General features: G+C 42.8%; 1 protein-coding gene across 1 annotated transcript; it reads left to right on the forward strand.

The window, feature by feature from the left end:
* The first annotated feature begins 18,208 nt into the window (after positions 1-18,208).
* Positions 18,209-194,788, forward strand: CALN1 (calneuron 1). Its single transcript, XM_073315434.2, has 6 exons — positions 18,209-18,394; positions 37,181-37,305; positions 96,619-96,762; positions 119,804-119,916; positions 181,205-181,358; positions 193,305-194,788. Exons 2-6 carry the CDS (start codon positions 37,188-37,190, stop codon positions 193,430-193,432), a joined length of 657 nt encoding a protein of 218 aa, XP_073171535.1. The 5' UTR covers positions 18,209-18,394; positions 37,181-37,187; the 3' UTR covers positions 193,433-194,788.
* Positions 194,789-230,586: the final 35,798 nt, after the last annotated feature.

A 230,586-nucleotide genomic window follows, 5' to 3' on the forward strand; every position in this document is an offset into this window, starting at 1 on the left:
CCAGGCTACTGGAGCCATGAGTAACCTATTAGTTGGTATGTGTATGGGCTAATGAATACTAACACTGTCCAATTAAGCTCAACCAATATTTGTACAGGGCTGTACTCTATGCAAAGGCCTTTGTGCAGTCTTTGGCTGTTAGCACCTGCGGCTCTGAATTCAGAATAACTATGTATCTGCTCCTTTAGGTTCATTTATAAGATTGCACTAAAATTCATTGACCTTTCAGCCTCGCTCCTCTCATCATCAAAACATTTCATCTAAATGCAGATTCAGCACTGCCAAATATTGACCAACCCCACCTTTTCTTTAATACCGGATTTTTTGTTACCCTCAAAATCTTTTCCTAGTTCTTTTGAGATTGGAACTATTTGGCTCTATGTAGGGTAATTAATTGGCCTCTCCATGTTAGCAGCAGCAGTATCTCCGGTGAGTTAGCTTCAGCACTCAGCAATTACTTTACAGACGGTGGGTGAAAGAGGGCATTAACGATTTGCAAGTTATTTAGTCAGTGCTGCCAACAAGGTCTCTTTCATTCTTGTTGTTGGTTATTTCTTTTTTCATGCAGCTTGGCAAGTTTCTCTTTTGTTTTTCTTTCATGATGTTGCAATTGCGCAATGAGAACAGTATGTCATTTCACCGAAACCCTTGTTTTATAATTGTCCTGCCAGTTGCTTTTTCAAAAGACCATACATAATATCAGAGCTCCTTGTCGGGGAACAGTTATTCTTAGATGCTTGCCAAACTGCTCAATTCTTTAGGAACTTTCTGGATATTCATCACAATCTCTTCCTAGCATCCTGTGGTTCCAGATATATGCTAATACACTGAATGACATCCAACTGACCCTAAAAGCATGCACTGCGGAGTGGAGGATCTATCCTTGGTGATAACAAACCTGGTTGCTTGAAGGGAAGTTTTCCTACAAGTGTCCCTTGTTCTCTCGGTTCATTATGAATCAGGCAATGTGTTTGAAATGTGTCGCCCCAGATGATTCGCCCGGGTCTGTTTCAGTTATTGCTTACTCTGGTGGGGATCAGTACTGACTGAAAAGATTAGGGATACGCTGGTGTGGAACTGGAGTAAGATTATAATCTGGTCCATTATGTCAGATAATCCATTGGAACCTTCCTCTTTCTGCTGCAACTGAATTGTGTTTTGGATAATGCCAATTCCAGGCAGTGAGATAAACAAGGCAGGTCATGCAACTCTTCCATGACTAATCTTTCTATGAGTAAGTATCTTCTCACTTCAGGGCTCACAGAATGAGTCCAAAGATTGGTACAGATGAAAGGGGCAGCTGAGATAGTAGTCCTGTTGTACATGGAAAATGTGTAGGTGTTACCTGTAAGGGTGAAAGTGAGTGAACCATTAATCATATTGGGATCAGATGGGTAAGTACAAGCAAGGGAAAAGCTCTCAGCCACAACACCACTGCATTAGTTGTTCTGCCACTCTGGCAAAATGGATCTTTCTATTTATAAGGGTAAAACTCACCTGTGTGGGAGACGGAACTTTCTCAGGAGCTCATCCTAGACTTTGAATGAATGAATTCCTACAGGAACTAAGGGCCATACAAACCTCATCAGCTTCCGCTCATGGCCAGTGCTCCAAATGCAAAGTGCGCTGCTCCGACCTGCTTTCTCTAACCTACACACAGAGCAGCGTGTATGTTAAAATAAATATTCCCCAAAATAAAACCCATGCCACAGGAAAGTGCTCAGTACACTACTGGAAACTGTTCAGATACTACAGTGACATGGGCGACATAAAGCACGTGTATAGAATAGAACAACAGAAAAGTGAAGAAAAACTACCCGTGATAAAGTAGAAATCCAGCAGCTTCAATATCACACAGAGAGAATACAATGTGGGTTTTTTCATACCATTTTAATAAAGGGCTCCAGATCCAACGAAAGAATTGACCAAAGGCTTCTAAACAGGCTGAGTTCAGACATCATCTACTTTCCAAAGAGAGCACATCTGGAACAGCTGTTGATTTCCATTTTAATAATATTAGGTTTTGAGCTATTAATAAGACTGGAAATAACCACAATTTATTTGAATCACAGAACAGATGTTAAAATCCCCACTATGTAAATTTGTCCATCCCATGGAAGCCTTGATATTGAGATCTTCGAAGTGGCTCTCCTCTGTCGACATTTTGCAGTAGCATCTTTGCTATTATGGGAAGAAAGAAAGTTGTTGTTGTTCCATCTGATTTTATCATCTGTTTTGAAACTATTTAATATGCTCTTCCTTAATTTGCTTTATACCAGATATACTGTGTGTTTAGGATTTTCTTGCCTTTTCTAGGCATAATATTTTTAAGGCAATGCCAACTAAAATGAAACCCTATTGAAAGAATACATTGGGATGAAGAAATGCTGAATGAATGGTTGAGCTTGAGTTGGTATGTTGTGTTGTAAATCAGTCCAGGGTTTTTACATTTGGAGTGACAGACTGAAAAGAAAAAGCAAGAAAAGAAAAGAAAACTTTAGACAAGAAGCATTGCATTGCTCGGGGAGCCAGCTGAACTTGATTAGTGATCATTTTCGTTCTCAACAGTTTAAAGGATGATGCTATCACCCAAAAAACCTGAAGAGCTCTGTCCTGGTTTTACAGTTACAAGCAAACTTGGTTGAACTACCATGAAATGTATCTTAAGCAAGTGTTCAAAGGACCAGACAAAAATTGGACTTACTCAGAGAGATGAAAAGGATTTTTGCCATGTCGGGGTTTTATTAATTATAAGGCTGGAAAGGTCTGAGGTCTTTTTATTTCTTCTTAAGTTTCCTTTTCTGGTTGTTTTTTTAACCTTGCAAAAACACCAGAAATATCAAATCTTGGCTTTGCTCTTTCTGTTGGAGTTTGTCTTGGAAGATTCAGAGCCGCTTTCTCAGCACTTAACTAGGGGTGTGTGTTGAATCTTTAACAAAGTCTCTTTTTCAGGCAGTGGGTTGTTAGTTGTTTTTATAAAATAGGTTTAATTATAATTAAACAAAAAACCAGAAAGTTTTTTTTAAACCATCTGAATATGTATTTCTTCCTCCTCTCCATCAGGTTACATTGCTTTGTTACTTGTCACACTACATTACTGCTACTTCTCCAGTCATCCATCTTTTGGGAAAAACAAGGTAGACAGGACCTGAACTGTGAATATTTAAGATAGAGGCAAGAATTTTTTTCTGGCTTCCTGAATATATTGGAGGAGCATAAACGTAATGTGCAGGGGCTGCCCTTTGGATAAAGGAGGAGCAGAACTGTAATCAGTACATTATGGGGTAATTTTGGCAGTCCTCTTGAGACAGGAGTTTGTAAGTGGTTTCTGGTACAGGTGTCAATAAATTAATGAAACTATTTCCAAAGAGAGTCACATTTTCTGTGACTGCAGAATCACCAGGACTGTTGGTCCAACATCCAGATTAGTGGAATATATAATATAAAGAACCTATGACATTCTTGTATTAGAGGTAGTTTTCTCTCTCTGAATGATGGCTTCATTTAGATGCAATGTTAAATGTTTTTGGCTGAAATCTGCTTTAACATCTTCTTGGATACACATACTGTCATGGCAACTAAAAGCATACCTTAATACCAAAGGATATCCTTTTCTCACAATAATGCTTTTGGGAAAACTTGGCTCAAACTGAACAGGCTTATAAAAGAAAACTCCCAATGTGAATGTTTAGCTGTTTTGTCCCTATCACATGGCAATGATAGTCGGAATTGTTTGTAAAGAGAAGTCCTTTGAACATCTTTGGATTCTGCTCTGATTTTTCATGCACTCTACCAGAGAGTCAAGGAAAGTGCTACAAGATTTTTTTTAATATGTAAAGTTCAACAGAATTGTGGATGGAATGAAACCCTCTTGGGTAACCAGGCTTTAATTTGGATGGCCTCCTAAGTGGCATAGGTCCAGAAACTTCATAGAAAGAATTCTGCTAGAGCTGACTGTTGGCCTTTTTAACCAAGATTAAAATTCATGACATGAGGTGTAGAACAGGGGGACAGGTTTGAATGACTATGGGAAAAAGTGAACTACCCCTTTAAGGGTCAGGCCAGAGTCTATGACCAGGGACAGTCTGGGTGTACTCAAGGAGGCCCTGCCTGCCCCCAGCCTGGGCTGGGGTATTTAAACAGAAACCGGAAGCTGTCAAGGGAGAGGGGAGAGAAACTGTGCAGAAGTACAGTGGGTGGTTTCTTCCTCAGGCTCCAGGTGACCAACCTGATCAAATTCAGAGACTTTATTTGAGGATTTTGTTTGGGAGCACTGAACAGGGGCCAAGTGAGAACCTTATGAACCAGTTATTGTAATTGCTCCTAGCCTGAATACTTATTAAAGGGTTTTGCTACTTTAATAGTACGTGTCTGCTTCTCCTTGCCCAGATCTGTTAAAGTGAACTTATTGTTACCCATTGAGGAAAGGAAGTTGGGTCGCACCTGCAGTGCCACACCTGGCCACAAGGAGGCATACGGGGACTGTCCGCACCTGTACACAGACCACAAGACCTCTCTATGGCTCTCCTTAGTTCAGCCTTGAACAGCCATTGACAGTCTTACTATCTGTTGTTCAGTGCTCCCTACTGATTGATGGGCTCCTAATGTGGCTTTGATTAGCTAACTGATCTTGAAGTTCAGCGGCTATCTATAAAAAAGCAATGTCTGGCTGGCATTAAGTGGCTGGCTAGCAGAGTGAAATACTCAGACGTTATTAGTAAGAAAACTCCTTCATAAGTGCTGTCTGTGCCGCAACTATGATGACTGGCAAGGAGAGGGAAGAATCCAGTTATCAGAGGAGGTGTTGAAAGCCCAGTGTTGCAATAAGTAGGGATGGACAAAACCATCTGAAAGATGTGAGAGCCTATCCAGAGCTCAGAAGAAACCCTTACAGAGTTTATCATTGTCATCAATTATTTGTATTACCATCGTGCCTAGGACAATAGTCGTGGACCAGGAACCCACTGTGCCCGGCTCTGTACAAACACAGAACAAAAAGATGGTCCCTGCCTCAAAGAGCTTACAATCTAAGTATAAGACAAGAGATGACAGACAGATGGATACAGATAGATGGGGGAGTGCAAGGAAACAGCGAGATACTGGTCAGCATAACAAACAGTGGTCTCTACACACCTGCAGCCTAACTGTTATCAAGTGTTTTGTAGGCATCACTGAATAGGAGAGATTTGAAGGAAGACAATGAGGTAGGTTTACAGAGAGCTCCTCCCAAGTGTGAGGGGTGGCATGGGAGAAAATACAACGGTGAAAATTTAACAAATGGGTGATGGAGGGTGGCATCATGGGCTGATCGGAGGTGGGAGTCCTTATCTCGATAGTGAATGAGCGATGATAGGGAAAGTGGGGATTGGCTGTGATGGAACTTGAAGGTGAAGACAAATAACTTACGGCTGATACTATAGAGAAGAGGGAGTCAGTGAAAGGGGGGACACGATCAAAATGAGGGGGCTAGGTAAATTATCTGTGCAGGAGCATTCTGAAGGGACAGACGTGGGGCAGGATGGCTTTTGTCCAAGCCAGAGAAAAAGATGAGATGATGAGAGTTTTAGCTGTGTGGATGGATGAGAAAAGACCATACGTTAGAGATGCTCTGCAGACAGAACTGGCAAGATTTAGACGTAGCTTGGATAGGAGGTCCGGGAGAGAGTTTTGAGTTGAAGATGATGCCCAGCTTATGGGCCTGAGTGATGGGCAGGATGGCGGTGTTGACAACAGCAATAAAAAAAAGGGGTCTTGGGGAGAGCTTGATGGGGGGAAGAGGAAGTCTGAGAGCTCTGGTTTAGCCATGTTGAGGTTGAGTGGACAGATAGACATCCAGAGGGAGGTGTCTGAGAAACAGGCTGAGATTTTAGTTTGGCCAGAATGAGACAGGTCTGGAATAGACCTGTGAGTTGTCTGCAGAGAGATGGTAGATGACTCTGCTTGCAGTTGAGATTTCCCAGAGATAAGATGTAGAGGGAGGACAGAAGGGGACCGTGGACAGAGCCCTGTTGAACCCCCACGGAAAGTTGCGGGCAGAAGAGGAGGATCCTCTGAAGGATGTGCTGAAGGAGCAATTAAAGAGAGGAGGAGAATCAGGAGAGGACAGAGTATTCGAAGCCAAGGGAGGACAAGATTTCAAGAAAAGCACAGCTGGCTGTGTTGAAGGTGGCTGACAGGTCAAGGAGGATGGAGTATTGGTTCTGAGCTTTGGCTTCTGAAGATGTTATTTAGAGACTTTGGCGAGAGCAGTTTGCAGTGGAGTGCAATGTCTGGAAGCTGGACTAGGATGGAAGTGAAGGAGTAGAACTCCAGACAGCCATTGTAAACAGCATGCTCAATGAGTTAAGAGATGAAAGAGAGAAGGGAGGTGGGGCAAGTGGGGTCAAAGGTGGAATTACTCATAGTGTGAGGGGAAAGAACCAGAGGAGAATGAGGTTAAGGAGAAGAGTAAGGGAGGGGATAAGAGCAGGTGCTAGGTAGATCAAGAGATGGGATGGGGTCACTGAGGTATGTGGAGGGCCTAGAGGAGGCGATCAGGTGAGAAACTTCCTCTGTGGCAGGGAAGAAGGAAGCAAGAGTTGCTGACAAACTATGTAGCCAGTTGCTTGACCACACTTTAGTTCGTTATGAAATATATTCAAGAGACCAAATACCCAATGTCTTTCATGTTTATTATTGGTTGCAAAGTAGCAGCCGTGTTAGTCTGTATCTGTAAAAAGAAAAGGAGTACTTGTGGCACCTTAGAGACTAACAAATTTATTAGAGCATAAGCTTTCGTGAGCTACAGCTCACTTCATCGGATTATTAAAACTCAATAATAGTATAGAAGAGGAAAGAAGGTTCAATCTGATACCAGTTCCTGGGTAGCTGTCTCCTGTACTATTGTTAAATTCACCTTACAAAGAAGATGTGCTGTCAAAGTGACACTCCTTAGCTATCCTTTTTATACTCATCCATTTACATTAAAAAGATACTGGGTGCCTCATCTGAAATTAGATTTAACTAATCAGCTTTCTACTTTTTGTCTACCCCTTATCTCTTTGTTCTGAACACATGCATCCCAAGTACCAAGGGGTGTGATGGCACCTTTTCATGTTTGGGGGAGTTGAACGAGGGATGCAGGTCAAACGAAGAGTTGAGGAAAGGTGCAGCTAGGGGGTCAAAAGTGGTGGCAGGGTAGAGGTCAAATGTAGGCCTGACCGTAATCTCTCCCTGGTTTTTACCCCAGTTCCCTGGTTCCAGTGCTGTTACTCCTGATTTACATGAGCATCTGTGCATGCAGAATCAGGTTCATTGGTTCCAGTGGAGGTAGTCCCAATTTACATCAGTCTCAGTGGGTTCAGAACCATTGTGCCTACATCCGGCCCAGTGCTACTGAGAATATCCTTTCAGGTGTTGCATGTCTAACATCCCCATCACTGTGGGGTTGTGGCTGAATCTAGCTCTAGACTTGTCATTTTGTCTATGCAGATGTTGTTTGCAATGAAAATCAATGGGCAAGGATCCCTGCATACCTGTAAATAGTGGGGCTGTCTGTGAAAGCACGTCCTTTAACTTGTGTTTTAATATTCTGTGGTAATATTGAGCTTTTATTAATAACTGAACATCTGTTACAGCTGCAACTATTCACTGTTTGTGTTGTGCTGCCATTGTTGTCCTGCTGCTCACTGAAAGGGTGGTATGCATGACTAAAAGGTCTAGTTTCAATAAATTATAAATTAGTACAGTATGTGCAGTAAGTTTCTGTCAACCCCTTGCAGAGTCACGTTGCTGGCTTTGATGTCCCCCTGATGTGGTCACCCATCTTCTGGAACCGTTCGTCTCATCTGCCTGATGGGGCTGATAGAAGAACATGGAGAGGGGCAGACGAAGTGTGAAGATGATCAAAAGGGAGAGTCTCCCAGAGAAAAAGAAGATCTCGGAACCTCTACAGAGAAGTAGGCAACCAGAATTCCCTGTCTGGCAAGTCTCTTTCTAATCACAAACTATTCCATTCAGTAATGCATGGGCAGCAGGTATAATAGGCCAGGGGAGGCTAACCCTCCCCTAACCCAGGCCCTGGCCCCACCGATGCTCCGCCTTCTCCCCCAAGCTAGCGGGAGCTCATCTCCGGCTGGAGGTGGGTGGCTGGGCTTGGGGGCAGAATTTAGTCTTAAGATTTATGTCTCGTCTCATCTGTTGTGTTCTTGCTATTCTGATGCTGCCTTCAATAATGCTGTCTTCCATCTTCTATAATGATGCTTCCCAGGTAGCAATAATTCCTTACTTGTTGTACAGCTCTGTCGTTTGCTGGAATGTTGCATGTTTGCCCAGGATCCTTGCATAACACCATAGTTTTTATCTTTAATCATATTAGGAGAGCAGAAAGGCTGGCCTGAGTCTGGGTTTATTAGTGGGTTTGGGACAGCCAATGCCTCACTTTGTGTTGAGCGGGAACTGGGAAGTCCAAAAGGATTTCTGGAGGGCTGGAAATCTCTAACTGTGGATTCTTCATTATTTCTGGAAAATGGTTTGACTCACATTAATTGCATTAGGCTATGGAGGAGTCACAACAGACCATCTGCTTCAGCTCTTTGCAGGCAATAATTTTTATATATTTTTGCCACTTTTGATATTCTTTAGAAATATGTGCTTGGATGACTTCAGAGTTACTTCCTTTTTAAAAAAGAGAAATACACATTTGATGCACTTGTTAAAAAGAAATATATTTTTATTGGGTTTTCTAGATGGAGATTTTGTCTCTGACAGGCAGGCTGAAGGACACTGTGTACTGTGTATTTCCTCTTCACCAAGGAATCATGATAATGCTCTGCTAAGCTCTCTTGCAATGCACTTAGAAAGAATTTTTGCTGGCTCTGCTTTGATATTAGAAGGATCTGACTACATCAGGCTTTCTGTCTGTCTGTCTGTCACCAGTACATTTCAGGAGTTGATTACTGAGGCACTTTGATTAAATCAGTCCTTTGCCTCCAGTTATTCTATCCAGAAACTGAAAAATTAGTTAATTTCTTGATTGGTGTTCACAGTTGAAATTTCAGTTTGTGACTGGGCATATCACACAATAATTACAGGACAAGTCAGTCTTATTCACACTAGCTAGCTGCAAACACTTATGTCCATGCTTAATTTTATGCATGTGAGCAGTGCCATACATTGAGATCAGGTCTCACTGTGATGAAGATATCAACAAGTCTGTGATACCTGGATATATTTCTTGAAGGGGTACTGTCTGTCTGCCACACATCTGTTTGAAAAATTGTTACCTAATACTATTACAAGAAGCACCTAAAATCATGATAGCTGTTACATATTAGAATTTTGTTTTGGTCTATTGAATTAGTTTGCTTACTTTGAACATTTGATAGCACTTTGTAATGGGCCAAGTGTGATTGCAAAACTACCAGAATTGACCACTGGTTGTGCGGGACTACTGTAAACTCCTTTTTTTCTGAGATGTCTTATTTCAAATTGGTGGTGTCCCTTTAAGAGATGAAGCTACACTGTATGGAGATGTTTGGTAGCTGATCGTGAATTCCGTGTCAGAGAGAGCAGATTGAAATGGAGAGGTTTATACCAGGTGTCAGAGAGTTGCATTGTTCTGTGGCATGTGTATCCCTGGAATCCCTGTACTGCTGCTTGAATGACACACAGTAGCACCGATATGGCAGAGTTTGGGGGGTTAGCACACCTGAAAGGTGGTCTTGGGGCATGGAATTATTTCAACAACCTGCACACCATAAAATGCTGCCTGTTTTGCTCTAGACTCTTGGTGTCCATGAACGTGAGATGTTGGCGAATCCAGCACAGGTCGATGCGCTTTTACCTGTTTGTGATATTTGGGGAAGATAATGGCCGGGGTTGTGGAATAATAGCCAGTTGTCCCATTGGGACTATGACAGGTTTCAGAGTAGCAGCCGTGTTAGTCTGTATCCGCAAAAAGAAAAGGAGGACGTGTGGCACCTTAGAGACTAACCAATTTATTTGAGCATAAGCTTTCGTGAGCTACAGCCCACTTCATGGTCATTCAGCAAAACTGTAAATGTATTCCAGAAGATGCTGTCCTAATGTGGGCAGATTATTATTATTATAGTGTCAGGATTTAGGAGTTCATTCTGTGCTTGGTAGCCCAAATGGGACATCTTGAACAAGCCGAATGCACCAGGTATGAGGGTAGCTAACTTTTGGTTACATATCATTTAAAGGGGCCAATCCTACAAATGTCACCGTGTCTTTAATAGTTCTGAAGTAGTTATGCTGTGCAAGGTAGGGGATACTGAGGGTGCCCAAACCACAGGCACAGGGCTGAGCTCCACAGTAGATCCCTGTGCACCAGCATGCAATAGTTGAGTGGGGGCAGTATATGGGGTGGAGGTAGCAGGCCCCTCTCATTCCCCTTTGCCTGGGCAAAGCCTCAAGGCTACAGTATCAGCTGTCTCCCGGGGAGAAGGATGCATTTCTTCTTTCACTGACACCCCATGCATCTCTCCAGAATCTAGTGCAGCTACTTGAGTTGAGTTCTGGAGAGTAGGTTTTCCCTTAAGGGCCAAATTAGGCAGAAACTGCACAGAGATGCCCGACTGTAAACCCATGAACAGCAGCAAGAGCATGTGGTGGAGGCTGACTGAACCATTTTAGCTCCTCACCTAAAGGAAATCCACACCACAGGTCTGTTGTGTAGAGGCATTCTTGGGCACGACTGAAAGGTGGTCCGCACACCCACGCATGTGCTGCTGGATGTAGGGTGGTACCCACACATGCTTCTCCTTTGCAGATTATTCCAACCCCCCTTGCAGGAATAATTTTCCCAGGAAGGGATAAGATTGGTGCATAGAGCTGCCGCATTCCAGATAGGCAGGTGTTTAATCAGGAGCCATCCCTGCCTATCTGAGAGATCATGATGTGCTCTGGGAGTTAGGTGTAAAAGAAAAAAAAAGATCTCCCCATCAGTAAAATTTCCCATTAAAGTAAAGTCTGAATGGAGCTTCACCCCCCTTCCCTTCCAAAATGTCTCTTGCCACTGGGAAGTCTAAAAATAAGCACAATGTCAACAAAACATTTCAAGATGTTTAAAATGAAAAGCAACACAAGATTTAGAACATCTGACTCATTAAATTACAGGGCTATCTTTGATAATGAAAAAACTCCCCACTGAAACTCCCTTGTAAATCTATAAGAGATATACATTGCCTTATAGGGTGTGTCTACACTGCTAAACATCGTGACTGGCTCGTGCCTGCTGACTCAGGCTCACAGGGCTCAGGCTGCTTAATTGCCATGTAGATGCTTGGGCTGCAGCCTGGACTCTTGGACCTTCCTCCCCCTCTCCCATAAGATCCCAGAGCCTGGGCCAGCCTGAATGTCTACCCTGCAATTAAACAGTCCTGTAAGCCTAAGCTCCATGAACCCGAGTCAGTTGACACGGGCCAGCTGTGGATGTTTAATTGCAGCGTAGACATACAGATAATGGCCTGTTCAAATGACAGTGGTCTCATTTCCTGGGATGATATGGGACAGCACCTTTATTCCATTTTTAATGTATAGTGTTCCAGGGCACAGTCTATGTCTAAACATTAATAAAAAACACCCAGCTCAAAGGTATGAGCATAGGGTGCTTTTTTCTCAGGCTCAATGGCGATTCTGACACAGCTTAAGATCTTGCAAGATATTGTTGGAAGTTGAGGCTACTCCTTGAAATTAAAGATATAAATGTACATTGGTCCTTATGGTATGTTTTCCTCATGCTCTCTAAGTCACAATTGTTTGGAGTTGCAATGGGTAGTGAGCAAATTTTTGTGGGTGTTGTCACAGTTACCTACAGGTTTATTTTGTAATGAAAAGGAGTTCTTGTTTTATTGTCCAGGTTGAAAGAGTTTACTAACAGGACTTGCAAAATCAAACTGATTTTTAAGGCCCCCATCCAGTGAGCCACACTCTGGTGGGAACCTATTGTAAGATTGAAGCTGTAGCTAGCACTAGTAGGTAAGCCTGGATCAAAACCCTGGACTTTCAGACAGTGGGAAGGGGTGGTCAGGTGCCAAAGCTAAACCTAGATTTGATATTTATAGCCAGCCCAGTCTCTCTAATGGGCTGAACTGAAACTTTGGAACCAAACACACAGAAGGGATGGAGATAGAATCAGAGATCATAGAATTTAAGGCCAGAAGGGACCCAAATCATCTAATCTAATCCTGAGTGTATCACAGGCCACCAACAGCATCTAGCATTCGCACACCAAACCCAACAATTGAAATTAGACCAAGGTATTGCAGCCAACAGGAGACTAAACTATTGGGTGCTACAGGCAGAAAATAGGGTGCACCGAGGTACACCCCGAGGCCTCTGCAATGGAAGGAAATTGATTAAGTGAGATTATACCCGTATGATCCTGGCATGTGACCAGGAGATGTGGATCTGCTAGAAGTTTTGTAGCTCAGGCCCTTTTCTATTAAGCATCTCCTCTGCTGTCTATAACTATTCTAAGCAATGTGACAGCTGGATAATTTAGGCCTGATGCTGCAACCCTTACTTATGCTGAGTAGCACCTTGTTCTGTGAGTAATCAAAATCAATTCTCTTTGTGGAAGAAGGTACTATTCAGTGTAAACAAGGGCAACAGCACTCGGTTATTAAAAAGCTGGTAGATCTGCCTTCTCTCTCTTCCCACAAAACAAGCACGGTTAACTGTTTTGCTTCTTAAACTACCAATGATCTTTCATGTGGTTCCTCTTCAGCCCCATTGCAAATACCTAATCAATCAACATCAATTACATGAGTTGGCAAAGACAATAAGCACTGCATAGAAGGATCATAAATCCTCAAGCAGAACCTACTCACTAATTATAAAAGCTAGCTATTTAGCTCTAAAAATTGCCCATTAAACTTCAAAATAAATCATCCAACAAAGAAATGAAATAAAGGAGAAAGTTTAAGAACAATTTGCCTCTGGAATAATTAACCATGGTTAGAAGGGTATAAATATCCAGGCTGGGTAGCAGTTGTTTGGGATGGTGCACAGCAGTTTAATTAGGAATAATGGGATGAAAGCCAGCAAAAAAAAAAAAGTCAGAAAACATGTTCTAATTGTGAGACCTATTAGGCTATGAAGTATTCGTGAACTCTCCCAAAGGAATTTTAGAACCTACACTTCTTGGGACATTTAAAATTGGAGTGGACGGAGGACAAGAACACATAGTATATTGAAGGGAACAATTCTGCACTGGAAGGTTGATAGCTTAGGTGGACCTAATGGATCTTTTCCAGTTTTAATTTTCTCAATTGAGCAAAACTCCTACTGATTTCAATGGAAGATTGACCATTTAAAGATCTCTACGGTTTGATGTGATGGATCTATAAAATCATGACATAGCTAATAAAGGGGAGACATTTTAAAATGTCAATCCTTTCTAAAATTTTACATTGGCTTGATTTGATTGCCTCTTGGCTTCTCCCTTGTTCTGCTGCAGGATGACCAGTGATCTAATCTGGTGTGGCCAATGCTGCTGGTGTGTTCTTAGTACTGGTGGTCACTTGTTAAATAATAGCTCATAGCTATGTATCCATGGTGTTGCTTGGTCTGTGATTTACCACATAAAGTGCAGCTCAAAAAGCTGGTGCATAGATAAAAAAGAAAAAAACCCACCACTCCAGTCATGGGCTTACTGAGCTGTTTCACCTTTGAACTGGGTGATACCCAATGTTTGATTAACTGTTTTGGCTGATCTGAAGCATGTTTATGACAAATTACATCAAACCATGATGCACTTGTTAGTAGAGCGATGCCTCAGTTCTGACAGTGACAACTATCACCAATTACCCACAGGCAGCTAGGCCTGTGACAACAACTTTCTCTGTCTTCAATAATTTTTCACTGTATTACTTTGTCACATTGGTATTATATTGTCTCCCTCTGCATTATTTGCAGAAACGTAATGCAGATGACATACTTGTGATTTCTGAAACTTTTATCCCTTAATGAAAAATACACATTTCCATGTGCTTGTGCCATGAAGAGCTAGCATTTGTGTCCACATATAGGAACAAAATTGGTAATTTATATTTATTCTTATAAAACACAAGGTTTTACACAATAAGTAATATGTTTTAAAGGATGTGGAGTAAAAGGGAGGGAGAACCAGATTCTGATCTCAATTTTGTGGATGTAATTCCAGAGTAACTGGGGTTACTTTGGATTTATGTAGGTGTAGCGGAGATCAGAATCTGGTCCGTGAACAATTTAAAAAATAAATATAGAACTCCAATCATTTTCAGATTACTATTTTCAAACCACAAGGCAGATGCTTTTGCTACTGGATGGCTGGGATTTGGTTACTATCTTTGGGAATTTATGGGCAGGAAAATAAGCCTAAAGAGGGAATTAAGTTCTTATAAATTGATTAGAACAATAGTGGGCCAAACCCTTGCTTTACTCATTCCAGTAGTGCTATTAAAATTGATGGGGTAACATATAAGCAAATCAGGCTTGATCCCTTTAAGAGTTAACCAAAGAAAAAAGGAAAAGCAAAAGAATGAAAAAGCAATGAATTCCAACCCTACCCTGGTGTAAAATGTAATGAAAACACAGGCGGTCTATGGTTTATCAGCACCATTCCCATTGACATCCGTGGGAGTTACGTTCATGGATCAACAATTGAAGTGTTTTCATTGGACATGGATATGTGTACTATATAATGAAGATAATACAGTGCCGGATTGTAGTCTGGCTTATGTACCCTTATGGCGATGTACGAAGGAGTAAGAGAATCCCCATACTCCTGCATGGCCTCCCCAGACCAGGGGTCCAGGTGCATATAAGTAACATGCACCCAATATCCCTTCCCTCCAGGGGTGAGGAGTGGGCAGAGCACAGAAGAGCTTTGGCTCCACCCCTTCAATGTATTGGTCAGTGCTCAGGGAGCAATAATCAGCAACTGATCGGGGTTAACTAGTTCGCTGGGGCAGGTGAGGAGCATGGTAAGGCGGGATCCCTTCCTTGAACATCTCCTGCTCTCATTCACTGTGTTTTAAAGGCCTCATCTAGTCTGAAGTGTTGGTAACATAGTGATTCACTAGTCTGGAGAGAGAGAGGCAGCAGACAGGAAAGATTTTTACACTGGAAATGTACAACACTAACAGGCTATGAATTAAATACCCTTGAAATATAAAGATGACACATGATCCATGAGGCCACACAGTCTTTGCTTAATATTAATGTGATTGTCAACGTGTTTTAGTAGCTGCCGGAAACTCTCCATGTCGTTTCTGAATACTATGCACACAGTTCTAGTTGGCTCAAACAGTGGGTTTCCAGTGGTGACTATGCCCCAGTTCTGCCGGTTAGAACGTTTCTCCAGATATCAGCCTAAATAGTCTTTAGTTTAATTTCATCACACTATGGCACCCTGCTTCTTTTGTTCCTTGGGTACTGCTTACTCAATGGGAGTTCTGAGTGACAGTGGTGTGGGGTCAGGCCCCAGGCATGTAAGGAACGGCTGGCTTTGCCAAGCAAGCCACATGCATGCATTCCCATGAGGATGGAGCTACCGTATAGAATACCTTTCATGGTGAAGAAAATGAAAAAGAAACAGCTGTTCAGTCACATTAAAGTGACCATGTCACTGCTTTTCAGACATGGAGAGAGTGCCCTTCCTTGTCTGAGTAAAGAAAGGAGAGACGGGGGGAAAAGAAACCCTACTAATCCCAGATATCCTGGTTAAAAAGACATAAAACTCAGTGGTGTTTTCTGGCTGATCTAAAGTGTCTGGGAAGCCATAACTCTCCATCTTAAGGTGATGCTTAATAAACTGCGAGATGCAGAAAAGGTAGCCTTTATATTCTATCCCTGCATGAACGTGCCATAGAACTTTGGAGAATTTGGAACCACTTCAAAGGGCTGTCTGCCTGATAGGAACTATGATTTGTGATCATTTGGCACCATCTCTCCTCCTTTGCCCTCATCAATATCTCTGTATATAAACACAGAGAGAGAGCGAGCACTGTATATTGTCAAGAAGTAAGGGTGTTACTGGTAGGTCTGTGTTGAAACCCATACCTGTTCATTCAGGAGGCTTGTGGCAGTGTTTAGTTATGCCTTTTATTTTCTTTTGTTTATAAAAATGCTGGTGGTCTGATTCTACATTCACTTATGTCAGCCCATCAAATGTCTTTTGTGAGCTATTCGGAAGGATTGTGGGTTTTCATAGAAACAAAATTATTTGGCACTTAGGTATCTAGAATTGTGACAAATTAGTAATATGCACTGTGTTTGGCTTTGCCTGTGTCCCATTTGTTGAGTTAGTCTTTGGTCTAAAGACAGGAAAGATGATTTAGTGGTTTGAGTGCTAGTCTGGGACTCAGAACACCTGGGTTCAATTCCTGCTCTTTCACAGACTTCCTGTGTGATCTTGGCCAAGTCACTTAGTCTCTGTGCTTCTGTTCCCCATCTATAAAATGGGGATAATACCTACCTGACATGGGTTCTGTGAGAATAAATAGATTAAAGATTGTGCGTTGCTCAGATACTATGGTAAAGGGGGCCATATAAATATCTAAGATCATTTCTAGTTAATATGCCATAGTGAACTATACAACATGTAGGAACTTGAGCTCTCATAGGGTATGTCCACACACCAACTAGACACCTGCGGCTGGCCCATGCCAGCTGACTCGGGCTCACGCTGCAAGTCTGTTTCATTGCTGTGTAGAATTCCGGTGGCTCTGGGACTCTGCAAGGTGGGGGGGGGTCTTTGAATGAATTCTTCAAATATGGGCCTTAAACTGTGTTTAGTGAATTGTGCTGCTAGCCAATTAGAGGCCTGAAGAAAAGTGGTAGCATAAGACTGGCTATAAATATCTTCCTCCAGCCATCTCACTCAGTCACTTCCTCCCCTGGCTGCAACCCTTACTGCCTATGCTAATTTCCTTCCCTCCCCATTCCCCTGGACTCTCTATCCCAGCAGTTCTCCAACTTCATTGCACCATGACCACCTTCTGACAACAAAAATGACTACATGACCTTGCCCGGGGGGCAGAGCCGGAGTCCAAGACCCACCGTTCCGGGTGAGGTGGGGCTGGAGCCCAAACCCAAGTCCCAGCCCTGCCACCCCGGGGCTGAAGCCCTTGGGCTTCGGCGTCAGCAGTGAATCTAATGCTGGCCCTGGCGACCCCATTAAAATGAGGTCAGGACCCGCTTTGGGATCCCGACCACAGTTTGAGAGGCACTGCGAGTCTCTCCCCTTCGGTCTGTCCCTGGGAGTTTTCTATGGCCTTGAGTCTCCCTCAAGGGGACTCCCTCTCTTTTTCTCTCTGGGGGCCTCCACATTTTTTTCTCCTTTCTCCTGGGATGCTGCTCTGGGCTGGGTGGCTTATGTCTCTCCCCTTAATCCTCATCACTCTTCCCTTTCCCTCCCTCGAACTCTCTCTTTGCCCCACCTCCCTCTCCACCTCTCCTCTCTAAATGTGCCCCTCACTTCCTCATCACTCTGCCTCCCCCGCTCTTAATCTGCCCCTCAGCCCTCTTACCCCCCCGACTTTCCTCTTTCGCCCTCTGTCCCCCACCCGCTTTATTCTCTGTCCCTGTAGCTCTGCCCCCAGGCCCCTCTCCTCTCTGCCTGTCACCCTCTGCCCCTCCACTCCCTCTCCCCAGCCTCTCTGGGCCTCCCGCCGCTGCTCAGTCCAGGAGCCCCAGATCTGCAGGCGTGCGCCCTCACCTGCTGGTGAGGAAAGAGTTACCAAGGGCCCTGGTGCAAGGTGTCCAATATGAAACGGCTCCCGTGTGCAGGAGTTTTACGTGGGCAGCTTCTCCTTCGGAGGGGAGGAAGCTGTCGCTCGCTGCCTGGCTCCGGGGCGGCGGGGGGGGTGCGCGTGTGCAGGGAGGCCAGGCGCTTCTCAGCCGCCTGGCAGCAGAGCGGGGAAAGCCACACCGGAGCCGGCTGAGTCCAGGTTCCCGAGCCCCGGGAGGTGGATGCGGGCGGGGGGGCGTTTCCCGAAGCCGGGGAAGGGCAGACGCTGTGACTTGGCCATGGGCGGCTGGAGGCACCAGGCAACTGCTGAATGGAGTTTAAAGGGAGCCCTGCCCGGGGACAGGGAGCACTGACGGCCCCGGGGCGCCCCGCTGCCGGAGATCGACCCCAAGGCTTCCACCGAGGCTCACCCCTCTCCTTCCCTGCCCCCGCCCCACGCCCCCCGAGAAAGGGGGAGCGCTGGAACCCCGCGAAAGCCCGTGCTCGCCTCGGGGGCTGCATGTTTTCTACCCGCGGGGCGTGTGACCGGAGATTTCTCGTCTTGGGCGGAGGAAAATAAACCACCGTCGCCCCCCCGCCCCGGCCAGCAGCGACCTGGAGGGGGGCCGAGGGAGCCAGGGGAGAAAACCCGTAGCGGCGGCGGCGCCTGCTGGGGAGGTGAGTACAGCGGGGAGACGGAGCCCGGGGCGCCCTCGCCCCCTTCTGCCTCCTCCGGCGGGGCTCCCGGGCGCGGGAGATGACCGCGAGTAGCCAGCCCGGGGGTACGGTGGTTGTTGCACGAAAAGCATATGGGGGGGTGGGTGTGAGAAAACCTGCTGAGAGCGGCGCGCGTGTGGATTGTGCAGCTGCGTTGTGCTGGTTTCTGACCATCATTTGCTTCGATTCGTGTGGCGGTGATGGTCACAGGACGGTGCAAGGAAGAGTAATGCGTGTGTACACAATAATGCGTGTGTGTACACAGTAATGCGTGTGCGTGTGTCTCTAGACTATGCACATCTCCGTATTCTGTTAACCAGTCCCCTCTGCTGCTGGACAGTGGGCTCGAACTGGGGGATCCGGGCCGGTTGGCAGCCGGTTCATGAGGCGCAGAGAGATTGCAGGCGGGAGGATTTTGCACCTGGCGGTTAAAAGGGGGCCCCTGGTGCTTGATGGGGCGTGGGGCGTCCAGCCCTGGCTGTTGGGGTCTCCTTTAGCTAGTTTTGGATGCGCTGTCCCCCTTCCCCCTCCGATAGTCTCGACAGAAGGTTGAGCTGAATATCCCCCCCCCCGGGAAGCAGCAGAATGGGGGGGGGGCAGGGCTGAGGAGGGGCCGCTGACCCAGCGGGCCGGTGGCAGCGTGGCTACCTGTTGGCTGCCTTGCGGAAGCAGCAGGTACCCGCCCCCGGGGGAGGCGATGCTTTGAACTTGCACCGTGTCTCGGCGGGGGGGGGGGGGGGGGGACCTTGCGCACAAAAGCCACCAGCATCCTAAGCAAGCACAGAGCAGCTGCAAAGACCCGGTGGGGCGGGGGCAGCCCGTGGCCGATCGCCAGCGCTGCTCTTTGCATAGGGGCAAGCTGGGCACAATTAGAAGTTGTTCTTTCCCCCGGGCAGCTTAATTTAGCTGTTAAGCAACAGGTGGGGCTGTAGCTGGGGGAGGAGAGGAGAAAGGCAGTAGGTCAGTGCTGCATGAGGAGGCTGCACTGAGCTTAACACAGTTAAAGGGCTACAGCTGGGCCAGAGGGTGAAGGAAGCTGTGTGTAGACAGAGAGATATCTCCTACCTATCTACAGTTGTAATACACTGCTTGTTTGTATTTATAGCAACTGTGAAACACAGTATTTGTGTACACACAATCTCTCTGTGCACACATTATTTCTCTCTTTCTCTGTGTATGCATATTTTTTCTTCCCCCACCCCTCCATTATTTTCAGTAACAATCAGTAACGCAGACCTGTATCTGCTTTGAGTGTTGGGTGCATCCATATGGGATATAGATTCGGGGGTGGGCGCACACACTCTCCCAAGACAGAAAGGTACACAAGTTCTCATTTAACAGCATCCCACTAGTGTTCTATTTTATTTTACAAACACCCCCCAGGCCCAAGAAAGAAGATACACACTTGTTTTGTAGATGTGTAATACACAACTCTGTAGGTAGGTATAAGTAGATGACAGAGAGAATCAGAAAACAAAGAGCTATGATTTCCCCTCCATTTGAACACCCAGGTCCAAATTAGTCCATTGAAGTGAGTGAATTCACACCATGGATGAATTTGGCCCATAATGTCCACTAATCTTAATGGCAGTAATCAAAAGGTGATGGTCCTATCTGGCATATGCACACGTGTATTAATAGGTTTTATGTATTCAAACATACATTGGTTCATTTTATTTTAAATATAATTTCAACCACTGAAAGATGATCTGTAGTGATTGCATCCTGATTTATCTACTAAAAGAGCAAAAGGAATACATTTAAGAAAGCCTCCCTCTTAGCTTTCTTGCTTTCTGAGGTGTTAAGGCTGTATAATACCATTACAGCTGACACTGATAAGCTATTCAAAGAAGTTTCTGCTAACATTTTCCAGCATGTGGAAACTGCAGTTTTCTTAGTATTACTTGCATAGTGTTTCAATTCTTAATTGTGCACAGTGCTGGATTTTAGTGTGGTGATGGTCATTTCTCTTTTGAAATTCATAATGATACTGACTGCCTCAATGGGAAAACTATAGTAGAATTTGATCTATTGTGGAAACAGCTGTCCAAGTCATCATTGGTCTAAATCATAGAATCATAGAATATCAGGGTTGGAAGGGACCTCAGGAGATCATCAAGTCCAACCCCCTGCTCAAAGCAGGCACAATCCCCAATTTCTTTTTTTTTTTTCTTTTGCCCCAGATCCCTAAATGGCCCCCTCAAGGATTGAACTCACAACCATGGGTTCAGCAGGCTAATGCTCAAACCACTGAGCTATCCCCTCCCAATATTATCTATATATATCAGTGGTTCTCAAACTTTTGTATTTGTTACCCCTTTCGCACAGCAAGCCTCTGAGTGCAACCCCCCCCTTATAAATTAAAAACACATTTTTAAAATATTTAACACTATTATAAATGCTGGAGGTGAAGCAGGGTTTGGGGGTGGAGGCTGAGAACTCATGACCCCCCACATAATAACCTCACAACCCCCTGAGGGGTCATGACCCCCAGTTTGAGAATCCCTGATATATATATATATATATATATATATATATATATATGTATTAAAAAGAGAGAACACGCCACATTATATTTATTGTGCTTATCAGGCTATTTAAAAACTCCTAATGTAATTGGAAATGGGATTTCTTGCACTGGACTTGATTGGTTATGGATTTGATTGACTAGGTTGCATACAACATGTAGGCAGCTGACATCAAAATGATGCTTTGTTTTAAGTCCAAAAGAACCATGTAAGCAATTATCTGCAATTAGACCACATATATATGATGTCTTAGTGCAAATAAAAGTCTCTCTAGTCTTCCCTCCCCCCATATTGTTTTGTAATGAGCCTTCCATTGCAGGGATAATGTTTAGGTCACATTGGTTATACTTTTACTTTGCATTAATGCTGATGTAAGCTTCCTTGACCTGAAATAATTTACTGTTCCAGTCTCATACAATAACCAATGGAAGTTCAACAATATAATGCCACCAGGTGAGTACCCTGAAAGTTTTCATTTTAAAAAGACTGTCCCAGCTGTTTTACTTTATGGTATTTCTGTAAAAGTTTATTTATTGCAGGATACTTTTTATTACCTCATATGTGTGGCAGGAGAAGCTTTGATGTGACAGATTTACCCCAGTCAAGTTTTCTAATTTATTCTAGATCCTGTACTCTTTTCCTTGGCATATGCACTGCCCCTACTGAGCCAAATCTGCCCTGATATCAGTGAGGTAGCATGGGGTGTAAGTCTAGGCAAAATTCAAACCACACTGTACGTGGATCTGGATGACGGTACATGTGGGCCAGATTTTCGTCATGCAAAATATCCACTTGCAGTAAGGACTGCAGGATTAGACCTCTCAGGGTGAGCTCTGTCTTGCAAGGTGCTAGGTATGCATCCTGCATTTGACTTTAGGTGGGACCCAGCCTGGTTGTCACTGGCAGCCCCCCCATTAATTTCACTAGTGCAAGAAGAAGGCTCATTATAAAGTATGCTTCTTCATGCTGATGAATTACATTATAGTGCAGGGCTTTACAGAAACTACATATATTATGGAATCTCTGGCCTAAATTTACACTGCAAAAATTGTATTCTGTTTAAAGATACTAGTTGTACATTCAAACCTTATTTTTATATAGAAATTCTGTTTTATCCCCTCTCTCATTTTACACGAGGCAAAGTTATACTCTCTCTCTCTCTTCCCCCCTTCCCCCACTTTAACATCATGCAGTCCTTGTCCAATCATAATGTGGTTCAGGATTATGCTGATGCATCTTATCTATGGCAGATCATTTTATATATATATATATGTACACACATGCACACACACTCTCTCTCTCTCTCTCTCTCCTATGGCCACTTGTTCCAGCCTTTACCTCAGCAGAACCAATGCAAACCCAGTCCTAATACATTTCAGTGGCTGGTCCTCTGCTTCTGATCCAGGCTCCAGAAAACCTTCCCCTCTAAGTTGTAATGCAAGGTAAAATCCTTCCTCCCTCTACCCCCAAATGATCTAACTGGTAAGGCAGATGAAAACATTGCTTAATGAATGGCAAGATAACAGCACCTAGTTAGTATTCAGGTTTAATCTTCAACAGTGATTTGTAAATTGAAAAAAAAAACAATGCCTATGTAAAAACTGTTTGCATTAGCAATGCTAGTTTGCATCATTTTAGCCAATTTCTGCATGCAAACATTACTGAGTCAGCATGAAATGTAGCTGACAAAATCTGTTAATAGATATAAAAGAAAATGGGAACTTTTTAAATGTATCATGGGATTGTAGAATGTCTTGGGTTATGGCAACTAACGCAATTATTATATGGATATTATAAATAATATCAAGTCTCTTTTATATAGTAAGCAGTACAATAAAATGTACTTAGCTGGGATATTAACTGGAGGAACCAATATCTATAGACAGACTTTCTGAAGGTATATACTTGCTGATTATACTTTACATCTGTGAATTTGACTTTGTGCTCTAAGCTGTAAACAAGAAACTGTAGAAAACACAGGCTATTATGTAACAGGACTTGGATTATCGTTAGTGTGATGCAATAGAAGAATGCCACTTTACATTATTACTTATAATTAAATGCATCCTGCTTTGCTAAAAGGCTTAAAGGATTAAAATGTGGTTTAGAATAAAGACGCTAAACAATAGTAATCAAAATCACATTGTGGATTTAGTCTTCTGAAACTGAAATCCAAGAGTATGACATGAAATATGTATAGAAATAATGAGGTGGTTTCAAAACTGCCCTTTCATTCGCTGAACTTAATTTCTGTTTATGCACTCTTTGTAGGCATAGTTGTACATACTTTTTTACAGCATAATAAAAGAAAACCTTAAACATCTGCACTGCATACTGTCATTAAGCCTGGTCTCATGGCTATAGTATACACACAGCATATCTCCGGTTTTCATAATAAGTGACAGTACTACTTAGTCTGGATCTGAGGTTTAGGATTCATGTCATTTGTTGCCTGCAGCCATATCACTTTGCGCTGTGATCCTATCAGCATAAATGGGAAACCTCCAAGGAGCACTGAGATGTTCCAGGGCATAGAGTTGGTGATTTAGTAGTTGTTACGCTTCTCTCTGAGCCAGGAATTAACCAATGCCCCAGTGTGGCGTTAAGGAGTATTGTGTTGGTGGTGGTGCGGGGTCAGTGTCTGATTTAATCTCTCTGCCTCACTAAGTGCTTTCACCTTGGTATTTGAGGGCACTCATACAATGGAGTGGCTCCAGATTTTCACAGGTGTAATTCAGATAATCTGGCTCTCTATCTTTCAGGTCAGGCCGAAACAGAAGATGTGATCACTTATGGTCATTAAAGATCCCATGGTATTTTTTACAAGATTAAGGAGGGCCATTCCCCTCAACATCAAAAAATGTGGGACACAGTGTGTGGCAAGATCAAGAATGAGGTGGGTGGGGGGTGTGTACATGCATTCACCCGCACAAAAAGTATTAATGCAAAACACTCAAAGTACCGTGGGATCCACTTCTTTGGTGTACACAACTTTGTCGTCACCTCGCTTAATGATCCTTTGCTATCAGTTGCTTTCAGTAATAAGAGTGAGAGGGAGAATAGATCTGTTTGAAATGTAAGTAACTTTGGGACTAAGATGAATGACGTTCCTTGAAATGAGGGACAGTTGAGTGATATGATGCCCTTGGTATCCTGGCCAAAATCCAATTCAGGTCATTACATTCTGACCTAAATTCCACCTAGATATGGAAACAATTGTATAGTGTATTTAATTTGTCTTCACTTCCTGCCCATGGCCCTAATCATGCAAAGGGATCACTATGGTCAGAATCTCATTGCAGTCAATGGGACTAAGTCAGTAGGATGCTGTGAGAGTGGACCTTTATGCCTGTACTGAGACTTTTTCAAGTCAATGAGCTTTTGCCCATGTTTCTTTGTTGGCAGGGTTGGGGCCTTTAAACTGTCATATAGACTTGCTGAGCACTTTTAAATGACTGCCTAGTCTTACAAAACCTTACTAAGGTAACTAGTTTTTGTTCTTGCGAATAATTCCGTTGACTTCAATTCGGGACAACTAATGGGCACAAAGAAAAGGAGTACTTGTGGCACAATCTCTCCCATTTAAGTTAATTGGCGTTTTGCCATTGACTTCAGTAATGATGGGAGCATGTGCGTAAGGTTTGCTTCTGTGAGGTATGTATTTGAAGGACCAGGCCTTGTACAATAAGTTTGTTAGCTTTCTGAAACATTTGGGGAGCTATCTAGATGAACGATGCTATAAAAATGTCAGATTGATGTGTGTGTGTTGATACACATTGCCCCATTTTATAGAATTCCTTGATCTTACATATTCTGTTTTGTCGCCTTCTAAAAACTGTAATTTAAGTGAAATGCCTTCTTTCTTATTAGTTTTTTCTGCATAGTATGATATCCTCCAGGGCAATAATCTACCTTGAAGTATTGTCAGCATGTCAACTGTTATGTAAATGAGATTCCAAACAGTTAATTGACCCAGCTAGGTATTACAATTGTGAACATGAAAGTACAGATTTTAAGTCCATGGAAAACAATGAAATGAAGTCTACATAACTGTTTTCAATTATTTAGTCTTAGTGATTCTTTTTATATTTCAAGAAGCGACATGAAAATCTCTCTGGAGCTAACTTGTTTACGGAGCACCAGCAGGTTTAAAGCACTGCCGGCATCAGACTTCTCTCTTGTACATTTCCTTCAAATAAATACTGAATAAAAACAAGAATCCTGTAATTTGGCCATCCAAAGAGCTAAACACTATGCTTCAGCAGGAAATTATCATTTCAAAATCTCGGGACAGCTTTGTGACAATCTTCCAAAGACCAGTACCCTGAGAAGAAAGAATTGCATAATTTCTAAAGAATTTCAGCACTTTACTATGGAGTCTGATTATCCCATAATTATCACTTATGCTTTTAGGCCATGATTCAACAAAGCACTTATGCAAGTGCTGTAGTCTGATTGAAATCAGTAGGACTTAAGTTTGTACTTAAGTACGCTGTTGAATTGGGTACTAAATGCATAAATCCTATTGACTTCAATGGAACTGCCACACTAGATTAAGTGCGTTGCTGAACTGGTGCTGTAGGCCTTAATCCTGAAATCTTCTCCATGCCAGCAGACCCCTGTACCCATGCAGAGTTCATTGTACGATCATATATTTAGGGTTTATTCTTCCCCTTAACCTGCTCAGTGCTTAGGTATTATGGTAACTGGTGCTATATATAAATTTCACAGATGGACAGGCAGTACTTAGCTCTTCTCCTTTGGGTGGACATTATGACAACCTTAGATAGTGGTGTAAAAAATATAATAATGCTTTGGAATCCTCTGAATATCATAGTCTGAAAGCTCTCTGTTAATGCATCTGCAAGATCTCCTGTAATAATAAATAGCCATACAATTTTGGAAAAGTGTTGCTACTGAATATAAGCCTAGGTCAAATGTTCTGGTCTGATCAATCTGGGACTTTGGAAGTCTACATCTACACCCTAATTTAAGGACTGGCTACTTTCTCTACAATGTATTCAACCAAAAGCCTAGATCCTAAGACCCCATAACTTTGAAACTCAGGTCTGCATGTGAATTTTGTATGACATTTCATCTCTAGTTATTCCAATTTATAATTACCCTCCCCTGTTTTATTACTTTCTATCTCATTTATGATATTTGCATAGCCCCCAATTACCATAACATCTAGGCAACTTCACTAAGATTTATCTGCTGTTCCTTTTAGAAATGAAACCATGCAAGCTGTACAATAGCTTCTTTTCAGGAAGGGGGCTGGTGAATATCACATTCACTTGAGTAATTAATTGTCCTATTATTAAAATTAAATGTTTTGGCACTCTACTAATAACATCCAATCAACCCTGAGGGTATTTGTAATGCCATGTTGTTTTGTTAAATCTGTTGTAAAAATTCTTCATTATTGATGTATTTCCATTTATTATTACTCAGCTGTGATACATTCAGTCTATTATGAATAATAACTTGTATATATATTTTTTTAAATTGAGGCTTTTTGTTCAGAATACTCTAGTGCAGATAGGGAATGCTTTGAATTAATTTCTTCAGCTTTGCTATAACTGTTTGAAATGAAGGCAGTGGGACATGGGGAAATGAACTAAAACATGATGGAGAAAAGAGTCCTTATAACACTCGTGATAAACAAACCCACAACAGCCATATCCTCTGTTGCCAGTGGAAGACAAGGTCTTTAAACAGATTAAGAGATGTACAAATGTATAATCGGAGACTTGAAGATGCACAAGTGACATTTCCTTGCTACTTTGATGTTCTCTTAGCAAAATCTTTGAAATATAGTTTTTTCTGACTGCTAATGATCTTATTGTGTCAACATTCTACTCTTTCTCTAGGCCCTGATCCTTCAATGAGCTCTGCGTGGACAAAAAATGAGATAAATTCCTCTAGAAAGAGACAGATCTCAGATTTTTGGGACTTAACAGTAAAGATCCTAAGAGTATTTGCTGGCATAAGGGGTGGAACAAACAAAGAAGATAGTGCGGAGACTCTATTGCACTGGTGACCGTTGATGGCCCCATTTGTTCACTTAATCACTGTTGACTTTATTCAATTCTCCGTACACCAGGTGCTCTGCTGGTGAGGGGGAAATTGCTGATTGCTAGATGAGAGGAAAGAGAAACAGCGATGACTACCAGTGCATGCCAGTAAGGGGGAAAACAGTAAGTAATTGCTGGGCATGGATTCAGAGAGATCTCTGCTGGCATCATCATTCATTAGCCGGGTAACCTGTTTTGGGCAGAGTCTAAAGAGATCCAGAATGGGAGATAGCGATGAGATAATGCTTGGGATAGGTGCAAGTAAACACACAGTATAACATTTAAGTTCTTTCATAGTAGATGTTCTGACCTGGGCATTTATGCTGTGTTAGTAGGTGTGGTATCTTCATAGATTCACAGAGTTTAAGACCAGAAGTCAGCATTAGGTCACTTACAGTATGTCTACACAGCGAAGAAAAATCCGTGGCTGGCTGGGGGACACAGGCTGTGGGACTGTTGCATTGCTGGGTAGAATTCTGGGCTCGGGCTGGAGCCTGGGCTCTAGGATGCTGTCCGGTGGAAGAGGGTCTACACAGCAATGAAACAGCCCCGCAGCCTTAGCCACGCAAGCCTGGGTTGGCTGACATGGGGCAGCCATGGATTTTTCTTTGCTGTGTAGACAAACTTGTAGTATGACCACCTGTATAATTCAGGCCATTAAATTTATTGAGCCCAATAACTTGTGTCTGGCTAAAGACTATCTTCCAGAAAGGCATCTAGTCTTGATTTTAAGACAGCAAGAGACAGAGAATCCACCACTTCCTTTGGTAGTTTATTCCAGTGGTTAATGACCATTTCTGTTAAAGATTTGTGCCCCATTTCTTGTTTGAGTTAGTCTGGCTTCAGTTTTCAACCTTTGGTTCTCTGCATGATTAAAGAGTCCTTTACTACCTGGTATTTTGTCCCTATGAAGGTACAGATACACTCTAATCAAGTCACTTACCAATCTTCTTTTTTATAAGCTAAACAGATTGAGCTCTTTGTCTCTCACTATAAGGCATTTTCTGGCACCCTCAAATAATTTCTCTCTCTTTTTTGTACCCTTAGCAACTATGTCTATTCCTTCTTCTTTTCTACTCATAAATTTTCAGTAGTCCATGGCTTCCAATCCTATTGTAGAGGCCGACACTTTGGCATAATTTTTTTAGGACCCTGGACTTCACTGAAATTTCTCACACTCTGAAGCTTACTTGGATCGAGACATCCAAGGGTGCACTGCAAGCCAGACTTGGAGGAAACAGTCCCCTGGGCCCAGCAGACAGGTTGAGACTAGAGCTGGTTGGAAAAAGGAGTTTTTCCTGTGGACAATTTTTACAAAAATATCACCCCCATCCCCCACCCAAAATACATTTTTGTGTGTTTTCCATAGAAAATTTCAACCTTTTTGGTGGAAAAACTAAAGTTTTTCAGCCAACCGCCCAAAAATTTTCTGCTGAAAAATTTCTATTTGGAAATGCTGTTGTGATCCATTATGGGATTTGTAGTTCAGGTATGTCATGCTCCCGTTCTCCTATATGAGCTGGGGTCCAAGGCCTGACTACATCTCCCATGATGCTTCAGTGTCTCCCTTGCTGAACCGTCCTATTATATCACGGGAGATGTAGTCCCACTGGGGAACCCAGCCCATAGAGGGGAATGGAAATGACAAATGCTCGTAGGTAACACAGCTGCATTTCCCAAATGACGTTTTGGATTTTCAGGCATTTGGGGTTTTGATGGAAAGTCAAAATTTTCCATGGAAAGCACACACTTTTTGCGAAAAATGTCATATAACAGAAAAATAGTTTGGTCAGCATTTTTGACCACCTGAATTGCAGAGTGGGAATGGGAAGCTATTGAAAAATGGTGAAGGGATAGTGAAAAGGAAGCAAAGGAACTAGTGTAGGGCTGTGGGAGGGTAAGCAAGCTAGGGGATTGCTGGATGGCTACAGAAAGGGAGGAAGAGCTAGGGGGACTAACGGAGGACGGCATGGAAGAATTTAAATATAGCTGAGCTCTTGGGGACTAAGAGGAGAGTTGGATGGATCTGACCCTTAAAGATGATTTAGATTTAGGCTGAGGATCAGGCTAGTTCCTACTCCCTCTTTTTGTTATTTTTAAATTTAAACTTAGTTTTCGTTTCTACTGTTCAGAACTCAAAAGAACCTTGGCATTCTTGAAACTTCTGTGTTTTTCAACATGATGCCTTTTAAAGTGACCTTCACTACCTTTTTAATAGTAAAGTTTTCAGGAGGAGGGGAAAACCCACCACTAACAGAATTTGGGGTCATCACACCTTTATACTTGTCAACAACCTGGAAGCTCCTAGGTAATGAAATGGCTTTGTGACACTGCATCCATCAGGCTAATTGCTAAGGTTTTGTTTCCTTCATTTCCAAGAACTAAACTGCTTCCGAGGTTATATCCTTAACTGTCAAAAACAATCTGAAATGTGTAGTGACCCCTTACCCACGATGGGTCATCAGCAGGGATTGAATGTTCAACATTCATTATTAAAAGCTTGATCCATTACCCACTGACTTCAGTAAGCATTGGACCTAAAAGCACAGGCCTTTACTACTTGATGGGGCATTAGAGGGGGAGGGCTCCTAGTTACTACCAAGGATTCTTTCTCAGGTGTCTAGTTGATACGTCTCGCCCACATGCTCAGGGCCCAACTGAGAAGTGGGGAAAAATTCTATCAGAGAACACATGAGCTATTCTGTGCTCAGAATATGCATAATGGGCTTGCATTGGAGTCCACGGAAATTTGGCTCTTAATAAAAAAAATAAAAATAAAAAAAGATAGAATGAACAGATTGTGTTGCCCGTACCAATGTAGCAGGGAAATCCATTTGTGCAGCCTAGGGTTGAAAGAGATGTAATCTCTTTGGTATTTTGTCCCGTGTACTTGTAAAGTGCAAGTTCACTGCATGTAGGCTCTTCTGCTCGGAGCACGTCTCGCTACTTGTTATAAAAGTAATGATTCTGTAACAACCTCTCTCAAACATTTATGATGCAAACACAATACAGTGTAATAAGTATTTCTTGTTGTTATTTCAGTATTGAAATTTCCCACTGGGTTGCCTTGTGATCCATGAGCTATTAAGAAGGGCTGTAAGCAGGTGAAGTTCCCACCCTGCGCTGCTCATAATATATACACACTATATATAACCCCAGCTTACCCTCTCCACTCCTTCCTGGCATCTTGGCTTTGTTGATAACTTAAATAGCAGCAAATATGTAAACTTCATTCTAGGTTTTCTCCCTAAGGTTGTCTATTCTTACAGCTTTCCCTGTAAGACCTCCTCTGTCCCAGACCTTATTTCCCTCTGCTCCAGAGACTCCCAAGTTCTCTTATAGCCTATTTGGAGCTATAACAAGGTCCACCTACCAACATAAGTGAGCTATAATTCTTGTTTATCTTGAAGCACTTAAGGTTTTGGTGATTAAAAAGAAGATCTCTGCATTCCTATGCAGGGTCCTAGAATCTGGCACACTGTTAGAAGAGCCAATCGAGCACTCCTGATATGCCTGTTAATGTGCTGAATATACTTTCTGTTGCTGTACTGAGACTTTTTGGGTCCTTCCAAGTTCTTTGCAGCTGGATCTAGTATTGAAATATAAGGAGAGCCAACTCTATGCCCAATAGGAGACACGCAAAAAGAAAAAATACACAGTCAGCAACAGCAAATCCAAGTACTAATGCATAAGGTCAATTAATACTCAGACTAATGGAGGGGTGTTGCCAAAAGCACATGTATGCAACAGGTTGTTGACTCCCATTAAATATATTGGCTACAGCGGGAGAGATGTGGATTAACTGCAGAACAGTTGCTTACATGAAGGAGGTCATGGCTAAAGATGGCTCTCTGGTTATTGCCTCTTCCTGTTAAACCTGCAGCAATTAGGGCAGAATGCACCAAGACAACAATGAGGAATATTTGGAAAGACAACTGTCTCGCCTGCCTGACACGCTCAGAAGATGGAGGGTGAAATTTCTCATTGCACATCTTCGTGTGGAAGGTACTTTAGGAAATCACTGGCAATCATATATTGCTGGACGTAATGAAGAATTTAATAAGAAATGTTGCATATTTTGGTAGCCATCACATATCTGCCAGTATAGTTTCAGGGTAAATTTGAGCAATCTATTGGCCAGAGCCACTTAAATTATCCTAATCCTGCAGTGTAGGCTTCAAGCGCACTTAATTTCTAGTTAAAAGAAAGTTTCCAGTTTAACAATCGGATGAATTTTCAGTAATGTCTGAAACTCTTTTTCTTAAACATGCCAAAGGAGCTAAAGACGAATGTAAGCTACAGAAATGTTTCTCTACCTTTTGATACCAGGGACCAGCTTGCTGCCTTTCTAAACTGTGTCAGGGAGATCTTGGGGACCAGCACTGGTCCATGGACCCTTCACTGAGAAACACTGAGCTAAAGAGATTCCTGACACCAAAACACCAGTTGAATGAATAATTAGTAGTAAATCATTTATTTGGTGAAATTCACTTTGTTTTCCTGTTAATGACTTGTCCAGGAGCATCTTATATTTTTCCTCAAATGTATTTGTACCAAAACCCTGACAAATATATTTGGAAATGCTGCTGCCATGCATCGTGAGACATATAGTCTGACTGGTGACCTTGGTTTCCCCCGAACCAGCAACTCCCTGAGGCATCATGACAGCATTTCCAAATAAAATTTTTTGGGTTTGGGAGAGTCTTTTTTTTTTTTTTTTTTTTAATGAAAACTCAACATTTCCCATGGAAACAGATGCTTTTTGCAAAAAAACTTTTTTTCATTGAAAATTCAATTTTCTTCCAAAAACCATTTGCAGTGGAAAATTTTCAACCTGCTGTAGTATTCATCCAGCTTCACCAGTGTTGCAGTCCCTAAATGAGAGTCTGTCTGTCTTGAACTATGCAAAATAGTTACATCATGGCAAAAGCATACCAATAGCTGCTCTCTTCAGCCTTTTTTTGTTGCTGGTAGTTTGAGGTGGACTTCCCACTTCTAGGCTGTGTTGAGGTTGTTGGGAGAGAGTATCACACAGAGACTGACTGGTGCCAACTGGCAAAGGACTCAGGGTTGTTTACAAGCAGCTCCTGTCTCCGACCTGATAAACTCACTACCTCTAATACACCACTTTCATACTATTATTCCATAGAGGGTAGCATGTGAGGTCTCTACTGAAAGCTTGTATCTTATCGATACTTGTAACCATGGCAAGATGTGTGTATGGGTCATATTTAAGGAATAATGTAACTATATGGAAAATTATGCCTTTATGGTCTTGGAGTAAAAGTTAGTCAGCAGGGAATCATATGTCTCGGTGTTGGCCCATTCAGGCGGCAGGAAGTTGTCACCACTCCTTGGCTAGCCGGCTATGTAATATATTGCTTAGTGCACGAACCCAGAAAAGTCAGTGGAAAACCATCAAGGACAAACTATAAACATTGAAACTACCTGGAAGTGAAAAGGAATGATAGGCCAGTGAGTGGAGCATCCTGTTGGGGAATAAAGACAAAAGACCAATTCAGTATATCACAGGGTGGAGAAAGGCACTCTGGATCCATTCACTGAGGAGGGGGTGCTTCAAGAAAGACGGGATCCTGTTTCCTTGTGGCTAGCAAATACTGGAAAAGGCTGTACTTTCAGGTGAGAATCTGCTCTGTTGGCCAGGAAAGGTAACTATTAATATGCTCTAGCCCTAGTTCACATTTTATTATTTTGTTTTGTACGTAACCATTTGTTTCTATCACTCACACTGGTTTCTATTTGAATTTCTCATCTTTCATAAATGTGTATTACCGTGCCTGAGCTCAAGTGCTGTGTGTGGTACAGGCATGGTGGGCTAAGGTAAAATGGGTAAGCTGGGATACACTATTCCTTTGTGATCAGAGGATCTGGGATTTCTATGGTTATCCAGTGATCAGGCGCTGGACACCATAGGAGGACACTTTATAGGGACCCAGGGGCTGGGAGCATCTATTGTCAGGGCAAAGACAGGGCTGGTGTAGCCCAGAGGAGAGTGCTTGAGTACCTGACAGGCAAGTTGTGTTAGGGAGTTAACACCCCGATGATACCGGTAAGATTCCCTCACAATGGAGGCAGGTGGCAGGGAGGTGACTCTCAGCCCTGGGTGCCCTGAAAAGCATCACAATGGGCTACAGAATTGGAGATCAGGTGTGTGGTGTGAAACCCGTTGTCCCAGCCACAGTCACTAGCGTTATGAAGTGGGGTGGATCCTCCACAGGAACACCCCCTTTCTTCTTTGCTGACCGTTCCAGCTGTGAGCTCAGCCAGGCAAAGGATGGGTTTGCATTCTGCAGCTGCTTCAGAGGTGGAAACTCTCCAGATGGAAGCGAGAGTACCCTTGGTGGTGACTCTCCATCTAAGGAAGCACTGGGTATTTCATGTATCAGCTACAGAAGCTGCTTCCTGCAGGACAGAACTCTGGATTCTTTCATATGCCATCTCTGTAAAAGGGCAGAATAAAGTGCTGTGTCCCCTTTCCCACCTAATGAGGTAATGAGAACCATGTTCACATGGCTATAAATTTAGCAATAGGGACTCCGGTCACATGCCAAATGTGAGAGGATGCTGGGTGCCACCCACTCTCAATTGAGCAAGAGTTGGGCTGGGTAGCACTGTGAGGTCTCCTGAGAGCAGGAATGTCTCTAGGCTAGTAATGCTGCCAGCCTAGCTGCTCTGAAGAGTGCCAGGAAATGCCAGCCCCTTACTACACCTGGTTGCTTCCCCCTACGAAAGAGTTACACAATGACTTGCCATTTCTTTTGCTTTAAGGCATAATCTCTTTCAAGAGTTCCTGCCTGAGCAGTGAACCACCAAGGCTATGTCTTTAAATTACCATTAATTAAGTGCTCAGACTCATTAAGATAGAGTCACTTTCTCTTTATTGCAGGTGAAGAGGAAAAGGTCAATGTTTCTACCACAAAGGGCCTTCCTCAAAAAGACATAAAACATTCAGTACAGTAGTGTGAATACAAATGAGAGCGGGCCTTGTCTTGCAGACCTTACTCAAGCAAAAACTCCAATTGAAGTACTGTGTAGTTTGAGGTCTGGCAGGGTCAGGCCTACTATGGGTATTTTGTCCCTGAAGGTGTCGTGCTCCTCTAATGCTTCCGAAAGTGTTTCTTGGCGATTGCAACTTACGTAAGTTCAGGACAGAGGTACGCAGGGTGAAATCCACCTGCCTCACACCAAGCTGGAGTAAATCAACTTGACAGTGGGGGGCTATCTTGGGGCAGGGAGAAAGGAGTATATTCCTTTTCCCAATTTGCAGATATAGCCAGCCCTGCAACCTGTCCATAGTTAATAAAGGATGTCTACTGCACATGCCCAGTGCTAAGGTATGTGGCTGCTTGGATTAGTGTAATCATGGACCTATGGGCTATCTTAACACCTCCCTTGTGTACACATAGACCAGCTGTGTCTCATTTAGGCAGTGCCATGTGCAGTGTTGTTCTTACCTCCCGCAGCGAAGTCATCTTGTTTCCACCACACTGGGGCCCTCTGTGACCCTGCTTGTGATAGGTAGATTTTGCTCAGACTGATCATGCAACCATTCACCAGCAAATTTGACAAAAAGCGACCTCCTGTCTATAAACAAACTGTCTGTAGTAGAGCACATCACTGATTACCAGATGGGTTGATATTTACCCACTCTCCCAGAAAGCCTTTGCTTGTTTCAAAAAATTTTCCCTTTTTTGTATGGCACACCCACAATCCAGGTGTTGCAATCCAGATGTTCTGCTTCATCTCTCTCTAGGGAGGATTCCATTCTGGTGGCAGGATACCTCAAGCTTCACTCTGCTAGCAGTTGGATGTAGATTTCAGACATCTCAAAGTTCAGGGGATGGTTAGCTGTGGTATTTTAAAAATCATTATAAAGACAAGGATTCACAGGCCTGATTTTTAAAATGGTTAGGTATGCAGTTACATGCAGAAATCCATACCTGATTTGCATGTGCACTTATTGCAACTGTACATACAAATTGGGTAACCCCGGACACCAGTTCTGGCCTGTTGTGTGCCCTCAGCTGCTTGATTTGTGTATGCACCTAGTCAATTTAAACCTCTGACCCTGTGTGAGGAGTTGAGATCTGGATTTTGGATATCAAACTAACCTCAATATGTGACTGCTCAGGTTTAGGAATTTGGTTTAAGCCCCTCTCTAATTAAATGGGATTTCAAAAGTCAGTGTAGTTGCTTTTATATTGGAAGTATGTTTATGGAGAAAACATGCAGATTAATTTATGTTTAAATATTTCATTGTGTGACATGACAGCCAACATGAATGCACAGCTTGCTGGAACTGCTGTCTGACTGGTCAGCATTTAAATATCCAAACCGGCACTGAAATGGTGTTCACTATACTCCTTTTGCTGTGTATATAAAGTTAGTGCCTTGGCAACACAGACTAATTTATCGGAGTGAAATATTTTAATTGGTAAGTGCTGGGAAATTATCTATTTAATGAAAAAGAAAACCTATTTATTTTTGTAATGTGCTGCTGAAGAAACTAGTTCCCAAGTAAATATATTTAAAAAAGGATTAGGATTTGTTTGCATAATTACAGCAAGAGAACTGCTATGTATGTACAAAGTAATGACAGGGAAACAAACTCTCTTTCTCATTCTGTGTTATTCGTGTATCAGGTTGGTTTGCTCTTTAAGGCTATTTAAGCTTTCATAAACTCAGTGAGGCAGAAAGTCATTAATTACAGGATTAAGATGTGTATGTGTGTGTATATATATATATTGAGTGTGTATGTGTGTGTGTGTATATATGCATCTGTTTTATTGACTGTACTAAGAACATATGGTGGTGTAAGAGCCAAATCACCCCTGTAATTATTACCCAAGTGTGGCTGGAAGTTGAGGACACGATTCAATAGGTGGCACTTGTCTCTCGGAGGCAGTGCTTCAGCATGAATGTAGAGGTGATGTCCTTTGAGTGAGATGCAAAGGAGAGACCCTATAATACATTTTTATAGAGAGCACTCAAGGGATCAGTTCCTCAGCTGCTATAAATCAGCACAGTCAATGTGGCTACATCGCATTACACTAGCTGAAGATCTGGCCTGAGGTATTTTGGCCTGCGTCCTGGCCAAATTCCAGTTTGTAAAATGTTTGGCATAAAAACATTGCGCCAGAGCCTCAGCTGGTGTCAATCGACACAGCTCCACGGAGGCTGCTGTTCTAGCCGCTGAAGGTGGACCCTTTACGCTAGAACATGTGGTGTGGCTGGGATGAATTCTGATTTACACCAGCTGTGGATCTGGCCTACAAACATTTCAGTTTCAAACATCGTTTCAGTTGATTACAGCAAACTTGCTCCTTTCCTGTCCATCCTAAATCATTGTAGGTTATTGCTATGTAACTGCCATTTTTGACTGGGGGAATGGCTGTCCTGCAATAGAGGGTGACGAACCGTACCCTAGGTTGTGGTGGGCATTGCTTATGCTGTAGGTGAATTGCAAAGAAGTTTCCATTGCAATCTCCTGGGATGCTTTCCTAGTAATACTTTTCTGCAACATTCATATACTGGGATGAAAATGTTCATCTCCAGTCCCTGCTTGAAGGTGAAATTCCTTCCTTCAGCAAAAACCATTGCAGTTAGAATCTTTAAACTGTGGCATGGACATAGATCTCATTTAGGTTTGGTACTCAGTACTAGTGCTAACATGTCCTGGCTCAGATGCTCAAAGCTGCCTAAGGGGTTTGGATGTTCAGTTTAAATTAATGGGAATTGGGCGTTTGGATCCCTTGCGCAGCTTTGAACATCTCAGCTCTGATGCCTTGTGATTTTATTAAGAGTGCATTTTGCACTCTATTAAATTCTCCAGGCTGAACATTGCTAGGTAAATGCAAAGGAGGATTATTTTTCTAGGACATCTGTATTCTGCCTATGCTAACTCTCCCCCCTCATGAAGAAGACACTGTTATTTGTTTAGTTCCTGGTGTAGTGACAAAATTAAGCCTGCAATCCATCAGTCCTGAGCTTGGCTTCTCTGAGCGTTCATCATTCTGAGATGCAGAAGGTTTTAATCTTACTGCTCTTTCAAAGATTGCTCTCTGAAAAGAAAGAATAGACAAAGTATTATAATGAGTCTTCTGCTTGTTTTTCGTGTGCAGGGAGAAGATGCCATTCCACCATGTAACGGCTGGCTTGTTATACAAGGGGAACTACCTGAATCGATCACTCTCTGCTGGCAGTGACAGTGAACAGCTAGCCAATATCTCTGTGGAGGAATTGGATGGTAAGGAGCCTTGTTTGAGGTGGGAAGGGGGTAATTAGACAGTAGGAAAAGGCAGTCGGTGGGCCTGCATTCATTTTATTAGTTGCATAATCTTAAAATAACTTGAACGTCATTCTGAGTGTGAAGTAGAGAATAAAATGTTTGTCTGAAGTGGCACAGCTTACCAGATCTAAAATGAGGGGAAGGCCACAGTCTAAAGTTGTATTCAGATCTCAGGTCTGATTTTAGCTTCAGTCTCTGTCCTTCCATCCTCAAATAAGGCAAGAGCTTTTAAAAGAACAAGAATGTTCTGTATGGGCCAAATTTTGTAGGAGAAAGTTAGACTAACATTTTGGATAAAGATGCCTTGTTCTTTACACAGGGCCAGGTCTGTCTTCCTAGATGTACCATCACATCTGGTATATGGCCATTAAGCAAGCAGTTTTCTGTCTGTCTATATCTATTTATCTAGATAGATATGTGGAAGCTGAATGTGGCTCTGGGGCTGGAAAAGTGCTTTGCGATTGACTTCTCCAGGTCAATGATTCAGGTCATAAGCCAACTTTGAATTGATGAGGGTTAGAAAGAAACTTTTCTTGTGGGTAGATTATCCCATAAACTACCTACTGTGGAGTTTCTTGCACTTTCCTCTGCAGCATCTGGTATTGGTCACCATCAGAGACAAGACACTGGGCTAGATGGACTTGGGGTCTGATTCCTCTGTTCTTGCCCAGGTAATTTCTAATTATAAGTAACTACCGTTTGATGGCTCTTCTGTGAGCAACATGGAAGACATTGAAGCTCTTGGTCTACTTCCCAGTGGACCTTTTGTACAAGCTCTGCAGAGAGCTTAATGATTCAATGAGCATGGAAATGGAGCTAGATAGAAACCGTCCCTCTAGAACAGGGTTTACACGTATTGGTGGGGCAACATGCAAGCAAGCCAAGTTTTATATGTTCTGAGAATTAATCAGATCTCACTTACAAGCTTGACAAGTCTGTTTTATCTCTACTCTCTGTAAGTCAATTTTGCAAGCTGTACGTTAATTTAAGCTAAGAAGACAAAAAGTACATTCTCCAAATATATTTGTTACAATGATTTTTCCCCCCAGTGGGAATTTACTATACTTATTAAAGGTAAGAAATATACAGTACCTAATTTAAAACACTTTAAACACAGTTTAACTAAAAATGTCACTTAAGGTACATCACTTAAGGGAAGTGTGCAGATTTTATAGCCACACTCTGTTCCTTATAAATTTGGATGAGAGTTTGGGTTTGGTTGATAATATCGCTGACCTGGCTTGCCCATTGTGGGCTGCAATAAGGAAGAACAATGCGGTTAGGTAAAGTTTAGATGCTCTCATAGTTGATGATCAAACAGGTTAGCACAATGCAGACAAGATGGTAGTGGATTAAGTCTTGCTCAAATGCCACTCTGGAAGACTTCGCTGCTACAGGCTAACCAGGGTGTCCCATTTTAATTCCTCTATAGCTCACAGGCACCTTACTTCCTAGTGACTGAGGAAGGAATTGCAACTTATTTATTTAGAAGATTTGCATTTAGAGGCAAGCAACCAAACAGAAAAGCCAGGTCTCTGCTCTGAAGTGTTTACATATCAGCGTCAGACAGAAGGCAATCTCTCTGTCAGTGCAGTTTGGCCTCTTTGTGGTCTTGAACTGGAGTAATCTGGCAGTGAAGACACCACTGATCCTGTAATGGCAGAAGGACTTCTGTGCCATTCACCCTCCCTGCTGCTAGCACTGCAGGGAAAAGGGGGCCTGGCTGAAGAAAGGGAGAGTGGCCAGAATACTGCTGAGATGCGCTGATTCTCAGTTGTATTTTCACTCCTCTCAGGCTGTTTGCAGCTGGCCTTCAAGCGGCTCTAACATAGCACAGGGAGACCAGCCCCGCACAGAACAGTGACAGACCAGAGATTTAGGCCCTCTTAACCACCACCACCCTACTTTGCAATTTGGCCACCCCCCCAATCAGGTATAATTCATGCATGTTGTCACTGGGTGGACTCCATTCTGATTTCACCGGCTATTGGTCATCACAAAATTCAGCCCAGGGAGTGAAGGTGCCTGACCTAAACAGAGTCAATCTGAATATGAATCACTGAGTTGATTACTGGTAATTAATGTGAAATGTCATGAATAAGTGCTGGGTAGCTGGCTTATAAAACCAGTGGCAGTTGCTGTGAATCTTAATACCATGTCAGCTCAACATGGTTTGTGTCTTATTGTAATTGTGCCGTTGCACTGGAGAGCAACTTATTTCATTCATCTCTGTTCACAAAGATATCCCACTCACTCTTGAAAGTACAGGAGTCTGAGCTCTTTTGCTAGTCACCCATTTATTCTTTGGCTGTTAGACATAGACTTCTCATTAGAATTTATGTATAATTTTTTGACAGCATTTTGCTTTACAAACACTTATTTTCAAAGGCTTTATAACTTTGCCGTGAAGATTTGTCCCAGTTTTTAGCCTAGCAGAAAAGATGTCAACCCGGGGGCATTTTTTTTCTTAAACAAAAAATTGGTGCTAAATTGATTCAGATCCTCTTAAGCTGTAGCAACACAGAAGGATTTTGTAGGTGGAAATGCTTTCCTGTGCACTGTGTACTAAAATATAGCTTAGTTATTTTTTAAAAAAAGGATGGAATTCCTTTTGGCCATTGTTATTTTTTACCAGCAGTAAGTATTATTTTATTATTTATTTGTGTTATTGTAGCACCTAAGAGCCCCAGCCAGAGACCAGGACCCCAGTGTGCTAGGTGCTGCACAAACATACAACAAAAAGACTATCACCTCTCCAAAGAGTTTACAATCTAGGTAGCAGTTATTAAGCTGTTTTAGCTTTGGGCATTAGTGAAGGCATATGCGAGTTATAATGATGTTCTAATGGCTGCATCACAACCTTTGTAACATAGTAACAAATCTGAAATTAATAATACAGGTTGGGATTTTTAAAAGGAGCCTCTGGGAGTTAGGCACTGAACACCCATTGACTTTCAATGGGAATTGGGTGCCTAAATCCCCTCCAGTGCCTTCAAAAATACCAGTCACAATATGCTAAAGCCTTAAAGGATTGAACCTTCTTGCATAAAAGTTAATGGGAATTTTGAGTGGGACTTCTTGCAAGATTGGGGACCAAATATCCATCTGATCTGTTAGGCTTCTCTGGCATCATGGTAGCTTCTAGAGTGTTTGGCTGAATCCCATTCACTTCTGTAACAGATTTTTAAAAGTGCGTGTGATCAGTTACTACTGTGATGAGTGCAGTATAAGAGTCGAAGTAAAACCAAATAGAGTAGAATGTTATTTTTGCTGAGGGGTAATGTAATGAATTCATACTTGCATTGTTGTTATGGGATCCACAGGGTCAAACAGTGCAGTATGGTATGAACATCAGACAATTTTTAAATTGTTCAAGGTTACACATTTTTAATAAGCGGTAAAGGTGGGCAGAGATTCTGGGTTGTAGGGTAAATAAGCACATCTTAGTCTGTCCACATGCCCAAGCAATTCTTCCACCTCCTTTCTGGCTAGTCGTTCTCTTCCCATGAGAACTTCTCAGACTTTTGTCAGCTGTCTGTCTATTTTAAATGCATTCTCTTTTTCCCATTCTGCTCTAAATACTATCGTGGCAGCACAGAAAATAGCTTGAAGCAATAGTTTGTTACTCTTTTGATTCTCTGGTTATTCCTCATAGTGTTATTTGCTATTTGTGGTCCCATAGTAGCTTGAGAGTTTTGAGAAACTCTTAGGATTGCAAAGGAAATTAACTTATAGAAAGCTACATTAGGTGTTGCCAAAATTTGTAACACAAAGTAAATGACAAAGGTGAAACTGACATGCCATCCATAACCTGTCTCTTGGGGATTATAAAGCAGGGGCGGGCTTCTGGTGAATGTTATGTGCTATATGGTCAGCAATAGCTAAGCATGAGAGAATAAATTAGGGCTAGAGCAACTACTTTATCTATGAATTTCCTGACTATTGTTGATTCATTTCAGAATTGTAGCACTATTTGCACATATTTCCTTTTAGAATCGGCTGCTGCCTTAACGTTACAAATTACCAAGAAAAAAAAATATATTCTTAGCAAAAATATATATATATATATTTTAATAAAAAAATCAGGGGATGGAATCATCATTGCAAGTTTGAGTCATCCACCCACACAGGCACTCTCTAAAGGGTATCGTCAGCAGGCAAAATGTTCCCATTGTAAGAGTCTGACAAATATCACCTGAAGGGAAAATATATGCATTTTAGGTAAAGTCCCTGTGTGTGTGTGTGTGTGTGTTACACACACATCTCTATCTCACCCCCCCCATCCTCCCTACACACACCAGAACAGAAGAGCAGCCATTAGAATGGAAAAAATGTCATGATAACTCAGAGCCTGGCCCAAGTCACATTAAAGTCAATCGGCACTGGACGTGAACCCTCCATGTCATTATAAAGCACAGGGACATATGATTGGACAGGACCTGCTGGGTCATCATGTCCAGTCCCCTGCTATCACAGGCAACTACCCCACAGAATCCCTTTCGTAAATTTATCAAGCTCCATCTGGAAATCAGTTAGGTTTCTTGCCCACACCGCTCCCATTGGGAGGCTGTTCCAGAGCCTCGCCCTTCTGTTGGCTGGAAACCTTTTTCTGATTTTCAGCCTCAGTTTAGTCATCCCCATTTTATACCCATTTGTTCTTGTGCCAACATTGTCCTTCAGCTTAAATAGCTCTTTGCCCTCCCTGAGATTTACTCCCTGATGTATTTAAAGCATCTTGAAGTAATAAGGTATTTCATCCAGAGATTTAGATCATATGGCCTCCACCATAAAACCTTAGCTGTGCCTGTAAGACCTTCTGTAGACTGGGGATGTGCCCCGATTACAGACAACAGGCTGGCTGAACTGGTGCAAGCTCTAGTGTAGTGAAGCCGAGGGAAGTTCCATCAGTACAAATCATGACTTTGCCTGTCCAAGCTAGACTTGCAGTAGTGGAGCTATAGTAAAGGCTGAAACTGGGGAAAGTCCCCAGTCTAGACAAGCTTAGGTCAAGTGGCCTTCAAATGAAGAGCTCTAGGACTTTCCTTGAATCAGAGCTCTTACTCAAGGATTATTTTGTTTGCATTGAAGACAAACATGCACTAAACACCTCCATTCCCAGGCTTCCACCCCTTTCATTGCCAACTCTCTGCCATTATGGAGTGGGAGCAGTACCTGCAGAAGCAATTTTAACCAGGTCACTTGTATGCTGGGCTGCTGCATACGATACAACAGCGAGTGGCTTTAGAGTATAATTGGAAAACAGCTCATGCAAAAATGAAAGGGCCTGGTTAAATGCTGTCCATATGCACTTCGAAATTAGATGTTGGCTCCCATATGCCAATAATCCAGGCAATGAAAAATTGGATGAGGATATATTGAGGCAATAGTCATGTATAAAGAGTCAAAGTTGCAGCAGGACAATAAGGCATTAGGATGATGCCGATTATACCACAAAATAAGCTCTCTTGGGAAGCAGGAACGAAACCTGTGGACCCCAATTCTCAAACTGAGGCACCTAAACTTTAGACACACATGTCTACAAATTTTGTCCATGGCTGTTAAAAATGAAGGCAGAGGTCAGGATTGCTCACTGTATAATGGGTAGCCTCAAGAAGGTCAGTTTTTAATGCATTTCAGATATGTTCTATGCCCTGCAAAGCACTAAGACTCTGATTCTGCAAAGCTCTTAAGCATGATCTTAACCGTAATCCCATCCCTATTCAGCAAATCACAAAAACAGGCACTTGAGTCCCATTGAACTGTTTAAGCATTTTGCTGCATTGGGGCCTGATTTGCTATTGGCTGCCAAGAGGACTTGATGAAAAGGACTGTTGCCTCTGAGAGATGGGAACCATAGTATTATTCCCAGAAGTTCCTCCCTGAAAATGATTCTTTTAGAATGTGCCTGTTTTGTGGCCCCTTTGCATTTGTGGCTATTTTGATCACCCTGCTGAGTTCTGGTGGCTCGAGGAGCAGTTAGAGTCTTGCTAGTCTTAAAATCAAGCTGATTGCACAGTATATTTGCAGTTGAGACTTATTGTTGCAGAGTGAGCTGCTTTTAGGTCCCCAGAGAGTGTGAAACTTAAGTACTTTGGAGAAGCAATGTACCAGCACTCAGAGGGAGGAAAATCCAAAGGGGATATGACCTGTTAGATGCTTGGTTGACACATGGACCAAAGCTGAGTGAGTCTGCCTTTTGGCCATGGAAAAAAACAGCCAGAGGAGGAGAGGGATAAAAGCGTTTGGGGGTCCAAGGACCTCTTCTGAAATGGCTAAGCATGACACAGAAGGAACTAAGCTGAAATGCTAGCCGTGCTCATGTTGCATTAAAGGCTGGTGCTCAGATTAGCAGCTTTGATGCACAGCGTTGAGGGTGATAGCAATGGAGGTTTCTCAAAAGCCCGTATTTCAGTGTGGGCTCTGGGAGCAGCCTGTTAATTAAGTGGATGAAATTGTGTAAAGTTCCTTTTCTGTTTCTTGGAATGCTTGTAAAAGAGAGGTTTATCCGTGGATTCCCCATCATGACTGATCTGGGCTGAAAATGGAATAATTTAAGTTTTAAATTGTGTTTAAATACTGTTTCATCTTTGTGGCTATAAAGCCACAGTGTCACAGATACTCCCCTGACTGGACCTTGGGTATCTCTGATGCCTGTGGGGCTTTTCTTTCCAGTTTCCCAAGTATAAACATATTTTAATTACAGTGTGCATTTCTTCAGTGCCCAGTCGCTTCAGCTTTGAAACAGCTTCCGTTTAAAAATCATAAATACCAGCACGGTGATGATAACTTCTGTATAATATTGATTATTTTATTATGAGATGCACATTTGCTCCTGAAAAAAGCCCATAGAATGAATACCCACAGGAAGAGCATACATGCACAGAGAGAGATTGTGGCTACCCATTCTGGCCTATGTTCTTATTTACTGTGGGGTTAGGTTGGAGAGTTCATTTAAATCAGACAAAGAGAGGACACAGCAGTGCACTGCATGTATAATTATCCCAATCTATTTTATCTTCTATAAAATTAATATGGAGTCTATAGATTCTGGTGTTGTTTGGGTTTGCTTGGACGTTTATACACTGGCTCAAAGACATCGGGCCTAATTCTCCATTGAGCCGCACCTTGTATAGCCATTTACACCAGTGGAAGGTAAGTGGTAAAATCTACCATTCTGATCTGGTAGCATTTTACACCTACTTTGCACGGAGCTGTAATGCAATCCGGGTGCTTCAGACAGACACACAATTACTAGACAGATCTCTCTCTCTCACACACACTCACAGGGACTGTAATTCAGTTCCATAAACACAGGCCTTGAGCACTTGAGATACAGGAGCTTTTGCTAACAGGAGTAACAGCTCCCAGCCCCTCACAGGCACCCGTCAATCACTCGGCCACACAAAGCCGGTATGACACAACAGTGACCCTCGGGCTAGAAGGAAGTTGGGCTCTGTAGGGAGCCCAGCTCATATCTTCTAAGCTGTGGAGGCTGTGATGTCTCGGGGAGTGCTGTGGCCAGAAGGCCAGCCCTGTGCTATGAGGCACTAAGGACCCTCAGCAGGCAGGTGGTAAAAAGCTACAGCATGGAAATTGTGGAGCGGCACAAAGCAGCTCAGGTTTCCAGTCTCAGATGTTTTACTGCCTAGGCCCTGGCTGGCGGTTCTGTATTTGCCCAACGTGGCAGGTTGCTAAAATATTGCGGCAAACCTCACAGCGTTTGTGTATGTGGTGGGGAAAGGGGTTGCAGGTGCCTTGCGTTAGAGGGGAAAGTGCTTGCTCCTTTCCCCAGAACAACCCCTCTCTCCCGACGCCAGAATCCTTTACTGTAAGCTCATTCACCTTGGCTTACTGCCCCAGCAGTCTATTATAAAGGAAAAAATACAGTTAACACACATCACGGCCGTCTCTGAGGGGAGAGCTCTGACAGAGAGAATTAAGAAACTGACGATCAGCTGCCAACAGATGAGAATTGCTAGGGACACCATCTGGAAGATAATTAAAGAGGTTATGTTTGAGCTCTAGCTACATCACTGTAGTTATTGGTATCGGCTGGTCAGTGGGCAAGTCCTCTGAGTGTTACTAGGGTTAGTTATCCTCTGCAATGAATCTGAACAAGGATGGGGTATGGAAGGGGGCCAGTCTACTGGAGGTAGCAAGGAAGGAACCAGTATAGGATGAACATTGCTAACCCTTTGTGTACAAGACAGTTTTTAGAAAAGACCTGCAGTTTGCATGAAGCCACTTTTACATCTCTCCTCATTACTTTATTTAATCTCTTGCCTCCTAGCGTGGAGACAGGCGTGCGTGTCTCCTACTGGGAACGCATCGTTGTTACATTATCCCTCATGAGATATGCATTGTTGTGTGTGAATATTCCTCTGAATTTTTGTAAATAAACCCAGTTCATTTTTACCTGCCTGCCTTTCTTTGGAGCAGCAGTATTATAACTAGCTCTCTGCGTGGCCCAAGGATCTGTGTGCAGAGCTGCTGCCTGGCAAACTCAGATCAAGCTCTAAACATGCTTTAAAAGTCCCTTAAATTAGACAATAACACATTGATACCATTTTAATATGGACCTTTAAAATACATATGTCTAATCTAGACCATTCATTTTCCAGGTTCCATCCAGTTCCTTGTCCTAAACCCACGGTTCACCTCACAGCTGCTCTACAACATGATTCTCAGCGCATGTTGCTCTAAAAACTCACTGGGCCTAATCCTTAGTTAACAGCAAAGCCCCTTTACAGCAGTCTGGAGAACACCCACTCCACAGACAGCCTCTCAGAAGCTGTGGAGCTCACAAAAGGGAGAGTGCACTGTTCTGTGGCTATTCTCTGCTTCCCAGGCAGACCCCTGAATATGCAGGGTCAAAGGTGGCTTTAAGCTACCTGTGCTCCCTCCTGCTGTTCCTCTCCCAGGTGCAGAAGCAAGAGAATAGAGGATTGGGGCCAATGTGTTTAGCCAGCATCCAGTGCCTACATCCAGAGGCTCAGACCAAGGTGAACATTTTCTAGCATCCCTCCCGTATGTTTCAGACACTGCGTAAATTCGTTTGTGATCAGTACTGGTTGAAGTGCCTCTCCTTGCCACACAGGAGTCTGTGGGGTTTGATTCTGCTTCTGCTCCCTGGGCAGATAGGAGCTGTGGGGGGGGGGGGGGGGGGAGTGCTGCAGGGACACAGATTTCAGGCTGAATACACTCAGAGATGGTTAGAGGGAACAGCTGCTGAATATCCTGAAGGAGATTATTTTTTCCTTCTTACAGAACACGCCCTACTGTTGACCTTTTAAAAACTTCCCTCTTTGATCCTCCTTTGTCCCTCTCTGACCACTCTTGGTGGGCTGCTGGCTCTGTTCCTGCCAAGATAGCCCCACTGAAGCCAACTACTTGCACAAGAGGCTGTCTCCCTCCTGAGCTGCAGGTTCAATAGAGGAGGAACGGCAGCCTGGTGGGAGCAGCAGGAAGCCTGCAGAACTGAAGTATTCCGACCAGCTGACTGAAGATTCCCATTTGCACTTGGTATCTTAGAAATAGGGGACATTATGTTGCTAAGTTGCCTTGGGCAAGTCTCTTAGCCTCTCTGTGCCTCACCTTCCCCATTTGTGGCTGAATAAATCTGCATTAATACTCATCTCATTCAGGATTTGTTAATTTGGGGGGGGGGGATTCTCCTCTCACTTATGCCAGTTTAAATTGGGAATCACTCCACTGAAATCAATGATGCCAGACTCGTGTCACGCCCATGAAGTGTGTACAAGAAGACTCAGGCCCCCAATATGCTATGTAAGTGCTTAATCAAATGGCCTGTTCTATTTCCTGTTCTATGCCGTATCGGTTCTCATACCAACTGCCATCTGTCTCGTCGCTTAGGGCTTTCATATCTCAACCAAAGTCCTGGGGCTGCTGCAGAGTGGACTCAGGAGTTTCAGACAAGACGCAGTTAACAAAGAGGCAAAAGGAGGATGAATGTTACTAGAGTGCCCTGATGAATCTAAGCCAGAGCTAAACTGGAGCAAATGGAACCTTAATCTTGCATGATTTTGGGGCAGAATGAGATTGCATCAATTTATAAAATGCGGGAAAAGGTCCTACACGCTCAGCAGTGGTTAGGATGCATATTTCATGGGGCAATGACTTCTGTTCGGTTAGCTGTACCAAGTCAAGGGCACCTCTGCGGTACTTCTGTACTAGCAGGGTTCCTGCTCAGAATAGCATGCACTGTAGTGTATCAATTAGCCAGCGCACTTTGCCTGTTTCCCCTTCAATTAGCATTATTTTAAATAATTAATACTTGAAAGTAAACGATGCTAATGCTGAGAACTAGCTCTATCTCAGTCTGTTTCCTGGGTTGTCTGCTGTCGGGTGCCCCTTAGAGTTACAGTGATCAATGTTTTAGCCACGCTGAGTTAGCTCACTGTGTTTTTCAGCCCGTCAGGTTTAATCAAGTTGTAGCAAAACCTAAGTCAACTTCCTCAAGTCCAAAAGAGTCACCCTGCCAAACTTAGCGATGCCTATGATTAGACATCTGTTTGCCACAATGTTTAAGTGCATTTCATAAAGCCAGTCTAAAGACAGGTTTCAGAGTAGCAGCCGTGTTAGTCTGTATTCGCAAAAAGAAAAGGAGTACTTGTGGCATCTAAAGAATAGATTTTTGCCTCATTACTAATGAGATCTGGCAGCTACAGAGCAACAGACTGGGAGCCAGGACTTCTGGGTTCTTGTTCTGCACTGAGACTTTGTGAAAGTCATTAATCGCTTTGTGCTTCAGTTCACCTCATGGGAGCAATGTTTGTAAGAAGGGCAGAATAATATTTATATCCCCATTTGGGGTGGTACACGATTTCCCAGATGTAGTATTCGGAGGAAAGCCCCTTTTCGGCAAAGTGCTTAGCTTAAACATGTGTTTTTAGTGGAAAGGCTTAAGTCCTTTGCTGAAATGGGGTCGAAATGAATGGCACTGTGTGAACCTCTGGTTTGCATTTATCCCCTGAATGGAGGAGATGGGGAATCTCCAGAAATCCAGGGAAAGCTTTGCCTGTATCTTCCACACGTGATCCTTTTTAAAGAACATTTTAAAAAAAAAAGATAAAATGTCAAGGTTCATGGGAAGAGCTTCAGTTTGACTTTCAGGGCATCTGTTATGCGGCATCATAAAACATCTTCAAACCTGCTGTGTTATTGGTTAGAAGCCATCGCAGGCAACTGCTGTCCATAAGTCTGTAATGACACATTTTGATTATGATTCTCCCTCCCCCCCAGTACTATTCTCCCAAAACTCATGATAAAGTACATTTGTCTTCCTGAGGGGGCAGGGTTGTGACTCACATCTCATGATTGAGAGAGCTACGAGTCACTTAGCAAGGCATAGATCCAGAGGAGAGAAGCAAAGTACGCTATGCTCAGAAGAGTAAAACTAATGGACTGCATTGTGTCTTGTACCGTTCAGACCCATCTTTCCATTCTCCCTGCAATTACAAGGCTGTGGGAAGCATGAGACCAGCTGTTGTAAAAGCTCTGTATCCAAGTTTACCTAGCCCGGTCATGTCATTGAGAACAATGCTTCATTGAAGGCAAAGAAGGGAAAATAGAAAAACACACAGTAGCTCATCCCAAAACGAAATGAGAATAGATGTGAATGGCCAGAGCTAGGAAGCTGGGAACAACTCTGTGTTGTTTAAAAGGAAAGGGGCTTTCTTTTTTCACTGTTTTCAGAGTAGGGTGAATGCACAGTAATATACAGTGCAACCCACATGGGGAATCCAGCTCCTATCCTGTGCAGCCCCTGAAACACACTCCTTCCTGGTAATTTTGTCAGATTATTTGCAAAACATTCAGGAAAGGGGAAGAGGAGAGGGGTGGAAAATTGGTGGCAGGGTTGTGGCTGGGATAGCTTTAAAGACAGGGGAGAAAGAATAGTGGGGAAGCGGAGAATCATCTGTGAGAGGGAAGCAGGATTCTCTGTGGTGGAGTGGGCAAGTTTCTTGGGGGCAGATTGGAAGAGCAAAGCAGGAACAGAATAGCCGGGTGCGGAGGGGTGATATTAGAGTCAGAGCTGGGATGGGGAAGCAGGGAATATTGGGGGGAGAGATTTGGGAGCCAGGGCAAGCTGGACAGACTTCTGGAGGACACAGGCGAGGGAGCAGGTGGTTGGTAGCTGGCTAGGTGTGATGTCTGGGTACTCATGTTCCATCCTACAGGCCCCCCCGAGCAAGATGAGCTGGCAGCCAGGACTGTGGGCAGCAGTTGTTGGCTTGTGTAGGATTGCTGGTGCATCCAACTGTCGACAGATGGTGGGGCAGAAACCCATCTGGGAAGAAGCTTTTCCTGGCCTTGGCTGGCTTCTGAAACATCCAAGAGTATTAAATGAAAACTTTGAATTCAAAGTTTGCTTCTGCATGCCCATGAGTCCCGAAGAGGTACAATTAACCCTATGGCTAATATATCACTGGGTGGGTATATGGCTCCCTCCATGTGACAATTTCAAGTACTTGACAAACATCAATCATCCAAACAAAATAGCAGACCTGTGTGCCAGGCAAGTATCCTCGTCATCATTTCACAGAGAGGGACACAGAGAGTTTGAGCACCTTGCCTAGTCACACCGCACAGGAGAGGCAGAATTGGGACTAGAACCCAGAACTCTGTGTTTGGTTATAACAGGTTTTACTGTGCATGCTTGGGTTAAGGTATTTGTCATCTGTACTAGCCCGGTGGTGTAACAGTGCTGTGGGGCACTGGGTTCATCACTTGCCTCATTTCACTTCAAAGGTGGCACAGGGTCAGTGGGAGAAGCAATTTCTGTATGTGTATATATATGAATACATATGAATTTTCCATGCCAGCGCTATTGATGTCAGAGGGAGTCTAGAAGTGGAACAGGTGCAAGGTCTGCAGTGCTGATCAAAAGGAGAATCATCTCGGTAGTATGTGAAGTGCTTTGTGATGGTTTGCCATTTGTAATGCTATTACATTGTAGGATGAGTGGGCCAAATTCACTGAAGTTAGTGGGATGACACCATGAATTTGGCCCAGGGCTATTCTGCCTCTGAGTGAAATTAAAATGAGTTAAAAATGACATTTCTTTTTGCATCCAAAGGTAAGGTTAAAGCACGTGTCTGTGATGCATGTAGGTGTTGCTGTTACACTCAGTCTTCCAAGTTCTTTTTCTTAGTATGTGAGCAAATGTTCAGTTTTGGGAAGACAAGTGGTGTAAGTTTTGTTATACAGAATTCGGTATGGGGGGACTGTGACATTGAGCCCCATATTCTTCATAGCGATATTAGTATGATATAATTATATCATAATTATGATGTGTTTTATGGAAGATAAGGCATGTAAGGTGTCATTGGAAAGGTTATGGTTTGCTGAATATGATTATCCTATTTGTATGCATATATAATTTTTTTTATCCGAAGTTATGAGTATTGACTATATATTATTCACATGTAGCTATCCCTGGGCAAAGCCCACTAGGCAAAATGCTCTCAGTCTAGATGGCTCGCTGGGAAGGGCCCATTCAGGTTAATGAGCCATTAGGAAGAAATAATAGGCCTTAGGAGAAGCTCATCTCCCACTTGGTGAGCCTTCCTGTGAACGCTCCAAACAGTCAGTAGGGGATGGCTGTTGTGACTTTACAGGGACATGTGACCATGTCACCTGGTGCTGGATTCCATCTTGAGATGTCAGAATTTTTCCACTGACTGGCATGCAAAAACAGGTGTGAAACAAAGGGTTCCTGCAATATGCAAAACCTATATAAAGACAGGGGAGTAAGATCATCTGGGTTCTTCACTGACTCCCCACCCACGGAGGCGCCTAGAAACACCTGAGGAAAAAAGACTGAACTGGGGGAAGTGCTGGATGCAGGCGAAAAGGATTTTTAGCCTGTGAATGGAACACCTGGGGATTCCAAGCTATAAACAAGTGCAGCTTGCCTCTTAAGAATCTGCTTGTATCATCACTTAGGATGAGAATCTGCCATCCATATTGTGGCAAAATACCTTGTTCGCCGCAGTAGGCTCAGTCCTTTTTAACCTTGGAGACTCAGGATTGGGACAAGGTGTATCCTTATAGGTGGCCCAGGGTCCTGCTACTCCTTTCCTCAGTCAGTCCCTTGTGCTTATTTTCCTTTCCTTCTGGGGAGCGAGTGCAGCCTCCCTACTGGGAAGGTTTGGTGTCTTGCTGCAAGCAGCCTACTGGCAGCTTTCCTGCTCCTCTCACTCCCTCACTCTCCCCCTCCTACCATCCAGGAGAGGGTTTAAAAAGGTCCCAAGTAGTTGGAGTCAGCTGAACCTAATTGGTTCCCTAGCAACCCCTTTTCCAGCTGAACCTTATTGCCCCCTGGTTCTCTCTCCTCAGTGGATAGGAGGGGCCTTTTAAACCCCTAGGACTAATTACTACCCCCCTTTTTGTAGCTGTTTGTCCTGGGTTTACCACATATCCCCCCTCCTCCCCCCTGCTCAACACTGTGCGGTTGGGCTACTTGGGTCGGCAAACAGTGCACTCTTGACAGGCCATCCGCATTGCCATGTTGGATTCCAGACCTATGTTGTACTCTGAAGTGGAAGGGTTGAAGCGACAGGAACCATCTCGTCACTCTGGCATTTTTGTCTCTATTTTGGTGCATCCACTCCAGAGGAGCATGGTCCGTGACAAGGGTAAACCTCCATCCCAGTAGATAGTAGTGGAGGCTTTCTACAGCCCATTTTACCTCCAGGCATTCTTTTTCGACAACGGCGTATTTCCGTTCCCTAGACAGGAGCTTCCTACTGAAGAAGAAGACAGGGTGTTCGTCATCCCCGACCATTTGTGAAAGTACTGCCCCCAACCCTACATCAGAGGCATCAGTTTGTAGGATAAACTCCTTTCCCCAGTCTGGGGCCACGAGTATGGGGTCAGTGCAGAGGGCCGTCTGTAGATCTGAAAAAGCATCTTCAGCTGCGGTCGTCCATCTTACTATGTCTGGGCCCCAAGCTTTTGTCAGGTCCATTAATGGGCATGCCCTGGTGGCAAAGTGGGGAATGAACCGTCTGTAGTACCCCACTAGTCCCAGGAATGCCCTGACCTGTTTTTTTCGGAGTCGTCGGGGCCACTTCTGTATAGCTTCTAACTTGTTGAGTTGGGCCCTCCCCACTATATACCCGAGATATTTGGCTTCAACTAGCCTGAGCGAACACTTGGAGGGGTTTGCCGTCAGCCCCACCTTCCTCAGGGTATCCAGCACTGCCTCCACCTTCTCCAAGTGTGTCGCCCAGTCGGGGCTATATGTGATAGGCTGCTGCGTACTTGCCATGTGGTCGCAACAGTTTGTCCATGAGCCTTTGGAAAGTAGCGGGCGCCCCATACAACCCAAAGGGGAGGATGGTGTACTGATATAGTCCCTCTGGAGTTGCAAAGGCTGTCTTCTCTTTGTTGGCCTTGGCCGGGGGATCTGCCAATAGCCCTTGGTCAGGTCATGGGTAGACATAAACCGTGCTTTTCCCAATCTGTCAATTAGCTCATCTATCCGGGGTACAGGGTACGCATCAAACTGGGACACCTCATTCAGGTTTCGGAAGTCGTTGCAGAACCTCACGCTGCCATCCGGCTTAGGCACTAAAACCGCTGGGCTTGACCATTGGCTCTGAGATTCTTCAGTGACTCCTAAGGCCAGCATTTTCCTGACCTCTGTCCTGATCTCCTCTCTTTTGGCCTCCGAGATCCGGTATGGCTTGACATTCACCTTCACTCCAGGCTCTGTGAGGATGTGATGGTGAACCTCAGTAGTCCTGCCTGGCTTTTCTGAGGACACATCCTGGTTGCGTTTAATCAGGCTGATCACTTCAGATCGTTGCTCCGGAGTCAACTCTGGGGATATTCCCACTCGGTCGGGCTGGTCGCTTTTAGGGGATGGTGCCCCTAGCGCAACCACATGCGCTTCTCTATCCTGTCATGGCTTCAGCAGGTTTATATGGTAGTTCTGCTCCAGCTTCCGGCGACCCGGCTGTCGGATCTTATAGTCGACTTCTCCTATGGCTTCTATTATCTCATATGGCCCCTGCCACCCGGCCAGGAGCTTGCTGTCTGCCGTGGGTATGAGCACCATTACCAGGTCTCCCACCTGGAACTTCCGGGTCGTTGCTTGGCGATTGTAGTATGTCCGTTGGGCCCCTTGGGCCTTCTCCAGATGTTCGCGCACAAGGGGGGTGACTTGGGCTATCCTGTCTTTCATTTGCAATACATGTTCAATGATGATTCTCCCAGTGTTTGGCTGTTCTTCCCAGCCCTCTTTGGCCATGTCCAATATGCCCCTGGGGTGGCAACCATATAACAGCTCGAATGGGGAGAATCCAGTGGAAGCTTGGGAAACCTTTCATACAGCAAACAGCAAGTAAGGCAGCAGGGCATCCCAGTCTTTCCTGTTGCGACTAACCACTTTCCATAGCATGTTCTTCAATGTTCTACTGAAACATTTGACAAGACCATCAGTCTGTGGATGATAGACTGACGTCCTGAGGGTCCGTATATGGAGCATTGCACATAGGTCCTTCATTAACTTAGACACAAAGGGGGTCCCTTGGTCCGTCAGGATCTCTTTAGGTATCCCTACTCTGGAAAAAATCTGAACTAATTCTTTGGCTATGGTCTTGGACATGGTGTTCCGTAGGGGTACGGCCTCGGGATATCGGGATAGTACTACCAGAATGTACTGATGACCCCAGGCTGACTTCTCCAGTGGCCCTGCTAGATCCATAGCTATTCGCTCAAATGGGATTTCAATAATTGGTAGAGGTAACAAAGGGGCCTTAGGTGTTGTCGGGGCCCATGTAACTGACATTCTGGACAGGAGGTACAATATTGCTGGACAGCTGCATAAATGCCGGGCCAAAAAAACCTCTGTAGAATCCAATCAAGGGTCTTATCTACCCCTAGATGCCCCCCAAACAGATGGCTGTGGGCCAGAACCATCACGCCCCTCTGATGCTTCTGTGGGACCAAGAGTTGTTCTACGACTTGCTCTTGGACCCGGACTACTCTGTATAGCAGATCACCCTTAATCACATAATATGGCCCTGGGCCCTTGACTCTCCCCTCCACGGGGACCCCATTTACCTCGACTACTTCTTTACGAATATTGCTGTATATTGGATCATTGGCCTGATCCCGACCAAAATTCCCAAGTGAGGTCCCCATTTGTCCAAACTCAGGGGGATCTACCTCTGTCTCCTCCTCGGGGAAAACCCCTGGGGAACAAGGTCCGGCTATTGAGTCATTGATCTCCTGCCCTGCCCCGCTGTCCGTTGAGCTACCTCTTTCCCCTACAAGCGTAGATTTCTGGTACTGGGTCAAGATCCTCATTCCCCTCCTTTTATCCGCCCTCCGAGTCTTCCAGGGCTTTCCTGGCGGGGAGAACAAATCCTGGCCAAATTCATGGAAGCCGGGTGGGGGTTATCTATCTGGGCCATCCCCTAGGTCCAGGGTTCATTATTTTCTTCCACCTTCTCCCCAGGGAGTAAGCTATCAAACCCCGTGAAGTCTCGTCCGATAAGGGGAGTTTCGGAACTACTCCCACCGTCACCTTAGTGGGGTTTCCGAGAACTTCTATTTTTACGGGGATGGTCGGGTACTAACTGACATCCCCATGCACACAAGATATTCCAGAGCATTTGGCCTGGGATAGTTGGTCCTGCCTGACCAGCTTTCCCGAGACCAGCGTGATTGCACTTCCCGAGTCTACTAACGCGGTGGTCTCTATACCATTCATCTTAACGGGTCTAGTGTATCTATGAGGGACCATCGCAACCCCTACTAGACTTATTAGATCACATGGTCCTCGTATATCTCCCAGTTCACATTGCGTGGGCTCTTCTAGATTTGGGCATTGGGCAGCGATATGCCCCAGTTCGCCACATGCATAACATCGGTACCCTGCTCGGGGCAGCCCCTGATTTTTCAGGCTACTGGGCTTTATCCCCTGAGCCTTTCTCCCCCCAGCCTCAAGTCTCTCTGGGACCTCTGGCTGCTCTTGGGCCTCCTTCCTCCCCTCCATAGTCCGGCCTGGTGTTAGGGCAAACTGGGGCCTCGGCGCAGAGACTTGTCTCTGATTCTGGCGCCTTCCTTCCCCGGTGGTCCGCGAAAGTTCTTGGGCTGCTACGTGTCTCTCTATGAGGGCAACCAGTTCATCATAGGAGGAGGGATCATTTTGGTGGACCCCCACCCCCGTATGTCTTGTGTCAAGCCCCTCATGTACCTGTCCAACACGAGGATTTCCATTATCTTCTCCGGCCCATGGGTCTCAGGGCGGAGCCACTTCCGGGCGAGGTGGATTAAATCAAATAGCTGGGACCTCGGCAGTTTGCTGTCCTGGTATTTCCACTCATGGAAGCGCTGGGCCCGTATGGCTGACGTCACCCCTGACCTTGCCAGGATTTCTGCCTTCAGCTGGGGGTAATCCATAGCTGTCTCTGTGGTCATGTCGAAATAGGCCTTCTGGGGCTCCCCACACAGAAATGGAGCCAGGATACCTGCCCACTGGTCTTGAGGCCAGGCCTCCCCCAGTGCCGTCCTCTCGAAGGCGAGGAGATATGCCTCTATATCGTCATCCGTAGTCATCTTCTGTAAATAGTTGCTTGCCTGCAGCAGCCGGATCCCCTGGGGCCCGTGCATCAGCGTGGTCAGGGCTTTTAACTGGTTCACTACTTCATTCAGGATGGCTCGATCTTGGGCCGCCTGGTTCATTAGTAGTTGGTTTGTCTCCTGTTGGACGCGTACTGACTCTTGCTGGGCAAGCATCTGCACCCTGGTAGCCTCTTGTTGGGCCGCAGTGGCCTGTACCAATGCCTTCACTACATCCTCCATTTTTTTTTTATTTACCCTGCCCTGAGATGGCTTGCCACAGAGCCTTGCTCACTCACCACATCCCACTTTTGACACCACGTGTGGCAAAATACCTTGTTCGCCTCAGTAAGCTCAGTCCTTTTTAGCCTTGGAGACTCAGGATTGGGGCAAGGCGAATCCTTGTAGGTGGCACAGGGTCCTGCTACTCCTCTTGTGCTTATTTTCCTTCCCTTCTGGGGAGCAAGTGCAGTCTCCCTAATGGGAAGATTTGGTGTCTTGCTGCAAGCAGCCTACTGGCAGTTTCCCTGCTCCTCTCACTCCCTCGCTCTGCCGCTCCTACCACCCAGGAGAGGGTTTAAAAAGGTCCCAAGTAGTTGGAGTCAGCTGAACCTAATTGGTTCCCTAGCAACCCCTTTTCCAGCTGAACCTTATTGCCCCCTGGTTCTCTCTCCTCAGTAGATAGGAGGGGCCTTTTAAACCCATGGGACTAATTACTACCCCCCTTTTGTAGCTGTTTGTCCTGGGTTTACCACAATATCTAGTATATTAAGCTTAGTTCGCATTTTTGTTGATTTATTAGGTAATCTGCTTTGATCTGTTTGCTATCCCTTACCATCACTTAAAATCTATCTTTTATAGTTATTAATCTTGTTTTTACTTCATCTAAAACCAGTGTGTGGGAATCATAACTCAGGGGAGAAAGCTGTTGCATATTCCTCTCCACATTGCGGGAGGGGGTGAATTTTATGAGCTTATGCTGTACAGTTCCCTGTGCAGCGCAAGACAGTATAATTTTGGGTTTATACTTCAGAGGGGGTGTGTGCCTTAGGAGCTGGGAGGTGCCCTAGCTGAGGCCTTCCCATGTAGGGGCTGGTTAAAGATCTTGCCTGCATGTAACTGCAGCTGGGTGTGTTCCTAACTGTATGTATGCTGGTGAAAGTGCAGGCTAGAGAAGGCTTTGCAGCTTGTCACAGCAGTACAGTGTAAAAGGGAGCCCCAACTGGTGCATCAGGGTGGCTCAGTGGCACCCCAGTTCCAGGTGGCACCCTGGGGAGGAACTCATCACAGGGAGCTGCATGAAAAAACGGAGAGTTTGATCTCTCTCTCTCGGCCTCTGATTCAAATCAAATATTTTCTAGGAACCAGTCATTGGTTCTGGGCAGAGATTCCTGAAAGAAGAATTTGCCTGTGTGCTGTATGTGACCACCTCTGATCCAGGACTGATGTGTGTAGGTAAATAAAACAAGCTATACTCGGAATATAACCAGACTCCAGGTCACTGATTTCTCTTTCACTGGGGATCTTGACCTGCAAGGCCCCTGGCATCTGCAGCCAGTCAGCTGAAGGGCAACTAGAAGTAGAACCAAAAAGCTGATGAGAATTGGAATGAATGTTCACGTACACTTTTTTTGCAGTACTTACCTGGGTGTAAAGTATAAAGTGTTCAGTACAGAGACTGTGTCTTCCTATATGTGTAAACAGCCCCCTGGCATGTTGTAGGAACAAATAATACAAATAGTAAAGATAGAATAACTAAAGCAGATATTTTATCATTGTATATTTTCCAGTCTTCAGTAATACAGTGCTATGATCAGTCTTAATGTTTCACATCTTTTCTTCAGTTTGCTGAGAAATACGTAAAAACTAAAATAACCCCTCGGTCGTAAAAAGACATCCAGGCTCAGTTTCTCAAATTCACATCTTTATAATGTCATTTAGGGGAAGCAGTGCCTCTCCGTGATAAGTCATTAGAACACAAACATGTCAGCAACATTTGGAACAGGGCATTTCTAATTACTAATGAGATTATTTGTTTGGGCAATTATCTACAGAAATTGGGAAAGACCGATCTCATTACCTTTCTTTCATCTAAATCTAATGCATAGCCAAAGGGTTCCTTGAATAGGTTTGAATGGAGAGGGGGGAAATAACTGTTTTAACTAGCTAGTAATTGGTATTTTCCCCCTACAGTTGAATCAGTTGGGTGTAGTTTTTCTTTAACAGTTCTTAATGTGGAGGTGACATCCTCTGTGCTCTGCAGGTACAGCTAAGTTTCTGCCTTTGAAAGGTGAACTTGCTTTTCTAAAAGCATGTGATGGGTAAAATGCCTGTCACAAGAACTTAAATTTTATCTCTGACAGCTGCGGAGGAAAGTAAACTTTCAGTTCAGTGCTGGTCGCAGGAGAGATGGAAAAATATCGACAGAGCTGAGGGACATAGCAGCAACAATAATCTTTCCCTATCTGGCTTCCTAAGATTGTAGCTTTCAACAAATTTGATTTTTCCCTTCCATAAAGCTGCATTGATTGCCTTACTTATTGCTTTATAAAAATAATAGATGTAATGACAACACTAGTTGGCTAGTCTGCAGATATTGAATTTAGTACCTCTGAGTCGAAAAGCACAGCCCCCTGCTACCTGTGCTAAAGAAACAAATCCATTAGCATGAGGGCACTAGCAGACTCATAAAAAGAGCTGGCTGGAAAACACGAGAGGAAAACGCTGATTCATTAAACCAGAAATGCTGAGCAAAAATACCTCCGATTTAATTAATTTTCGGTGAAGGAAAGGCAGGTTTGCATGGGAAACCTGCCAGCTCTCTGGGCTACGGGGGAGCCCAGGTTTTCAGGGTCTGCCACTCTGGGGTAGGCAGCCATGCCAGGGCTTCCAGACTCTCAGCCATATTGCTGGGAACCTGAAAGCCCTGGGAGCCCCAGCTCTAACCAAGGATTGGCTCCTGGGGAGCAGGAAGCCTAGAAGCCCTGCCATGGAGCCTGGCTCCCAGGGTCTGGGGCAGCCCCTCCACATGCGGACTGCCCTGGGCTGGGAGCCCCAGGACTTCCAAACTCCTGTGCCAGCTGGTGGCTGTGAGAAGAATGTCAGTTTCATTCAGCAGCAGTCAGGTTCCTGGGGAACAGATTTTCTTTAGGAAACACCATGTGTTGATATTTCCAAGATGAATTTTTTTTTCAGGATTTCTGGTTTGTGGAAAATTTCAAAAAAGTGAAATTCCCTGCAGAGATCCTACATTTTGGCCAGCTCTACTCATAAACCTTTTTATCCTAGTCCACCCACTAGAAGGTAAGTAACAGCAACAGTAGGGTTAGTGTGGGCTACAGAAAAGAAGTAGTTGTCTGCAGACAAGTTGCATTTACAATGTGTATTCTCTACACAGCACAGCAATCATGATGGAGATGCTTTATCCTGCTTTGTTTAGCTTTTGGGTAACCTCTTTCCAGTGTCTGACTGTTTACAGGCTTAAATGGTCTCCTGTTTAACTGCTCCTAAAGTTACCAGAATGAAAAAGTTATTACCTACATAATGTACAAAACAGATGTAAAGCTTGAATTACAGGTCCTTGTCACTGGGCCCGGCAATGAAATGTTCACATGGTGCGTGCTGTCATTAATAGCAATACTTTACACACATTACTTTAATCTTCACCAGGCCCCCAAAGTAATTAGCGTTGTTGCCTCCAGAGAGCTTTTAAAATGACTTGGCCAGAACTCACTAGTTCCTGGCTACCGGTCCTGGGCTCCAATCACTAAACTTTATTGCCTCCTGGGCACATAGTTGCCACATGGGAGTACATCTGAGTTGGATTTCTGCTTCATTGGATTCTATTTAACTTATAAGCAAGGGGGGCACAGTCTGAGGGTACTCCAACAGCTAATTAACCATACAACGAAGAGGCCAGTCTGCCTGACCAACGGCCTGTCTCCGTTCCTTATCTTCATGGAGAAGGGGTGTTGTGTAATCACTGGCTATAGTTTATGCACACCGGGACTGATTAAAAGTCCATTGAAATCAATAGGCGTCTTCCCGCTGACGTCAGTGGGCTTTGGATCAAACCCATTATGAAAGATAGAAAGCAGTCAAATTGGGCAAAACTCTGACCACTAGCCTGTGCACCTCTGATTACTTGTGGTATAAATCAGGCTAGTATGTGGTCCATTGTTTCTGCCTGTATAGTATAAGCATAGAAACTATCTGCCTAATAACTTTTCTCAGTACTGTAATCCACTGGTTCAGTTTACATTACATGTCCCATTTTTGTGTCTGGTCCAGAATCAGAGGATAAGAGCCTATTACTGCTTCCAGCTAATGGAATTACTCCTTTAGTTTGAATAGCAGAGTCCTATGCTTCTAGACCTGATTCAGGAAGGCATTTGCGCATCCTCTTAAGTGATGTCTGGATCAGGACTTTAGTACTGATAAAGCATGGTGGGGAGCAGGACAATAGCTTGATAGGTTTTATTGTCTCTTTCTTTGTGGTTTTTATTTTGCGGTAGTTTCTGTGTGCTCATGTACCTATCTCGCCTTTTATAAAGAATAGATAAAAACAAACAAACCAACCAGTAGAAGTAGAAAGCTGTGAGACCAGATGAGAATATTTCTTGTGGGAGGGAAGCACTTATTGACAACTCCCATGTTCAAAGCTGGCCATGTGCCTTTCTGCTTTTCTACAACAAAAGCTGGTGTTGGTGTTGGTAAGCTCTTTACCGTACCTCCTCATGGCTACCGCGTGCAGTAGTCACCAGTCATTTTCTTTCAGTTGCATTGATAAGACTAACTTTGCTCCTTAGGAGGAGGAGATGAGATCGATACCAATTCAGAAATAAAGTGTATTAGATAAATGCTGTCCCATTTGTGCAGTGGTCCCATCGTTAACCCTTTCGAACAAGTGGCTGTTGAGATTTTTTGTCCACATTTGAAAAAAAAATTTAAACCTGATAGTGGCAAAGCTTTGGCTTTCTTTTTAATTATTCATTGACACTAAAGGCTTTGTGGCTGTTGACATGGCACAGAAGGAGAAGCTTTGATGTCTAAAACTGATGACTTAGTATTGTACAGGGTTTTTATTTTCCTCCCTAAAGTTTCCCCTGTTCTTGGCTAATAATAACAGCAGCCCCATGTTGTTGTTTCGGGGTCATCCTCTCTGTGTATTCCAAATCCCTCTTGACTTCCAAAGGGATTTTGAGTGTCTAAGAACTACAGGATTGGGCCCCTATGATATATATATAATATTTATTTTGAGTCTTGGCACATAAAAAGCTTTTGGGCCAACTTTAAGCTTTTTGAGTTCAGGGCTTTGTGTTCCTCTAGCAATGACTGGCAACATCACTAGCACCCAGTCAGAGCATTTCCATGTTACTTCATGAGATAAGGCTGCAGAGAAACACTGAATCTACTTGCCCAGATGATGGAGGCACTGATTCCAGCCAGTTAGCTTTAGAATGAGTTTGTTGTTTTAAAAGTCCAAATGCACATTCTGAAAAGGTAAAATTCTGACCCCATTGATTTCAATACCAAAACTGCCATTGATGTTAATGGGACCAGGATCTGGCCCTTAGTCATTTGAGATTTAAATAGTTGGCTAATCTTCTTAGCTTTGCTTCATTTGTAAAGAAACGCTTTTTAGTACACATGGGAATTAATCAAAATTTCAACTCCTTGAACTCTGAGGAAGTTTGGATTCAAATGCTGTAACTAAGTTCTGCAGCAGGGTGAATCAAAACCCCAGATCAGAATACGCCCACATAGGGAAGTTTGGCACAGCTCAGATCCATCTCTGCCTTTCGGTTCCCATTTTAGTTTCTTGGTCTGATATGAATGTGTCAGAGCATTTTTCCATAGTAACTTTATTTTCATAAACTGGAAGCTCTGACTTTGACAGGTCTTTTGACAGTGATGGTAGAGAAAGAACGTATCCAAATGTGTGCTGAAATATACAACGCTCCTGGACAGTTGGATTAATATATATTTTAATACACTGCCCGCTTACCAGACAGTTGGGAAGGCAGGATGAAGATGGACATATGCAAACAAATTCAAAACAAACGTTGGGAAATTTGACCTGGGGTCAGCAATAACTTGGTTGAATTGTCTTCGTGTCTGCAAACATATGAATTGTTCTCTATCTGAGGTGGCTGTGTGCCAATGCTGTTTGAGCGTGAATGGTGCTTGCCAAGAAAAGTCTGAGTGCTATATAAAAGAATTACAATATATTTGTGTATACTATATCTAAATAGTTAATATAAGGAGCACCATTTGCTGGCAGATAAGAATATGCATCCAGCTTTTAACAAAACAAAGTCAGTCACATGGTATTTTACAATATGGCCACCAGCCTCATCATTTTTGCCAATGAACATGTGCAAACCTGTGAAAGAGTGTGAATTATCACGCCTAAGGCTTTCTTAGAGGCTTACATTGAGATTTGACTATGGGCAAAATGGGTTGCTCTCAGAGGTGAAAGTAAGCCGGTATGCCCTGGTACGGTGTACCGGCAAGAGCCCGTGCACCGTACCAGGGCGGATCGGCTTCCCCAGGCAGCAATTTAAAGGGCCTGGGGCTCCCAGAAGCACCCCGGGCCCTTTAAATTGCTGCCAGAGCCCTGCTGCCAGAGCCCTGGGGAAGCGGCGGTGGGGCTCGGGCGGTGATTTAAAGGGCCCGGGGCTCCTGCCACAGCTACCGACATGGGCCCTTTAAATAGGCGCTGGAGCGGCAGCAGGGCTCCGGGGGCAATTTAAAGAGTCCGGGGCTCCGGAAGCCGCTACTGCCCCAGGTCCTTTAAATCATCCCTGGAGCCTGCCAGAGCCCTGGGGTAGCGGCGGCGGGGCTCTGGTGGCTATTTAAAGGGCCCGGGGTGGTAAGGGAAGCCTGAGCCCCAGGCCCTTTAAATCACCGCCGGAGCCCCGCCGCCGCTACCCCCGGGCTCCGGCAGCAGGGCTCTGGGGATGATTTAAAGGGCCCGGGGCTCCCAGCTGCTGCTACCACAGTCCCAGTCCAGGGCCCTTTAAATCTTGATTTAAAGGGCCCGGGGATGTAAAGGTCCCGCCTCTTCCGGTTGAGGCCCCGTCCCCTCCTAAGGATTCCGGAGTACCGGTAAGTCCTTTAAGTTACTTTCACCCTTGGTTGCTCTGAACATTGGGTCTTTTTGAAATACATGGTAAGAAAACCCATGTGTTTCTTTAGCAACTGACCCTGTCTCCAGTCCCACTTTTCATACTACATGTGAATTGGTTCTGTCAAACGAAAACTGGGAACCACTTTTGAAACAAACTTTGGATGCGTTTAGTCAAATTTGTCTGATAACAGCTTTGAAATTCTCTGCCCTGCCCATGCTTTCCAGTAATGAGATGTTTTTCCTGTGCCTTAATCTTAGGCCCCAGTTCTGCTCCCACTGATACTACTAGCAAAACTGTTAACGGGGAACAGGATTGGGCCCCAAATTCCCAGCAGTCTAATGCAGAAAAAGTCAAAATGGCAACGTTCAGTGGTAGAAGCACTGCTCATGTTCAGACACAGTGACAAGTACTTCTAAAGACTATTTTGAAAATGTATTTAAGTATATCTAGGTATGCTAGAGTAATAAATACTTGGCTTTCTCTGCAGTGTCCCTTTTAATTGTGGTGAGGCAGCCAGACAAAAACAGGAGGAAGACAAAAGGAGGACTTGTGGCACCTTAGAGACTAACCAATTTATTTGAGCATAAGCTTTCGTGAGCTACAGCTCACTTCATCGGATGCATGTAGGAACTGGCAGCAATAGAAGATTATTTATAAGAAAGCTTAAAATTCTGTACACATGTCCTAAGGGCTTGTTTGCACGGTAAGGTAATATACTCTACATGGGTGTGATTTCTAAAGCATACTAACATGTTGCCCATTAATTGGTCCCTGTAGATCTGCACAGATTCCCCAGTGCACTTTTAACACTGTTTCAAATAACACTACATTAAAGCACACCAGCAGGGTCTATTCAAATTATTGCACAGCACCTTAGTGTGCTTTAGAAATCACACCCCGGTAGAGCGCATTACCCTCCCGTGTATACAAGCCCCAAGTCACTTTTTTTTTTTTTTGCCATGAACCTAAAACATCCTGTTCTCTCTACATATTGTGGGTCATGACTGTAAAGCTTTCCAACAAGATGAATCTGAGCAGAGTTGTACGGTCAGCCAAAGTTTAAGGAATCTGATCATTTCACCAACGGGTCTAACCAATAAAGAGACTGGGTGCAAATAGGAATTTAATACTTCATTTGTCTAAACACAGATTGATATTTTATCAATTGATATTTTAGGAGGAAAGGGTTAAATACTCCAATGGCACCATAAACTACTTTGCCATCATATAATATATTTATAAAATATGGTGCCAGGGTATTTTTAAAAGAAGCCTGGTGTTACAGTATGTTGATTGTTTTGCACAATTTACAGCAAAAGGCATAAAATATTTGTCTCGTTCGTGTGTGTATGCCCCAAACATTGAGAAATAAGGACATTCCATCTCTGGTACATGTTTATGAACATGAACTTTCAACAACTGTGTAGGTTCAGAAATTAGTTTTTGATGTTGATAAAAACAGTGAAAGCTTTGCAGAGACCAAATTTGTCACCCACAGTAGTTAATTTGCACTAACTTTGATGCAGAGTTTAATTTAGATTGATGAGAGAGGAATTTTGTTATGACTATAAAAATCCATTAATTACAGATCCTGTCTTAATTATGAATGGCTTTATTTTAAAGTGAGGTTTGCAACCGAAATTAAGCCTTGAAGCAGTTCAATCAATACAAACATCAATTAGACCTGACTTTGTACTCCAATTAGTTTCTAGAGCTTTTAAATGAAGTGTACAAAGCATATTGCTTTGTAGACATCTTTTAGACATACGCAAGGATCAGGAGGTCTTTGCCATTTCATTAACAGCCTTCTCACAACAAGCATGGATGGAATATCAAACAGGATGTTGGCCTATCAAAGAAGCTTATGGAGTGAACTATTTAAAAGGCAGAATGTGTGGCAGATCTAGTGGGAAGTTAGATGCTCTTAAAGATATTAAATTAATAAGTATTATTTGTCTTACCAATGCACTGAGAAGCCATAAGCAAGACTGGGGTCCCATTGTCCCATCTTAGTGTTCTGTGTTCCAACACCACCTAGCACAACAGGATCTTAGTCCAGGACTAGGGGTCCCAGATGCTACTGCAATGCAAATAACCAATAGTAATAATAGGGAGTGTATGAATAAGAGATTAAGAGCCGATAGCTTAAGTAGACGAGAAAGACAAAGGACGGAAGGGGAAATCGAGAGAAATCATGCATGTCCAAGGAGGGAAGTGATTTACCTAAGATCACGTTGCAAGTGAGTGGCAGAACCAAGGACAGAACTCAGGTCTTATGAATCCCAGTCCAGCCTCTCGAGCCGGTTTTATCTAGCCTCAAGTGAATAATAAAAATAAATATATTGCACTTTTATAGCACATTTTGTCTCAGGTCCCAAAGCTTTGTATAAAAAATATATTTAACCTCACAAAGCCCCTGTGAGGTAGGTCAATATTACTGTCCCTCCAACTGTAAAGATAGGTGAGCTGAGACACGGAGAGATTAACATGTGGCACTGCTCTGAGCTGTGACTATCTTAAAATGGCATCTTCCTCTGAGCAGATTGGGTCACCTTGCATATCCGGAGTCATATCTGCTAACTTGAGGGACAAAAATATATTTTAGCTGTTGCTTAAGTCTGAAGAGCCAATTGAGCTACGATGAAGTGGTTGGTTTCCACTCCTGCTTATGCATGGTCACCCAAATGTCTGACTTGAATTCCAGTCACTATTAACTGTGGAGGCCATTGACTGTGATGGATTTGCTTGAGAGTCACCATAAGCATAAAAGGAGCTGCAGAGCTTTTATGCAGCATTGTTTTATTTATTTAACTCAAAGCGTCACTGCTACATAAGTTTCCCAGACCTGAAGAACTCTGTGTAAACTCAAAAGCTTGTGTCTCTCCCCAGCAGAAGTGAATCCAATAAAAGATGGATTGCCTCACTCACCTTGTCTCTGCAGAGCTGTTTCTTCTTATTGAAGGCCATGCACGGAGGAAGCAAGAACTCAGTTTGACTCCCAGAACACAGGTTATAAGTTTGGAGTGTTATAAAAGGCAGAAATAACATAGTGTTTCTTCTAAACTGATCACATTTGATCTGGAAGTCACTAGCAAATGAGAAGCCTGGATTTCTACAATGCCATTTATGGAGAGTAGAATGCGCACTTTAAGGGATGTTAGTGCCAGGTCTTACAGATAACTTAAGCCCTTACTTGGGCGTTGTGTAATCCCTCTTTACAAGGGATGAGATTTGGCCCAACTGTCTTGCCAGTGCAGGTCATATGGGTAGTCTGTGGGGCTTAGGTTAGAACTCAGGTGGCCAATGTGTGTGTTCTACCTCATCTCTATTTAAACTGGATGCTCCATTAAAACCAAGCTCTCATTTGGATAATTGGTGGAACTTGACCTTCAGTTGGTAACTTGGCCAACCAGAAAACAAAGAGAGAGAGAGAGAGCGCACTAGGCAGATAGCAGAAGAAATTATCATAAGGTCTTTTGCTGTTTTAAATTCCTTAAAGCAGAGCCATTTGTACTGGAGAAAATCCTCCCAAGGTATATTTAGGCCATATGAGCAGAAAAAAATATTACACCATAGCAAGCTGTTTACAAATGTACTAACCTTGTTTAGTGCTACTAAAACTCTCTGCTTGGTGTGCTACAGTGTGCGTTAATTGCTTGACAGAAAATATGCAACACTGCTTTTCTAAAATGATATAGATTGGCTAAGGTCTGCAGTTGGGGCAGTGTACAGGGTTTATATAAATAACCGTGAATGGTTCTGCAGTTCTTCTATTCAAACAGAGATGGTGAGGCAAAAAAAGACAGACGGTGCCTATTATTGACTACTTGTGCTTCTTCACTGAAGTTCATTGAGCCTTTGTGCTATGAAGCAAAAGGCAAATTCCATCCATTCTCGGCCAGTTTGAGAATTAAAAAAAAAACACTGGATGCCAAATTGTTACCTCCATCTCCGTGGGAAGATTGGGGACAAAAGCCTGGTATGCTCCTAGCTGGGGGTTGGTGGGGAGGTCACTTGCCTCTTTGTCATCATAATTCCACCTTCCTGAACCATGGCGAAAGTGCTCTGTGATGAATGGGATCTATATGAGAGGAGGAAACAGGCCCATGGGTAGGAATGGGAGGACCAAGTGTGCTATACACATAGGAACAAGCCTGTAGATAATGAACATAGCCCAGGGCTGGGTTAACTTTTGTGTGCCCAGTCACTACACTATCAGACCCTTCTTTGGTTGGGGTTCTGTGAATTGTTGTCATGGGAAGCTGTGGAGGGAGGCAGGTGGCATTGCAGAATTCCATGTCAGAGGCATACAGTCTCCTTAGTCATTAGCAATTCTTGCAGGAGTTAGGGACTGGTGGCTTTACTTCCACCTGATTGTGGCCTAGGACTTGCAAAACCTGGGTTCAAGGTTCTGCTCTGCCAAACACTCCCTCTGTGTGACCGTGAGCAAGTCACTTAGTTTCTCTGTGTGTCGGTTCCCTCTCTGTAGGAAGGAGATCAGAACAATACTTCTCTACCTCACATAGGTGTTGTAAGGATAAACACATTAAAAACTGTCAGGTGCTCAGATATTACAGTAATAGGGGCTATATTCCTGTATTGATTCCTGTATACAGAACTCCCCCCTGCTACAGGGCTGTATTTCCATGGCAGAGAAAGTGGTTTCTCTTTGGAACCACTCAAAGCTTTATAATTCAGCGTAGGGCCTTGTGAAAAGAGCCGGAGAACAAAATTGTGTCTGAATAACGGGGAAACTTCCAGGACACTTATTCAACTGAGCAATGATTTGTCAAGGGAAGTGATGGAAACCCCATTGCTTGAGATATATAATACCTGACTGGACAGAACATATAATATAGGGAGGAGTCCCTCCTTAAAAGAGGAGGGTCTAGATGACACACCTGGCATTTCCCGTCTCTCTCTTCTCTTACGTTTTGTGTGGTCTGGAGGAACTTAAATATCTTAGGAAGAGAGGGAGTGGAACATAGAATAAAGCAACAGTACTTGGCTTGATTCTTCTCGCCTGCCGTGGGCCCATTTTGTGCTTTGTTGCCAACGCAAAGTTGCCCTAAAGCTGGACAGTCAAGGATCCCCCTTGTGTAAGGGAAACCTCACATGCCACAGAGCTGGTGTAATGGCCCTTACATCTCCTCCCCATGCACGTGGCATAGGGGACATGGCCAAGAGGTATGAGTGTCATGGCTGTGAATTCCTTTTATCTAGCGACTCTTGGCTGTTATAATAGCCCCTTGGGGCTACTGACAGCTGGCATAATTTAATAGCTCCAGTTATTATTTTAATATAATGCTTCTTCCAGGAGAATGAACTGGGCCCGATTTTGTTCTTTGCATGTGACTGGATTGTGTGGAAGTCACCGAGTCTCTAAGGGTAGAATTTGGATTGTAGTCTTGGGCCTGAGCTTGCAATCGGAGATGAGCTTTTCCATTTGAGAGAGAAGTGACTTTCAGCAGAGATGGGAGGTAATACATGGGAGAGTCACATTTCAAAAGAACCTCTGCTTAGGGCTGGTTTTACACTCAGTTTTTATATTGTTATAACTATATCAGTTTAGAAACCCCTGAGTGCAGCTGCAAAGAGCTATGCACCTTTATACCAGTATAATTGTGTCAACGTGAAGGAATCATACCACTTTAACTTACAAGTTATAGTGCTACAAAAACTATGTTGAGACCTTACATAAAAAGGGTGTTGGGAGTGGGACCTGATTTTCTACTGCTTATACCTTCGTTTACACCTGTGCACGGTGGGTACAAAATGCCATTGCAGGTTTAAATGACTGCACGAGGCAGTGGAGAATTCCTTCACTCTCCTTTCACATATAGTTTAATTTAAGAGGTGAATGTCACAGATTTTACCTCTCCTCTGCTGTGAGTTTTTCCTTCTCTCAGAATTTTATGGGTTTTTTTTAAATGTAATCTTCTGTATGTTGTATTGGAAGTTATGTTCCCTTATCTTCTCCACTGCGCACCGAGAAAGATGCACTTCTGCTCCTCCTGAGGTGGCTTCCCAGCAAAGTTCTAATTTGGCTGATTTCAGAGTTTTGTTAAAGCTGTGTATTCTTAGACTGAGTTGGCCAAGGCTACAAGGCTATTTCTGTGATAAGAAAACATGTCAAGTATCGTACAGTATACAGCAAGGCACAGTTAGTGTCTCATCCTTTAAATAAAGTTCAATGGTACTTGGCAAACTTTTGCATACATGTTTTTAGAACAGATACCTTTCCAAACATTCACAGGTATTGTGGAATAAATGCTGTATAGATTCATCCAGGTGCTTAACTTGAAGCATGTGAGTAGTCCTCTGGAGTGTTGTAAAACAGTGGGAGCTGACAGTCGTGTTCTCTTTGTGATGAGGGGTCCTTATCTTTCGAACCTACTCTCCCCACCTACCCGGACATCTGTTGACATTCAGTCGCACTGCAAGCCTGTCTGTTTATCCAGACTTTTAGAGAGGGAGGGACATGACAGGTGGTTGATATTTGTGTTAGTGACAGGAGTATTGCTGGGTTTGCTTTGTACTCTGACGGTTACTTTTTGCTTGTGGGTGTGGAGTACCTGCTGGCTTTCCTTTTCACTTGATAGTATCTTTAATTGTGGTAAAGGAGAAATGCCATAGTACATTTATCAAACAACATCCCTAATTAGCTGTTGCAGTGTGGTTTAATTTAGGGGCAATTCCACCTGATGTGCAACATTATCTAGACTGTAAGACCTTGGCGGCAGAGACTGCATGTATATTGTCTGTTTGCATATTGTGACTGTGTGTGTATTATCTATGTATGTAAAGTGCCTGTATATCGTGTCTATGCATACACTGTGACTGTATACAGATTGTCTGTTTGTTGTGTCTGTGTGTATACAATGATTCTGTGCATATTGCATAGGGCACTGAATACACTGAATGTGTTTAATAAATAATTATAATAATGTGAGTAAAATCCCCTATTCCCTGCATCAGGTGTGAAATAGCTGCTCTCAAAATTTGACATGCTGTATAATAAGATAAGTCTGTATGGTGTCAAACTATGTTTGTTTGTGCTTTGTAAGCATTAGCTCCAATGTAAAATATATACACATTGTCAAGTCTTTAATTAGGGAAAACTTTATCCATTTAATTTATTTCACAAACAGATAGGATTACAGATGGTGTGTTCCCCTCTGACTTCAGACAACAAATAAAGCATGCAAGTAATGTACACGGCTTGAAATTTCCAATAGCCAAATGCCAAATTGATTATTTAAAGGGCATTTGAAGCCAAAATGCTGTTCATTCCATTTTATTTCATTTCAGAATCTTTGATCACCTTGCAGCAGTAAAAAACATGGCAGGCTGGATACATCTGATTGTAAATGGCGAGACTATTCCCTCTTAAATCTAAATTACTTAGCCTCTGTCTCCTTCCCTGGAGCTCCAAATAGTGACCATGGCATTATTATTATCATCATAACTGTTGGTTTTAGTAATCTACAGAAATAACGCAGAAAATACATGGAAGAGCTAAAGTCACAGCTAAAATAGAGCTGAGCTTGGATTGATTTTTTTTTTTATCCATCAGAGATGCAGGAAAACGAAAATAAGTCCAGCAGTGTTTGTAAAAGCTTTAAGGATTTTTCTTTGCCTTTTTGTGTGATACAGGAGCTGCAGGCATCCACGTATGGGCATTTCCTTGTGCTATTGATCCTGTCTTCTCCTAGGCAACTGTTATACTTCGTAAGAAATAAACTGCTGATCGTGCGGTCTTGATGGACTCTGATCATTACTGCTGTGGGAGCAAAGACAATCCCAGCTGGGAAGCAAACTCTCCTTTTGCTCAAAAAGGGACTCAAACGCCCCACGCTGGTGGGCTACAGAACGAGAGAGAGAGACTCACATTTTTTGAGTGCTTCTCTCTCTACCGCTGAGAAGTATGGGGAGAATGGACACCGTGCTAAACAGAAATGTTTGCTTCTAGATCATTTTTATTTTTTATTAATATTACAGGAGCACCTAGAGGTGCCAACTGAATTCAGGGACTCTTCGTGCTAGGCACTGTACGTAGACATTATAAGGGATAGTCCCTATGTTAAAAAGCTTAAAATCTAACTGGAAAAAGGGTGGAAAAAAGGAGATGTGATTATCTTCAATGTACAACTGGGAACTTGAGATGCTGAATGATTAAGGGCTAGATCCTGCAAATGGATGTGTTCTGGGGGATCCACCTGCAGGATCTAGCCCCAAGTGTGACTAGCCCAAAGTTTCTCAGGAAGTCTGGAACTGGACCCTGATCTCCTGAGTCCCAGCTCGTTGCCTTAACTACAAAGCATTCTCAATCTACTGTGATGAGGTATACAAACCTCACACTGGACAACCAGGGGTTAAGGAACTGCTCTGGGCTCAGATAGCTCTGACCTGTCACACCTGCAGATCCCACTCACACCGGAATCATGGGAGAAAACCACCTTTGCCAAGACTTTGGCCGCTGTCATTTAAAACTACGCCCTTTGGCCTCCTTGGTGCCACAGTGACATTCCATCGCATGCAGCATGCTATTTAGATGATACGGTCATCCCCAGCTGAGATTCAGATGAACATGAAGCACAAGTCACCACCGTACTTTGGTCCCTGTGGGAGGCTGGGCCAGTTGGAAACCCAGCAAAGTGTAAGATTGGAAAAGAAGAGACCACCTTCCTGGGATGTAGTTTGGGAAAGGGCCAGGACTGGCTTCTTGTGGGCAAAGTTCAGGCCCTCAAAGCATGCCCTATCCTAACCACGAAGAAACAAGTCCAAAGTTTATTAGGCCTCCCAGATTACTAGTACCGATTTGTGCCCAGGTTTTCAACCACAGCAGCCCCTGCACAGACCTAATGCGGAATAGTAGCCCCAAGAAGGTTCACGGTTCTGAGGCCTGTGAAAAGGCCTTTTTGAAGTTGAAAGAACACTTGTGCAAAGAGCCTGTCCTGTTCAGTCCTGACTTCTCCAAAGAATTCATTTTGCAAACTGATGCCTCAGAAGTGGGACGAGGCACAATGTTGTCCCAGGAAGCAAATGGAGAGGAACATCTTGTACTCTACCTGAGCTGCAAACTGTTCTCTTGGGAGTGGGCATATTCTGTAATGGAAAAGGAAGGTGTGGCTGTGAAATGGGCCGTAGACTCCCTCCACTACTACCACCTGGAAAATCTGTTCAAGCTTGTCACCGATCATGTCCCTTATTGTGGTTAAACATCAGCAAAGACACAACCCCTCCAGCTTATGCCCTCCAGCTGTACACCTTCCAAATTCAGCATACAGTGGGAAAAGCTCACCAAAATGTCATTTTTTTCTGGGCGGGGCAGAGAGTGGAGGACAATCTGCTGGTCTGGGTCCCCAGTGCCATCTTCAGGAGGAGTGGGTGTGATGGGGCATACAAACCCCACACTGGACAACAAGGGGCTAAGGAGTTGCTCTGGGGTCAGCCAGCTATGCCACACCACACCTGCCATGCATGCACATGCTGGAAGTAGAGTTTAACAGGAGTGGAGCAGCTCACCTGTTGGCAGACCATCAAAGAGAACAGAGCGTCAGCACTCAGCTCCTGAGGAAAGGGCTGACTGAAGGCAGGAGCTTCCCAGATGACCACTGCCTGAAGGCCCCTGCCTGAGGGGAGGGAGGGCCAGATTCTGACGCACCCTGAGAGAGAGTCATGGATTCTGACGCACCCCGAAAAGGACCAGTTCCCCTCTCTCTCACTAACTCTTTTTATTTTCGTTAATCCCCCCTGCTCTTTGTTCATGGCCTACTCCGGAAGGGGACAGGCTTTAAAGTGACCTGTCCGGAGGGCCACATCACAGGAAGAGGCAGAGCAGCCATTAGCAGGAGATGGCCAGTGGGCAGAGAGCTGCTACGCCACACCTGTCCACAAGGAGGTGACAGTGGTGAGTTAACCCCTTCATCCTATACCCATACAAACAACATGACTCTGATCCCACGCTAGTGTCCACCAGGACAGTAATTCCACTGAGGTCAGAAATCAGCCCAGAGAGAGAAGATGAGACCTCTCTGTGTAATTGAACTCCTCATGTTTGGTAAGTGGAGAGAGACCAGGGGACATGGGTTGCAGCTTTAGTTGCCTTGCATTTCCTGTATTTTTGAGGTATCAAATGAATTGAAAGTGCAGGCGGCCACATCTGAGCTCAGAGAGTTGATGCGACCATGAGAATTACAGGGCTTATTATGGCCTTCTGTATGTTTACAGTATTGTCGTGCATTTATATAGCACCCTAAACTCCCGAGGACGCCAGAATGGAGAGGAAAACCCCGAGGATCCCAGAATGTTATTTTACAAAGGATAGCGTATCAAGAGTGTGAGCTTCTGCGAAGGACTCGATTGGAGACCACCGATGTGAATGTGGCAATTGAAAACCCCTTTTAGGAACTCTTGTAGGTTTGGAGAGAGGGAGCTATCAAATGTTTGTTCTACAGATGGACACAAAACTGAGCAGGGCTTTATCGATCCTGCTTCTGCCACTAAACCCAGAACTCCTGGGCAAGTGGAAGGAAAGGGTCTTAATCTTTCCATGAATCATACCAGCTTTTTGACCTGGGCTTGCTGCACCTTTCATTATGATGAGCAGCCTATTTCATGGAGGGGGATGGAGAGAGAGAGAGAGATTTTCAAAGTACCATTTTCACCTGCTTGCCTGTCTTTAATGGGAATTCACTGATTAGGTGCATGAAAGTCTGCAGAAGATGACATTTTCACTGTGCTCCATTTTAATACAAAGGGTACTACGGTTGCTAAGAGACAGATACTTCAAGTTTGGAAATCTTCATCCACACTGGATATGTTATCTTGGCAAATTGGACTTTCAGACTTGGCAGCAAATGGAAAAGAGTAACTTTTAAAAATAGAAAAAAGAAAGGGAGTACTTGTGGCACCTTAGAGACTAACAAATTTATTTGAGCATAAGCTTTCGTGAGCTACATGCATCTGATGAAGTGAGCTATAGCTCACGAAAGCTTATGCTCAAATAAATTTGTTAGTCTCTAAGGTGCCACAAGTCCTCCTTTTCTTTTTGCGAATACAGACTAACACGGGTGCTATTCTGAAACCTTTTAAAAATAGAGATAATTTAGATGACGCCAAAGACATCTGGTATCCTTTTCTAGAAATGTGAAGCTGATCTATTTTGCTCATATATATTAGATCAAATGCACACAGTGCAAGTTTTACCTGTGTCTGCATTTGATGTTGGTTTATTAATTTGCTTTATGCTTGGAATCTTTAGCCAGATAATTTTCTTAATTAAAATGGTTTTATGTTTATAGCAGATAGAATCTGTCATCCCCGTGAATCTCAGAGCATTTCAGCCTTTTGCCTTATGCAAAACAGAAGCTCCAGGAGCATAATGTCCCCTAACACTCACTGGGACGGTGGTTCTCAACCTTTCTGGACTACTATACCCCTTTCAGGAGTCTGATTTGTCTTGCGTACCCCAAGTTTCACTTCACTTAAAAACTACTTGCTCACAAAATCAGACATAAAAATACAAAAGTGGCACAGTGCACTTGTCATAAATATAAAGGGAAAGTTTCAGAGTAACAGCCGTGTTAGTCTGTATCCGATGAAGTGAGCTGTAGCTCATGAAAGCTTATGCTCAAACAAATTGGTTAGTTTCTAAGATGCCACAAGTACTCCTTTTTCTTTTTATAAAGGGAAGGGTAAACCCCTTTGAAATCCCTCCTGGCCAGGGGAAAGCTCCTCTCACCTGTAAAGGGTTAAGAAGCTAAAGGTAACCTCGCTGGCACCTGACCAAAATGACCAATGAGGAGACAAGATACTTTCAAAAGCTGGGAGGAGGGAGAGAAACAAAGGGTCTCAGTCTGTCTATATGCTGTTTCTGCCAGGGATAGACCAGGAATGGAGTCTTAGAACTTTTAGTAAGTAATCTAGCTAGGTACGTGTTAGATTATGATTTCTTTAAATGGCTGAGAAAAGAATTGTGCTGAATAGAATAACTATTTCTGTCTGTGTATCTTTTTTGTAATTTAAGGTTTTGCCTAGAGGGATTCTCTATGTTTTGAATCTAATTACCCTGTAAGGTATCTACCATCCTGATTTTACAGAGGTGATTTCTTTACTTCTATTTACTTCTATTTCTATTAAAAGTCTTCTTGTAAGAAAACTGAATGCTTTTTCATTGTTCTCAGATCCAAGGGTTTGGGTCTGTGGTCACCTATGCAAATTGGTGAGGCTTTTTATCCAACATTTCCCAGGAAAGGGGGGGTGCGAGTGTTGGGAGGATTGTTCATTGTTCTTAAGATCCAAGGGTCTGGGTCTGTGGTCACCTATGCAAATTGGTGAGGCTTTTTACCAAACCTTGTCCAGGAAGTGGGGTGCAAGGTTTTGGGAAGTATTTTGGGGGGAAAGACGTTTCCATACAGCTCTTCCCCAGTAACCAGTATTTGTTTGGTGGTGGTAGCGGCCAATCCAAGGACAAAGGGTGGAATATTTTGTACCTTGGGGAAGTTTTGACCTAAGCTGGTAAAGATAAGCTTAGGAGGTTTTTCATGCAGGTCCCCACATCTGTACCCTAGCGTTCAGAGTGGGGAAGGAACCTTGACAGCACTATTACTGAAAACGTGCTGACTTTCTCATTTTTACCGTAGAATTATAAAATAAATCAACTGGAATATCAATATTGTACTTACATTTCAGGGTATAGTCTATAGAGCAGTATAAACAAGTCATTGTATGAAATTTTAGTTTGTACTGACTTTGCTAGTGCTTTTTATGTAGCCTGTTGTAAAACTAGGTAGATATCTAGATGAGTTGATGTACCCCCTGGAAGACCTCTGCGTACCCCTGGTTGAGAACCACCACACTAAGACACTGGCTCTGTAATGGCTCAGACAGTAAAATGCCACTTGCCAAATTGCTAACCCCACTTCCTAGGTGTTCCTTTCAGCTCCCCCATCCAAGTCTGGCCCTGCCCAACTTATGATCATAGCACAAGGTGATGAGGCTACAGACTATGTTACTGTGTTATTATTGAGCTCCATCTTCCCCTGTATGGAAATGAATGCCCATGGAGGAGAACTCTGAATTTTCTACCCATTTATCTATGGTGTGGTTAGCTTTTCTTTTCCCTTTATCTCCTCTCCAGCAAAATGACTTCTCTGCCCCAGCATTGCGTATGTGGGCTGGCATTTGTGGGCCTTGTGAAAGAGATATGGGGAGGCTTTGAATGAGAGAGAGGAGGGTAGGAAGCTTCTGGGGCTGGGGCGGTGGTGTTCTTCTGTGTGCAGGAGGCAGTGTGGGAGAAAGAAGTGAAGGGAACAGTAATGTTGATGTCTCTGGTGGAGAGACCGGGAGCACAATAGGGGAGTAAGAGGCACACTGGGGCAGAACTGCAGCGGGACTTGAGGACAAGAGGTTTAAACTTGTCTTGGTGGGTGAAGAGAGAGCTATGGAAAGGATTTGAAGAGGGGTGTGGTGTGGACTGATAGAGGGGGGAAGATTATTTTGGGAGCTGCAGTATGAATGGATTGTAGGGGCACAACTATTTATTTGAAGAAACTCATTAATTCTGTGGTATGAGGGGTCTCTGAATTTAAGTATAAGTGGTCACTGGAATGATGATTAATCAATATGTGATGTGAGCAGGGATAAAACATATCAAGAGAGCATAGATGTAAAATGATGATAAACACAAGTTACCCATTTTCAAATTTAGAAATCACACTAACTGCACCTTGGACATTATTCAACTTTGATATCATGCACACTGATTAAACCATTCTCTTTGAAGAGCCTTACTTTCATCTTTCTCTTTTAAGATGTTTTTGTTCAGTAGGACGAAAGGCATTGTTCAGCTCTGATCCTGGCATGCGATTTGAATCGGAACTAACATATGGGAAAGGGTGACAAAGAATCGAATCCTCCTCTTGTTAACACTGGTGCAAATCAGGAGCAGCTCCACTGAAATCAATGAGGCTGCACTACAATAAGACTGGTCTAAAGGGGAGAAGAATTGAGCCCTGTAGCTCTTTCTTGCACCAGCCCTTTGTTTTTATTGGCTTCATTTATAAATATTTTCATTAATTCATTAAGTAGGGATCCAGCTGTATTTTTTCTGAATAATCTGCTTGGATATTTTATTGACATATCCCTGCAACTTCATCGTGGAGGTAGCATATATAATTGGATGAAGGCTAGTTGTATTAGAGATACAAAATGGGTGAGGTAATATCTTTTATGGGAGTAGCATTGTCACAACTAAATACAAGGTGGAACAGATTGTTTAGCCTAAGAGGTTAACATGTTGTAAGAGAGCATTCAAGGTGAAGTGGACAGTTAATATCCTTGCTGTCATAGGACAAGGGAGGTTTAGTGGATTATAGATTGTTGTAATGAGCCATAATCCAGTGTCTTTATTAAATCCATGATTTTTAGTGTCTAACGAAGTTATGAATTTAAGCTTGTCTTTTGAAGGTGTTGTGCAGGTTTCCTTTGAGGAAGAGAACTGAGAGGCTAAATATAGAGCAATTGTTTTGTGAAAAGTGTTCACCTGTGTGTGATATGGTGTTTTTGTCTTTTATCGTTTTTCTGTGTGAGTTCATTCAAGAGCATAGTGATTGTCTGATGTTACCCATATGGTTGTTATTGGGGGCATTTAGTGCAATGGATCAGGTACACCATATGTTGTGAGAGGCATGTGTAGGAGCTATGGATTGTGAAAGGTGTGTTGTGGGGGATATTGGTCATCGTAGCAGTGGAGAGAGATCTGCAGGTTTTCCACCTGTTTTTATGGCAGGGTCTAGTGCCGCTTTGAGTTTGGTGTGTCCTGGTCTGTGGGGAGCTTGCCTCTGAAGATGAGCTTGGTGAAATTGGGGGGCTGTTTGAAGGTCAGAAAAGGGGGTTTGGAAAAGATTTCTTCCATGATGTGGTCCCCATCAATTATGGATTGTAAATGTGTAAAGACATCCCATATGGATTTTGGTGTGGGGTGATAGGTGACAACTAGAAGTGTGCAGTCGGCATTTCTCCCCTACCCCCCCTATTTTGAAGCAGTTTCTCTTGGGGTATTTGGGTGGCCTGTTCCATGATGTATCCTTGTTTGATGAAGGTGGTTTCAAGTGTGTTAAGGTGTGTTCCCCTCAGAACATATTCTCGAATCAAATTACAGGCTTAACCTTTCTAACTATGGCCAAAGTCAAGAATTAGTAATGCATCAAAATGTCCCCCATGTGAATTCTTTGTCCCAGTGCTGTAGCTACTATGTTACTTAAAAGATGCATGCAATATGACTTGTGGCTTTGGAAACTTCTTTAGAGATGGGCCAGAGTTAGAATACGAGGATACCCATAGATATTCTCCAAATATTCAGAGGTGACCCCGGAGGTCCAGATTTAGTGTTCAGTGCACAAACTCATTACCTTAAAACATGATGAGGGCCCAGAATAATAATGTTCTCAGAATTAAGTATGACAGTTCTTGGATGCTGAAGGACAATATCAAGCTTAGTATGTGAGATGAAAACTAAAGTTTGTTTCCTGAACTTGCCCAGCTTTATCTGGTACACCCACAACTTCACCTCAAGTAAGGAACATACACATCATGTGGCATATAGTACAGGAGGCTCAGCCTTGCTACACCTACAGCTGTACAGATAGACCCATGTCTTCAAAATTGGATGCTGAACTTTAGGTCCCCAATCATGAAAAGTTTGGCCTGAGCACACATGCTTTTCAGTCAACACTGGCCAGCAGCAGCCAGATTTGTTGCAGTGGAGACTGAAAGAGATGGGAACCTCCAAAGATGTTGGCTGCATAGAACACCCACTGTCGGTCCTTCTAACCTTCTCTAACAGGGTAAAAGAGTGTTTGGGATGAGGGATCAAAGTCACTGGACAAAGCTCAATTCCCCTGTAAATAATATATTCTTTCTATAACGGACACTGCGTATACTACAGCCATGGAGAACACCTTAGCAATACTGGGTATGATTTTCTATTGCATTGGATCCTTTACATCGGTGCAAAGTGGGTACATAATTATTCTCACTTTACACTGGTGCAAATTATGACACAAGGCAGTAGAGAATATTGTATCAGCTTTGCTGCACTGGGTGCATGGCAGTGTTGAGTGTCTCTGAACTTGTACATCTTGTTGAGTGGACTTCTCAGTGCTGCTTCATGATCAGGGATATGAAGAGCCTTCTCAAATGGTCTTACACTAGGTAAAACCATAAATAAAGTCAGATCAAAGGCATATGGAGGAAGTAGGGGGGACTAGAGCTCTTTGTAATTTTTCCAACAGAATGGTTGTCTGTTGGAAAACGCTGATTGGATTAAATCAAAACATTCTGCAGGAATTTTCAACAGAAAATTATCAAAATGATTAATTTTGACTACAACATAATATAATTGAGTTGCTAAAGTGGAAATGAAACATTTTTGATAAGGTCAAAACAAAATGATGTTTTGATATTTTTAAATGAAACTTTGAATTTTTGTTTTGATTTAGATGTTAGTCTTTTGGAAATTCTGGAATTTCCCATGGAATGAGAATTCCGGGTTCCAATCCACCGTAGGTCAGTGGATGTTGTTTTATTTCCAATTCTTGTTCATTTTCCATATACTCTGAGGCGAATCAGATACCTTCATATACAACATGTTACCTTCTTTGCACTATAAAATTACCAGCATCAACAAAAAGCGGAAAAGACAGATGGCCATTAAAAACATTATAAATAAAATATATTATTGAAACTCCCCAGTCTAGATTCTTAGTGCATTTTCTGGAGAGAGCATTTTATTTTTTTCCAAATGTCCCCAGGTACAAAGATTTATTAGAAAACTTCCATTTCTAATCTGAAATTACTTCTGGAAAAGAATGATTTATTTGGTTTAATTGTGGCAGCCTGAAAGATTTAGTGGAAAACAAAACAAACCCTACCATAAATAACTGTACCATGCTCTCCCCAGCCTGCCTCCATCTGTAATCTTTGAAATTAACTTCTTTTTACTGGTGAGACAGAAGGGTTCTGAGGCTAGACCATGGAGTTGTCAAAAGCCCCGAATGAAGGGATGCTGCTGCTCCAGAAGAAGGCCAGGCACTGAACTGTAACTTAGAGCAAATCCTGTACATGGTGCAGTTTATTTCCCACTGTACACTGGCTCAGCTTTGCTGTGTTGGCATATGGAGGGTGGACCATGGGTGAGGGAACCTTGTGCAGGAGTGGGATCAGCAGCTTTATGGCAGCTGGCCTCTCTGCTACACACGGTCTGGTGACAGAGGTAGCCTGCCCAAGGTTATGCCTGCTTACTCACCTGCACATAAGGTAGGTCATGTTCAAACACATCGTGCTGCATCTCTGCCGCCCCTCCTTGCTTCCCCACCTATTTTTGGTATCCTCTTTATGTCCCCTTTAAAATACGACTAAGAGTTACACTCCTGTTCTCCTACTGCCTGAAGTTTTTACTCCGCTTTCACTACCACTTTGGTTTCGTCTTGTTTGGACTTCTGAATAGCCTTATTGATCTGAATGTCACTGGGAATTCTCCATTAGTTATATAATTGAGGAGTCAGGTGATCAAGGACCTTTCCACTGTAATTGCAAAAGGAGATGATTGAGTTGCAGAAAACTGAGGTTCAGATAATGAAGAATTGTAGAGCCCTTCTGTCCAGTGAGGTCATTACTAGGTTTGCAAAGAATTTGCTTTCATATGAAGGTCACCTTAATATGAAAGTGTTCAGTGGAGTTAAGAGAATGTAATCACTAGTCACCGGGCAGAAAACGTTAGTAGAGCTCCATTTTTACTGTGCAGCGAATATCTCTGTAGTAGAAGGTAACAGAAGAAAAGTTGGGCTTACCAGAAAAGTCATAAATCTACTGACAGCGTGAATTCTAACATGAACTTCTGTAGTTAAACCACCACATTTATAATTCATCTCCAGCACTTCGACAAAGACCACAGTGGTTGAATTCACTGAACACTGCACACTTCTTTCAGCGGCAAGTAGAATATGTACTTGGGGAGTCCCCGCATCGTAAGTTTAAGTAGCAAAGTAGACGGTAAGGCCTGGCTTAGGCGAACAGAGTACAGGTCTGTCTGAAGGCTGCGGGTATGTACCTACATAGCTCTCCAATCACCCAGGCTGTGCCTTGCTGTCTGCACTGCTGTTGTTAGCTGTGTCGTGTCCCGTGGCCTGCCAGCTGCTGCAGCCTTTCCTCACCATAGGAAAAGGCTGGGGCACAGGGGAAAGGTTCTGCCAGCTCCCTGTGACTAGAGCAGGGGTGGGCAGACGTTTTGGCCCGAGGGCCACATCTGGGAACAGAAATTGTATGGCAGGCCGTGAATGCTCAGAAAATTGGGGTTGGGGTATGGGAGGGGGTGAGGGCTCCGGGGTGGGGCCAGAAATGAGGAGTTCAGGGTTCAGGAGGGAGCTCTGAGCTGGGGCGGGGGAGTGGGGTGCGAGTTCCGGCTGGGGGGGGGACTGCGGATGAGCGGCTTGGGATGCGAGTTCCGGCGGGGGAGGAGGGCGCTCCCAGCAGAAGCTCCAGGGCCGGCTTAAAATGGCTGGCGGGCCAGATCTGGCCCATGGGCTGTAGTTTGCTCACCCCTGGAGACTAGACCCTCTCCTTGCCAGAGGGAAAACTGCTGGAGCCTTCCCTGTCTCAAGAAAAGATTCTAGCAGCTCCTCAGCGCTGGTGCCTTTTCTCGCTGTAGGTAAGGACTCCTGCTGCTAGAGCCTTTCTCCACCAGAGGGAAAGACTCTGGCATCAGGGAAAGGCTCCCGTAGTGGGCAAGGACTCCAGCAACTCCCCTCTACCGGAGCCTTTCACTGCTCCGTGTAGCTACACCCTGCAGCGTGGATGCAGCCTTTTCACTGCAGTGTATAGCTACACATACGCTGCATGCCGCCAAAAGTGGTGTAGGTGTAGCCTGCGTGGGAAGTTTTGATTCAGTGTAGCTGGCTCTGTGTAGTCTTTAAAAAAAATAGAGAAAGAGTAAAGAGAAGCTCATTTCCTTTCACTTTGACACAGTAAAGAGAGATGGTAATGAGTGAGAGCCGGAAAGGGCACATTCGAGTTAGATTGGGTTTTGTCAACAGACTCTCTATGCTCCTTTTCACAAGACATGCTGCCAGTATAGCAATTTACATGTTATAAGGAATATTATTTTGAAGAGAAAGAAATCCGTAGCTGCTGAGGGTTGGGGAATAGAAAATGCCCGGGGGAAAAGTAACTTAATAATGAAAAACCTTAAATCAAAGGTACATTATAGTCTTTACAAGACAGTCTGTTGCCTTGGGCCAAAGTTAGTGGAAGTGAATCCGTGGCCCAAGGGGTAAAATTTGCTGATTGAAAAGGAAACATGGGGATGGTTGAAATTGGTCTTTGAAGTGGGCAGGCTTATGATGGAGGAGTGTATAGAATAATAATGTGTGATCAGTTTAGGGCCCGATCATACAAGGCGCTGGATGGGCACTCAGCAGCTCCCATGATAGGGTCCTTAATGAGGCAACTGATGGAGTTAACTGAACCATGTGGAGATTTACTTAAAGGTGCTGTGGTGGGTGAGAAGGCTGTCGAACTTCAATCATTTTTGCCAACATTGTGCCCACAATTAATTGCCCCCACAAAATTGATTCCAAAAAAAGAAAGAAGCCCAAGTCCTTATACGCGTCAGAACCAAATGCCAGGTGACTTTGAGGCATTCCCATAGCAAATCAATCCCTGCTTAGCTGTTTTAAGGATGTTGTCCTAAATGTGGAATTTAATGCCCTGAGTTAGGCACCCAAGTTTGAAAATTGGGAAGTAGATTTATAAAAGAAAGTTTTCCATGTCTAAATAATCCCCTTTTATGAAGGGAAGGAAAATAGCTGTAAATGAAGACAGAGGTCATATTTCCCAAACAATTATAGCCTTGAAGATTGCCGACTGAATCTGTCATTTTACTAAGAACTGTACATAAACAGTTTCTGTGGGAAATCAGAAGAAGATGCAAATTAATAAATGATGGCCAACCATTATCTCTTTGACATTAATGAGAGTCATGGGTAAATAATCTTGAGTCAAATTACCATCGGTCTTTGAAATGCCTGTGAGCAGGATCTTAAACGTCGTTTATATCCAGCAAATATTTTCATTTTTGTGAGCGTGGATTGAATACTCATGGCAAAAAACTGGAGTGATCTCATGGGAGGGAAAATAGGCCTTTCCTCATTGTCCATAAACGGTGGTACAGTGGAGCTCCGGTTTTTGTGGATGATTGTACTCCAACTCATGCAGGTTTGTTGTGCAGCTACTGTAATTTTGAGATGTTCAGGTTTATGGACTCCTCAATGGGTTTGTAAAATAGGGCGTAAGGGCTTTCTATCACCAATTCACACTAAAGGAATAGGAATAGGAGGATGAGGGAAAGGAAAGAGAGGAGTTTCTTTGGAAAACAATGAAGAATAGCTGTCTCCTTATTCAGCTTTCTGAACAGCAGTTTTTTAAAACTGTACAGGAAATATTATGGGCTGTCCATTTAACTGGACACTTGTAGTGGGGGAGGGGCCATATGTTTTCATGGCTGTGAATTGTTTTTCATTACCAATAATAAGTAGCGTTGGGAGTTCCTTTCCCAGTTGTGTTTTGAAAATATTACCCTTGCAGTCTCAGTCCACTTCCATGCAGGGGTGAAAGTAACTTTAAAGGACTTACCGGTGCTCCAGAGCACTTAGGAGGGGGCAGGGCCTCTACCGGAAGAGGCGGGACCTTTACATCCCCAGGCCCTTTAAATCAAGATTTAAAGGGCCCCGGGCTGGGACTGTGGTAGCAGCAGCTGGGAGCCCTGGGCCCTTTAAATCGCCACCGGAGCCCTGGGGTAGCCACGGCAGCTGGGGGCTCCCGTGGCGATTTAAAGGGCCAGGGGCTCCCAGCCGCCACTACCGCAGCCGAGTCCCGGGCCCTTTAAATTGCTGCCGCAACCCCCGGGGCTCCAGCAGCAGGGCTCGGGCGGCGATTTAAAGTGTCCGGGGGTACGGTTGCTGCTACCGCCCCATGTCCTTTAAATCGTCCCTGGAGCCTGCCGGAGCCCTGGGGTAGCGGCGGCAGGGCTCTGGCAGCTATTTAAAGGGCCCGGGGCGGTGACGGTGGCCGGAGCCCTGGGCCCTTTAAATCGTCGCCCGAGCCCCACCGCCGCTTCCCCAGGGCTCTGGCAGCAGGGATCTTGCGGCAATTTAAAGGGCCCGGGGTGCAGCTGGGAGCCCCAGGCCCTTTAAATTGCCCCCGGGGAAGCCGATCCGCCCTGGTACGGTGCACGGGCTCTTGCCAGTACGCTGTACCGGCTTACTTTCACCTCTGCTTCCAGGTGAACATCACAAAAGGCCCCCACACAGCTGTCCTTGTTGTTGGCAATCTCATCAGAGAGGGCTGAATGAGTCCTAGAGATTGTGACCTACTCTTGTGGTCTCTCCAGATCACAGAGATGAGGGACTTGGGGGGCTTATGATGCCACTGCTTGTGTTTTACCTTCTGAGTGGATAAACAGAGAACTAGGACCTCCGGGTCTGGCAATATGGCACTTTTCAGCAGCACAGTAATTCACAGTACAAAACAAAAGAAGTGAAACTGTCACTCTCTGTGCAGATCTTTTTCAAGTCCCTGGTGTTGTCTATTTGGGATCCATCTGCAGGTTTAAAAGTCAATTGGTATTTCTCCTGTTCTATGCAGAGCTCTTTGTGGCATGGTTCAACAATTGAAAGAAAGAGGTCAGACGACTCTTCCATTTAAGACACAAGCCACTATACATGTGTCAGGGTGGACGGGGGCCTCCTGGCTTGTGCGGAGAGACCTCAGAACCATTCTGCAAACAGCATTAAATGCAGCACCGGCATCACTTTCAGCTCAGAGATGGCACATTGACAGTGGTGTACTGGGAGGGTCTTGTGTAAAATGCTGAGACCTGTAACAATAAGGTCTTTGCTCAATCAACAAAAATGAGATATTTGCTTATGTAGCCAATATCCATCTCAAATGCTGATATTTATAAATAATCTGTTTGGTTGCCGGTGCCCAAGAAGAGACTCATTTTGTGAGCCATTTGGCTGAGAGAACGGGAATGCAAAGCTGAGCATTTCTGACACTTAAACTGGGAAAGAGACAATCTGTCACCCTTGCTGAAGCTCTTTGGACTAAGTTGTCAAACAGCGAAGAAGAAGAAGAGATAATAGTGATTGGCAGGCGATAGGATCAGCCCTGAAATGACCACAGATGGAATGGACTGGTTAAGCCCCAGGGAGCAGGAGATAGAACAGCTGGGAGAAGAATGCCAGGCTGGGAACGGCAGGTGAGTTTTAGGGAGAAGAGAGGAAGAAGCTGGTAAGGCTGAGAAGAATTGGAAATGGCCGAGGGTGCATTAGTGAGGTCCAAAGTGCAGGTCATTCAGGAACCATACGACAGCTCTGATGCATGTTGGGCTGTAAGTTGTCGAGGAAGAATGTTCCTCTCTTAGTAGAGAACTTTATTGCCTATCATGGTTTTCACCTGTGTAATGTTGCATCATCTTTGCACCGATGCTTGCAATGAGCATTGATATGCTGGGAGCAAACACAGATTTACACTTCTCTCTTGTTACCACTTTGTTGACAAGCCCTCCCTTGCTTGCTATTTTTCTCAGCACAGATGTATATGTTTGGTCTCTTGAGGTGTAAAAAACAACACGTTGAGGTAGACTAACCAACATTTCCCTCACACCTACTTTAATTGACTGAGCAATCAATACTACTGTGACCTGTGTGCAGTGGTCCACAGAGCCAGTATAAATTTGCACTGTACCCTTTGGGAATTAAACATATTTTTGTGGCAGTTCATCAATGGGTGTTTTATTTTTTTAAGCTTATTTCAGATGCAGGGAACTAAAGAGAAGTTATTCCTGATCAGCTGAAAATAAAGGGGAAAATGTGCACCATTTAAAATCACTGCTCACTGAATTATTCTGCTTTATTTTATTCACCAATTGAGGGCCAGATTCTGCTATCATTGAGAGACAAGGAGTCCACTTGATTTGAGTGGAAGCAGGTTCAGGCCTGGAATTACATTCTGGGTGAAATCCTGACCCCGGTTAAATTGATGGGAGTTTTGCCATTGACTTCAGTGGGCTCCAGATTACATCCTCTGTGTCAACAAGGGGACCAGTCCTGTTCCTGTTGAAATCAGTGGAAAACACCCATTTACTTTTCAACAGAGGCAGAGAAAGACCCAAGGTGTCCAGGATGCTACAAAGAGAATTGCTAAAACTAGACTTGTAGATTGCCAATTCTAATGGGAATGACATAAAATGATGTAAAAGAAGTTACTACTGTTCCAAACACTTTTGACCTCTGGCTTTCACAGTCATATTCTCCTGAAGAACGCTGAAACTCAAGACAGTGCAGGGTTCATAAAATTATAAGCTACTCTATATGCTCTGTACGTTCCCTCCAGACCAGGGTTAAGGCATATTTGCCTGGCAATAGGTGGGTAATGGGAAGTTTGCAGTGTTGCTGTCTGCACTGTTATGCGGATAAACATCCTTAAGGACTGTCAAGATAGCACCTATAACTGGCATTAAATATTTACCGTGACAGATATGGCAACTTCCTGCCATATACTTGGGACACCTTACTGAATTAAGTTTAAATATCTTTTGGGTCCATTGTATTAACTGAATGGTTTATGTATGATTGTATTCTACTTCCTCAGGGAGGGGTGCCCCAGCTTCTTCAGGAACTAAAAACTGTGGGTGGTGATTAGGACAAATCACCCAGATTGTAATACCCCCACAGAGATATGTGGGAAAGCTCACATATGCTACTTCAAACTGGATTCTCCAGAGACCAAAAGACAAATAAAGGATTTTTGGATTCATTAGCCTGAGTTTAAATTGATTTGGGGACTTCTTTCTGATCCAGGAAATGGACAAGATCTGTGATCCACCTTTAGGGAATGTTGGACTAACTGAGGCCCCATAAAACTGATGGGTAACCTTTGGTAGGCTGTCAGCATGCATATGGGAATATTTATTGGTTGTTTTTTTTGTTTTGTTTTGTTTTCTCTGTAATGCTTTCACCTGAAGAATATATGTACTTGCTTAGAAAGAGCTGTGTGGTAACTTGTAACTGCTGGCAATTGTACTGTTCATAGTCCTGGGAGAGAGAACAGAGCACAAGCATCTTTTTAGGCAGACTGGCTTGCTGGCGATATTGCCGTAGAAGACAGGACCCTGTGCAACCTTAAAAGCCCTGGTCAGGAGCGAGTAAAACTCACTGCCCAGAAAAGGTGACAGCTGTGAGCTGGAAACCTTTCTGTGGGTGCTGTCAAGGAATGACGGATGGGGAATACAGGGGAAGTTACCCTGAAACTGTGACATTTATTATCATTTTAAAAAATTACTTAGTATTGGCACATTCGGTGCATTTATATGCTAGTAACATGTTCCTGAAGATTACCTGAAGTAACATGTTCCTGAAGATTATTAGAGTGGCTGGGAATTTTCCATCTAAATGTTTTTTCAATGGAAAATGCGGTTTCCCACAAAATCAGAATTTTCATGGGGAAATTTCAGTTTTGCCATTTCCTCCACCCCCCTATTTTCCACTAGGAAAATCGAACTGAAATGTATTGGGTTGGATCGACCCAAATTAAAATATTTCCGTTTGTGAAACGAATGAAAACATTTAGTTTGGGTCAATTTGACATTACTGTGTGCCCCCATTCTCCTGTATGAGCTGTGTCCCTGGCTGGAGTACATTTCCATGATGCACAGCAGTCTATCCTCTGGTTGAACCATCACAGTGCATCCTGGGAGACGTAGTCCCTCCAGGGAGCCCAGTCCATAAAGGAGAATGGGGGTATGAGATACCTGAACTACAACTCTCATGAGACACTGTGACAGCTCTCACAAACACAGTTCAGTGTCAAAAACAAATGTTTTCATCCAATAATGTTGTCATGTTTCATTTCTATCGAAATTCTCAAAATAAAACATTTTGACATTTCCAAATCAAAATTTTTCAGAACTTTCCATGCTACCAGTTTTTTTTCTTTTTAGATATTTTGACACTTCATCCTGACTTGGGATGAAAACAAATGTGGTACTATCAGAATTTCCCAAGGGATGGAAATTCCAATTTTTGACCAGCTCTAGTAATTGTTAAACTTATTTACTAGGCAACTAAGGATATAAATTTTTGTAGCTTTTAGATCACTTATTTATACTTTAGAACCCAAAGCTGCATTGAAGCCAAGGAAACTAGCTACTGGCAAACATAAGGGATATAGGACTGCTGCCCATCTTACAATGATAGAAATAATCGGATAGTGATTACATAGCAGTTAACGTGGTCAACAGTTGCAGTGTAATTACAAATGTATTACATGGCTATTTATAACCTATCAAATATATTGAAACCATCTGCAGGGCCTGAGGCTAGCTAGCAGGCAGGGATTTCCCAAGTAGAATTTGTTTCACAGAGAGTTGTGATTCATTCTGGATCAGTATATGCAACAAAAAATAATGAGGATTGCCACTAGTTCCCAGTCATATAGGGATTTCCTGTAAATAAATGGACTGCTGAACTGTAGGTAAGAAAGCTCAGGAAGTTTTAAAGGAAAAACAATATCAAACACCACCAAAACAACTCCGTCTGTGAATGGTTTTTCTGAAATGAAATGCACCGAAAGAAACCAATTCAGAGTAACTCATGTACATGGGGAAGTAGCCTTTGAATCTTCATATAGCCAGATGTAGATGAAGAGAATTAATTACTTGCTGGACTGGATGTCAGGTCAGGACTATAATAGCTGTCTACTTTTGAACCCGCACAAAGAAAATTAAAAAATGCCTATTTCACCTGATAGTTCTTTCCTTCATCCCAGAGGAATTTGGGACTTAATAGAATTGCCATGTGCTGCCTAATAGCTAAAATGAGAAGGTGCAGATGTTAAACACAATCAGAGAGTGGAAATTAATTAAAAACAAAACCCCTTGCATGCTCAAATAACTCTGAGAAGTGAGTACTATACCCTTTAGCACTTGTAGAACATAAATCATCAGCAGGGGAAAAATAGCAGGCTAAACCATCATGAGAAATGTGCTTTAAAAGCAACAAACAGAAGCTGAAGCAAACATCCACAAACCCTGTGACCTCTGGATGATAGAGCACGTTGAAAAGTTTTGACTTTCTGTACAGGTTGCTCTTTGAGACAGATTCATTGGTTTTCTTCTGAAATGGAGATGCTTCTTGGATAAGTCACTACAGAAGCTGCACTTGGAAATGAATCCTAGAATTATACATTGAAATCAGTCAATAAAATAGATAAATAATGAATATTACCCTAGAGTTCTTTCTGCATTAATACTTCTCTAGTCCTTCCCTCTCTTGACTTACCCTTCTCATGTTGTTTGTTCCCTAGTTCGGTGATTTTGCATTTTTTCCAGGTGAATCTCATTTTTGTTGTTTTCTGCCATTCAGTCTAACCTCTTGTGCACAGTGTTATTTCTCTGTTCTTGGACTGAGTGGCAGAAGAGCGATGCACTTTTCATCCTTAGATCTTAAAGCTCTTTTCAAGGAAGATCCAAGGTCATTATCCCCATTTTATAGAAGGGGAACAAAGGCACAAGTTGGGGCAGTGACTTCCCAATATCACCCGGAAGAACTGAAGTTTCCTGAGTCTCAGTCCAGTGCTGTTACCGCTGGAACACACTGTCATGGTTCAGGGGTTAACTGCACCTCTGGCCTCTACAGATCTGCTCAAGGACACCCCTGAGAGTCTCGGACTCCAGCCATCACCTCTCTGTGGGCAAGAACATGTGTCTCAGCCTGCGGATGAGGAATTTAAGCTTTCAGTCCCTACGCAATCCACTGTACTGATCCCAGAAGGTCTGTCCCCGTCTCAGGGGAAATGAGGGTTACCAGTGACCAGACAGCTTTCATAAAGCACAACACATTTATTTTAGGCCAAAGGCATTACAGAAAGGACATTTAAGACAGCTAACAGCCTCCATGCACGCGAAGGTTACCAGGTGTCACCCATTTTCCACATGGAGGCCCTGGCAGATGCCAGTCTTCAAACCCTTCCGGCAGTGTTTTGCCCTCTTGGTTACAATCTCATGTCAACTGTTGAATCAAAAAGAAGGTTCAGTCAGCCAGTTCCGGCTGACCCTTCTGCTACTGGCTCTCTCCTTGTCTCGGCCACTTGAACCTGGTCTGAATTCAGCGAATTCAGTGCAATTAATTGCAATTCAGTGGCACTTCTCTGGAGTTCTTTACCTGCCCCAGGATCTGCATAATTACCCCGCACTGATTTTAGTTCTTGGCGGAAGCTCGGTGACCCTCCCCCATAAACCTAGAATACTATCCCTCGCTCACAATGATACATATAACATTTATAGATACAAAAGTGTATGACTAATCCCTGAGCCTATAGCATCTGGCCCATTTCAATATAATAGTCTTTTGAAGTGTCCATGTTTCTAAGCTCTCGCATGTATCTCACACACGGTTACCCAATATTAAAATCCCCAGAGACTTAATCTACCACCTTCTCTTCATGTGTAGTTCTATTTGTGTTTTCTGTGTTTGGGAGTAGACTACATATGTTGGACTGGAGGGCGACAGCGGTACAAAGTGATGCCAAATAATATACATAGGAGTGGGAATATACCTAATCCCTAGTGGAAACCAGTAGAACTTGAACAGACCTGTCGCTTGCTACTGTATGGCCAGCCCCTGCACAGGGCTGCTTGGAACTAGCGCACCCCCACCGGTCGCTTCTCCAGAAGGATTGGGTAAGAGGCTTCACCCTTCTGGAGCAGTGTCCATCTGTGCTGCCCTCTGGTCACAATCTGGCCGTTATTCTTCTATGCTATTATTATGACTATGTTTATTATGGTTGTGCCTGGGGCCTAGCCAAAATTGGGGCTACACTGTGGTAGGCACTGTACAAACCCAGCGTAGTAGAGAGTAGAGCTGAGCAAATAATGGAATTTTCAATTTGAGCACCAAACTAAAAACTCTGAAAAAAGTCTGGTTCAAATTGAATCAAACTGAAATTTTTTGCTGAAACAAATTTGTTTTGAATCAATTCAAACATTTTGGGTTGATTTGAATGAAAATTTTTGGTTTTATTTATTTATTTAGTGTCAATTAAAACATTTTGGTTTACCTGAAATAATTTGTGTTTTGGTTTGGATTTTTTACTTATTTTTTTGTCTTTTCTTTTTAATCTGGCCAAATTTGAAGTCAACGTCAACATTTTGAAATTTTCAGAACACATTTCAAAATGAAAAAGTCAAAACAAAACATTTTGAAATGGTTGAAACTAAATGTTTTGACTTCTTTGAAATTTTGTTCCTGTTTTTTTCTGTATGGAGATTATTAATTGAATTGGGCCCAAATTTGCAGAGAGCTTTGTGGCATGGAAAGATGCATTTTCCAACCAAAAAAAACTATTTGTTGAACTTTTTTTTCCGTGCTCTAATAAAAAACAGTCCCTGCCCCCAAAGGGCCTGTAGTCTAAATCAGTCATTTTCAACCGGTGGTCTGCGGACCTCAGGGAGTCTGCAGACTGTGCCTAAGATTTCCAAAGGGGTCTGGCACTTCAATTTTAAATTTTTTAGGGTTCTGCACATGAAAAAAAGTTGAAAACCACTCGTCTAAATAAAGGAGTTCTCAAACTTTTCATAGTGAACAGCTTCTTTCCTGAGTGATTGCTTCATGGGCACCTCCTGTCCCACTTGTGATCCAGCAGCATCAGTCGTCATTGCAACCACCATGATCACTTGGAAAAATGATATTAGGAAAATACTGATGTATTTTTAGCTTCTGGTAATGACATTTAACGGCTGGTAACAAAAAGGGGGAGCCAGAACCATGTGATCCACAGGTTCAGAGACCACAGTTTGGGACCTGTGGTTTTGTACCCGTTAGCTAATAGAGTTGGCTTGACTATACCTGAAAAGGAACCAGAGCCGTGTGACCTTTAAGTTAGGTGATGTGTCGAACAGTAGCACGGAGTCTGTTGGAGAGCAGAATCAAAGAGTGCTACAAAGAAAAAAATGTTTAAGAGGTGGAGTTACATACAAATATACAAAGGAGGCACTTGCTGAGGTAGTAGCTGCTTTTTGGACTTTGAGTACAACCTATTCATAGCTCCTCAAATAGATTTATACTAGGAAGTGCTGTTTATAGACATGAGTGCAAATAGGTACATTTGGGGTCAGAAGTTGATGTTTCAGACTTGGTTAACAGTTTATTTTTCTGAAGGCTGTGGAACAGGGCTTGAACTGAAGTTTATGTCAGGATTCTGACCCTGATCCAGCAAAGCACTTAAGCATATGAGTACTCCCAATGAAATCAATGAAACCTGCCATATGTTGGGATTAAGAAATCCTACACTGAAGTCAATATATAAATATAGATTATTCACACATTTAAGTGCTTTCGCATTGCAGCTTGTAAAGTTTTCTGAAGTTAACGCCTGATATTTTCCTTTAAAAAACATTTTTAGTTCCCTACCATATTTGTAGTTCTGATTGCTTCTTTTTAAGACGTCAAAAGATTATTTTTTAAATGGATGGATTCCACTGTAATATTTATTGCGCTTCAGCTTTCAGCCCGACATATGAAAATAGCTATCACTTGAGATGGTAGTGGCTAATGGGATTCATTGCTACTCCACAGGCATTATGTACTGAAACTTCCAGCTGTTCTTGATTTGAACAGACTCGTCATCGCTTTACATTATTGTGATTCCAGTGCAAGGAGTGAAGGTGGATACAAGGTAGCATCTATCTTTCACTTATGTATAAAGAGGCCATAGTTAATGCCGGTAGGAACTGAAAATATAGTTGTTATGGGTCTGATCCAGTGCCCACTGAAATTAACGGGAACCTTTCCTTTGACTTCAGTGGGTTTTGGATCAGGCCTTACATGGGTGACCTATAAAAGCCGATTTAAAAACCAACGAAGCAAACATGGAATTATTCTGTAGTATAAGATAGCATATTTATAGTGAAATGATAAATGCACAACAGATTTTGTCAAAGCAACAGTGGTGTATGTGTGAACTTTGATTTATTGTGATTTAGAAGCTGTCTTTGGGCTTTAAAAGAATTATTAGAAATTAAGTCACTGCAGCATGCCACTATGAACTAGGATATCATCAGCTCTTCCTTGGACGGAAAATCCATTATTATGATAACTGATTCCCTGCAGAGCACTAGTATTCCCACCAGCCAGATGGGGAACTGAGGCACAAGAAAGTAAGACACTTGCCCAAGGTTACTCAGGGAGTCTGTGGTGAAGGAGGGAATGGAATATTGATCTCCTGAGTCCTAGGCTAGTGCCCAAGCCAGCTTGGGCTGGTTGAAAATTTTCCGATGAAACTGTTTTATGGCAGAAAATTGAATTTTGAATTGAAAACCAAACACCTGAAAATGAAAATTTAATTTTTCAGCTGAAACCAAAATATCTTGAATCAGACATGCTGCCATGATACCTCATAGGAGTTGTTGTTTGGTGCCCTTGGTCCACATTATCCTCTGTGGACTGGGCTCCCCAACTGGTTTTCATCTGCCATGATGCACTGGGGCCACGGAACTCACATGGTATACAACCTCTCCTTCCCTGGGGGAATCATGGTGGATCATGGGAAATGTAGTCTGACCAGGGAGTCCAGTCTCTGGGAGAATGGGAGCATGAGGCCCTGCAACAGTATTTTACAAATATTTTGTTTTTCAGTTTTTGGTGAAGATGAAATTTTCTGCAGGGAAAAGAGCCCTATTTTCCAACCAGCCCCCAGCCCCCTTTTTATCTGTTTAAGTATATACTTTTTATTAACTTTGTAAAAGCAAAGGCCACAGAGGCACCAGCCATGCAATATGATCAGTAAGTTCTGCAGGAGACAGTTATACTACAAAAAAAAAATCTCTGCAGATAAGTGGCTCATTGCACATCCCCAGCTCCTTGGGCAAAGGGGAGCAAAGTGGATGGAGATTGGGCAGTGAAAGCAGATGAGGGGAACTCACCTCTAAGACATGTTCCTACTTTCCCAGTAATCTTCAGAATCCTACCTTGTGCAGTTGGAAGTAGCATGTTGCCATCCACCTTGGAATGCTCCCTCTGGGACCCCTGTGGCTGAATATAGTATGGGTACTAGCAATATTGACTTCTGCTCCATGCCTCTTATTATGGGAGTGGGCACTGGGCTCCTCTGGGGTTGCCTGAATCATCATCATGTCTGCTGGTGAGCACCCAGGAGATGACGGCTAGCAGTCGTACTGCACCGTCTGCTGCCAGCCTACCCCTTACTCCCCCCTCCCTCTGTGAAAGCAATGGCCAACAATCGTTTCATGCCTTTTGGAGTGGAGGAGATAGCTCAGTGGTTTGAGCATTGGCCTGCTAAACCCAGGGTTGTGAGTGCAATCCTTGAGGGGGCCATTTAGGGATATGGGGCAAAAATTGGGGATTGGTCCTGCTTTGAGCAGGGGGTTGGACTAGATGACCTCCTGAGGTCCCTTCCAACCCTAATATTCTAAAACATTTTTGGGGGGAGGGATAGCTCAGTGGTTTGAGCATTGGCCTGCTAAACCCAGTTCAATCCCTGAGGGGGCCATCTGAGGGGGGGAAAAATTGGGAATTGCGCCTGTTTTGAGCAGGGGATTGGACCAGATGATCTCCTGAGGTCCCTTCCAACTCTGATATTCTATGATCCCCCTTCAGGAGAATATTTATCAGAAAATCTGTGGTTCACTTGACAGAGTTTCCCAGAGTTTCATAGAATCATAGAATATCAGGGTTGGAAGGGACCCCAGAAGGTCATCTAATCCAACCCCCCGCTCGAAGCAGGACCAATTCCCAGTTAAATCATCCCAGCCAGGGCTTTGTCCTCTGACTTCTTGTAGGTTTTACTACTGAAAGGTACATTATGGCCCTGGGTAAACTGAAAATGATCAGTCAACATCCTTGTAAACAATGCACAAGTAAGATAAACATAACTGATGACATGTTAAATAAGGAATGTGTTCGTATCCTAGCAGAGATTATAAAGAGCTGACTGATGTGAGATTACTGAACCTGTTAATAGCTGATTATCTCCCTGAAAGGTGTTTAATAAAACATCCTATGTTTTCTTTCCAAATGCATGTCGAAAAGATAAACCTATTTAACAAAACAAAACAAACCCCACAACCCCAAATCCCTTAAAGTAGGAAGGCTTCCCAGCTGGCTGAGACTCCAGAATTGACATGAACCAAAATGTCCTGTATTTTAAGCAGCCATGACCACTTCACCTGAGGAATTTGATGGCAAAACTTCAATGTTAAGAAAGCCCTGAAGTACGTCAAACTTGGATAACCATCAGTGCCCTCAACACCTTGGCAGAACATGGACACTCCAGGATAGGGAATGACTGAGCAGTATGGAGTTTAAAGCGGCTATGAAAGGCTTGAGGTGTGAATGTCAGATTCAAAACAAAAACAATATCAGATGTCAAACTGAGCCAGGGTTGGGAAGAATGATGGATGATTTCTCTGGTTCTCACAGCATTTTTATAGATCTGTGGCTGTTTATAGCAGTAAAACAGTTATAAATTAGAGGAATGCCATGAAAAGTAGTGGGGGGTGGAAATTGCCTGGAGGTGGTTTAAAAGGTATACATCATGATTTATCAGACAAGAAAGAAAATAAGTATTTAGGGCTTCATTTGGGAGATAAGAGTCTTCTATGAGAGAGACTCAACTTCCAAAAGCAGTTTTTTGGGCCAAACATGTTACTGGCTGTAGGTGAAAATCTCCTATTTAGATTGGTGTGACTTCGTTTAATAGTGGAGAGACGTTGTCCTGATGTGGTGATGTGGGTGACCTCATTAGAGGTTCATACTTAGGTTATATGAATCTGCATGTAGCAGGGGAGTGTGCCTAGGTTCTCTTACCCTGCAACAAGGTCATGGTTTTATTACCCTCCTTGTATGATGGACAAAACTTATCTGTCCTACAAGTGTGCTGACAGGCTTAATTCATTACTTTTTCTGAAAAGCATTCTGAGTCTATTTGATGAAATAGTCTATAGTATCCCAGGGTTGGTGTGATGATTATAATTGTAGAAACATAGGAATAACCATACTAGATCAGAACAATCCACCCAGATCAGTCCATCCCATTTCACACACAGCTCAACAGCAGATGCTGCAGAGAGATTCAGAAACACCTCAGATAAATATTTGTGCAATAGTTTGCTTAAGGACAAATTACTTTTGGATTCCTAGTGGTTGTCTTATGCCTGAAAACTTGAGGGTCGTGTGTGTGTATATATACACACACACGACCCTCAAGTTTTCTGGCATAATATATATATGACAGTAATAGTAACCAGGAGATTTTTTTTATCTATATATATATCCTGGTTACTATTACTGGAACATTAACAAACATCTAATTGATCTAATAAAGAGAGATGTGTATTCTTTGCATGGAGAGGTTAATGCACCATGATACTATTTCACCCTTCTTCTTTTCTTCATTATTGCAGAAATCCGTGAAGCCTTTCGGGTACTGGACAGGGACGGGAATGGCTTTATCTCCAAGCAGGAGCTGGGCATGGCTATGCGTTCTTTGGGATACATGCCTAGTGAGGTAGAACTGGCGATTATCATGCAGCGTCTTGATATGGATGGTAAGTCGTTATTATTCTTTGAATTGTAGTAGTGCTGGGTGCTGTACAAATACATAGTGAGAGGCAGTCGCTGCCTCAAAGAACTTACCATCTAAATAACATGACAGACAAAGGGCTGGAGGGGAAACAGAGGCACAGAAAGGTGGAGTGGCTGGTCCAAGGTCACACATGAGATCAATAGCAGAGACAGAAATAGAACGCAGGACTCCTGACTCCCTGTCCTATGCCCTATTCGTTAGACCATACTGCCTCACCTTATAAAATTCCCCAGATGAAACCTTTACAAACAGATTTTCACTTGCAGATAGGACTTTCCTATAATTTCCAAGCAATGTCCAGGTGGAAGTGGCAAAATAGTGCCTTTCAAAGTATCCCACTAAGCCATTTCCTCCTTAGTTTAGTTTTCAGATATTTATTGTGAATACTGTGCTCATGAAAGGTGTCAGTTGATAACCCAGGAAACTGAAGTCCTTTATTCATTCACCTAGCAGGTACTACAGTGGTGCAAGCTTCCCCACGCTGTCCCTTCTATATGACTCTATCCTGACCGCCTCTAGGAATGAGAGGGTAGCTCAGTTTCCATAACTCATTCAAATATAGCGCTTGGCTTCTCTGCTGTGCCAACTAGAGGTAGTCATGGAAGTGGTTTTGTGGATGCTTGTTCACTGAGAGTTAGCCTGAAACCACTAAACACCTTTGATTAAGTCACGAAACAGATATCAATTGTGAGGAGTTTTTGGTTATTTCTGGGCTGCCTTTGAACCAGTGACCTTGCGTTGGAAGGCTTTGTAGCCAGTTATCCGTGTCTTGAATGGTCCAATCCTCTGAGCAATCCAGTCCTTTATAAGCCATGATGTAATTCTGCTGCATCATGCATAACTTGCAAGTGAAAGTTGCTATAGGTGGGGCTTTCTCATGCTGTGTCTGAAATGTGGAAGCTTTGGAAGTTTTGATGGGCAAGGCTTTGAAAAGGATGGAACAAGACCCTGTGGAGAGATTTCCTTCAAATAGTTACTAGCGTATAATCAAAGAAAAGGAACCCATTATTAAAGTGAATAGAGGAACAGGACATCAAGGCTTTTGGAACCATGGGGGACTCTCTTAGCTGATGTACATCTGCAATCATACTAGCTCAGAATAAGGAGCCATCTTTAAAATGCCCTTAGAATTATAGGTCAGAAAGGTAAATGCTTTTCTAACAGCTAAAATGTGCATAGATGCTGGACTAATGAGCAGCTCTTCTCTCCTGTTTCTGCAAAGGCACATAACAGCGTTGAAAAATTATACAAAATGGTGCAAAGCCAAATGGAAAACATTATTGTGTATGCAGTACAAATACATTAATCATGTCAGGCTGCAGAAAATTTGGTGGGCTTTTGGTTTTAGTGTTTGTTTTTTATTGTAAAATCTTTCTGGTCATCTAAAGAAGTTTTACAAATGAAGAGTATTATAAATCTGCAAATGTTAAGTTGAGAGTGTTGATATTCTCAGTGGGCAACAGATGCACGATGGAGTGTAGCTAATACATGCTGCTTTTAAATAAAATTTGCTCCTTGTTACAAATGTGTGAGTGAAGTGCAAACTTCAAATGTTTCCTAGGTTTAGTTCATATGCTGCTTTGTTTTAGAAATTGGGCTTGGAATCTAATGGATACAGAATTTCTCACATGATTTTTGGTACTTTCTGTTTCCAGTTAGGACAGGCTCTCTCATTCTCTTGTGATTAAAGAGGGGAAAAACACCTCTATGGAATGTGAAAGAGCATGATAACCTTTCTATAGAATGTTCAAAGTATCCCACAGAATTCTATAGCAGGGATAGAAATCAATAGAAAATGGATTCCATAGGGTGGATTTAAAAAATGGTGAAAAGTATCTCATTCTTTTAAAAAAAAAAAAATTAGATAGGATTTAAGAGTAGTTTCTATAGAGCACTATTACGTTCATCCTATTACATTCTACTGGATTCTTCCTTCAGGGTGATTTTGCTTTAGGTTTTACAAAATGATGTGGTACAGATTCCTACACTATTTTAACTGAGCCTCAAGTTTTTAGGACAAAGAATGATTGGGATAATGACTCCAACTCTGGTCCATCTCCTGTTATTCTCTCATTCCTGATTTCTAGAAGCTCTGGAGATCTCTGGCGTGCTATCATTTCCACTTCTAGTACAGCTGGGACCTGTAAGTACAGAGGTGGCATGAAAAGGTAAAAAAGGGGAATAAATTAAATGAACTTCTGAGACCTTTGACAAAGTTTCAATGTGAGTTTTGCATAAAGATTGGGAGGTGAGTCTTGTATCTGAGCCAATTCACCCAACCCTATCTAGCTTTTCTAGGCAGTTTATTATTAATTATTCATGTTTCTAAGGTGCCTATTTTCATAGTATTTTGACTGAAGGGTTTCTGGACTAGAAGACACATGCATGTGATGTAAAGAACATAAGAACGGCCCTACTGGGTCAGACCAAAGGTCCATCTAGCCCAGTCTCGTGTCTTCTGACAGTGGCTAATACCAGGTGCCCCAGAGGGAATGAACAGAACAGGTCATCATCAAGTGATCCATCCCCTGTCGCTCATTCCCAGCTTCTGGCAAACAGAGAATAGGGACACCATTCCTGTCTATCCTGGCTAATAGCCATTGATGGACTTATCCTCCATTAATTTGTCTAGTTCTTTTTTGAATCCTGTTATAGTCTTGGCCTTCACAACATCCTCTGGCAAGGAGTTCCACAGGTTGTGCATTATGTGAAGAAATACTTCCTTTTATTTGTTTTAAACCTGCTGTGTATTAATTTCATTTAGTGGCCCCTAGTTCTTGTGTTATGAGAAGTAGTAAACAACACTTTCTTATCTACTTTCTCTACACAAGTCATGATTTTATAGACCTAATAATATCTCCCCTTAGCCATCTCTTTTCCAAGCTGAAAAGTCCCAGTCTTATTAATCTCTCCCCATATGGAAACCGTTCCATACCCCTAATCATTTTTGTTGCCCTTTTCTGAATCTTTTCCAATTCCAATATATCTTTTTTGAGATGGGGAGACCACATCTGCACACAGTATTCAAGATATGGACGTACCATGGATTTATACAGCAGCAACATGATATTTTCTGTCCTATTATCTATCTCTTGCTTAATTATTCCCAGCATTCTGTTCGCTTTTTTAACTGCCGCTGCACATTGAGTGGATGTTTTCAGAGAACTATCCACAATGACTCCAAGATCTCTTCCTTGAGTGGTAACAGCTAATTTAGACGCCATCATTTTATATGTATAGTTGGGATTATGCTTTCCAATGTGCATAAAGGATAAGTGGACCCAGAGTATAAAAAGACAAAAACAAAACAGAAAGATTAGTAGGGAAAATTCTTTAGGCAGTGCAGGAGCTGGGGGGGGATATTATGAGAAGAATTTATTTAGGCTACAAACTGAGCTAACACAATGCAGCTCAAGGTTTTCTTTTCTTTGATGGATTGCTCTTTTCTGCAGCTTATCTTGAAACGTAATGAGAACGTGAAACCGTATAACTAGCTTCCCTTTCTTTCTCTTGCTGTGTGAATGGGGATTGTTCGTTACTCTGGACCTGATCCAAAGTCCAATGAAGTCAATGGAAATTGACTTCTCTGGGCTTTGAATCAGGCCCTGTACTTGCAGATATAGACCTACCCAGCCAAGTTTCTCTCTGTCATATATTCCTGATGAGGGATGCAGCACTTTGTCAGGATAAAGCCAAAAAACGGAAGCTCTTGGCAGTGCTTTGCCTGCATTTATCTCAGTTGGGAGGCCAGGTTGCGTGATAAATCATTATGTACAGTGTGCAATCATAAGACCCCCACAGTATGTGAGAGCTACGGAAAAGACAATAAACCCTCTGTGCATTTGGGGGTATATGACTGATAAAGATATAAAGTGCAAGCGGATATGCTAGCCAGATGTGTGCTTCCCCCCAGGAGGCTGATGACAGTGGCTGCTAATAATAAGGTAATAAAATTGGCAGTGGTTTATGTGTAATCTGAACCAGTCTGCGTGGACCTAGTACAAATTTAACATTATTGTCAGATAATACCTTGGGAGTATATTTGCATTGCAAGATGGCAGAGGAACTGTATCTGCCTTGCCTTATTTAGATGACAGATTGATTATAGTGACACAACCAGAATCAGTCGGCCTTTCCATTCCCGTATGAAGCCCATTTTGTAAGAGGGTTGAGAGTGAGAATGCGGCTATTAAAAATCTGATTCAGGTTGAAAATGAATAGAAGCCTTAGCCTGGGAGCAAGTTTGTCTTCCCCAGATTGGATGAATTTGTGTTTATAAAGAGCCACCCGCATGAATAATGTGGACAGGTTTTAATGGCTTGGCACTCACCCTAAACTAAAACCATAACAGCATGTTTCATCTACGTAGTCACCATTGTCCTGTAGGATCTCATAGTGCTTAACAGATAGGGTGCCCAGGTGTCCTGATATTGTCGGGGCCATCCCAATATTAGGGGCTTTGTTTTATATATGCAACTATACACCCTCCCTCCCCCCCCGTTCCCCCCCCACAAGGGAAGTGTCCTGATTTTTCACTCTTGCTATCTGGTCACCCTATTGACAAATTATATAGGAATCACTTCCTATCCCACTGAAAAGCAGCTACTTCTGGGGTTGTAATGTGGCAGTTGTTTAGCAATGTGAAGCGTAACCACATACCAGGTTAGGACAGAAATAAAGGAGAATTTTCTATCCCATTGGAAAAGCAGGCGGAAGTTAGGTTAGGTAGAAAATGCTGGTAGAATTCTAAGTAGAAGTAGTAATTGCCCAAACTGGAATTTGACCAGCACCTCAGTAAAAGTGCTATGCAGTCTTTAATGCCCATGAGTTTTCAGTAACACCATGTTTCCTCTGAAAAATGGTAATGCCAGCAGCCCTGTGCCCCGTAACACCATGCTGGGGCATTCATTCATTATTGATATAAAGAAAAGAGAGCCACCAAAAGAACTTGCAGATTTGTCTCTGGAGTTTTCCCATCCAAGTGCTGACCAATGCTGACTCTTCCAGCTTGTATGATCCAGTCCTAACCCCAGTTTAGAATCATCTGCAGTGGTGCATCAAAGCATATGTTGTATTGTACTTTCTCAGAAGGATTCTTAGGACAGTTGGAACAGAGAGAGAAGTTTCTCAAATATCTGATTCTCTCTTGAAATTGGCTTTCAGTTGTGAATCATTCAGTTTGGCCACAGTGTAATGATTTATTTTGAATTGCATTTTGTTTTATTGGGATTGATTATGACCTGGGTGTTCTTGCCACTTTCTCTGGCGGGAAAAAAAAAGCTTTTTATTTTCCTTTTGGTTCTTATGAGCATATTATCCCACAAAATGACTGCATTGTAGAAAAATGTAAGCATCTAGTTAATTCATTAAAAAGATGATGACACAAAAACCTCATGGTGGAACTTTTTTCAAGTATAAAGTGTGTAATTATGGAGACTTGGATGCCACAGATGCGATGATGGCAAGACCAGGGATGGACATGAATAATTTTTCAGAGCAGTGGGCACAGTTGACAGGAGAAGGGAACGTCTTTGGGATGAGATTAAGATAAAGGGATGGTGGTTGGTAAAGTAGAAAACTTGAACTGATTCACAAACCCATAATCTCATTGAAAGCAGTTTGAGCTGAAAAGTTGGTGTCCTTTGGGCTTATATAGGCTGATGATTCTGAATTAACATTATTTAGAATGGATTTGTATTCTATTGTAGTGAAACAAACTGGGTTATGTGTATCTGTGCTTCTGCCCTCTTATGGATGGCATTGGAATTGCTCATTTGAGTGTCATAAACCCTGTAGCGCAGACAGAGATGTTCTTAACTCAAGCGGTAGAGACATGTGCGTTCAGAGCTATAAGATCTGAGTTCTGTCCCTGCTGGGATGACAAAGATTCAAGCTGTCATGGTGTGCCAATGGTGACCACCGTGACGTTCTAAGTGGCCACACATTTATTATCATGGTGTGGTTAGTACTTCACGTCATGGTAGTTATATGCTGCAGTTCTGCCTGTTATGCTGTGGGCCCTGTTGTTTTATATGGAACAGGCGAAGTGAGCCTCACCGGGGAAAAGGGACACGGGCTAGAAGACTGGCCTGAGCTGGGAAGCGAGTGGGTTTGAATCCTGCTCTCTGTGCTGGTGCTGCAGGTCTGGGTCTAGCAAATGAAAGAAGGCATCTGCGGACAGGAATGTGCACGCTTATAGTGAAGTCTGCACTGAGGAACCCACTTCCAACAGCCGGCAGCTCCCCCTTAGCAACTGACCACGTTGAAGTGTCCCCAGGAGGCTTCCAGTACAATTTTTTGTTGTCCATGTTAAGTAAAGGCTACCCCTTTACCTAACATGTGAAAGTTTGTTGGGCACCATCTGCCCCCTGACCTTAAGGGGTGTGTGTGAGATTATAGATGTGTCAGGGGAGAGCAGCATATTCGCGTTTCACATGAGGCTAAATTCTGCCTTCCCTTGAGTGGGCGTGCTGTGTGGGGGCAGACGCTGAGCCCTCTTCTCCCCCAGTGCATCTAAGCAGGGGCCAGGCAGCACAGGAAGGGCTAGAGCAGCGGTTCTGAAACTGGGGGTCAGGACCCCAATTTAATGGGATCGCCAGGGCTGGCGTTGGACTTTCTGGGGCTTGGGGACAAAGCCTGAGTCCCGCCGTCTGGGGCTGAAGCCTGAGCCCCACTGCCTGGATCTGCCCTCCTGTGCACCAGGTGGTAGCATCTGGAAGCAGATGCTGGGGGTACGTGACCCTGCTAATGTCTGCATCAGCCATCAGGAACGTTGGTGCATTTGCTTCCCCCTGGGCTAACTGAGCCATTTTCCCCGCACCAGCCTTATGTAGATAGAATGGCTAAAGGAATTCCACAGAGTTGCTGCCTCTCTGCTGCCCTCCCTCCCCTCATGATCTGGGTCAGGTAGAAAATAACACAATTTAGCATATTATGATCCCAGCATGTTCCGTTCCCTGCCCTGTGTGTCTCCTCTCGTATATTTGCAAAGGAGTAAGCATCCAGCTACGGTCTCCCGAGCACAGCCTGACTGAATGCAAAATACTTCCCCTGAATACCAAACTCCGCAGCTCTCACCGGAGGCAGGCACTGGAGGTCAGAGCAGTTATTGTATTTCTTAAAAGGGGTGCTGCTTATTTTTTTAATGTTTAAAGTCTCCTTACCATTTTCAAAGGTGTATTTCAGCCAACGAGAAGGGTGGCTGCTGCAGAGGGAAATATTTTAGTCTTTTTTTGTTGTTGTTTTTACTGTTAAAAATAAAGCTCGGGGGAAAATAATATATTGGGAATATTTCAGGTCTCTAAGGAAACCTAATAAATTACCAATCATATTGCTTTACTCGCTATCGAAAGGGGCTGAGCTACTACTGTAATGAAGGTGGTATAGTAAGCCAAGTAGAATAGGATTGAATAGAGTGTGGAAAAACTGCTTCTCATTACTGTGTGTGTGTCGGGGGGAGAGCAATGCTTTCATCCCTGTAAGGGATGCATCCTGTGCAGGGTATGCGGTGCTTATGCCCTGTTTTGAGGGTACAAGCCGTTCTTAGATTGTGTGTGGGGTCTCTGCACTGGGATGAATTTCACACTAACACAGGAGAGGACTGTTCAATACACTTGAATATTCACCAGATGCACAATGGCCATATATGAACCTACTGGATGTTATTCCTCAGATGTGAGATATGTGCTCTGACACCACGGACCATGTTCTGCCTGACTTACACACCAGGGCCCACTGATGCCATTGGGGGAGAGCAACATATTCACTTTTCCATTGCCTGGGGTGCAATTGAAGTAATTTAGGCCTGTGTTCTTACCTATATGCTGAACTGCATAACATTAACGTGAACATTACAGATCATGGGTGTTTCATATATCGTGTATTGGGTAATAACATGAAGGACTCCGTGTTTTATAACATTAAACCAGCTCTTTATTAAGAGAACTATTTATAGAGATGCTGTGATGGCAGCTAGTATCCTAGCCATGTGCGTACGGACTGACTTCCTGGTGCCTTCTTCAAACTCTCTTCCATTCTGCAACCTGTGCCCCTCCCTCCAAGTCCCATGCATGTTGCTACAATGTTGAATACCTACCTATCTTTCTGAAGTCTTGTTAGCAAGTTGGGATGCTCTGTCTTTAGAGCCTTGGGATGTAAAGTATTTAAAATGTATTTTCTGTGCAAAAAAAGGAATAGTTTGTACGATTTGCCAATTAGCAGGAAAACTAATAAAGATATTGAAAAACAGCATATTAACTACTGCATTGTCCTATGTAGTGAGCCCACCATTTAAACTGGCCTCTAGAAATAAAAAAGATGAATCTGTGACTCACTATGCTTGAATTTAACTGTTAGGGCTATATGCTCCATGGTATATGTAGATAAAACTCCACTGAAATCAATGGAGCTATATACCCACAATGCAGAGAAGTTGGCCCCATTGTGTAAACTTCCCCCATAGTTAGAGATTCTTCTAGCACTCCCTTTTCTGATCTTAGTTTTGGGGTACACTCAGGTTGAGCTGTTACAAGATTGAAATACAGTTGCCAACCCTCCCGGTATCGGGCTCTATCTCCCAGAGGCTACTGAAGCCAAACCAGGAGATTTTAGGCTGCTAAAAGTCCGGCAGCACAGCGGGGCTAAGGCAGGCTCCCTGTCTGCCCAGGCCCTGCGACGCTCCCAGAAGCTGCCGGCATGTCCCTGTGGCCCCTGGAGGGGGCAGGGGTCTCTGCGCCCTGCCCGCGCGCCGAGCGCCCCTTGGGAGTCAATGGGAGCTGCGGGGGCAGTACCTGCAGGCAGGGGCAGCATGTGGAGCTCCCTAACCCCCCACCAGGGGCAGCAGGGAGGTTCTGGCCGCTTCCGCGTGGAGCTCCCTGGCCCCGCTTGCCTCGGCTGGCCACTTCTGGGAGCGTCGCAGGGCCAGGGCAGACAGGGAGCCTGCCTTAGCCCCCCTGCACTGCCAGCCGGGAGCCGCCTGAGGTAAGCTCTGGTCAGCTGGAGCCCTCATCCCCTCCCACACCCCAACCCCCTGCCACAGCCCTGAGCCCCCTCCTGCACTCCTACCCCAGGCTCAGCCTGGAGCCTTCTCCCACATGCCAAATCCCTCGGCCCCACCCCCTAGCCCAGAACCCACATCTTCTCCCACACCCAACCCTCTGCCCCAGGCCAGTGAAAATGAGTGAGGGTGGGGGAGAGCGAGTGATGGAGGGAGGGAGGATGGCGTCAGTGAAGCGGGGCCTTGGAGAAGGGGCGGGGCATGGCCCGGGCCTCAGGGGTGGGGCAGGGAAGGGGGTGGGACAAGGATGTTTGGGTTTGTGTGATTAGACAGTTGTTAATCCTAGATTGAAAGGATGCACTCTTGCGTTCTGATAGCCAGCCTTTGCTGATACATTTTTTTAAAAAGGTGGTCTGAAAAGTGTATAACAAAGGCTTTGTATCAAGTCTAGTCGTCCTTGTTTTTGCTGGAGGTTTCCAAGGAGGACCGGAGAAATGGAATGGGAATTTGTTTTGCTTTCAATTGAATCTTTAAACATTTGGGAGGAATTATCTTTTTGTATGATTAGGGCATTTGACTTAAAGAGGAATGAATAAAAGCAAAAGAATAGCATTAAGTAGTTAGGCAGCATGAGTAATGTGGACTGTTAAATACATATGAGGCATGAATGTGTTGTTTAGATGTGTCCACACAGCAGCCTTTAAACTGTATCATATAACTGGAACTGACAAAGAGCTCTGTATAAGCTGAAAGCTTCTTTCTCATCAACAGAAGTTGGTCCATAAAAATTATTACCTCACCCGCCTTGTCTCTCTGATATAACTGGTTCAGATGAAAATGTCACGACACAGTCATAAATATCCGGTTGTATTTGTAGCGTAGACAGAACCTTACCAAGCATCCCTTCATATGGTGCACCACAGTCATGACTCGACAATTTCTCTGGGTTAATACTCTTTTCTATGCTATGCAAAGTGATCTATCCTAGTTCAGGGCACTTCTGACCATCCCGTCTTTGAAGCAATACAAGTAGAGTTAAAGCAATATGACCCTACACAGTTATATCAATTTTGCTATTCCCAAATGGGAAAAGTTATACCCGTATAAGGCATCTTGATATTGTTAGAGGTGCATCATGTGAGGGATTGTGTTGGTATAACTATTTTGGTTAAAAAATCACACCCTTAACTGGAAGAGTTATATTGGTACAAAATCTGTGTGTAGACCAAGCATTATTGGCCAAAATCATGTAGGGCAGAATTAGATTGATTACACTGAATACAGTAGATCAAACCTGGTGAGTGAGAACAGAACAGTATCTGTTTCGTGAACTCCAGTGTGTTTGGTATCAACAGCATTTTGTGCAAGGATGGAAGCTGTGTGGAAGTACCAATTGCACTGAAAATTCTAGGGGAAAAAATAAATTTCTCCTTTAGAAATTAAACACTGAGTTTTCTTGGGCAGCTGTGCCAGCTGAACTCCACTAACAGATTGCCATAAAACACCAGGTTGCAGAATATTAGATCTTTTATTAGGAGCTTTGCTTTTTGCTGTGCTGTGTGGAACAACCATGAAACCCACATCCAATACTGGCTGAAAACATTTTCTTGTATCTTAATACTTTTTTTTTTTTTTTTTTGGCTTTAGCAGAATGGATAATTCATTGTGTTTCGACTCTGAAAAAAGATGAGTGGATCCTAAACTGGAAAAAAAAAATTAAAATAACACAAAACAAAAAAAGCCTCCTGCCCTGGCCTACACTACAGAATTAATTTGGTATAATTTGAATATAATTACTTTGAATAATCCACACCACTGAGCGACATAGTTGTACCGACCTAAGTGCCAGTGTAGACAGCTGTGTGTTGGCAGGAGAGCTTCTCCCACAGACAAAACTACTGTCTCTTGCTGAGGTGGATTAACTATGCTGACAGGAGAGCTGTCTCCTGTCGGCACAGAACGTCTTCATTAAAGCATGTTGGTGTAGCTGCACTGATTCAGTGTTTTGAGTGTAGATCTGCCCTAAGAAGTCAACAGGAAGAGAACACATTGCTTGACACAAGCGCTTCACTTGTTCCTTGTCCGTGGAAAAATGACCTTGCTCAGATACAAAGTTCTGCTAGCTTAAACCACATTGCTTAGCTGGGAGACTCATCCACCTGACAAATGGAATAGCTTAACTACAAAACTGGTTTAATCAGACTAGCCTTTATTTATGTGGCACTGACTTGGATGACCCTAAGGAACTCTCATCCCTTACAGGCATATGGCAAACCTTTCATTCTGGCTAAAGAACTTTATCAAGTCCAGCTATTTTTTTATTTCAGTAAAAACCACTTACAGCTGCTCTTATTTGTTCTTGGGGTGGGGGCAAGATACCTCTCTTCTGTACAATAATAGATTTTGGAATGTGCTTTCCAGTGCAATAGGAAATGGGGTCCAGTGTTGGATCTTTGTTCACCTTTCACGGATGACCAGTATTTTTAGAACTCTCCTCCTTTTACTCCATCATTGTTGAATAGGAGAAGCCTGTAGCATCTTGGATACATGTTACAGAAAAGTTTCTTTCTTTCTTTCTTTCTTTCTTTCTTTCTTTCTTTCTTTCTTTCTTTCTTTCTTTCTTTCTTTCTTTCTTTCTTTCTTTCTTTCTTTCTTTCTTTCTTTCTTTCTTTCTTTCTTTCTTTCTTTCTCACAGTGCTGTGAAGATTAAACCATATTACCATCAATATTATATTTTAATTCATTCTAATTATCTGATCTAAATAAGCATAGCTTGGTCTGGTAAACTAAGTGATTGCTGAATTGACAACCAGATGTTAGATGCTTCTCTCTCCATTTTTTGACTTCAGAGGTGGCTCATAAGCTTCTCAATGTGCAATTTCATAGTTTAACTCTCTTAGGATGAGTTTCTCTCCCACACTTTAAACCAAATGTGAGGGGGGAAATGGGATATGGCTTTTGCATATTAACTAGGATGTTTGGAAAGCATTGCCTCTACTGGACTTCTCACACGCTGGAGAACTCACTTAGAGCAGTGCTTTTATAGGCAGCCACTAATTGTTGATTATTGTCCAGCTTCTTGAATCCGAGTGTTGAGCATTCACAAGTACAGTTGGGAGCTGTGGTCGCTCAGTACCCCTGAAATATCAGTCCCATAGTGTCTCAAGTTGGGCATTGAAAATGAGTGGAAATTTGTTCAAAAGTTGGCCCCAATCTTTCTTTGCCTCAGTTCCCAACTGCAAAATGGAGATAATGATACTCCCCCCCCCCACCTCAGAGAGATGTTGTGGAGTTGAATGATTGTTTGTAAGGCAAGTAGGATACTACATTGATGAGCACCATTTCTGGAAAAAAAAGGCAATGAGCAATAACAAATTCCCTGTTAAGTGCAGGGACTGGCAGGTGTGCTTGGGGCCACATACGAGTGAGGAGGATAAAAAGAAATAGTGAACAGCTCTCTCATTACCTGAAGACTGGGACCTGGGAATTGCATCTTTAAATTCTCGCACTTCTATCTTTGACTTTGCAAGCTCAATGGTTTTTTAAAAAAAATCTTAGGGGTTTTTTGTGTGTGTGTGTGTGTGTGTGTGGTTTGTATGGACTATGTCTGTAGTTCCGCGACTTAATTATCAGCTTCCCAATTGTTTCAAATGTTGCAGAGCTCTCTGGTAACTACAATGATGATTTCAGAGTTTCTTGCCATTCTGGGAACCTCTTAGGCAAAAATGATTAGGGTCTCAACAAGCTTGGCTTGTTTTTGCTTTAGCTGATCATTTGGCAAACTGTTCATCTACTGCAACATGTGAGACTTCCTGAAATCTTAAGGGAACTGCAATAATCCTTTCACTTTAACACATTGCCTGATAGCCATTGCTCTCTCATCTCCTGATGGTAGCCTCCGCAGTGCAAATGAAGCTATTTCTGCAGAATAGGCATTGATAGCTTGCAGCAGGTTGGCCCGATGGCCTACTGGCAAAGCCAAAGGAGATGGAGGCAAGCCAGGGACAGCCGGCCCTGTAGTCTGTTTACCTGCAGTGCAGTCATTGAGAGAGAGAGGTAATTTTGAGGTTATATGGTTTCCAAGGGATTGTGTGGAGCTGACGTATCACTTGACAGATGTCTGGTGAATTTTTACTGCAATGTAAGTTGCTGTTATCATTGGACTGCTCTTCTCTACCCAAGTGCTAAAAAGCACCCTGCTCATTTTTGACTGGTAATAGATGTTGTGGAGAGGAAGCACCAGTCTCTGTGTTTGTTTAACCCAGTGATTCTCAGACTGTGGATTGGGACCCCAAAGTAGGTCATGACTCCATTTTAATGGGGTTGCCAGGGCTGGCGTAGACTTGCTGGGGTCCGGGGCCAAAGCTGAAACCCAAGTTCCACCGCCCAGGGCTGAAGCCAAAGCCCGAGGGCTTCAGCCCTGGATGGTGGGGCTCAGGTTATAGGCTCTCTGACTGGGATTGAAGCCCTTGAGGCTTTGCCCCCCCCAGCCTGGGGGGAGGGGCTTGGGCTTTGGCCCCGCCACTCAGGGCAGCAGGGCCCGGGGCTCAGGCTTCGGTCCCCACTCCTGGGGTCGTGTAGTAATTTTTGTTGTCAGAAGGGGGTCACGGTGCAATGAAGTCTGAGAACCCCTGATTTAACCTACTGGTGCGTGTATGTTACAGATCCCACTCCATGAGGCTCCACAGAGGGTATGAATTTTTACAGCCTCCAGCTCCAGAGCTTTAGCTCTTCAGCTCAAACTGTAGCAGCTCATGGTTTTAGCTCAGACAGTCCCTGTTCAGTCCCTGGTATGTTGGCCAAGATGGCAGCTGTCACATCTGCATCTCCAAGGTCTGGTTACCAGGCTGAGGTTTAAATGGATACTCATCAGGGTAACTTGATCTCTGGTGTTGCAGAACAAGCTTCTATCACTCGTTCCCAGGTGGAAGCATCTGAGCTGAAGTTATAGCCCTAGTCTTTGATCACTGTCTTGTAGGGTCAACAGCTAGAGCGGGTCCTACTGGCTCATATGAGTAGGCTAAGAGTATCTTCTAATGGGGAGACAGTCATTCAGTCCTTGAAGAGTTCTGAATTCCCTTTCCTTGAAAGGGCAATGAACAAATGCCAGTCACTTGAAACAAGGTGCAAATGGGAAGTTCTCAGATTACCCTACTTGCAGTGTGGATAGATAATATAATCATTGGACGCAAAGACTTGGTGGTCAGTTCAGCTCTCTGGTTCTTGCAGGCAGATCCCAGGCCAGGGTAAAACTGAGTAATTCTTTGGTCTCCAGATGATCCCTTTGCAGGGTGGATGCAAATCTGCCTTTTCCCTCAGCTAGGAACCCCAGTCCAACCAAATCATGCAGCTTTTATGTTTACCCCTCTATGATCCACAGCTGCCAACTCACACCAGAAACCCAAAAAGATAGGCTTCTCATGGAGATATTTAGCCACCCTCCTGAGGCCCAGTTACGTTTGGGGTATATACAATGCCTCACAGCCAAATTGTCTAGAAGGGTATGTCCTGAAGGGGGTCTGATAATTTCTATTTATCCCGTTTGTAGAAATGTGTCTTTAATCCTACAGTGAGCTTTGGAGAGTTCACGTATCTTCAATAATAGCAGGTTTTTGTAATTTGTTCAGGAGAAGCAAGGGAGAAAGGGCATGGTGCTTTTAGTTTGTGTCTCAGCAAAGCCTGAACAGAATTTCATGGGACAAACTAAAGGCACTTGTGCAGCCTGCTGGTGTTTCCCAACGCCCACTGTTAAAGCCCTGCTGCAAAGAACGGAGGCGTCAGAGCTTCACAAAGTAAAGGCCACCAGGATCTTTTACAATGGAAAAGGTGTATTATCTGAGTTCATGCTAGAATGCTTGTGCATTATTGTCTGGGGGGACTTAGTGTGTATGTGGGCATTAGCTCAGATAGGACAGAGAGACCTGGGTTCTCTTCCTGACTGCCACTTACTTCTTATGTTACCCTTGGACAAGTGACTTTACAGCTTTCTGTGCCTCAATTTCCCCAACTGTGAAAAGTGGATATTATTATTATTGTGGGGCTTTTCATTAATCTTTGCAAAGTGCTTGGAGATCTTAGAATAATTTTATACAATAAGTTTAAAATATCGTTAGTATTTTGTATATAGCTGGCCACTTCACTGTCCTTCCCATCCTCCAATTGCCCTTCAAAACCCCTCCAAAACAAACACTCCCACCCGAAGTGTAATTAGTTTATTTGTGAAATGGAGTTTTTCCCCCACAGTATAGAATCATAGACTATCAGGGTTGGAAGGGACCTCAGAAGGTCATCTAGTCCAACCCCCTGCTCAAAGCAGGACCAATCCCCAATTAAATCATCCCAGCCAGGGCTTTGTCAAGCCTGACCTTAAAAACTTCTAAGGAAGAAGATTCCACCACCTCCCTAGGTAATGCATTCCAGTGTTTCACCACTCTCCTAGTGAAAAAGTTTTTCCTAATATCCAACCTAAACCTCCCTCACTGCAACTTGAGACCGTTACTCCTTGTTCTGTCATCTGCTACCACTGAGAACAGTCTAGAGCCATCCTCTTTGGAACCCCCTTTCAGGTAGTTGAAAGCAGCTATCAAATCCCCCCTCATTCTTCTCTTCTGAAGACTAAACATCCCCAGTTCCCTCAGCCTCTCCTCATAACTCATGTGTTCCAGTCCCCTAATAATTTTTGTTGCCCTCCGCTGGACGTGTTCCAATTTTTCCACATCCTTCTTGTAGTGTGGGGCCCAAAACTGGACACAGTACTCCAGATGAGGCCTCACCAGTGTCGAATAGAGGGGAACAATCACGTCCCTCGATCTGCTGGCAATGCCCCTACTTATACATCCCAAAATGCCATTGGCCTTCTTGGCAACAAGGGCACACTGCTGACTCATATCCAGCTTCTCGTCCACTGTAACCCCTAGGTCCTTTTCTGCAGAACTGCTGCTGAGCATTCGGTCCCTAGTCTGTAGCGGTGCATTGGATTCTTCCATCCTAAGTGCAGGACTCTGCACTTGTCCTTGCTGAACCTCATCAGATTTCTTTTGGCCCAATCCTCCAATTTGTCTAGGTCCCTCTGTATCCTATCCCTACCCTCCAGCATATCTACCTCTCCTCCCAGTTTAGTGTCATCTGCAAACTTGCTGAGGGTGCAATCCATACCATCCTCCAGATCATTTATGAAGATATTGAACAAAACCGGCCCCAGGACCGACCCTTGGGGCACTCCACTTGATACAGGCTGCCAACTAGACGTGGAGCCATTGATCACTACCTGTTGAGCCCGACATTCTAGCCAGCTTTCTACCCACCTTATAGTGCATTCATCCAGCCCATACTTTAACTTGCTGACAAGAATACAGTGTCAAAAGCTTTGCTAAAGTCAAGGAACAACACGTCCACTGCTTTCACTTCATCCACAGAACCAGTAATCTCGTCATAAAAGGCAATTAGATTAGTCAGGCATGACTTGCCCTTGGTGAATCCATGCTGACTGTTCCTGACCACTTTCCTCTCCTATATGTGCTTCAGAATTGATTCCTTGAGGACCTGCTCCATGATTTTTCCAGGGACTGAGGTGAGGCTGATTGGCCTGTAGTTCCCAGGATCCTCCTCCTTTCCTTTTTTAAAGATGGGCACTACATTAGTCTTTTTCCAGTCATCTGGGATTTCCCCTGATCGCCATGAGTTTTCAAAGATAATGGCCAATGGCTCTGCAATCACATCCGCCAACTCCTTTAGCACTCTCGGATGCAATGCATCCGGCCCCATGGACTTGTGCACGTCCAGCTTTTCTAAATAGTCCCAAACCACTTCTTTCTCCACAGAGGGCTGGTCACCTCCTCCCCATGCTGTGCTGCCCAGTGCAGCAATCTGAGAGCTGACCTTGTTCGTGAAGACAGAGGCAAAAAAAGCATTGAGTACATTAGCTTTTTCCACATCCTCTGTCACTAGGTTGCCTCCCTCATTCAGTAAGGGGCCCACACTTTCCTTGACTTTCTTCTTGTTGCTAACATACCTGAAGAAACCCTTCTTGTTACTCTCAACATCTCTTATTAGCTGCAACTCCAGGTGTGATTTGGCCTTCCTGAGTTCACTCCTGCATGCCCGAGCAATATTTTTATACTCCTCCCTGGTCATTTGTCCAATCTTCCACTTCTTGTAGGCTTCTTTTTTGTATTTAAGATCAGCAAGGATTTCACTGTTAAGCCAAGCTGGTTGCCTGCCATATTTACTAGTCTTTTTACACATCGGGATAAGAATTCTTTAAAATACAGCCTGCTCTCCTGGACTCCTTCCCCCCCCATGTTATTCTCCCAGGGGATCTTGCCCATCAGTTCCCTGAGGGAGTCAAAAACCCACATGCTGAAGACAAATGCTCAGAGACACATGTATGTTAAAAATATGGCACTGTTTTTATAGTGAAGGTAATTCATTATGGAACAACTTATCTAGGGATGTGGCAGATTGTCCGTCACTTGCAATCTTTAAGTCAAGATTGGATAGTTTCTAAAAGAAATGCTATAGCTCAAACTGAAGTTACATATTCAATGAAGTAACTACTGGATGAAGTTCTTTGGCCTGTGTCATGCTGTAGGTCAGGCTAGATGATCGTAATGGTCCCTTCTGGCTTTAAAGTCTGTGAAACAGGCACACAACTTTTCTTGGAAATAGCTCCGTGGTTGTAGCTGTTCTGCACCTTTCCTCCGTATAATTTTAGAGCAGAGCAGGGTGGCCATCCCAAAATTCCATAATTTTCACACACAGTTACTATATGGCTGCAAAGAGTGACACGGAGCAGGATAGTGAGTCACGGCTGCTATGTATTAAGAGAATAAAAATGAACGGAAGGGTCGTGCATGCTTGTGACCCAAGCTGCAAGTGACTCCCTCATTAATTCAAATATATCCAGCTAGCCGCATTCTGGAGGTCAAACACAAGAAAAATGTGACTATTTATCAGTCACACACACCAGATTCTTATAGCCATTTATTAATGTGCCTTATCCTTTGTGCCATGGCCAGGGTTTTTCAGGAAGTGTTCCCCTGCACGCTAATTTAGCATCAAAATCTGTGCCTGAAAATGTATTTACATTTGCAAAGTTCACTGTCCCTGAGTGATTTCTCACTGCTAGAGAATTGGTCTCCCTTTTGTGATCCCACTCCAGGAAATGGGAGTAAAGCAGGTTCTTCGTTGTCATTAGGGCTCAACCAAACCCAAGCAATGAAAGGATAATGGCCATGTGCTATGTTTGGTCTTCTTAAAGCAGGGCAAGACTGCCTAGGGCTGTGGGGGAACTAAGCAGCAAGGAAGAAAGCAAGTAACTTGATACATCTGTTTGCTAGAATAGTGTCTCCTGTGCATTGAGGAGAGACCATAACAACAGGGTCTATTTCATCCCATTAATTTTACACTGCAACGTGTTCAGGGGTGTATTTTCATTGTTATGGAAGGTTTTAGCTATACAGTTTCCAGCCCATCTTCCACTTTGACCTTAATGGAAGACAGTTAGTGGGTTGTATTATAGGGGATTGGGCAGAAAAATCCTCAGAGCAACTCTTCGAAAAATCCTCTATTAGGTAGACAAAGGGAAGCCAGTGGACTGGCTCTAGGGAAGAATATTATACAGTGAGGACCTTCCATGTTGCATATTACCTTATTTCAACTCTGCTTCTCACATGGCCGTGGTTGCAGTCCTGCAGTCTGACCAACTAGTTAGGAGCTTTTTGCGGCTGCACTAGTATCCAGGCACCCTGGGTTTATAAATAAGTCATAGTAGGGTTTGATTGTCATAATCAGTCGGGGCAGTGAGCACAGTATGGGTCAGGTTTATAAACCTATTCCTCATTTATACCTGATGAGAGCAGGGAAGAGAGAATACCGGCTCTACATCACTACAAGGGAAATGGAATATCTGAACTGAACAAGCAACAGATTTGCATCATCTCACTCCCTATGCCTGCTGTTAAATTTGCGTTCGATTGCCTCCTTGGTCAAATTGCCCTTGACGGTAGTTCTTTGAATACGAAGAGGATTTGCTAATGTAATTAACGTAAAATTGCACGTTGAAGGAAGGGGAGACTGTAGAAGGTGGACGGTGTACACATTGGAAATCTCTTGGCATAGAGAGAACTGCAGGAATTGGGCATGACACACAAAATATGTGCTAATAAAGCTGGAGGTGGGCTTAGACCAGAACATGGGATTCAAGCCCACCCAAACCTGAAGAAGTTTGGATTCATATTTGTGTGACTCAGGTCTATCTGTCTAATGGCTGAAGAGTGCCATCAAATCCAAACACCCCCAAATGCCTGGGATTGTTCCAAACTTCGCATCTTGGCCCCATCTCTGCTAAAACCTAAAATTTCTGAATAAGACAGCGTTCGATTGCTCTGAATATCTAATAATCTCTGCCAAGAAGGATTTCTATAGACATGGTATAGGTACTGACTGTGATTGAATGCATCATAGATTATAATTGAATGAGATTTGTGCCTAGCTGAGATTGTTAAGGGTGTGAGCAAAAAGAGCAACTATGGATCAAATTCTGCCTTCAATTAAGGCCTGATCCTTCAAGATGCTGAGCGGTCCTCTGAGCTGATCTTAACTCCTGCTGATCTGAGGGGGAGCTAAATTCATTCAGCATCATCCCTTTACAGCATCTTATACCTGAGAGAAACCCCATTGATTTTAATTTCGCAATTACAGCAGTATTACATGGGGTATACTTGAGGACAGAAAGTAGCCCTTTATGTTCATTTTCCCATGATCCATACACTGGTATTTAAGGATTTTTCTGTTGACTGTTGAATACCGTAAAAGGAGTTCTTGGTTTAAATTGTAATTTCTATCTCTGATACAGAATCTCTGGTGAGTCTGATGGTGGGAAGTGTTTATTTTGTTATACTTAAAATAAATGTTAAAGGGACCTTTTCTGTTATGTAAAATCCTGGATCTGCTTAGGTCATATGCCAGTCACCAGTTTTAACTGAAAGTGCAGCAAATAAGAAAATAAAATATCATTGTACTTTTGTGGCATCTTTCATTGGAGGCTTTCAAAACAGTGTACAAATTTCAATTAATTCAGCCCCAGAACAGCCTTGTTGAAGTAGTAGTTATGTTTAGATGGGTAAACTGAGGCACAGAGTTGTGACTATAAATGACTTGGCCAAAGTTCTAGTAAGTCAGAAAGTGAGCCCAGGAGTCCTGACGCTTGTTCTATTATGTGGCACTCCCTGCTTCTCTTCTTAGTAAATGAAATGACACTGTCTCTAGTAGAAAATGTCATGTGGATAATTCAATATATTGGGGTCAGACGTCCAGAAGCAAATATATGTGTGGTCAGGTACTAGTAGCTATTTAAAATGCAAATTGTTTTCTTGATAATCTGGCTAATATCTTTAACCCAGTTTGTAAGGTAGTGTGTGTTTCCATTCCTGCCTTTCCTTCTAAGCAAGGCACTGCAGTGTACATCATTTTGAATTCACTGTCACCTTGCATTGCATTCCACAACATGGTCCAGTGTGATGTGATTGATACAGTCTGACTTAATGTCACAAGCCTCTGTCTCCCACAGGGAAGCAAAAAAAGCGCCGTCTCTCTGCCTATGAATATTTTAAAAATCTGCTGTCAAAGATGTGGGGTCCCTATGCCCCTCACCCCCACCTCGCCCTTACCAGACTATTCATAAAATGAATGTTGGCATTGACTCTTCTATCATGGGACTGAATCCTATAAGTTGCTGAGTGCTCTGGCCCTGATCCAGCCAAGCATTAAGCACGTGCTTAGCTGTAAGTGTGTGAGGATCATTCCCAATAATATGAATGAAGCTACGCGCAAACTGAAGTTCCTTGCTGATTTGGGGCAAGACTGCCCAGCAGCTGGCAGGATTGAGCCTGTTCTGGATCCCTGCTACGTTCTTCAGAGCAATGCTTGTTGCTTCCCCCTCAGAATGTTCTTCCCATCTCTGCGTGTCTTCCTGAAAATTATTGACTGCACTCTTGAGTGGGTAAAGATCATCATTCTGGAAAGGGAATAATCTCTGCTCAGCTTATTTGACACAGTTTTTTTGCTCGGATAAGAATTTAGTTTATATAGATTTCAACAAATGAGGCGTACGTACAAATGGAGAACAGCAAACAATTATCTTAGTTACACTGAAAAGGGCAAATACCTACAGCCCACAAAACACACACGTACCTGCAAATGGAGGTGTTGCCATTAATCAGTATTTACTCAGAAGTAACCACACACCGCAGTATCTAAGATACCCTGGTTAACGCTGGCTTTTTGCTAATGACCACTGTCCGGAGCTGCTCTAGTCTGATCTTTTAGTAGTGATTAATTCTTTATAATTTAAGAACAACACCCACACAAGCTCCTGTGGGGCCAATCTGTTCCCATTGTGTGCAGGGTGCAAATGGGCGCAGGATTGGGGAGAGAAGCAGGAAGGTCCCAATGATCAGGGTGCTAGCTTGAGACATGGGAGACCTGGGTTCAGCTAATGCCACGTCTACACTAGAACAGCACTAGAAAGCCCTCCTGGTGTAGCCAGTTTATACTGGCAAAAGAGTGCTTTTTGCTCGTAGAGTACCTGTATCAGCTCCCTGGATAACATAAGCTATACGGGCAAAAAGAGTTTCTTGCTGTCATAACTGCACCTATATTAGGGCTTGTCATAAAAATCACACCCATTACATGACACTGCTATATCCACAAATGTTTCTAATGTGGACCTGGTCTCAGTATGTGGCCCTAGGCAAGTCTCTTAATCTTTCTATGCCTCCATTCCCAAACTGTCAAATGACAACAGCTCTTCCCTCACAGAGGTGATGTGAGAATAAATGCGTTAAAAGATTGCGAGGTGCTCTGGTACTGTGGTGATAGGGGGCAGAAAAGCACGAAAAGGCAGATGTGCATTGTACTCACCTTTTTAAAGCCTGGAAAAGCAAAGTATTTGAAAGATTCCTTAACCACTACAGAAGTGCTCTCTTTCTTTCTTGTCATTTTTTATTAATCCTTCTGTAAAGTCCTCCGAGGAGATAATTAATACTTGGATGCATGACAAACAGCGTCAAGTGCCACATCATTTACAAAACAGACAGTATACTGCAGGGTCATGGGATTGCACAGGCTGAGTTCATTAGTGGCACGAGCAGTCTCCTCTTTCTGCTAACAACATTGGATCTGTGTCTATGCTGTCTTCTCTGCATGCAGACTACACAGGACTTTCAGGAGATACACATTGATGAAAGCAGATAAGAATTGCCTTGTGGTTACTTTATTGCCTGGCTGTTCTTTGTATGGTAACCTCCACTGCAGGATGTAATTGGACCTGCCTAAGAGTTTGGGAAGATTTCACTCTCTGCAGGCTGATTTACAAACAGGATGATAATAATAATAAATAAATTAATACCTACCTCTTACACAGAGCTCTTTCCTTTGCAGATCTCAAAGCACTTTACAAGGGAGATCAGTATAATTATCCCCACTTTTTACAGATGGGGAATTTGTGGCACAGGGAGATGATGTGATGGGACCAAAGTCACCTAGCAAACCAGTGGCAGAACTAGGAACAGATCCCAAGTCTCCTGAGTCCAGTCCAGTGCTGCCACGCTGCCTCCCTCCTACAGCTAATGGAGGTTGCTATCTTGCTGAAATGCTTGAGAGCCTCTGGTTTTTAGAAGTGACTTGCTTGTAACCTCAGCAGGGCATGGGGACAGCCTTTTCATCTTTTTTTTGTACAGCACCTACCACAATGGGGCCCTGATCTTGACTGCTCTTTGGCTAGTAATATTATATTAAACCATTAATAAGAATGGAAATGAGAGCTGTTCCCCAAGCACCATAGATGTGATTTTGCTGGTGATCATGGTGTCTAGATGTATGCACTCACTGGTTCATAACTTGTTTTCTTTCCAGGGGGCAGAGCAATCCAGGGTGGTACATGGACTTTTGAACGACCTTTGAGATAGCAATCAACTAAGATTGATTGATAGTTTCTCTCTCATTCTAGGGGATGGCCAGGTTGATTTTGATGAATTTATGACCATTCTTGGACCTAAGCTGGTATCTTCAGAAGGGAGAGATGGTTTTCTTGGAAATACAATAGACAGCATATTCTGGCAGGTAAGTAAGCTTTTTTCTTCTTAAAGCAACATCAGTGAGCAAATATCATTATCTCAAGAAACAATGAAATGGTTTGAAGCATGAAATATTTTGCTGAAATTGAACAATTGTTTAAAGGTTATTCAGTTCTGTTTATGAGCCAGATAAGACCATAGTGTATTGGTGGAGCTGGCGAGCTGAAGTTAATCAAATGTACAGAATGCTGATCATATCGCATTGGTGCTTATGTGTGTTCTATGAGATACAATAGATCAAACAATTTGGGATCCAAGTCTGGGGATAATGAAACCCTCTGTTTATCACAGAACAAGTAGACTGGCAGTGCCATTTGCAAGCTGCTCCCACGCTGACCCATCAATGTGCCTCAACCCTGCCCTATCAGGGTAAGATGATAGCTCACGTTCCATGTGAATTCAGTCCTTGGTGGTGAGACTCCTGTCTAAGGTGTCAACCAGTGCCTGTAAACTTGATAACTGTACTGAGCTGTGCAGGCTTCCAAAAAGGATTGGATTTTTGTATGATGACAAGGTTATGCTGAGTTGTTATAGTAAGGATTACTTCCCTTCCCACCCCCTCCTCCCCCACACACACGCCCACCCCCAAATTTTGGAGGGGATATAAATGTTAGTGCTTCAGGACATAAGCAATCCTCTAACCATTGGGAGTTAGATATAAACTTTCCCTGTGGACATATTATTTCATAACTGCCTCCTGCAGGGTTTCTTGCCCCTTCCCCAGGCCTGCTGTTTGAGACAGGACTATTGGACTAGATGGACCACTGTATCCAGTATTTCTCTGCTACTATGAGATGAGCAGTGATTTCACATAGCAACTGAGTGCTTTTGTGTGGCCTAACAGCTTTTGGTCACTATCAAGCCTAGTCCTTGTGGAAACTGATACCCTAACTCTAAAAGGCTTTGTCTCTTGTTACTAGTTCCTGCAGACATTCGGTCTGCCATATTTGAGTGGTTTAAAACTTGTTTATGATACATGGTGGGATGATAGGAACAAGCTTGAAAATGTTAGCTCTGTATTTCCACCATTCATTCATCAGAGTAAGTACTCAGTGTTGATGAACCAGCAATGAATTATGATATATCTGGGAGGGAAACAGTGTTTGAAGAAACATTAAGAAGTTCCGGGACTTTGCAGAAAATCATTATTGTTCTTCTACAGCCTCCACCGAGCCCCACAGGTGAGTCACTTATCAAAGAGCTTGACTAGTACAAAGGGGAAAAAGCTCTAGCTCTTCTTACCAAACAGTATATGCCTGTGGCTAGCCTTGCCTCATGAGACGAAGCAGGGGAATTCTGGGTTCTATGTCTGGCACTGCTGTGGACTCTATATTTGCCACTGACTTTAATTCTTTTGTGCTGTGGTTTACTTTGCTTATCCAATGAGGAAAATAATAATGCTTCTCTTCCTCACAGGACTCCTGTGAGAATTAATTAAGAGTTTTGTGATTCTCAGGTGACAGATGCTATACAAGCTGTGAGAAATGGTCTGGGGAGTTATCTATGGGCAACAAAGATTTGACTGAATTGCATGTGTGCTTCCTAGCATGTAAAACATTGTATGTATTGTTAAAGCTTGTAATAATAATTCCTAGCTCTTACATAATGCTTTTCATTCATAGATCTGCAAGCACTTTGCAAAAGAGGGTAATGTCTTTATTAGATGGGGAAACTGAGGCACGGGGAGGGGCCATGACTCACCCAGCATAGCAATGGCAGACCCACAAATTGAACCCTGGTCTCCTGAGTTCTAGTTCATTGACCTATCCATGAGGCCACATCTAAGACTGGCGAACACACATTTTCATTTTGCATACAAAAATGTATCCCTCTTCTTTCTGAGCAGGTAACATTTGTCTAAAATGTGCCTCAGCAATTTGACTGCTTGTTCTCAGAAGAGTAAACCAGCAGAAGAATGTAGGAGAGCGCAACTCACATGTGTGGCATGTTTCCTTTGCTTATTTTACCTACTCAGATATCAGAGCCTTGATTTATCAAAATATTTAAGCAGTATTAAGTCCCATCCCAGTACAACAAAGTATTTAAGTACATGCTGAAGTTCAGTGGGCCTTAAGCACATGCTTAAAGTAATGCACATGATGAAGTGCCTTGCTGAACTGGGGTCTAAATGCACTCTCAACATCCCACTAATGCAGACTTTTAACTTTCTCGCAAAAGGGAAAGACGTGGAGATGTGTAGTGATTTTTGCATGTTGACATTTTTGGAAAATCCCCTCAAGTATCTAAAGAAAGTTGAGAGTAGCTGCAGCCTTGCTATGTCCATGCAAAAGCTATAAGTGGGCCAAGGCAGTTGAAGGTGTTAACATAGCCACTAGAAGGTTATCTTGTGTAGGCTGTTAGCTGAAGGCCTGGGGCACCAAACCATAGAATCAGCATGTCAAGAGGCACTTCTGAGAAGTTTTTTATATCAGGTGCGGAGGCAGAAGATACATTTTTGGCTTCCAGAAACTGCTTTGCCACACTATCCATCCAATCTCTCATTCTCCAACTGTCACGATTTTGGCTTGCATGATATTTTTGCCGAAGGCCCAGCTTCCTATATTAATGGCGCTTTCATCCAGATTCTGTTCCCAGCACAGTTTAAATAATACAATGACAGAGTTAAATAATAAACAGCAGCAGAAGGAGAGAGAAATTCGAAGGAACCGGCGAGGGATGAGAGATGCGTGTTCAAATGAAACTGGGAGTGTGTTGGTGTGATACAGGAAGGCTGCTCCAGATGGCATGAGCTGGAGAGGGGAAGGATCTTGCAACAACACTAGCAGGACTGCGGGAAGACAGAGAAAGGATGCCAATGGTAGAAGAGTAGAGAGAGCAAAAATGGGAACAGGGTGTGTAAGAAACGGACCTGAAATAATATCAAACTGGGGCATTCTTCCTGTTGCAAATATTAGGTAAAGCGTAATGGACATTCAGAAAATAGTTAATCTCTGCTGAGGGCTGTACAGTGGCACAGATTGGGAGAATGAAGGGTTTTTCAAACGTATGTTTCCTATTTTCCTTCCCACGTGAGCTTTAAATTGCATTTTATCAGTTCTTGTCAAGGCAGCTCGCTCACTCTCTTTCTACGGTAGCCAAGATCAGTTCCACTCCGGAAAGAAAGGCTTTCCATGTTCTTACATGATTGTTCAAGAGGTTGTAGGGGGGGATGGGGGGCAGGTAACACTGTAAAGAGTATTTCCGTTCAACGTAGTGTTGAACAATTGTATCAATAAAGCTGAGGGAACATTAATATCTATCTCTGTAGCGCTGCCTCTGTAGAATTTCGAGCTGGAGCTTGTACAAATGGAATACAGTTTTGCAGAGAATGTTGTCAATTACATATTTCAGTCCCTAGTTCTCTGTCTCAGCCCCATATGCCCAGATGTGGTTTTTACTGATGCTTTCAGTTTACAAGTGAATATAAAATTTAACCTTGGGTAGATGTCTTAAACTTTCCCGGAACTTGTTTTTCTTACAAACAAAAGTTCTCTGATACCAGAAGCTTTTTATGAGCACTTAGTTTGGGCGATTATGGTGTATGATTTGAAGGACAAAAGGATTTGTAGTGTAGTGTTTTCCATAGTGTGTGTGTGGGGGGGGCATGCCTCTAGTGGGGCTGACGGATGAGCTAGGATGGTGCAAATAGACCATTCCATTGATCACCAGAGTGTCAGCTTTTTTTTTTTTTTTAAGTAAGAATAAGGGTAAAAATTTGAAAAGTGTCTAAGGGAATGTCTATACTACATCTTATGTTGGCATAACCTACGTCACTCAGGGATGGGAGTAAACCACCCCCCCCCCCCCGAGCGACATAAGTCACATCGACAAAAGCGTCGGTGTGGGCAGCACCGTGTTGGCTGGAGAGCTTGTGCCAATCACAGAGGGGGTGTTATTTTGCCGATGGGAGAGCTTTCTTCTAGAGTGTCTTCATCACACGTTCTGCAGTGGCATAGCAAACTTAGCAAAGCACACTGATTTACGTAGCAGGGCATTATGCAGCCATGGGCCATCAGGCCAGCCAAGCATGTTCTGCTAACATGGGAGCTTTTGTGATGCAAGAAGGGAAGGAAGGCTGGTTCCAGCCATGTAAAGGAGAATGGGTTTTCTCTTCTCACCACCAGGTGGTGATGGATGTGCTGAGGACAGGGTGAGACACAACCCCAGTAGATTCGTGACTATTGCTGGGTGAATTTATTTTAGCGAATAGTAAATTTGCCACACAAAAATATGCAGTTTGGGGGCGAACAAAACTCTTTGCGAATTCAGGTTGAGTTTGGCAAATAGTTTTGGCTGAATGAAAAGCAGAGGGGGAAAAATTAAAAAGATAGAAATGAACCATTTTGATATTTTTCAGAGTAGCAGCCGTGTTAGTCTGTATCCGCAAAAAGAAAAGGAGGACTCGTGGCACCTTAGAGACTAACCAATTTATTTGAGCATAAGCTTTCATGAGCTACAGCCCACTTCATCGGATGCATTCAGTGGAAAATACAGCGGGGAGATTTATATACACAGAGAACATGAAACAATGGTTGTTACCGTACAGACTGTAACGAGAGTGATCAGGTAAGGTGAGCTACTACCAGCAGGAGAGTGTGGAGGGAAAAACCTTTTGTAGTGATAATCAAGCTGGGCCATTTCCAGCAGTTAACAAGAACGTAGCTCAGGAAAGCTTATGCTCAAATAAATTTGTTAGTCTCTAAGTTGCCACAAGTCCTCATTTTGATATTGGCATTTTCAAAATGACATTTTTTTAACCTGCACAAATTCCTTTTTTGTTTTGTCAAGAAAAATAAACCCAAAGGAAAACATTTCAGTTTTGGTTCCAAACTAATTTTTTTTCCTGGATTTCTCAGTACCACCATCTATTATTCTCCCAGCTCTATTCATGACTATATCCAGGGACTGAGAAGGCTACAACAGCTTCCAGTATTGGCCTGAGATGGCTGTGGTGATTTTTATTAGGCCAGCAGAGGGCAGGATTCTGTCTTCTGCTGGCCTCTACAGAAAACTCATTACTGAGGGCAAGGACCCCAGTTCCCTTTCTATGTGGTGAGCAATAAGGATGCAGTGAGGAAGGGGATAGAACAGTTGCATTTCCACAGCCTGGCTTCCGTTGCTGACGCTTTAATGAATTTATGTGAGGAGCTGCCTGTTCATAATCTATTGTCAGTTGTCATTACTAATGGAATGACTCTCCCATGGGATAGTTCTATGCTGTGTTAAGCCACTCAATCAATCAGTGGTTTAATAGAATGAAATGAGGAAGGAAATATTTGGAAATCTCATTGACATCAACAAAAGCCCAGTGCAAGCTTGAGGGAGGGAGGGCTGAGACTCTGAAAGATATAAGGTGGTTGGGGAAGGGCGCTGTTTTTTTTCTACGTCTAGTAGATAAATTTAACAAAATTTCTTCCTCTGAAAACCTGAGGAACAGTTAGTTCCTCCTCTAGTCCCTGCAGAGGAATTAGTTTGGAGCCTGCACGTTTTTTAGCATTGTTATTATCCCTGAGGATGTATTTTGTCTCTCTGAAAATAGTATGTAATTTAGCCAGGTAAGAAACCCGGCACTTCTTCACCAGCATTGGAAAAGTGTATTTCTAAATAATGGATTTCCTTCTCCCCAGCTGGGCTGGGCTGGAGAGGGCTTGGGAGTATGTAGATTCCGGTGCATCCTTTATTTTGTTCTACTCTAATGCTGGTCTTCCCATTTTGTCTGGGATCTGGCTTAGCAAATACTTCATTAATTGTCTTTCGTCAGCTCCCCTTACTTTTGCAATCAGCTGATAAACCAAGCAGTTACACCGTTCCAAGCCCTCAGCACAGATGCATTACACTTGTGTAATATGCGGTGAAACCGCAGTAAACCCCATTTTACATCAGTGCAACACATCTACACTGGGAGTTTGCAAACTCGTGTAGCTACATTGATACAAATTTTCCAAGTATGGACTTTAAGTGGTGGTGTTTCCGCCTTTGCAGTATGGCAGCAGCCCCATTCATTCACAGTTTTTACCGAGGACTCCAGCCAACATTTGCTGTGGTTCTAAATAATGGCAGATGCTCGAAACTGTGTAACGCTAAGTTTGTAGGTCAAAGCTCCAGATGATGCACAATGTTTGGTGGTTGGCTCAGCTGTCGGAGTCTTATATGTCTGTTGACTACTGAATCAGAGAATGAGCTGTATGAGGTGCTTGGCTCATAGACTGCTGCATGTGCTGTGGTCCGTGGAGGAAAGCTTAGCAATGCTTCAGAGTAGCAGCCGTGTTAGTCTGTATTCGCAAAAAGAAAAGGAGGACGTGTGGCACCTTAGAGACTAACCAATTTATTTGAGTATAAGCTTTCGTGAGCGAGAGCTCACTTCATTGGAATGCCACATGTCCTCCTTTTCTTTTTTAGTAATGTTTGTAAGTCTAGTGCACATGTTATGGCCACCATATTGGCGCATGCTCCAGGGATTGACCCAGGAACCTCCAGAGCTAGAAGCATGAATTTCTACAGCTTAAACCAAAATTCTCTAGCTGGGACTGTCCCACTCATATCTTTTGGAGATTAAGCACAGAGGCGTACCTATAACGTGCACTCACCAGTGGATTACCCAAACAAGCCAACATTTTCAAAAGTGATCTGCAATTTTGGGTGCCTCCACTTTCAGGCGCCCAGCTTGACATATATTGAAAGGGGGGTGATTTTCATAGGGCAGGTTCTCAGAACTTTCTGAAAATCAGACATTTTTATAGCGTCTTCAGTGGAGCATCCAGAATCTCCAGTCACTTTTGAAAACCTTGGTCTGCTGTTGATTAGCAGACATTACTACAGTCTTCACTGCCTGCTTGGCACGATTGCACTGCATTTCTCGACTCCTTCTCCCATTTACACAGGGTTGGTGATGCCCAGGATTCTTCACCACTCCTTTTGGTCCATGACACATGGACTCATGAGTCTTGGAGTTCCAGTCCTCCTCTCTTCAGACATCTCTGATAGTCTTTCCACCATATCCTCAGTCTTTCTTGCTGCCCTCTTCCTCCCGTGGCTTTCTTTGCGGATCATTCTTCTCCCACTCTTGTCACATGTCCATCTAACCTCAAATGCGCGTTTTCCAGTGTACCTATCACCGAGAGTCCCGAGTTCATTTTGCCCCTGATTTCTTCCATGCACACTATAGCCATCCTCCGCTTGCCTGCCATTCATCTCAGTACGCAACAAGAGACCTCTGTTCATGGCACAGGTATCCTGCATAGAAGTGCTTTGCGCAGTCTGCTGGAATATACATGAATTTGTGCATTTGTTAGGTTCATGAATTATATGCCATCCATGAAGTTGCTGTTTGTCCTGTGACGAGTGTCTCCATTCTTTAACCCTTTCCACCACTACATAACAAATGTGAAGGCCAGGATTTCAAGAATAACTTGGAACACTTGGGATGTCTTGGTTTTTGGGTGGTCATTTTTTTCTACACACACACACACACACACACACACACACATTTTTTTCTTCACACTCACTCACTCACTCACTCACTCACTCACTCACTCACTCACTCACTCTTTTGGTCTGTGTCTGGTGGTGTTTTCCTTGCCTCCTGATATATAAAATAGCAACTTTGCTCTGACTTTCTTAATGAGCCAGTTTGGAGAACACTTCAATCTCTCTGGTCACTCGATTACAGACCTAAAAGTGGCAATTCTTCAACAAAAAACCTTCCAAAACAGACTCCAACGAGAGACTGCTGAATTGAAATTAATTTGCAAACTGGATACAATTAACTTAGGCTTGAATAAAGACTGGGAGTGGATGGGTCATTACACAAAGTAAAACTATTTCCTCATGTTTATCCCCCACTCCACCCCCCCGCAGTTCCTCAGACGTTCTTGTCAACTGCTGGAAATGGCCCACCTTGATTATCACTACAAAAGGTTTTTTTCCCCCCACTCTCCTGCTGGTAATAGCTCACCGTACCTGATCATTCTCGTTACAGTGTGTATGGTAACACCCATTGTTCCATGTTCTCTGTGTATATAAATCTCCCCACTGTATTTTCCACTGAATGCATCCGATGAGGTGAGCTGTGGCTCACGAAAGCTTATGCTCAAATAAATTTGTTAGTCTCTAAGGTGCCACAAGTCCTCCTCTTTTTTTTTTCTTTTTTTTTTAAAATGAATGGAGCTGTGAGTGCCAAAAGTAAATGCACGTGGCTGTAGGTCTCTGTGTTGATGGCGTGTCTGGAATTTGAACTGGCATGGGGCTCCATTGCTCCCTATGAGATCTGCTTTGGATAGGTTCAGTGGTGGAAATTCTTCAATACATATTGCGTGCTCTTTTGAAGTTTCTTTGCTGGGTTTGTTGGGAGAAATGTCTTTTATTTAGATATAGTCCTTATGTTAAGTTTCAAGTACAACAACAAAGGCAATGGAGGAATGCATGCAGGACTCATGCCTTCCATCTTGAGCAAAGCAAGCTGTCATGGGAAAAGAAGGAAGGTCCTCTCATGGACTGGTAACTGGTTAAAAGATAGGAAACAAAGGGTAGGAATAAATGGTCAGTTTTCAGAATGGAGAGAGATAAATAGTGGTGTCCCCCAGGGGTCTGTACTGGGACTAATCCTATTCAACATATTCATAAATGATCGGAAAACGGGGTAAACAGTGAGGTGGCAAAATTTTCAGATGATAACTATCTTGAGTAGTTTTGTAAGTCCCCAGCAGACTGTGAAGAGCTACAAAGGGAACTCTCAAAACTGGGTCACTGGGCAACAAAATGGCAGATGAAATTCAATGTTGATAAATGCAAAAAAGATATATTGGAATTGGAAAAGGTTCAGAAAAGGGCAACAAAAATGAATAGGGGTATGGAACAGCTTCCATATGAGGAGAGATTAATAAGATGGTGACTTTTCAGCTTGGAAAAGAGATAACTAAGGGGGATATGATAGAGGTCTATAAAATCATGACTGGTGTGGGGAAAGTTAATAAGAGTGTTATTTATTCTCATAACACAAGAACTAGGGGTGATCAAATCAAATTAATAGGCAGCAGGTTTAAAACAAACAAAAGGAAGTATTTCTTCACACAACGCACAGTCAATCTGTGGAACTCCTTGCCAGAGGATGTTGTGAAGGCCAAGACTATAACAGGGTTCAAAAAAGAACTAGATAACTAGATAATGGCTATTAGCCAGCATGGGCAGGGATGCTGTCCCTCACCTCTGTTTGCCAGAAGCTGGGAATGAGCAACAGGGGGTGGATCACTTGATGATTGATTACCTGTTCTGTTCATTCCCTCTGGGGTACCTGGCATTGGCCACTGTCGGAAAACAGGATACTGAGCTAGATGGACCTTTGGTCTGACTCTGTATGACTGTTCTTATGTTCTTTGAGGAAGGGTTTTCCATAGTACCGTTCTGGCCAGAAGCTAAGCACAGACTACACACCCAAAACTAATTTAAATCAATAGACTTGCAGATGTCCAGCGCCCTTCTGGTTCAGGCCCAAAGAGCCCTTGTTTTTGATTTAGCTTCTCCAAACAGTTTCAAATAATCTATTTTAGGTACTTATATGGCCCCCATTACCAGAGTATCTAAGCTCCAATAATCTTTAATGAATGTATTCCCCCCCATATCACCCCTATCAGGTAGGCCAATGCTATTACCATCATTCTACAGAGGGGGAATTAAGGCACAGAGACACTAAGGTCTGGTCTACACCTAAAATTTAGGGCAACCTAGCTATGTTACTCAAGGGTGTCAAAAATTCAGCTCCCCTCCCCGCCCCGAGAGATGTAGTTAAGGCAACCTAGTTCCAGTATAGACTTCTTCCAGTATAGACTTCTTCCATCAACCTAGCCACTGTCTCTTGAAGGAGTGGTTTTCTACAGCAATAGAAAACCCGCTTCTGTTGCTGCAGCAAGTCTCTACGCTGCTGCAGTGCTTGTAGTGTGGACATAACGTAAGTGTCTTGCTCCAGGGTGCACTGGGGGTCTTTGTTAAAGCAGGGAGTTGAGCTCAGGTTTCCCAAGTCCCAGGCCAGCACCCTAACCACTGGACCATCTTTCCTCTCTTCAGAGGTATCTAAGAAATGGCTTATTAGGGATTTGGAATGCTGGGAAATTTTGCTAAAGAACAAACCTTCCCTAGACCACCTTCTTTCGGTTGTTGTGGTTGTTATCAGGTTCTTGTAATATGCTTGTGTCTTTCGGTTTGCTTAACAGAACAATAACAATGCAGAAAAAAACAATTTCCTAATGAGGTATGTGAACACTGGAGCCGATGGAGAAATAAAAACCTATTTTCACAAAGAATTGCTGAATGTTGAAGTGATTTTCAGTCTGAAGTGTTCAAAAGAGACCCATTTGTTGTTTTTTCAAAAAATTTTCCCCCAAAAGGTTGAAAACGTCACCAAAATTTTTTGTTTACCAACAACTTGATTTTTCAGTCAAATGAATTTTTTTGCCTGGGAGCCAGGGAAGTGGAGCAGGCTGGGGCCAGGTCACTCCACTTCCTGCAGGAAGTGGCCAGCCCCGCCCTGTCCCCCATGGAAGCCTGGGGCCCCACACAGGCCCCCTGCGGAAGCCTGGGACCAGTTCCCGCCTGTGGAGGCCTGGGACCCCAGGCTGCTCTGCTCTCCTGGCTCCCAGGCCTGGGGAGATGGGGGAACAGCCCCCAGCACTCACTGGCGGCACGGCTGGGAGCCAGGGAAGTGGAGCAGGCTTCAGGGGAGTGGGGTGGGGCGGGGCTGGGGCAGAGCAGGGGCGGGGGCCTGGGGCAGAGCCGGAGCAGGGGCTGGAGCAGCACGCAGCTGTGCAGGGCACCAGGAAATTTGGTGCCCACGCAGCTGTATGCTTTGCGTATGGGTAAGGACAGCCCTGTACAGGCCCATGTCCCACAGAGCTTGGGTCAATGTGCAGTGTAGACATACCCTAAATGTACACCCAAGTGGTCGCATTGTGGTGCCCTGGTGTGAAATCAGGATTTTCAGTTGCAGTCTGCTGGTTAAAGCCTGATCTGAAGACTACTGAATTGAATGGAAAGACTTGCATTGACTTTTCAAGGGAGTGTGGATCAGGCCCTAAATGGTATATTGGTTGTGCAGTGATATCAGCAAAACAGCAATGTTAAACCATGTGCAGATGACCGACTTGAAGCAGTTAGCATCTGCAGATGGCAACAGGGTTTGAAAAAGTAAGCCATGCACCTTTACCAGGCCACCAGTCATGAGCGTAGATGCGTGTTGGACAGCTTTTCCATCGTAACACCTAGAACTGTGCCACCCCAGTGGCACACGCTCACCTGTCTTTGTAAAATGCCTTTATTGTTTCGGTCTAATAGGGCCAGGCTCACCATGCTGGCTGCTGCGAATGAGTGCTTCATAGCTCTTCGCTCTCCCCAGCACCCAGGTCGAGTAACTGCTCTGGGTGCTGGGGATTCCCCACTGGCAGGAAGGGGAGGAATCCTGACCCTCCACAGCTGATGGATAACTCTGTGGCCCTAGCATTCCCAATCATGAGATCACTGTTTGATCTCAGTTGCATCCCTTGCTTCCTCCTGGGCACCGCCCCTCGCCCTGGGCTAGGATGTTCAAAAAAGCCTCATGGAGTTATGCACCCAGCTTCCACTGGAAGTCAATAGGATTTGGGTGTTTACCTCCCTTTGAAAACCCCAATCTTTTTCCTTAAAGAGTCCCATCAAACTTTGTTATGCCACCCCTTTCAAGTCATGACTTTCTCTTGTGCTAGCTCTCCAGCTCTGTCCTAAGTGGCCTTGACAAATCACATCCTCTGATCTCGTTCAATGCCTTTCTCAGCCTCTCCACCAGTCCCTTACCAGTCTCTTCCAGGATAAGCCATAGTACAGCTTAGTTCTTCCATCACACACCTCCCTAGCGGTGAACACCATCTTTTGTTTGGATGACAGTCCATACATCACTGGCCCTGAATTTTAGCCCATCGTTTCTGGTCCAGCTGGCACTTGAAAAAGAAAAACAAAACATAAGCCCTGGTTTTCAAGTGTTTTTGAGATGAATTTTACAAATAGGCACTGTAGAGGTTTGAAATTGATTGTCTGGCAGGAGTAGAATAGGTTACTGTCTAGTGTGTTGGGGCAAAAATTGTGCCCACTTAGCTGTGAACTTTGCCTCACCCACTGCAAACTTTTCACTGGCAAAGAAGGACGGGCTTAGTCCTCTTTCCTTCCCCCCCCCCCCAAAAAAAAAGTGTTGCTTTGTTAAATAAAAATTTCTAGCAGAGACATGATTTACCATTTCCGAGTGGGTGGAAAGATGCTGAACGTGAAGAGAAAGCTGATGAAATGCCAGAGGTCTCTCTCTTTTAATGAATCCACTGTTATCCAGACAAAGTACCTCTCTGCCTCTCTCTCTCCCCCCCTTCATTTTACTGTTTGTGAAGTTAGAAATATATTTCTGTGCCAGCAAGAGAAGAAATACGTTATGCCTTGTAATGCACAGGATTCTCTAGAACTGATTGTCTTAATGCATTTTCTAGTGGCCGGGAAAGATTTACTACTGTATATAATTGAATTCTACATGGTATTATACTGTCGTCATTTTTTAAAAAGAAGTATATATAAGTCACAAGTAGGACTGAAGAAATATGTTGGAACAGATTCTAGCACCACTTACTATGGCATAAATCCGGAATAACACCATTGAAGTCCATGGAAACACTAGAAATATATAAGGATATATCTGTCAATTAGATATTCTCCTTAACCTCTGAGGATAGGACAAGAACCAGTGGGCTTAACTTGCAGCAAGGGCGGTTTAGGTTGGACATTAGGAAAAACTTCCTAACTGTCAGAGTGGTTAAGCACTGGAATAAATTGTCCTGGGAGGTTGTGGAATCTCCATCATTGGAGATTTTTAAGAGTAGGTTAGACAACAACTGTCATGGATGGTCTAGATAATACTTAGTCCTGCCATGAGTGTAGGGAACTGGAGTAGATGACCTCTTGAGGTCCCTTCCAGTCCAATGATTCTATGATATTAAATGATCAAAACCTTTCCTGGTCTCCCTCTTTATGTACTGATATTTACGGTACTTTCTATGTGTAATTTCCCCTGTTGTGAAATGAGCAAGATATCTGTCCAGTGTTTCCATGGAGGTCTTACATAGATCAAGAGTTCTGTCATGAGGCATGTTCATTTTTCAAGGTTTTGTACACTGAGGGCAAAGAAAGGCAGACTTCAGAAGATTCTCTACCAAATTATACAGGTTGATAAGCTCTGATATCAAGAACAAAGTCTAGATATTGTTATGCAGAATATGGAGATGCCTTCACCTCAGCTAAGAAGAGACAAAAAAGAAATCTTACAAAGATTATTTTGATTTCTGTTCTCTTTTGGTCATTGCTGTGTGTGTTGTTTTAGATACCTTTCCCTTGGGGACTGGATAGCTCAGGGAATTGCAAATAAGATACAGAGGGTGTTAATCCATTTGCTTTCTCCAGAGTTATCAGTCCTGCAACTTTCACCAGCCCTAAAATTCACTCAATTTACTTTTCTTTTCATCGATCTCTCTCTTTCCAAAGTTTAAGTGGATACATTTTAGAGACGCATCACTCGGGGTGGAAAAGAAATGACACAATACTTCTTAGATAGTGCCAATCTTCAATGAAGCATGTGTTGTATACCTACATAGGTATTGTGGGACTCAGTGTAGATAGAACCCAGGAATCTTAGGTCTCAAAACACTAGAGTTAGAGTCAAAACACTAGGACAAAAGCTTTGGTATTATTAATGTTACATATTCTTTGTGAGCTAACCAGTAGGGGGTGACATAATACCACGTGCTTAGACAGTGTGTTACAATGTGTCCCCTTCCCCCAGGATTAGAAATTCTTCTTTCTATTTACTGGTTCAAGCCAAACATCCTCATGTTTTCTCATAACTCCACCTCTTTATTACTGCCTCCAATACAAAAGCTACGAACTTCTGGCTCTGAAATGCTCTTGCAGTTACTCAAATAGCTTTCAGCAAACTATGTATTTTATTCTGACATTCAAAAATGCTTGAATCCCAAGGGCAGTTTTAAGTCTAAGGGTAGAACATATAATGATCCTAAAATCAAATGATGACGTAATCCTCCAGTGAAAATACATTCACTTAGGAAGTACATGTACTGGAATTGTACAGAAAGGGAATTTATTTTCCTTAATTTTTTTTTTAACGCTGTAAAACACAAAAGTATATAGTAAAAAGAAACGGGAAAGGTGGAATTTTTTTCTCCAAGTCTTCAATTTGTGCATAATTGTTTTAAAACAAAGATGTTTCATACTAGAAAATTAGAGATTTAAAAATAAAATAAAATTAGTGTGACCTAGTGCTTAGAACACTGGACTTGGAACTCAGGAGACTTGAGTTCTATATACAGCTCTGTCACTGGTCTGCTGGATGACTTTAGGGAAGTTTCTTAGTCTCTCTGTACTTCAATTTCCCCATCTGTGAAATGGAGGTAATGATACTGATGTTTGCAAAGCACTCTGCAATTCACTGATGAAAAGCGCTATGTAAGAGTGAGGTATTTTACCATCATCATCATGTTTCTTTATATTGCTGAACATTCTGGGCTTGTTATAAATTGGATCCCCAGTGCTTTACTTTTGCTGGCAAACTGAAGTACAGAGGGTGACATTCACCCCACACACCACTTAAATCTAGAAACAGGTGAACAGTTAATTTTTTGGTTTGGTGGCTAGACTGGAAAAATTAAATTGTTTCAGTTTGATCTGAAATGAATTTTTTTTTAGTTTTTAAAAAAAGTTGTTTTGGGTCAAATGAAATATTTTTTGTTCAGGATTTAGGGTCTAATCCTGCAAATATTCCAGAGCACATTGCATCTGTCCAAGACTAGTCTGCTGAAGAAAGCACTTTGCCTGGTAATAACTGTTTATGCGATTAGACCCCTAGGTTGGAAATGGGGATATAGGGCTTTGTGTACAGGAGAGAGCTTGCAGGGTCCTGGCTGGTATGAGCGGGGTCAGATTGAAAATGGACGCAAAGACCGAATGAATCCACTGCCAATGTTCCTCTTAACCACCAGTATTCCTTAGTAAACTCTTAGAACACTCTGCATCTATGTTTGCATCACAGAGTTAAAACCATCAGGGTAGATTGCATAGCAAGAATATTTTCAGCTGATGGTTGGTGACTCCAAAGTAAATAGGTTTGAAAAACCAGATTAATTTTTTCCACATCTATATAAAGGCTGAATCTGAGCAGCCTAAATCAAATCGCTGTGTTATAGGTCTTTTGTATAGAAGGGCACAAGCCATAAAATCTCTCTCTTAGGTTGGGTCTGGATTTAACCCTTCTACACCGTCGCGCACACACACCTTCCCCACACTGGCCCCTGAAAGTTTGTGGAAGTGTGAAGTTTGTATTCTGGTTTGGACCCATCTCTAATCTTTCATACTGCTGCGTTAGTGTGTAGGGAATAGAATGCAGCTGAGCTACACAATTCTAATGAGTTTCAAAACTAATGATTCATTGAAATGTCAGGGTTTCTGAACCCAAGCTTGGCAAATATGAAGAGGATTTGATCTTTCCAGCCATACTATGTCTAGCAAAGATTTCTTTTTTAAATTGCTTCTTCAGTGTTACATTCCAATAGGAATCTACCAACTGAATTGTTATCACCTGTAGAGATTTTGTGTGTATGTAAGAAAGCAGGATACCTAGGTCAGTCAACACAGCACATTCTTTGACCATCACTGTGTGTGTGTGTGTGATATTTCAATCCAGGCACTGATCTGGTGGGGAAGACCATTCTTTTTACAATGGTGTACATTTACCAAGCAAATTAGTGTAGTGTTCCAGAGATGTGGTCAGAGGGGACAAGAACAATCTATTCTATAGATAGAGCTGCAGATCCTCAGAGGGTGTAAATCAGCACAGCTTTATTACTTCAATGGAGCTATGCTGCTTTACACCAGTTGAGAATGGGGACGTTTTTGAGGCTCTGTTGAATGCCAGCTGTGATGAGATGTCTGGAAAGTCAGGCAGACTGAGTCTTGAAGGGAGCACTATTCTCTTCTCTGCAGACTGGAATGCACAAGTAACTACGTTGCTCTCAGAGGATTTTATTTTTTGTATTTATTTTTATAATGTATATACTGGGCATATTAAAATCTCTCTCTCTAGGTGACAGACTTATTTCTGGGTTGAGGTTGGTGGAGTGTGGGGGCCACTCCTTAGATATCTTGTGTTTCTTCCTTATCTGTCATTGGCTCAAAGTGCATGTTTCGAACTTTCATTACCCTCATCTTCTCTCCATTTCTTCTGCTTGGCTGGAACACCAGCTTGCTGAGTCCTGGCTTAATTTAGTCCCCAATTCTGCAACAGCTTATACACGTATTTAACTTTGCGCACTGCAAGTTGTCTCATTTAAGCTAATGGGTCTACTCACAGTGCATGAAGTTAAGCACATGCCTACAGCTTTGCAGGATCAGTGCCTTAAATGTAAGCTCTCTGGGGCTGGACTTGTTCGTTTTTCATACATTTGTCCAGATCCTATCACATTGAGGGCCCATTTTTATTATGGCCTCTAGAGAGCCCTGTAAAGAGTAAATAATAATAATTAGAGATGATCAAAACTTTTTGTATGAAAAAGGTTGTGGTTTTTTAGTTGAAAAATCCCCACCCACACCCCATGAAACTTTTCATTAAAGAATTAATGGAGAAAATTTTGAGAATAATCGAAAATGTCTATTTTTACCAACCTTTTCCCAGAAATTTTGATCATTTTTTTTCTTGAAATCCTTATTAAAGTGTTTTATTTACCCCAAACCACAGTTTCTTACAGCAAACCAGGTGTTTGCTAAATGAAAAAAAAAATCGGTAAAAAAATCATGGAAACTTTCATGAAAAACAGAAAATGGGTCCATTTCGAACGGCAAAATGGTAACAACATAAAAAATATTTGTGAAATCATTTCCCCATTTTCTAACTAGCTTGAAGAAGCGTGTGCAGTGTACTTTATCAAGCTTTTCTAGCTGTTTACAGTAGAGTCTGAAGAATGCACCTTGTTCAGACAGGGCATCTCAGTCACTTATGATAATTACTGAGACAAATTTACCTATTGTAGCCTATTGTAATGATCATTCTTTCTATGAATGCTGTTGGTCCAGTGGAATTGGGAAATGCTGTCTTCACAAAATTCCCCTAGTTCCATTTGTCTCCCAGAAACCAGCTCTTTGTTTTTCAAGTTACTCTTCTGTTTACACACAGTAAAAGAGTATTGGGGAAAGGACAAGAGAGACTAGAATCCTGTTGTATTCTTCTCACTTCCCGAAACAGTCTGTTCTGATTGCAGTTCAAACAGCTGACTGTTGATTGCTGTACAGGAATCAAATTAGGTGAGTTAAAAACCCATATCAATCACCCTCAGGCACACTTGCATCTGAGACATAGAATCAAAAGCTTTATGGTAATCAAGGTAAAGTGGCTAATTAAGTCCATTAAAATTGTCAAGTTGAAAATCCCTTCTCTCTGCTTCTGCACCTTCTCAATCCTGTCTGTCTGACAAACCACATCTGACTTTCTTTATTTTCTGTGGCAAAATGCGCCAGAGCTGGACACGCTACTGAAGGCATAGTAAAAGTCAGGCTATACAATTGTACTCACACATAGATTATGGGGATACATCCAGTCCGAGAGGCAGGAGGAAAGTGAAAAGTAGGAATGTTTTCATTTAAAATTTACAAACCTTGGAACCAGTTCCAATAGGTCTCAAAGGGTTTCATGTTTTCCAGTATAGACCATAAACCTTAAAAAATTAAGATAGAGATCTAACTGTACTGAAACTCCATAGTTTCAGAAATGCCCCGTGACTAATATGCTGTGTTATTTCTAAAGCACCTGTCATCTTACTATATATGTGCCTGTTCTAAATTTAAGCCAAGAGTATCCTCCTGTGAGATACGTTTTTCCCAATTTTATCTCAATATCAAAGTAATTCAGAATGGCATGCAAGGCACCTCCATAAAAGGTGGAAATGACACACACGTCATTGGTACTTTGACATAATGAGAAAATGTCTCAGATTGCACTGTCAAATAATTGCATGCACAATTATTAGGAGGGGCTGTGGTTCATATGACCTTCAAAGCTTACCTGCCTGATTTGCATGTGAAATCCGACAGTTAGATGTCTAAATCATCTGAATTACACCCATAAGTAATTGAAGATCCAGTTATCGGTGCTTGCAAAATCAAAAGCTGGTTTGAGGTCTTTTTCCAAAACCGGGGTCAAAACCATTAGGCACTATATTTTGACATGGGCGTAATGCCTGATATTGCAGAGGTGTCAGAACACCTCTAGCTCTCATAAGCATCTGTGGGAGCTGCAGGCTACAGGAACCACAGAAAAACATGCCTTAGTGTTCTCTATACTATAGTATGTAATGTCATTGGGAGTGGATTCTTTTCCAGCTTTCAGATTTTTAAAATGTTGACCCCTGCTTTCAGGGTGATAATTGGAATACAAGCATCCATACAGCTTTCTAACAAAGCCATTGGGAGTTATGTACCCTCTTGCAATCCTAGGTTGTTTTTCTTTATTGTTCTGTGAGTCATCCGTGGCCTTGATGTTGATATAGAAGAGGATAGAGTACTGTCAATTTGCCTCCCTGTTGCTGTTGGGTTTAATGCCGCATGTCTTTTTCCTGCTGGTCTGATCTCACTAATTGTATCTTTTCAGGAAGGTTCTTGTAGCACCTCTTATGCAATCATGCTGTGACTCTTCCATGGTTTGCTGCTCCTTTCTGGTCAGTAGGTGCCTCACCTTATATGCACTTTGCAAGTGTCTGATCAGTTAACATGTGGCTATCAGGATGGTGGTTGTCAGTTTCACCTTCCCTTGATGCTCATTTTCAGCTAGGCTTCTTCCATTTCTTCTGATAACGTCTTTGATCAGCTGATGCCCACTCCAGAGCCTGTCACTGTTTTTATGAGGTCAAATCTCAAGCACATAAGTATAAATGCAATTTAATTTCTTCAGGTGAAGGGGAACAAACAGATACACACATGTATAGATGCACATGCACATATATAAGTTACACACAAAAAGCACGTTAAAAGAACATTATTAAGGTTGCAAAGTCAAGCACTCAAAAATTAGGAAGTACTGAATCAAAGCTGCCTGTGTAACCTTAACTTGGTGCCCTTGTGCGTGTACATTATGATACAGTCTTAAATTGCATGATCTTACACTGTTTTTCCTGACAGAACTCCTACCTGTGACTCCAGTGGTCTTGTGTCAGGCTCTAAATCAATAATTACTTTTATGTATTCATCTTTATCAATCATGTAATCATCATTTACAGCAGATAGCGTTGCTGGACCAGTCCTACATAAATAGTTCTCACTGTAGTCCCATTGACTTCAATGAGATTATTGCATAACTAAGGACTGAAAGTAGGTTGACATCTTGGGTATTGTGAGAAGAAGTGATACATTCTGCAAGGTGAGGTTTCACTGCTTGATTATGAAAATATTTCATTGTTTCTTCCTTTTTTTTTTTTTTTGGGTGATCATCCAATTGCAGCCAAAATTTCTAGGCTAAACCCTGCTTTAACTTTCAGTGGTGTAAATCTAGAGTGATTCTGCTTTTAGTCCCTGCTCCTGCAACTGGTTCACTAAGAATTTCTCTACTTTTTTTTATAGGCTGTGGGAGATGTAGAGTGCCCAGCACCTCTGACAATATAGTCATTCATTTTAGATACCTAACTTTAGTCACCCAGGTTTGGAAAGCTTGGGCCAAAATGCAATGGTATGTCAAGCAGATGGGACTGATATATTTGTGTGGGATAATGGAAATACCAATAAATGATTAGTTGAATATGTAGAGACTTGTACACTACACCCATGAATCCAGTTGTAGTAATGTCCTACATTTATATCTTGCAATATCGTTCACCCTAAAGCATACCAAAACATTTACCAAATGTAAACTGGTACACACTGTCTACAGACCTAACTTACTCCAACACTAAAACTCAGCTACCTTGGGGGTGAAGAACAAATAACAAATACAACAAAACAGTTCAGAAGAGGAATACCTTGTACAAGTGAAACCACAGAAGAAATAGGGCATGGCAGAATGTAATGATCAGAACTGGAATTTGGCCAGGACTGCAGATTAATGCTGTTACAAGAAATGCTCTGGCATCTTTCCTGGCACATACATTAAGGGTTCAGTTCTGCAACTTTTAGGACTTCTACATGCCTAATCAGTGCAATGCCTCACACATAGATGGCAATATTTAATACGTGCTCACTACTGCTCCAGTATTTAATAAGAAAAAACGGCAATCCAAAGGTGCCTGAGGATATACCTTGGATTAGTTTATCAGTTCATTCTAATGTCATCAGCTTCACTTGGCAACTTTCTCCTTTGTGCATGTATTAGATTTGTACTGCGACGGGCACTGGGATCAAGCTTATAGTTTAGATCAAATAGTACTTTAAAAGATAGGATGCTTTGTGGCTAAGAAGATTCTGATGGTTCCAAGGAGACATACCTCCCTTAATGAAATTAATAGGGCTGGACAGGATGCAGTTTTCCTCTCCTGTGAGAAGTTTCAAGATTTTGAAAATTTTCGTAAACCCAACAGAAAAAAAATTGAAACATTTTATTTTGCATAAAGTTGGAATATTTTGTTTCCATGTTCACCTTATCAAAAATGTATAGTAAAAACTTAATTTCAAAACCAAAAGTTGTTTCAACCCAAAAGCCAGAAAGCTTTTGTTTTGATAATATTGAACCAAGATGTTTTGACAATTTTGAAATTTTTGATTTTTTTTTTTTCCAAAATGGGAAATGTATCAAAACCAACCCTTTCCTGTGAACAGTTTCAGGTTTGATGAATCAGTATTTTCTAACGGAAAAAAAATTGTTTTATTGAAAATTCCTCCTCAGCTCTAGAAGTGACATGATTTTTGGGTGTTTTTTGTTGGGTGCATAACTTGAGACAGCACAAAGAAGTCTGATTTTCAGAAAGTGCTGAGTCACCAGTATTCTGAAAACCAGGCTTCTTTAAAGGTGTCTCAAGTTGGGCACCCAAAACCTACTTTTGAAAACACTGGCCTTTAGTATTTAGCAAAGAACATCACTGGCTCATCATTGCTCATCATTGCTTGACTCTGCAATGGAAAAGCCTGGATTAATTCCACTGTGGTTTCACTAACATCCACTTCTGATTGCCAATGGTATTTTCAGGAACAATCTCAGGCCTGAAAAAAATAGAGGGGTACTTCACTTCAGCTGAAGACAAGGAACGTGTAACTTAACCTCCTTCCCCCAACCCCCGCATTTTTGTGATCAACTTAAAGAGAACATTGTATGAAAAACAGTGATGATCGTATGTCAAAGGCATCAGAAGAAGATCCAGTGTGTGAATGAAAGGTTTAGTGAATAAGTTTTTCAGATGCTGCGGTCTGTCTTATTTCTACTATGGAGTGTCCCTATAATTTTGTTGTTTGTGATTTGTGTTTTGCTTCATGCGCATTTTTTTTTTTTTGGTAACATTTCCTTTCTCTAAATAGTGTAAAGTACATTTCTGGAGGCAAGACAGTATATACTATGTTAGACCATAAGTCTGACACTGAGGTTCTTTATTCCTCCTCCCTAGAATAAAAATCAACTCCGAAAGCTCTACTGACAAGGTAGAAAGTTCAGTTGAAGCCTACAGAAACGGCTGGTTACTCTGTTGCTATGAGTACAGTTTTTTGCCTTGGTAAAAACAAGGTGATCAATTCTCAAGTCCCCTCCAGCCGTTCACGTTGCATTTGCTGGCTCTTGCCAGCTACTGATATTCTAGAGTAGTGAGGGAGGGAAACAAAATCAGCTGTCACAGCAAAAGAAAAAAAGAACGAGTCAAGGAAGTAATTTTAATGCATGTGTTGGATCAGTCAGCCTGTGACCAACAGGCAGACAAGATTTTGCATTTTAGGTCTAAGGAAAAATGAGGTTCTTATCTGTTATCTAATACCATAATGCAGATTGCAGAGCACTGAAACAGTACTGTGCAATCATCTTAGAAATCAAATCTGATGTATATTCAGTGTGTTGCCTACAATACACGCTAGCATGAGAAGAGGCACACAATTGCTTAGGTGAAAGTGAGTCATAGCCTTTACAGTAAACCCAGGTTTGAGCCTAAATTGGATTGTGTCTCATTTTGACAATTGATAAGGAGTTTGTGAAGCTTCAAACTTCTTACATTTTAGGATCCCCAATGTGACCTTGGAAACATAACCACTGAGAACACCTCAGAAGGTCCAACTGCTTTCCTTGATCTCTAAACCTCCTGAGTTGTACACTCAGGAACTCGAGCCAGGTCTCATTCTTTACTTGAATGGAAGAGGAGGACATCCATCCTGAGTTCGCAGGGCATGAGAGACTCAATTGGTCGAATGTACGTTCCTAAATGAAGTTGTCTGAACTGCTTAATCTTTGGATTTCTATGTGCCATGCAACAATGTAGCCATGCATTAGGACACCTCAGGGCATGTTCTTCCCTCAGTTACATCCTGTGAATCTCTTTACAGCCCACTGAAGTGACTGGGGGTTGCACAGGTGTATCTGAGGGCAGAATTAGGCTTGTTGAATACTGTCATGTCAAGTTCATGATCTGTGCTTGTTTCAATCTCTGTTCGGTCTCATGTGGCATTGATTTTCGCACACAACAGATTGCTGAGAATTGGTTTTCACATCATTTTTAGTAATGGTCCCGGGAGCCAGTGCTGGAAGCAGTCGGAACACTCGTGTGGACTGTTTTCAGTAAAGTTGCCGAAAGCATGGCTGAAGCTCAGTGGGACAGGAATGCCCGATCTTGCAATCGTTAGGCAAAGCACCCATTGATATCTGTTAACGTGAAGTCAATGGGAGTCTTGACAGAGCTAGGATTCTAAGGTTGAACTCAATGAGTTCTATTAAGTTATACATTCATTATAGAAATATACAGCTGAGTGAGGCTCGTGAATTCTTTGCAGTACGTCATATGACTTAAGTAGGTCATATGACAGATCCGTTCACTAATCTGCCCAATAGGAGTACACTGCTGGTCTTGCCGTTTATCAATCCAGCCAGTTCCTTTGTGTTCCTGGGATTGTTTTTGTTTTGGATCTTGTGACCTCAGCAATTGGTTTGGCAATTGATTGATGGATCTGGAGTTCATAGGGAAGCAAAACTACTATCTAAGAAAATAGCAGTATGAGAGAGAAACAGAGCCACAATCCTGGGGAATTTGGAATGCCAGCTGTGACTACATTCCAAGAGGTGGCCAACAATTCAGATCTAGTGTTAATGGATCCATTGACTGAATTAGTCCGAGGCATATGGGCAATTAAAAAAAAAGTCTTCATAAGGAATCTGCAAGGCAACAGTGGTATGATCAGTTATGTTATGTGTTAGTGTGGCCCCCCCACCTTTTTTTTTTTTTTTTTTACAAAATTCTACACTTGAAAGACAAAGCAACCTTGTAAGAATGACTGAAATAGGGTGTCAGATTCTAGGACCTTGCTCAGAGATGTAGAGCTGCTTTCCTGACTCATCTTGGCACCCACACTAGGTAGGTCCTCTTAGTTCCAACACAGGAGTTTTGCTTATTGAGATTTGAATGTTTCCCTTGGCCAGAGGGGTCCTGCAGTGAGAAACCCAAGGAAAAGGCGCCTGTAATAGGAAACTTAGGCTGAGATTTGTTTAGTTTTAATTTCACACTGAATAGCAACCCAGGACGCAAGTAAATTTAAATGCATCTAATGTGCAAGTAGGTTTACTGTGTTAACAGTTGAGCAAGAATATTACCTGCACATAGTGACTTTACATAGTTCCATCTCTGTCCTCTCACACTAACATTTTTGTATCATGTACAGATCAGACGTTGACTTTGCAAGGATGGTGGTTAGAAATCTCCACCTTGGCCCATAAAATAGAGCAGCCTTTTATTAGCCATAAATAAGATGCTTGCAATCAAAATGTAACTGATCATTTTGCTAATAGATGCATAAATCAAAATGTTGTACTGCTGTGAGCTCTCTCGTATAGCCGTAGCCTAAGAATTTTCTGGTTTCAGAGTAGCAGCCGTTTAGTCTGTATTCGCAAAAATTGTGGCACCTTACAGACTAGCAAATTTATTTGAGCATAAGCTTTCGTGAGCTACATCCGATGAAGTGGGCTGTAGCTCACGAAAGCTCATGCTCAAATAAATTGGTTAGTCTCTAAGGTGCCACAAGTCCTCCTTTTCTTTTTAAGAGTTTTCTGTAACTTTTGCCCACTGCCAAATGGAATGCATATGTTTGTGCAGTGAGTCCTGCTGCATAATAACCATTCCCACTTACATACATTGGAGAGAAGCTGGTTGCTTATTTAGGAGATACCAGATGATCTACCCTCTTTCCCAACTTCTTCCTGTAGGACTTGTCTTGGGAAGGCCACGTGACTCCTGTGCCTTCCTTTGGTTAGGGTCATGGCATGGTGAGTAGCTTGGAGAGCCCTTTTCCTCTCCAGCTGTTGCTTGACCTCAGCACTCCCTTTGCTGTGTCCTACTGCTGCACTGCTTTCTACACTCAGCTGTTCTCTGGGGCTTCTGAAATCCTGGAGCTATTTAAAACCTTGGCTGTGGTAACATTTCAGCTGCTGTATTGCCCTCTTAGCTGCAGGTCATGGAGAAACTCCAAATGCTGCTAAATGTAAGAGAGAGATTCTGAATCAAGAGGTGCAGTTAAGGGATCCTGCCGCTATCTCGGGGAGCATGTAGGGCCTCGCAGGTTCCCCCACTAAACCATGCAATTGGAGAGGGTAAGGAGGCAGGAGAGAGTGGCATATCCTCCTACTGAAGTGTCAAATGTGGGGAGAGTGTCTGGTGGGTGGATAGTGTCTATGGGCTTAAACATTAGCATGCTTATGCAGGGCATATTTTGGAACCTCCAAACGTCTGTCTACCCAGCGTGCGGGGGGGAGCATGTTTTATGACTCAGAGCTGCTGCAACAGCAGTTAACTTTTGACTTCTAATCAACTTGGGGAACACACCCGCTCAGAGCAGGGCTATACATACCACTTCAGCACGCAGCTTTAATTGTGCCCCTGGGCCACACACCCAAAAAATGAGAACTGTTTCCTTAACTGAATCACCACTCCCCAGTGGAAAGAAAGGAGAGCATTCTGGAGTTGTGAATATGTTATTCCCCCTTTGCCTTTACAACATTTCAATGTCAGTTATTCAGATGCTTCCATTAAAACCATGTTGGGTTGTTTTTAAACAAAACAAACACATCTTCAAGTTGAGAGTAGCCACTGCTAGATTTTCCTGTTAGGGCTGATCTACACATCGTATTATCAAAATGATACTGATTTAAAAACAGATCTAGTTACATAGAGGTGGTGAAAGTCCCTGGTGTGAACACAGTTATAGTGTTATCAAAGTGTTTGTATCACTTAATTACCAAAATAAAAGGGCTGATTTTTACATAAAGCTAGTTTATGCTGGTATTACTGCATCCAGAGTAGGGGTTGCACTGATGTAACTATAATCAGTTTTGATTTGTGTGTAAGCAAAAACTAACTCTGCTGGTTTATAGTCAAACTCTTAGGTATTGTTTCCTTTAGTGCATTAAGAACACAAACTCAGTCTGAAGATTTATATAGTCGTCTGAAGCCAGATCTATTCTGGCCCTGATTCAGCAAAATTGATAAGCACATGATAATTCCATCTCTATTCAGCCAAGCATGTAAGATGTCCTACTGATCTCAATGTCTTAAACTTAAACACATGCTTAATTAGTTTGCTGCAACACTGCCTCTATGAAGCTCTCCTACCTCTCCAATTTGGCGGATGGTAATTCACAGTATCCTTTGTTCTGAGTTCTCATAAAAGAGAACATACACAGTGTTGAAACGGATCTTTAATGGCCCACAGCTGGGCACATTGTTACCGGTACCAGTGAGAATTCAGAAACCAATATGCTTAATGCATAGTAATGTATTTGACAAAGACTCACACAAGTAGTTAAGGTTACACAGTACACATCTTTCCCAATAAGCCTCAGTTCCTCAAACATAAAGCCTCAATAACTATGTTAGCCTTACACAGTATTCTGATTGGCAAACAAAGCAGGTTTATCTACCAATTCTAGATGGAGACATCTGCTCTTCTTTTCTTTTCCCCTCTCAGCTACTTGGTCCGTCAAGTGTCCCCGGAAGCGGGGTCTAGCTCACCCTGAGGACTTCTGTCTCACAGTCTTGAACCTCTTCAGATGTTAAGTTAGTTCCCCAATTAACTAATTTACTTTGCTTAGCATTTATACTTTTTATTCTCAAAGGAGTCACTTGTCCCAGAAATGTGCCTTGTGGGTGTCTTATTCCTGATTTTCTTTAATTAATATTTTGGGAGGGACTGCAAAGCAGACATAGACCAAAACTCAATCATCGTTTACCCTCTTATCAATTATTCACTTAAGCTCTTAATGTGATACCATTTTGACCCAGGTCAGCTTGTACTAAGCCCACTGATTGCATGATTTTACAGGAGCTGGTTCCCCTGCTGATATTCCAAAATTCAATGTTGAAACATACACACAGTTTGAGCCTTTATTAGCCATTCAGGTGCCGTTTTAGCACCGCCAGTAATTTTCCACACCATTTATATAATGCTAAGAGAATCCTGCTCCCAGAATCCTCTAGCAGATTCAGACATCCCAAGCCATACCAAACTCATGCTTACCACATTCATTCATATCAGTCATAGCAATTCATATTAATTTGGCACTGGCCCAACATATAGCATCATACATACAAAAACCAGAACATTGTAACTTGACTGCTGGCTCCATCTAATGTGATCGATCCATGGATTTATCATGTGCATATCACTGTTGTTGTTGTTATTGATTTATATTGCAATAGCACTTAGAGGCACTGGTTAGGAACAGGGGTGTGTTCTAGGAGCGTTCTATATAGGAGAGATGTCTGATTCTGTATAGCTCTTTACATGAAGCTGTTATCCAGCACATGGCACAGTGGGCTCTGTTAAGTTTGTAGTAACAAGACAGTCTCTGCCCCAAAGAGCCCATGATCTTGTTGCATCTCGTCATTAACCAAGTGGTAGGGACAAACAAATTGTGTCAAGTGATAGCACAAGATAATGGTGATATGAGCATGCTTTCCTGTAGGCTAACGGGGTATACAGTGCAGCTTGCAACTGCCTAGCTGTTATCAACAGGCAGCGCTCTATAAGCAGCAAGCTGTCCTATGTGAAAAATAGGAACCATCAGATCTATCACTAAGGGAAATGATTAAGTTTGTCATTTCACCGACAGCGTCCTAAGGTTTAAATAGCTTTTGTTAAGTGAGTGAATCAAATATCTCGGTGTTTGTACTGTATCTACTGCTTCTCAAAACTAATTAGTTGATCTGGTAAAAACATGTGATGGAATAGTTTTCTGTCGAAAAATGCATTTTCATCAAAATCTTAACTGTTTTTCAAGAGTATGTCAATTTCAGCTAAAGTTTTGACAGGAAAAAGTCAAAATGAATCATTTCAACTTCCTAATTTAATTTGGATAACATTGATTCCTTTTGCTTAGACTTTATTTTATATTATGTATATTATTTCACTTTGACTTTCACATTTTAATATACATTTAATAAAATTACTATATCATACATGATTCAGTGTTTCATAAACATTTTGTTTCATGTTGAAATAAGGTAAAAATGCTTTGTTTTGATAAATATTTCAAAATCAATTTTTTTCCCCAGCATTGTCATTTTGCTGGAAAACTTAGCTTTTTATTCCAATTTGGAACAGAAACATATGTCAAAAAATTGGGATTTCATACGGAACGGAAATTCTGGTTTCTTGACCAGATCTACTAAGCAGTCAGCTGATGGCAAACCGTCACCAGATCAGCTCAGACTGCTGTATCTGGTATTATATCTCTGTTAAATATATTGATATATATGGGGAGAAAGCTCGGTGTTTGGCCAGGTTTTAAATAGTTCATTCCCTGACTTTATTACACTTCAGATACGGTGCATATCGGGAGGAGAGGTGGGCAATCCCACAAACTGGTGAATCGTTATCCTGGGGATCCTTCTACATTGTCTGGCTTGTGGTCACTTAATAATGTATTGGGTCATCACACTCTCTGGTGACCCCCTGCTATATGGATTTTACATTTCTTTTTTTGTGCATTTTTATAAAATTTTACTCTAATTATTAATTAACAGTGAACACAGTAAGTGTATTAATGCATAGCACTATTTTATTTCATGCAATTAAATATAGCAGTGACGGTCAGACTGAAATATTGTACATGTACTTTACTGTGTTAACTTCACCTATATTTTTACACAGTGATGGAGCAATCCAAACTGACAATACAGAAGTGGGCCTGTCTTCACTGGAAATCAGGCTATTTATTTTCTCCCTACCCTTTACAGTGCAAAGGTTTTTAAGGAAATGCAGACATCTCCTTGAATTTCAGGTAGTGCTGCATTTCATGGAACTGTTTTCAGACCTCCCCAAGTTTTCTGAATGAACTCCTGAAAGCCATTTTTTTTGTTAAAGACTTAGTCACTGTATACAATGGGACTGCCTCAAGTAGGGAAATGTGAATGTAATTGACAGGGGTAGGTTGTGCGCAGGTCAGCCTCTAAAGAGGAATTGCAATAATGTGGTCTTTCCATCAATGGCAACAGATGATGGCACATGATGGCTCTGAGGGTGGTTGGTTAAGGTAATTACATTTCCCATCTCTCCTGTAATCCTATATCTTCGGGTTTGCCATCGATGGTATAACATAATAAGAGACTCTGGGTTAAAGCTGCTCTGATACCATAGCTCAAACCAAAGTGCAAAGTTCATGCTAGCAAGGCTGTCACTAGGTTTCCTCATGGCTGGCCTCTCTAGCTGATACATCGCTATGTTGTTTAGATGATAGCTATAGCTATCGAGAGGTTATTAGTCAGTCCCAGAAATAGTCCAAGAACTGAAGACTCTGCAGCTTTCTAAAAACTGTGGCTAGAGGCAGGCTTTAAGGTACTAAAAACAGTTTTAGCCTATTAAATATGGCATTAATGTTAGAAATTGATACCTGGGTCCCAATTTTGCAGCATGAGTTAAACACCCAGAAGTTTGGTGTAGGAATTTGGCCCATTATAAAGATTGGGGACGTTTTCAGAATTCAGGTAAGGGTTTGGATTTTGAGCAACAACCCTAAAAATCAAGCATAGTTGGATGTTGGTTTGAGCAACCAATGGGTCGTTCTATTTTACATTCTATAGGATTAGGATAATTAATCTCAAGTTACCTAATCACTGGAATATGGGATGTTCTGATGTGGGTCTCTCATGCTCTCTTGTTGAATTATTCATATAAAGTGGAATGGCTTCAATAATTACTGGGCCTAGAGACAGAATGTGAGAATGACTCTATAGTCCAGTGGTTAGGGTACGCACTTGTCTCCTCTTTAGTCAGAGGGGGAAATTTGAACCAGGGTCTTCCACATCTTGGGTGAGTTCCCTAACCCAGTGGTTTTCAATCTGTGCTCCGCATACCCCTGGGGATCCGCAGACTATATCTAAGATTTCCAATGGGATTCACATCTCAATTTGAAAATTTGTAGGGGTCTGCAAATGAAAAAAGGTTGAAAACCACTGCCCTAACCAGTGGACTAAAGTTTATAAGAGAGACTGCCTCCTCCTTCCTGCCACTCCTTGGCCATTTTGTGCAGAGGTAGGTGTGCTCAGAGAACACCTACTGGATCTGGGTCCACAGGCAAGATAGGCGCTATTCCACCGATCTTCACCTGGTTTGAGGGTCATGCTGGGGCTGAGATGTAAGATGAGCATTCTGGATGCCTGTCCGAGGCAGTGGTGGGCATATCCGGAGGCAGAAACCTAGGTTCCTAAGGGAATTGAGGATTAGGTGAAAATTTAGGTGCCAAGTGAATTTAAGATTAGATGGAGCTGAGCAGGAGTTTTGTGGATTCCAAATCTGGGCTAAAGTTGCTCAAGTCCCTTTGTAGATCTGGGTCTAAGTGCCAATATCATGTAAGACTCCTAAACTGTATTGCCTGCTCTGTAACAGACTTAACACCCAGTCCCATCCATCCTTTAAGCATTAGACTACAGTCATAATGGGTTCTTTAGTGACTAAAAGTGGAAGGAGATTTCCAAAGGGTTTGTTTTCAGTTGGAGCCGTGAAGGTACTAGTTCAGTTAGAACTAGAGGAGGATCTGAGCTGCAGCGTTTGTGCTTGTTGGAATCCAAATGTTTGGATTGGGTCTGCCTCTAATTGGTCTATTTCCTTTTGCATCAGTTATTTAGGTGGGGAAACAGTGATGTGAAGTCACCCACTGTTACTTGCTGTTTATTACTCTGCCACACTCAGGTTTGGAATTTTCATTGAGTGCAGGAGTCAATTATTAACACACATGGCGCGTCTCCTCCTTGATTTCTATAAAAAACGTTGATCATTCCATGGTAATTGGAGCCAGGAGAAAGACCACTGTTTTTCCTGAAAGTGGAAAATATGGGTACACTAACTCATAGTTAATTATTCATTTTCAACATAAACTGTGTCCTCTTCAAGGTGTGTGGGTGGAAATGTGATTGCTCTAAGTTGCTTTGCTAAATGAATCCCATTTATGGCTAGCACCGCGAGGTTATGTTTTGGGCCGAACTTTTTATGAACGGAATCCTTTGATCTAATTAAGAAAAAACCAACACAAAATAAACATGCAGAATATTTTTCAACTTTAACCTGTAAAAGTTTACAGCAAAAGCCACCTTCTGTATTAAATGCATGCTCCCTTCTGCACAGTTCTGGTTTTAAGCAACCCTTTGTGCTTGCTAATTCTACACAGGACAAGTTCACCAAGACGGAAGGTGCCATTGAATCAGTCACTCTGTGTTTACGATAATAGTAGTCACTGGCTTCAACTACATGCTGTTTTATTACTGCAACTAAACAGCACTTGGGAAGTCATGTTTCCGTTAATACCAGAGGCCAGCCATAGTGTTGTAAATAGAAGTGAGCAAATAATTTGTCCATACATAATTTATTTGATGGGTTTTTTTTAAATCTCATTTGCAACTTGTCCCACAAACAAACAGTGAAACCCTCACATTTTTTCTGAAAGAAATTAATAGACAACAAATAAAATATTTTGTCAAATGATGAATATTCACAATTTGCAATTTGTGCTGTGTTGCTTAGTTACAAAAGTCAAACTGTGCTCTTTCTGATCTCTGATTGGATGACTGGTAAATAACCAACACAACAGATTGGAAATTGTGAACTTTACCAGTGAACACACACATTTAAATTTCCTTTCCAAGAATATTACAGTCAAGCTCACAATTAGGCTTTTGGACGTATTTGTGCTAGTGAAGCTTGAAGGCACAAAAATTCACAGAAAGCAAATACAGTAGGGTAGAAAATATGGCGAACTGAAATTTGCTTTCAAATTTTCGTGACTAGTGTTTTTGTCTGTCTGGGTTCTTGTACTGGTACCCATCACTCTGTTATCTGAACATTTCCTCCGACTGCTTGCTTACCATTGGTTATAATGTATTCCAGACCATCAGACGTTTACAAGGCTATTCCACAGCTTGACTGCAACCAAATCCCTATGATCAAAGAGGCAGAATTCCTCTTCCTGCAACACACTGCAAGGCAGACATTAAAACAGCTATTTGCAATAAAATACGATATGTGTGAATGTGAATCAGTGTGTCTGACTTGCTCCCGACACTGCAGGTATATGATTTCAATGTGAGCACCCCCCCTGGCAGACCCCACGCTTCCTGAGACTTGGCATTTGCTGCATGAACTGCTTTCTTCCTCAACTCTATATGAGTAGAATGGGTGACATCTGGCAAATATTTTTGCTAGATCGTCAAATACCTCCCCAGACACTTCTTCAGTTCTTTAAATCACATTCATGCTGCTAAACTGCCCGTGACTCTGTTCATAGCAATGGCGTGGATAGAGTCTCGTCTGAACCAGGTGAAGTGCATCTTGTGTCTCTCAACTGCAGGCTTTCATTAGAAGGGGGAGCCCCTTACTTCACTTCATATAGGCATGCAGATTTTCCGTAATGCATTTTGCCTTCTTCTGAGCCACGAGTTAGTTGTTGTCTTAATATTTTCTCCTTTCTTTCTCCCCTTGACAGTGCCAAAATCTAGCTTTTGTTCATTTTTCTCTTAATCAGAAATGCTTGCTGGTCTTCAGATATTGGCTGCTTCACCCCTTGGAAGCATGACTATCTACATAGAAGTCTCTGCTTATGTTTAGTCATCTGCTGGATCTTTTGCTTTAAGATCTCAGCTCCTGAAGCCATACACAGTCTCTCTCTAACTCTGGATTTCACTTGTGAGATCTCCTGAGATTTTTGACTTAATGTATTCTTGCTGTGCCTGTAAAGCCTAAGCTCTAATCAGTAAAATGCCAGGGACCAATTTAGGGACCAATCTAAAGCCCTTTGCACCTAGAAAGTATGGAGCTTCCAAGGAAACTGTCCTGATCTTATTTCCAAAGGGTAAAATCCCAGGAGAAGGAAGACAGAGAGAAGTCAGTCTAGTGATCTACACTAGAACTAACACGGAAACAAATACAAACATCTAGTTAAGTCTTTTTTGCTCTAGTTAGATCAAATATGGGTTTGCGTCCAGCCTGTCTAATGGGCCAGCTCAGAGCTTGGATTCAAGTACTTCTGGATCCCCTAAAGATATGGATTTGAACATAGGAACACAGACACTTGCCTACAAAAAAATCTCCAGCAGTAAGCTCTTGAAGTAGCTAAACAAATAGTTATTTGCAAAAAGAAAAGGAGTACTTGTGGCACCTAGAGACTAACCAATTTATTTGAGCACAAGCTTTCGTGAGCTACAGCTCACTTCATTGGATGCTGTAGCTCACGAAAGCTTATGCTCAAATAAATTGGTTAGTCTCTAAGGTGCCACAAGTACTCCTTTTCTTTTTGCAAATACAAACTGACATGGCTGCTACTCTGAAATAGTTATTTGTGTTTTTAAGATGAAATTGAGCCTTAATACCACCATTTTTTATTTAGTGCGCAATATCTAGCAATACCGGGAATAGCCATAGAGGAGATATCAGTTTAGACAGGCATGTTGCTGGTGTTAATTGTAGATGACACGTCACTGTTACCTGAAAAGGTGATGCCCCAGTTCTGTGGAACCAGTGGCTCGCCAACTGAGCTACTTAACACTTTGAATACTGCATTTTCCATCCTACCTTAGTCATCACTCATATTGCTGGGTGATGTTGCAAGGGGTTAACACAGAGACATTTGTAACAACTGCCCATCATCTCCGCTTAAATGTGCCACCACTGTGGTTGATGTTCTGGAGCCTGGGGGGAGCTATGGGAATGAAGCAACTGAGAGCAACCAGTGTGGCTAAAAAAGATGAAACAGAGCAATTTAATAAATGAAATTCCCTTTTTCATTTCATTTCATTTCATTTCATTCTTGGCTGAGATTGCACCTCCTTAACACACTACCGTAGACTTGTTCCAACCAGCAGAGTTCACTAAGATACAGAACCCAGAAAAAGTGTAAGAAATCCTGGTATGGTTGTAGCCCTACTTGTAATGGATTGTGCAAACATACCGCAAATGTGTCAATTGGAGACTTCTGCTGTGTGGTGGAAGATTTATTGTTTTCTTTTCATTGTGTCTGGAATTTAATAACGGTTTTCAACCCTACAATATCGTCCCGGGTCAGGGGTGACCAAAAGTCGTCATTGTCTGATGGCTTTTTTGGGAGGTTTATATGAAATAAGTTGTTAATAAAATATCCAGGACCTGACTTTCAGTGATGCTGAGCACTCAGATCTGCAGATGAAAACAGTGTGAGCTGTATGTTCCCAGCATAGCTGAGAATCAGGCTTACTTTACATCACACCTCTTTAACCTCTCTACCTTTCTAGTATGCTTTGATATCTTCGGATAAGTGAGTAGGACTTAAAGTGGTCCACAGTAGACTTGGGAACAGAATCCAGGGTTCCTGACGTCCAAGTCTCCAGTTATAACCCCCAGTCAGCACTACTTTCCAGTGCACGAGATGAAGGTGACGTTGTGATAAGTGAGAATGCAACCTAGGAGAATAAAAGAAACCGGTATAAAGTTTTGCTTAGAGTAGGGCTTCTGAACCTGGTGAGTAACAACCCAGATGGGTGGATGGGTGTGTGTGACAAACATAGGCTTTGCTTGGTGTAAGTGTGAGCAGAATTTGGCCCAATGTATTCAGACTTTGAATAAACATCAGAAACTTTGGGTACTGAATCAAATCTCTGTACCATCTGAGGATCACTAGTCTGCTGTACAACTTTACATTTCAATAGCCTGCCCCGTGATAACCTTGTGATTTTAATCAAGCACTCAATAAGACTTGAACACTAATTCTCAGGTATTCTCTCCCCCCTTCTTGTATTTACACTAAGCTTTTATCTTTATTAAGCAATCAATGGAGTGAGACACCAATGAATAATGGCCAAGGCAGCATTGATGTGATTCATCACCTAAGGTGCATCTGGGACCAGTGATATAGGAAGCATGCCTAAAAACCTGTTCGCTACTGTACTCGCAATTGATGTAGAGTAGCACAAGAATGTTATTTAAGTTGGTTGGATCATTTTTGCAATAATGAATTAGAATACAGGCCTCACTTAGACTTTGGCTTGTTGGTACAGTGAATGTGTGTTTGAGGATTTATTCAAGGCACAAGAAGGTCTTGCAGAATGTACGCTGTTCTTGTCTTGCACTTTGTTACCATCAGTTAGGGACTTTGGGATAATTGAATACAATCCCCATCTTTGTATTTGGTAGTGAAACAGATGGCGATGGTGTGTCCATTTAAATCAATGAGTGTTTTGCCGCTGGCATTAAAAAAAGAGCAGGAGTGGGTCCTAAAAACAAAACTTTCCAAAAGCAGTCAATGATGTAGGGTGCCCGGTTTGATACACATTGGGCCTGATTTGTATCAGGTGTTGAGCTCCCTCTCGCTCTCAGAAGGAACGATGGGTGCTCTGAAAATCAGGCCCGCGATGTCCCATGTTAGGCACCCAAAATCAGATTCCACGTCTGAAAATGTTGGCCCAAGTGACAGGCTCAGAATCCCAGTGAGGCAGCATCAGAATCACTTATAGAACCCAGGTCTCCCTACTCCCAGTCAGTGCTGTTTAGCAAGACCCATTTTCCTGCGTTTATACGAGATGTGTCACTTACCCTGCCATGTACATTACTGCGGAATCTGGCCCAGAGCCTCCCATGGGTTATGTTGTCACTCGCACATTGCATCTGCTGTGATCAGTTTCCAACAGCGAGCAGCCTTTAAAGATATATTAATGTAAATGTGTAATAGTCTACAAAGGTGCCAGACTGACAGCCCTAGAAGCCAGGCCTCAGGTTTCAAGTTTTATCTGTTTTACATTCACGGATCTCTTCTGTATGTCAGAGGAAAACTATTGGTTTAATTTTCTCTTGAAGCTGGAAGTTTGGTGCCTATGTTTAGATTTTTGAGACCTCTCTGCTCTTTTTATGCTTGGTGGAGTGAAAACTCATCTTAATGCTCAGTGAAAATTATTTTTATTGCTGACGAGTAACATTCCTCACCGCCACCTGCTTCCCTTCTCATTAATTATTCACTGGAATTTGGATTAGTTGCCTCCTGTGTGAATAGATAATATCGATCGTTGAACTGACATTGTCAGCATGTCATTGCATTACACTGTACAAGATTCTTAACTGAATAAGCACTTTGGCCAGGTGATCTTGAATATTTTAAGATTCAAGTACAGTTGCATTTTTAGACTCGCTGTGCCTGCCGCATGACAATTCACTTGATGGTAAACACTTTTGTATGTAATCAAGTATTTGAGAGGGAAATAGGTTTGCTATTAAGAAAAACCAAATGTATATTACCAGAATTATGCTTATGAGTGTTGTCAACCAACGTAAGAAAACCAAATTTTATAGGAAGTTCTAGCCCTAATTTACTGTGAACTAGCGAGCATCATCACACCTTCAAATCAACATTTATTTCAGTGGCTGTTTTGTCATTGACATCAATCAGACCAGTAACATGCCATGATTAATAAGGAGCTGAACGTTAAATGAGTTTTCATTGGCAGGATGGTTGTGGTAAATCTGCATTACTTATGGTTAAGTTTTATATAAAATCATGTCCACATGGTGTGGGTCAGTTATTAAGCTGCATATTTTAGTGTGTGTCACCAGATGTGTGCAGGAAAATGCCTTTTTTTTAAAAAATGACTGTATAAGATCATAGTACAAGTCTTCATATCCAAACACAGAGATAGGGAAACATCAGTCCTTAGGGAGCCCTCAAGAGGTTTGGTTCAGATAAGCATCCAACCTGCCTAAGCCCCTTACATGTGTAAACTGAGATCCAAGGGTCACGAAAACTGGTTCCAAACACACCGCAGGGAAATCTATCATGGCTGTAGCCCAGTACACAGTTCAGACACACATTTTTCATATTCCATATAACAGAAATACAGTTCCTCACATTAACAATATTTGTCTCCTATCTTTGATTTAAATCTGCTTTATATTTAAACCAGCTTTATAATTGTGAATTTTAAAATTCATTTCAGCTCAGGTTTCGGACAAGGAATGAGTTACCTTCTTTTTCTGTCTCCAGTAAAGACAGCACTGAGTGATCAGAAGCAGGCTTTTTTGTTGCATATGATGGGAGAGCTGTTTTAACAGTTGTCCCTTTTAATGTTATCACTTCTGATGCCCTAAAAGCTGCTGCTTTTAACAGCTCTTGCTGTTCATGGTCTAGAGGACATGCTTGTTTTCACAGTCCAGGACAGGGAAAACAATATAAATCATAGCTTTCAGAGTAGCAGCCGTATTAGTCTGTATCGGCAAAAAGAACAGGAGGACTTGGGGCACCTTACAGACGAACAAATTTATTTGAGCATAAGCTTTCGTGAGCTACAGTCCATTTCTTGATTATCACTACAAAAGTTTTTTTCTCCTGCTGATAATAGTTCATCTTAATTAATTAGCCTCTTACTCCACCTTTTCATGTTTTGTGTATGTATATATATATCTCTTCTTACTTATACGTTCCATTCTATGCATCTGATGAAGTGGGCTGTAGCTCACGAAAGCTTATGCTCTAATAAATTTGTTAGTCTCTAAGGTACCACAAGTACTCCTGTTCTTTTTAATATAAATAATGAAATTCTTTGCTGGTCTCTGGACATCAGTAGTTGTTCCCTGTAACTGAAGTCTGGAAAAGGATCCTACAAAAACTTGGCTTGGCTATTTAAGGCAAGTTCTGCTCCATCAACACCTTGGAATACTATACCCCAAGAGGGACAGAGCACACTCATACAGTGGGGTTTGGATTATGTTAGTCAAAAAGGGTGACATCTTGGCCCCACTGAGAACAATAGGATTTTTGAGACAGGCTTCATTGGGGCCAGGATTTAGAGTCACAGCAACGTAGAAGGGCCCATTAGATCAAGTCTGACCTCTTGTTTATCAAGGGCCATTAACACTGCACCCTCACTAAACCCAACAACTTCCTTTCCCTCTCTAACACAAAATGTTGTGGATAAAGACAGATGTAGCTTTTTGTTTTAATCTTAAATAAAACTGTGCTTGTGCTCTGAGCTCTCACTGCTAAAAAAAACTGGTGAGCACAAGCTGGTTTTGGTACAGCATAATGTTTGGTGATCGTGAGAGCGTCTACAGGCTGGTTAGTGACTGCAGGCAGGGTTGTTGAATCCCTAGAGCTGGTGCTTCCAGGAGTTATTAAACTAGCATTTCAGGAAGTTTTCATCTCTACCAAAATACTTAGCTAAGGCTGTACAGCAGACTCAGTCTAAGTGGTCTCAGTGCCACTAGATGGGACAGAACACCACACCCAGGAGGTGTGTGGGTTACACTAAGAGCCATATGGCTTTTAGCTCATGCAGTAGAGGTTCATGCTCTAAGCTTCAGAAGTCCCAGGTTCGATCCCACCCACTGACAACCAGAGTCTGTCGGTGTTACACTATCTTGGGTTATCGTTGACTTTGGCAGTACTAGAGGCAAGCTGCTTCAATGAGTACTAGCTGAATAACTTACCGTAGTTATCGACACCAATCAAGACTAGTCTGGAGGCATAAATTACACTAGTTAATAACCCCCAAAACTCCTTTGTTTGGGTGGCTTCTCTCTCATTTTCCTTTTGTGCCTCCCCAAAGCATCCAAGTGTTGCTTAGGTTGACTAACACTGATTTTATGGCTGATAAGCGAGATTTCAAATCCATGTATACAAAAATTCCTGCACACATGCTGTCTGTGGTCAGTGAGAGGATAACCTTTATTTAGTAGTTATCACTTTGGATTCAATTTGTCACCTCTGATGCATTCCTGTTTGCCATGAGAGGGCTGCGAGAAATAGCACTCTATTCAGGAGAGCAAATTTCTGTACAGCGGGCATCAGCGCTGCTCTTTCCTATTTTTAAACTAGAATTAAAAGTTTAAAAATCTCAAAAGGGGAATATTAAAATTACAATGCAAGATCTTTGCAGATCATATTAAAGGTCTCTAAACAATTGCAACTAATCTTGTCATACAGGCATAATCTTGGGAGTATGATTTCTGAAATTCCAATCATTAGTGTGTGATAAGGTGAGAGGTTGCTTGAGGAAGTGTTAAATTCTTGCTTACTGGATATAGATAAGGAAAAAGAAAGGGTGACACTTTGATTCTCCATTTATCCTCAGGTTATGGGGGGGGGATTGCTCTATTAGATTTTGGAGGAGCATTGTATCTTTTGAGGGACAAGTCCTGCTCTGAGGAATGGCAGCACTGCCTCCCACATCCTCTGTCACAGAGTGAGTTCCTACAATCCAGGACAGGGTATTATGGGGAATGCTGGGTCACTGTTCTGTAGAGGACTCTTTGCTGCTGTTGGGAGATGGTGGGAATGAATGTGGAGTAGCATGTAGACAAGCCCTTAATGCAGCTAACAATATTCTCGAGAAAGTGAAAGGATCTTATTGGCTATTAGAGACATATAATAAATATTATATTATGGTGGCCCAGCTGGAGAGCTGGGGCCAGAAAGCCCAAGAGGGCGAGGACATTGTCACCAGGGAGGAGTCCTGGGGCACTGCTCTGGACAGAGAGAGAGAGTGTGCAGGTACATGCAGTCGGCCAAGGGAGCACTCACGAGAGGTGAGCGTGCCCAGTTGCAGTGCTCTATAAATCAACTGAAATAATATTAGGAACTCCCAACAAAGGTTTTTGGCCTTCATCTTGATGTATTATCAAAGAGCCACATTTAATGCAGATAATCTCAGGTGTCTATAAATAATATTGCTCCCAGTTTTACTCCACAGACTGTAAGGGATTTGTCATCTGTATATGAGTAACTACGGTATATATCTGACATGCAGCTAAGATGCATTTCCATGAACGGCGTATTGGTGTATTTTGTAAATAGATTTCTATGCATTACTGGGGCTTTACAGTTTGAAAACAAGATAGTTTGTATGCAGCATCCCTTCTGTAAAAATGGAATCTGAACAATATACATCATAAAAATGAATCAGAATAGGCAATACAATTATTGATGAATGTTCTGTTTAAGCCGCTGACCAAGCAGACCATATATAGCAGCTGATGGAGTCATTTACCTCATCTACTGCTAGCATTGTACACAGTTGTTTTACAAACATTGTAAGCACACACATATAGACACATGGTATTGCAACTGGCAAACACATGTTCCGCCAGAGGGAAGTAGGTTTTTCAACATCTCATCCATGGTAATGGAGATGCGGAAGACTGAATCATCAGCGCTGGGACTGACAAACTCAATAAGGGGAAGTTCACCTCAAAATGCCTGTGTCAACAATGAATGTTCTCATTTCTATTACGTTCCTTCACAAGACAGGCAGGGAGATTAAGGAGGAATCGGTGATGACATATGGGATTTAGTCACTTACCTATTGTGGTAGCACTTAGGAGCATCGTTCTTGGATCAAGACTGTACTGTGCTGTATAGACACAGAACAAAGATTGATACTTAAAGACAAGAGAGAACAGTTGGATACAGTCAGAGGGGGGAGCACAAGGAAAGAGTGAGACCATATTAGGCAGTGTATGAACACAGTCAGTATGATAGAACTGAGATCAGAGTTGCCAGCATGATGTGCTGTCACAGATCTTGTAGCTAAGGGGTGAGATTTTCAAAGGCACCTAACACCCCTTTAACTTGAGGAGAGATTGTTTTAAAAAAAAACCCCTGAAACTCTCCCCATAACATGTGTTAGGAAAAAATAAAGACAGGTGCACAGCTATAAAGACCAGCTATCCTGGGTTTTTCCTCATCAAAGAATCTGGGGGACTAGGAGAAGTGGGGTGGGACTGTGAGGGATAATAGGGTATAGAGTTCTTTCTCCACTAGGTCAAGGACTCTTCTCTATGTCAGGTTGGGAATGGGCTCAAATTGTTGGACGTTTATTGTTTTGTGTGAAATTTGGTAATATCAGGTCAGTTCCCAAGCAGCGATTCAGCACACTTCAGGACTGGAGCACGTTGTTAAGTGCTTTGCTGAATAAATGCATGTTTTGTTTTTTTTATAATCCATCATCCCTAAAGGCTTTCCTGAATTGTAAAAATCACCATCACAATTGGGACCTTTCATTGGGATTCACAGGAGAGGGGCCAAAGATTAGTCAATTGGTTCTGAACCCAATGTCCCTGATCCAATCACCTGTGAGAACATTCCTAATTGTCTGTAATCCACATTCCTATATAGCAAACTAGAAATGAGTGTAGTAGCCTAGTGTCGTATTTCACAGCCACATTTTTCCATTTGCTTTTCTTTAGTGTTATGAAGGTTGCCTTGTACAAAGTCCAGTTTTTGAGTGAGGAGTTCATTTTTCTATAATTTACCTGCCTTAAGAGACTATTCCTTTGTGGTGACTGCAGGAGTCTCTTACATAGAGTTTATCTGAGATGCTGAACAAGGAGAACCAAGATGCAAGCAGCTAGTGTCAATGTATTTCCCATGCAGAGGATCTAATATATCTAGACTCATTGAGCACACACATGTAAATAATTTAGTCTTGGAGAACTTCTAGAAATCACAACTTGAAAGCACCTTTTTACAGACCTAGAATCCTCTTCAGGGACGATTGAATTGACTAGGATAAAATAAAAGGGCAAATTTTCAGGTCAAAGACCTTGGAAATGACCCTAAATTGAATACAATATCTAAATTTCTAAGCTTGTTTGCTTTTCCAGCTTCCAGCTGAGCTTAGTGATGGCAGTGCCAGAGGGTTGCAAGAGAACGTGTTCTTGTGGGATTTGTAGTGGCAGCCTTGGAGGTTCAGTGAAACCACTAAATCCTTTGACTCCCTATTGACTCTCAGTTCAGAAGCTGTTTAAGAAAACTTTATATTACTAGGTATTCATGCATTTCTGTAGTGCACATCACTGTGTTATCTGGGTCTCCCATCATCCCTAAATCTCTTGTAAAAATGGGGTCATTGTTGCCCAAGGCTTTCAAAAAAGATTCAGCAGGGAAAGTGATCAGACAGTTCATACTTCCTCTGAAGTTTTTTTAAAAAACCCGAAGTACATTAAATGAAGTTTTATGCTCGAGGTAGTGATTCGGTAAGAGGGGGAGGGTAACAGATGTCAGTCCCTGATATTTTCCTACTGTTTGCTTTCAGGAAATTCATTTCTCACTGCTGGGAGGATGTAGCACTTCATGGCTGCATTTTCCAGGAGTATGCCAATACTGGGGATTGCTGAAGAAGCCAAGCATCTCTGCAACCAATAAACCAGCATCACGGCATAAGGAACTTGTCAATGGAAAAGAGTGAACGTGGGCAGGAGTAGACAAAAGATGCAATTGGTGATTGTCCTTGCAGTACACATAAGTGTATTACGTGGATACTATTTTCTCAGTACAGTATCTAGGCAGTAATGGTGGTGATACTTTGTAGTTTCAAAGATACTTTAGGTATTTTTTCACCCAGTGAATGACTGTTGAAGGGGTCTCCTTTCCCAAGGATGTCAAAGCACTTTCTATTACCTACTAAGCTTCTCTACCTCCCTGTGAGGTAATAGGCTAAATATTATCTCCATTTCACAGATGAGGAGATAGATGCCTAGAAACTAAGGCAAGGTGCGTTATGTCACTTTGTGGCAGAGCCAATAATAAAATCCCAGGTGAAAATCTGGCCCTACTGAAGTCAAGGGCAAAGCTCCAGGATTTCTCCCAGGCTTGGGCCAAAACCACAAGACCTTCCTCTTTCTAAAATTAAAATGCATTAAAGAATCTTTCCTATGACACATTCTGATGCTTCTTGGGTCACCCAGGCCTGTGAGTTACCTCAGTGCCACCTGTTTCCAATGTGAGGGAGCCTTGCCAGTACCAGCTGGCTATTCCCTTTTCCAGTCATTGGTAAATACCCAATGGTCTGGGAATAAATTCTTGGGGCATCCTCCTGTTGATCTTTGGCACTTTATTCTTACAAGTAGGAACCGGCAAACAGAAAACAATATTAACCCCTTAGGGATAGGGCGCCTGCCCCACACTGGGCTCCTTGAGCCCTAGGCAGGCTGTGTAGGAGGCAGCCAATCAGAGAAGGGCTGAGGGAAGCAGCCAATCGAGGCCCAGCAGGTCCCTTATAAGAAGAGCTGCAGGGCAGAGCAGTTTGTCAATCCCTGGAGCTCGACGAGGGAGAAGAACTGGTTGCCTTGCAGGCTGAAGGCAGCTGGTCCGCTAGACAGAGCAGTGCTTCAGGCAGAGACCTAGAGAGGTAGCGGCATCTCCTGGGAGGCTGCAGGGATCGGCAGGCTGAGGCGAGGGTGATGGGGTCGTGGGGAAGCAGCCCAGGGAACTCTGTGGAGCAGTTGGAAGGGCGGCAAGCAGCAGCCTTCTACAGGGTCCCTCCCCTCGCCGCACTGGGGGTGGTTAGATGGTAGACTGCAGTCACCCTGAGAGAAGTGGCTGGACAGGGATTGGAGAGATTGGCTTTGTCACTGAAGAGGACACTGCAGTCCTTGGAGGGACATGGGTCCAGGAGGAGAGGTGATGGAGGTGAGACACCCCCAAAAGAGGGCGCGCTGGCTACCAGAGCTAATTCCCTTATTGGCCACAGGGAGGTGCCGAAGTGGTGACTGAGTTAATGTCCTGTTATGGAGTGAGGTGAGAGGCAACTAAGCAGTTCTCACAAGAGACTTTCTGAAAATCCAAATACATTGTCAGCTGCTTCTCCTTCATCTGTGGTTTTACTGATCTATGCAAAGAATTTTAGTAGAGTAATTGGTTGTCACTATAAAATAGTGGTGATCTAGTGGTTTTCAGAAGCTGTGCTAGTTTGAAACAATTTTCCTGGGACTAAAACAACCCTTGCTGGTCTGTAAATCACAGGAATGCCCTAGCACCTTTTAAAAGAACATCTGCTGCCTTCCATTCTTCTGCCGATTTTAGTGAGCGACTGCATGCGTGTGTTGGCATATCAGCCACTTTGTTCATCTTGAGTTCCTTCTGAAGTCTCATCTCTAGTGACCAAACTGCTCCTTAATATATCATTTTCTGCCAGTGTAGACCCCTTGCCCTTATATTACCTAGGACATATTTCTTCTTTTTAAGATCCTCTGTGGTGATGACAAATGCAAATCAGCCACTTAGTGTCTCTGTAGTATCTTTCTCTGTAGTACCTTTAGTTGCTCCCTTTTCTCCCCAGTGTTAGGATTCCCTCCAAAACCTTTCCCACTCAGTTTATCCAGACCACATCAGCCAGTTCTCTGAAACCCAAGAAATCAGTTCAACTCCAGACTCTTCACTGAGGTTTCATTAGTGCCCTATGTCAAGCTACAGTTGAGCCCAATCAACTCAACTGTAGAGGTGGGTACAGAGTATACAGCCCATTAAATCAATGAACGTAATCACAAATCTGCTTAAACTCACATTTTAATACTATTGGTTAATACCTCGTATCATGCACTGGATGATTGGTGCTTGTGGATAGCTCCTGCTCTGTACAGGGATTGGTCTACTAGTTTATGTACCCAAAGTATGCTAGTAAATGACGCTTGCAGCTGTAACTTATCACACATCACTCTTCTTAATTTTTCTTTATCCATTAACTACATGTTATTTACAAGGCCACTTGTGATTTTATGCTTTGAAAGAAAACAGAGGTTAATGAACATTCTTTGTGCAAGGCCGACACCCAGCAGTCGAGCAGATACAGCCAATCTCAGGCAAGGAATTATATAAACAAGGAAGCTTGCCAAAGTCTATATTTATTAGACCCATAAATTAAAACCACACTTCCAACACACTATGCTTTCTTTACTTTCCCAAGGTGTGCAGATGTTTTTCTGTCATGATCTAAAGACGGTTAGTAATGTTATCTAATTCTAACAAACTCTGTTGGCAAAGTTGGGTGCAGGGGGTGGGGGGGTGAGAGGAAACACATTTGTATTGAAAATGGAGGCAGATAGCTTGAATTACCACTCTTATCTAATTACAGGTAGTGTTACCACCTTGTGTTCCTTGTTGTGGGATACAGGCCTCTTTATCCTGCATCATGTTCTTCTAGATCCTAATCACCCATAGCTTATACTGTAGCTGCAAATGGATTAGTACCTGGTCTTCCCAGAGAGACATGCAGCTCAAATGGTGATGAAGTATTCATCCTTTGGTTGTAGAAGGTGTTAACCTCCACTTGGAAGGAAAGGTACGGACTTCATGGAATTTGGTAACTACAGTAGCATCTTAAGCAGCTCACTTTCTTTGAGTGGGTTTCCCCCCTCTCTTAGGGCTAGGCTTTTCTCTTGTCCATACTGGAGACAGAGCACACATTTATCTTTTCTAAGTTGCTCAACAGCCTTCATTAGAGTGTATGCTATATTTTTTCTTCATTTACCTAAGGTGATATTTTTGTGGCACAACCAGGGGCATCTGGAAAGGATGGAATTTACATACTAGATTAGGATCCATTTGTCAGATGTATCCTGGACAGTAGCTAATTATTGGACCCCATCTATCTTACCATGGTAGATGGTATCCCCTGTCTTTCCGCTCCCCAACCCACCTTAAAAACCTTGGAGGAAGTTGGATTCTGGAGACAACTTTGGTGTGGGAAACTTCTGGAAGTACAGTCGCTAGACGAGTTGTAGCTGGTGAGGCTGGGTGTCTGAGTGGGGGATCCACATGTAAAGAAGTGGAACCTTCCTATGGGGTAGAAGCCCTATGGTAGAAGTAGCGCTTTCTAGGAATTCAAGTTGAACCTTCTGGATTTTCCTCTCCCCTGTATGGGTTATTTCAATGTAAGGGGTTGGTTCAGTTCAACTGAACCAGAATTCACAGTAAATGGATTTTAAAAATTACTGCATCTTAGTCTCAGATAATAGTGGTCTCCCATTTTGATTTTTTTTTTTTTTACTGAAAAGGTACCAGAGTTTTGAGAAGAGTCAGGCCCACCAGTGTAAACAAAACTTCATTGACTTTGATGGAGGTATTAAGTCACTCTATATCTTCCATTATATTTGTATAATATCTATTGTGAATCTGGAGTTCATGGTCCCAGTTCTCTCTTCATTTTAGTTTAAATCCAGAATAAGTTCGAGTAAATCTCAAAAAGTTCAGGTCACTTAAGCATGCATCACTTGGAGAAGGCTTGGATAAGCATCCAAAGCGATGCACGCAGCTAGTGAAAAATGGTGATTTGCAGAGCGCTCAGGCAGTAACATAAATAATTAAATGATCTTGTTAGCTTCTCTCTTTATATGTGAATAACTAGGCTGAAAAGATCTAAAAATGACGATGCTCAGGATAGTCTTGAAATAAGTAACATATATTTGTCTGGAAAATTAAAGTGACTACATTACACTTTGAGAAATGAATACATCAAGCAAACTATCCTAGGAAACATCGTAAATGTAAAAAGATTATCGGTGAGGACGCCTGCAGCATCTGAAGATGCAAGTTTTCTCCTGAGGGTCTGAAATCTAAACTAAATATCCATTCACTTTGGATTTCCACGTAACTGAAATGGACTCTGACAAATGGATCCTAATCATAGATCTGAGTTGTTAAACACAGTTGAAAGTTCTACGTTTATTTAGGATTAATTAGTTTGATTTGACATGACACATGAAAACTATCAATTAACCTTAGCAATGATTTCCCCTCTTTCTTCTCCTTTTAAACGAACAGCATTATTGAAAGAGAAGACAGTACGAATTTTAATGCCAAGGGGCCTATTTCTTTTAACCTGCTTCAATAATGGTTATGCCCTGGCCTTGAACTGGAGAATTCAGCATGGCATAAAGATCTCTGCCCCAATGGGGTGCAAAATGCTTATGCACAATGCTTTAGAATCAGGTCTAGCACTGGGCAGAGGATGAACTTAAAACGGCCAAGAACATTGTTACACAGCAGTTGCAACACCGGAATATGCCTTTGGAGTTCTATTCCAGTCCAGCTAGAGTGAAAAAAGTGTAGGCAGCAGAAGTCAGGTTTCAGTTGTTGATGGTCTCATCTCAGGAACCTGCTGACATGTGGATTCTGTCTCTGTAATGTGTGGAGGAACAAAGCCGCATCCTATGCTAAATAGCAGTAATGAATTTAGAGTAATACAGTAAATGGCCCAGACCCTAACACGCCAGAGCACTGGGGCTAAGCCCAATTCCGTCTCCATAAAGTACTAATTGAATCCCGAGGGAGGAATCCCCCTCATCAGTGGTAACAGTGTAGCACCTTCTAGGTAAATAACGCAGCCATGAAGGAACGCCCCCATCCATATCTTTTCCAAAAGGTTCAAACAAAATTTTGGAATACTTGTTCTGGGGAAATTTTCTTTTTCTTCCCATTGAAATTGTTTTTCTTGGTTGCGTTGTCCTGCAAAGTTCCCCATGGAAAGGGAATTCTAGTTTCCAGCCAGCTCTAGCGATTTCAGTTTTTCCTCCTATTTTGCTATTCCTGTGGCTGTTTTGCAGGAGTTATTGACCTTGGAGATGGGGAACTCATTTGTATAAACATCTTGTTTCCCTGTGCTGCTTTGCCATCCCGTTCCAACCCTCTCTGTGGCCCTTCTGAAAAGGTCTCATTGTCCCCAGACACAGTCACATGTAGTGCTGAGCCTCCACGGTCCTAAAAATGGTCATAAAAACGGACCATGCAATCTGCCAGTTCTTCTGTATCATGCTTCAGAATTGGAATTGGGTGCCTGATTCTGTGACCCTCACTCCTGTTGTGTAATGCTTATTCAGGCAAATGGCCCTCTTGAATTCACCGGGACCACTTACGTAAGCAAAGGTTTCAATGAAAAGGCTCTTCCGAGGAAGCCTTCAGGCTTCAATCTGAATGCAAACGTGGGCACTGCTGTACGGCTTGAGTCAATGCTTACAGCTCATGGAATTTCTTCTTCAACACAAGTGGTGCTGACAAATCTCCAGCAGGGTGCTTTTCTCACGGAGGGATGGAGTGGATATTTTGTCGCCACTTTTTTGAAACTGGAAATCTCTCCTGCGTTGATTGTCAGAGTCCTTCTCCTAAGTGCTTTGTGCAGCCTTGTCGCTCCTCAAGCCATCGCTTCTTCCTGACTGTAGGTAGGATTTTAAGACACGATGATGATGGCAGTCTAGATGTTTATGTTTAAGATCCAGCTGCTCTCTGCAGTTCCGGAAAGAGGCCTTAACCCAGCACATAATAGCAATTGATAGTACAAGATGCTGGCTAAGCTAAACCATATATCAGTCCACCAAACCCTGGGTTTTCATGACTCTTGGGGCATTCTAATAGGATAATGCTTTCCCCAGTGAGGGGAAAGTTGACAGATTTGGGTAATATTGTGAGTGGCTGGAAAGTAGTAACTAGAGGTGTGTCTGCTTTTATGACCTATGAGTGTTGACTTGGTGGGTCTGTTTTTATTTTGAATGCTTCTTATTGTATTCAATACTTGATGATGTGCCTAAGGTTAAGACAGGCACAGTGCATATATTATTTTCAGAAATATTTTAAAAATTTTAAAATTAAAAATTTGTATATATTATGTACCATTTCCTGCAGACAAGTCTGCTTGATTCTTTTCAGCAATCTTGTATTAGCAGCAGCCAGCATAATAATGAGCCCGTTACTATGGAAATGAGATCATTACTCTTTGCTGGCTCCTGAATGATTTTTTGAGCTGCTTTTCAGTTTCGGAAAAGCTGTTCATGAATTGTGCTTATTTGGGTTATTGTCCCTCCATTACTGAAACTTGTGGGTGGGGAATCTTGGCAATTAGCAAATGGATAAAGTCCCTTAGTTTAGCATTACACAGAATCACTGCAAAGAACCATTAGACTCTGTTTGAGACCTTCAGGAGGGAAAATGGAAGAGTAGGAATTACTGTAACCATGAATATGTCCTATTTAATATCATAACAAACCCATGGCCAGCTAACCATTTGTTACACCGTGCCCACTTCTCATGGTGAAGGAACATCTGAGCTATAGGCCCACTGTTACTGTAATACGAGCAAATGCTCCTATCTACCATCTGAGCTCAGAGACACCGCATTAACAGTATAGAGGCAATCTGCCCCCCCCCCCCGCCAGTGGGATAGCAATCCAGTTGGACACATCCGCTAGGAGGTAATCTTACAAACCTCACCAAATCTTAATAATTTTGTGGCAATTCCTGGCTGGAAAAAGCTGCAGGCCCCTGCCCCTTATGCATCCCTTTTAACTTCATCCTCGGAATCCGTGTGAATTCCAGACTGAGGCTCATGGGAAATAACATCAATGAGAGGAACACTGTAAAATCTAAAATTAAAGTAATTTCACACTTCCGTTGCCTCAATGTGATAATGCTAGAATAATTATGGAGGAAGGCTCCAAGTTACTCATACAGAGGACAGCCTTTTCAAATGGGCTTTGCTTTATTCCCCTGGGTTTGCTTTTTTTATATGCATGTCTGTGTGTTCCTGAGAGAGGTAGGGTTTTGTGTCAGTGTTATTTTGAGGCATGGATCTTGCAGTACAGCCAGCCATAGATAGGAAGCTATAAGAACGCTCCTCTACTTCCAGCTATGGACAGGAATAGCCACCTCTTCCTCTGTATTCTTATGGGTAGGAGGCTACCCCAGTATATAGGGATAGGACCTGGCGTCTATGCACATCTCTAGGCTGCACCCTATGTTTTCTTAGGGATAGAAACAGGCATCATTTCCTAGCCCTAGCAACAGCCCTGTATAGATACCCATACCCTCATAATAGTCACTTGCCACATCTATATGCTCTTTTATTAACATGCAGACATAAGTTGTGTGCACACAGTGTCCCCAAATCTAGCCATGTCCTTTTGAGACTCCATCATGTGAGGAAAGACATTTAGACTTGCCTCCGCTCCACTAAGATCAGCTCTTCTTTGAGGTTTGTTTCCTCTAACACAGCATGGTGAACCGTGCTAACAGCAGCACTGGTGCAAATGAGCTTTGTGGCCCCTGCACTGAGTAGTGGAAGCAAATAATTCCCACTCTTGTTGCCAGATGACTCTGGGGCCAGGGAGATTGTTCTGTTCACAACGCGCGACCCTCAGACTTTCGCTTGATGCGCGTCTCTTTGAGAAGCAACTTTTCAATTGCTCTTGTGCAAAATTGTAGCAGCTCCGATACTTTCCAACTCAGCATTCTGAAGGCAAATGCAGTAAGTACACACAGGGTTGGAAAGGCTTGCTACTAGCCTAGTGGTGTTCACTTCCTCAGGTTTCTCCTCTAGCTTTGACTTTAAACTTTTTGTTACTGATTTGTATTAGAACCAAGATTTGGTTCAACTTACCTTTGTTTCCTAGAGGCACCTTTATTCAATATGTGCGACTACACCAAAGGGGCAAAATATTCCCAAATCGTCACTGGTGTTTTCCTTAAGTCTTCAGCGTTATGAGAACTGCAGCGAAAAGCTTGGGAAAAAGAAATCAAAGAAGGCAAAATAAAGAGATGCCACATGTTGGTTTTTAAATGTCAGGATGTTTGCATACTTGAAAGTTACTGTATTGCCAGCCTCAAGGGAGAGTTGCATTTTCGTGCCCCAGTAGGCATTGCAAAGTTACAAATTTACAAAGTCCACACTTGCATGCCAGTTAGTTAATCCTGCAGAATGATAATCTACTTTAGCCCATCATTTCATTTGTCAGAGCAAATGCCTCTGATGGTGCCAGTTTGCATTACACAACTGCCCATTTGTTAGATATCTGCTCTTTCCTTGTATACAGTATGAAATTGACAGTATTCTGCATGGAGCATATATATAAATAAAATCTGGTATTTCTTCTGTATGTAATATAATTACACTGGCAAGAAAAGTGTAATGTTGCTGGCAGTGTTTCTGCTTCAGTGCCCCATGGTTCAGTGATTTTAAGGAGATGAATTTAAAACTTTCCAGCTGTGACCTGCCGAGGCGGAGAGAGAGGACTGAATCCCAAAATAGCACTCTCGTTTTGGAAGGAGAGGAGCACTTCGAGTGCTGGGGCAGGATCTGAGCAATGTGTGTTCATGAATGAAATCCCACAAACAATTGAATGTTTCATAGTTGGATGTATTCAGGTTTGTGGATGTCCCGGTCGGCGTATGCTCAAGTGCTCAGCTGAGTTTAATTGAGGTTGCTTAAGCTCGTGAGCCTGGAAGACTGGGAAGAACCTTTGCGTTAAAGTTGGGCTAGAGCTGGCAATTATCTGAAGCACAAGGGTTCTGACAAACCATGGCACAGTGATCTATAACAGCAGTGAGCTGCATGAAAGCTCTAAGACGCTGAAGATTAAGGAGGCGTTCATTTGGTGTTTTTGAGAGGGTTTCCCTTATGTGTCAGAAAATAAAAAAGTCCGGGGATGTCACTGCATCATCCCCAGGTTCAATCAGGTGTGCACAATGGCATCCTTTGCACGCACCATACGGGTAAGGTCATGCTGTGCAGAGAATGCCATTTTGTTCAGGCATTTGAGGGATCAGACCGAATTGTCCCATGGGCACAGCTGGTCCTGGACCATGTCTTGCCCACACAAAGAGCACACCACTGATGGGATGGACCAGTGGAGGGGAGGGGTTGAAAATGGGACATGACTATTACGGGGCTGGTTGACACTAACGAATGCCCTTTTTCACCAAAAGAGGGGAGGAAAGGTCTTTCCAAGTCAAGTTTGAAGCATATTTGCAAGACTACATGCAGAATCTTGCACTCATGGTCTCTGGATCCTTATAGACCTAGAGAATGTACTGACAATCAAATCCAGGGATGGGGGCAGTGACAGAGGGAAACGATCATCTTTCAACCCAAAGGCAATGCCTTGACTTGAAGAGGACTGGGATTAGGCTCCATGTGAGTTCTACCCAAGACTTTGCAGGGAGCAGATTTAGGCCCTAAGGGGTCTGATCACATGGTACATTTAACCGTTCTTGCCTTTTGAAAATGTAATCTTTCTACCACCCCTTGTGCTCTATGCTGATGAAAGAAGATGGGCACACTGTTTGCAAACCTCCTTGCAGAAACAGTGCTCCATGGATAATCCAGTCCATTGTGCGCTAGTTTTCTCTCTGCCTATCCCTCTAGCTCAGGGGTTCTCAAACTTGATTGTACAGTGACCCCTTTCTGACAACAAAACTTACTACAAGACCCCACGAGGGGGGACTGAAGCAAAGTGCCCTTTCAGTCTAGGAGCAAACAAAGAAAATATAATCAGTGGCCCAGACCCAACGAAAACTTTCCTAACAACTAGACCTGTTGAAAACACAACTTGTTATTGATCTATGATTTGGCTAATCCCCCTCTCCTGGAAAGCATTGTAAATCTTTTAGTTGACAGCTGATAATGGCATATGCTTTGACTTCTGCCAGGGACTGCCAAATTTTCTACATTCTGTTAAAGTTCAGATGAAGAAACTGAACCATTGAACCTGTTGAAGTTTGAGCTCCACTGATGAGCTAAGGAGAGGAGGGGGAGGAATAATAAAAGGTTTCAGACAGAATTTAACTTGATTTCCAGCCCAATTTGTTCTATGGCAGAGTTCTGGGTACATTTGGGAGAGCAGGGTGGCTATTTCTTTTTTGAAACAATCGGTCTGTAAACTCCATCCCTCTGTCAAGCTTCATCACTTAGTAACAACACGATACCCCCGTAGATCAGGACTGGGCTGGAACAATTCTTATTGAGCACATCTGTCCACTACAACCTTTTCCTCAGTTCTATGGCATGATTGCGTGTGCAGTGTTCATTCAGACAAGACTGCAGCTGAGGAGCGTGGCTCCTTTTAAGCCTGTTTTCTGTCTGCTTCTATGTCCTCGGTTTAGTCTGCATCCTTGTGTTTTAGCTGGTTAGCGGGCCTTTTGTTCCTCTTAATTTCATGAGATTAAACTTTAGCTCTGCAACAGTCACCAATCCTTCCCTCTGGTACTATGTCTCAGGCTTGCATTTAGTGTTGCTGAATGTTATAGGAACAAGCACTACCTTATTTCTTCCATGAGCCCACAGTACATTGTAAAAATTTCAGAAATGGCTCTTCTCCAGCATGCAGGTTTACAAACATGTTATGACCACCAATACTTCCTAGTTATCTTCAGGCAACTCCACATATCTCTTAAGTAGAACACATTTCTAAACCTGAGGGCTACTCCTGAGCCCACTGTCTGCCTTCATTTGCACCCTTTAGTGACTGGTCTATAGTTCTGTGGCAAGTCCCCGCGTCCTCTCTATGTAGGCTGATGCACAGACCGGGGCGAGCTGATGGATGGAACTTTAATATCCAGTTTGATAAAATTCATTCTCCTTTAGCACCCGGAAACATATAATAGTCTCAGCTTTCTTTAACTTTCACAGAGCCATCACGGCTATAATTCTGACATTTACAAAATAGTGGGAGGACATTTTACATGAATCAGAGATTGGCTCCACTGTATTAGAAATTGGGAAAAGACAAGATGACATTAAAAGAAAGTAACAGAAATAATAAGTGTGTATGTGACAGAGAAATCGACCCATGTAAATGATCGCATAAGAAAAGTGGAACGGTTGAGAGAGGATACCATATAGGGCAGAGAAACACATGCTAATGGTACTCATAACCACAACAATCATCTGCCGTTGTAGCAGGCATCCTCAGCCAGGGAGGGGGGAGAATTTACTAAGAGTTGGGTAGTATCTATGGGACCTCTGGAAGGCCGTTTCTTCACACCCAGCAGGGAACATATGAAGCAAGACCAGTCATCTGGATTTCATTCCTCATTGAGTTGTCACCCCCACAGTTTCCTGTCCATAGCATAATCTCTCAATACAGTTAATAAGTAAATACTGGCTGTTTTCTAACTGGGCATCTTTATGCTTCTGGATCTCTGTAATTCCCAGCTCACTGTACCCTTTAAACTAAGCCAACATTTTCAAGCCTTAGTTTACACTGGGAGCAGCGATAGAAATTTGCTCGCCCATGCCTAGTGTGAACTGTGGTTAACAAGCAGTGACGTGTTTGAACACAGTGTACTCCCAAGAGCAAAAAAGGAACTGAGCTAAACAAGACCTTCCCTAGACTATTTCTCTTCCTAAATATGCACTTGCTCACACTAATCTTCCACTACAGTTCTTACCCATTAGGGGAACTCACACGTGAATAAAACCAGTTACCCAGATGACAGTCGTTAAACAGCCTCGAAGATACTCTGTTTCAAACTGCTCTGATTGCATATACAGTCATGGCCGTGCTTTGACCTCTTAGGTAACTGTGTATGCCAGAGGGGTGCAGATGCAGAGAGACCTCTGCTGCCTCCAGCACACCCACATAATTTTGGCTCAGAGAGCTAGGGAGCATGATTAGCACTGCTGCTTTCCCTTGGCACGCCCCAGAGGGGGTGTTCCAGTGTTGGCACGAATGCCTCCATAGCAAGCTGCAGGGGTGCTTTGGGACAGATCCCTTTTCTGCGGAAAAGGACCTAGGGGTGACAGTGGATGAGAAGCTGGATATGAGTCAGCAGTGTGCCCTTGTTGCCAAGAAGGCCAATGGCATTTTGGGATGTATAAGTAGGGGCATAGTGAGCAGATCGAGGGACATGATCGTCCCCCTCTATTCAACATTGGTGAGGCCTCATCTGGAGTACTGTGTCCAGTTTTGGGCCCCACACTACAAGAAGGATGTGGATAAATTGGAGAGAGTCCAGCGAAGGGCAACAAAAATGATTAGGGGTCTGGAACACATGACTTATGAGGAGAGGCTGAGGGAACTGGGATTGTTTAGTCTGCGGAAGAGAAGAATGAGGGGGGATTTGATAGCTGCTTTCAACTACCTGAGAGGGGGTTCCAGAGAGGATGGTTCTAGACTATTCTCAGTGGTAGAAGATGACAGAACGAGGAGTAATGGTCTCAAGTTGCAGTGGGGGAGGTTTAGATTGGATATTAGGAAAAACTTTTTCACTAGGAGGGTGGTGAAACACTGGAATGCGTTACCTAGGGAGGTGGTAGAATCTCCTTCCTTAGAGGTTTTTAAGGTCAGGCTTGACAAAGCCCTGGCTGGGATGATTTAACTGGGGATTGGTCCTGCTTCGAGCAGGGGGTTGGACTAGATGACCTTCTGGGGTCCCTTCCAACCCTGATATTCTATGATTCTATGATTTACTGTGTGTCACATGCAGGCGTAACGTCCCACCACCAACACACTTGGATGCTAACCCCGTGCTTCGCTGGCTCCCAGGGCCATCATTTATCCCAATGTGTTCAGTGAACTTATTTGGTAGTTCTAAGTTGACATCAGAATGGAAAGAAGCTGGTGTTCAGTGCAGGCAAATGAGTCACTGATCTGCATGTTCTGCCTTGTTTCTTTCCACAAAAGTATTGTATGGGAGTTCTAAGAGCTCCCTGCCATTTCATCTGACAAGCCTAAAGAGGGAGGGATAGAAGATCATGTTTGTGGGGAAAAAATAATCTACGAAAAATGGCATTTTAGATTGTGGGTGATTTTATAAAGAGCATAAAACAAATACATTGTTTTTTTAAGATCTAAGGGCAGTCCATAGTGATCAAAGTTTGCTATAATTTGGCAGTGCTTAATGGGCAGAATAATTTCTCAGCTTGGCCAAGAGCCCAGGTATTTTTATTAAAGTTGCAACCAAAGGTTGGTTATTACTTTGTCCTTCATTTCCTCCCACCGCCCCAGCCCGCATACCCATTGTGCTGGTGATAGATTGGACAGTTCATCTGATATTGCTCTCTGCCGCACTCAGACAGATCATCATCATCTGCATGATTCATGATATCCGTCTAGATTACCATTGATCCAGCACTGTACAGTTCTGGGCTTTTTCCTGAGCTATAATTTTATCTCAAAAGGAACTAACTCTCCTGAGCTTAGTTTGGGGCTAAAGTACGACTACTGGCTCAAGAGCCCTACCAAGGGTATTTTTTTCATATATCTTTGACAACAGGGGTACTGATTTTTGTTTTTAATCAGACTGGAGATGTGAAAGCAGGTACAAGGCATAATGAGTGTTCCTGGTGCAAAAGCCTGTCAATGCAAGTCAAAGTCTAAACACTTCATAACAAAGCCTGAGATCTACTTATGTCAGGGTTTTGCCCCTGCCCAAATACATTTTCACACTGGTTTGTTAAGACGATGTGAAGTGGGCAATCACTTCCGGGGTGATACACTCACATCTAACCGGCTCACTGCATCGACCACAGCGGGCATATGCACTTTTATTAAATAAGGACCCATAAAATGGGAGCAACCATGTTGTGTCTCCTTTCTACAAAAGCATCGTAAGCGTAGCATATGTTAAAATGGCCATTCTATGCCTTTGAGTGGTGTTTTAAGAAACATGAGCTGATTAGGGAAATGAAACTGTAATATACTGCAGTCAGTAGCCAAATAGAATGCATTGTTGGATGCAAAGTATAAAAATTTGAGAGCAATTTATGGAGTAAATAATTGAAACGAGTTTCCAACTATATGCCCAAAAATTTATAGTCAGAGTTAGTTATCTGGGAGAACAAAAAGTCTAATTTACCCCAGTCAATGGAGTGACACACCAGGGATCATCTTGGTCTCTGTTCAAAGCATGCCTTGCCTAAGAGCTTGTCTACAGGTGCAAATTTACCAATTATACAGCACGATTTCTAAAGTGATAGCATGACGGATTCCAACACTTTCTGGAACTCCATACAGCTGTTGACAAGCAGGGCCAGCTCTAGATTTTTTGTCGTCCCAAGCGCGCAACTGCCCAAGCCCAGAAAAAAAAAAGGGATAGCCAGAGTGTCACCCCCAAGCACGTGCTTGCTTTGCTGGTGCCTAGAGCTGGTTCCTGTTGATAAGCTTTTAATGTTGCTCTAATTGCTGAGACACGGGAGGCTCACTCACCTACTGAAAAGGTTTTTTTCCATAGCTCATACAAGTTGGTGGCTACAGTTCAGTTATAAAACTTTAAGTTCTCTCCCCCGAAGCTGAGCCTACATGCTATACAGCAGATGAAATCATGCCCTTCTTTTACAAGCTGTGATGATTTTATATCTGGGTTGGATACATCATTAGAAATGCCAGAAGATTGTCAGAGTGTGTTAAAACCTACCACAAGAGTTGCATCAGCACAGGGATGTACTAAGTCGAATAGAAAGCTATCAGATAGGTGTAAAATCCCCAAGGCCAAATAGTCCTCTCCATTTCGAGTGGTGGTGCTTTCTCCTTTTTATATAAAAAGGGAGCATCAGCATGGACCTGATCCCACAGGCAGATCCATGCAGCCAGAGCCTTGAGCCCCTGCACAGCCCAGCGTAGCCTGGATAAGCAGAAGCGCTCACCTGCTCAATTTTGGTACCGTCAATGTGCTGCTGTGCAGCATTTAGCACAACTTTCCCTGCAATTACGGGTTAGAGTTACACTACGAGACCTCAGGTTCCCAGTACCCCTTATCGCTAGGCAATTTGACTCTATCTCCACCCTCCATGAAAGGCCAAGCCAGAACCCTGGCACTGAACAGCCATATGTTTGGGGCAAGTTCAAATGTCCACTTCATGGCTGAGAGGAACATTTCTTTTTTTAATCTACAGGGGGAATAGATAAGATGATCTAATGGGCTCTTTTCCCTTGTCTGACCGCCTGAATATACAGGCCCTTAAATTTCAGTTCAGGTTAAGTCTAACATGTTAATGGCAAGATTTTTCATATATCATAGATAATGGTGAGCTTGCTAAGTCCCTTAGCCATGATCTAAGTGCATACTTTAAGAAAGAGTTCTAACTAGTTCTGGCTTTCAGCATGCAGATGTGAGTTTCTTTAACTAACAAACAGTTCTCTACCTGTTAGCAGGATTTTAGTCCTGGTAGCAGGTAAATACTGAGGCATGCTTGAGGGAAGTGCTGTCCCTGGAAATTATCAGCACAGGAGCTGAGCTTATTGAAGTACCACCCTGCCTCAGAATCATAATCATCTCTTTCATACATCCTCAAGAGGCAGTAGTCAGAGTTCTGATAAAGTTCTGTACATTCATTTGTGAAGAACAAAGAGTTTATCAAGCTGACTCGCTTGTCTTCTACAGCATAATACTGGGAGATTCTTTTATGGATTTCGTCCATTGACAGGGCTCTTCCCTGTCTATAAATGCTCTTCCACCTTGATCGTTAGCAACAGCCAGCGTTTTATAGTTTGAGATTCACTTGGAGAATTTAACATTTTTTAAAATTCACTGAATTTAATTTATTCCTTTGTGCTTATTTCAGGAAAGTTACCATCTCTGTATGAACCTTAATTTACAGCCCGTGAATGAAAAATAGGCTTATAAAATCAGTTTCCACCACTGCTCTTTTCACCAAAGCTAATGATTGTGTTATTAACACACATTAATGGCAAAAGGACATTTCTGACTAACACGCTGACTGGGCCAGAAGGTGTGGGCTCAAACTGGGAACTATTTCAGGCTGCTGAGTTTCTAGGTGCTGTTCACAGCTCTAACGGTTTTCATCCCCAAAGATGACAAAATACTTCACAAACCGCAGGTCTGATCCTGCAAACACTTTATTACCAAGCGCCGTGCTCATTACAGATGGACGATTGCGACAGGCGGGACTGAGTCAGGGATTGGTGCTGAGCCCTTTCTTCTTTATCCTCTGCCTCTTCTTGGGAAGAGTAACGCTCAGCAGAAGAACTCGGCATACAGGCTCACGGATGGAGTGAGCAAGTGCTGCATGGGCCCCCCCCAGCCTGAAGAATAATCTAGGTAACGTGTGTGACACAAGACAGGATATCTCTACATCAAATTATAAACCCCTTCTACTGTTTGACACAGTCAGTGGCTCCACGTCTTCGTGAAAATAAGTTGGACATGCCCAATCGGCTGCTGGCTCAACCTCAGGGAACTGATCTGACAAGGCGCAGGGGTGCTGCTTGGTGCAGGGGGGCTCATAGGAGAGAGAGCGCCCATGCCAGATGATCGTAAGGCAGCAGTTCTGCTGCTGAGGAATACTTTGGTAAATTGTCACTAAAAGAGCCATTGCAGAATCCTTCCACCAAGGATTTCTTCCAAAGAAGCTCAAGAGAGAGTCCGTCGCCACTTGCCCTTTGACGTGGGATACAACCATACTGTAGTTGAAGTGTGTTGCTATCTGAACATACTTATCTGCCTGCTGGGCGGTTTCCTGCACCTTCCTCCGAAGCAGCTGATACTGGGCTAGATGGACCAGAGGTCAGATCCACTGGGGCTAGTCCTATGTTTCAGTATTTCTGTGATGGAGTGAGGGGAGTCCCACTACTACTTTTGATACCCGCTGCCCATGAAGTTTACACGCACCGTCCCTGAAACTAGCCCATCCAAATCCCCTCTCCCTAGAATGTCCCAAGAGGCAGAGGAACAAACGCACTCCTTGTAGAAAACCACACAGGGGGAATATCAAAAGCACAATCTGCTAGTAGTTACAGAAATGTCTGAGGAGTCAGAACACCAGTGATTGGTGGATGCTTGAGAAGATGGGATTTCCACTCATATGTTGGGGCACTTTCAAATATACCATGTGAGTTAGCTTACAGAGCACAGAGACCATGATCTGTGCTTCTAAATACATCTGCCAGAAAGTCACACACTGTGCTTTCTAGCATTTGCAAGCACCCTCAATTACTGGTAAAGCTAGCTATTGGGCAGATGGTAGAAGGAAAAAAAAAATCTCTATAGGGTGGCGCTATGAACTCCTGTGCAAAAGTTCACACACTGGCTTCAGAGATCTCCCTTTGAGACAAAGATATAAACCAAGCACAATTATAGCATCAACGGACCAGCCACCACACCCCCTTTGGCCAATAAGGCCGTGGCTTCACTGCAGAGTTAACTCAGTTGTGACCCCTAACGTAAGTCTGGTCCACACCAAAAGGGCCAAAGAGGAAAGCAAAACTACAGGGCGGGTGAGAAAGCATACGCTCAGTATGTGGGGGAGACTGTTGGGCTCTGGGTGTTTCACAGAACCACAATAACCCCCTGCACTTTAACAAAGCTCAGTTTGGCCCATATTTTGCACAAGAGATACAAGAGGTAAATCTGGTGTAAAGCCAGAGCAACTCCGTTCACTTTAGCACTGTGCCAGCCTGAAAACACTGCCTCAGAAGGGGGTAAAAATGATCAAACGACACTTGGCTCTGTAACATGCTTTGCAAATGCAAAGCAGCGTATAAAACATCAAGTAATTAATGCTTCCAGCACCCCTGTGAGGTAGCCAAGTGTCTGTTAGCCTATGTTTACAGAGCTCTAGTTGCCAGGAGAAACATTTTTCCTATTCATACCAGTTCTGAAAGAAATCAGAAGAGGAGTATACAGATTTCTGTGCTTACAACACAATGAGTGGGCAATTTGTCACTGTGTGTGTGTGTCTTTCTTCTAGCGCAAGCAAAGTCTATAGCTTGCTGGTGGCAATTGTGCTTTTGGTGATAGTTTTAGTAGGTCAGCGGTGTCCCAAATCCAGCAGAGAAACAACCAACCCCAATAGATGGGGTCTGTTTGGAGCTACATGAGGAGCTTGCAGTGTTCACCATTTTTCGTGCTGTCTCCTGCTCTCTGCGCGATAACGTTGTTGGCATCAGATTTTACAGGTCACAGGAAAAAGAACTAAATTAGAATTTTAGAGATCAATGAGTCTGTATTCATTTATATGCAAAAATATTTTAAACGTATCAAGAACAGCTTCTGAAAGCTTATTTTCCCCACATAGGCAAATGATTTTTCATCAGTGAAGGAGAAGGTGGCCAGGGAAGAGGGCCTTAGCTGTTTTCCATGCTAAACTTCTTTGTTTTCCTGTTAACTAAGAATAGATAAGCTTATCTAATTGCTTTGGGGAGGGGGTTCTCTTTTTGCTCCTATGGTTTATGAAATTGTTGGATAAGAAATCTAATTACTTGCTGTCAGTATGTGTTTAATGGAAGAAGCAGACACAAGTGGTAATTTATTTTTCTCAATCACCACATTAGGCCAGAGGTGTAATTTGGATTCCTTTCTCATTTCAGGAGGTGGGCATTTCTTTTGAAGGGTTGAGAAGACTACAGAGGTTGCATGTAAATGTCGAGGGTTTTTGTTAAATAAATAAATCAAGCAATGAGTTCTCTATTTGTATATGATAAAAAAAGAGAACACATTCTCTTTTTATTTAATTTTATTCATACTATATATATAGGTCTGTGTCTGTGCAATTGTACAGCCAGATACCCCAAAGCAAAGATGTACCCTCTGGAGAGGGGCGGGGGCCCGTGTTCCAATGGAAGCATATTTCTGCAGCAGTGACCGTTTCAGGCTGGGCACTGACATTGTGTGGGAGCAGCATCTACCTACCTTGCCTGTGACATATGCTCATGAATACTTGAAGGTCAACATGTCAGCGCCCTGTATTATGTTAAGAGGGAGGGATTAGGGCAGGGTGCTGCTGCACTGCAAAAAGCTGCTAGGCAGCCCAGTGTATAAAGATCCTACCAAAAATGAGCGAGGCTCATCGAACCCATCCTGGGTTTGGCTGCTTGGGCACATGCATGCCTGGAAAGGCTGATAGGCAATACAGACCTCATAGGGGAAGTGATGGATATCCACCACTTCTAGTGCATTCTTTAGAAGTATGGAAAAGAATTTGCAAAATAACCTCTGAGGCCTTTTCTTCCACAACGAGCGTGCAGCACATTGGGATGTGGAGAGAGCGTCCCTAAAGCATTTATGGTTTGTTACCACTTCCGCAAACTAACTGAAATGCTTTCTCCTATTCCCACAGTTTGACATGCAAAGGATAACGCTGGAAGAGCTCAAACATATTCTGTATCATGCATTCCAGGATCATTTAACAATGAAGGACATTGAAAACATCATCATCAATGAAGAGGAGAGTTTGAATGAAAACTCTGGCAACTGCCAACCAGAGTTTGAAGGTGGTGAAAAGTTGTTATGCTTTTTCTCTCTAAGCTTTTCTTTGTTATGAAACTCTAGCAGGATCCTGAGGTCCTTTCCGAAGGTTTTAATGGGAACTGACCTGATTAGTACCAGTGAGCACTGGTCTGCTTAAAAGCACGGTGAAAACTGACTATGGACCTCAGAATTTGAGCCTTAATCTTCTTTACTCTGGATCCATGAAAATTGGGGACGGGGGGGCTGACGTGTTTTAGGTATCAAACTGATACCTTATATGGTTTGCAGTACATTTACAAGGATTGAAAAGGTCATCTACTAACTAGATTTTATGACTACCTCATAGTATCACTTAAAGGGACTATAAAACACTTAGGGATCCTTTACTCTATATCAGTGGTTCGCAAACTTTTGTACTGGTGGCCCCTTTCACACAGAGGCTTGCTGAGTGTGACCCCCCCCTATAATTTTTTTTCATATTTAAAAAGTGTTTAATACCAGTGTAAAATGTAGGAGGCAAAGCAGGGTTTGGGGTGGAGTCTGACAGCTCGTGACCCCCCCACACACCTGCCGTAATAATCTCGCAACCCCCGGAGGAGTCAAGACCCCCGGTTTGAGAACGCGTGCTCTATATGATTAACTCCCATCTTTATATAAGATGGATCTTGTGACAAATTTGTCAGGCTCAGTACCAAAATCATGAACCATTTTGGGGTCAATTTCTTGGTATCCTTCCACAAGCAAGGTAAGTCTTCCCCACCAGTTTCCCCTACACACTCTTCCCTTTTCATCACTTATAACACAGTAGCAAACCTACATTTAAACTTAGTCTGGATTTGAAGTCAACAAATTGCTTAAAGGGGAGGAAGAATGGCTGTGTACTTTGTTAGTAGATTTGTTTAAAGCATACTAATCAACCACCACAACCCCCTCCCTAAATCGCCTTCCTTTACTAGAGCTGTGGAACAAAACCATTTTCTTACATTATTTAGTGGAGAGTGAATGCCTAGCATTAGAACCTCTTGCCTTCCAGCTCACTGTTTCATATGCTGCCCCATCTGGCTTTAGGAGCACCACCCCAACCTGCTCTTCATGCTAACTCCAGCTTTTTCAATATCCGTGAGTGTGAGCCCATGCATGAATTGATATGAGTTTTCATGCTCCATTGGGAACAGTTTCAGTCCCTTGGCATGAACCCAAGAAGAGTCAGGTGGTGCAAAAACCAACAACCCCTCCCTCCCCCAAACCAATATCAGTGAAAAATGTCAAGGAACTGAAAAGGTGTTCACCAAAGTGAGCCACTTCTTAAAAAAAAAATGGTTAGAAGGTTATTACAAGCAGAAAACCTTGCAAAGTGTTCTGAGAGTCTCTGATGAAAGGCTCTTTGGAACAGGAAAGTTAATAATAAAGAAAAATAGGATAGCTCAGTGAGAGGTCAATGGAGGAGGAAATGGTGATTCTCTCAAGAGTAGCTACTTCTCACTGATAGCATTTCTGGGGACTGCACAGTGGTTGGTATAAAATGATGAGAGAGAGTGCGAGCCAGAGAGCTTCTCAGGGAGACAGGAATCTCTTTAGTTGGCTCATATCTTTGTAAGAGGCAAGTTTTAATCCTTGTAATAGAATTAGCACAATGAATTACAACTGAGCTCTGGAGTCATCTCTCTGACACTGGTTAATTACTATTGATAGTCCTGAAATCACCTAGCACTTGAAACCTGGCATAGTTCTTTCTCTGCAAAAGAGAGAATGTTACCTAGGCAAGCCAACCCATTAGCACAAAAGAGAGTCAAATTCTGCTTTGTGATATTAATCTACTAAAAAAGTTTGGCCCCTTAAGGTCCCGATCCTGCAAAGATTGACACATACACATGGGCTTAACCTAGCATTCTGGAACTAATTACAGTAAGTCTCTGGATGATTTGAAAGAGACAAGTTGGGTGAGGTGATCTCTTTTATTGGACCACATTAAGAATGACTAGCTTTGTATTCGCAAAAAAAAAAAAAAAAAAAAAAAGTTTAAAAAAAAAGTTCAGTCATTCCACAAGCAATGTTAACAGAAGTGCTTGACGGATGGTGTCACATGCAATTTTGGCTTTAATAGTCACAGCCGCTTTTATACTTTACCCAGCGTAATATTCCAATGGGAAAAATGACTCAGTTTAAAAAAAAATCCCATCTAATCTTTCATTTCAAGTTTAAGAATGCTTATCATAGAATATCAGGGTTGGAAGGGACCTCAGGAGGTCATCTAGTCCAACCCCCTGCTCAAAGCAGGGCCAATCCCCAACTAAATCATCCCAGCCAGGGCTTTGTCAAGCCTAACCTTAAAAACCTCAAAGGAAGGCGATTCCTCCACCTCTCTAGGTAACACATTCCAGTTCTTCACCACCCTTCTAGTGAAAGTTTTTCCTAATATCCAACCTAAACCTCCCCCGCTGCAACTTGAGACCATTACTCCTTGTTCTGTCATCTGCTACCACTGAGAACAGTCTAGAGCCATCCTCTATGGAACCCCCTTTCAGGGAGTTGAAAGCAGCTATCAAATCACTCCTCATTCTTCTCTTCTGCAGACTAAACAATCCCAGTTCCCTCAGCCTCTCCTCATAACTCATGTGTTCCAGTCCCCTAATCATTTTTGTTGCCCTCCGCTGGACATGTTCCAATTTTTCCACATCCTTCCTGTAGTGTGGGGCCCAAAACTGGACACAGTACTCCAGATGAGGCCTCACCAATGTCGAATAGAGGGGAACGATCACATCCCTCCATCTGCTGACAGTGCCCCTACTTATACATCCCAAAATGCCATTGGCCTTCTTGGCAACAAGGGCACACTGTTGACTCATATCCAGCTTCTCGTCCACTGTAACCCCTAGGTCCTTTTCTGCAGAACTGCTGCCTAGTCAGTCGGTCCCTAGTCTGTAGCGGTGCATGGGATTCTTCCATCCTAAGTGCAGGACTCTGCACTTGAACCTCATCAGATTTCTTTTGGCCCAATCCTCCAATTTGTCTAGGTCCCTCTGTATCCTATCCCTACCCTCCAGCGTATCTACCTCTCCTCCCAGTTTAGCATCATCTGCAAACTTGCCGAGGGTGCAGTCCACGCCATTCTCCAGATCATTTATGAAGATATTGAACAAAGCTGGCCCCAGGACCAACCCTTGAGGCACTCCGCTGCCAACTAGACATGGAGCCGTTGAGCCAGACAATCCAGCCAGCTTTCTATCCACCTTATAGCCCATACTTTAACTTGCTGGCAAGAATACTGTGGGAGACTGTATCAAAAGCTTTGCTAAATTCAAGGAACACCACGTCCACTGCTTTCCCCTCAGTCACAGAGCCAATTATCTTGTCGTAGAAGGCAATTAGATTAGTCAGGCATGACTTGCCCTTGGTGAATCCATGCTGACTGTTCCTGATCACTTTCCTCTCCTCTAAGTGCTTCAGAATTGATTCCATGATTTTTCCAGGGACTGAGGTGAGGCTGACTGGCCTGTAGTTCCCAGGATCCTCCTTCTTCCCTTTTTTAAAGATGGGCACTACATTAGCCTTTTTCCAGTCATCCGGGACCTCCCCCGATCGCCATGAGTTTTCAAAGATAATGGCCAATGGCTCTGCAATCACATCCGCCAATTCCTTTAGCACTCTCGGATGCAACTCGTCCGGCCCTATGGACTTGTGCTCGTCCAGCTTTTCTAAATAGTCCCGAACCACATCTTTCTCCACAGAGGGCTGGTCACCTCCTCCCCATGCTGTGCTGCCCAATGCAGCAGTCTGGGAGCTGACCTTGTTCGTGAAGACAGAGGCAAAAAAAAGCATTGAGTACATTAGCTTTTTCCACATCCTCTGTCACTAGGTTGCCTCCCTCTTTCAGTAAGGGGCCCACACTTTCCTTGACTTTCTTCTTGTTGCTAACATACCTGAAGAAACCCTTCTTGTTATTCGTAACATCTCTTGCTAGCTGCAACTCCAAGTGTGATTTGGCCTTCCTGGGCTTCACTGAGTGTAGATAGTTTCCCACAATAAGTTCAGAGTGAGAGAAAAATAAAAGGATACTAATCTAGAAGAGCAGAAATTTTTAGGTATAGACTAGGCCTCAGCTGTAGCTCAAGGTTTATTTAGTTTATATCACTTAGGGCTTGGAAAAATTTCCTGCCCTCTGCAACGTAGTTAGGTTGACCTAACCACTACTGTAGATCAACAAAGAATTCTGCTGTCAACCTAGCTACAGCCTCTCAGAGAGGTGGATTCCCTACGCTGACAGGAAAACCACTCCTCTCACTGTAGGAAATGTCTCTAGTACCGCACCACCACACATCTGAGGTACTATATAAGCCACATACCCTGATTTAGACATCACCATGTCCTTCAGGATTGGAACCAATTGAAATGCAGAAAAAGTTTGATTGTGAAGGGCACTAGTTTTACCATCACACTGATTTGATAAATGAAGTATTGCCCGCGATTTATTTACTAAGAACACTTCTTTTGTGCCCAGCATATTTAAGGTAGTTTCATTTACTAAAAACAATGCAGTTTGTGCATTTTGAATTGATTTCCAATTTCTAGCCAAATGGAGTCTGACATTTTTTTTACTTGCAGTTATTAAATGAGATCCTCCATTCACCATTTTCTAATATAAAAAAAGCAAAAGTTCAATAAATGTGCAACACTTAGACATTGGAATAAATGCGTATAGATCTAGTGCATCCTCCTGGTTAGCAAAAAAAAGTACCACCAAATCACACCAATCGACCTGTCTTTAGGAACAATAAAAAGCGCAAATGCAAAATAAGATCAACATCCATTACTTAAAATCAAGGTTTCCTGCTTGCTGATTTAAATCTTGATTAAAAATGGAAAATTAAAAATGGAAAGTTTAAGCAAAGCGCTTAAAATCGCCATTACCTGCTGATAACCTACTAATGTGACTCAACAGGGGGATTTTGGGAGGTTCCGAGATCAGCACGGAGCTGGGCCCGATACTTCGGTGAACCCTCTCAGCCTGGATCTGCTAAAATTGGGCTGGAAGTGTCATATGCTCAGTCTGTCAGCACGTTGGTACTTCCTGCTTCTGAAAGTACAGCGGGAACAGCTTTTTCTCATGGGATGTTGGCGCTGCTGGTGCCAGACAGAACCCAGAAGCATATGGACCCATTAAAAAAAAAATCAGGAGGAAAAAAATATTAGCTTTTATCCAGTTTTTTGGTTCAAAAATAACTGAATTCTTCAAAAGTTTAGCCGTGACACTGGCACTTTTCAAAGTGCTTTCAGGTCCAAAGACAACCTGCATCTTTCCCCCATGCGTAGCTGTTCACTTAAGCATATACTCTGCTGCCCCAACTATACCCATTACACAGGTGCCAAACTTCAGTGCTTGGCTCCAAAGCAAGAACGTGGGACTTCATGGAGTCGACACGCCTTAATTAAGCAGTACCTTTGCAGGTAAGGCATGTTGGAGAGCCCCGCTGGATTTTAGCAAGGTTCCCCCCAGCTAGTTTAAGCCTTCTGCAAAATCAGCACTCACTAGCACCATTGAAACATTCTTCCCAACAGAAGGACACTGCATGCTCTTTCCACGGACACAGACGCTCAGTGGGTCAGAAGGGATAATTACCCCAGAGAATCTCAGGGCTAGTCTACATGCAAAAGTTGTACCACTCACTATACTGGTACGACTCCCTAGTGTGGATGCACTTACAGCAGTATAGAAGGTTCTAGTACCACCATTGCACTTTATAGCGTATTCTTGTAAAGAAACTATGCTACTATAAGGCACCTTTTATATTGGTGTAACTGCATCCTCACAAGGATATACCAGCATAACTACCTCTGTTAAATATAACTATTGCTTCAAAACCTCTGTCCATGCCAGGCCTTAGCAAACCATTTTCTCTATTTTGTGGCCCAAGATTCTCTTGTCTGGATACAGACTTTCAGGATTACACTTTAAATTGTGTGTGTCAGTCCCCGTCTAGTGAAAGTTACATACACATATCCAGATGTCCAACCCTACACACCTGGAGTGTTTGGCTTCTATATTTAGAGTAAACTGAATGACACGTTGAACCCAAATCTGCATCTGAGACCAAAATTGCCACCTATCCAATGACAAAGTCTTTGCTCTAGTAGAGAAAAAAAAATGGAATCACCCCCCACGCAAATTGACACACACATTTTTCCCCTTTTCCATTCAGATTTTCCATCCTGATAACAAGGCACCACAAAGTCCTGAGAGCTCCATAGAAATACCTAACAAACAGAAGGATACACACTGTAATAAAAGAACACAGTGTCATTGGACAAAAGAAATTAATGAGCAGGCCAGGGGAATGGAGGCAAGAACCAGGAATCAGTAATATATAATTTATGGCAAAGAAACAAGCAGTCAGCAAAAATGGGAGAGCCATTCGCAATTACACTAAAGCCTCTTGCAGTGCCTTAAATCAAACTGCTTGTGATATCACAGGAAACAAACTAGAATGTCTATATTCTGATGACTGCACACACCTATTTCATCCTCAAATGTGACATTGAAATTAACAGGATACAATGGAGCAGCTGCAGCCAAATGCCACGAGTCTCTGCTCCTTGCCCACAGTGTGAAAATGCGGAGCTGACTTCCTCCCATTATTTTCCTAACTCTATTCCCAGACAAAGGGAAAGAAACCTGGGACTTGTCCATACCAACATTTAGAGCGTGGCAAGCTGGGGTGTAAATTTACAGCACACTAGCTTGCTGCACATGAAGTGTGTGATCACAGGGTCCACATGGACAGTAACAGCTCCTCAGTGCACTGCAAAGAGTAGATCAAAGTGCACTGTGGAACTGTTAGGACAGGTCTACACTCACAGCAGCATACAGAGGACACGTGCTGCACGGCCCACTTGCACAGGTATAAATAGCAGCATTGGTGGGGAGGCATTGCTTAGTAGCGTAACATGCCAAAACCTTAGGGCATGCTCAACTACACGCCTGAGCAGTGCCTCCCCCAGCTCACTGCTGTTTTTAGTGGTGTAGCATCCTGCGGCTTCCCCTCTGCTTCTCCCTGCCAGAGCCTTTCAGAGTCAGGGACAACAACACGCTGCATTGTGGATGCAGCCTGTTTTGTACTATGGCACGTAGCTACACGTGCCCTACGTGTTGCTCTCACTGTAGGCGAGGTTTTAATGTATGGCAGCATGGTCCACATGCACAGTTAGTGTGCAGCCAGTTAGCATGCTATAAGATTTACACCGTGACTTGCTGCAAACTCAGTGTTTGTACAGCCACGCTCCTAGTGTTGTTCGCCACGTGCAGGAATTATGACAACGTTCACTGTAAATATTTTGTAGCACGTAATTTGAATTTGCTGGATACTGACCAGGTCCTATAGCACCTGCATTTGAAGAAGGCTCATCCTTTACTTCTAGCAATAGCTTAACCATGATAACACTGGCCAGATCGGACATGGTAGTTTTATGGTAGAGGTTGCTGACTCAGGGCATCCCTCAGATACTATGGCTCTATTTTGGTCAGTGTTCGCTCTTTGTGGCCTCTTCCCCAACCCAATAGAAGAAAAACTACAGCCACTCTCTGCCCCTGCAACCTCCAACAGCTCTTCCTCCACAGAGGTCCAGCATAGACCCTGGGCCATATCTTGCCTGGCACCTGTTATACATGTACGCGTCTTCGTTAGCGGTCACCCGACATTATTCAGATGTTCATTGGTGCTGCTGCATAGCTCATTTCCTTTGCTGTGCTTGCTCTCGGCTGAGCCCACTGGGACCAGCCCCTTGTATCTAGTTATCGTACATGAACGAGTTACACACTCAGTGAACTCCACCAGGGGCTATTCCCACTTGGCGACCCTCCCCTCGCTTTAATAAGATTCTCCTGCTTTGATGTGACAATCTTGCAGATAACCCTTGCTTCCTGGGAATCTCTTTATGTAGCTCAATCTCACAGATTGCCTTCTTTGGGTAAACCTGCTACTCAGCCTCTCACATCCCAGAGGGATTCCTGACCCTGACCAGTTTCAGAAGAAAGCTCACATTCGACTGCTGTGCTTACTCCGAACACACCCAGCCACTGCTAAGATTGTATTCTTCTCTATAGCACCATGTTCATCTCCTCTGTTTTGCGGAGAAAAGTGGCTAGCCTCTGGGAGAACTCCAGTCAAACAAACCTTGAGGAAGACCTAAGTGTTATGCTTAAAGGATTTCATTACTCTCAGTCCTTCCAAATAGGAAAACACAATCCACAGCCATAATGGTACAGAGCCTAGACACCACTACGGACAGGTATCTGCTGTAAAATGCTGACTTTCCTCATTCCAAAAACCCCAGCCTTATCTTATCAGGGAGCTTCTCTTATCAGGGAGGGCCAGCATTAGAGCTTGGCTAGTTATGACCCATATTAGCTGAATCTATCCTGGCTCTACCTAGCATCCTGTGCAGTGTGCCTAGATATTCATGGTAGTTGTCTTTTTCTCAGACCTTTCCCAGTGGAATAAAGGCAAGACAAAATATTTTTCAATACAGCTGCAGAGAGCTGAACTCTGGGAGGACAAAGCCCATGAGGCGGTCTTTAAAAAAATCAAGCTCTAGGCCCACTCCATTGGTCTACTTTGCTCAATACCACCAGACACTTATTTGTGTGTATATAGGTGCACCTCTCTCCAAAAAAAAACAAACCAACATCTTCCTCTAGAATGCCATTGGACAGCTCTGTGGCTGCTACAGCCTCATTCAAAACCCTTGTTTAACCAGACTGCATTATAGCTATAGGAACTGTAGCTCAAAGTGGGTTATGTTGCATTACACAACTCTTGCGAGTAGACAGATCAGGGCTACAGGAAGATTATATTGTAATGAGTGGTCTCTGAGAGCAATTTTGTTCAAGGTGGCAGCTTTCCTTTTCATAGGCAGGGCAAGAATTCACACCCTTAGCACAGAGGAGCCTGCCATAAGGAAAAGTGGGGCCCTGGGACTGACAGGTTTCTCCTGCCAGCTGAATTCAGGATCTGGCCCTGACCAGATGAAAAGTTTGAGCATACACAACTCCATTTGACTCAGCACCTCTCAGGATCAGATCCCTTGTGATTAGTGAAGGGACCTGTGCATGATTCATAAAACTGTCTTTCTTCCTCCCTCCCTCTGCTTCCACCCCCATCAACACCATGTACAGTAGGCAGTGCAGAATAAGACTAACACTGGCAGGAATAATTTAGGCCCACAGTGAATCACCAATGATTTATTCTTTGGAGATAGAAATGGAAGACTTGTTTGTGCCCTAATAAGTTCAAAAAACAAACAAAACAAACAGACTTCTAAGTTCCGGCTACTCAAATCTCAAATAAAACCTGTGGAACATTTTAAGGACGTTGCAAACTTATTGCTGAACCAGTTTTTCCATTTGCCAGTGTTCTAGGTCACACACAGTCCTGTTGACTGTCTTCCTTTCTAAAGAGAAATGCAGCTGGCCAAGTATAGAGTGTGCTGGGGTGCAGAGGATTTCTTATTTCTAACCACCCAAATACTGCCTCATCACATCAGTGAGACGCATGAAATAATCTTGTTCATTTGTAGAATATAAATTCAGTATGTCATAATCTTCTATTAAAATGAATACAAGGGACTGATCAATACAGTGATGCACAATATAAGAACCAAGACAAGAGAAGTAGGCAGACAGGAAAAATATCAGAGAATACTAGATATCCTAGGCCTGATTCTGATCTTAGTTATTTCCATGCAACTTCTAGCATAAAATAATGAATCAGTGTTGGATGAAAGAAAAAAAAAAAAAAAAAAACCAAGGAAGAAAGCAACAGTGAGAGGATAGAATAGGAAAAAGGTACAGGCTGGAGTTCAGGATTTTTTTTATTATTGTTATTAATGCCCCAGAAGAGGAAACAGTATACAACTGCCACAATGGGGATTTTTACACTCTCTCTGCATGGAAATTATTGACTCCCCTATTGGTTTCTCTGACCTAGGAAAAAAAGGATGCTAAAGAAACAGCCATTTCCATCAAAATACCACCTTTTGAGAAGGAGTAAGGATGTACTGAAGTGTTATTGCAGGGCAACTAACATTCATATGGGAGTGGGCATTACAATTCAAATTTCCTTACCCCCTTATGAGAGAGGAACAAACAGTAACACACTCAGAACTGAATAGCTGGAGCTTTCCGACAGTTATGAACAGCTTCCGCCCCCCCCCCACACACACACTTTCTGCATGCCTTTGGATATTCAGGTTCCAGCTGGCATCAGAACCAGAAGGGCAGGGTATCATGAGAGGAAAACCCATTCTCATGAAACCACCAGCCCAAGCTTTCCACACTTGAGAAGTTCAGAATCTCTTCTGCTCATCTGAAAGTCTGATATTTGAGATATTCCAGTTTTGACAGTCATTTGAGGTTCTCTCATTAGTAATCTGACCATGGAGGCGGCAACTTCATGTCCATGTTATAACTAGGGTACGGGGAAGCCATATCAAAATTTAGTGATTACCATGCTTGTTTGGAGAAGGTTTATAATCACTAGCAGTAAGTCAGTGCTTGCCATAATCAATCAGCTATGCCCTCTCCCCCTCCCCTACACACACCAAAATAAGAAAGCTATTTGCTGCCTAGCAAATACAGATAAGACAGATTTCATACTTCCTGCAACAGCAAACTTAATGATACGCCGAGTTGCTATAGCACTTTAGTACTGTAGCAGAGGCTCCCTAAGCACTTGCCAAATACTAAATCATTACAATAACCCTGCAAGATGGGGAGATGAAGACCTGGAGGGGTAAGCTGGCTTGTACAAGGTCATGGTGTGAGCCAGTGGTAGAGATTAAAAAAACGAAACAACCATAACTCCTGACTTCAAATATTGTCTTTTAACTAGTAGATAAGCCTGCTTTTCTACAGGATATTTAGAGAAAAGTTTGCCCACTGTTCTGTAAGTCATTTTTAATAGGTCTCCTTTTGCCTGTACACTGAAAACTTTGAATGCGCTTCCAGGAAGTGATGTAACCATATTTAACCATGGCAATTGGGCACAATATTTAGAGCGAGTTGTCTGATGAGACCCCCCGATCTGGAATACTTCTGCTCAGTTCTGAGCACCGCATTTCTGAATTCCTTCCAATTTGACTACATCTTTTCAGTCAAGACCAACACAAATGATTTATAAGGAAAGATTAATGGAGCTATATCTAAGAAGAGATGGTCAGTTCGTGGATTAAACAGCAGTAAATGTAAACCCTTCTAATACTTGTAAACAGTGTTTCAATGCCAGGAGGAGACAGCAATGGGTTAGGAGTTTTAACTAGGAGCAATGGGTGAAGTTAGTGAACATGCAGGGTGAATACGATGAGAATTGATCACTTGATTGTTTTACAAGCCTTTTGGACAAAGCATTAGAAAATACACTGCAAGAGAGCAAATCCTGCATTGACAGAAAGATGCACTAGATGACCGTAATACATGTGTCATCAATATAGAATCCAAGCGAAGTTTCCAATGTTGCTCTAAGGACTATAAAAGAAAAACTGATCTGGGGTTGTGCGAGGATACCTGGCGTATCAGTCTGTATTGAGACTAAGAGGGCTTGAATTCAGCATGTGCCAGGACTGGGCAACATGCGGCTTGACAGTCTCCCTTTGACGTGCACAGTGGAGAATTTAGATTACTGGTATGGAAATCCAGGGGTGGAAATCTTTATGGAAATGTAACTTCTTCTTAATCAGAAGTCAAACAACTGGGGCTGTCGAGTCTGGGGGAATCTCAAAAGGAATAGACTAGAGGTTTAACCATTCAAAAGTCAGACCAGTGAAAAGGGTGGGGTAAAATTCAATTGATATGGATTTTTTTTGCAGAGAGGCTACAGATGCAAGAGATGTTAAGTGCTTATTATGATACAAAGAAAAACTGGTGAAAGACTAAATACTTCCAGTTGTAATACTCCTCTATTTTTTCCCTCCCACTTTAGTTCACTCCCAGAAACAGAACAGACAGACCTGTGTACGGAAGAGCCTTATATGTGCATTTGCCATGGCCTTTATTATAAGTGTCATGCTGATTGCAGCCAACCAGATCCTCCGGAGCGGCATGGAATAGCCTTTCAACATAACACTGTGAACCAAACTAACCATGCATGCGCATGCCAACGGGTGAACTTTTTCCTCAATCAACTTTGAAAAGGGAAATAAAGAAAGAGGCGGGCAGATAAAGAACCAGTCGACAAGGAACCCGAGGCCAGCAGTGTAATACGTCTTGTGAATCAACTACATCCTCTTGGCAGGGACATAAAAGGGCTGTCTTAATGCTTTAATGGCTTAGTTTCCTAATGCAATAAACATACAGGAGTCCTGAATTATTGCTTCAAAACGGCGGTGGTAACTTGAAGGAGGACTCACTTTCATCCAGAGTTATATTTTGTGATTCTGAAGAAGCGCAGCCTTACGAGCTATTTTTGTGGGACTGTCTTTTAACCTAGGGGGCCAACAGACTATTTTGAGTAGCTTTCCTGGAGTCCCATGTTCCCAGGAAGTCGATCATAGCGTAGCCACAAGCAAATACAGTTTGTTTTACTTCATCTACTTCGCTGTGTTTTCCCTTATGACTGTGCGCTCAAGTCTACGGCATTGGAGGGGAGCTAGAAAGTCCTTGTACAGTATTTTCAAATTTCAAAAAGGAAAATTTGCTAGTATTGTGCATTTTTTATTTTTTTGGTTTTAAACCCACCTTTGACACAAGATTGTGGGGGAAGCACTCTGTGCTTTTTTTTCTGTTTCAATCAGGGCTTTTAAAAGAAAAGGAAAAGAAAGCTTGCTTTAGCACATGGGCATTTTAAAAATCTGTGCAGCCTTCCTACTGAGTCTGCAACCAGCGCTATCAATTAAAGATCATATTTGGCTCCATCTTTCCATCAGAGGTCACTCACTGGTTTTCAGCAAACTCGCTTTTGCCCTTGCTCTAAATTGGTCTTGCACAAGCGTCTCAGGCACCAAAAATCCTAGGAGAACTCTTCCAATAAAAACAATATTTTTTGAGTCCTGGCTCCAATTTCACGCTTTGTTAGGTGTCAGAAGTCTCTATGCTAGGCACCTTCTATTAAAAAAATATATATAAAGTAGCTCATACCTTTGACTTTTTGGTGTTGTTAGTTTTTGATCATTTGACTGTTCTGTCTTTTATCAGGGGCAGTTTTTTCCCTCGTGCATAGGCTCATGGGAGAGAAAACTGAAAAGCAGAAAGCAACAAGCAGTGGAAGAGCTCAGAGTAGAAAATACTGCCATATGTTACATAGCACGTCAGCCGTTCAGATCCTGAGAGTTACTCATTTTTCCTGGAAGAGATTTTCACGAGCGGCACAAACAAGATCAGGGAGTTATGTAGACAAAAGGTACAACATGTACTGGGACGAGCACAAGAACTACGCACGCTTGATGCCAGGATCAAATATGGAATTTTTATTTTTTTAAACAAGGCATGATCCTTGCATTTAGCTTTGAACAATCCTCGCGTGATCTGGGTACGAGGTAGGGGTGAAAGTCACCTGCTATCGTCAAATGGACAGTGTGTGTCCGGGGAGGAGAGAAGGTGTAGGCTGTATTTCTTTAGATACCCGAGTGCAGGGGTAGAGCCCTAAGAGCTGCAGGAGTTGAGTGCTGCCAGCTACGTTAGATGCCCCCAAGGGGGTGGAAAGCGTCACTGTGAAAGTGGGGCCAAGGAGCAGATGCTTCACCTTTTTAAAGGGAGGCAGAGCTTAGTCTCCAACACGCACTTCCCCCGGACTGTCAGTGGAACTTTGGGTGCGCCGGCCATAATCACTGCAGAGACGCACAGTGCTCCATTCCTTCTCTCCCCCCTACAATGCAGCCAAGCATCTTAAACCCTGATCTGTCCTGAAAACTAACGGTCTTTTTGTTTGGCTACCAGGTTGGTCTGTTACATGTAATGCGTATTTTTAATTTGGTCTGATTAGAAAGTGATCATGATGGAACCATTCCTTCCTCTTCTTCTGCCTCCTCCTCCATCTACAGACAATGGATGTGTTCAGTGTCGGTCATGGATTTGCATTCCTCTTCCCCCACCCCACCCCACCCCACCTAAATCCACAATCTTTTCATCATCCATCTTTTCCCTGTTTCTGAGCAAGACAACTTTAGTTTTCAAAGCAACCATGCAATTTTTCTGCTTAGGTTTCAGGACATGGTGTGCGTGCACACCCCCCCCACCCCCCTTCATTTCTGTTCTACTGTGGCCAAAACTGGATCAATGGGTAGAATATTCTCCGAGAAGCATTCCTTCTCCCAGAAGGAGAGATTTACATACGGCATGGGACAGGAATGGACTTCAAAACCAAACCAAATCCTTGGAGAGTTCTAAACACATGCTTCTCGTCACTAGGGAACAGAGATAGAGTTAAAGGCTTTCTGCAAGGGACCCAGCAGATCTAGTCGACTAATGAGCATTGAGATCTTGATGCTGTAAATGTGGATGACAGTTTCACATCTCAGGGGCACGATGAAAGTGGCATCACTGGAACACAGCATCAACACTACTTATCACTGGGTGATGTTTATTAACAATTTGCAGTTATTGCCTGGAGGCTTAACACTTGCTTAATATTCCTAGTTGCCTGGTTGATGGACCATATTGGTGCCTTTTGAAAGTTAGAAACCAACATTCCACATGGAGAGCAACCGAAGCCGGAGACAAGCATTAACTTATGGTCTGTCCCACCCCCCCCCCCGTTCACTTCCTGGGGAGCTGGATCAGATCACTGGGGCCAAATCCCAAGACCCTTCCCTCGGGCACAAAACTCCCATTGACATCAGTGCGAGTTTTGCCTGAGAAAACTTGGCTCCGGGTACATTAACAGATCAACATGGGTGTGTTGATCAGTATCGTAATAGTAAATGAAAGTCACCAGCGTTTGGCAAGTCTCACTTACTTTAATCATCCCCATGCCCTGAAAACAATGCATGGATTTCAGTAGGTGTTTGTGTTTAATGTTTTAGTTTATACAAAAAACAGGATTGTAATTTCATATTGTTCAGCCTAAATATTAAATTGATACTACTAGATTGTTATTAGGTTACATAAAAGGACTCAAAAACATGTTCCTGTTCTTAGTCAGTTACTCAGAATAAGAGAACTCCAAAGCCATGTGATGCTTGATTCATAAATAGGAATTAGATTTTGAAAACTGATCCTTGACCACAGTTAAAAAGCTCTGTTCTCATTCCCCGCGTGGAGGGGAGCCTGGCATGCATCAGGAGTGGGATAAATCCCGCCCTCCAAAATACAGGCACGCAGTACTGCATGTTTAGTAATATTAACTACTGCACGTGGGCATGTCTTGCATATCGGTAACTCACTCCGCATCTTGCATAGCGACACTACAAGTTCCATGGGAATTTCAGGGGGTGCTCCACATTGCCTTTTCATACCAAATGGCAATCGCAAAGGCAACCTTGGCTATACAAGATGTGCACAGTGTCACAGAAACATGCAACAGTTTCTTAAAGAGAACACAGCCCAATTTCATTAGTGTTGGTCAAACAGTATTCAAGCCAAGAACTGATAAACTTAGCCTGCCTTTTGGTTCATGCATCATTCCCAGATTCTGAAAATACACTTGTATCTAAGGGCTTGTCTAGGTGGAGGGTTGCACTGGTTTGTCTAACTGTGTGAAATTCAACAGATTGATTTAAACTGGTGGAAAACCTCTGAGTGGACACACTTATTTCAGTTTAAGTGTAGTATTCTGGTTTAGCTAAACCAAACTAAAACAATGAGTGTGTGTCCACACATTTGGATTGCATCAGTTTGATCAAACCAGTGCAAGTCTGCATGTAGAAAAGCCCTACGGTTTTGCTACTGATTGGACGGTTCTTATGTCAGTTGGTGAATGGACAGCCACAGGCATCCGCAGTGTGGGACTGATCATATGGATGTTAATGCTTCCTATTGGAAGGACAAACTTTTTAAAAACAGGTGACTACTGAACAACAAGAAAGAGCCCATCTGATAATAATTGGAGAGGCATTTGGTATTTGCCAATATTACTGCGGACATGGACCAAATCTGGAAATTCATGAGCAGTTCAGCGTATGAGCCTCCCAAAAAGCGGAATAGGAGGTTGCTGGTTTGTTAGTTACAGTGCCAGCTTGCCAAACCTGTATCGAGCTGGGTAAGAATCCCTGTAAGGAGGATTCTGGCTCGGTCTTACGAGATCCGAGATGAAATTTTCGGCTGGTTCAGGAATCTTTTTCATCCTGATGCTTTACATTTAAAAAGGTAGATCCTGGTTTTCAAAAGATGTGGAGCACCTGGTCACTTCAGTTGGAATTCTGGGCACTCGGCACCTCTGAAAATCTTTTGAGGCTTTCGTAGGGGTTTATTTATGGTACAGTCTTGGATCAATAAGCAAGAGGGCTTTCTGTTTCTTTAACCTTTTCCCCTACGGGATCAGAGAATCTCTGGGCAGCCTCAAGTTGAAGTGGTGGATGAATGAAGCTGCAGCTAGGGAATAAGCGAGTGGGTCAAAAACAACATCAGAAGTAGCAATTTACATAATCGTCAGCTGAGCAAATTGAACATGATAGGCTCACGCTGTCCAACTAGCAAAGTTACAAAAGCACCAGAATTGACCTTCATATAGCTTATACCTTTAACCACTGCCAAAGGAGAATCTGAAGTCAGATCCAGTATCTGTGTGGACTGAGAGGAAGTTACAAAATGTTACCATGCAGCATAACTGGGAACAATTGTCTGCTACCGAGTTGGTACTCACACCATTGTTAAGGTTACAGCAAGATTTTCCACAAGAGAAGGGTTGCAGTAAATTAGGGTATGAATTAAATTACCAGTCAGGAAATAATGAGCCTTTTACCCAGCCATATCTTAGAAAATTGACTCTCTGGAATAGTTATCTTATGAAAATTAGCCACTAGTGTCTCACTTTCCTTTTTACTTCACTGTAGCTACACAATCCCAGGGTCAAAGAAAACTCTAAACCACACCCCAACACACACTGAAATGTTTCAAGTTGTCTAGGCTAAGACAGAGTTCAGCACCACAAATTTTATCCCCATCAAGAGTTGTGCATTGAGAATTCTGTCTGAACCCATTTATTAGCTCTGGTCTCTAATGCCACCTCCATGGCCCTGCTACCTAGCCTGCCTCATCAGCTCTGCACCCCACAGAATCTCCCCAAGAGCCTCTGATCTGGGGTGGCAGAATAGATGGGGACAGAACATGGAAAGAGTGTAGAACATGGAAGAGGATACTTTCTTCTCAGCCCACCTCTTACTCCTCCCACAAGATAACCCTAGTCTAAACTTGCTGAGGCCAGGGTTAAAGTTGTGATTTTGAGGGACTGGGTACAGGCAGTTCACATTGCGTATTCTAGGTGTGTACCTGCACACTGATGTTTAGATGTCTGAATTGATTGGTCAGGAAGTTGGTGTGGCTTTTACTGGCAATGTCCTTGAATTCTAGTGACTGTATCAAAAAGGTAATGCAATCACAACCTAAACTCCACATTAACCAAGGGGTTTAGATGGTTTCAAGAATATGTCATCATCCTAAGATTATCAGTCACAGCATCCTAGTGAGCTCTCAGCTGTCTATTTTATTGATCTGAATGAATGCAGAAAGCCCAGAACAAAGACTGTACAGTAATTAGAGAGAATCTTTCTGTGCTTAAAGTGTGTTTCTGGCTTCCTATGAAGAACTCAAAGCATGCCTGATGGAACTTGGCACAGGACTGTGAGCCCTATCCACAGTTCCAATCTTATAGATGAAATTCCATTTTGAAGTGCTCACATAATACAAGGAGCGTTATGCCAGTCTCTCTCCCTTATCCAGTCAAGATTTTATACTCAACTGCAACTTTTATGCACTTGTGTACACACACACACACTCTGCTGTCAAGAACTGTTGTTCCTCAGAAGCAAGAAATTAACAGTCCCAATTTAGCTGTAGGTCTGCGACAGGAGAAATGGTATTTTGATCATTCACAGAAAGGAGTTACAATTAATAAGAATGAGGCTCTCTACTTTACCACCAGATACAATGAATTATTGAGTTTCGGGTCTTAAAAAATTGGTCATCTTAAGTCTGACCAAGTGTCTTGATTCATATATATTCATGCTTAAATGGAGGAACAACACGTCTTATAGCAGCCATATCTTAGTGAAATAAGAGATTATACTCTAATTGATGTCAGGAAATCTAGTGGCAGAGCTGTCAGTTTCTAGGAAAGTAATGGGCTTCATTCTAAGAATTCACTTTCATCTCTAGTTTGGCTGCCACTTTCATGAGGCCTATCATTGATTCTTTTATTCACGTACATGAATTTTAACTTTCTGGGTCAAAGGCAACACTCCGATTTCTGGCAGAAATCTTTCCTATAAATCTCAGAAATATTCAGCATCTCTGAATGGACTTGCCAATTTAAGTCTGCAAATTCTAATGCGCTCTCATTTGGAAGGAAGAGGGGTAAGTTAAACCCTAGTATTCAGCTAAAATCCATGGCAACTTTGCTTGCAGTTGAACAGAATTGGGAATGCATGACTTCCCCTCCCTGCCCTATGGTCAGCTACACTGAAAATTCCCCTTTTTCGGGAAGTAACATGAGTGATTGTGGGGAAAGAGATAATGGGAAGAGTTGGAGTGGTGAGTTTCTTCTGAGCCATCCAAGGAGAGATTTGAAATACCAAGGTCATTCCAGGAAGATGCAGCAGCAACCAGAGATCATTATATTAGTGTCACATTTTTATTTGTTGAAAATTTTCTGACCAGCTCTACTCGTTCAGTAAAGTATTGTCAAAACATGCCATTGTCAAAAATGAACCGTTTCAGAAAGACACAGCTTTTGAAGAACTTTTCCAGCTACAGGGTGGACGTGAGAGCATAACCTGACCTTTTTGATCTGAAAACAGATGTTTCGACAATTGTTTCACAAAAACTTTCAGAACATTTCGGTTTAGTTCCAATGCAGAACAAACCCAGATTTTGAAGCCTTGAAAGTTTTCACAGGCTGGTATTGTTGGTTTTCTGTCCAGTCCTATTCAAGAGTGATCATTAACAGGATCCTAAAGAGAAGTCTGTCTTTGCTTTGTTATCACAAATAGCCAGCCCCAAGGGCTGTTCTTTCTTCTTTTAAACTGCATTCCTCTTAAAATGGACTCACATCTGCTAGTCCTGTGTCTGAAACAGCAAACCTTTCCTCACATGGCTCCTGTGACTAAATCCCTGACCCTGCGAACAATTATGCATGTGCTTCACTTTACTACTGTGATTAGCCCACTGATTTCAAAATTAGGCATGCTCAGGTTTGCAGAATTGGGGCCTAAAAGATCAGGACCCTCATATTGTACATCTGTTTTGATTTTACTTGTGAACAAGAGCTTCTATTTTCATATTCTTCCAGACTAACACACAGTATTAGCATTCCTGCCATCCTTGTCTAGACATGCCAAACTGTTCCTGTTTCATTCAGTGGCTCCTGTTCTCACAAATCCCATCAAACTACAGTAAACATATGGGGTGTGATTCTTCTCTCACATACATGGGTGAAATCAAGAGTAAATCCATTGAAGTCAAGTGAGTGAGATCAGAATCAGCCACGCTGACATTCATTTTATTGTAGGACCTGAGTAATTGATGCCTACTGGCTCAGCCATATGAAATCCAACATTACTAGTTTAATTTATATACCTCAGTGTTGCATCAGTCATTATTTCTGCTCCATTTCTCATTCAGTTTTTTTTAAAAAAAAAGAGTCATTTTTGCTCATTAACTGAAGACATGGTATTTTAATTAAGAACAATCACCGTCCACACATTCAAAACCATAATGGTTAAAAAAAATTTAAAAAACCTTTGTACAAACCAATGTAAATATTAATATAAATGAACTTGGCATGCAACTTAAATTCTATGTTATTACAATGTTATCTGAGTGTATAAAGAAGTGTATAAAGAAAAACAGACTGCCATATGTACCGGCTGTTTCCTCTAACCAAACACCACTGTAAATATATAATGTGTATAAAAAGATTTTAATTTTACCATTATTTATGCAATAGAAATAAAGTTTTCGTTTCTTTTGATGAGGGATGAAATTTCTTTTTTGTTCTCATTTTGAAGCAGTCATTGATAGTCATTCATGCCCAAGAATGAGAAAGAAAGCAAGATTTGCATAAAATATACAGACTGAGACCCTTTCTTTCTTCTGAGGAATACATGAAGATTAAAAAAAGATTTGTTTTTGGCTTTGAAAATAGATTTACATATTATAAAGCTTGTTATTACAAACAGTGCTTTGGGCTGAATACTGGCACTGTCAGTTTAATGCTAGGATCGAGATAAGCAGCATGCAACATTACATAGAGCTTAGTAGGGTACTAAGAGACGGAGCTCAACTCCCTTTGTAGAGGTCAGAAATAATTTCCCTGCCATCAGTAGTGTTAGTGATGCAAGCAAATGGACAATGAGGCCCCGACTTTGTTGCACTGCAGTACTTTCCTGAACACTTAATGGCCTGATCTGACGCCTACCAAAATCAATGGAATGACTACCGCTGAATTCAGTGCAGGTCCAGATCAGATCATTACTGTGCAAGAATGTATGTACTAGCAGTAAGAACAGAGAGCGTACCTGAGACATCAGTTCTGCTCCTGACTCTGCCGCTACATAGGCTTCAATACCGAAAGCCGCACCAGGCAGGAAAACCCTGGTATTCTGGAGGGGGCCACTGACTCCAGCAAAGTTCTATGCAGCCATTGAGCAGCTTGTAGGAATGGAGCTTTGGTGCATGAAGTCACGTAACCTGCTCTTCATTTTACTCTGATCAGTTTTACAGATCTTCTTCTTCACCTACCTCCCGACTCACATCTACAGTGTGCTTCGAGATCTTTGGATGAAGGGCCGTATAGAAGTGTTTAATATCCCCAGAGCTATTAGAACAGTGTTCAAGTTAACTCTTGACCAGAGACAGATCAGAAAGTCTGAAATGAGACTACAGCTATCTGGAGTGACACCTGACTGCTTGATTTGTGCCGTCAAAATTAGAATTTGACAAGTTTCTGAAGTTGCTTACCCACGTCTTCTGACAAACAACAACAGGTGGGAAAACTTCAAGAAAGTTGCAGAATTAGTCTCTCTCCGACTCAGGTTCATATATTTATTACACAACTATTTGGACAAAAGTCTGCTGTTTCAGATGATGTTCCTTAAACTTGGAAGGTTCATCAGTTTTACCATGAATGATTATCCATCCACTAATTCATTTTACTTTTGTTTGTTGGATGACCAAAACTTTATAAACACAACCACCATTTGGTTTGCCTATTACACTACACAAATAGCAAATCTCAATATGAATAGAACTTAGTTAGAGATGACACTTCCACATACCCATGTATACTCTGTCCATCACCCCCCTCTTCCTCCACCTGATTTACATCTATAGCATTCATTTGCTAATGCTAATCCAGATGTAGTATTTTTTTATTTTTTGATAAAGGCTAGTTAATACTGGAAAGTTTTCTTTGTTGTATTAAGTGCAGTTTCAAGTCCTCCATTTTAAATTGGCTCTTTGTTTCTTACTCTTGATAAGGTTTTTAATTAAAATGTTTTTGATTTACCTTCCATATCTTTTTCCAATTATTCTTCCACCCACAGAAGTTATCAAAACATTTGTAATTTTCTAAGCAAGTAATTACAGGAGATGTTGAGCACAGCTTCTATACATTATTGTTGTTGAACAGTTTTCATTAGCCTTCTTATTTTCACTTGCTCAGAACTTTCTGCAGCATCTCCCCTTTGGACTGAACGTTTCTCACACTCACCCAAATGTGGTGTGTGCACGTGCGCTGGACTCAGAACAAATTCCCTCCAGTTATTTGAGTTAGAAAATGTATGTGTAGGGGGAAAAAATACCATTAGTCATTTGAACAGGCTACAACAAAAAAAGTTTGAAAGAGGAAATCTGGAATCAAAATGAAACTCCTCTAGGAGTGGTGCATGGGATTGTCTGCGGTTTAAATTAGATGTATTAATTTACTATCAATTTGCGACATACCAAACGCACCTTTACAACATAGCAGAGAATAATACTTCTGTTCAAATCCTTTTCCCACTAAAATAAATAGCAAGACTCCGGTTGCCTTCAACAGGATGCAGATTTGGTCTTTACAGTTTATCACAAGTGGTACCCAGATATTTAGGCAGAACTCGAGCCAAATTTTACATTCTCCAGTGAATCAGTGTTCTGTTGCCACAGTTGGAATAACCACTGTTAGGAAACATCCAGGCAGTCACAGCGTTAAGACCATTTATTTATGGATTTCTACTAAAATATTCGAGTTTACTCATTCAAGAATGGCTAAAAATGCTGTATGTCCTATTTAATCCCTAGTATTATACCAGATTTACAATGAACATCATAATACTGGCCTGGGGAGGTGGGGGTGGTTATTGTAGTGCAATATGATAAATCCAACCTAAACTGGAACACAGCACTGGGAAATATACTCTACAATGTCAATTTATTGGTAATTATGCATAGTCAGCCTTTTCAGCCTTAGTGCTGGGGCCAAACTAGAATAAATGCCTCTTAACCCCAATAGCTATTTAGACTGCTACTTGTCCATCACGAGTGGCTTTGAAAATACATACTCAAAATACATCTCATGTATAATGAATGAAAGCGGAGATCATTTGAGCCTATCTTTACAAGTGGCTATAAAGAAGACTAATAATAAATAGCTATATTACCATTTAGATGGATGTGGAACAAAAATCCCGCAGCCACTTATTACCCCCCCCCAAAAAAAGGGTATTCATTCAGTTAAATCCCCCCAAATCTGGTAAAGTAGCTCCAAGGAAAGGAAAATGCACAATTAATTGAAAATGTCGTTGTCCTTTAACTGACCACACAGCAAGTCAGTATTGCAACATTTATAATCGCTGCATCCATTAACTTGCTCACTTGACAACAGCAACTAAGGAAGAAAAGTAATCTTGCCATGATAAAACATTTCGTACGCCAACGGAGATGCTACAGTTTTTCGCTAACAGCACAGGATAAGAACAGTTGGCAAATTTTAAGATGTTCGCCATTAGCAGATCACATTCACTTTTTAAAAACAGAAGCTTATTAATAGAATGGGAGAGTTGAAAGTAAACAAAAAGATAGCAGGAAAAATCTTTAGTATTCCAAATATTTACAAGATGCGTGTATAGCCTTAAAAACCACAAGTATATTTTGTAATTACATGGCTGGCAACTGCTACTGCTGAGCAGCCTGCAGACAGTAACTCCAGAGTTCATCTCTGAGCATCAACACCGACTCTCGCTCTGTGGCTGTGGGTAAATCACTTAAAAATCTCTGTCTCGGGGATTTTTCAAGGATTAAATTTCTATGGGCCATATTCGTTCCTAGCCTAAGTGAGATTCGACTCCTTAGGCAAAAATCCTACAGATCACAGAACAGGAAGCCCATGAGTTTTGGCGCGCTCAGAAAGGAGACTGCGCAGTACGGCTACAGGAAAACAAGGTAAGTAATTGCTAATGAGCCACCTCCTGATGAGTCTAAAAAAGCTTGTGCCCTTGTACGCACTATGTCACGTGCCAGCCTGCAAAAGCATTTTTACAGTTAGGCTGCAAAACTCCCAAAAATAAGGATATATAATGGAAAGGCTGAGAGACCCTTAACTATAGTGGTATGAACTGTACTACTATAATAAGGGTAATCACTGCACGTTACATGGAACGGCTCTCAAGTGATTGCTGTTTGCAGAGTCTGATTAAATATAAATTAAACTCATCTGCATGCTCAGCAAGAGACGTGAATGGAATTGCTAAGGCATCTCTCCCCATCAGCTCCACTCAGTACTGCTAAACGTTTGGCAAAGATCGTCTAATGACCAGGCATAACAGGACAGAGGGAGGCTGCTGTAGGAATTCTGGAATGATGCCAACAACCTGGGCATCTGCTTATTATCAGAATTAAAAAAAAAACATGTTCACATGCATAATGATGAGTTTAGATGGAGTATGAAGAAATTATTATTTTTGTTATTCCCATGTTTTTCATGGTGGTCCGAGTGTAACTTTTTGTACTTCCACTGCTGCATTGCTATCTAATTTTGTTTGCTTCAGGTCATGTGTGTATCTTTGTGATCCTGATTTCTTGCATAACCGATTCAGATTCATAGCTGTCCACACCCCTACCATAAAGTGAACAGATAAGCAATTCCTGCTCAGAGACCCAGTCCTGTACTTTCCTTGAAGTGCATCCCCAAACGTTCTATTCCTGTTTAGGAGGGAAGCAGCATCCACTCACAGTTTTATTTGGATGAAAAACAGCCATTTCCAAATCTGGAGCATCGTTTAGTAAAGAGCCGGGAATGGCACTGACAAAAATCGTTAATGGGTACAGTAGCAGGGAAGCAGCCTTCACATTCAACAGAACTATTAGTCATTAACCTGCTTTGCAGGAAAGCCTCATTGTAACTGCAACAGCTCCAAAAGTCTGAGCTACTTCGTGAAAAGTCTGAGAGAGTCCCTGATCCCAAATACTTTAAAGGCTATAAATTGATTTCAGAAACTGAATTTTACAAATTAAATAGACCATACAGTTTGTATTAACTGGGCAGACATCATAAGAACATACGCAGAGGGAGCATGTTTGGGAGAGAGAGTTTGGATTCTTGGCTTGTACAGTCAACTCTTCCAAAGATGTGTCATTTTTTCATTGGCACCCCCTTATGCCCCAAAAAACTCTAATCAACCAAACACTGAAACAAATCACCCTTAACGATAGAGGGAAATTAAATAATAATTGAGAAATCCCTCCCCTAGGCAGAGGTTTTACCCCAAAAAGGAAGACATGCCAGAGATTCTATGCAGTCCACTAGGGACTACTGTATCAATTTGATGTGGAAGACACTCAGATACTAAAATGATGGGTGGCAGTATAAAATCCTACAATAGACAGGACTTTAACCTCTCAGTTTAAGTTGATCACTTTGAAAAAATAGACCAAGCCTTACAAGCCTCACAGGGCTGTTGTGCAGACTGTAATTCAAGTGCTTTGGAGTTTGAAGAAGAAAGTCACTATAATACTAGTCTACCTGGGCTTGATTATTTTAATAAGTCATGGATAGTAGGCATAAGTGATTCCATTAAGCTGGGTCTGCCATATATATAGGGCCAAACCTTAAGTGTATACCGATATCCAATGCTAAAAGTACCCACATCTGTATGCCTTATTTTCCATGTACTATTACAATTGTAAATGCAATTACATATCTTAGGTACCTACACACATACAATTATTAAAGTCAGTGGGACCTTATAAGATCAGACTCTCAGATTCCCATCTTGATCTATCCTATGTCTGTTGGCCTAGTTACTTTGTGGGCTGGGGGGGGGGAAGGATTTTGTCCATCCATAATAATTTAGTGTCCCAGTGCACTAAAACTTTCTCTCTCTCTCACACACACACACACTTTCCTCATACAGCTCTAAGTCCAGTGTTCCTACCTTGATTTCATAGAATTCTTTCCCCATATTTTAAATTCACCTGAAAAAAATGCAACCACTATGCTTGATCTACTACCCCCTTCCCTGACTATCCCTTTCTCTATCAACTCAGATGCTACAACCACCCTCCTACCACTCAGGCCTGTCACCGGGGCAGTTACTTTTGACCTCATTCGCTCATTTGACCCACTTGGTCAGGCCATTGCTAAATCTTTCTGCTTTTCTCTTTCACAATCTCTCTAAAATCCGGACTTTCCCCTCCTCATCATTTCACATCTTGAATACGGCAACTGCCTTGGTTCTGGCTTTGCTCCATTCATCAAAAGTGCAGCTGCTGAGCTAAGGTGGTGATCATCTTCACAGCGTAACAGCCCCCACCCACCACGAGCTTCCTCCTTCACTCCCACATCAACCACAAACTTCTTGGTTTCACCTTTCAGGGACTGAACAGTTCAGCTCCACTCGATCTAGCTGGTCTATAACCTAATGCAGTGCTGATCCATGCCTTGGCTTCATCAGCAAGCTTCTGCCTTAAACATCTCCCTGCTTTTTCAGACATTTTCTTCTTACACATGGGAAAAGCACGGATAACATCCAAAGAGTCTCTGTCTTAACCTCCTTAAGACACCTGTGGTGGGATGTGGGGTTGCCACCTCCAAGATGCAGAAAAACTGGTCGGTGGCCACCCCCCTGCCACTAAGAAAAGGGGTCCTAGTGTCGACTAAAACTTTTCAATAATTAGCTGTAGAGAACCATTTAAAAAATGGAACAGTCTGTGTATGAAAGGTTAGTTTATCACTTCCTTACCTTACCCTACTATGGTGCTGCAATGCAGGCTAACTGAATGTAAATTGTAGACATATCCCAAGGGGGGGGAGGGAACCTGGCACATTAAAATCTTTTAACCAGCAAGGTGGCATAAAAACTGGCAAGCTGAGAATCCTATGCAATCTGTAGCCTGATGATCATGGCTAGCCAGGTTCTCTTTCTAAACCCTACCTCTGGCCCAAGGTTAAACCAAAGTTTAAAAAAAAAATCCTACAAAAACACCACCACTCTCAAAACAAAAAACTACTGCTACCCAGAAGTATCAATTCCTCACCGTAGTCATTTGCTTGAATGGCTTATCCTTCCCTCCTGCTCTTTTTGCCTGTGCCTTTACATGGTACACCTTCTGAGGCAGAGATTCCTTTCTATATTTGTACAGTATCCCAGCACAATGGGGTCTCAATCCCAAAGAAAGCTTCAGGGTGCTACCGTAGTATACTATATTTACAACACCCCCTAGTACACCTGTTCCTCCTAACTGCCAGTGACCTAAAGTAATCAAAGCTGGCATAGTACCTCAGTATGATCCAATCATCAATGTATTGATATTGTCTACCAAAAATACTTTGCCCTGTACACCTCAAAGCACTTACAGCTCTCTCTCTCACACCTAGACTCTCTTTGCTTAATGGTACTAATGGGTCACATGAGAGAGGATATAAAGACCAGCTATAATTATAAAGAACTGCTACAGATTCTTATGGGTTTTGCTTTAAATCCCTGGGAGTAAACCAGTCATTCAATCCTATTCAAATCCAGAACACCCCTTTTAGCAAATTACAACAATGCTCCTCAGTACCACAATTACATAAAAGAGTAAATTTCAACTACAGAATCATTTGTATACTATTCAATAGTACTTTTTATTGGAAAGGGTATGTGATTTCTGTCAAAATGTGAAATCCATATGAAGAGTTTACTGGACTGAATTTCATGATCACTGAGATTAGTGGATAGAACAGAGTTTGCATGTATGCATATGCATGTCTGACTACAGAGGCTTAAGTTAAAATGGAAGGCACAAAATAAGAATTTAAGGATCCATTGCATTTATAAGTGAAAAAAGTACACGTTCTGTCAAAAAGTATGGCATCTCCCCAAGCTAATAAAGCCAGAGGCAACTTCAAATGTTATGGACTGATATTTAGTTTAGTTTTTACTTTAGCTGAAAACCTTTGGAGTGCCTGTTTGCTACAAAAGTGTACCAAATCTTCCCTTTCCTGGTTTCGGATTTGTAAAGAGGGGCAAAGCATTAGAACAGTAGAACCCCAGAGTTACAAACTGACCGGTCAACCATGCACTTCATTTGGAACCAGAAGTAAAATTTTAAAAAAATAAATAAATAAAGATTTGACACAGTTAGAAAACTGTTTCTGTTCTTGTTCATTTAAATTGAGATGATTAAAAGCAGCATTTTTCTTCTACAGAGTAAAGTTTCAAAGCTGTATTAAGTCAATGTTCAGCTGTAAAATTTTGCAAAAACAACCATAATTGCTTTGTTTAGAGTTACAAACAGCCTCCATTCCCAAGTGGTTTGTGACTCTGAGGTTCTACTGTACATTAAAGGTAAAAAGGAACTATAAACTACAGCAAAATAATCCATCTTTATTTCAGATAAATAACCTCTTGATACGCCTTGCACAGTAAGTATTCATTAGACACTTTGAATGCAACAATTGCGTACACATGATGGCTTGTCAATAGCAATTATAATTAGCTGCATTTATTTACATAATTGCAAATCTCTATGTTGTTAAAGATCATTCTTAAACACTTATCACTTCAGGATTTCTTTAGACTCCACTGGTCTACAAGTTGTGCATGCAGTAAAGTGGTCCCTGAAAATTAAAGTGGATTTGTTTTTATAACAAAAGTTTAAAGCTTAAGAGATATTCGGTGGTCTTATAGACTCGCAATGAAGTGGGACAAAGCTATATCAAAAGGTGAACAACTATAAACGCAAGGGACTAACAGAAGGCATCCATCACCTTGGTAACTAAGCAATACAACTACATTTAAAGGCTAGAGAGATGGATTGGTTACTGACTGGTGTAGAGGAAAAAAAAAGCTTTTTCCTGTCTATAGTCAATCTGCGACTTTCCACCCACTGGATTAAAATACTTTTGTTAGATTATTTGTTATCTTTCACGTTGTCGCTAAATTCCACATTTGATTACACCCATTCTACCTCAGTGGGTTTAAATGAGAGAAAGATTTTGCCCACTACAATTTCCTAATCATAGCGTCTAGGGTGTCCAGTTAAGATACATAATCTCTAACAGAGCATTTACAGGGTTAAAACAAGTCACAAAACCACAACAGTTTAGGAGAAGGATGCTGGAGGAGTTTAGAGAATTCAGAAGTTCTGAAATTTAACCCTTCTGGTGCCATGCCCAAGGCAGCCTTTGATTAGCACTGTCACAAATACCATCTATCAAAAGCACCTACAAGGATGTACTGGGTAAGTGGTACTTTACTAGATGTCCAGTTGCATCTTGCCTATTTATTAAGATGCATTGGTCAAATGCTTATTTCACTCTAATATAATCAATGCCATTGAAAAAAATATCACCACAAATTAGAAACTAAGCCTTGGTGTTTTTAATTTCTTTAGACTGCAGGAGGAAGTTTCTTTAATAGATATCAATGGTACAGAAAGCTCTAACATTGACTAGCAGTTGCGGGGTATGCACACCCCGTCCCCTTTGGGGTCATGTCGGGGTTGTGATACTACTGCGGTTACAGTCTACCCGACTATCCCTAGCCTGAGAGCAGTTTGGCTCCATGACCGGAGTCTGTATGGCTGACCTGGGAATCAGGGCTGTATGGACTCATGGTCAAAGCCAAGATGGCTGCCCTCAGGGATCCAGGCTGTGCAGCTTAACAACTAGAGCCAGTAAGACTGCCCTGGGGATCAGGGCTGTGCGGTTCAATGGCCAGAACAAGGGGCCGCCATCTGGGGGGCGGGGCGGCCAGCGTAGGGGAACCCGGTCCCTCCCTTCTTCACTGGGTCCCGGCTCAGGGCCTTGTTAGTGATGAGTGTGGTCATCATGCAGTCAGCGTGGATCCTATGGCTACATGCTGACCTTCCTCGGGTGGGAGATACCACTCACGCCGCCTCTCTGAGCCACTTCCTACCATGTCTCCTGAAGCAGAGGTCTGTATGTTGTCAGGGTCTCCAAGCCCCTTGTTGTACGTAGGTCCCTGGGATTCTGACTCCAGTTGGCTGGCCATAGGCAACAGGCCTCTAGTCTGGTCTTTGAGTTCTCTGGTTCCCACAGTCAAGTGCTGAAGCAACTTCTGGGCAGGAGCCTCCACCAAGCGTCCTCCCTCCTCGGTGGTCAGCTTAGAATGAGCTGGGCTGCTCCCTTTTAATACTGAGGCAGCAGTTGGAGCATGCCCAGCATGGTCTTAGGGGTGGGACTTCCGCCGCCCATTGTTGGGTTAACCCTTTCTTGCCTAGTGTGGGGTATGCACACCCCGTCACACTAGACTATATAAATTGTTAACCCATGTTTATACAAGCAACAGCGCTTAGGTAAATTTCTTAATGTAACAACAGCTCAAGGTTCCCTGTGCCAGAGATCCATGTAAACTTTGCCCCAGCATGTGGGCTGGTATGTTGATTTAGGATGGTATGATAGTAAACAAGTTCTCAAAGGCTGGTTGGACTAAATAGTAGCATTTGGATTCCAGTTCCTTAAAGTTTGGGCATCTTGGTTCTCACTGACCCTACTTATCTTCCATTACTTTCAGGTCATGTTTGTTTCAAATGCTGATGTCTGAGATTTAAATACACTATTGACCTAAAACTCCCCCGATGTCAGAGGGAATCATAGAATATCAGGGTTGGAAGGGACCTCAGGAGGTCATCTAGTCCAACCCCCTGCTCAAAAGCAGGACCAATCCCCAATTAAATCATCCCAGCCAGGGCTTTATCAAGCCTGACCTTAAAAACTTCTAAGGAAGGAGATTCCACCACCTCCCTAGGCAACGCATTCCAGTGTTTCACCACCCTCCTAGTGAAAAAGTTTTTCCTAATATCCAACCTAAACCTCCCCCACTGCAACTTGAGACCATTACTCCTTGTCCTGTCCTCTTCTACCACTGAGAATAGTCTAGAACCATCCTCTCTGGAACCACGTCTCAGGTAGTTGAAAGCAGCTATCAAATCCCCCCTCATTCTTCTCTTCCGCAGACTAAACAATCCCAGTTCCCTCAGCCTCTCCTCATAAGTCATGTGTTCCAGACCCCTAATCACTTTTGTTGCCCTTCGCTGGACTCTCTCCAATTTATCCACATCCTTCTTGTAGTGTGGGGCCCAAAACTGGACACAGTACTCCAGATGAGGCCTCACCAATGTCGAATAGAGGGGGACGATCATGTCCCTCGATCTGCTCACTATGCCCCTACTTATACATCCCAAAATGCCATTGGCCTTCTTGGCAACAAAGGCACACTGCTGACTCATATCCAGCTTCTTGTCCACTGTCACCCCTAGGTCCTTTTCCGCAGAACTGCTGCCTAGCCATTCGATCCCTAGTCTGTACCTGTGCATTGGGTTCTTCCGTCCTAAGTGCAGGACCCTGCACTTATCCTTATTGAACCTCATCAGATTTCTTTTGGCCCAATCCTCCAATTTGTCTAGGTCCCTCTGTATCCTATCCCTGCCCTCCAGCGTATCTACCACTCCTCCCAGTTTAGTATCATCCGCAAATTTGCTGAGAGTGCAATCCACACCATCCTCCAGATCATTTATGAAGATATTGAACAAAACTGGCCCCAGGACCGACCCCTGGGGCACTCCACTTGACACCGGCTGCCAAGTAGACATGGAGCCATTGATCACTACCTGGTGAGCCTGACAATCTAGCCAACTTTCTACCCACCTTATAGTGCATTCATCCAGCCCGTACTTCTTTAACTTGCTGACAAGAATACTGTGGGAGACCGTGTCAAAAGCTTTGCTAAAGTCAACAAACAATATATCCACTGCTTTCCCTTCATCCACAGAACCAGTAATCTCATCACAGAAGGCGATTAGATTAGTGAGGCATGACCTTCCCTTGGTGAATCCATGCTGACTGTTCCTGATCACTTTCCTCTCATGTAAGTGCTTCAGGATTGATTCTTTGAAGACCTGCTCCATGATTTTTCCGGGGACTGAAGTGAGGCTGACTGGCCTGTAGTTCCCAGGATCCTCCTTCTTCCCTTTTTTAAAGATTGGCACTACATTAGCCTTTTTCCAGTCATCCGGGACTTCCCCCATTCGCCACGAGTTTTCAAAGATAATGGCCAATGGCTCTGCAATCACAGCCGCCAGTTCCTTTAGCACTCTCGTATGCAACTCGTCCGGCCCCATGGACTTGTGCACGTCCAGCTTGTCTAAATAGTCCCTAACCACCTCTTTCTCCACAGAGGGCTGGCCATCTATTCCCCATGTTGTGATGCCCAGCGCAGCAGTCTGGGAGCTGACCTTGTTAGTGAAGACAGAGGCAAAAAAAGCATTGAGTACATTAGCTTTTTCCACATCCTCTGTCACTGGGTTGCCTCCCTCATTCATTAAGGGGCCCACACTTTCCTTGGCTTTCTTCTTGTTGCCAACATACCTGAAGAAACCCTTCTTGTTACTCTTGACATCTCTCGCTAGCTGCAGCTCCAGGTGCGATTTGGCCCTCCTGATTTCATTCCTACATGCCTGAGCAATATTTTTATACTCTTCCCTGGTCATATGTCCAATCTTCCACTTCTTGTAAGCTTCTTTTTTATGTTTAAGATCCGCTAGGATTTCACCGTTAAGCCAAGCTGGTCGCCTGCCATATTTACTATTCTTTCGACACATCGGGATGGTTTGTCCCTGTAACCTCAACAGGGATTTCTTGAAATACAGCCAGCTCTCCTGGACTCCTTTCCCCCTTCATGTTAGTCCCCCAGGGGATCCTACCCATCCGTTCCCTGAGGGAGTCGAAGTCTGCTTTCCTGAAGTCCAGGGTCCGTATCCTGCTGCTTACCTTTCTTCCCTGTGTCAGGATCCTGAACTCAACCAACTCATGGTCACTGCCTCCCAGATTCCCATCCACTTTTGCTTCCCCTACTAATTCTTCCCGGTTTGTGAGCAGCAGGTCAAGAAAAGCTCCCCCCTAGTTGGCTCCTCTAGCACTTGCACCAGGAAATTGTCCCCTACGCTTTCCAAAAACTTCCTGGATTGTCTATGCACCGCTGTATTGCTCTCCCAGCAGATATCAGGAAAATTGAAGTCACCCATGAGAACCAGGGCATGCGATCTAGTAGCTTCTGCGAGCTGCCGGAAGAAAGCCTCATCCACCTCATCCCCCTGGTCCGGTGGTCTATAGCAGACTCCCACCACTACATCACTCTTGTCGCTCACACTTCTAAACTTAATCCAGAGAGTTGATCTAAGGGATGAATGAAGAATTCAAGATTGTAATGGTCAGAGAAGCCAAAATCCAGATATATTTTTTTCCTTGCTAACCAGAATAAATAAATTCTGGTATCGTACAGTCCATATATCTTTTCTGAGGAATGGGAAAAACTTTTTTGGTTTGCTTTACTTTTCCAATTACACTTGGCATATGCAAGATCTACCTTAATTAATGCAAGCTTATTATTAAATTAGAGCACCACACAATCAAGTATTAATTAGATTGGTCCCCCTTTTTTAAAGAGAGGTTTAGCTGGTTGGTTTATTGGCTTTTTAATCAAGGTTTTAATTAAGTCAATACAATTGAACTCTTAAATATTGACTGAATGGTAATATTAATTGCCAGATGGAGCTGGGAATACACATCTCTGGGGACCTAATTAGATTAGGTTTTTTCCCTTTCTTTGTTGCTTGTCAGCCTTCTCTTTTGCTATATCTTAAATTTTTGACACAGTGGCTCTACTGATCCCAGGGAAACACATTCAGTGTAATTAAGTTAATTTATCAATAAGGAAGTCTGTTAACTGAGTTTCTTTAGAACTTATATTTAAAAGAATCTCTCATCTCCCCCCCCAGAAGAGCAACTTGATTTGCATACATTTACATAAACATACATACACTGGATTTGTCAAGACTGAAAATGTGTCCCTGTTTATAGCCATTGTTGGCCACATCATGGGAAATGAATCAATGTTACACATAGTATCGAGAGGCAAAGTCATTGCTGGCACTGGTGAAATATAGTTTGGTTTGAAGCAGAAGTAAAGTCCATCTGTACAATCCAATTTCAGCTTACCCCCCTCCTCTAAAAAACAAACAAAAAAATACAGCTAAATTTTATTTTAACTCCATGCACACAGGGCCTCCCCGAAGATGGAACCCTAGTGGAGCAGACAAAATAATGCCATACAGTATCTCTAGCAGTCCTACTGGATAGGGCTACACTATGTGTTACCATACACGTTTCTACTGTATAGCATGTTCCGGAAAAATCACAGGAAAATACAGCCCATAGAAAAATGGTTCCTATTGCTTTATTAGTCTAGCATTGTGCTGGTTACAGCAGATGTGTGTTTTCCTTTCAGTAGCAGCAGGACATGCTGATGTGACTACGTTTGGGAAGGGGCAGAAGTAGACCTTCCTACACAAGGCATCATTCCGATCACTTTTTGGTGCTCACCATTCAAGTGTTTCTGTGAAGATCAGAAAGTCTGAATAACCTTGCCCACTGCTTCAAAATGAAACAAGTGAGCATATTCTTGAGATTGTCAAGAGGTTTCTAAGCCATTTTCAGAACAGTCCATGCAGCTGGATGTAAGATATATGCTTATTTCAGTGGGAAACAATTAGTCTTGCATTTTATGTTCTTGCCCACTATGTGCAATGGAAATATCTTGAAATAGCATAAAGACACCTTCCCCCCTCCCATGTTTCTTTGATATACTCAACTTCCTTCTACCTAGAGAAATAAAACAGCTACTCTGCGCTGGTGAAGATAAAAATGATGAAGCTGGAACGCCTACAGAAAGTGCTACTTACCTCCTCACTTATTTGCACTGGCTTCTTAATTGGTTCTGCAGGAATGTCTCTGATCCCTGCCAAGTGTATGCGTCTCTCTTTCTCTCCACACACTTATAGACTATGCAAACCCTTTCTAAAACAAATCTTAACATTGCAAACATTTTCACAGGAAATAAGGATTCTAGCAGTCTCTATTGAATTATTAACAGCTGTTCATTCTCTCCCATTAATGTACCTGTATAAAGCATGGTACACCTGCCTGGACTTTGTACTGATACAAATCTGTATAATTCCAAACACTGCAGCAACAGTGTATTGCTTTAAATAACCCTAATCATTTCACAAACATTACATTGACTTTAAGTGTAAACCCTGTCACTGTAAGCTAGGGTGACCAGATAGAAAGTGTGAAAAATCGGGACGGGGCTAGGGGGGTAATAGGCACCTATATAAGAAAAAGCCCCAAATATCGGGACTGTCCCTATAAAATCGGGACATCTGGTCACCCTACTGTAAGCACAGCAGATTACTAACATATGTTAACTCTGTGTACAAGGGGACAGATTGAAAAAGAGGTGGGAAATGCAGTCTCCATGGTTTAGTCACTTAGCCTTCCTGCGAGGCCTGCCACCAGGAGAGCTAATATAGCAGAAATGTTTTCTTTGGGATGTAGAGTGGACACTGTCAACTGGAACTAAAGATTCAGACATCCTTTGGTGTGTGAACTCTTCAGTAGTTATTGTTTTTAACAATCTTATTTATGGAAGCTGGTGAACTAGTCTGGCAAAGATTAAAAAAAAAGGAAAAAGAAAAATGAACCTCAAACTTGAAATGAAAAGGAGGACTTGACATTATCGGGGGATAGTGTTCTTGACGGCTTGTAGTCCATCTTTGTGTGGAATGTTGGTGTAGAGGGCTTACATCCACTATGGATGTAGAAGCCCTCTACACCAACATTCCACACAAAGATGGACTACAAGCCGTCAAGAACACTATCCCCGATAAGGTCACGGCTAACCTGGTAGCTGAACTTTGTGACTTGGATGTAGAAGCCCTCTACACCAACATTCCACACAAAGATGGACTACAAGCCGTCAAGAACACTATCCCCAATAATGTCACGGCTAACCTGGTGGCTGAACTTTGTGACTTTGTCCTTACCCATAACTACTTCACATTTGCGGACAATGTACACCTTCAGATCAGCGGCACTGCAATGGGTACCCGCATGGCCCCACAGTATGCCAACATTTTTATGGCTGATTTAGAACAACGCTTCCTCAGCTCTCGTCCCCTAAAGCCCCTACTCTACTTGCGCTATATTGATGACATCTTCATCATCTGGACCCATGGAAAAGAAGCCCTTGAGGAATTCCACCATGATTTCAACAATTTCCATCCCACCACCAACCTCAGCCTGGTCCAGTCCACACAAGAGATCCACTTCCTGGACACTACAGTGCTAATAAACAATGGTCACATAAACACCACCCTATACCGGAAACCTACTGACCGCTATTCCTACCTGCATGCCTCCAGCTTTCACCCTGACCACACCACACGATCCATCGTCTACAGCCAAGCTCTGCGATACAACCGCATTTGCTCCAACCCCTCAGACAGAGACAAACACCTACAAGATCTCTGTCAAGCTTTCTTACAACTACAATACCCACCTGCAGAAGTAAAGAAACAGATTGATAGAGCCAGAAGAGTTCCCAGAAGTTACCTACTACAGGACAGGCCTAACAAAGAAAATAACAGAACACCACTAGCCGTCACCTTCAGCCCCCAACTAAAACCCCTCCAACGCATTATTAAGGATCTACAACCTATCCTAAAGGATGACCCAACACTCTCACAAATCTTGGGAGACAGGCCAGTCCTTGCCTACAGACAGCCCCGCAACCTGAAGCAAATACTCACCAACAACCACATACCACACAACAGAACCACTAACCCAGGAACTTATCCTTGCAACAAAGCCCGTTGCCAATTGTGCCCACATATCTATTCAGGGGACACCATCACAGGGCCTAATAACATCAGCCACACTATCAGAGGCTCGTTCACCTGCACATCCACCAATGTGATATATGCCATCATGTGCCAGCAATGCCCCTCTGCCATATACATTGGTCAAACTGGACAGTCTCTACGTAAAAGAATAAATGGACACAAATCAGATGTCAAGAATTATAACATTCATAAACCAGTCGGAGAACACTTCAATCTCTCTGGTCACGCAATCACAGACATGAAGGTCACTATCTTAAAACAAAAAAACTTCAAATCCAGACTCCAGCGAGAAACTGCTGAATTGGAATTCATTTGCAAATTGGATACTATTAATTTAGGCTTAAATAGAGACTGGGAGTGGCTAAGTCATTATGCAAAGTAGCCTGTTTCCTCTTGTTTTTTCCTACCCCCCCCCCAGATGTTCTGGTTTAACTTGGATTTAAACTTGAAGAGTGGTCAGTTTGGATGAGCTATTACCAGCAGGAGAGTGAGTTTGTGTGTGTATGGGGGTGGGGGGGATGTGAGAAAACCTGGATTTGTGCAAGAAATAGCCCAACTTGATTGTCATGCACATTGTGTAAAGAGTTGTCACTTTGGATGGGCTATCACCAGCAGGAGAGTGAATTTGTGGGGGGGGTGGGGTGGAGGGTGAGAAAACCTGGATTTGTGCTGGAAATGGCCCACCTGATGATCACTTTAGATAAGCTATTACCAGCAGGACAGTGGGGTGGGAGGAGGTATTGTTTCATATTCTCTGTGTATATATAAAGCCTGCTGCAGTTTCCACTATATGCATCTGAGGAAGTGAGCTGTAGCTCACGAAAGCTTATGCTCTAATAAATTGGTTAGTCTCTAAGGTGCCACAAGTACTCCTTTTCTTTTTGCGAATACAGACTAACACGGCTGTTACTCTGAAACCTGTCATTATGAACTGAATGCACCTTTAAAATTATATATATATATAAAAATAAAATGAGAATCAAGTGTGTGACATCTAGTGGTGGAAAGGAAGATTTAGGTTTTCATAGTACAAGCAATCAGGATGAAATTTATTACAGGAATCACACTGGGATTTCAGCCAAGAGGAAGCTAGGACTTTTTCCTGATGACAATAAATATGCTGAATTGACCTCTATCCCACTTGACAATAGGCCGTATGCAAATTGTAGGCAGTTTCTTAACTGAACTCATCTGTTGAAATTCAACATTCTGCATGCAATTGGTTAGTGTGTTCAGTTTGATGAACATTTTTACTGCACTAGCAAAAATATTGCACATAGAACCAAACAGACAAAGCAGGAATCAATGCTAACTCAAAGTAGGAGGAGGTTATATTTACAAATACCTTTCAGCCCAAGAGAAAACCTGAGGGATTTCATATTGTAAATATAAGATCTGATTTTTCAGGAACCAGACACCTGCATCTTCCTGTGAATTCAAAAGTTTTAAATACTAAACAACTCAGAAACCATAACCCTGCAAAACAGGATAGAGGTCATCCAATTTTAAGTGAACCTGAGCACAGTTCGGAGATGGTAATAAGATACAAAATCAGGCAAATTCCCACTACAGCTCTGGTCATCCTACTCTTTTAATGGAATTGTAGAAGGTGGTAATTGATAGGAGGACAGCACCATACATAACACAAGCAGACGCTGATTTATTTGTGCCCTTGATACTTTTGAGAAGGCCAGGAGACTTTACAATACTATCTGCCAAATATCATCATTAAAAGTTCTTTATGATAAACAGCTAAACTGTATGATTTAGCCTGCAAGCAGAGCTAAGCCACTGTAACACTGAGTGTGTCATTACAGGTATGAAATAGCAGCCTCGGTACAAAACACTTTGTAAGAGATCAGAGCTAGAGAAACACTCGAAAATCTGGTAAGCAGTATTTATAGTTTTCTCATTGAAACCTCACTTCATCCATAAAGACCACATGGAAAGTAGAAGCTGGGTATAGGGTAAGGGGTTGTTTGGAGGAAGTTTTGAACTAGGCATTGGAGATGAGGTTATGACATTCACTCCTCACCACTACAAAGAAGCCAGCACTAGTGATATTCACCACAGGACAGATATCCCGAAGCCCCATTGGGAGGGTGGAATAGGTCTTTTGCTGCAGGGCTGAATTTCTCCCTAGATGCATAAAAATCAGAACTTTTGCTTAAAAGCAACCAATGAGGCTTAAGTACTCATGATCTTAAAAAAAAAAAAAAAAAAAGTTTTTCCCCTTTTCTCGTTCCTGATTCCAGCTAGGACTGCAATCCAAAGCATTCAAATGCAACAAGGAATGTGATCTTTAATATGCCCAGGAGCCAGACTGGCTGGACAGAAGCCACAGCTCATTCTGTTACATGCTCAAGTATTCTGCTCAGTCCAGCTCAGCTCAGGCTTCTGGGAAACATCTGGAACAGGCTGGTGCTTAGCATGTACAGAGGCCTAAAATACATATTAGATTGGTCAATTTTTCCTAAGTCACCTTTGGCTTCTTTCCCTCACTTGAGCACACAATTGTCCTCCCATCCTTTCTGCCTCATTTACTTAGGCGAGGCTTTTCAAAACACTCCTAAGGGTAGAGTGCCCAACTCCCATAGGATGCAAATGGGAGTGTGTGTTTAAATCCCTTGGGCTCCTTTGAAAATTCCAACCTAAACTTTTTGGGGTAGAGATGGTCTCTTACTCTGTATGTACAGCACCTTGCACAATGGAGCCCTGATCTTGGTTGGGCCCTTAAGGCATTACTGTACTGCTGTTCATAAATCTTGCTCTCTAGGCTTGAAGCATCCACCCTCTTCTCACTCAAAATTTGTGAGTTATTTATTTGTTTATTTAGGATAGATCATACTTCATAGTAATACCTCTTGTATTACTCTAAGTAGTATTCATCCACTCTCCAGCTAGGGGTCATTATCATTCTCTCATTTAGATAGCAAGCTATTCAGGGTAGGAACCTTGTCTTCTGCATTTATACAGCACTATGCATGTCCATGATGCTTCAGTTATTAGAGATGGTCTTACTCCCAAGTTTTAGGTGTATTCATATCCCTGCATATTAAACCACTGGCCCTCTCGTGCTGCTTAGATGCCACTGTGCTGCTGGCCATTCAGAACTTTAAGGCAGCAGGGAGGATAGGATTCACTCTGCCACCAGAGGCAAGAGAGAATCTCCACTATGCCCAGGAATATATGGTCTCTGACACACACAGCACTCATCATATCCAGAACAGGGCTATAGTACATGTTTCAGTACATACACATGATACTTCATTACCTGAGGTTTTGGTTAATGACCGCCGCAGTTGCTAGCACTTGTAACAACTCAGAATGAAAAATAACCTTTTTGAGTTACGAGTCATGGTATCAAAAAGCTGACACAGTCTGTGCCCTTCAAAAGTGGGGCAAATCTAAATGGTCACTCCTTTAAACTACCCAATATATGCCCACAGTTGGATTGTAGGTACAGAAGGCAGCTACCAGAGAGAAGCCACCCTGTCAGACAAGAGGAAGGAGTGCATTTGAAAGTGGAATAGCTCTGTACAAACAAAATAATATTGAATTAAGACTTGTTCACAGTGAATTACATGGGACCAATTTAGAAAGATATTAATGTTTACATAGATAAATCTAGGTCCCTGGGTGCTTTTCAAACCATTCTTCGTGCTATAAAATGTACCATTAAAAAGCCATGAAATACCTGGGGTTTTTTTATTGCTAGAAACCTTTTAACTAGGAAGTCCCATCTGCTATACGTAGGGCTCAGACTTAGTGTAACTGCAATGTTTTTCCTGAGCCAACACCAGAGTTTAGAGAAAGAACAAGTTCAAATGATCCAGAGCTTATGCCATGTAGAATATTTATATCATAAAATGGCAGTTGGATGCATTTATAACATGGCTCATCATCAAGGATCTCAACACTATTTGGTAAGTGAAGACAGGATGGATTGATTTAAAGTAAACTGATTTAAACCATGATTAAATTTGATCATTTAAATTAGCAAGTGAGAAACCCGATTTAAATAATTTATTTCCAACCTTGTATTGCACTCGTACTTTTTAGTTGTTTTTCTAAAGCAAAAGTTATTCTCACTGTCTGGTAACCATTAAAACATGTTGATTTGCAACAAGCCTTTATACAAAGTTTGGTACTTTTTTGCCAATCACAAGGATATAGTGTATCTGTATACATTTAAGCAAGTATATACTTTGACATACAGTAAAAGTAAAAATTAAAAATCAAATGGGTTAGAAAATGGGTTAGAAAATGGTTGATGGTACACTTCTTGTTTATTAGGGTCATTTACTTGGAATGTGTGTCAAGATGCACTGGGATAGAAATTGGAATTCAATTAAAAATATACAAAACGAACATTTAAAAACATTTACTAGTTAGGTAAAACTAGCTTAAATGGTTGATATACAAGAAAAACAAGCAAACAAACAAACAAAAAAGGACATTTATCACAAGTTTTGCTTTTTAAACTGATTGTATTAAACAATGGAAGTAGAGGCTATAGTTGGTGAGCTGAACTGACTGTAGTTCTCATCATCCATTTCTTTCAAGATTTCTGGACTAGTAAGTCTCATCCTTGCATGCCTGTTTTTATTGATCCAGTGGAAAACAAGCCTTCCTGCATTTTCAACTTCTAATCAATTTGTCAACTTTGACTGAACTAGTTAGTCATTGCACTGAACTAGTTAAATAAACTGAAATGAAGAAAATACTGTCTCTCTGCACCTGCACAAGAGGCTACAGCTGTCAAAAGCCGGTTTTAGCCCGTGAACAAACTCTGTTGCAGGTACTTAGCCAATGACATCCACCACTTCAGTGGTTTGACTTTCTTTAAAACTTTGGCAGCAGGCATGTACTGCTGGATTTTAAAAAAAAATAAAATAAATCCAATTTGAAATTATTACAATCTAGGTTAAGGCCAGAACATAGTGTAATCTAGTAAAATTATTTACATTAAACATTTCATGAGAAAACTATTTTGATTTTTATAAATCATTGTTATTTATCCACCTTGAGCACTAACACTGTGTTCTGAGCTGAACAAAAAGAGAAAATGAAGACAACCTTTGCTGTGTAGTTTTTACCGTATTGAGAAAAATTAATTCACACGCACACAAAATATTTTTGCCCCTCTGCTGAAGTAGAGGAGGTTGGGGTTTTGCAGAACAGTTTCCTGTTGGAGGAGGAATCAGTGACATGGAGTCTTTGCTTTATATACTATAAATAAAACAAGTTGAACTACAAAAAAAAAAAAGCAATATAGACACCCTAGTTCTTGAATACAGGTGATCACACACAACATGCAGGCAACCCCGCCCCTTTCAAAAATCTCAGCCCAACTACCTACGCTTGGTTTCCAGGAGGCAACACCAAACCAACAATTAACTCTAGAGATTAATGGAGAGCACATAGGCTTTTGCTGTTTGTAACAGCATCTCCAAAAGACCCTACACGTTTCAGAAACAACAATACAGCATTTCTTCAAAAACTCTCCGCCGCTTGTATGCCAACAAAAAAACCTTCTAGACTGCAACAACGCCATCTGGTGACTCCCACCATAACAAAATATCCATTTTACACAATTACGGAAAAAACCTGGATTTGTGCTGGAAATGGCCCACCTTGATTATCATGCACATGGTAAGGAGAGTGATCACTTTAGATAAGCTATTACCAGCAGGAGAGTGGGGTGGGAGGAGAGAAAACCTTTTGTAGTGATAAACACCCATTTTTCATGGTCTGTGTGTATAAAAACATCTTCTGTATTTTCCACAGTATGCATCCAATGAAGTGAGCTGTAGCTCACGAAAGCTTATGCTCAAATAAATTGGTTAGTCTCTAAGGTGCCACAAGTCCTCCTTTTCTTTTTACAAATGGCTAAACTCACCACTGACATGCAGCCATCACTAAGGCCTGGGTCAACACAGGGATTTTACTTATGGAGATAGGGATTTGGCTCAATGAAGCTAACAAAGATACCATTTAACCAGTGGAATGCGATTTGCAGTGCAGAAGAACTGATAAAGCTTCACGGATTCAAATCAGGCTGCATTGGTGTAAACACGGATGCGTTAGGGGACTGCACTGATGCAGATACACTGGGATTTTAGGAGCTAGTGTAAATGACGGCTTAAAGTGGAGCATGGCAGTTGAACAGCTTTTAGCAATTATTTTAGCACAAGAAGCAAAGACATATATTGTAGCCTGTCAAATGGGGGAACATATGTAGACAGAATACTAGTTCCCAAGCAAGCATCTGGCCAAGGCACCCGAGTTAACAACTCTCCTCTTGCATGAGTGAATACAAGCAGTTGTGACCTCAATTTTCTCTGGTCAGAGAGAAAGCATTCTCCCAAAGCAGCATCCCCCAATATCACGCTGGGTATCTGTAATGCCAAATCTCTCTCTCTCTAGCTTTACCTTGAGCACTCACTGGTAACTCATGACAGAGAAAGCGAGTTAATTGGCATTGTTAGGTTTCCCCTATTCACTTTGACAATGTGAGCGAACCCAAGCTTCCGTCCCCGACACTAAGCAGAGCTAGAGTTGTACCAACACTTCCAAGAGGGGCTTACAATGGGTTCAAGACATTTCTCCCCAGAATTCTCATGGTTTCATGGGACTTGACGTTTGCAGGAATTTGGGTTTCCCCCTTGCCAGACCAGAGACAACTTTTGGGTTCATGTGCTTCTGAATGGATTCGGGGAGAATTCCTAGACCCAGAAGTGGAACGAGAGCAGGGATAGTCAATAGGCAGACCCCGGGCCAAATCCGGACCACTCGATGCTTTTGAATGGACTGTGAAATATTTTTTAATTTACTTAATACAAAATTATCATCATTATTGGTATTATTTTCTCTGGAGTCTGGACCTTGCCTAGACCTTGACAAAAATAATTTGATTACCCCTGCACTAGGCTTGGCATCGATACAACAACCTAAATCAGATTAGAGGGGGAAAACACTACCTGGGGGAGGGGGGGAACCAAACAAACAAAAAAACAGAAATACTTATGATGCTAATATAAAAAAATAAAAAGATGGGACAGTTCAATAATGTGGAAATTTACTGAACGTTACAATGTACAAGTTCCTCTAGATTAGGGGTGGGCAAACCTTTTGGCCTGAGGGCCACATCTGGGTATGGAAATTGTACGGCAGGCCATTAATGCTCACAAAATTGGGAGTTGGGGTGCGGGCTCTGGCTAGGGGTGTGGGCTCTGGGATGGGGCTGAGGAGTTGGGGGTGCAGGGGTGTGCTAACCTCAAGCAGCTCCCAAAAGCAGCAACGTGTCCCCCTTCTGGTTCCTACGCGGAGGTGCAGCCAAGCAGCTCCGCGTGCTGCCACGTCCGCAGGCACCACCCCTGCAGCTCCCACTGTCAGTGGTTCCCAGCCAATGGGAGCTGCGGGAGCAGCGCTTGGGGTGGGGGCAGCATACGGAGCCCCCGGCTGCCCCTATGCAAAGGAGGCTGGAGAGGGGACATGCTGCTGTTTCCGGGAGCTGCACGGAGCAGGGCAAGCCCCAGACTCTGCTCCCCAGCTGGAGCTCGAGGACCGGATTAAAACATCTGGAGAGCCGGATGCAGCCCCCAGGCTGTAGTTTGCCCACCTCTGCTCTAGACTATGAGCTTCTGGGAACATGGGTTCCCTACCCCGCCTTCCCCCATTTTAGAAATCTGTGAGCAATGACCAATTATTTACTCATTATCTTCTGATAATGTTTGCATAGTCAGAAAAGCACAAGAGCAACTGTAGAAGGCTTTTCCCCACCCTGCCCTCATTTTCCCAGTAGACGCAACTAAACCATCAGAAGGCCACTGGAAAGAATTTCTGAGTTGGACCACTCCTTCTGACGCCAGATCTGGACACAGTGAGATCATCTAAAGAGCTCCACTTGAAATGCACCGATTAGGGACTCAGGAATTCAGATAACCTGACAGAACAAATACGTCTGCAGAGATCTCCATCACTGAACACATGTACAAGTTGCAATCAATGGTTTGTGAACAGATCAAACTTAAATCCAGGCCAATTTCCATTACCCTGGGTGGTTGGGTACAGCAGCATGACCATCATATCCCATGCTTCCCCAAAGCGATGGTTTACACTGATAACAGGGCTGAGTCCCTGGAATTCTCTTTCAACTCAGGTCTGAAGCAATGTGTCTCCAAATATCTAAAGGAAAATGCCAGTGGGGGAAAGATGCAATGTAGGATATGATTCAGAGTTCTGGATGTGCCAGGTTCGGTCCAAAATTCTAGTTCATCACCTCTCTCACCAGCCATACTGTCCGTATGAAATAAAACCGGATAATAAATAAATTAGCTTTTGTAACCAAATTGACTCCAAGGCAGCTGTGCAGCAAATGGGATAATGCATTTAGATGAAATAAATGAGTTTGTGGTACAAACTTGGCAGAACACCACCACTTTTTGCATTCTGGCTGAGATTAGTCTGAATGATCATCGGTAATCAGCACCATGAGTCCTTTTCCCTGGGGTGTGAGAAAAGGCAGTCTGTTTCTACTCTGCGGTAAATTGCATACTACCTGTGAGCTGTAAACAGCTCCTGTATTGGTACAGAACGTGGTGGTGGAAAAGCAAGCATTTTGGGAGGGGCAGGGTCACTTTCTCCCGCTAAAATGGAACGACATTCAGAAAAGCTCCCTGTAGTGCTGGGCCTGAGCCAAGGAGTTCAGAGTCATTAACTTCCCCAAAGGCTGATAGGCCTGATCATCAGCATAGGATCCAACCAGAGACGAGCTGCCAAAATCTGAAAAACCAGTTCCTTCAGTCTCTCGGGGTCTTCGGTGGCACTGAAGTACCTGCCAGTGAAGTGCTGCCAAAGACCCAGAGCGCCGCCGGGTGAGTGAAAATTTTAAAAAAAAAAAAAAAAAAAAAGGGATTCTCAGCCAGAGGAGCCTCCACAGCTGGGAGCTCAGGCAGGCAGGACAGGACGGATTAGAGTGCCAAACAAAATAAAAAATAAAATACTTACTAAATAAAATGCATTGTCTGCCATAACATGCAATTTGTGTTGCATACCCCCAAGAAGAGCTCTTGTACCCCTAGGGGTAGGCATACCCCAGGTTGAAAACCACTGCCCCAGTGTAAGAGAGCCTTCTGGAAAGGGTGGCAAGCATAATTTAGGTGAGGAAGAGGTATTCTCTGTGCTGGAGCTATGCTTTCCATTTGCAGTCGTACCCACATGCTTCTAGACTATGAAACCTGGATGTACAGTGCAGTCCTTGGGCTCCTTCATACCAGCTCTGAGCCGAAATCTTTCCTCCATTATTAGTCACAATCATATGTTCACATCAAAGACAGTTTTGCCTGAGTGGGGGGGCTTCAAGCCAGATCCCAGAGCTGCCAACTTCCATAAAAGCTTGCAAGTGCTCAGCACTGTAAGAATCCAGGTCTGCAACCCTACCCCTACGAGGCCAATGGAGCAGCACAGATAAAATCAACGGGGATTGAGGTTACTCAGCCTCCCACAGGATGGGGTCTTCCATGAAGTTCATCTCTTCCCCAAGTCTACACACAACTTAAGCCCTCAAAAATAGGGCTCAAAAAGGCTTATGTAGTGCATTGGCATTGTGGAGGGTTGGCTGCAGGGGGTGAGGTTCACCCTTTGTGAAGAAAGCACCTCAACTCTTGTATCTGTCAAAGAGAGGGGGGTGCCAGTGATTTGCTCATAGAAAGAGCAAGCCAAGTTCCTTGAATTAGACCTATCAGATGCTTAGCACCCTTGCCCATGTGTTCCAGCAATAACACACTGTGGTGAACAGTGTCTGCCTAGCTTGCTAGGAGATAAACAGGAATCTAATGGTGAAAGAGACGTCGCTTTGCTTTGTGAGACTCTAAAACAAAAACAAAAAAAAGATTTTGTACTAAAGGAGGTATCAAACACTGACGTTATGGGTAATGGTTTAGACAAGTCTTTGCCCATATATAATGGGAACAAAATCCTCAAAGAGGATTTCAGTCTTGTGATTAGAGGAGTTTGGTTTGGACCTTCATATTAAAATGATGGTGCAAAGATATGGAAAAGGTTCATAACGCAAAAGAAAGAAGAGGCACATATCAATATTCTGTTGGAATTCCTCAGCTGAGAATTTTAAGAAGTCTTTAGCATCAGATTTCACATAGAAATTGCAGGTAATGGCTCAACTATTTTATTTCATATTCTCTGGATGCCTCACCTTGCGTGAAATGTCTAACTCTGTCTAACTCTGAATTCTTCTTTGCAGGCAAGCTCAAACTTAAAACTATTGATTAAGCTGATGAGGAGTTTAACTTCAAGGGCTCAGTAGAAATGCTGTCTTTAATAGAATGATTGACCTCAGTTCCCTCTTGAAATGGTCTGCAGTTTTTTGCCAGTGTTCACTTGTACATATTATTTTACGGAGATGTGGCATTTCCTATAACTATTGCGTCTGAGACAGTAGTCCCATTAAATGGAATCATATGGCTTCAATATACAGTATTTACATGAGTGTAGTGTGCCAGCAGGAGACTACTTTTAAAAATGGTCTTTCTCCACCCACCTCCACTCTAATAACCTCCCAATTCACAATATACCTGCAGACAATAGGGATTTTATGGTTGCTAACAACTTCCACGGTGCTACATGGCAGCATTTCAGTATATGAACTTTTTGTACTAAAAAGGAACGGATGTTATGAAGCAAGTGGGAGAGAAGTCAAGGAAACCCACAAAGTCTCCAGACATCATGTGTTGCTGTTTTCTATATTGTTACACAGAGCTCCTTCTGGAGAAGGAAATAGGGGGAAAGAAATCCTAAGGTGATGCAATAGGACCAAAGATTTTCCCCACAGTATACAGTATACTGCATGCTGTAGTGAATGACTTTATGCTTATTGCTAACGAGCCACCTACCCTGTTAAGTGGTATGAAAAAGGAACTAGGAGTCCGGTGGCACCTTAAAGACTAATAATCTGGGCATAAGCTTTCGTGGGTAAAAAGCCCACTTCTTCAGATGCATGGAGTGAAAATTACAGATACAGGCATAAATATATATTGGCACATGAAGAGAAGGGAGCAACCTTACAAGTGGAGAACCAATGTTGAAGGCCAAACGGTGGATGTGGTCCACTCCCAATAATTGATGAGGAGGTGTCAATACCAAGGGAGGGAAAATTTGCTTTTATAGTGAGCCAGCCACTCCCAGTCCCTATTCAAACCCAAATTAATGGTGTTAAGTTGCAAATGAATTGTAGCTCTGCAGTTTCTCTTTGAAGTCTGTTTTGGAAGGTTGTTTTTGTTGAAGAATGGCTACTTTTAAAACTGCTATTGAGTGTCCAGGGAGTTTGAAGTGTTCTCCTACTGGCTTTTGTAGGTTACCTTTCCTGAAGTCCGATTTGTGTCCATTTATCCTTTTACACAGAGACTGGCCGGTTTGGCCAATGTACATGGCAGAGGGGCATTGCTGGCACATGATGGCATGTGTCACATTAGTAGATGTGCAAGTGAATGAGCCTCTGATGGTGTGGTTGGGTCCTATGATGTTGTCACTAGAGTAGCTATGGGGACAGAGAAGGCAACAGGGTTTGGTACAGGGATTGGTTCCTGGGTTAGTGTCCCTCTGGTGTGGTGTGTAGCTGATGGTGAGTATTTGCTTCAGGTTGGGGGCTGTCTGTAAGTGAGGACTGGCCTGCCTCCCAAGGCTTGTGAAAGTGGGGGATCATTTTCTAGGATAGGTTGTAGATTGTTGATGCGCTGGAGAGGTTTTAGCTGGGGGCTATATGTGATGGCCAATGGTGTTCTGTTGTTTTCCTTGTTGGGCCTGTCCTGTAGTAGGTGATTTATGGGTACCCATCTTGCTCTGACAATCTGTTTTCTCACTTCCCCGGGTGAGAATTTAAGTTTTTAAGAATGCTTGATAGAGGCCTTGTGGGTGTTTGCCTCTGTCTGAGGGATTGAAGCAAATGCAGTTGTATCTTAAGGCTTGACTGTAGACAATGGATCACGTGATGTGTCCTGGATGGAAGCTAGAGATATGTAGGTAAGTATAGCGGTCAGTATAGTTTCCTGTATAGGATGGTGATTATGTGATCATCACTTATTTGCACTGTAGTGTCCAGAAAGTGGCCTTCAACATTGGTTCTCCACTTGTAAGGCAACTCCATTCTCTTCACGTGCCAATATATATTTATGCCTGTATCTGTAATTTTCACTCCATGCATCTGAAGAAGTGGGTTTTTTACCCATGAAAACTTACGCCCAATAAATCTGTTAGTCTTTAAGGTGTCACCGGACTCTTCGTTGTTCTTGTGGATACAGACTAAGATGGCTACCCCTCTGATATATGAAAAAGGAAGTCCACGCTCACTGGAAGCGTTGCCGTGTCAGAATTCCAGGAGACAAACCAATATAACTTCCATTCTCAGCACACACTGGATGCACAAAGGTGTATGAGAGTGAACAGTAATTTTGGTGGAGGTAAGGTGGGAAAGGGGGTCAAGAGAAAAATAGAGTAACCCAAAGCTCCTTGTACTTCAGAAGAGTTTTACTTCACTTCTTCATCTTATCCCACATGGCTCACCTATCCCTCCTGATGAGCAAAACTAACTGCTTGAAGATGAAAAAGAGGAGGTAGTGGAAAGGCCGAACTGGCAGATTCCAGGGAGCAGAGATCAGGATGGTATCGGCCTTACTTATTCTCTATTTACCCACACAGTCAAGCACAGCTTTCTGTTATGCCACGAGCCATTTGAGCATGTGATGAGTGGCATTCCCAGGGGCCGAAGCCTCCCGCTGCAGCCATTTCCCCCCCAGGTTGTTTTGCTGCTGTGGCAGAGCTAGCGTCTCCTAGCCTCACTGGAGCATAAAAATATTTGTAGGTTTGGCGTGACGACC

The sequence above is a fragment of the Lepidochelys kempii genome, chromosome 17, assembly GCF_965140285.1.
Source record: "Lepidochelys kempii isolate rLepKem1 chromosome 17, rLepKem1.hap1, whole genome shotgun sequence".
Classification (NCBI taxonomy): Eukaryota; Metazoa; Chordata; order Testudines; family Cheloniidae; genus Lepidochelys; species Lepidochelys kempii.

What these genes read in the sequence shown, in the direction of transcription:
- CALN1 (XM_073315434.2), top strand. Translation starts at nt 37,188, where the DNA reads ATGCCATTCCACCATGTAACGGCTGGCTTGTTATACAAGGGGAACTAC. An exon ending in GCAGCGTCTTGATATGGATG is followed by an intron (nt 96,763 to 119,803) that starts GTAAGTCGTTAT and finishes CTCTCATTCTAG; the next exon opens with GGGATGGCCAGGTTGATTTT. An exon ending in TAGACAGCATATTCTGGCAG is followed by an intron (nt 119,917 to 181,204) that starts GTAAGTAAGCTT and finishes CTATTCCCACAG; the next exon opens with TTTGACATGCAAAGGATAAC.